Consider the following 239,166-nt stretch of genomic DNA (forward strand, 5'->3'; position numbering starts at 1 on the left):
ATTTAAGTATAATTTTGTATAGATCAAAACTGTAAACCCTTCCCTCAAAAGACATATTGAGTTGTTGTGATAATTTCAAAAACAATTCTTTATTTTTATAATACATTTTTTGCATCTATCTCCTCATATTACTAAATGTTGGACTTTAATGAATACACTCACTTGAAAACTAACATATCTATATAAATAAGAACTTTTAATTAAAATATATTGTACTCAATTATAATTTTTTTTTCTAACTCAATTTAGATTACTGCTATTACTTGTCTCGTAATTTATTATTATATTCATATTCGTTGGAGATCAAATTTGTAAAACCCCATTTTCTATGTTAAAGAGTTGGGTCAGCTTTGGTAAAAAGAGTCCAAGGGCAGTCCATCTTGTTTTCCATGATCCCTTCAGCTTTTCACGTGCTTCCCATTCTGTCTTATTCACCCAAAACAGTTCACTCACCTTCTCCCTTTTCTGAAACAGGAGCTACGCTAAAGCACTGCGAAACTCCCCTTCGAGCTAGTCGAAAGCTCCCTCCACGTAAGTTGAACACTCAAACTTCGTGTTTTCACGTCCTTTTCATTTTGGCAGTGTTAGCTCAACTTCAGGGTCGCCCTTAGAGCCTCATTTTGTGTATCTTTGTTTATGTTTTCAGCTCCTTTCCTAATGCTCCTTCCTCTGAGGGTTCCTTAAGTTAACATCTGTCTAGGTAAGGGAAGCTAGGACTTTAAAACCCTTTTTATATTTTTAGTGTCTTGCATGTTTTTTTTTTTGTTTTGAATTGTGATTGAAATGTTGGTTTGATGTTCATGGTTGTGTTTTTTTATTTTTTGTTTGGGATTTTGGGCTTTTGCATGTTGAAACTAGTGAAAATTTGCTATTCTAGCTTAAGCGATCAGTCTAGCTTAAACGAGAATTTATAGTTTAAGTGATATCAGTCTAGCTTAAGCGAGAATATATAGATTAAGCGATATCAGTCTAGCTTAAGCGAGACCAATTTAGCTTAAGCGAGACCAATCTAGCTTAAGCGATATCAATCTAGCTTAAACGAGATCAATCTAGCTTAAGCGAGAATTGTTGCAGAATTTTAATTCCTTATTTTAACTTGAGTTAATGTTAAAAATATGATTTATGAAGCTATGCATGAATGATGTGGCATTTTTTAACATGTACTTGATGAGTTTAGCTTGGGATGATAATTTTTCTGAGATAACATGTGGAATGTTGATGATAAAAGAGTTTCAAGGAAAATTCTTGGTGATGGTTTGGTTAGTGTATGTCTTGATATAGGAGATGTTTAGATAAAAGAAGGTATTCTAAACTTTGATAACCGTTCACACTCATACAGAGTATAATAAATTATGGTGAGAGTGGCAGGAGATCCTAGTCTTGGGACATGTTTGGGCCCAAAACATAATGGGATTAACTTTGTGTGTGGTTGGTTGATGACCACTTGTGTCTAGGCTATGTAGAGTTTAGAAACCAGCACATGTGTATACTTCCTTTAGAATTATATATCAAACACACAATCCAGATAATTGAGTTTGAGGGTTTTTCATTTTTTGCCTTCGCCTACCTTGTATACTTACTTAAATGCCTGTTTAAAAAATCACTTGTATACATATATGATGAAAATTATTTTTATCTCTAGTTCTAGTTTACCTTTTCTCTCTGTGTTTGTGTTCTGTTTGATTTTTTTTTTGCGGTGATCATTAAATCTTTGGTGTGAGCAGATGTGGAAGTTCTTGGTGATCGTGCAGGGGTGGTGATGCTACTACGTAGTTTATGTGTTTAGTTATTGTTATACATTTTTTTTGGCATCTTTTGGAGTATTGTTGCCTTTGTAATTCCTTATTCTGTGAGCAATCTTTTGCTAAATTGTTGCTCTTTTTAGTTCTGTTGTTGACATTTTGTTTTGTGCCTTTTAAGTATATCACAGATAACTGTAAAATGTTAATTCTGGTATGCGTTATCAGTGCTCTATTTTTTTTTATATACAATAAACATGCACGTTTTATTTATTAAAATGATTCTATTAAATTGGGACGTTATAAAATTAACTTAAAAATAAATTAGAGGGTGTAAATATAAACTGATTTTATAAAATTAAACTGTTTAAAATCTTTTTTAATATATGATAGTGGTTATTATTATCTTAAAAGTAAATAACATTTAAACTAAAACCATATTTTCTTTATCAGCTAGTTTTTACTTGAAAAAAATTATAAACATTTCGATTTTACCCATTCTTCAATCTTATTTTATTTTATCTATATCAAGATTGAATCATACTTAGAAGACATGTTAAAATAATCTTTCATCCATTCCAAGAAAAGCAGTTAGTATTAAAAGAATGATTCACAATAATCAAATGCATTTATAACGTTCACAGAAAATAATCAACACTATTGTCTATATTCACACTCATAACGAAACCAACATGTGAATCATCTGACACGAATTTCATCAAAAAGTTTTGGGTATGGTTGTCACCACATAAAGAAATTCAGGGTCTCTTTTTCTATGAATAAGTCAAGAATTTATCAAAAACAAATCAAAATTAAGTGAACATGTGATCATTCATTCTCCAAGCTTTTCTATATTTATTATCTGCCTGAAATCTTCTTTTGCTCCTTCATTATGCCGTGACCTTTTCAAGTTAGAAGATTGACCTACTCAGTTTTCTTATTTTTAACTTACATAGAAATTCATTTTAATTAACAAGATATTTGTGAAAAAAAAAAGTCAAACATATTCTTCAAAAATAATGAGGAGTTGGTTGACTTGAAGGAGAAAGTGTGATTAGTTACTATGCACAAATACATAAAATTGTTGTGTATAATGACTTGAATTTGTTTGATACGTAAAAAAGAAGTTTGTGTTGTCTATAACTTATGATCTTTCCTTGGTAAGATTTGAGGAGAAAGTAATATAAAATTATTCAATAAAATTTAATAAATTTAATTGAATAGCACTACCGAAAAATGTTGACTACAATTACTGACAAAAGAGCGAATAGTTAGTTTTGTCACTAAATTAATGATAAATTGAATTATTTTCTGAAATTAATGATATGGTAAAATAGCCCTTGAAATTTGAAAGTACTACTATTATCAATTTAATATTATAACTGTGATAATCATTTTATATTTTTGGAAATTATAAATCTTAACTGATCAAATCTATACTTTTATCACTCTGTTTAATATGATGTCATAACTCACAACAGAATCTTGTTGTACCAAAAAGTTTTGAAATTGATACCAACCCCACTGTATTAAGTAAAGATACTCTTGGATAAGGCATTTGGTACATAATTGACTTCAGTTCAGAACATTTTTTTTCTTTGAACTTAAAAATTACAAAGAAGAAAAATTAATTCTTCCAAAAGTCTGACATAGTTAGAAAAAAGAAGAGAGTAGATCTGTCACACCGTCCAAACAAGGTGGAAAGTGGTTCGAACATGAAACTGCAGTAAACTTAAACCTCGAATTCTCGAAGCCATAACCATTTAGATACAAGCAGAACAGAACATCGTAGTATATGTACACACGATATCCATTTTTTCTTTTCTTCCAAACAGACAAAACAAAAAGACCTAAACTTAATTCAAAGACGAGACATAGCCAAAAGTTGCTGGTTATTACTATACCCTCCAATGCTATTTTGACCCACTTGGTTACTACTCTTCTTCTTGCTCTGCACATTCTCTGACACCACAAAACTCTTAGCCATCACCCTCAATTCAAACTTCTGAATCTTCCCAGTTGAAGTCTTCGGCAGCTCCTCCATGAACTTCACCACCTTAGGGACCATAAAGTGTGGCAAATTCTTTCTGCAATACCCAATCATCTCTGATTCAGTGACCTCATTTTTCGGTGAGTTTTTCTTGAGTGCCACAAAAGCACAAGGGCTTTCACCCCACCTTGGATGTGGCATTGCCACCACTGCAGCCTCCAAAACCCTTGGATGTTTATACAAAAGAGACTCAACTTCCACACTAGAAATATTCTCCCCTCCTGAAATTATCACATCCTTAGACCTATCTTTGATCTCCAAATACCCATCATGGTGTATAACTCCAACATCACCAGTTCTAAACCACCCTTTCCCAAAAGCCTTTGAACTTGCTTCATCATCTTTGTAATACCCCATCATTATCCCACTCCCCTTCAACACAATCTCCCCCATTGTTTTCCCATCTTTCGGCACACTCTCCATTGTCTCAAGATTCTTCACATCAACATCAGCCATGGTCAACACACTCACCCCTTGTCGTGCCTTCAGCTGAGCCTGCTCCTGCTGCGGCAACATGTTCCACTTTTTCTGCCACTCACACACCAGTGCTGGCCCTGTGGCCTCCGTCAACCCGTATGCATGCGTGACATGAAATCCAAGGGACTCTATTTGTTCAAGCAGTGATGCCGGTGGTGGTGCCCCCCCAGTGAGAATCTCAACCGGGGGCTTCCCTTTCAGCCTGATCTCACGCCTCTCACTTGCTTTTGCCTCGATCAGTATGTTGAACACAATCGGCGCACAGCACATGTGTGTCACGTTGTGAAGTATGATGTTTCTGTATATGTCACGTGCGGCTGTGGTTCGAAGACACACGTTTGTCCCCCCACGTGCTGCCACACCCCAGGTGAAGGTCCACCCGTTGCAATGGAACATAGGTAGTGTCCAAAGGTAGACAGGTTCACTACCCATTTCCCATCCCAATATCAGGCTCAGGGTGCTTAGATATGCTCCTCTGTGGCTGTATACCACACCCTTTGGCTCCGAGGTTGTCCCTGATGTGTAGTTCAACGCTATTGGAGTCCACTCGTCTTGGATTATCTCGGGAACATAGTTTGGATTACCATGATGAACCATTTGCTCATATTCTAGCTCACCCAGACGGATCCCGGTGGGGGAGTTTATGTCATCAATCACAATGACCAGTGGGAGAGAAAATGCTCTGTGCTGTTGATTTGTTGGTATGGCAGCACTGTTTCCTTTTTGTTCGCTGTTGTTGTCGTCGTCCATGAGCATTCTAAGAGCGTCTCGTGCCTTTGAAACATATTCGTAGTCCACGAAGAAGACTTTGGCTTCAGAGTGACGAAGAATAGTGGCTATGTTCTTGGCATCAAGACGGGTGTTTATGGTGTTCAGCACCGCACCCGCCATAGGCACTGCAAAATGCATCTCATACATTGCTGGGATGTTAGGTGCCAGCACTGATACCTGTTGCATAAAGCAAAAAAAGTTAAATCAATTATCACTGAGTCAATCCTTCAGAGCACTCCGTATATCATGAATCATGTTCAGATAAAAGAAAATATGACAGCTATACTATTCATACTGACACCTCTATTATTGGTCCCCGTTTAATACATTATTTCTCATTCTCTCGTTGAAAAACATATTAGATTGTATCAACCTCTACAACTGTCTTTAATGAAAATCAAAATATTGCATGTCTGTATAAACCAATGCACAAGTTTCTGACACGTAGTTTTACATTGAAGAGTGCATATGCATGAATCATCAACTCTTGTAGCTCAATAAACCTTTGCCTCGATATTTGTATTCTGAAAAGTTCTTCTTCCAACAAAAAAAATACGACAAAACTTGAGCGGTAGTTTTTGAATTTAGTTTATGTTGAGTTTCTCTGGTGGTGTTTACGTGTCTTCGACATATATTATGATGTTTTGATTCAGACAATAGAAAACAATCTAGACTCTTCTGGTTTGATCCTGAGAAAACATTATGTGAAGGTGAAAAAGACAGAAAAGGGTGATAGAAGAATGTGATGACACGGTGTTAACTAATGATTCAACGTTGGAAGCAGAAGAAAAAAGAAAGTTGGTAGACTTACAACATCAGTCATAGCAATGTTGAGAGCTCGGAGAGAGGAAGCAAGACGACGGCAGCGCTCATAAGTCTGTGCCCATGTGAAAGAGGTTCCTTCATGAATCACAGAGACTCTGTTTGCATAACATGCAGAAGCTCTTGACAGAAACGTCAAAGGGGTGAGTGCGCTGAAGTTTGCTTCGCATTTTGGAAGGTTATTCATGTTGAAGGCTATGATGTATGTTGGTGGAGAGATTAGAGAGAGAGAGAAAAGGTTGAGTTGAGGGTTGTTGAGTTTGAGAATGAGAGTGGGGATTCATTTATAAAGGAAAAGTTATGTTGAAGAAGGACATGACTGGGCTAGAAAGTTTGTTAGAAGGCCACGTTATTTGTGAAGGGTTGTTAGGCCCACATCGAGTAAGTGAAAAAGAAGAAGAAGAAGATGCAGTGAAACTTGGGTGTGGAAGATCATGTGTTAGGAAATTGCTTTGATACTCCTTGAATAATTTAAGAGTCTGAACACGCATGTTTTTCAAAATTGACCCTTGTTTTCCTATTCCTGCTTACTCTCTTGCTTTAATTTTCTTTTTCTTCAACTTTATTCTCCAAACATGTTTGAACACTGAATTAAATATTGAAAATAGAATATTTTTAAGAAAAAAATTGGATTGGAATTTTTTGAGAAAGATAGTGTGGCCCACATATTGTCCACTTTGTGAAATGATCCTTGGACATGCTTAACATGGAGTGAGTAATAATAGTGGGTTGTTAATTCCTCTTATTAGTACTAATTAATTGCAATAAGGCAATAATGAATTGTAATCGCAATTTTAAAATTGTGAAGTCACTATCATATGTTTTTATTTTGGACATCAACTAACCATTAATTGTCACATTAGAGATATTTGATGTTCAAGTTACTTGCACAGTTTATTTTGATATTATCCGAATTCAATTATTTTCTGACATGGGTGAACAAAAACAGACTAAAATTGAACAATATGTATTTTTTAATTAAGATTGGGTTTAAATATATTACACAACTAAAAGCCTATGATTAATTTAATTTTACATCAATCTCCTCATATATAATTTTCATTAAAATATAAATGTAAATATATAATTCAATCTTATAAAACTAATTTATAAAAATTTACATTTATTTATATATTATATTATTTATATATTATATTATGAGTTAATTTTATCACTAATCGATTCTAAATTAATTAAAATAAAAGAATAATACGTTTGGATTGTTTAGATAATGGATAGATATTTAAGAAATACATATATAAATACAAAACAAAGATGTGGATCTTATTATTTGTGTTGTATTTAGTTAAATTTAAAATTGCACATCAATATTATATATATTGACATTTAATAAAATATTTTACTATATGAGTTATCCAAATAAAACTCTAAATCTAACTAAACAATAATGTTTGGCATCTACCTTTTGTCATTAATATATAAAATAAAATTAGGATGTGATTTTGGACCAAGCTAAGCTGGCCTATGATATATTAATAATGTCAGCTTGGACACGACCATTTACTCATTTTTACATTTATTTTTTAGCTTTAATTGTTTTTTTTTTATATCAGCGTAAAAAAATCAATTTTTAATTTTTAATTTAATCGTACATTTTTATCACTCCACTGTCACGTTTTACAAATCTTACATTCAAGGTTTTTTCTTTGTTAAATTAGCTTCAAAGTTTTTAATTCAACTCACGTTTTATTTTTTTAGAAAATTATTACGTATTTTAATGTATAATAAGTTCGTGTTTGATTTTCAAAATTAGTATTAAAATGATTAACGTCAAAATGTAAAATTAGTTGAAATTATTTTCTAACATAAAATCATTCATTCAATGATGATAAATCACGTTAATTTTTAAAACATTAATAAAAAAATAATTTATGAATTACATTTAATACAATTTGTCTTTTATCATACAAAATATAATTAATTTAATTGGATTAAAAAAGTACATTCATATATTTTTGGGATAAATATGTTTTTAGTTCTTTTAGTTTCAGTGAATTTTGTAAATGGTCACTTCTCGAAACTTGATCACCGTTTGATCCTTGCGCTTTCAAAACGTTTGTTTTTCGTCCCTATTTCTGAACCATGTTACAAACGTGATTGTGTGGCAAAGGACGTTCCACATCATTACCAGATCTGTTCACACCTGTATTGACATATAATTGACACTCTTAAAAGCATGATTTCCTAGGTTCTCACACTAACTATTCATTACTAAAATGTACATGTCTTCAATATTTAAGATTCAAAAAACATAAACCTTGCATAAAACTTAAGTATCGTAACCATTAGCGGACCTTTGATATGACAAGGGCATGCCCCCCAATTTTTTTATATTTATATTATTTAATATGTATTTTTAAATATTTTTTTTTAATTTAATAATTTTAATATATTTTATATAATTTGATATTTTAAATTTATATATATATATATATATATATATATATATATATATATATATATATATATAATTTACACATTTACCTTTTAAATATTTTTTAAAATGAAAATAATTATTTTATTCATATTATCTTTTAAGTAATTAAATTTAACCATTTTTTGGATCTGACTGTTTTTTAAAACTTAATCATTATAAATAAAAATTAAATATAAAAAATATTTTTATTTAATTTTATAATTATAATAATAACAATAATTATAATTTTATTATTTTTTATTATCATAATAAAAGTAAATATAATGTTTTACTAGTTTATATAAAAAATTTGGAATTACTTTTTTGGTTAATATTTTCATTCAAAAATATCAAGTTGGTCCTTCGATCTTTTTTAATCTGAATTTGGTCACGAATTTTGAAAAAATATTGCAATTTGTTTTTTTTTTTCGTTAAATTTTTTGAATCAAATGAAGGTTTTTTCATCATCAAAATTAAAGATAGTTTCTTTTGTTGGTGTAATTGACATAATCATAATGTCAATTTTGATGAAAAATCCTTGTCCTGCTTCAACAAATTAACGAAATAACTAATCAATTTTTAAAAAATCGGAACTAAGTTGAGACTAAAAACAACTAGAACCAACTTGACATTTTTAAAAAAATGAATCAAAAGAGTAATTCAACTAACATTTTGGTACCCCCAAAATATTGGTTAAAGATCCGCCACTGATTGTAACTACACCACCTTCACGTCTACATAAAATCTTCGGTTGTTTTCTCTCTCTTTATATATAAAGAGAGAAAGAGAAAACAACTGAAGATTGTCATACCACAATAAAAAGAAAAACAGTGACGAAATTTTAGGTGAGTTTATTAAAATAAAGACCAATATATATATATATATATATATATATATATATATATATATATATATATATATATTTTCCCACATCACCAATCGCTTGCTATCATCCAATTTCCATCAATTTATTAATCTCATTGCAACCACAACCACTTATTACAATTATTGATCTTATTACTATTCATACTCTCACTCTTAACTTCATTATTTTCATAATTAAAGAACTCTACTTCAAACAAAACAAATAGATTTTTAAAAAAATATATTATACTTAATGAAAAATTTGGATACAAGCAATAATTAGATTAATTGAATTCAATGTGTTGCAACATATTATCAAACAGAATAAGTTAAAGTCTTGTTTATTGGTGTCTAGAAAAAGCTTTTATTAAAAATCAGATTAAGATGAATTAGAAGTAACCAATGAATACATGCATCACATGGTGAACCTATTTCGTGTTTGCCCTGACTTTTCCAAGTTTTTCTTCTTCTTAAAATGAGAAGCGGAAGTTTTCTAAAAATAACCTCGTAAAGTCAGTAAAACACTTTTTGATGTCCACAATTTTCTGTCAGTAAATGAGAAGCGAAAGTTTTCTGTCACTCTCTCACTCTGCATGCTTCATGCTTTATTGTTTCTTTCTTATGAATTTACCTTCATGCTTTACTTTCGATTTTCTTTTAGCAAACGTTAGGTGTTAGAGGGAGTTGAATCCACAATTTCTCTCACCATCTCTTCTAAACCTACAAAATCAACCTTATTTCATCAAATTATTAACAGGAGATCAAGTCCACGACTTTTTCTTTCATTTCCTTTCATTTAATTACTAAGTCATCTTATCACTCATTTGAATATATTTTAATTCCAAGTCTCTCAAGTAACATTATTTGAATCAATCACCATATCTCAAATGTAAACAACTACTTTATACTTCATTTATCATTTTAGGTTTTATCTTTAAGGATGTTTTATTCATATAAATAATATTAAATCTTCTTAGTCCACCGAGAGTTACATCCTACATGACTTAGTGGAACACTTAAAAACAACATCAGACGTTTCACTACGAGAAAAAATAATTCATTAACAATCAATTTTAGTGACCAAAAGTTATTAGTTACTATAAGAATCAATTTAGATATTAATTTACAAAATAAAAATTATTAGTTACTAAAATAGTCACTATTATAAATAAAAATTTATAATTGATCTCTAAATTAGTTTCTAAGAGTTAGTTAACAAAGGAAATTGGTCACTAAACATTAGATATCAAGGTTTTTGCTACCAAAAGAACTGGTTTCTAAATTAGTCTGTAACTAATTAATAATCAATTATCATTTTTTATTCATAATAGTGACTATTTTAATAACAAATAATTTTTTATTTTGTAAATTTATATCTAAATTAATCACTATATTGACTAACAATTTTTAGTCACTAACATTAATTATTTTAATGTTATATATATAAAATCAAAATCTCTCACTAGCTATAATCTATATGAAAAAAATATATAAAACCAACAATTTTCTTATAATATTACATCATGGTTTCCTTTCTATTAATATTTTCGGACAGTAGAATGGCTACAACAACTCGATGTTAGTTAGCAATGAAGAAAAAGAAAAAAGAAAAAAAAAAGCATAATGTAAATTATTTTCCACCTTATTCAAACTTTCAAACATTTTCCTTTTGTAGTCATCGTTCCAACCTAAAATCTTTCAAATGTCTTTGGTCTAGTCTTGTTGAATATTATTCATTTTTCTACAATTCAACAATAATAAATTGAATTCAAAAGCTTATATCACAAAATTTCGAGGAAATTGTGTTGGAAGAGAAATAAAAAATAGAGTGGGAGTCTTGAAAATTGATAAATTCCTTAGCTTTTGCTCCAGTCTTGTTGATGCTAGGAAATTGTCGTCGTCGTGTTGTGCATAATGGACACCATCTCAGCAATAACGATGTGAAAAAGTTTGAAAAATAAAAGGCTATTTTGTCTAACCTTTTAAAAAAGGCTTTGAGGATTATCAAATATAATGGTGGTTAAACTTGGACGAAATTTGTTTGTTGTTTCCAAAATCTAGAAGGTGCCAAAGTTTTCCATGGAAATTGGTGTTCAGGCCTTTCTTTTGTTTTTCCAACATCCTGTCGACATTTTTCTTTTATTTATTAATACTAGATAAATAAGGTATAATTAAAATTAGTTTATGGAATTATATATATATATATATATATATATATATATATATATATATATATATCAAACAAGTATGATATGTTAAACAAATTTTCTTTTGGTTTGTTCAATTTAGTATACCAATTTTCTAAAGAGATTCAATTTGGTCCTCTCCGTTGGAGTTAACATCGTGTCTGTACAGGTTACGTGTCAAGCCATGAAATTTTTAATTTTTTTTAAAAAAATTATTTTTTATTTAAAAAAAATTATTTGTTTTTCAAAAAAATTTAAAACTGTCACGTGTCAGTTTATCATCATGCCACGAGACAGCTTACAATCATGACATGTGACAGTGGTAATAGTTGTTTTCAATTTAGTACCCCAATTTTTTAAAATGATTCAATTTCGTCTTTTCCAATTTGAAACCAAATTAGTAACTAAGTTTAATTATAACTTATATATACATGTTAAAATAATTGTTTTGAATTTATACATCAAATCACTACACCTAAATATTCAAATTATTTTATTTTTTACAAGTGTAAAAAATTTCATGTGTAAAAAATTACAAAGGTCAAAATGTAAAAAGTAAAATAATTTAAGTATTTAGGTGAAATAATTTGATCTATATATTAGAAAAAGTTATTGTAACATGTATATATAGGTTGTAATTAAGCTTATTTACTAATTTGGTCTCAAATTGGAGAGGACGAAATTGGATTATTTTAAAAAATTGGAGTACTAAATTGAACCAAAAATTTAAATTGGGGTACTAAATTGAAAACAACAATTATCACTACCACGTGTCATGATTATAAGCTGCCACATGGCACAATGATAAACTGACACGTGGCAGTTTTAAAATTTTTTGAAAAAAAAATTGTTTTTGAAAAAAAAAATTTTAAAAATTTAAAATTCTATGGCTTGACACAGGACACGGTGTTAACTTCAACTTAACGGAGAGGACCAAATTGAATTTCTTTAGAAAATTGGGTACTAAATTGAACAAACTAAAAGTTTTGGTACCAAATTAAACTTAACGAAAAAGTTGGAGTACCAAATCAACAATTATACCTATACTATTTTTTTCTTACATTAAATAGCTTTTTTATTATATATATATATATATATATATATATATATATATATATATATATATATATATATATAAGATATGATTTTTGTCTCTTAGATTTAAATGAAAATTGAAAATAGTTTCTTTTTAATCCTTCAACTTTATAATTATGTAAATATAGTTTTTTTTTAACCCAAATTTGTTAAATTTATTTGATATTTCAAAACACGTTTTTCAATTAATATTAAGGTGAAGATGTATCAAATGGTGTAGATAGCTCAAATATTATTATGAAGTACATTTGTAACGTCAAATAAATTTAACAAAAATTGATTAAAGTGATTAAATTCACTTCACGCAATTTTAAAGTTGAAGAACTAAATCTGATAAAATTTTAAAAAAAGAACTAATTCTAATTTTAATAAAAATTAAGAGAGTATATATATATATATATATATATATATATATATATATATATATATATATATATATATATATATATATATATATATATATATATATATATATATATATATATATATATATATATATATATATATATATATATATATATATATATATATATATCAATGCATTTGTTATTCTCAATGCAACCACAACCACTCTTAATGAAATTATTGGTCTTACTATTAATACTCTCCTCTTAACTACATTTTTTCATACTATTTATATGTTACTGTATTTAAAGAACTCTACTTCAAACTGAACATCAGTAGATATTTTTAAAAATAAATTATACTTAATGAAAATTTTGGGTATGGGCAATGATTAGTCTAATTGAATTCAATGAGTTGTTTACCGGTTATAAAGTAGTTTAAATACACCTTCTTTCTACTCGTTCAAACGGAACAATATATATATATATATATATATATATATATATATATATATATATATATATATATATATTAAAGACCATCCATTAATGTTTAATTTCACGATCAATATGTATATGGTTCAACATGAGGGGAGATGAGGTGTTAGAAGTCCCACATTGACCGAAAAGAAATAAAATAAATTTACTATATATAACTAAGTGTAAACCTAACCTTATTTTAAATGTTGAGTAACGGCTTTAAAATTACTTATTCACAATTTTGGTAAGTATTGTCCGAATTTGTTCTTATTTTGATAAAAAATCCTAGCATTTAGTGAATATGAGTATGAATATGAGTAATACTCAATTTTTTCAATTGAGTATGAGGACCGGATAATATGTACATATATGTCTTGTTCTAGTCTCTATACCTGTCCTAATACATATTCTTGTCTATTCTACATACAAATTTTATTATCTCATAGTTATCTCAAAGAAAAAAAATCAACATCATACTTATACACACACTCAAAGGGCATAATATTTTTATCTTATCCTCATCTTTATCGGATAACAAATATACACTCATACTCATGTGTGTATTCATTTTCTTACTCTTTTAATATCAATTAATCATTTTTTATAAAAAAAAAAATCACAACAAAGAAAACACTGTATTCATTTCAAATTAGAATATTAAATAAATTTAATGAAAAACAAAATATTTATTAAATTTACAAACGCTAATGAAACAAAGTTGATAAAATTAAAAAATAATTTTAAAAAGTTATAAAAAAATACAATTAAATATTTTTTATACACTAACTAGCGAACACACATGCGCGACAGCGCATGTGTATTCACATTTTTTAAGATCAATAATAAATATATAATTTTTAAAATAGTTGTTAAATATAAAATTTTAAAAAAATGTAAAAAGAAAATTTAAATAATAATTTAAGACAAAAGAGATTTGTAGAAAAATGATTAAAAGTAAATTATTTATAAAATAATTAATTTTTAAAATAATTGAGGGTAAAACAGGTATTATGAAATGTGGACACAAAAAGAATAATCCCCTTTATTGTTATAGATAATTTTAAAAAGTTATAAAAAAATACAATTAAATATTTTTTATATACTAATAAAAGTTATAATACGTCATTTCAATGATAAAAAAACAAAGATTAAATTATACTACTTGAAATTTAACATAAATCTTTTTATTTTTAAAATGTATCGATCATTAATATGTTAGCAATTATTTTGTAATAACTTGTGTAGTGCATGGAATCGTATCACATATACTCTAATAATAATTAACTACTTTCTTTTAAATGTATAGATATATCTATATTTTGAAAATGAGGCAACAGACCATTTTGAAAATAAATTAATGATTATGGAAAAAAAAAAAAAAACTAACCTCCAGATTTGAAAGTTGTGTTAAACAATGAAAATGGAGTTCACAGTTTATAATAATGGTTACATTCAATTCACAAAACACCGATTCTTATGATTAGATCAAACGATGATGATAACCTGTTTTAAACATGGCACGATGGAAAAGCGATATTTACGGTGAGAATAATCATTTATAGAAGGGTTAAATATGTTTTTGGTCCTTCAAGTTTTAGTGAATTTTAAAATTAGTTCCTTTTTAAAATTTGATACCAATTTAGTCTTTTATTTTTAGAAATTTGTGGATTTAGTCTTTCTTATCAAATCTTGTTAAGTTTATTTGACATTGTAAATGCATTTTATGATAATATTTAAGTTAACATTATAGCGAAAGTGTGTCAAATGGTGTAAACAATTCAAATACTATCATGAAATGCGCTTGAAATATCAAATAAACTTAATAAAAATTGATAATAAAGACTAAATCCACACATTTCTAAAGATGAATGACTAAATTGATATCAAATTTCAAAGAGAGACTAATTCCAAAATTCATTAAAACTTGAGAACAAAAACATACTTAATCCTTTATAGAAATCTAAAATAACTAGGACTTGTTTAGCTTTGAATAATGTTGGACATTTATTTCTTTGTTTTAATGCAACTTTGTTTAGGTTGTCGATTTTCTTTTAAAGTAAGCTACGCACTATTTTCCACTAATTAGAATTTCTTAAAATTTAGAATTTTTATTTTATTTTCACTTCATATTTTGAGTCTTTCTTTACTTTTTAATTATTAATATTGTTTAACCAACAATAAAACATATATTAAAAAAAGATGTTTCTTACGCTCTTCATATTAACTTGAATTACTGATATTTAATTTTATAACATTCATTAATTCCACATTTTTGTTTCAATGGAAAGGATTTACGAAATGATCGACATATATTAGGTAGTTCTTCCGTCAAGTTTGACCTAATATCTATCAAGAACACGAGTCCCATGATTAACGTTTTAATATCGTAAATTAGGGTAATGATGACAGATTATTGTAAGTTAGAGTAATGTTATACTACACTCACGTTTTTCATGGTAGTATTATTAGAGAAGATGGCCTAAAAAACCTAAAAATAAAGAACAACAAAACTTAAAACACAATAACATGCACGAATTTAAGGAAAGTACTCGCATCATGGTTTACTTTGTTGATTTTTTTTTTCTTTTTTCCTTTCAATGAGATTGGATGTTATGACTTTTGTTAACGAGTGATAATGGCTTATTTGAGAGTCTATTGTAGGCCTTCTATAAAATTGAGAGGGATATTTTTAATATTTATAATATTAATTTAAAAAAATGCATGTAAATAACTTTTATTGTTTATAGAAGAAGTGTGATTTATTTTTGTGGTAAGCTTTTTATTAAATTATTTTTTGCATATTTGCTTTCTCAGAAGTTAGATTTTGAAATTAGCAAATGTGGTGATTAGATATTCAAGTTCGACTTGTACTTCAAGTGTTTGTTCCTTTATTTGTGTGTTTATTTATTAGTTGATTTATTTTTATAAGATGTTAGCGTACAAAATATTTATCTTGAAGTGAAAAAATAACGAGAGGGAATGTTAATAAAATCACAACAAAAAACTATTGATAAATTTGTTCATGGTTCTTATGAAAAATTGAATAATGAAATTAATGTAAAGTTAGGTTGGGAGTGATAATATTTAGGATTTAACTGACTCTAATGATTTGACAAATTAATCTAATAATGAAAGTTAGGCATTGACAATGAAAAGTGTTTCTATAGTTGTATTTTCATTATGAATCTAGAATTTGAGATCTAGATATTAAAGCGAGAGTTGGAAAGGGATTCATAACAGAAATGAATAGTGTTTTCTCAAGGATAATTTTTCAAGACGTTTTCATCCGCTTATTAGTATCGAAAGATAATTAATAGTGAAATTAGTGATAGAAAATGGTTTTATTTACTTAGAACATGTTGACAAAATATAATATTTTTGTTGTAGATTGTTTAAATATGAAATAATAAGAAGTTTATTAGCTAGTGATAGCTCACATTGATTAGATAAAAAAAATTAAATAATGACTAGTTTTAATAAATATAAATATGTTTAGAGATAATTTTTTAATTAGAGATCAGTTTATATTAGAAATTATTTTAGTTACCAATTTAAAGATCAGTTGTAGTTTTTTGAAACTATTTTAGTTATCAATAATTTTTAGTTTATAAATTAGTATATAAATTTATTACTATAGTGACTGATTATTTTTTGTCACTAAAATAGATATTATTAAAAAAAATTTAATAAGAGATATATCAATGAAAAAAATCAAACAACATGAAAATAAATGTTAAGATATGAATACTTGGAATGAATTACAAGTAAGACCACGTAAGAATCCAATAATTCATAAAAATTTATAAAAAAAAAATTATGATAGAGAAATATCATTAAAGACAAATTTCATTATAAGAAAATATTTAAGTAATGATAATTTTAGTGACAAAAAATAATTAGTCACATAAGTGACCAATTTAGATACTAATTTATAAACTAAAAATTATTGATAAGTAAAATAGTTTTAAAAAAATTATAATTGATAGATGAAATAGTTTATATTATGAATTGATATCTAAATTGGACACTAACATTAGTTATCAAGGTTTTGACTATCAAATAATTTGGTTTCTAATTAAAAAATTAGTCTCTAAATATATTTTTGGTCATTAAAATTAGTTTGTAGTTAGAATATATATAATTATGAAATATCTTAATGTATATGACTTGGACACTCCTACCTACATTACCATTTACTCTTGTGGCATACAATTATAGCATATGAAAACCAGAACCACAAAAGTAAGCATAAGCTAGTATATTTTAAAAAAAAATTAAGTAGAAAATAATCTGGGATCTAACATTTCATTTGCTGTTGAATTACCAGTGACAATATTTATACTTTCGAAAGACTCGTGCATTGAATTAGATTTAAAGATTTTGCACTTCTCATATGACATCTTAATAAATTGGTTCAAATCCTAAGTCTACTAAACATCAAGAGCTAAGTCTTTCGAAACACGCGTGCATTAATTCACGCTCTATAGTTATATAATATAGTATTTCTTTTCTGGAAATAGTACATTCATCTGATGAGTGTATCATCTAGTAAACACTTGGTTCACTTAGTGTTTGGTTCCCTTTGAGCTCTATGAAACTTTCATAAATTTGTTTTCACTCAGTGAGTGGCTCACCCAACGTCCAAACCTAAAATACTCAATAAAATTCACCTAGTGAACCCAGACCTCACTCAACGACCCAACCATCCTCAACTGTCAAGGTTTATACAAAATTTTGTAATAGAAGATATTTTAAAATTTGATATGATAGCACAAGATTATGTCAGTCACATTCAACATTTTCATTGAAAAGTGATTTGATATCATTTTGGTCCAATAATATTAAGAGTTTGATTACATAAATCACACAAAAAAAATCCTTTTCTTTAATTCTTGATTATACCCGTGATGTAAGTCATAAAATAAAAATGACTCCATGATGTGTAAACATAGTTTTTATTTAATCCAATTGGGAGTTGTTAAACATATTATTTCCTATATAAAATAATAGAAATTAAGGTTTTGGAATCTAGTTGTAGTATTGGAAAAGTAAAGAAAGTCAACAATTTAAAGAGTCATTTAGAGTCAATTATTTTTTTATTGTTGAAGACATAATAATAATTACTTCGTTAAAGGATAACATTTAAAAATATTTTTGGATTCTTGTTCAATTCAAATAAGTTCAAGTTATTAGATGATAATAATTTGAAACAAAGGTTTGCTTACTTACGGGCACTTTACCTTTACTCATAGGTTGATTTAAAAGATCTTTTCTTGAAATTGCAAATGACTTCCCTAGCCACTACCACTAAAATTCTATGCATTAAAATTATGTTTCTTATATAAAAAGTCTGTTGCATATTACTTTGTTGTGAACCCATAAAATATAAAAAAAAAAAGTTGATTTTTTTACATACTTTTATCTACGAAAGAAGACATTTTAAAAAATTTTAAACCTGTTATAAGAATTGAAAATGAAATTGATGATATTTTGTAGAAGAAAAAAAGAGGATCTTCATTAGAAGCCACAAAAGAAGTAATAAAAAAATTTTGATGGGATGGAGAAATGAATAATTGGAGGCTAAAAGGTGAAATGATTATTCGCCACTGTAACATCTCTGTTGTTCTGTTTCTGCATAAAGGTGAGATATGAATGCAGAATCCCTACCTCATCTCTTTGCCACGTGTCCTTCTTTATCGTCACTTTTTATTATTGTTTACTTTTTTTTTATATAATTTATGAAAAGCATAGAATTGTTAATAAAAGGTTAAATAATTTTTAAGTTCAATAAATTTAAATAATAATTTAGGTATTTAGGTATTTCTTAACAAACTTGTATTTGGAGTGTAGTCATGTTTTCTTAAGCTTTGAATACATAAAATCATAGACTGTGTATAGTGAGGGGTCAAGAGTTGACAATGACCTGTTTGAAATGTTGACCATTGCACTAGTGTTTGTCTTTCCGTGTGAACTTCTAACCTCTCCTAACTGTAGCCACAATTTTTATTTTTATTTTTATTTTCTTTTATTTCACTAAATGATATTTTGTGCATTTAATCTGCATTGAGTCGATTGCCATATGTTTTACACAGATGTAGACTCTTTCCTTCTTGCTGTTCATTTCACACAACAACTAAAAAGTACCTTTTTTTGATTAATACGAGACAAATTATAATATATATATATATATATATATATATATAATATAAAAACTCATTTTAAAAAAATAATGTTTTAAAATTAAACTAAACTTAAACTCATTTATTAATATAGCATTAAATTTTCAAAATTTACTTTAAAAATATTTATTATGAAATTTTGTCTAAGATTTTTTTCAATCTTATATTTAAGATGTTGAATCATAAATAAATACGAAAATAAGTATTAAAGATATTCTACTAATTAATATTAAATTATATTATATTAAAAGTAAGATTTTTTAAGTTAAATATATATTTGGATATTATTAATGAAGAATGTTAACCGGTACCTTATGAGGTACAGATTAAGGTATAATTAATAATTAATAATTTTATTATTTTTATATTATAAAATGAAGTAATTATTTTTATTAATTAAATTAAATTAGATTTATTAATTGTAAAGACAAAAAATGGTTTCTAAAATTTTTAAACATTACTTATGATATAAAATAAACACATTTTGAAATTTGTAAAGTCTTTACTAAAATATAAGAAAAAAATATCTCTTCTCTTTGAAATTTATAATCTTTTTCAAATTATGTTGTGATAAAAATATTGTACTCTCCATAATATATTTTTTGTTAGTGCTTTAAATTAATTTTTTTACATTTAATTATATTTTAATTTTTAACAATATTAAAATATAGTTATTTTTCTATTTAATTATTTTTTTAACTTTTTATAGGTGTACATCAAATAAATTATTAATTAGAATTGTATATTATTTATCAACATTTTTATCCTTTAAATAAAATAAAATATGTTTATAATAATTATGTCAAAATTCATTTAATATTATAATTAATTATATATTTTTATAAAATTAAAGACATATTAATTATCTTTAATTAAAATTAATGTCAAGTATCTGTTAGTATAATCCATTATTAATAAGTAAATTTTAAACATAATTTAATCTTATAAAATTAAATTAAAATATAAAGTTTTGTTTTTATTAATACATTGTAAAATTGTTGTATTTTTAGTTAATGTGAAATATTCGTACTCTCTTACATAAATATATACATCTCAAACTTCAATATATTAGTAGCATAGATATCATAAACTCATTAAATAATAAATATTGTTAGACTAAACTTTAAATACCTCTAATACTATTCTAAAAATAGATTTTAAACATACTCAAACTTTAAAATTGAATTAAAATTTTTAATAAGATTTCTAAAATTTTGTATAAATATAAGCGAAAAGTTTTGAAACGGTAAACGCATAAGTTTACAAACATACTTTAAATTCAATCTTGTTGTTTCACACCTCAATCAAAACATGTTTTGTGTATGTGGAATTACTAGAACCAAATGTCTGTTTTGTTATTTTTCCTTTTCAAACACACCCAGAACTTCAATAATGTTTCAGGACTACCATATTTTTTTTATTGAAAACAATAAAAAATATGACAATTCACTTTCAATATCTAAATCAAAGGTATAAACACTCTGAATTCCAATGACTTTCAACTGTGATACGATACGTAATTCATGTTGATTGTTGTACTTATTATAAACATGTGGTTTTTGTTAGCAAAGTATTTCTTGATAAATTAGTTTCAGTTCCGTACCGGCTATGATGTGTTTTATCATATTATTCAATATAGGTTTGTTAAATTTTATGTTCTTTTTAAATTTTTAAATTTTAAATATTTTTAATTAATTTTTTTATTAATTAAGTAACGTCACTGAATAATATAACTTTCATCTTTTCTGTTAATAATTAGCAAAAATTTTCTTAATAAATAGTAACGGCAAAATGTCATGTGAATAAATTATTATTATTATTATTTTTTATTTCATCTTTCATAATTCAAATCTTTCACACTTTCCCAATAACTCTAAAAATTGGACTTTTGCAGAAGATTTTTTCTTGTTCCGTGCCCATCATAAGTGTCCGTTTCCAATAGATGTGTGAGGTGCCTAGTGTCCAACTTGATTATCGGACTTATAGTTTTCAATGTTTTTTCTTCTAATGAGAAAAATACTTTTAATGTTTAAAAGAAGTACAAAAGTTTTAAGAAAAAAATTATCTTTCACACTAGATTGATATCTCTAAAAAATAATTATAATAACTTTACAATTAAAATTAAACAATAAAATTTAATTTAATTTGAACATTTTATTTTGATACTTTTAAAATAACCAGTCAAGACCTGTACAATAAAATAATTATGTTAACATATATGAGTATATCATTTTATTTTGTCATATGATAATTTGAACTATAAAATTATAAGATTTTTTTCTTTCGTAACAAAAAAATGATATTAAATAAAAGTTTTGATTCTCAGATATTAATCTACTGTTTTTAAATGTAGACTGAAATTACTGGAATGAAGGATAATATATCATTTAAATTATAGTAGTTTCACGTCTATTAATTACCTCAAAATAGAAAAAAAAAATGTTTTCAAAATTAGCTTATGAAATATTTGACTTAGCTTTTGTTGTTGTTGTTATTTATAAAAACAGTTTTAGAAATTAACATCGAAGAACTGTTTTCAGGAATAAATTGGAGAAACCCTTGTATGATTGACTCTAGTTTAAAAACTGTTTTATAGTATTTATGTGTCCATAGACGAAGCATATCATTGAGATAACATGAACTTACTCTTCTGTTTAGAAGTGCTAAAACTCATACCAAACATACAATTCTTTGAACCATTCGTTTCATTCTATTAATTTACTTTTATATTTTTATAAACATCACTCTTTCATAGAATCAAAATTTATGTATAGATTCTCCACAGTACAAACCTCAATTCACCGTCGAAATTTGACAGACTTGCTCAACAAGTCTAAGATACTTCTCGAAGGCATTCACTCGGCAACTAAATGGCTAGCCCAATAATGTGAGCACCGAAACAAAATATAAATCGTCATATACAAGAGTAAATTCCGCCAAACTCGAGTTTGACTTTTTTCTCAATAAGAGTTTGCTTGTCTAGCACACAAGTCTCCCACGACTCTATGTCAAACTCAAATTTAGAACTCGCCTAGAAGGGGATGGATTTGGCCAACTATTTTGCAAAATTTGTGTATGTGTTATGTAGAATCATTGGTACCCTTAACCCAAATGGGAATTTTCCTTCTCTAAACAAGTCATAAACAAAACCAATTTGATAAAAAAGACCCATTTGAACCAAAAATATCGCTTTTCGCTCTACCTCTTTCGCTAAGACCCTTGTCATGTCCCTAGATATAGCACGTTTAGGAACAATTCCACCATTTAATCTCAATATCACAATATCAAATATCACTTTCATCATTCAACACGTTTTCACATAACCAACCAAACTTCCACCCAATTCAACAAAGATCAACAAGAATAATGTACTATTTCAACCATCAACCCATATTGTATCAAACAACAAAATCAAATAGTTCAAGATGAAAATTAACTTCTCTTAGCTAGTTAAACGACCTCTAATCTCACAAATGCTCCTTATTCTCACTAGATGATCTAACTAGTCAAATAAAGTCTTAATTAGAAAACTAAACATACACTATGACTATAGAACAACAAAAATTCACTTAGAGCATGTTTGAATCATATACATAACCATATAACCCATATGTGGTCCAAAAACCAAAACACCTCAAAAAAAGTAAAAATAATTCTACGATTCTTGATTCTCAAAAGAATGAATATTGAAATAAGAAATCTAGAGAAAATAATTTAGAGAAAACAATTTAGAAAGAAAGTTTAAAGAAATAATGATGTTTTATTAAATAGACTTTAGTTAATAAAAAGTCTATTTATAATTTAAACATTTTATTATTAAAATATTATGATATCATCTCTTAAAAAAATCACATTTCTTCTCTTATATTATTTTGTAGGTTTTCACATGAGATCTAAAATAAAATAGTTAAACAATCTAAAGTCACCAAACTTTTTGAAAAGGTTGTAATTTGAAATTTTCGGTGAGAATATTATGGAGTAATTTTGTAAATAATTATGAAAAGATTATTTTGTAGTTATATTATAGAGTATTGTAAAATGAATAATTCAAATTAATTAAAAATTAACTTCGGATTACTCATTTCTATTGTAAATCAGAACTTTTTCCGTAAAAACTTGGAAATATATAATTCAATAACTTTTTACAAGATTCTGCCTTATTCCAAAAAGTGTATGAATTCATTTTCATGGTTTCGTGTAAACAGTTCCGTGTAAACAATTCCCATTTTGTGCAAGGGAGTTTCTCTCTGCACTTCCAAACATTTCTTCTGTATTTCTATTTTTTTTTTTTAAATTTTCATTTTATACCTCAGCTAAAAATAATAACATTCTATCTCTCTAATTCCATCCAAAGGTTTTTTTCTATTTTGAATGTCGACAACTGATATTTATTTTATTTTTTTTCTGTTAGGGATGTTGACATATGATATTATATATATTTTTTTATTTACATATGTTAATATCCGATACTTCATCTTGTTTTACGAAGATTTATGTGCAAAGTTTTAAAGGAGAGCAAGAAGCTCAAATCTAACAGGAGATTTCTTTCTGCACTCCCATATTTTTCTTTTACACATTCATGATTAGAAATTTTATATTTTTATTGTTAAAATACTACGTTTAGATTATAAAGCTCGAAAGTAACTTTTAGTATAAAAGATCTTCCAAATTGAACAATAGAAAGTCGGTTTTTATCTTAATATTACGTAAGAAAGAATTGTACAATTTAAAAGTACTTATTTTTGGATAAAAGATTGTTTTTATATTACGTAAAACGAAAGTAATCTTTTATTCTTTGATTGTTCAACCTCTGAACTTTTTTACTTTCAAAATATGCAATCTACTTTTTTTTTTTTTTTTTTTTTTACTTTTAGATTGTGCAATCTAATATTATTATTATTTTTATTAAAAATGCTTATGATTTACAAGATTTGGAAGTTATTTTCAATTTCTAAATTATGTAATTTATTTATTTTTTTACTTTAATACCATGCCATCCAGAAATAATTCTTTATATGAAAAAACAAATCTTCCAGACTAAACAATCCCAAAGCCATTTTTCATAAGAAAAAGCTTGTATAAACTATGATTTTTATTTATTTTTTGGATCGCACAATTTGAAAATCAATAAATTACACAATCTATTATATTTTTCTTAAAAAAATAAATTTTACTATACAAAATATTTTCTTCCTTGAGTCTATTCATGATACAACACAAAAACAAGCATAGTGAAAACGCAAGGGAACGATAACAAGGGAGGGGACAGCAACAAGGGTCACCCTGAAGGGGTTAATTTGGTCTTTTAATCACCCCATGAGTTACACATGAAAAGTATAGGGTGCAGAAAAAAGCAACTCTAAAAGCTGGTCCAAGGTCGTGTCATGGAAGGCCCAAATGGGAGGCCTTTGGATTCGGGCCCAGTCTTTCTGACCTTTGTATTAATGACAGCTTATGTTCACAATAAGTTGTTTTAAATTGTAGTTATCAATATATGTAGTAGTACTTTGTAACCTCGTTACATACTTTTCTGTAAACACTCCTAGTTAATTTAATGAGTTTTTTTTTTTTTTACCTATATAATACGTGGCTATCTAATTCATTCATACTAAAAAAATAGCAGTAGTTGATTTAATCTATAAAAACAAATATATCTTAATCATTTTTCGAAATCACTCTTCCCTGTATTCTTTGTCTCTCTCGTTGATTTAATAAAAAAAAAAAATTAGTCTAACTATAATTAAGACAACAAAACTTATAGGTTGAGTTATTTTTTTAAAAAGAAAACATAAGTTCTAAACTGGGTTTGTTATAAATAGAATCAGCTTGGATAAACCTTTTCATAAAACAAAAAAATAAGAAAATATTTTTAAATATTAAAATAATTTAGATTGAGATTAAATTCTTAAAAGAAGTTAAGTTAAGAAAACATCTAACCAAGAAATTTATTTAAACATTCTCGTAATCTATTAGTAAGATGAGAATGTGCTTATGGGTCACATACATATATACAGATAACTATGTACCTGAATAAGCACTAAAGTGTTCTTCTTCTAGACACACATACATACTTTCATATAACTGTTTACAAAGCAAAACGTCAAAACTAGTACTAGAATTATGGAGTTCAATGACACCTGAACCCCATAATCATCACTGAACCAAAACGTAATTTAGAGGGCTAACTTTTCTACTTCTTCAATGGGTAGATTCAGCTCTGTTTCTCCATTGCTGTCACTCAGAACATTGTGACAAGTTGAAGAAAAGAAGGAGCAGCAATTGAAGTTCATGTCTGAACAAGAGTAGGTGCAGATTGATTTCAGAGTTCCTGTGCCAAGATTGTAAGAAACAACAGATCCTGGAAGCTGCAAATATATGATTTTTGATTGTTCACTAAAGCCAACGGGTGCAATCTTGAAAGGGTCCCAATCATAGAAGAAGATGCCACAAAAGTTTTCAAGCTTAGACATGAACACTTCAGGCTCAACACTATGTACTAAACTCCAAGGAAACGTTTTGTAATCCCAATAATACAGGAACCCTTCATGCTCATGCTCATTGAGAAGTTTCCAAATGTGGAAGCCATCAAAATCAGTGTAGCAGTAGTAAATTCTGCCTCCTGACTCACACAAACGACGACGAAAAGTTAATGTTGGTTGCCAAGACCCATCCTTGGAATAGTTTGGTAGTTCATATAGCTCACAATGGCTTCCTTGGACTTCATACACCAACAAGTGTCCACCAATTTCCCAATGAATTGACCCGTTTGAGTAAAGAGGGGCTGTGCCAAGTTCTTGAAACTCAGACTCTGGCAAAGAAGGAACAGTTATGTTAATGGGGTGGTGGCTCCTCCATTTTCCAGTGGCAGAAGAGAAAACATGAACTTTTAGTTGATTGGATTGTGAAGAAGCTGCTTCAACCAGCACAACCTCAAATTGGCATCCATCAAAGGCTAATCCAACTCTGGTAACATTCTCTTGGATTCTGGTTTGAGGGATTGGGAGATTGAGCTTGGTGAGGGGGTTGAACACATGATAACAGAACTGGTCCTCACTGAAACCGGACAAGAGAATTAAGCCATTGCTCAAAGCAAGGGTCTGCACAAAGTTTTCAGTGGAGAAGCAGAGCCAGTGGTTAAGGGAAGCTCTTTTTCCACTTTCAACATCCATGAACACAAACTGAGATGACCCATTTTCAAATTGATAGTGGCAAACAAGACCAACACTAGTATCTAGTGAGGTTGAGCCAACAGTTTGGTACTTTCCATTTCTCATAATACTCATTGATGCAAACTGGTGCTTCCCAACACAAGAAACAATCCCCACCACTTTTTCTCAACACCTCTGAACAAAAGATGAATCAGATCTCTGTGGGAACTTGGTTTTGGACAGTGGAATTTGTTTTTCAGAGGAAAAATTCTAGGAAGGAGGAATCATTCATCATCACTATCCAAATCGGGTTGACTTCATGACTTCGTACAATTCAGAAGCTTGAAAGAAACTTCTTGTGGCCTTCTGGGAAACAGCTACCGTAAGAGTTACGTGGAAAGAAGCAAAAAAGTCTCCATAGAAATGAACCCCAGCAAAGAAAAAAAAGGCAAAATTAGACGAAGTTTTCTATGCCAACCTTTTCACACTTACGTTCATTACCAGGAAATAAAGAATAGATAGACACAAAAGAGACAATAGCTTGTTTATTCAACTCAAACTATGTTAACGTATATTCATGAGATCAGAAAAACAAGGACAAGGGCAACTAACCCAAAAACCAAAAACGAATCATTATAGTTATGTCTAGTCTCCTAGACCAAAGTAACACCAATAATAATAATAATAATATTAATAAAATGAATTAAACAGAAAACAATGAATAAACATATGAAATGGGAAAACAGGATTCAATACACAAAGGATGATAAAATCATAGCAGAAAATGAAAATCCCAGTTGAACAAAGTAATCTAATGAACTAAAGGAAGAAAAATACCTTATCAATGAAACATACCACAGAAGATCACATCATCTATTTCGTTAAGCAGAGATAACAAAACAAGACACGACAAAAACAAAAAACAAGACAAGAGAATCTATGAACAGAAACCCTATTACTGTTTGAACTTTTCTCCTCCTTGCCCCTCAAGTCATGTCTGATTTTTTTTCATTGTTGACTTCATTGTCAACCCCGTTAATTGGTTCACTCTCTGAAACTTACACTGTCATAGAATTAATTACAAGTATCTTACTTTTTCCCTTAATATATTTCTTTTGGTGAGAAAGTAAAAGCATCTTCTTGGGGAAGGAGATGACTAAGTTAGGTCGGAAATGATTAACTAATTAAAAGAAAAAATGAGAACTTTGGGATGGTGTTGAATTTAAAAACTGAACCCTTATTTTATTTTAACCCTTGTTCTGATTCGGATGTAAGAAGCACGAAAGAAAAACAATCACATACCTCAGAAGTTCAAGTTTTTGTGTTAATCTTAGTACATGACATTGATCTTCCAAAGTTTCGTAAACGAGATTGTGAGGTTCATGAGAAGTTATAACCTCACTTGTGCCTCTGATTTGAATGTTCACAGCATATTTGAGACTTGTTGAACCAGTCTTTATATTAGAATATAAAACTTGTGCAACAATTTTGATAAAGTAATGAAGAGTCTCTATATTAAAACTTGTGCAACAATTTTAATAAAGTAATTTCAAAGATATGTCTTTTAATGAGTGCGAAACATTTAGGTAGGTTTTGATCAACTAAACTTAATGTTATATGGGTATTGATGTAATATGGTAACTCGTGTGAAATCTAACACTAACATATAAAGTACATGAATGATAAAATAAATTGGACAAAATAATAAAAATTTAAATAATTATAATTTTTTAAAAATAATTGTAAAATAAAAGTGTGATAAATAAATTAAAACAAAAAAAAATGATAATTTAAATAATTAGAATTTTATTATTTATTATTTTTATAATTGTAAAAAAAAAGAATAATACATAAAATAAAATAAAATAATGAAAATTTAAATAACTATAATCTATTAAAATAAAGAAAACCAAATGTTTTAAATAATTTAGAACGAAGATGCATCAATATATAATGATTTTAAAAAAATTAAATGAAATCACAAGAGTGATAAAAATAATAAGTTTTAAAATGTTCAACTAAATTAAAACAATGACCATAAATAAATGAGATGCTTAGAAAATTTTGAATGAACGCCTAAAAATAACAAAATATGAAATAAGTATAAATATGAAAAAGATTGAATGCAGGCAGAACTAATGTTGAAAATATTAAAAAAAAGTTAATGTAATATTAAAAAAAAAAACAAATTGATTATATGTCAATTTTAAAATGATCACAATGTATCAAAGATGACGGTGAATGACGGGAGTATATAAAATGGCTGAAGAAACAACTAAAAGTTCCAGAGCATGGATGAAAACACTTTGATAACATGATTTTAGAATATCAAATAGAAAATGCAAAATACAGTAATAAAAGAACAAAGAGATAAGTTGCATAAGCTCCTTCTTAGTTGACTCTTATTTGACTCAATCTAAAAGATAACTCAAAATTATATCTAAAAAAATAGAAAAAAAAGTACAATTTTTTTTTCTCATCCATTTATAGGGACCGACCAAGAGCATTGTTATAAGAATATATATATTAGAATTAATTACAATAAAATAAAAGTGATAACTTTTTCCTAAGAATGATCCACTTAAGACATTGCAATTAATTGTTGAGATTTTTATGGTCTATAATTTAGTTAAATTAGCTTCCAGTAACTTAAGACATTGACATTGCAAATTGACTCATTAAATTGTTAGTCATCCATATCTCCGATACTAATTCTTAAAAGAAAAAAATATAATATGCAAAAACATTAAGGAACAATGCATGCATTGATGAATGCATGCTTTGATGCTACAGTCATGCAAAATGCGACAAATATAGTAAAATTGGATTAGGTTATATTTTATTAAAACATTCTAAATGCATTATTTATAAAAATAATAATTAGTTTAGAAAATAATCTTAAATCAATAAATAAATAAATAAAGAGTATGATGACCAACATAATAGTAATTAAAAAAAATATTTGTATCAATTTAACGTTATTATTTTATCTTTACTTTTAAATTAGATTTTATTTTTAAAAGACTATTCATAAGCAACCAAAATTTTGGATCACACTATAAATTATAAATTATTTATCATAGTCTAACATAAAATTTTATTTTGGTGAAAATTACTTCATGTTTAATGCATCTATTTTCATGTCTAATAAATTTTATTTTTTTATTAATACATTCAATTTTACAATTGAAAGGTTGGAAATTGTATTCTAAAAATAAGAATTTAGTTAATTTAACTTAAGAATAGTGTGACTTAAATAACATAAAATATGCATATTTTATTATTTGTGTAAAAAGTTTATAAATACTATGTCAATATTATTCTTAAAATGTTGTAAATATATATTTTATTTATATTTCTTTTTAATGATTGAAATAGTTGTTCATTTTTTTCATAAATTTGAATTCCTTTAAAGATTATGTTGAAAAATAAAACATTTAATATTGGATTAGAAATTATTTTTAAGTAAGTTTTTTTTATCATTTTCTTGAGTTGACTTTATGAGAAGGATGACATGTTTACATAAGGGTTTGCATGAGGTGTTTAGAATAAAGATAAAATCTTTATTAGTAGAAGAATATAACATTAGATTCTTGATCAAAATCTTTTATGTAGAAGTTTGACATAATCCTATGGGTAGAATATTTTACTATTTAATTATCACAACAATTATATTTTATGCAGGGATAGTAAATTTGATGTGCATGAATGGTTTTTATATGTTTTGAAAATATAAAGATATGAGTATGATATAAATTTTTTATTTTTGATATTGGAAAGGTTGCTAAGAAGAATTAATTTATATTGTCAAATTGTTGGTGGATTGAAGAGTTGCTCAAGCTATAGATAAAAAAAAGTTGGTTTGAATATAAGGCTAGTTTTAATGTTTATTTTTATTTATTTAAAATAGATCTTAGATTATAAAAATATGTTGGAATCATTAGATCAAAATTTATTTTTTTAAACCTGTTTAACATGATGTTGAAAACCAAAGTGTTAGAAGTTTATTTATTTGAAAAACTGAAGTCACAATGAATTTTTCACTCAATCAAGTCATTTGTAGCTAAAGAGAAAATTGGAGTAAGTTAACCTTGTTCCTAACTTCATTTTTCACTCAAACCGGTTATCTTCGATGAAGAAGAATTTGATTATAAAAAATAAACTATAGTTCAAATTAAATATTTTTTTTAAATGAAAGTTATTTCTAAATTAAAAAAAAAAATTAATTTCAGGAATGAGACAAAATAGTATATATTTTGGAATTAAATGGGGCAAAAGAATTAAGTTTTTAAGTATGATAGGTTGTGATATTCCAAAAGTTGTGTTTAAATATTTAAGGGGAACTAGAATTTTACAATGAAAAAATAATAATTTTTAAGATATTTATTAATAAAAAATAATAGATAATGTAATAATTTTGAGAATATCTTTTATCTTTAATAAGTAAAAGATTTTTTTAGATTGTAACTATATATGTTAAACCACAATAACTCAATTTAAAAATATTAAGACATAAACCAAATGATTTCTTTTTACAACCCGTATAATTCGTTGTATAAGTGCTTCGACGGATTCCAACAGTAAGTTTATAAATTCATTTTATAAAATAACTAATAAAAAGACATGCACATTTAATTTTTAAAATAACAAAAAAAAAATATTATTATTTTAATTATAAAAATAAATTTAAATAATTATTATAATTTTACGGCAATGCATATTCTTTTACATAATATTTTTATTATAAATAATTAAATCGGTTAAGTAAAAATATAATTAAATTTTTGAAAAATATAACTTAAAAAATTAAATTAATAAAATAATTATTTTAATTAAAAAATAATTTAAAAATAAAATTAAAAATAATATACATATAGAATTTCTTTATATAATAATATAGATATCATAGAGAAAATATAATAACAAATATATTAACAAAAATATCTTATCATGTCATATATCTATATTATAATCTATATTTTGAATTATTATATCTAAAATAAAATGAGTTTCATTAAAATTACTTAAATTAAAATTCTATATTCCACTTTTAATTTTTTAAATGGGTCAAAATATAATGTCGCCCTCTTGATCACAGATAAAGTCAGGTATGATCTAAACTTTTAAACTTATTTAAAATAAAAATCGGACAGTAAATCAGAAAGCGTGCTAAGAAAATTCTCTCAGAATTTTTTATGAATAATACAGTGAATCCAATAATTTTCCTCACCATTTTTTTTTTAATTATCCATGTCATATTTAGTCTCAGGACAACAAAAGTTAACAGAATAACTTATTTATTAAATATATTGATAAGAAATTAGTAAAATTAAATATAAAAGTTATTGTAAAAAATTGTATAACAAATAGTTATAAAAAATGATTTACTTTGTATTGATTATTATAATTATATAACAAATATTTTGAAACTCTCGTTGCAATGGTCTCTTATACGTATTTTCCTGTTAATTAAAAAAATTAATGTAAAACCCACTTTTGTCTAGGAGTGGCAAAACGGGTTGGGCCTAACGGGCCAGCCCGTCAGCCCGTGTTAAAAGGAACTGGATTGAAGATTTCAACCCGTCAGTCCGTTCTGGCCCGTCCCGTCCAGCCCGTCAACTTGACGGGTCAAAGTACGGGCCAGCCCGTCCTGGTCCGTTGGCCCGTTTTAAAAAAATAAAATAAAATAAAAATAATTAAAAAGATTAATTTTTTAGATTATATATTTTAAATATATAAATATATAATAGTATTGTAATTTAAATCATTAACACCTACAAATTAAGTTTGAATTATTAGTTATAATTGAATAATTTAATATGTAAATTTAATAATTATTTTAACTTATCTAATTAAAAACATTAACTAATCAATTAAAAGTTAAAATAATATTTTATTTGATTAAATATGACTTTAATAATAATTTATATGTATATATAAACAAATTTAAAAAAAAAAATTGAAAACTAATTAAAAAAACAACTAGACGGGCCAGCCCGGCCCGGCCTATACGGGACGGGTTGTGACTATTGGCCCGTTTCTGTTTGACGGGCCAGCCCTTCCCGGCCTGTTTTTTGACGGGCCACATACGGGCCGGGCCAAAACGGGCCGGGCTGACCCGTTTGCCACCCCTACTTTTGTCTGTCCAGTTAAATTAAAAAGGGTCAGCCCACTTGTTTATTTTTTTCAGAAATCTTTTTGATTCTCCTCTCTTCTTTTTTTCTTAGATTATGTTTTTTAGAGGAAAAAGATTAGAAAGAGAAGGAGAGGAAGAGATCAGAATGATTAGAGAGTGAAGTTGATGTTGTTATTTTTAAGGGATTAAAAAATGATTGTAGGGTGGATTAGAAAGTGAAAGTTTGTTAATGAATTAACTGATGTGACATATTAAAAAAAACTTTTAATAGATAAAAAAATTAAATTACCAAAATATTCCTAATGTTAAAAGTAATATAAAATGTTATATAAATCATTTAGAATAATTTATTTAATTTTTGTTGATCAATAAAATAAAAAATATATTTATAAAAAAATGAATAATAAAATTTATTTGGTATGAAATTGAATCTGACATTTATCAATTTAATGTTTACATGGAAAATAATTTATTTATGTTTTATTTACTTTTTAAGTCTTTGATGTATAAAGTTTTTTGTTTATTTGATATGAACATATTTTTTTAATTTGATTATGTTTGTTAATAATATAGGTAACAATTTCTAATAAATTTGTTTTCTTTTCTTCCAATTTTATAGAATTATATATTGTTTATATATTTTTAACTTTTATATTTTTAGATGTTTATTAATAATAAATTTTTTATTTAATTTTATTAATAAATTAAAACTAAAATTACATATATTTATTTGTTAAAAAATTAAAATTGATAAAAAATTACGAGGGTAGAAGAGGTAAAAAATAAATATAATGAGGATAAAGTGATAATTTCTTATTTATTATCTTCTAATCTCTTAGCAATACCTATATTCCACTTTTGGCCTTCCCTTGGGTCACCTCAAAAGGAACAGGGTGTTCACCATCTATGTCTTGCTCTCCATTCCTCTTGAACAGTAGATCCACTCAAAAGAACAAGGCCTTAATATTTCCCACCCTTCACAGCTATTGTTCTTTGTTTGTTCTCTCTAACTCAGTTACAACCTTTATATGAAACAGAGGTGGGAACTGGGACCTTTGCTTCTACTTCGCTAATCAAATCGAACACTTCATTCCTCCATCTTTTTAGTCTTTGGGTCGTGGTGTTCCTTTCCACTAAGGGCTCTCTACTCATCAAGAGTAGTAGCAATTTCGAGGTAAGGGAAGATAGGGTTTTCAAATGCTTTTGAAATGTATGACTATTTTTGTTCTAAATTGTATTTTAAATTGTTGAATGATGCGTGTAATTGTATGGAAATGAACTGGATGTTGTTTGGTTTTGTTTTTTGGTTTTACATGTAGGAGCATGTGAGAATCTATTATTCTCGCCCAGGCGAGAAACCTCTAGCCCAAGCCAGAATAGCAGAAAACTCCCATTTGCTTCTGCGCGAGTTGTTGCTTGAGCTAGAGGTTTCTCGCCTGGGCGAAAATAGCAGAAAACTTCCATTTGCTTCTGCGCGAGTTGTTGCTCAAGCAAAAATTCTTGCCCAAGCAAGAGCAGTATTGCTTAAGCGATAACTCGTAGTTGTGCACCATACCTTCTGTCTGAGTTCTCACTCAAGCGAGAAGACCCAAATGCTTGAGAGCGAGACCTCCTAGCTAAAGCGAGAATGTGGCAGATTGGTTTTAATCCTCTGATTTCATATGTGGTTGGTTGAATTACTTTTAAAAGGATGAAATATGTGACTATGCATGTATGTTGTTGTGCATGTATGATGTGATGCTTTGGGACTGTGGACTATGTGTGGAAATTTCATAGAAAAATTCCTTTTGATGATAAAGTAGTGTGTAGTGACTTAAGGATGTAAGGTTGCATCCTGACACTCTAATGAACCAGTCAGACTCACGTAGAGTAGACAAGTTCATGTGGTGAGTAGCAGGAAGTCCTAGTCTCTGACAAGATAATGAAATTAGATGATCATGAACTAACCTTGTGTGTGGTAGGGTGAAATCCATTTGAATGATTCTACAGAACATTAGAGACTATCACAAGTGCAAACAACCAGTGAATCCGATTCCATTACATGTATCTAAATAATAGAGTTAAAAGGTCTTTTACGGTTTGTTATCACATGGTTATGTGTCCAATGGTACTTCTATTAAATTATATTTTGGAATAACTATAATAGTTAAATTATGATATACTTTATATCATTTATTAGATTATAATATGTGATGTTTTTATTTATTAGAGTTTTTCTATTAAATCCAATGTCACAAGTAAAATGTTAAATAACAAATTATTAAAATAAAAAAAAAACAGTAGAAAAATGTGTAAACAAATAAACAGTTAAAAATTACTTTTTAATACTAATTGTTATGGATAATAATAATTATTATTATATTTTTAAGTTTCTATGTTTATCACTATAATAAAAAAAGTCGTTAAGTGGTTGTATTTTAAAAGCAAGCTTTTAATACTCTTTTTAATTTGATAATGATATAAAAAAATAGAATAATCTTATGGAAAATTATAAGATTTTTAGGTCTTAACACCAATATTTACAATAATAAAATGATAGTATTTACCCGCGAGTTACCGGTTAAAATGTTTAGATTATCTTAACTAACTATTTTGTCATCTACACAATAATTGTCACATTTCATAGTTATATCTTATTTAACCTTTTTTAATAATCACTCATTCATTTTCAACACTCTCATTTTTTATTACCCTAATTTTTTTCTCATGCCTTTAATGTCCCACATTCACATTTATAAATATAACTAATTTGATAATCAATCATACCATAAAACTTTCCTTTCTTTTTGACAAACAGTTTGTAGTCTTAAACAAGCCTCGATGCATTTCATTTCATTAATTTCTCCACCAAAATTTAACATTCATCCAACGTACTCAAACTAAAACAACTCGCTATTTTAGAGAAAAGTATTCTAATCAAACATAAAACTCTGTAAAATTATATAACCTCCACTGCTTTTTTAATACTCACATAATTCCTTCAATGAATTCACACCGTAATGTTTTAAAAATATATAAAATATTGGTGATGTAAAAGTATAACTGCAATAAGATCAGTATAGAAGTAAAAAAAGTAAAAGGTGTTTGAGTAATTTCACAAAGCCTAGTTGGTGGTTAATGTGATTGACTCAATTACTTTATCCATAACCTAATATAAAAGCTAACCATATAAAGCAAGGCAAAAAACTGGGAATTGTTTGGAGGCTCGGTTGAGCCTGGTTCTCTATCTACATTCATGGTGGTTCTATAGCCTCTTGGCTAGTGAAAGAGAGAAATAATAATTAGAAAAAAATAAATAAAAACAATCATTGAATGAAGAAAAAACACGTAAACATACATTGCTATCAAGTGGCTGAACTATAACACGGGAGAAAAAGATTTAGTTACAACTCCAAAGTCCAAACACAAGTTGCTATGCTAACGCAGTGACAGCACAAAACAAACTAAACTAAACCTTAAACCGGCTAAAAGGAATACCAAAAATCTATCTTAACTTAGCCCGCTTTGGCATGCTACTGCTTAGATTACTTCCTCTAGACTTACCGAAGCTTTTTGCCTTTCTTCTTTTTCTATCTTCTTCGCTGTCAGACTCGTTTCCTTTTTCCCTGTCTGCATTGCTCGCTTCCCTCTCCAGTTCCTCCCAAGTCTTTCCCTTCTCTTCCTCTGAATCCTCGTCAGAATCCTCATCGTCGTCATCATCCTCAGACTCAACAAGTGATTCACTGTCAGAGGCTTCATCCTCGGAATCAGATTCAGGTTCCACGTCAGAAGGTTCGTAACCTTTGTCTGACTCCTCTGAGTTCTCAGATTCTGAATCAGTAGCCTCCAAATTCAGAAACTCCCATCCACCTCCTTCAATAAAGCTCTGAGGGTCATCCGTGATTGTCTTCAGGATCTGACGCCAGTTCAGATTCAGCCTGCTCTCGTAATACTTAATGTCAGTAGTGTCAAGCCATTCCTTGATTCCATCCAGCGATGTAGAAGGGATAGAATCAATCCTCAGTACATCACGCTTAAAGTCCTTAAACACTATTGTCATATCAAAGTTCTTCTGCCCAAGCCCAACTCTCTCAAGATTCACAATCTCAATCTCACTAAGCGAGACAACAAGGAAAGGGGTCTCTATCAGTTCAACAAGGCAGCTTGAAGTAGGAACAATGAACACTGAAGATTTATGAGGAACCCCAGGGAAGCCCAGCTCTCTAAGAGGTTGATCAAACTCCAACTCAAGTCCATTGAATTGGGCCTGACCCCAGAGATCATTCACCCGATTCACAAAGGTTTGGAATTCTACATTTATTTTGTTCTTCCTATCTCGCTCCCTTTGTTCTTCTTCAAGCTCATCAGGGTCATAGGCTGATCTCTTACCACCTCCAACATTCTGGACCATGTCCATAACCTCAACATAAAACTGAACATCCTTGGTCTTCTTATTTCCTACCATGATATGATTGTGCAGATGGAAGTGCAGAAGAGTGATCATTTCATTCTCTGCTGGCTGGAAAAATGCATGCTTAATGTTGCCAAACATTATGTCTACACGCTCATCTTGCCTGGTGGTAGAATAACGAAATCCATTCACGTGAGCCTCAAGTGTACCGGGTATCTTCCTTCCACGCCCACCAAAAGCAGGACGGATCCAAAGATCAGACAACCGTATTGGCTTGAATCTATTATTAGCAAGTTGTAGTTTCTCCTGAGTAACAAGTGTTGCCCTCTCGGCTCTCTCAGACTCCCTTGCCACAACTTGTCGCCTGAGGGTTTTAATTGACTGCACAACCTCACTAATGTGCCTGGAATCCTTGGAGCGAAATGAAGCCTCCTTTAGATATATAGATCCAGGGAACTTCATTGAGTTTGCATCATGAGGACTGAAAGGGGTCCCAGGAACATTAAAAATAATTCTGACATAGCAATTCCGGTTGGTGTCTTGCTGGCTCGAAACAGTTCGAATGAAAGCCACATGAAAAGGTACCATGCTTCCATTTATAGGCAAGAGAACAGCTTCATTCTTCTGATCAATCTGAATCATCATTTCTCTGGGAGGGGGAAGGTCATTTATGTTCTTGTAAGCCACAAGTTCTGTTGAAGCCCTCGAAGACGAGCGGCTATCTCCTGCCTCACTTCCACCACCAGCAAGCCTCCTTGCAGTTTCTTCATTTTTCTGACGTGCAAGTTCTGCCTGATGCTGCCTTCGAAGTTCCTCCTTAGAAATTTCATGATTGTCTGACCTTAGAGTTGTCTTAGTAAAGGGCTCGGCTCCCTTCGCATCCACTTTTGTGCTTGGCCTTTCCTCTTCCTCCTCATCCTCATTGAAAGAGTATGCTACATCCTTGAGTGCTTTTGAGCTCATAGAAGTTACAACTTCTGTCTTATCTTTGTTGATGATGACAGTATCAGCAAGCAACAGAGAGAAATGCCTGTTCTTAGACTTACTTTTCTCACTTTGTAAATTTTGAAAACCAATTGACACATTAAAGACCATGCCTTCTCTAATTATCTGTTCATTTTTTGCATTAAGATTCAATCCTGATTCACGAAACTCAATACCAATGCCTGTTCCAGCAGATTTTGTCAAATATGAAACCAAGTCAGGAGCATCCCTTTCCACGACAGAGACTGCAGCTTGGTATGCAGCACTTAACTTGTTTCCTGGCTTCATAAAGCCCATGACAGCTTCATGGGCTTTTAAAAGAACCCCATATGCCCTACTTTGAAGAGGGTCTGCATCAATCAAGAAGGTCCTAGCTATGTTGGAGCAATAACTCTTGTATCGGGCTCCAACAGCACATATAATCACACTGGCTGAATCGTAATGCAGTAACTCATCATTGCTGACAGCACTAGGTCTGAGATCAAAATCTCCACCGCTTTGAAAAATTGGTGGGTAGCAAATATCAACATTATCTGCCTTTAGCTTACAATTCACTTTTGAAGGTTCCAGAATAACTTTCTCAGTCTCCTCCATCAATGCTGAATGAGAGACTTTCTTCTCCTCATCGATTACATTCTCAAGTTTTGTAACCACAAAGTTTTTCATCACACTTGTTGTCAGGTAAGCTGCTCTCTTAATTGATGTGAGCTCCTCATTAGTCTTTACTGCAAATATAGAAGACAATCCATTGGCAACATCAACGAGATTAAATTTAGTATTTTTTAATTTTTCAGTCCATGTTTCAAGTAGTTTCCCTTCAGGAGCCTCTCTTGATATGTATCCAATAGTGGAAGAATCGTGATCCTCAGACTTTGGCTGAGCACGGATGGCACGGAATATAGCATCCATTAGAGCAGTTCCATCATCGTTTTTAGGTTTGACATGCAGAACAAGATCAGCCCCAACAGCCTCTCGAGCAGATTTCTTTACCGATTCAAGAATAGAAGCCTTCTTTTGGCTGCATAAGATATGTATCTGTTTCTTCATGAAAACCATAATTGTCTCTGGGAACTCAAATCCAAGAAGCCATAAGTTCAGAGCGGTAGATTTCAGGTACCGCAGGTCTTCCGAAGGTGGAGGACATGCAATTGCTATTGCCTCAGAAGAGCCCCACAGATCTGTGTTGTGCTCGTCCCAATGCGAATAAAATGTTTTCAATCGGGACTGAAATGCATTCAGATCAATAGAATATCCACTTCCTGCTGCACTCAGCTTTCCATTGGATGGTTGTGTACTTCCATTTCGATGGTCTGCCATAGTTTGCTTTCAGTCTGGAAAAAAGAAAATTAGGACACAATAATATCAGTGAGAAGTTGGCGTATAAGTACTGATGCAAAATAGTTCTTAGTTTTCTTTCAGCCACTGGAAAAGTATGTGGTCATAGGAAGTAGGAGGCTTAGTTATCTGGATTCCTTACATTGATGCTATATCTGAAGACTCAAACAACTAAAATTTCAAAACCCAGCCAGACATAAATAAATAAACCATAAAGATGAAATAATCAATTCTAATTATACATTGAACTTTCAAGAATGTAATCTAACAATGACAAGTGTCATCTGCTTTTACTGGATTAATATCAACAAAGCAAAGAAACAAACAGCATGCAATCACTATAGATGATGAAGCAGCATAAATAAAACTAGCCACTGGAAAATATCATATGGAATGGAAGCCAATGAAAACAAAAAGGTATAATCATTTCCCCAACATGCATACTTTTGGAAATAGCAACAAGCTGGATGGTGTAGATCTAAGCACCATTTGCAACATTGGAATGTGATAGCCAAAGAATATGATAGTTATAAAAGAAGTTAGAAGAAGTCTATCTAAATCAGAATCATATAGCAAGCAACTGAACTCCAGTTATATCATGCTCACAAATAACGTATGAACAAACATGGGAAAGATAACTCAGTTGCTTTTACAACTTGTCAGTCAGTAAAGCAACAGATGCAACTAGAAAGAAAAATAATCGACCAAGATAACATCCATATAGTGAGACTCAAGCAGTGTTCATTGATCACAATAAAAATCACCAAGCCTTCGTATGACAGAAAAATAGAACAGAAAAACAATCTTAATCTAAATATCCGCAAACATGCACAAACCCGCTCAAAAGACAGTCGAAATTAATAAGTAACTAAGTATAACCCATAAATCCAGAAAGTTCGGGAACAATGAAAGGAGCACGCATAAAATTGTCTCAGATATAGCTCGAGCAATAGCCTGTCAACGTGTACTGAAAACAAATGAAAACACATAACTTCATTGGATCCACAATTTTGTAGGCTCAAACTCGGTATAATATCTACGGGCATGTCATGTTTGTTTTCATGCTACATATATGAAGCAAATCAGCAAAACAAGCGGGCGGAACTAATCCCCAATATTAGGTTCAATAATCAGCAACAAGATATGCCACAATATTGTACTTGTCAGATGAAAGACCAACAACTTGAACATTAACACAAACACGTGGATTGCAAGCACTTCAAGAAAAAATAAACCACAAAACTTTTCATCAAGAATATGAGCAAACAAGGCTCGAGAATAACAAGTATAGTTCTGCTACAGTAACAAGCACAATTCGAAGGATAGTTCTCAGAACAGAGATCGATAAAAAGTGCTACAACGAATTGTCGAGTCTTTCATACAACTGAAAGATGAAGAAATCACAAATTTCACTTATTAATCCAATAAGACCAAGTAATCAAAATTTTCAGTAGAGAAAAAGTAAAGCGAATCGTGCAAAAAAAAAAGGCTAGCAATTTCTACGAAGAAATTAGAACTTCGTGGTTCTAAAATTACAGTGGCAGAATGAAAAGAAAAAACATATCCAAAAAAACCGGAAAGATCGTTACCTTTCCCGACACTCGGCCTCTTGTCTGCGGTGAGCAAAAACTTAGTGTTTTTTGTTTTTCTTCAATTTGGGAATTCAAGAACCCGAATTGGGGGCAACGAAACTATGTAGTGTCTGAATAGCATTCCAATGCGCGCGCGCACAAACATATATATACTCCGTGCTGTGCGTTGCAAGGAAAATGAAGCATCACCGAAGAATACAAAGGAGAAGAGAGAAAATGAAAAGGAGGGAAATTAGGGTTCATGTGGGAAGAATAACTATACTGTCATAGAAAGTTGGGTTCTGGCAAGGAGAGAAACAAATGTGTCACTGAGAAAAAATTTAAAAGATAATATAACACTATTAACAATTTTTCTCGTGTAATAAATATATATATATATATATATATATATATATAATTATATACAAAGAAAATTTCCACTTTTGTATCTATATTTCATAATTCTAATTTTATTCTTTATAATTTAATTATTTATGAAATTTTTAAAAATTAACAGTTATTTTTACAAGTTTTTATAAAACTATTTACTTATCTCCTTTTTCTTTTTTCTCCTATTATTCATTAACAATTATTTTTCTCATATTTTCTCTATACATTTCACTTTAATTTTTATAAATATACTTTTATTTTCTCCATACATTTCACTTTAATTTTTATATAAAGATATATATAAAGGGAATTCCCTCTTTTATGTTCACATTTCATAATTTCAACTTTATCCTTTACAATTTAATTATTTATTAAATTTTTATATATAACAGTTACTTTTATAAAAATTAGCAGTTATTTACTTATCAACAGTTATTTTTCTCATATTTTCTCTATACATTTTACTTTATTTTTTATAAATATAGTTTTATTTTGTTTATTAACTTTATAACATTACAATATCATCAATTATTAATATAATTCAAAAAATGTGTACACACAAATGCAATAACGTCTGTGTTTATGCTAATATATATATATATATATATATATATATATATATATATATATATATATATATATATATATATATATATATATATATATATATATATATATATATAACTTTTATCCTAACTTGATTTATATTCGAAATAGGTTGGGTTAATAAAAGGTATAATTTTTTAAATATAGATCTACTACACTCTACTTGTTTAATTAGTAAATTAAATAGACTTGAGTTGAATCGAAAATGGATTAACATTAAAATATATTAATAGTAATTATTTATTGTTTTAATTTTTTAAAATTAAAACGTTTTTCAATAATAATATTATTGCGTTAATTTTTATTTACTTAATATTTAGTAATTATTTATAAGTCGAATTTCAACATTTTATCATTAAAATACAAAATTAATAAACAAAAAAATCGGTTAAAAATAAAAAGTTTATAAATAAACAAAATGTTTAGTTGAATTTCATTTTATACTATTATCATCCTTTTAAAATTATTTTATTTATTTTTTATATATTTTCTTTACTTTTACCATTTGTTTATCTTTTTAAAAGTCGATAACGTAAGTCTTGGTTTATAATAATATTATCCAATAGTAAATATATATTTTATCTTTTATTTTAGTCATATTTAGAAGATTTATATGTGCATAATATAGAACGAAAATGATTTCTTATAAATATTTTTTTGTGAAGTTATTAATAAGAATGATTTTTTTTATGGAAGTTACAAAAATAAAATAATAAAGTTTTAGGGATTTTTTTATATCAGAAATGATTGTTTTTGAAAGTTTATCAAGTAAAACTTGGTCAAAGTATAATTTTTCTATTATAGAATGATCAAATATTGTTCTAAAGGTTGAAGTTAAATATATGTTTAAAACTAATCTTAAATTAAGAGTGACTTGATTAATTAATCATATAAAAAGATGTATTTGTGATATGATGTAATAAAATAAAAACATATCAATTTTGATTGAATATTGAGTTTTCTCTATTAAAATTTTTTTGAAATTCTAAGTTACAAGAGTCAAAATTTAATTTTAAAAGAGAAATTTATAGCAATAAATCTCATGACTTATCACTTACTTTCTTGAATGTGGTGTTAATATCTTTTTTTCAAACTAAATATCAGAATGGTTTCCTCTACTTTCCCATCATATGTAGAGCTTTAATAACAATAAGATGTTTACTCTAGGTAAGAGAAACTAGTTTATTTATTTTTTACTATTACCATAAGTTGAATTACTTGACTTGCACAATGTTGTAGTTACTACACTTATATCTATTTGTTTGATGAATTTTAAGACATGTTGGTGGTAATTACTACCCTTGTAGTTATCTATTTGATGAATCTTAAGACATATTGGTGTTGAATATTGATGTTGATTGAGATAATTGATTTTATTAAGCTTTTTCTTATATGATGCATTGATAGTGTGAGATTTGAACAATTGAGATATACGAATTGAGTCAATTTGATTTGATTTAAAAATATTTTGAAAAAAATAGATCTTTTTGGAATGAGAAGGAAGTAAGGATGACAAAAAAATTTGTTCCCGTAAAGAAATTCTTATATTAAGTGGGTATGAGTAATACCTGATTTTTTCAATTGGGTGTAAGGATGAGGATGAGTATGTCTCACCCTCATACCCATCCTCGTTCATATACTCGTTCTAATATTTATCATTACCTATATCTTTGTCCTCGTTTAAATTATTAAAATACTAATAGTTTATTAGATCATATATATTATTTTTAGTCTTTAGTTTCATAACATTTCTTTTTCTTTTAGCTAGACACTTTCTTCTCTCTTTTCTAAATTTTAAGCTTACTGTCAAATGAATTTGTATCTCCAAGATATTTTTCCTCATATCATAATCATTGTACAATTATGCTCAAATGATTTATATAAACTAAATATTTTTGTGTCTCATGTTTGAAATTTCTACTATTTTTTTATAATTTTATTTGTTATTTTTTTTTTCACAAGAGGAGGTTTAACTCACAATATAGGTGTTCAATAGCATAAACTTTTCATTTCTTAGGTAATATGAAATATTTATCTTCTTTATTCTCTTGTTCTTAATTTTTTATTATTTTTAATTTCTTTAATATTTTTATTTTCTAACTCATTATCATAAGTGTAATTATATCACTATAATTGTATAAAAAAACATTTACTATATTAATTTATTGTCATTATTGTGAATCTTGTTATTACTATTGAGCATATATTGAAGTCCAAAAGATGAAACATATATGCTAATTTTAATTATTATTAATTTAACATTTGTTCATTGTGTGATTTGAAGTGTTGTTTTATAATTTTATTAGTGTATAGAAAAAAAAGATTTCATTAGAATTTAAAGAATGAGAGTAATAAGACATTTTTACGTTTTATCAACTTTTTTTTATTAATGTTTGCAAATTTAATAAATATTTTGATTCTTATGAAATTTTATTTGATATTCTATTTTGAAATGTATATAATTATATATTTTTTTCAAATATTTGATATTATCTAAATGAGAAAATGTCTTATCGAATATTTTATAATATTATGTTTCTTTGCAAGAATGTTTTATTATTTTATAAAAATTAATTAACTAATATCAAAACACTAAGAAATTAAGTACAGATATGGATACAGGTACATGTGTATACTCATTACTCGATGGAGACAGGGATGAGACAAAAAAAAATTATCTGTTGGATTTGGGTATAGGGATGAGGATGACTTTTTTCTTTGGGGATGAGTATGGGATAACGAAACTCGTCTCCCACATCATTGTCATCCCTAAAAAGAAGTAGAATTTGATCAATATGACCAACTAATTAGTCTAATAGATCAATTGAGATTTCTGAAATTATGGAAACTCGTTGGACGAGTCACCATTCACTAAGAGAAATTCAATTTATAAAAATTCAAAAAGCGTAAGTTGCTTTACTCACTAGGCAAGATTGAACTTGCTAGAAGAGCCTTTGAGGAAAGCTCTTGGGTGTTATGCTCATTAGGTGAGTAAATCGCTTACTAAGCAAAATTCATTTTATACAACTCTAAAGAGCTCAAGCTGATTGGATCATTGGGCATGTTGTTTTCTCTCATTGGCAAAATCATTAGTTGAGAGACTCTACTATTTGTTTTCTAGTGGGGCCAATTCCTTGATGAGCGAAATTCAAGATTTTAAAATCTAGAAAGCTCAAAGGGGGTTGTTTGCTTAGCAAGCTAAGTGTTCGTTGGACGATTATACCTTCACAAGTGTCTTGTTGAGTGAGTGAGGATGCTTGTTGGGGTAGCCTTAGTTTAAAATCTCTCACCTTTTTTTTTGGATGAGTTTGTGTGTTCGATATGTGTAAGATTCTTCAAAATTATAATAATTGAGAAAATAAATAAATGAGGTTAAATAGATATTTTAAGTAAAAGATAAAAAGGATTTGGTAATTATTTAATTAAAAAGATATTCTTAGTTTAGTGTTATATATTATGAGATATTTTTATATATTGCTAGGTATTCTTAAGTGATAATTATTAATTTAAAAAGATTTACTTGAAATATTTCCCAAGAGATAAAATAGTTATAAAAGATGTACAAACTCAATTAGGTTTCATAAATATAATAATATATCGAAATTGTTTCTTTAGTTAATATTTTCTTAGGAGATAATTGATTTCTTGAGCTAAGAGTTTTACTATAAATAAGTAAGTTGGAACTCAAATCTATAAATTTTCAGTGATTTAGAAAGTGAAACATGAGGAATCGAAAATATTTTTTAAGAGAAATGTGTGGGAAGAGACATAGAGTTTAGAATGAAGGTTAAAGGATTAGTCTAAACGTTTGAATATCCAAGTAGGGAAACTAACTTTCTTGCTTATATGTTTGTTATGTTAAATAGTGATTGCAGAAGAAGAAGCTAGATCATGATTCTTTGAGTTTTGTGTATTGATGTTATTTGATGATCAAAATGTGTTCTTGATGGTGAATGTGTTGAAAGTTTTGATTTTAAAATAATTATTTTAAAGTTGGAAATTTTATTGTTAAATGCTGGTTATTAGAAGGGTAACATTCTTGTGTTTTTGCTTTCTTATTTTCTTTCTTTCTCTTTTGTTTGTGTTTGTGTTTGTGTTTGTGCTTGTGTAGATATGACAAATTGTGTTGAGTTTTGTTAGGTATTTGTTGAGTTGTGTTAGTTTGTAAATTTGATTGAATTAATTTAATTAGCTTCATGTGAGCGTTGTGTGAGCTTTGGATACAGTTAAGTTGTTTGTTAGGGCTAGGCTCTTTTAAGTGTTGAGACTATGTTCAAAGCATGCTCCTCGAGAGGATACCTTGAGAGGATCTCTCTTGCTGGGTAGCTTGATGGAGTGTAAGGTTCTTAGAGTGTCAAAGGTAGATGTTAGATGTCTCTCGTAGGAAAACTTTATGAACTATGTTTGATACTTCTTTAATGTTGAAGTCAGAACACGAATGTCTCTAAGTTGAGAATTCTATAAAGTAAAGCTTGCTTGTGAGGGCTTTGGAGTGTCAAAACCAAAGGACGAATGTCTCTAAATAAATAACCTTATTAACTTGTGTTCGATACTTGATTCTAGAGTGTCCGAGGTTAAAAAATGGATATCTCTAGACTGAAAAATATGAGTCAAAATTTTGTTACATTTTGAAAATTATTAATAAATTGCTTTCAATTATCTAAATTGTTAAATGATTATTAAGACGTGTGAAAACAATATTAGAAAAATTTTGACTAGAAAAGTTAAGATTTTAAATTTATCTATTTGTGACTCACGTCTCTTTACTAAGAAAGAGACTAACTTAGTAAACTTAGCCAAAGACAAACGTGTCACAATCTTAAAAAATAATCATGGATACGGTGGGATGGAGAATTGTCACACCAAAAAGTTAAAAACACTAAGTAACTACATTCTTATCAATATCGAGATTGGCTCCTTTAAAGATCACATTTAAAGCCACAAATTTATCACCCTTTCATTTTATTGCAACTTTTGCAACTTTTATGGGTACTCCAACTATCTCCCCTAATGTTTCAATAACCTGCAATAATCAAGAATAAATTTAAGAGTCATATAAAATCCAAGTGTCGATGTATAGGTCTTTTAATAATCAAGAGTTTCCACACCAATAGCACTAGTTACTCGTCCATAGTATCTTAGAAGCTTTATTGATCTCTTTTTAAGTTGATACCAACTTATTCATTTAAATTATGATTAAATATGTTTTTAGTCTCTTAACTATAAGTGAATTTTGGAATTAGTTCATTTCGAAACTTTAAACCAATTTAGTCTTTCATCTTTCAAAATACGTAAATTTAGTCCTTTTAATTAAATTTTGTTAAGTTTATTTGACATTTCAAACACATTTTATAATAGTATTTGACTTAACATTAAAATAAAAATGTGTCAAACAGTATAAACAACTCAAATACAATATTAAAATGCGTACGAAACATCAAATAAACCTAACAAAATTTGATTAAAAGTACTAAATTCACGTATTTCGAAAGATGAATGATTAAATTAATCTAAAGTTTCGAAATAGAGTAATTTTAAAATTCACTAAAAGTTAAGGAACCAAAAACATAGATAAGAAACCAGTTTTGCTAACCAAATCTTTATAACTCAATAAACACATTAAAACATTTCAATAGTAGGGGTAACATTTAAACTTATTTAATTAAGACATCGTATATTTAAATTTTAGATCGAAAATATCTATATTTTATTCACTCAAAATTTCTTTAAGTGAAATATTTTTAGTAGGTGGTAAGTTTCAGAAGACAATTTTCTAATTTTAAGAAAATTAAAATATATTAAACTTTACAATTAATTATATATTTCAAATTATTTATAAAAATGAAATACTTTGTAAAAATTCCTAAAAAATACAACAAAGATATACAATTATTATAAATTATAAAGTTTGTTCTCTATGATTATTTACTACTAAATTCAGAGACATGACATTCAAACTCAATATCACGATAATTTTTTATCAATTGATTCTCATGCAAATTTAGTAACTATTGTTTTCTTCACCATTTGTTTTAAAATAAAATACTTTAATATAAAAACAGGTAGAACAATTATATTCAAGAGGCAATCACCAAAATAAGGAAAGAAAGGAAATTAAGGACTCCAATTGAATTCAAGGATTGCAATCGAGTAGCTGAACTATAACATGGGTGAAAAATATTTAGTTACAATGATAGGGCAGCTCCAAGTCCAAACACAAGCTGCTATGCTAACGCAGCAACAGCACAAAACAAACTGAACTAAACCTTAAACCAGCTAAAAGGAATACCAAAAATCTATCTTAACTTAGCCCGCTTTGGCATGCTACTGCTTAGATTACCTCCTCTAGACTTACCGAAGCTTTTTGCCTTTCTTCTTTTTCTATCTTCTTCGCTGTCAGACTCGTTTCCTTTTTCCCTGTCTGCATTGCTCGCTTCCCTCTCCAGTTCCTCCCAAGTCTTTCCCTTCTCTTCCTCTGAATCCTCGTCAGAATCCTCATCGTCGTCATCATCCTCAGACTCAACAAGTGATTCACTGTCAGAGGCTTCATCCTCGGAATCAGATTCAGGTTCCACGTCAGAAGGTTCGTAACCTTTGTCTGACTCCTCTGAGTTCTCAGATTCTGAATCAGTAGCCTCCAAATTCAGAAACTCCCATCCACCTCCTTCAATAAAGCTCTGAGGGTCATCCGTGATTGTCTTCAGGATCTGACGCCAGTTCAGATTCAGCCTGCTCTCGTAATACTTAATGTCAGTAGTGTCAAGCCATTCCTTGATTCCATCCAGCGATGTAGAAGGGATAGAATCAATCCTCAGTACATCACGCTTAAAGTCCTTAAACACTATTGTCATATCAAAGTTCTTCTGCCCAAGCCCAACTCTCTCAAGATTCACAATCTCAATCTCACTAAGCGAGACAACAAGGAAAGGGGTCTCTATCAGTTCAACAAGGCAGCTTGAAGTAGGAACAATGAACACTGAAGATTTATGAGGAACCCCAGGGAAGCCCAGCTCTCTAAGAGGTTGATCAAACTCCAACTCAAGTCCATTGAATTGGGCCTGACCCCAGAGATCATTCACCCGATTCACAAAGGTTTGGAATTCTACATTTATTTTGTTCTTCCTATCTCGCTCCCTTTGTTCTTCTTCAAGCTCATCAGGGTCATAGGCTGATCTCTTACCACCTCCAACATTCTGGACCATGTCCATAACCTCAACATAAAACTGAACATCCTTGGTCTTCTTATTTCCTACCATGATATGATTGTGCAGATGGAAGTGCAGAAGAGTGATCATTTCATTCTCTGCTGGCTGGAAAAATGCATGCTTAATGTTGCCAAACATTATGTCTACACGCTCATCTTGCCTGGTGGTAGAATAACGAAATCCATTCACGTGAGCCTCAAGTGTACCGGGTATCTTCCTTCCACGCCCACCAAAAGCAGGACGGATCCAAAGATCAGACAACCGTATTGGCTTGAATCTATTATTAGCAAGTTGTAGTTTCTCCTGAGTAACAAGTGTTGCCCTCTCGGCTCTCTCAGACTCCCTTGCCACAACTTGTCGCCTGAGGGTTTTAATTGACTGCACAACCTCACTAATGTGCCTGGAATCCTTGGAGCGAAATGAAGCCTCCTTTAGATATATAGATCCAGGGAACTTCATTGAGTTTGCATCATGAGGACTGAAAGGGGTCCCAGGAACATTAAAAATAATTCTGACATAGCAATTCCGGTTGGTGTCTTGCTGGCTCGAAACAGTTCGAATGAAAGCAACATGAAAAGGTACCATGCTTCCATTTATAGGCAAGAGAACTGCTTCATTCTTCTGATCAATCTGAATCATCATTTCTCTGGGAGGGGGAAGGTCATTTATGTTCTTGTAGGCCACAAGTTCTGTTGAAGCCCTCGAAGACGAACGGCTATCTCCTGCCTCACTTCCACCACCAGCAAGCCTCCTTGCAGTTTCTTCATTTTTCTGACGAGCAAGTTCTGCCTGATGCTGCCTTCGAAGCTCCTCCTTTGAAATTTCATGATTGTCTGACCTTAGAGTTGTCTTAGTAAAGGGCTCGGCTCCCTTCGTATCCACTTTTGTGCTTGGCTTTTCCTCTTCCTCATCCTCATTGAAAGAGTATGCTACATCCTTGAGTGCTTTTGAGCTCATAGAAGTTACAACTTCTGTCTTATCTTTGTTGATGATGACAGTATCAGCAAGCAACAGAGAGAAATGCCTGTTCTTAGACTTACTTTTCTCACTTTGTAAATTCTGAAAACCAATTGACACATTAAAGACCATGCCTTCTCTAATTATCTGTTCATTTTTTGCATTAAGATTCAATCCTGATTCACGAAACTCAATACCGATGCCTGTCCCAGCAGATTTTGTCAAATATGAAACCAAGTCTGGAGCATCCCTTTCCACAACAGAGACTGCAGCTTGGTATGCAGCACTTAACTTGTTTCCTGGCTTCATAGAGCCTATGACAGCTTCATGGGCTTTTAGAAGAACCCCATATGCTCTACTTTGAAGAGGGTCTGCATCAATCAAGAAGGTCCTAGCTATGTTGGAGCAATAACTCTTATATCGAGCTCCAACTGCACATATAATCACACTGGCTGAATCATAATGCAATAACTCATCGTTGCTGACAGCACTAGGTCGGAGATCAAACTCTCCACCGCTTTGAAAAATTGGTGGGTAACAAATATCAACATTATCTGCCTTTAGCTTACAATTCACTTTTGAAGGTTCCAGAATAACTTTCTCAGTCTCCTCCATCAATGTGGAATGAGAGACTTTCTTTTCCTCATCGATTACATTCTCAAGTTTTGTAACCACAAAGTTTTTCATCACACTTGTTGTCAGGTAAGCTGCCCTCTTAATTGATGTGAGCTCCTCATTACTCTTTGCTGCAAATAAAGAAGACAACCCATTGGCAACATCAATGAGATTAAATTTAGTATTTTTTAATTTTTCAGTCCATGTTTCAAGCAGTTTGCCTTCAGGAGCCTCTCTTGATATGTATCCAACAGTGGAAGAATCGTGGTCATCAGACTTTGGCAGAGCACGGATGGCCCGGAATATAGCATCCATTAGAGCAGTTCCATCATCGTTTTTAGGTTTGACATGTAGAACAAGATCTGCCCCCACGGCCTCTCTTGCAGATTTTTTTACAGATTCAAGAATAGAAGCTTTCTTTTGGCTGCATAAGATATGTATCTGCTTCTTCATGAAAACCATAATTGTCTCTGGAAACTCAAATCCAAGCAGCCATAAGTTTAGAGCAGTAGATTTCAGGTACCGCAAGTCTTCCGAAGGTGGAGGACATGCAATTGCTATTGCATCAGAAGAGCCCCACAGATCTGTTTTGTGTTCATCCCAATGTGAATAAAATGTTTTCAATCGGGATTGAAATGCATTCAGATCAATAGAATATCCACTTCCGGCTGCACTGGCCTTTCCATTTGATGGTTGGGTACTTCCATTGCGATGGTCTGCCATAGTTTGCTTTCACTCTAGAAAGAACGACACAGTAACTCCAGTAAGTCAGTAAAAGCCTTAAATTCTGACATTGGGTGATCTCCGATGATTTCATGTTCACAAAATAATGCATGTACAACCATCGAAAAGATAGCAACTAATTTTACAACCTTTCACTGCTGCAACAGAAGCAACTAGAAATAAAAAGCAATCAAATAAACAATCGTATATAGCCTCATAATGACACTAAAGCAATGTTCAATGGTCACATTAGCAACACTACCACGAGCCTTCTTCTAACAGAAAAATCATGCAAAAAAAATCCTGACGCACACATCCACAAACGTGCACAAACCAAAAACTAAGAGAGTTAAAAATAATTACAAATAACTCAGTATAACCTTAAATTCAGAAAGTTGGTGAAAAACGGAAGTAGCATGCATCAAAATTGCTTCAGATGCAATACAACATTACCAGTAGAATGTCAGCAAGTAACTAAGAATGTAAACACTTATCAAAGGAAAGGACATAACTTCATTGGTAATGCAATTTAGAGACTCAAACTCAGTATATCATCAATGGGCATGTAATGTTGACCTTCGTGTTTTATATAAGACGTTTTGGCACATGAGTACCAAGTAAACAGAGATAAACAAATCCTCCATATTAGGTTTAAGAATGCTGAGATTACATCTCGATGTAACAACTCATGAGATATGCCATAAGTCCGTACTTCTCACATAACGGTCCATTAACGTATTAACACAAACACATAGAATACAAAATCTATAATAAAATACAAACCACAAAATTTTTCCAAAAGAATATGAACAAACAGGGTTGGAGAATAACAAGTTACCTCTGCTACAGTAACAACCACAGTTTGAAGGATAGTTCGGCAGCCGTTGCTAAAACGATAGTCAATAGAGAACTCGAAGAGATATTAAGAAAAAGTGCTACAACGAATCGTCGAGTCTTTCACATTACTGCGCGATGAAGAAATCGCACAACTCACTCATTAATCCAATAATTCATAATAATCAATTTTTCAAAAGAAAAAAAAAAAAAAAACCTAAAACGAAAAATGGCTCGTACTATCTACGAAGAAATTAGGTCTTCTTGATTCTAAAATCACAGTGCAAGCATGAAAAACAAAATTAAATCCGAAAAAAAAAAAAGGAAAGATCGAAACCTTTTCACTCACTTTACGTCTGTCTGGGCTGAGCGAAGGCTCCTCGTGTTTTCTGTTTTTCTTCAATTTGCGATTTTACGGACCCAAGTTCGGGGCAATGAAACTGTGCAGGGTTCAAATATCAAAGTTTCAATGCCCACATATATATACTATGTGTGGTGCGTTGCTGGGAAAAAGAAGCATCGACGGAAACATAGAAGGAGAGGAAAACCAATTCAAGGTAGGAATATTAGGGTTCATCTGGCAAATTAGGGTTCATTATAGAAAGTTGAGGACACGGTAAAAACAAATTTGAGAAAGTGAGAATTTAAAAAGATAATTCTCGTTGGACAGTAATGAACACACACAAAAAAAGATAATTATTGTATTTATCACTTTCTAATCGTAAAAAATATATGTTTTTATACCAACAGTACTCATCCAATTAAACATAATAAATGTACCACTTTACAAAATTATTTAAAACTTTTATGTATCCTAATTTATTATTCGATAATATTATTTTGACCCATAAAACTTTTACACTCACTTAATATATATTTATTTTCAAGTTTCTATAAATACGAAAGTTTGTCATTTAATATTTTACCTCTAAAAATTGATTGTGAAAGATTCCTCGGTTCAAAAAGTCATTTTTCTCTATTGTTCCATTTTACAACATAAAATAATATTATTATTCAATCATTCAATTCTTTCTTTAACAGACCTTTTGACCTTTGTATTCATTCATCATCTTTTAGAAAAAATAACAATATATATATATATATTTAATTTCATCTTTTATAATATAGTTATAACTAATTTTTTAAAATATAATCATTAACTAATTATTTAAAAGTATTTAAAATATTTTGTATAAAATTGTCATGTGTGTCTTTTTTTTAGTGTTCAGTTATTTTTTATTACTCTCATCAAATTTTATATATAAGTAGTGTGATAGTAAATATATAGAGAAAGAAGAAAATTAGTGAGAATTTGAATGATCATCATATGGAATGGAGATAATAGATTGAAAAAACTAATAATTACCTTATTTAATTCTAAGTCAACTTCTTCTTACAATACAGATTATATCATATCAATATAATAAAAAAAATTACTGGTACAAATAAAATATTAATATTAATTAATACATTAGAATGATTTGTTTTTTTTACCAATGAGCACGTTAAACATTTTTTAACACAACTCTCGCCTTTTATTCAAAATTTTAAAATTAAAAAAATTAATTTGAATAGAGTTAAATTTATAAAATTTTAAGATTTTCAATAAACTCTATTTATTTGTATTAGATTAACTAAGCCAATTATTTTATCTTAACTTGAGACATTTTAATGGTTTGTTATATATGTGTATTTTCTACATTTTTTCATACTATAAAGTTACCTTTTTAATTTATTTATAATATTTTTTATAATGTAGCAATCTACGATTTTCTTTAAGTATTTGAGTTAAGTTGAATTTTTTAACTCAATAACAAAACCCTTCATGTTTTACTATATTTTATAACTTGTTCAATCCTACTTCTTACAAGTAGAATCAATTATATAGTAAGTTGTGTGTGTTTTTTTTTCTTTTTAAGTGTATGTTAATGGAAAGTGGTGTTGAGATATCATTGTTTTGTTTAAAAGGTTACTTAGATTAACGGAAAGAGAATGGTTAGACAAAACAAATTCAATGTAAATAAGAAGAGAAACTAATATTTTTTTATACAATATCATAATATAATAACCATCTCACAAAAATATGGATGAATGTGGTTGTATATATTGTTGTTAGCTTAATGCTAACTTTATAAATGAACTTAAAATTAATAGAAATCTCAAATATTTATGAAAATGTGGGATAAATGTAATGTTTGCTTAAACCTTATTATACGTTGTTCGATATTAATTGGATGGAGGAAAGATGTAAGAGGTGCACAATTATGACATTTATTACTTTATGTTCAATGGCAAAACTATGGGTGATAGGGGAATTTTTTATATTCTTTTGTTTATATTTATTTATATATTTTTTTAAAAATTATATTTATATGTAATTTTATTAAGTTTATATTATAAAAAATTATAATAAAAGATAAAATAAAAAAATTTAATAGTGACATTGATTTATAAAAGAGATTAGAATTTTTTTTTTCTGGCTATGATCTTTCCATTTCTACCATGTAAATTATCAAGGAAGTGTATGAAGAGAAATAAATACAAATAGATAGATATGAAGAGAAATAAATACAAATAGATAGATTGGAAAATAGAGGTTAGGAAACACATAGATAGAGATTGAAATATACATTCTTACATGATCTCTCACAAATCAAGATTAGTATCTTATTATGATTTATATATGTTAGATTTATCAAAATTAAGTTTATTCCAAAATAGTATAAACCCTAATTATAATTTTAGGTTTTTTTGTATGAAATTTGTATGAACCCTAATTATAAAATTTCCCAAATTATTATAACCCTTCATGAAATTTAAGAATTTTGTGTTTTTCGCTGCCTATGGTAATTTTTTTTTTTAAGTTTTGAATTTTTACAGTGTTACTTATTTAATTAAAGTGTTATGAGTCTTGTTATGTTTTACATTGTGATAATTGTGATTTGTGAATATATATATATATATATATATATATATATATATATATATATATATATATATATATTATATATATATATATATATTTTTTTTTTTGTTTTTTTCTAAATAGGCGAGAGGTGATAAATTTATATTAGAAAGATTATGATAAAGAGTCAAAAAATTTAACTTTTTAAAGAGAAAGGTTTGTGATAAAGATAAAAGAAAAAATGCATCAACATTAATTAAACATGAGAAATTTCATGAGAACCAAAAATTCAAGAGAATGAAAAACAAATATCTAAAATTATTAGAATTACATATAATAAATTTTAAAATTCATTAGAACGCGATCCGGGAGAAACATGCTCAAATTTGACAATACTACCAAATTAAATTGATGAGGTACGAAAGACTTATCTAAAATGATATTTATAGTTTGATATCATGATATAATAGTGAATGATAGTCATATTTTTTGAATTTTGCTATTATATGTACTTGTTTTAAGTAGAGAAAATGAATAGAAAAAATGAAGAATTTTTTTTCTAACTAAAAAAAATTATGTATAACAAATATAATTTAACACTCAATTTTTTTTTTCAAGTTCTGTGACTGTTTACGCCATTTAAATAATATTGTGGTGTGTGATTTAAGTGATAACTTCACAAACGAGTGAAAAAGATGTTGAAATTATATTTACTCATTTAAAAACACATGATTTGAGAGTTGGACATTATGTTCAAGTAATATGGACATTATGAAGTTTTACAAGATTGGAAAAACAAGCTTTTAAGTTGTCTAAAAAAATTTATAAACTTTTGTAAGATTGGGGATTAGAGAAGTTGGTAGGAAGCAATTATCCTCTTCCAGCCACTCCAAATGGTAAAATTGGTAATACAAATCTGATGGAGGGTGCAGGGAGCAATTTGGAAGGTGCAGGAAGCAATAGCCTGTAAATAAATATCAAAAGCCGTTATCCCATGAGAAAGCCTGGATTTCTCTCAACCAAATCCATTGCGATATGAAAAGCAGAAACACTCCACAATCTCCTTGAATTCACCAAGTTCTTGAAACCTTGATATCGAGTTTGTCGGATTAGTGGTGTGATTCTGTTCCTCCGTAATCTGAAAGTTGGTGTTTATGCTACGAAACATTTATAGTCTACTTCACAAGGTTCGAATGAAACCTGTTCTTATTCTGGTAATATTTAAATTGATGAGCTGTCGATTGAACTGGGTGCACAAGTTTGGTGCTTGATTTTGACCAAGTGATTAGTTTGTATGATTTGACTTTTAGTATTTCAATTGAGTTGGTTCTTGATTTTGTTGTCCTCGTTTAAATATCGAGTTGGGGAACGAGTTCAGGACCCCGATTGGTTTGTACTGAGAAGTAGAAGAGAATTTTACGAATTTAGGGTTTGGCTCTCCGCTTTTTTTTCTAGCCAGTCGTCTATTGTCAGTTAGAGGCTGTGCAAGGAGGGAATGCTAGAACTTCAACCATTTACTGAATGCTCCAAATTCTCAGTGAACTACCCACGCTACTCGTCTTACCTATGATGTTGGTGTTCAATTATGACATTTACTTGATGTATTTTGCATTCTGTTGTTTCGGGTTTTGGATTCACTAATTTCTAAGTAGAGATGAGTAGACTAATTTAAAAATGTTTTGAAACTTATGTTTGTAAACCTTGTTGAACTGATTTTTAAGTGATAAATAAATAAATAAATCTAGTTTCACTCCTTTGGCGTGGGTGATAAATATTATGATATATTAATTTATTAGGTCTTGTTGAATTTTAAAAACTCATCTAAGATGAACTGGAATTCATATGGATTTAAAGTGTAGAAGGAAAAAAATAATATTTGTTTGACGTATTAGTGCTAGGTTTGGATGTGGAACTAGAATCCTGTAATAAGGTGTTTGCACATTGTTGATTGTGGACAGATGTGTGGACATATGATAGTGAGATTGTATGTTTTTAACATTATATGTAATTGGACTCCCAAATCATCTCTGGTTGCATATATGCAAAAACTAAATAAACTTTGTTGGTAAATTTCTTCTTTGCTAATGCTTTTCTTTTGCAATTGCCCATCATGGTGTCCTTCCAGGGTATGGTTGTTTGTGTTATATGTGTGCTCATTGTGATGATGTTTTCAGGAACCACTATTTGTAAATTCTTTGCTTTGTTTTTATTGCTGCTTCTTTTATCTCCATTTCAGGGAAGCGGAAATGGGTTCTTGGGCTAGAGTATCTGTTTTGACCTTTCCATGGTCTACAATCAATGCTGAATCTGCTATGGACTCCAAATTAAGCGGTGTTTTTTATAAAATGTACAGAAATACAAATAATAGAAAACTGTGTCTCTCTTTTTCTTGGGATAATTATAAACTTAGGAGTATTGGTGTGATTAAATCAAGCCAAGATGTATCTTATTTTCAAACCGAACAAGAAGTAGGGACTTGGGAAGAACCAGATACTGGCAGTGACAGTGAGTCTGACGATGAGGAAGTTGAAGACCACTTTCTATTTGAAAGTGACGGAATGAGGGCTTCAGTTGTTGCTGATGTTAATGTAACTTCAAGGGACAACTATGAAGAACTTATTAAGAAAGGTTCATTTTTTTCTTATTGCTTTATTTATTTTGGAACCATAACATGTTTTTGAAAACTAGACCAGTATAGTTCTAGACTGGCCATCAGTTCGATTGTCAACTGTCCTAGCATCTGTACTGTATTGACCATAAGCATCAACTAGAGATTCATTGGACTATTAGAGCATGCTTAGTCCAAAATTATGGTCTATGTGTTAACTAAATCTCAAAGCTTCATTAAGTCCTTACTTAAATTGAAATGTCCACATTTTAGGCATGCCTGGTCCTAACTCTTGTTTTCTTCCCCTTAAAAGGCTGCTTTGTATTTATTTTTTGTTACATTGCTGCACACTATTCTTGTTTATGATAATAGTAAAAACATCGAAAGAGAAAGCAACCGTAGCTTTTCAATAATCACTTTGATTCACATCTTCATCATTGGTTTAATGTGTTTTGGTCCCTAAACTCTTTTGAAAAAATCATTTTTAGTTCCTAAACATTTTTTATCCTTATATCTTTTCTTCGTTAACACTTTTAGTCCCTGCTGTCAAGTAACAATGCTGATGGCACTACGGCCATGTTAGGTGTTGTATCAACGTGTCTAACATGACAACCATGTTTTTTGTGCTAAACTGTGTTTTTAATCTCATATTTTTAGAGTACTTTGATAACTTCAGAATAGTTGATAGGAGAATGAATAACAGGTACCATAAAAATTTACACAGGATTGTCACGTCAGATACATTGATGTCAGCTCCATCATCAGTTAGTCCTGTTACTTAACAACAAAACTAAAATTGCCAGCAAAGGAAAAATGTAGGGATAAAAGATCCAAAAGTAATTATTTAGGAATTAAAAGTGATTTATGTAAAATCTTCAGGGACTAAAAACTTAATGAACCCTTGATTTTTCATATATCTTTTTCTATATGATCCTGTTAACTGCCAAACGTCATTTAAACTAGTTGAACCACTCTTGCTGTGAACTACTAACCTTAACGGTATAATAAACAATTCAGTTTTTAAATTATTGCTTTACATTTTCTCCCTCTTTAGTGCTTGTTGTTACCTTTAATATGATTTTAAGGTTGAACAACTTCCTGACATGTGCTAAAGTAGTTTTACAAGTAGATTGTAGAATATCTTTTGATCCTGGACAATAATCGGATACTATAAGAAGCTATTGACATGATTGCAGAAGTTGAACAACTTTTGGAACCAGAAGAAAGAGCAATATTGCAACAGAATGTTACTCCTAACTTGGAAAAAATATCAACTGTAAGTCTGTGACTCTGCATCTGTCTCTCCCAGTGTTCACTTTCTTATTTATACTCAAGATCTTGTATTCATGTTTTCAGGAAAAATGGAGCCCACTACACACTCTTGTGCTATCAATGCAGATGAGTTGCGTGGATAAGCTTCTTGATAATGGCATGGACATTGATTTCCCTGATAAGGTGTTTGTTGTTTATATTTTTCCAATTTATGCATAGTATTTGCCTGGACTTAAATAACATCATTTGATCAAACAGGAAGGTCTTACTGCACTTCATAAGGCAATTATAGGTAAAAAAGATACTTTGATTAGCCATCTTTTACGGAGACGAGCAAGTCCGCATGTTAAGGATAAGGTGAGGAAGCATTCTCTGCACAACTGTCATAAACTGTTAACAGCAGTCTGAAGTGTGTTTGTCCATCTATTCCTATGGTAGGATGGAGCCACTCCACTTCATTATGCAGTTCAAGTTGGTGCCAAGATGACTGTGAAATTATTGATCAAATACAAGGCTGATGTCAATGTTGAAGATAACGTGAGCATTTCTTTAACACAAGCTTGTTTTTATTAGTTTTTGATGTTTTTCAATTATATTTACGACTTTAAAAATCTGTCAGGATGGTTGGACCCCCTTGCACGTTGCCATTCAGAGCAGAAATAGAGATATAGCAAAAATTTTGTTAGTCAATGGTGCTGATAAGACAAGAAAAAATAAGGTAATTTTGTCAAACATTCCACAACAGACTAAGGCAGTTATAATGAATTAAATGGATTAGGTTGAACATGTTTTATTATCATTCCCTTTATTCTTTCTTTGTTATATTTCTAATCCTTTTGGATTACACTGCTATAGTTCTGTGAAGCTACTGTTGTCAAGTGTCTACTGCTCCTTTTGATTTCAAGTTCGTATTGTTAGAGATAGAAATTGAGGAAGCTGGAAACTTCCTTTCTAACAAGTCATCAAGGGTTTATTCGTTTCCCTTTTTTAGTACTTGATTGTTGGTTATATTTCAGGACGGAAAAACAGCTCTGGATCTAAGCTTATGTTATGGGAAAGATTTCAAGTCTTATGAACTTGCCAAATTACTGAAGACGGTTCCAGCAGATAGCTGTCTATGACGTGAAAGATGCAATTGGCCAGAATCAGAGTTAAATTTCAGCTGAATTAGCTGCTGCTGATTAGCGAGTAAATCATCCCTTTGTCATTCAGCATCTGAAGATCTGCAGCAGCTGATATTTTTTTTCAAAATGAGGAAACTTTTGATGGAACAATTCATTATCTTCCACGTCATTGATTACTTGGAATTTTGTTGCGGCAAAGTTCGAATTGACAACATTGTCCTGTCAAAACCACACTCATTCTCAGCCTATAAGTTGAGAATACTATTAGTGATCCTCAGACACAAAGTGCTTGGCGAATTGCTGAGTTATTTTTTATGAACTGCTCGAACCACTGTGATCCTTCTACGTGTAGTTGTTTCAACTGGGTGCTCAAATTTTGTAATTGATTGTAAGAAGTAGACTTAGTTCATAAATTTCTGTTGTATGTATGCACGTGTTACATTTTCAGTTTGTTTGAATGATAGACACTGGCATTAGAATTTTGGTTTATTTATTTATGATTAAATCTCAGTTTTGCAAATGATGAAATTTTATCCATGGAAACATACATGACGGTGTTTTGTTCATTCCTTTTCTTCTATGCCAAGCAGTGCTTCTCTCTAACTTTGTTATTGTATGATAAACATAGTTATCATACTTCCTTCAGTAATGGTAAACGAGTCCAAACAATTATTGAGAATATCTTAGAATCGAATTGGAAAGCTCACCGAATTTGAATTGAATGATTGAAAGTGCAAAATGGGTAATTTTCACTAACTGATGTGAATATACAAGTCTTTTTTTCTCAGTATAGCAACTTCTTCTCACTGTTGAATTTGAATTGTCTCTACTAAATTGTCATGGAGTTATCCTAACTCCAACTAGCATGGGCACTAAAGTGTTTAAAGAAATTGAGTTCTTCCAGAATTTAGGCATATACCCGAATTTGGTTTCTTTAGTATCAACCATTTTTTATTTGCATCTTATCTTTTACCAATTATTCTAAAAAGCATTATCACAGAATCAGAACTTCGCCAAATTCAATTTATTGTAATTTGACAGACCAATCTATCTTAAACATGTGTAGAAAGTATAAACTGAACTAAAAATTCAGTCATCATTATTAACTTTAAACCAAATACGGTATAGTTTCACCACCCTATTTTTTTAGTTTCCTCTTCAATAATACTTATCTTTCGAACTTTTCTGAAGTAGTTCAAAATCCTAAAACCCAAAGAGTAGAAATTATATTAATTGAGTGAGACAACAAAAAAATGATGAGGAGGATATACAAAATTTGAACATAACAATGTTGTACAGCTGCAAATCGCAAGAGTTTGACACCATTACAAAAGAGTGAAAGTTCATGAAAAAACAGGATTTTCAACTTGTTACACATTTGACTCCACCTTTTACAAACGATTAGTTTTTAGCATGAAATTTTCAACTTGCATAAGCCTTGTGTTCGGCTTTGATTTATATGTTTTGTTTTATTTGACTTTAGTAAGGTGTGTAGTAAAAAAAACTTAAAATGCAATGAAGGATATAACGTGTATGTATTTTAAACAAGTTTTATTAAGTTTCAATGTTTAAAATGTTTGTGTCAATATTAAATTGAAAGTTTTAGTTTGGTCGAAAAAGTTTGATATGCCCAAATTTATTGTTATATTTTATTTTTCTTTCCTATTATGATTGAATCTATATATAGGAGGACCTCATTAAATTAGTCAGACATATTAGTAATTGCCAATGTCATTAGGTAGAACATATTAATGATTGATTATCGCTGATTGAGACGTTTGATTAACATTTAACAAGAATTTAGGTCCAATGTTTGGTCGATTAACTTGTGACACATGACTTGGAATGTTTTCACCATGAGTTTTAATTATGATAAAAGCTATATTTTCAGAAAAATTATTTGGCATAAGTTTTTAAGAATTTTAAATAAATATTTATACCACGCTAAAAATGTCATGTCCGTAACATATTTACTTATGTTCATTTAGAGGTTAAATTATTATACAAAAAAACGAATCAAACGGGCATCAATTAACAGAAGCACTTAAAATGAAAATAAAATAAAATCTCAATTGAAAATTGGAGTAGATCACAATTATTAGAAAATATTCTCTTACTATATAGAAGACAAATTTGTGTGACTAGCACAATTTAAGATCTGAAGTTTTTCGTTACAATAATCGAGTTGATACGAATTATTTTAGTTAGGTTTGATCTTATCTCAATCTTCAGTAAACTAAAATATAGAAAAAAAATAAACCATGGTTGAAATATATGATTGGATGAACTAAAAGATTATAGAGAAGTTTAGTTGATAAAGCACCAAACATTTAGGTTGGAACAGAATGTTGGGCCTCTTATTCATATTGATTGCAACCTTCACTTCAAAAAAGTCCAATTAAAAAAAATAAAAACCAAAAAACAAATATGTGGTCAGAAATATTTCGATTAAAAAAAAGGAAGAAGAAGTTGTGGTTGTGAAGAAGGTTGTGGAATGCTATCCTTTTCATGTTCGTACACGTGGCAGCATCTGGTGCGTGAGTCGGCGAGTGGCATGACGTGGCAAAAAGCGCAAAGCAAAAAGTCGCATTCACACTTTCGTTTTGTTGGAGCCTCTAATAAATAGATAGATATTTTAACGTCAGAAATATCCATTTTTTAAAAATAATAATAATAAATGCCGCCATTTTAATTTTAATCATTCATTGTAAATTGTTTATCCCTGTCACAATCAATAAAAATGAAATTATTATATCAGAGCATCCACGTCATTCTTTAAATATGGTAAAAAAAAAGACTTACTTTTGTTGACTTCACAATTAATCTCTATTACTAGTAAAATATGGAAAAATAAAGCGTTTATTTTATATTGGTACATTCCAAGGTTCTTTTTTAGTATTTTAGTGTCATAAACAAATTGTCCGAACTAGACAGTTTTCTAAAATTATAATAAGTTAATAAAGCATAAATGAAAAGGGAAACTTCTATTTTGTGCTTTTGGTCCAGGAACTCAATTATATCTCAGTATAAATAAAGCATTTTTTGCCTAAAAAAGTAACCATACTTAATGAGCCAATTTTGGGAGAAAAAACAACAAAGAAAAAGAACAACTTTCTACAAAAAATATAATTTTTTAAGATATAAAAATAATTTCTATAATTCAATTTTTTTCTCTTGATTTTATCCTGATTTTCACGTACCTTTTACAAATTGTTTACATTTATAAATAAAGAAATGTGTTAAAATTCTACATATCAATATAAAAAATATTAAGGGTTAAGTATGTTTTTAGTCCCTGAACTTTGACCCAAAATTGGAATTCGTCCCTGGTCGAAACTTTGATAAATTTTGGTCCCTAAACTTTAAAAATGAATAAATATAGTCATTTTAATCAAATTTTGTAAACTTTTTTTTAGGTTTCGAATACATTTTTCAGTAAATATTGAGCCGAGAATGTGTCAAACGGCATAAACAACCCTAATATTTACTGAGAAATGCGTTCGAAACCTAAAAAAAAGTTAACAAAATTGGGTTAAAAGGACTATATTCATTCATTTTTAAAGTTTAGGGACTGAAATTTATCAAAGTTTCGACCAGGGACGAATTCCAATTTTGAAGCAAAATTCAGGTACTAAAATCATACTTAACCCAAATATTAATTACACTTCTTAATTCACATATTATTTTTAAGTAAATAAATTAGAAACAGATAAAAACAGAGACGTTTAGATCCATTAAAATAAAAAGCAGACAGGGAGCATATTAGAACAGAAACTAATAAATAATGGCATTTATCGGTTTCGATCTCTGGAAAAAAACATGGGCCACGCTTTAATTGTACCCTGAGTGAGTGGACGCGTGGCACTCCCTAACCCGCGAGTAGCGTGGTGCTTCACTTTCACCCGCGAGTGTGACGTGTCCGAAATTATCCACAGCACTTTTTCTTCGCCCACCGAATTTTAAAACACCAATTTTTTTTTCCAAGAGAGAGCGAAAACGGGGTCCATGACCGTACGCCACGTGTCCGCGACAACTTTCGACGAGAGCCACAAGATTCCTTCGAATTCTCGAGATTTCGATGTCGGAGGAATAAGGGAAAAATAAAGTTTCAAAATTTTCCTACGAGAAAATAGAAGTTCAAAGCTTACGTGTCACTCCCTTGTTGCTCCTTTTCTTTTTGTCCATCACAACAACAATCACAAGAAGCACTTTCGGAGTCTGAGCTTTCACTTCTTTCCAACTTCTCCATATATCTATCTATCTATCTGCAACCTCTTATCTTTCTTTCTCTGTTAATTCACACCCATCAATAACTCTTTTCTCACACAATTAACCATTTTCCTTTCTGGGTTTTGTGTAATTTTGTTGATTTTCCATTCCTTCTATTTTTTTGCTTCAACTGAGTTGGTGGTGTGGCTTATGAGTTATAAGCCCCTTTCTATTATGAAAAGATTGAAAATTTCTTAAGGGAAAGGTTTGCGGTGGGTAGATTTCTATCCATGCAGCTGTTGATTGAGGAAGGGTTAATTTGTTTTTTGCGATCATCCTTGGGTGGTGTTTGAACACAGGATTTGTAGATGATGGAGAGGGTTCTATTGTGTTGTGTGATTCTGAGATGTGAATTAGTGGTTGGTGAAGTGAAGAATCAAGGCAGTGTTTGTATGATAGATTGACTTTTGGATCAAGGTGGGTCCATTGTTGTACACAATTTGTTTGGTTCTGTTTCTAGCTTTCGGAGGGAGAGTTGTTTGAGTTGTACTTTTCTTATTTGGGATTTGTATCCAGAAAGAGAAGTTTTAGTACACCTAGGTTGTGATCTGATTGTGAGTTAGGGAAGCAATATCCAACGGCGAAGTCGTGGAAGTTTGCAACTGCGAAGAGGAGCAGAAGATCTAGATCAGTGATTTGGTTTCTGAAGCTATGGCGATTCGAGTATGTAACACATAAGTTTCAGTCAGCTATGTTTTCCTTTGATATGAATTTTTTGATACTATACTCATATTTGTAAGGGGTGGCTGAGATTGTTGTTCAATTTCAATGTTGATTGTAATCTTTTTGGGTGGGAATATGTTAGTACTATTTGTTAAAAAAGGTGGAAAAGAGAGAACCTTAATTGCGTTTTGGTTTGGCCACATTTCAAATGCCAAACATGCATAGATTTCTCATGAACGGTTGAATTTACACACCTAAAAAAGATTTGAATGCTTCCCTTGGGGAAACAGTTATTAGAAGGAGACCTGCTTAACCGATTGTGAATGACACTTGTTCATGTCTTTATCGAAAGAGTTGTTTCATTGTTTTCTTTTTCCTTCAAATATTTCTTAGGTGTTGTCGCTACTTGTCTTCTTGTGGCGTGAAAGATTCGCTTGAAACATTTCTGATTCCTTAGTTGATAAATAATTTTGGCCTGGTTGGACACTATATGTGAAAAATTTGGGGTTCCCTTGATTATAATTCCTTATATTTCTTTTCTCTTTGAATTGAATGTAGGATCAGAATGGATTTAACAGATCACAAGATGGTCCTTCAGCAGCAAGTGGTGTATCTTTGAGTTCTGGAGTGCATTCTGTTTCACATATTCAACTTAATGACCAGTTTTCTTGTGGGAGTGATTATGCTCTGAAGGTTCTCCCTGAATTCTTGAGAATTATTAGCACTTGCAAGTTATAATTCTTCTCTTTTCCTTCTGTTAATGTCTTCTTTGTTTTAATCAGTTTTCTTTCTTCTTGAACAGGTAAGGAAACCGTATACTATAACAAAACAGAGAGAGAGGTGGACAGATGAAGAACATAAGAAATTCCTTGAAGCTTTAAAGCTTCATGGACGGGCTTGGCGGCGTATTGAAGGTATAATTAATTAAGAGTGTCTCCATATCTTAGGCAAGAATTTGTGTGATGAATGAGTAATGAAGAAGTGTGATTGTGTTTGGTCTAAGTTTTGAGACACTTTATTTTGACAACAGAACATGTTGGCACAAAGACTGCTGTTCAGATTCGAAGTCATGCTCAGAAGTTTTTTTCCAAGGTTTACTGTTCTATTCTAATAATCATTCTGAGTCATGTTTTCTACTTACCATAAACCGTTCATCAGGCAAGTTAAGATTTTGATGACCCTAGGATATTCAAAGTGCTACCTTCTATGGGATATTTAAGGGTTCACTGTTGTCCTTGAATTCACTCTAATTACTTTACTCTGTCTTAACTTCATGACAGGTTCTTCGCGACCCTACTGGGAGTGTTACTAATACAGCGGAATCAATTGAAATTCCTCCTCCAAGACCAAAACGAAAGCCAATGCATCCTTACCCTCGTAAGCTAGTTGAGACTCCTACTAAAGAAACTTCAATCCCAGAACAACTTATGAAGTCTGGTTCTCTGAAGTCATCAGATTTTGATCAAGAAAACCAATCTCCGAAATCAGTATTATCAGGAGCTGGTTCAGACAGCCTTAGCTCCTCAGATTCAGACACACCAAACGAAAGTTTGTCCCCCATGTCATCATCCATCAGTGACATCCATACAAGTGGTTTTACATGCGCCGAACCCAACACAACATCCGAAGAACCTGGAATAAACGCTGATTCTTCTCATGATGAGAAATCTCTTATGGTACTTCCTAATTTTTATTGATTACAGTATGATGTATGACAAAATGATGTATGAACTTATATTATTGTTGATCTCAATGTCTAGAAATTCAAGCTTCCTACAAACGAAAGTGTTTTCATCAAAGAAGAATCTTCCGGCCAGACTTTGAAACTCTTTGGGATTACACTTTTTGTAACGGATACATGCAAACCCTCTTCTCCAACAACTGAAGCATGCAAACCAATACCTCTAAACATATGCAAGGGGGATGGAAGATTGGAACTTCTTGGCCACATCACACCAAGTGAAACATCAGCCATATCCCTACTAAAGGTGAGAGAGGGTCCTGAAACATGTGGGAAAGGGTTTGTGCCATATAGAAGGTGCATGGCAGAGAGAGAAAACCAGTTTTCATCTGTGACAATGACAAATGAGAATAAAGAAGAGCAATGCATCCACCTTTCCTTGTAGCTTTACCCCAAATGGTTTTTCCTTCAAAAGGTGTTCCCTTTGAGATGATGAGCTAAGGGTTGTTTAAGCTGTTGAATGTGAGTTGGCATCACACAGGTGGATAGGGGGGTAGCTGAAAATTTTGACATTTCTGTTGCATCGCACATTCACCGGCACTTCAAATCCATAAACCTGTCTTTTTGTATTTTTTTGACTTTCAAGTTTCAACTGTGAATTATATCTAGTGTTTTTATTTTCCAACTTTTTATGCTCCGTATGAGCACGCAGAGTGTAAGTTACATACTTGTGCAGTGCTTATGAACCTACTTGTTCATATATTCTAAAAGCTTAGAAAGATGGAAAATTTTCATAGTCATATTTTGTGAATTTCAGAGCAATATTGTCGGGACTAGGATATGTTGGGTGACCAAACGAATTGTAGGGAGCATGCAAAATATGTTTAACATATGTATATAATATCGGGGTCCTACTCTGTTCAGCTAAATCTATATTAACTTTGTCTAAGTAATTCAATGCAAAAATCATATTCTAAGATTTTATTTTATTTGAATTTTATCACCCCGTTATTTTTATAATATTTGTACAACTTTTGGCAAGAGTTTTATAAAATTCACATATTTCTATGATGATACCTAGATTTATGAACGCTCCAATTTGGATTGTTCCTTGTGTCCAAGAAGAAGAAGTTCTTGATTCATGAGGAAGGAGATTTAATTGAGCTAGATTCTTCCATCTCAAACTCTCTTTATATACACGCCCCAAAAAAGGAACGAGACCCATGTTTAGAAGGTATATAATATAGGTTAAAATAGATAAACCTGGAAATTTAGATTTCTTCACGTATAAAGAATTAAGAAAGGAACCAAAACAAATTTTCTTCTGAGATTCCACGTTCATGTTGGGAACAGGACCCCTCTTGACCCCACTGACACATTTATGGTAACACTACTTTATTGAAGAAAAGAAAGCATCTTCTGTAGATTGCAATCAATAGCATGTGTATTCAAAATTCTATTCAATACAAATACAAATATTATTTGAGAGGAGTCCTCTAAGATCATTTGGTTGACAATGAATAATTAATGTGCTAATGTGCAGAAGTTACGAAGCTTTCATTATGCAGATTGAGTGAGTAATAGCCAGCACGTGGAACAGTTATTCAGAAATGAATGCAGTAAAAGGCACGAAAAAGACAAACAAGTAAAGAGATAGAAAGGTTATGAAAAAGCGAAAAAGAAGATATGATTTGCATCACTTTGCTATCGCTTGTAGCAGCAGCAGCAGCAACAACAACAACATCAACAACGAAAAGTAAATCAATGTCAAAACTAACCGCTCTCTTGTTTCTTCTATTTGCATTCTTCAATTCTTCAACAGTCACGGGTTTATACTCTCCTTCACCTCCCGCCGCGCCATTTTCCCAATCTACCCCTGACCCCGACTCCTCTCCACCGACCGAGTGGCTCTTCGCCCATGCCACGCACTACGCCGCCACCGACGCGCTTGGCGGCGCGTGCGGCTACGGTGACCTTCCCAACGGCATGGCCACCGCTGCACTCAGCGAAGCCCTCTTCAACCGCGGCCAGATCTGCGGCGCCTGCTTCGAGCTCCGCTGCCGCGAGGAGGACGCCGACTTCGACCGCCGCTGGTGCATCTCCGGCGCGTCGGTTGCCGTCACCGCCACCAATTTCTGCGCACCGAACTACGGATCCGACGCCGACAGCCTCAGCGGACACTGTAACCCTCCGAAGCAGCATTTCGTTCTCCCCATCGAAGTTTTCGAGAAAATCGCAATCTGGAAAACTGGCACCGGCAACATGCCAGTGCAGTATCGCAGGTACTCCTTCACCCACTCCATCATTTTCTCCCTTTGGACAGAATTTATATAACTAATTATTACTACTAATACTACTATTATGATAAATTTATTAATAATAATAGTTAAAAATTCGTTACTACCTTCAAAGGAATAATTTTGAATATGTAACTTTAACCACCAGAAAGAAAGTGTTTGACAAAAGTTACTACATTTGAAATGTGAGTATCGAAAACACCATGGAATTGAAAAGTGAGATTTGGATTTGTGTTTGGAGCAGGATAGAGTGCAGAAGAGAAGGGGGAATGCGGTTCACAATAAGTGGTTCTGGAATCTTCATTTCGGCACTGATTAGTAATGTGGGTGGGATGGGAGACATTGTGGGTGTGAAGGTTAAGGGTTCAAAAACTGGTTGGCTTTCAATGGGTAGGAACTGGGGTCAGAACTGGCATGTTAATGCTTTACTGCAGAATCAACCTCTTTCTTTTGAGGTCACTGGTAGTGATGGAATCACTGTTACATCTTACAATGTTGCTCCCAAGGATTGGACTTTTGGACAATCTTTTGAAGGAAAACAATTTGTCCTTCACAGATAATAAATCACCATGTTTGGAAGGACCATTCTCCTTCCTCTTCTTCTCCCTCACCATTCCAATTCTCATTCCCTGTGTAATATTTTTCAAATAGATTAAAGTAATAATAGATACTTGTCCTACTAATTGTTCTCAGAGGAAAATTTATTTAATGAAAGTAGTGATTTTGTCCTTTAAATCATGTACTGTTGGTGATTTCAAATTTGTTAGCATTATATATATATATATATATATATATATATATATATATATATATATATATATATATATGATATTGGCTACTAAGGTTAACAAATTTAAAAGGAAACATATAGTTAGATTAGAAAAAGCTCGCGTTATACGTTTGTGGTTGCCAACATTTTATTTGAGATCCAGACTCAAGATTATTTCAACTTTTTCAATATCCCTTTAAAGGCGCAAAAAGAAATCAGGGGGGGTGCGGAAAGCAATTTCCGAAAGAATAACTATCACCATTTGTAGTGGGTTAGCTTTGGGCTTAAACAATCAATGTCTTTCTTTATGTACCCCACTATTATTAACTGCACGTTCACAATATGAGAAAAAGATTAGAAGAACCCCTCATTGCGCCACTGTCATCATTGCTACTACATCATCATCGTTGCAAAGTTCGTTGTAAGGGATATTTTATATGTTTCAAAAAACTTGTAGAAATTTTATTATGGAAATCCTGCTCCATGAATCATGTTCCGGAATATTTTCAAAACAACTAATCTAGAAATCACTTTTAAGAACGGTAAAATGTTTATTGAAGATTAGGGGGTGCATTTAGAAATTAAGAGGGTGCAACAAGAAAAAACGGTAAATTTGGGTTTGCGGTTCAACACAAAGCGTGTTAGATTTCTCTGAGTTTGAAACAAATATCTTGAAACCAAATCAGACAACTCCACAGAAAATGGTGAGTACGTGACCAAAAAGAGGAAGAGGAAAGGAAACAGATCGAGAAAGATTTGGATATTACAAGAAAAACAAAGCAGAAACCAACATTGTACCTTCCAGGTTCAATAATAGTTTACTTTCTCGATCTTACATAGAAATTTGTTTATGTAGTTGAAGAGTCTGATATTTATTTGAATCATTGCAAACTTAGACAATCTTAACGAAATTATAGTTTTATGCTAAACATGTTCTCACAAATTTGGTTAGTATGATTTGTACCAGTATTTTACTTTTATTTTTTTTTGTATTTTTGTATTAACTAATATGTTGACAAAAAAATATAAAACCTATGATGCATTATCAAAAACTGATATTTTCATTATGTAATTAAAATTGTTTATTACTCAACTTGCATATCTCCAAAAAGTAAGTAAAAACTCTGCAACTTGTATTTTAACACAATGCCTTTTGGATGAAATAGTAAGTAAGGAAGGAATTTAGATTTGTTGAAGGAATAATACCTTAAAATTGAAGTCTTCTAAAAAAACAAAGGCATGAATCTTAAGAAGGCTCAATCCAATTGAGTTGGATTTGTCGATTTCCGTTTCATCTTTGTTGAACTTTCTATTCACAGTGAACAAAGTCTGAATCACCCCAAGTAGTAGGTTTTGAAATTGATATGTTAAATTGATTTCGACAATAAAGTTGATCAAAGAAGGGTTTCAAAGATAAACCAGTTTAGTTCCCAAACAAATAAATGGATTGATTGATTTGATCCCACATTATTATTACTATTATTATGTACATTATCTTGATCGTAAACCCTTGATTTCTTAATCTTTGTATCATTTTCTTCTTAAAGATAATTAAATATAACTTTAATACTCTCACATAGTTTAAGAACAGTGATAAATAATGATAAATTCGGCTTTTTGTAATTGAGGTATATTGTAACTCGAATTTGTTAAAAAGTCTCTCGAATTTTTTTTTGCAAAACAGGGTCAAGTCGTTATGGGGGAGGACATTAAAGGTGAAGTCGTCCTCCACTTAGCTAGTTTCATTTTTTTTTAAAAAAGTGATGTCATCAGGGACGAGTCTGGTTTCTAGTCATGTCCATAGTGAAGTTGTCTTCATGGTTGATGACTTCACTTTTTGTTTTTTTTTTTTTGAACAATGAGGGGTAAAAAATAATAATAAATTGGAATAAAAATAAAAACAAAGATTAATATACTTTAACATGATTAAAATAAATGCGTGAGTGATTTAGGGAAGGCGAAGTCGCTAGGCCACCTCATGGTTTCAATTAATTGAAACCAATTGATGTCGTTAGGCCACCTGACGGTTTCATTTAATTGGCAACCAAAGCCGTCATGACATGCACCGGTTTCAGTTAATTGAAGTCGTTTACATTAAATACGGCTTCATTGAAAATTGTATGTTAAAAAAATAAAATAAAACTGCTATGTTAAAAAAAAAAAAATGAAACCGATCTCTACCTTGACGACTTCAATCTCAAATGTGTAGAAATCGACCTCCACCTTGACAACATCGTTTTTTCGAAAAAAAAAAAAAATCGGCTGAGAGGAGGACGACTTTACCTTTAATATCGTCCTCCCCCATGATAATTTGATGGTCATTACAAATCGACGGTCAAAAGAATCCAGAAATACAAAAAAAAGCCAAAAAATTCATATGTTTATCTTGATTATTCTTTTAAAAATAAAACAATGGTGAAATTTAATGTATTTGAGATTAGAATAATAAACATGTAAGATGTTCATTTTCATTTTCACGTTGGTTTGTTTTATTTTTGAAATATATTTCAATTAATTAAAAGAGGAAAATATTTTTAAACTATCCAAACCATCATAATATTTTTGTTTTTATATTGTATACTTCACCTTTTTAAGATCGGGCATGGAAATAAGTTTAGATTATCTACCGTTTCTTTTTGTGTTGTATTTTGCTCAATATTAAAAATATATTATGTTAATATTTTAAATATTTTTTTAATATATTTTAAAATGTCAACATTATAGTAGAGGAATAGCAAAACAAATTCAGCAAAGAACCTAATTTCCATGAAAACTCAAGCAGACAATTCGGCTGAAACTTATTTTTCCATTCTACAAATTGAAGTGAAATTAATATAAGTAGAAATATTAGGTATATATATGCTAACGTAGGTAAAAAAAAAATTAAATATACATTTAAAATGTCATCTGCCTAAAGCAAACACAGAACTCTGAGCTATATAATGCTTAATTTTGGACCACACTGCAAAGTTTAAATTAGAGTGGTCCAAACAAACCATTCATGCAGATTGCAGATGAAAAGGTATCATGTATATTTGGTAATTTTCAAATAACATAAACCTAAATTTTAACAATGTTTTGTGTAGGTATACAACTTTCAGATGCACGTGCGTTGAGGTATATCAGAAAGTTTAAATGATTAAATTTCTTTCTACCCAACCCTATCAAATAAGCAATAATATAATATGTTATTACATATTAGTTCTGTGTGAGTGCAAACTTTAAGAACACATCATCTAGGTTCCTACCAAAGTTATGAACAGTAAAAACGTTTGGCTTGGGTCTTCATGAACAAATTAAAACTTGTTTTCGGTGCCACTGATATATGATAAATTTAGTCACTTTTTTAGTAATAAATACTGTCAAAAAATTATATCAGCAAAAGTGATGTTAGATTACTCTGGAGTTGAATTTGATTGTTCTGTAAACTGGTTGGGTTTATTTAGCATTGTTTTTCAATTAGATTATCAAAAGTAAAACATGAATTCCAGTAGAAAATCAATACCAGAAACACTTAATGAATTGTATTCAAGTCATGTCCAGACACTTATTCAAAATCTAAATTTGGTTCATATTCAGTGTCAAGAACAGTTTGACCAACATAATATAAGGTTTATATCATTATTTTCTAGTTATCTCATGGAATTGCGGTTAAGAAGTAGATTTTAAGTCTAAATCAGTCTAACTCAACTTTACTAAATCAGTATATAAAATAAAGTTTGCATCCACTTATATGCTATAAATTGGTTTTATCGATACGAGACTTTTAACATATGCTGCCAATAGATGAAGCTTTAAACTTGGAAACAAATAAAGCAAACGGTTAAGGAAACAGGAAGTGATGAGGAATTTGAATGGAGTTTAGTCTTTTTGTGTTTGAAAAGAAGGAAAGAAGCTAGGTGGGAGGAAAAGGTAAGAAAAGCAAAGAAATGGTCCAAAGGGTGAAATCATATCATGTCTGGTTGCAGCAGACAAGTTCACTGATATGGATCCCACCAAAGTACAGGGGTCTTATAAGCAAGCTTTGTAGCATGTCCCTCACTATCTAATAGTTGTGACAAGCTATAATGTCTTGTAACATCTTCCAAAATCATGTGCTTGTCTACACTATACATTATCATTGCATGTGTTCAGGGTATGACATGCCCTCTGAGGGCATTCAATTCAAAACACATCCACATGCCCAATTTCAACATGTCACTCTCAGCAAATGTTCTTTACAATGAGGCCATTCACATGCTCCAGATTAACATGAACATGAACTCTACTGAACTAATTGGAGTTAAATTTCTCATGATAACTGCTATGGACTTGGCTCCAATGCATCACTTTCAAAGTGCTTTTGTAGAAACCACCTCATAGGATTGGAAAAGGTTGTCCAAAAGCAACCACAATGGCAGCAAGTAAGCAATAAGCATTCGTGTGATTGCCCTTGACGCTTCTTCTGTTTGTGTTAGGCAGTGTTGGCAGATTTTTCTTGGAGCTTCATCTCTGACAAGTGACAACAATAAAAGATTTCAACTTTTGTTTTGGCCAGTCAATGCTACTTCAGCACAGGGTGAAGTTACATGTCATATGTGGTAATGGACACAGGCATGAGGTTCAGAAAGATAAACTAATTAGTGAGGTTCTTGTCAAGTTTGATTTGTTAAGCATTCATTAATTGAGTCTTGAAAGGATAAACACAGAAGTTAATCCACTACAGTTAAGACTAATCCATGAACAAGTTTAGACTGTGTTTTCGAAATGTCAGAAACAAAAATTCACTGATAGTATCATATCAAGTGCTTATATCCATTAAATATAGTGGGTGTGCTGGCCTCAGAGGAAACACTTGTGATTAACAAGTCAAATCACACCCTTGTAGAATTAATGATTAGCATAATTATATCGAAATTCAATTGCATAGCTGCATTGTTCCAATTATTTCACAAGGTAGTTGCCATTCGCTATCAGATTTTGAATAATTTTCCCCTGCCAAACTTATCTCCACTGAAGGGTCCTATTCATCTACCTAATTGATTTTGAAAACGTAGTCGTTTTCTTCTCCATCTGAATCAGTGAGCAACTTATGGATGTTGAACCTTTCATCTTGTTTTGTAGCATATATCAATAATTGGGATAATAAAGTCTTCAAATGCAGCAGGGGCTATTGAAACTGAAATCTCCCGAGCCCCTTATTTTTTTTTTTCTCTGCAGCATGCGCTTGTGACAGCTGGTCCAAAACCTAAGATAGAGATTGGTTAAAACCAAGAACAAGAAGATACATATGTGTAGCAATTTGGGGACCCCTTTAGTTTCACACGCAGATTAGGGTTGTTTGTGACCGACAAAATCGGATTTGAGGATTTAGAATTTATGACAGAGCAAATGGGTGTGTCAATTCGTGAAAGAAATATCCCTGTAAGTTGGATCTATGGTGGAGGTGGTGATCCAAGTAATCGCTGCAATGTCTTTAATTGCTTGTTATGTTTAGCAACACAAACACTTAAAACAGTCCACACCAAGAGGACACTTGACAAGAAGACAACATGGGCACGGACATGTCTATCCCTTACATGCCCATTTTTGGTCACGTTAACAAAATTTGAAGACCATTCCATGATGTTCCCCTCAGACACAGTGACCCATCTCCTTTTTCTGCATTTCTTTCACACACCTTCGTCTCTCTCTATTACTCCATTCATTCTCTCGTGCATCTCAGTTGCATGGGGTTGAATCGATGTTGGATCCACCTCCATACTATTAACAATTTGTAATTCTCTTTAAGATTAATCACTCTTTAGATCTTTTCAGAGAGAATTACCAGAAACATATAACACTAATAAAACATGAACTCAAATCACAAGAAATTCACGTTACTTTTAACCTAACTTTAAGATAATAAATTTACGGATCTTCGTCCTAAAATTTTCAACTTTTTTATTTTTACTCGAGGTAAAACTTAAACTTATACTTGAATTTCCAACCATTATATAGAATTTTTACTTTTACATTTTGGGTTTATTTTTTCACCTGTCATTAGACCGTTACTAAACAATGCATTGATATATATTCTCACACACAAAATTATGTATCTCGAGTATGTTAAATGTCTTTAATATATAAATGAATATAAATTTTATCTTATGGCGAGTCTTAAAATTCACTTTATTATAATACAATATAAAAATATCATATATTTAAATTATTTTTATAAAATTTATTGTTTGTTAAATATATATTTAAAAAAATTAACAGGTGATGATGTTAATACTAATTTAACAAAATAACTATATTAACCCATTAGAAAAAGAGTCAATTAAATCTAAATATTATTGATTAAACTTTAATGTTAAGTGATTTCCTTTTGACCTTATCTAAAATGGGTAATTGTTTTAATGTTACATTTTAGGTAATTTATTAAAAGAAAGTGATTTTATATCTAAATGATGTGATTTGAGTAACGACTAACACACCTAATAAAGAGAACCAGAAAAAATGGTTACACATCTAACAAAGTTGGTAGTGCAGTGCAGTGTTTTGAAATGTCAGGTAGATTGCAGTGTTGATGCAGAATGAAGAGCTAGATAGCCATTGGAGCGTTGGTAATGGTTAAAATAGGGTTTAACCACCTATGCCCTAAATAGCTTCACAAGGAAGACCTGTCAAATCGTTTAAAAGAACAATGTCCAATTCATAACTCATTCTTTCACTGACTTCACAATATTCCTGTCCACTCTCGCAAAAACTTCAACAACAAAATATCAAAATGTACAAATAAATTTATTAACATTAAAATAATTATCTTCAATATAATTCATGAATTATTGTATATTGAAAATTAATAGTGTTTTTAGAAAGATTTTAAAAAATTATTTCAACACCTTGAAATTAAATTTTCCCTGTCACAGACAATACCTAAAACACGACATGCAAATTGATTATCTTCCACACTATCATAACCATTTGACCTTAAACCAAACAACACTTAACCAATCACCTACTCCACTGTTCAAATGGTCCAAGTTTTTATTCAGAGCACTTGCGTGCAAGAAAAAATATGTTTTCTGATGCCCAAAAGAAAAACCTAATTGTGGAACAGTTAATGAATTGTAGAACTACTCGCCCTATCTATAATTTTTGGAAGGAAGGGTTTAATTTATTTTTAGAAAACTTATAAAATCTCAATGTTAAAAAATAACTGATAAAATGAAAAAAAAACTATGGTGATTCAATATACAAAAGAAAATTAATTTCTTTCAAAGAACGTATATCATGTTATAAAAATTTAAGAAAGTCTAAGTTCCACATTGGTTAGAAATGAAAAAAATGTGAGTCTAAGTCTCATATTGGTTAGAAATGAGAAAATAGAGCTCTATATCACGATAAATACTCATAAATTCATTATCCTAAAGTTTTTGATTAAAAATGTTGTTAATACCTTATGTGATTGAACTTTTGTGTTTGTTCTTCCCAAAATCAAAATAATCTTCGATACTTGAAAATTTATATAAATTTTCCTATATATTAAGGATTATGAACAATAATTCTTTAGTTAACTATGATTTCTATCCAAACGTTTTTTTACTTGTTTTTTATAGTAATAGTTCTAAATATTTTTTACGTAAGAGTTTCTTAAATTTAGTACATACTTTTAAAAAGTAATCAAAATGCATTACAACCTAAAGTGTCTATAAATATGAAATATATATGAGTTTAAGTTTTAACTAAATCACTCAAAAGAAAGGATAACATAGAGTTGTTTTTTTTTCCAAGAATTTAACTTTATATAAAGATTTGTTATAGAAAAATAGTTTATTATTTTTCATGTTTGAAAGCGTTTTTATATGATTTTTGAAAAGCTAATCTCAAGTGGTATAGTTGAGATGATATTTCGCTCAATAAATTTCATTAAAAGTTATATAATTTTTAAACATATTTTGGTGAATAGTACAAATAAACAGTTATAGAAACTCTGATTTAACAGAAGAAAATAGTTAATAAATAGTTGAATGATTTACTGAAACAATATTTAAATAATGTAGTAAAACAAAAATTGAAATAATTTGATGACTTTCATTAATACACGGGCCCCACTTTTTTTACTTTTGACGCGAATATAGCCCCACTTTGAAATATTGGTACCTGATGATGGTATGCTACATAAAGCTATACCAACAACGATGCTCATATTTGTCGAATCCACATGTTTATTGTGTATAAAATACGCCGTTGGCATTAAAACATAAAACAAAATTAAGTGATATGTACTAACATTGTTTTTCAATTATAAACTGTCTTTTGTATTCTTAATTTTTATAATATTTTTTTTATTAATTTAAGTTATTTCTATAATAAATTGAGTTAATTTAATATTACAATTATTTATATATATTTAACATACAGCATGTGTTTCAGTTCAATTTACACTATTTTTTTATTGCGAGTAACATGTCAATTAGTAATTATATAATTTCTAATTAAAAGTTAAATATATAAATAAATACATAAATAAATACAAATATCACAATACAATTAGTTTTAAAAGTTAAATTAGACTTATTTTTACTTGTTATCTTAATTATATTTGATTTTTTATTTTGTTTTGTTACGTTAAGAAGCATATTTTAAATCTAATACAACTTTACAAAATTAATTTATAATGTGAGATTTTCATGTGAAATTAAATATTAATGGACGATCCGATAATGAGTGACACGATAAGTCCAACAAATAACAAATCTTACGATAGTGGATGACATAATAGACCGAATAAACAACAAATATTGTTAAGATAAGTTTTAGCTCATAACTGATTCTAATTCCATGTTAGGAATTGAACTTTAAGTCTAACTCAATTATACCAAAACTGATTTGTAAATTGAGGTTTGCATCCATTTATATATCATGAAGTTGTCTTTGTTAGGTTTAAAGAGAGAGAGTTTCACTTGAGAGACACAACACCAATGAAACATAAGTCCAACCACATAAGACATTGACACCACCATTAATATCTAGTACCATATTTAAAAATAAAATATATATGTCTCGATATGGAAGAACATAATGGAAATCCCACAAAATATAATTTCTTAAAAAGATTAGACAAGAAGTATAAAACTTCATAATCAGAACTAGTGTTATTATTAATGATAAGATACAAAATTACATATAAAATAGCATTTATTGTTAATAATTTATTGGCTTGAAGTATTTAACCCACAAGATAAAGAAGGTAGAAGTCACCATAAAAAACTTGTCTATGTGAAAAACACAAGGCATAGGAACATTTAATGCATCACATAAGTTAAGCTTTATGCATCAAACACTATGTTGTATAATTCTATTACATCTTGCTGTTGTGTTGGTTGCATTTGGACAAACTTGTCTTTATGTCCTACATGGACCACTCCTCCTCAAAAGAGAAAGTTACCTTTTAAGATTTTTTTTTCTTCATTAATTAATTACTGTAATCAATAATTCTTTGGTATTTTTTTTTTTGAGCCAAGGGATTAACACAGTGATGCCTTGGGATTAAGTAATTCACTGTTCATTAAACTTTCTTAACTAAAACCCAAGACACTGGCATCCACCCGTTTTCTCCTTGCTTCGTGATGCCATGTGAAGACAAATCATTTCGAATGAACAAAAAGATAAAAAAGGTGAACACAGTTTCAAAAGAACCTGCAAAAGAACATCATAAATGACTAAATGGCATTGTACCGTTTCAATTTATTAGTGCTTTCATTTTTTTTTCTTTATCTGTAAAACTAAATAATGTTATCACATGTAAGAATCAAATAAATTTTACTTCAAAAGTAGGGTTGTTTTATTTTATTTTTCTTTTAAAATTGAAATTTTATTTTTATTTCTTAAAAGCACGTTTCAATGTTATACTTTTAGGTAAGTTTTGTTTGGGTTAGTTGGGTTTCACAATGAATATAACATAACTTTCATCTCACTGAATGAACTTGTTTGTTGAATGACTTAGAGTGTGGTTTGGTACACGCTTTGTGATGGAAGAAAAGGCTACAAATAATATATTGAATTCATGTGGCCATGATTGTAGAGTTTCTACTAATTTATTGATGGTATTAGTTGGCAAGGTGCATGATGAACAAGATTTAAGAAAATAAGAAAGCATGGAATAATAATGTTGTTATATATGCGTTGAAAAGAAAGATAGAAAGACCATTTTGTCTCTATTTTAGACTTTTTGCGTCAGCAAGATTCTTCTTAAAAGAGCCACCCTTTTAAAAAGACATGCAAATTAAAGTTGCTTTTGGATAATAACTCACTGTTTAGATACTAATCTCTTTTCAGATGAACTTCAAGCTCTGGTTTTTGTATTTTGGGAAGCGTTTTGGAAACACAATCATGGTAACTTTACCTGTTTGAAGCAAGAATTTTGAACCCTAAACACTGAGTTTAGAGACATTACTCCAAAACCTTCATCATAAAGAAGAATCCTCGTGGGGTTAGAATTATTACAATTGTCAACAGTCAAAAGAAACTGGGTTCAATCATTGAGAGATAAGGAATCCGTTGAATGTGAAATTGCACGTTGGTGAATTCACAACTCTTTCATTTTACCTTTTTTTTCCCTCTTCACACTGCTTGTCTTTACTCTGCAGTTTGGAATCTGTATGCAAAAATTGATTGGTAAAAAAATGTTAGAAATTTAATCATTCCTTAATATATAGTACCAGATCCTTTCATAACAACATTATTGTAGTAAATCTAACAATTTTGTATGTAAAACTGATATCTGATGTTAAAATGTCTGGAATTTTACAGACCCAACTTTTTTTTAACAGAAAAGGTAAAAACTTTACTTGTATTATTCCAATGAACAACACTTAGGAAGTTAATTTTTTTTTTTCACCCAAAATTTGTTTGTATGAGATTGTCCATATCCTCATAGGCTTCTATTATATATTGGGACAAGAGCAATGATTCGAAGCGAGGGGAATTTTCTGCGAAGAGTGTTCAGAGTGATGCACAGTGAAAACAAACAGAAAGTTTTAAGGTGAGAAGATAGTCAGAGAAAAAAAGGAAGACAAGAGAGTGTGATCGTTCAGTTCAGTTAAGGTTCTTAACATAACAAACCATCACATTGTCTACCTCTGAAGCCACTTTCCATTCCCTTCATCAGGTAATTTCTTACTTTCTTCCTCTCAATTTTTTAGCTGCTTTCATTCTTCTTTGCTATGTATATCTCTGGTGCAGATTTTTCTCCTCCTTTGATTCTGCGTTGTTTCTATTTTTCAAGGTCAACAAAAGTTATGGTCATATAGTAATTAGGAAAAAGAGTAAACACAGGTCGAGAAAATACACTGAATTTTCTTTCTCTGATGGTCCCTTCTTCACACACACAGAGAGCAAGATTAAAACCTTATGGTGTAGGAAAATTGAGATTGGTTAACGTGAATTTGGAATTTAATCCACACAATTTGCATGATTGGAAAATTGGAAAGCCGTTTAGAAGGAATGAATCGTGATTAGATTGTTAAAGTTGTATTAATTCATATTCAAAGCCCAAAAAACTGCGTCTGAAAAGTAAATTCAAAATTGTATAAGTTGTTTTTGTTAGAATTGGTAAAACGTGGATTTCTTATTCTTTTCTGATTAGGATCTTAGTTTACAGAGAGAAAGAAACGGCACCGTTTTCACTTACCCTCAACCTTCTCTCCTCGCCATGAAAGCATCTCGATTAAGATTGGATTCTGATTCTGATTTGGTTTCCCCACTTTACCGAACAGTCTTCCTTTCTTTCCTTCTGATATTTCCCTTTTTATCTCCTTTCTCTCTCTCTACCTCAAAACTAGTTTCTCAAAAAATAAATTCAGAAAGTAAGATGATAGAAAGGGTATTTTGGTCAATTCAGTTCGTAAGGTTCCGCTCACTTGAACACTACCAACCACATTGCCTTTATCTCCACCGGTGGAGGTGTTCTTCATGGTCCTTGCCGACTTTGCTCTCGTCGACGTCGTTTTCTGCGGCGGCGGTGGGTGAAAATCTAAGGCATATCGAGTGAACGAATTTGAAAACGCATCCAATCGGTTTCGCTCTCTTTGTTTCTCGTCCTAGTTCTATACGTGGCTAGGGTCGCCGTAGCGGCGGCACTGCTCCTCCGTACACCGCTGGATATAGGAGCTGGGAAGAGGGTGTGTAGGTAGGGCTTCTTTTGTCTTACAAGTTATTTTTATTTTTTTTATTTATTTTTATTTGCTGAGGTGCAAGGGAGAACTGGGCCAGCCCGGCTTTTACTTTATTTTTGTTATGGATCTTGTTGTATGCAGGGTCCATTTCGTTTGAAAATATAGTTCTCAAGGATAGTATTTTGTGCAATAAAATATTGGTTTCTCACGTTTTTAATTGTTTCTTTCAAATAGGGTAAAATTAATTTATGTTCAATTTTTTTTTTCAGTTTAAAATAGGGTAATTAATTTTAGAAAGAATATTAAAAATTAATTATATATAATTAGAAAATTTTAAAAGTGACCTTATAAGTGAAAAAAGGTTGAAAAAGACTGTGCGAAAATGCAGGTTGGCATATTATTACACTACTGAAAAATGGTCATATATTTTATTCTGAACTATGCACAAATAATCAATTCATTGTTTAGGAATGAGATATTCTTTCCCATAGTCGCCTACAATCTAAAGAATTAGATTGACAAAATTTCCTTTGTCACATAGCATATATACACTCCCAATTAAGTTAAAAGTGTGGCTAAAATTTGTAGGGTTACATGCATGGAAAATACGAGAAGGGTAGGTTGATGTGCAGTGCACTTATAGACGTACTTTTGCTTTAGTTGCTTCAGTCACTGCATGTTGCTTCTTTAGTATATTGCATGCAGCAATTAGAATTTATTATTATTTTTTACTGGAGACAAACTTACGATTAGAGATATATAAACACTAACTAGTTAATTTTTCTCCTTGAATAGATCATTCGCGTATAAACTAACAATTCAGTCTTGTTGAATTGTTATGCTCAGTGCTGAACGAAATAAAGCGCCAAATCTTGTGTGAGTGAGTGTCATAATTCAATTACTCAATTAGATGTATTTAGTTGTCATTTTTTTTTTAATTTACCTGAGGAATAAATTTTAGAGTAGTGACCCATATACATTGAATTTGTATACCGATGACAAAAGGTACTTGTATTTTTTTAATTGATGTGCAATTAGCTAGCATGATTTAACATTCGAGAAAATGATGTATTGAAATATGGTTTAAAGTTAAGGGTGAAAACTTTGCCTAATGAGAATTGTTAGTTAGTAGTTTTAAATTATAATTTGTATTAAAAAATATTATTAATGAATCTTACTATTATTATTATTATTATTATTATTATTATTATTATTTTAACCAAATAAGTGGTTGTTATATGTGTACAATATTAACCAAATATTATGTGTGTGGATTGATAACATTAATATTTTCACTGTTGTTTCTTATTTTGTTTCTTACCTTATGTTCTTGTGTTCATCCAGACACTTCACAGAGAAAAAGAAAGAAAAAGAGAGAATATCTTCCGCATTCTTACCTCTCTTCAATTATTTTGCTGCCAATGATAAAGTTCCACGTATTGTGAAAACTAAGGGACTCCTTTCTGTGTCCCCTGTCTGCCATTCTCTCTTCCATGAAACTACAGCATGACGATGGAAGATGAGTCCTTGGCAACAGTCCCATTTGACAGGGCTATTGAACAGGTTATGCTTTTCATTTCTATTTCTTGTTAGCAATATTTCAAAGTCATGCTCTCTTTAGTGTTGTTTACCTGTTCTCAGTTTTTTCTCTAATTTCCAATCTTTCAATTTGTTTTAGTTTTGAAATGATTCCTTGGTTTCATTGCTAATGAAACATTCTCTTTTCACTAATGTGCATAAACTTTAGTGAGGGCATTTCCAATTCTTGTTAAAAATTTGGAACCCGTCACCATCTTTATAGTTCATTTGTGTGAAGATTATGGACAAAGATTGAAAAAAGAGATAAGAAAGTTTATCAGAGAAGACAAAATCCTGATTATCAGCAGTTGAAAAAGAAATAAATTTAGTACTATTACAAAATGAGATCAAATGTATTTATAGAGTTGGTGATTGACAAGCAATCCACCAAATGTACAACAGCTATCCACTAAAACAGAATTATTTAAAACCAGAAACAGAAAAGCTAAAAGCTTTATCCTTTATACTTTACAATTTTTTCATGACAATGATACATGTTGAATTTCTAATATACAATACTTGTTTATTAACTAAAGTTACACTTCGATTTCTTGATGTATTTTAGCACGCATCATCCAGTATACATATTTTTTGATGAAATCACCCGAATCACATTCATCTACATTCATTTTTATTGGTAAAAATTCCGGGTCCCTTCAATATAATTGTTTTAAAAGCATACAAAACGAGACGGTGGTTATCAATACTTGTCAGTTTGGATTCTTTATTATTTAGGCTGGAATTCAGCATCTTTTGCTTTAGAGTAATTTTCTTAGGGCAAAGGATTCTCAGAATACATTAACGTGTTTATGATCTTAATTGTTGTTTCACTCTTTATTTTCTTTTGAGTATGCACACATTCCTATACGATATTCATACATTAATGTGTGTTATGATGTGGATCAGTATAAGGCTAGACTTTTAGTCTTTGTCTTGAAATAGTTAATGTAATTTAATATTTTGATTTAGTTTTTATGTGTCCAATAGTGTTTGCTCACCTTATCTCTTTTAGAGAATTGATTTTTTATTTTTCTAATACTCAAAATTTGGTTTGTCTTTCTGTTCAGGCAATTGTGTCTATCAAGAAAGGTGCATATTTACTTAAGTGTGGTCGTAGGGGAAAGCCGAAGCTCTGTCCTTTCAGACTTTCCCAGGTAAGCTATAATGAGATGACAAATCATTTTGGGAGGTTAATACTACCACTCCTTTAATACGAAATTTGCCTACAGATCACATTCTTAGTGCATTTTCTTCTGCAAATTTCTTATGAGTATTGTATTTATAAGCACCGTACACGTGGACGTTCCAAACTGTTATTTCCTTGGTTTTTCTCAAGATATTGGCTTTGAATTTCTGATGTTATTTTGTATCTATACTATCTTAAAAAAAGAAGCAAGTTACTCTTCGATGGAGTGCTACTGTTTTTTTTTTTTGCACTTTTTCAGTGAACATTTGTATAGATGTAGGAAAAATTAAGTTTGCCTTATATTGAATACCAGTTAAGAAAAAATAGATCTCTTGGTTTTTGTTGGGTGAAATGTATTGGGTTTGAAATTTCATTAGTTGTCCTTATTTTCTTCATTGCATTATGATAAAGTTGCTGAAATTATCTTCCTTTTTTTTTTGTTCTAGGATGAGAGAAATTTGATTTGGTATTCAGGACAGCAGGAAAAGCATTTGCGATTGAGTGTAGTTACAAAAATTGTTCAAGGGCAAGAAAATGTATGTAACGAACATCAGTGTATTCTGACTTGATGCATTGCCCCCTTGAATATGACGGTTTTTAATCGACATGAACAGAGTAAAAATCATGTTTGGTCTAATAAATGGCTCACTAATTTCAGATAAGGTCCCAGAGGCAAAATGAACCCGAAAAGGAGTGCCATTCGTTTTCTCTAATCTATGCTAATGGTGAACGTTCTCTTGATCTGGTAATATTTGTGAATTGTTATTAATACATGACATGATATAACTGCATTTGTTTTCCCATAGGTGTAGATTGATTTGACATTTATTTCTTTTGAACTATAGATATGCAAGGACAAGGCACAAGCTGCTTCTTGGTTTGTTGGCTTGAAAGCTGTCATCTCTAGGTGTCAGCATCCTAGAGCTTTTAGTAGTTTAAGAAGTTGCAAAGGTGTGCAGAGTTGTGTTAGTAGTCCTGCTGGAATCTTACGAAGAAAGAAAAATCTTGGCCTTTTGGATGATACCTCTCAGTTTACTCAGGTTTAACACATTTTCTTTGTGTGGTTATCTCTGTATAATTAATAAAAAATCTTTTGTAGCTAGCCCACATGTATAATAATCTAACAGAAGGGGTTTATAAGAAAGCATAATCTAATTTTTTAGTTGTTAATAAAAAATCATGGATTTTTTTATTTTATTTTGTAGCTATAAATTAAAAAGTTTTGAATTTATTAAACAACGAAAATATTTCTTCACCTGCGCTTTATAATTACATTGAGCTTCCTTTGTTATTATCAAATAACTGTTCTGAAGGGAGGTAAAGGCTAAATAAGATAATCTCATTTCTGAATATTTAGGTTCAAAAGAGACGTGTTTTATTTTATTTAAAATTTTCTGGGCATTGATTACAGTGCACTAGCTTAATTTTCATTGAGTTTTATGTCCATGCAGGCTAGGAATAAGAGAAGCAGTAATAAAAAAGGATGTTTGTCGTTATGGATGTGCTTTAATTTCTGCAAACATGTATTTTTTTAGCACGATTGGCATATCCTTTGACTACTCTGTCTTTTTATTCTCGTCTAAATTCTTAACATTAAAACCAAATTCATTTGATGACAGAGAAAACAGCATTATCTTTAATCTTCAAATAAATTTATTTTTTGGCATAAATGGTTATAGACTTTAAAAAACTTACTACTGAAGCTAAACATAGAATGCTGAAGGTTTGATGATAATATCATGCTAGAAGCAGTCTACATGTGCCTATTTGTCTTTGCCTTGTTAATATAAATAACTTAGCACTTTCTCTCCGAAAAAAAAAAAATTGTGGCTGACATAGAATGTAACTTTGTCGTTATTATTTTGAAGGTACATAGCGTATGTGCAAGTCCTACTTTATCACTTTCCGAAAGGTGCTTTTCTGATGGCTTGTCATGCACTTCTGATAACTTATATTCATCCACATCTTTCCTCTCCAGCACTCAAGGTGTAACAGATAATTCAGTGCCAAGTTCTCCATACATTGATCCAGATGTTCATAGTAACATTGAATCAACTCGCATTGATAAGGAGCACAAGAAGAATTTGTCCTATAGGCATTTGACGCATTCTACCTCCGTACATTTAGGAAAAAGTAATGTATTGAAGGATGTAATGATATGGGGTGGAGGGATTGGGTGTCTTGTAGGGATTGTGAATGAAAGGTTTATTCAAGGTGGGGTCTATTCTTTAGTGCCGAAGTTACTAGAATCCACTGCAATGTTAGATGTACAGAACATAGCTTTGGGAGGAAAACATGCTGCCTTAGTTACAAAACAAGGGGAAGTTTTTTGTTGGGGTCAAGGAAAGTGGGGAAGACTCGGGCAGAAAATTGATATGGACATTAGCTCCCCAAAAATAGTGGATTCTCTTAATGGTCTTCATGTAAAGCACGTTGCTTGTGGTGAGTATCATACATGTGCTCTGACAGATTCTGGTGAAGTATATACTTGGGGAAATGATGTCTGCTGTGCAGATTTATTTAATGAAGGGAGAACTAGAAGTCAGTGGATACCACAAAAACTTGGCGGATCCTTAGATGGTATTAGTATCTCTAGTATTGCTTGTGGAGAATGGCATACTGCGATTGTTTCTAGTTGTGGGAGGTTATTTACTTACGGAGATGGTACATTTGGGGTTCTTGGCCATGGTGATCTTCGGAGCTATTCAAGTCCAAAAGAAGTTGAGTCTCTTAGTGGACTAAGGGTGAGGTCTGTTGCATGTGGATCATGGCATACATCTGCTATTGTTGAAGTTATGTTTGATCGTTTTAGGTACAATAGTGCTAGTGGTAAGTTGTTTACATGGGGTGATGGAGACGAGGGGAGGCTTGGTCATTCGGATAACGGAAGCAAGCTTGTACCAACATGTGTTACACAACTTGTGGACTATGATTTTGTTCAAGTGTCATGTGGAAGAATGTTGACTGTAGCACTCACTAACATGGGCAAGGTTTTTGCTATGGGAAGTGCCAAATATGGACAGTTAGGAAATCCACATGCCAAGGATAAAGCAGTCATGGTTGAAGGACAACTCAAACAAGAGTTTGTTAAAGTTATATCAACCGGTTCATATCATGTTGCTGTTTTGACTTCTGCAGGGAGTGTTTATACATGGGGCAGGGGTGAAAATGGACAACTGGGGCTAGGTGATACTGAAGATAGATATACACCTTGTTTTGTTGAGGCTCTAAGAGATAGACAGGTAAATACTATCACTTGTGGTCCAAGCTTCACAGCTGCAATCTGTTTACACAAACCTATTTCTATTAGTGACCAATCAACTTGTAGTGGTTGTAGGTTGCCATTTGGATTCACAAGGAAGAAGCATAACTGCTATAACTGTGGTCTTTTGTTCTGCCGTGCTTGTAGTAGTAAGAAGATTATAAATGCACCTCTAGCCCCCAGTAAGAGCAAGGCTTTTCGGGTTTGTGATCAGTGTTTTGATAAACGACAGGGAGGTACACATTCAATAATGGCTTCTAAGTCCAGAAATTACAACAGTCAACAGTTGTTGAAGCATCAACAAAAAATTGCTGATGTGACTGAAGACCGGGGAGAGACAACCGTGACACAAGGCCCTCTGCTATCTTTTGGTCAATCATGTTACAGGAAAAGTATGCCAAGTGGACGTAAGGATTGGAAAAACCACCCAGAAAGCCAACAGGATGTAGAAGATAGTTCTTCTATGCTAGGTGGAATGCCGCAGTGGGGGCAAGTTCCATGTCCTGCCATATTTAAAATTAATGGTACAGAAAATCCAGTTGTTCATGTTTCTTCATCCAAAAATAAATTAGCCACAGTTTCTCCATGTAGTATGGAATCTACAACATATAACTTCTCTAATGTAGAGACAGGTACAACTAAATCTGAGAAGGTTCTGCTTGAAGAAGTTCATAGGCTGAGAACCGAGGTATTAACTCTAGAGAATATCACCCTTTAAACTGCTTTAGTTTTTAACATGCTTTTGTTACAATGTGGTACATACATGTCAAAAACTGTAAAATTATATTATTTTTTATGCTACGTTTCTTCCATTTTAATGATTTTTTTACAATTCAATATATAATCATTGTTACTTTTTAGACCACAATTATCAATTTATATATCTATTTGTATATATACAGCACAACAATAAGGTGAAATTCATGACAACGTAATAGTTGAAGCCATTTTTCTTAATATAAAAAAGTTCACGTATTGCTTCACATCTTAAGTATTGAATCGTGTCTTTAATAATGCCTTTTTGGCACTCTACATGTTTATTTTTCTTGAAATCCTGTTAAAAAGTTTTTTTTTTTTTTAAAATCAACTACTATATTTTTATTTTTTTCCATTTTAAGCAGTTCTATTATGCTTTTTTGAACTTCATTTGTTATAGTTGTTGTCAATTTTAGTCTTGAGGGTGCAACATTCCTCTTCTGAACTTTCCATATATACCCTTCAATAGTACAATAAACTTGAACTACGCAATTACTAGTAACATAACATTCATTTTCTATTCTGTATTGATTGTGCTCACTTTTCCTATGCTGATATTTCATGTCATTGGATAGGCTAAGAGACTTGAAGAGCAATGTGAGCTTAAAAATCATAAAATACAAGAGTGTCAGCAAAAAATTGAGGAGAGTTGGTTTGTGGCAAGGGAGGAAGCTGCTAAGTGCAAGGCAGCAAAAGAGGTCATAAAAGCTTTAGCACTAAGGGTAAGTTCTTTATTATCAGTGTAATTATTTTAATCTAGGTTTATGTTGGAATCTAGAATTTTCGACTTCATTTAATTTAATTTAATTTGTATAATACGCGTAAGGTAGCGAGATGTAATAAACATATGTTAAATGAAGTTATTATATGACTACATCAACTAATTGTATCATGTACGAGATTCAAGCTTTAGAACTTGATTTTAGAATTTCCAGAACAAGGATTCATGGTAAAAATAACTTTCCTGAAATGTACATATCTAATCATGAAATCATTATCAGAGCTTTTAGCATTATTTGGTTAAAGTCTTCCAAAAAAGAATTCAACATGATTTTTCTATTTTGTAGGTCTATATTTAAGTTATATTCCTCGAACAAAGTAATTGATGTATTTATCACCATTGCAGCTTCATACCATATCAGGAAAAGATAATGCTGGGCAAGAAGCAAAAGTTGGACAACATGAATTTGTGCCTAATCTGGCAACCATAGTTACAGATATGAAGAGTCCAAGAGATGGCAATGGGGACAGTCTATCCAATTCTCCCATAGTATTCTCTGACATAATAAAATCCAAATTTGGGAGAAGCATGTTTCCCAAAAATGAAAATTCTAACTTTAGTAGAGGTGAGTCTCAACAGGACAATATCAATGGATTGAAGGCAGACTGGGTAGAACAATATGAGCCAGGTGTTTACATCACATTTACAACCTTACCATGTGGGAAAAAAGGCCTTAAGCGAGTCAGATTTAGGTAATGTCTATTCACCTAGTCCACTGATTAATCATATTTTTTCACACACTTTATCATCATACAGTTTAATGTTAGTGTGTGCTCATCGTGTGCCCACTTAGTTTTTTTTTTTTTTTTTCTGTTTCTGTCGAGGTGAATCCTCTAACTAATTTCTGGGCAAAAGTTTTAAGATAAGTTTTTACCTAAATCATGTATTGAAAGATTTTCAAAATGCAAATCATGAACATACTTTCTTTTGAACACTTGGTAATATCTCATTATGGTTCAACCATCAGCTGGAAGATGGATACTCCCTTTTATCATGATATTATATGTCATCATTTTTAGTTTATTTATGGATGGTAGCAGAAGACAATATAGAATTGACCTACATAATGTATTGTCTGAATGAGTGTGATGACGTGTGGTTTGCAGTCGCAAGCGATTCTCAGAGAAGGAAGCCGAGAAATGGTGGGAAGAGAATCAGAGCAAGGTGTATCACAAATATGGGATTGAAGGATATATAAACACCAGCCAAAGTCAGGTGAAAGGCTAATTTTTACTGCCATTCATCTCTACCAGTTTTCACCAATAGTTCTTAGTGGGAAAGAGGTGATGTTGGCTTTAGGCCTCAAAGAAAGATCAAGTGTATAGTCACAAATAATAGCGTATCTTTGTTCAGCGTCTTGGGGCATTCATTCGGTGTACAGTCACAAATAACAACGTGTCTCTTAATTTTGTCTATTTCTATTTTAGCTTTATAAAGTTGTTCAAATTCCATTTCTAATATTTCAATTTTCCAAGGATGAAATGAAAAAAATATATCAACAGGACAAGAAAAAGTAGAGATCAAAACAAAACATCTATATTTTAGGAATGATAAGGTTATTTAAGCCAAATAAAACTAAGTATATATTATGGAACTCGTGCAAAGTTCAGATTTCCCAATATAATATAGGCGAGAAATGAAACCTTGTGTGGACCTTGAATTAAACCACAACAGCAAAATATTAGTTGTTCAGCTTTTGGATTCTGAAATCCTGGTTCTCAAAGAAGGAAACGAGAATGACCCCACAAAGTTTCTCTGGTAAAAGAAACAAAGAGGAGAAGAAAGAAATCTAACTTTGATTTAAAATTGATTAAATACCGTCTATTTTAATGTAAGTTTGACTCATATCAAGTCACTCTATATAATCTCTCAAAAAAAAAATATATATATCAATTTTCAAATTTAAAAGATCATTATAAAAATTGTTTTTTTTAAATAGACACTCATAAAAGATGAATATTTTTTTAAATAGACACTTGTAAAAACTGCAAAGTTCATTATAGTGTATTATACTAACTTCCTAAATATAATGTCATTAGTAATTGACTTAATCGATTAAAAATAAATAAATAAATAAGTTTTTCTAACTGACTCCTCTAATATTTGCTTCTCTTTAAGCTTTATTATGTTAATGGCCTGACTTTAATGAGACATTTTACAGTTCTAATTATGAAGGAGAAGTGTTGTAATCATAGAGTTGACTGAATTATAGCATCAATTTAAAAGGGGAAAAAGTTGCAGTGTAAATAAAAAGAATTTATTCATCGTATAAAAACTTAATACCATATGCAAAACAGTAGAATTTTATTTTTAACTATAGTTGACCTAGGTAACACTGCACTTAATATTTTTATCCTTTTGTGTACTGATTTTCACACAAAGAGAGGTGGTTGTTAGAGAGCGACAAAATCCCAGTTGAGGATTTTTATGAAGGGTAAATAGGTGTGTGTGAATTGATGAAAGATTCGTGGTGGAACTCATCATCCAAGTAATCACTGCAATGTCTTTATTGCACGTTCTGTCGAACTTCACAGACACATAAAACAGTCCACACCAATAGGACACTTGACAAGAAGACAACATGGCACGTGCATGCATGTACCTTATACCTTCCCATGTTTTTTTATCACCTTAACCATTTCCTAATGTCCCTCTCGCCTACAATGACCCATCTTCTTTCACCCTTTTTTCGTTCATTCTTTTTTTTACTTCAACTCATATTTAACAGATTGACACCACTTTTAAGGGTATTGCATGAGATTCTATGTTGGCAGTCATTGTAGTTGTATTAAGGGTATGTTCTCATGCATAAATTTACTGTAGTGGATGAAATGAGGGCGATGATTTAATAAAGATTTGGTTGTTATTTTTTGGTGAAAGCAAGTGATTGAGAGGTGATGAATTGCGAGATTATAGCATGTGATCTATCTCACTGTTTTGAAGAGATTAGCGAGATTAATGTGCCAAATTAACACTCAATCCTTGTTACTTGTTATTATATTGGAAAAAAATCAACTCTGCTACTACTTATCTGATTACAAAATTTATGTATCAGGTTCTATGCTTCAGTATCCAAATCCATATTAGTTGTATCTGATTCCACTTCTTTTTGATTTTTTGATTGTGTTATGTGGCAGGAAGTTGGAATAGTTCTTAAGGAGTTCAAAGCACTTTTTTGTTTCTGTATTTAAAAAAATTTAATATTTTATTTTTCAGTTTAGATAAATTAAAATATTTTTTTCAATTAAAATTTATCTTTAATATTTAAATTTATGTAGAAAAAATTTCAAAACTAATTACCACTTATCTAAACATTATTTTATATTATATTTAACATCAAAGGTAATTTGGTAATCTAACTTTTTTATATATTAAATTTTATTTTTTATTAGTTACATCATTCAAATCTTACACAAATTTTCATAAAATTTACTCTTAAACTATTATTTCCAAATCCTTTAAAAAAATAACACAAACTTCACCTTTAAATCTATTCGAATCAATTCAAAGAGAAGACACGATAAGATTATTACCTTATGACATTATTTTCTGTTGACAGTCATAACTGCACAATTATTGAGGTGAAACTTTTATTTTGATAGAGTTGAATCAGCTTATGAATACAAAAACCAATCAAATTATCTCGCGACTTTGTTCGTATTGTATAGTCCTTTTAAATGTCATGTTAATTGACTGAGTCTTTTCAAATGTGACTTAGATTGCAGTGTGCAGATGATAAGATTGAAGAGAATTGAAGAGGTAGCCATTGGAAGGTTAGTAATGGTAGGTGGAAGAGGAAGACATGTCTAATCCTTTAAAAACATAAGAACATATTTTAGGGATAGGTCAATAAAAGATAAGTTACTCATCATGCTCCATATATCAACACCAATCAACTCAAAAATTAAACTCTCTTTTATTGATTTGGTTAATAGTCATTGGGTTCAAAAAGTTCTTCTCAAGATTGATATAAAGTGAGTTAGAGTTAGGGTGAAACTAAATTTAGTTTATATATTAAAGTTAAATTATTTTTCTTATATGTAGGTATTTCTTTTTTATGATTTCGAGATTTGTAATTTAATTATGTTAAACTCCAATAATAATATAGAGTGATGTATGTCAATTTATATTTTATTGTAAAAATTTGTAGATAGACTTCATGGAGATTTATTAATTAAGATGGAAAAATGAACTTGATTCGACGGACGTGCTGACAATTCGTCAAAAGGTTCTTCTCAAGAATGTTTTTATTTATTTAAAAAAAAAAGTTCCTACTAATAAAAAAATTATATGCTTTTTATATAGAAATACATATAAATATTCTATATTATTAAATACTATACGAAATGTAAATATATTTTTATCTCTTAATTTTTAGTAAATTTTGGAATTAGTCCATTTTGAAACTTTGAACTAATTTCAGTCCTTAATCTTTTGAAATACATGGATTTAATCATTTTAATCAAATTTTGGTAGATTTATTAGATGTTTCGTACATATTTAGAATTGTATTTAAGTTCTTTATACTATTTGACACATTTTTACTTTAATGTTAAGTCAAATACTATTATGAAACGTGTTTGAAATGTCAAATAAATTTAACAAAATTTGATTAAAAGGACATGCATTTCAAACGATGAAGGACTAAATTAGTCCAAAATTTCGAAATGGACTAATTTCAAAATTCAAGTTAGGGACCAAAAACATATTTAACCTTTAAATAATTATACATAAAAATACAATATATTACAATCCTAAATTTTATGTTATGTAAGTCCTCTTAATCTAATTTTGATGATTAAACTTAAGACAAAGTAAAACATGATGGGTAGATCTATATTATTATTCTTATATTGAATTATAATATCAATATTAATAATATATTAAAATTATGTGTTAGAATTATCTTTGAAAAGTTATTATTTATTGAATTTATTGTTTCATCCACTCAAAATATTATGAAATCATATATTAATGTTTATGCATATACTTAATAATAAAGAGAATTTATAATATATGAAATGAGTCTAAATTTTATCTTTTAAATTTATTTTATGAGATAAGGTTGATCTTACAATTTAAAATTAGACACAACTTTTTTAACCATAATAGAAAAAATTAGATAATTCAAACAACTTTAAAGCAATCGAGTTGTAAAAATTGTTTGGACCCTGAAGTGGGCCCATCTTCTTTTTGTACACATTAAGAAGTTGGGCTGAAAAACATACATTATGGGGTTTCTGAACTCTTTATTCCCTATATTTGTTCATTCATTCAATGAATTCAATGAGTCTCAGAAATTTCAATTATTGTTGAAAATGTTTTTTTTTCAAAATAAAAATGTTCGGGTAACACAGTCTCAAATGTTTTTTTCAAAATAAAAATATATTTTAAATTGTAATTTAGAATATATTTTCAAATAAATTATGTCATTCATAATATTCTCTTAGATTTTAAATTCATAATTCAAAATAAATTTCTAAACTTTATGATCCAAATTATATTTTTATATTATCATTTTTGTTATATAATCTGAAATATATTTTATATTATATAATTCAAAATTTAAAAATATATTATAAATTGAAATTTAGAAATATATTAATAATTCAAAATTTAAAACTCTATTATTAATTTTGCAAATAAAAATTCATTTTCGTATTAATCTTATTATAAGCTAAAATTATTTATCACCTCCAATCATAAAAATGTTGATTTTATATTTATTTTTAACTAATATTTATTAACTTAAAAAAATTGTATAGTATAATAAAATCATTAAATAATAACTAATTTTAAAGACACAAATTTATGGATCAATGATCATGTTCACTGATTTAAATATTATTTTATAAATTTAAAGTTATTAATATTTAAAATAATCTTTATTACGAATAAAAAAATATAATTAATTGTAAATTAAAGTGAAATATATATATATATATATATATATATATATATATATATATATTCTTGTTTTCATTTAATGTAATTTATGTAAATATGTTTATCTATATATTAATAAATATAAAGAAAGAAGAGTAAAGTAAGTAGTATTATTTGATGATCTAAAGATATAATTAAGCTGATTAGGTATGGGGAAGAAGAAGAAAGAAGCAATGGCGGCATAATCTGGTAAAGGAGAAAAGCACCCAACATGGATTCATGAAAAGGAAAGCACAGAACAAGAACATGAGATAACTTACGACTCATCCCACCATGCCACGTGGATGCTTTTTTATTTTCACGTGGCAAAGCCTGGTCCCACGTGGGTCCCACGTGGGTCCCACCTTCCATTTCCATTTCCAATATCTCACAGATGCAGAGATCAACCTCTTTCTCTGCAAGTTCTATAGATATTCTCACAGATATATATATTATTTTGCTGATAAAAATAAATATGAATTAATAACATGATTTTAAATAATCATACATTGTCCAACCATTATTTCATCTTACGAGAAAGATATAGAGTAGCTTGTTTAATTAGGTGTAATTATAAAAAATCAAACTATATTATCATTATTGGTTAAAAAGCTTTGTACACTAATTTTGGTAATAGCCAATATAAAAGAATCACCTATGCTAATTTGAATAAAGTGTAGAGTATATATAATATCGATTTTAGAACCATCTAACATGAAATGTCAACTTTCTATATGGCTTATCAGAAATAGAAATTTGTTTACTTTATAAATCGATTGCTTTTATATCGATATTATCATCTATGTAGAATATTTAAAATAATTTAATATGTTAAAATCAATTGCTGATAAATAAAAAAAATCTGTTCAAAATCAATTCGATAAATTCGTTTAAGCGAGAAGGTCTAAGTATAACCCCCTTTATGGTACTACGTAAACATAATAAATTAATAATGCAGTGTCCATTTTATTTTATTTATTTATTTTGCATTCAGACCTGAACATGTTCGGAAGATTAGATATAGTACTTTAAAGCCTTCTTATTATATCCATAATAGTATAAACACAAATCATTGCGAACTCAACCGATCGATCGAGATTCGAATTCCAAACCTTAAAATCAAAGTTTTGATTATTCAAACATGGCATTTACAACATAATATTAAATAAAACAAAGCTGAAGTAGAAGGGGGAAAAAGGAAGTACCCTTATGAAGCTCAAAAGAACGAATTGAAGCAAAAAGAAGTGTGAAAGGGTCGTTAGTTCAGTTGAGAACAGCCGCCAAAGTTCGTTGGCGATAGTTTCCTCACGTTAATGTATAGATTCTTAATCTAACGAATAAAGGTATGAATTAGATCCATTATTCATATGTATGGTCATGCATGGAAGCCCAGAATCTAAGAAAGAACAATCACGAAGCATAGGATCATTGGAGAACACAAGCCAGTTATTTATAATTAAGGTTGCAGAAATAAATGTAAGAACCATCAACTCAAACTTCAACACAAAGATAAGAGGAATCATTCGTTTGATCAAAAAACAAACGAAAAGTACTTCAAAGAAAATAAAAAAGAAAGAAAGAGACAACAAGTCCTAATTTGCTTTTTGTTTTTCCAATCTTCTCTTTTTCAATCCTCTTTATCAAAACCCCAAGCAACCCCAACATTCCACCCTCCTCTTCCAAAACTTTCTCTCGATCTCTTCCTCCTCTGTGTCTGGGTGCTCTTCTTCCTCCCAATTAAGGTCACTCATAAATTATGTTTTCTTACATATATATACATATGCATGTTTGTTTCAGTTGCTAATTAGTTTTTCTTCTGTTATTGTTTTATGGCAGGGTTTTGATTAGGGTTACAAGTATATATAGCTGTAGATTTTTCTCTATATATACTCTTTGTTATCAATTTATTCCAATAAGGAGATCCTACACAGTTTATTTCTTTTCGGTTCAGATTTATATATGAATATGGCTCCTGTTTCACTGCCTCCTGGGTTTAGGTTCCACCCCACAGATGAAGAACTTGTTTCTTATTACCTCAAAAGAAAGATAAATGGTCGTAAGATCGAGCTAGAGATCATCCCTGAAGTTGATCTTTACAAGTGTGAACCATGGGACTTGCCGGGTAAGTATATGATTTCTCATTCTTCCAACGAAATTTCATAAAGCATTCCCATGTTTGAAAAACACCTGGAACATTTTTCTGATAGATAAATAATTATTAGTTGGTTAATCATTAGCATAAGAGTGTAAAAAAAGTTGTGGCACAGTTCTTCAGACACGATTTCGGTTAGGTTTTTAACCAAAATCATGCATGAAACACATACTTGCTGTATTGGTCAAGTATATTCTTCTGCTTTCGTGTATAAAATAACGTAGAGTTAATTTATAAGGAGGATATAGGCCATATCAATTCAAATACGCTTCCTATATAATCCTATTGTGAAGTTCAAGACAAAGTAACGAGGGGAATAGTGGGATTCCCAAGTCAAAACCAGTCAACACAACAAAAAGAATTACGTTCTGCACATGACATACACACACATAACATACTCCCCCATGCAATCAATGCATATATACTCGGAGTTTCTAATAATTTTCATTACTTTTGCTTTTTCATGGTAACCAACGCAAGTCTGAAATCAATGTTTATAGAATAATATTATGTATATACATATACAGGGAAGTCATTGTTACCGGGGAAAGATTTGGAGTGGTATTTCTTCAGTCCTCGAGATAGAAAATATCCAAATGGATCAAGAACAAATCGTGCAACAAAATCTGGATATTGGAAAGCCACGGGAAAAGACCGTAAGGTGAATTCTCAGAGTTGCGCAATAGGAATGAAGAAAACCCTAGTTTACTATCGAGGTAGGGCACCACATGGTTGTCGCACAGGTTGGGTTATGCACGAGTACCGTCTTGATGAGACACAGTGTGAAATCAACACAGGCTTGCAGGTTCATCTTCTCTCCCTATCAAGATTCCTTTCCTCTGCCTTATTTTAAGCAACTTTATGTATATTTTGTTGCAGAAGGTATATATATCAGTACATATATATACAATTTTTTTTATAAAAATGATATTTAACATGGTTTTATTTTTGTTGTCTTTAAACTTTTTAGGATGCATATGCTCTTTGTCGTGTGTTCAAGAAAACTGCAGTGATTCCTCCAAAAGTTGGAGATCAACACTATGTTAATGTGACAAATCAGATCATTGCTAGTGATCAATCATCAAGCATTAACGAGCTATACTCTGAAGGAAGAGGTGAAGTTTTAGAGAGCTCGAATTATTTCATGTCATTGGATACATGCCCTTCCTCGAACATAAATGTGAACACCTTCAACAATATCAATGGTGGAAGAAGGGACAACGAGACAACATGGTCGCATTTCTTATCAGAAGACTTGCTCAATCTTCCAACAACATCCACTTCTTCATTTCCCAATTATGGATCCATGAGCTATCCTCCATCAAAGGTAATTAATTTACCAACCTCTTCTTAGGGTTCGTCAATCTTTACATAAAGTTTAATGCTTGACCTAAAGTGTATATTGTGTGTGTGTAAATGATTTTTTTTTTTGCAGGTGGATGTAGCATTAGAGTGTGCAAGGATGCAGCATAGGTTTAGCATGCCTCCATTGCAGATGCAGGACTTGGAGTTTCCTCAAGTTGGAATCTCCAAGCTGAAGATGGCACAAGCCTCGAGTTCCATGAGTGGAACCAGAAATGAAACAGATATCTTGCAGGAAATTCTTTCGGTTGCTCATGCTTCTCAGGAGTTAATAAATCAATCCAACTACTCATCACAACCATTCATGAATGCCAATGAAAACTTTGCTCCTCACGAAAGTGACTTCACTTTTATGGTTGGCACCAATTACAACCATGTCAACGATATGAACACCATGGGATTTGTTGACAAAGCTTGGGAAGACCAAAACACAAGATCAATAGAGATCGGAGATCTTGATGATGGATTCAAGACAGAGAATTTAAGATGGATGGGAATGTCCAGCAAAAATGTCGGAAAGGTATGTCGTAGTGCTAACTATACTAATTTAAAATCATAAATTGATTCTGGAAACACGCTTTCTAGGTTAATTACATCAACAATGGAAATGCGTACATTTTTTAAATTTTATCATAATTATATATTAAAAACCATTCTAAAATAGGGTCTAATTAATTCATAGTAATTAGCAATTAAACTTTTTAAAATTCTTTTCTTATTTGTTATTAAGTCTGTTTGTACAAAATAATGCTTGTTGTATATAAACTTTTCTCTACTTAATTTGGCAGAGCTTTATTGAAGAGCAGCAAAATATTGTTCCAATTGATGATATCTCAAACTTCCAAACTAATACGGAAGGAAACGAGATGAAAGGTATTTTCCATACATATAATTTTTTTTTATAATGAAATCTTGGTCACGAAAAAATTATTAATGTATCTCTTTTGTTTTAGTATACAACAAAATTAATATGATGTTTTATTTAGGATTTGAGAAACACAGTTGCAACAAAGAAATAACCGATACTGAGATTGATGATTTTTCAATGGGATTCATGAATGATGAAGACCCGAATGAGAATCTCCTGAATGAGGAAAACATTGACTATTCAAATTCTACAAACTTCGATGTTGTCGAGGAAACAAAAACGAATCATGGAATGTTTGTCTCCACGCATCAAGTAGCTGATACATTCTTTCATCAAGTAGCTCCTTCACAAACCCTAAAAGTTCAACTCAATCCAGTAATGGCTGGGAATCAGTCTATAGAGAATGCAACAGTTAGCCATGGAGCCTCTTTCTTTAGAAAGTTTAAGGCCTATGCGACAGGGAAGCTAAGAAAGCCATCAAACACAATAGCAAGTGCTGTTGAATTCATCTTTGCATTGTTGTTGATGCATTGTGTTTTGCTAAAGGAATTTGTGGAAGATTGGAAATCAGATCTTAAACATGGTGGCAGTGTTTACACAATGAAGAGAATGAGAGAAGCATCAGAGACTGTGACAAGGAATGAAGAAGAAAAAGTTTGGTTGGTTGGTATGAAATATGGGAAGGGATTTAGCATGATCCTAAAGAAGATAAGCATTTTCCTCACTATATCATTGGCTCTGTTTACCATGTGGGCTAATCATATCATAGTTGACTCTTAGAAATCATATAAAACCCTAATTTTTATTTTGTTTTTAGTTTCTAACTTCATTAGAAGGGATCACATATCTCATTGATGCTTTCAAATATTTTTATTAATTTTATTTGGTGACATTCCTTTACTGATAATTAATTATATTCAATTGAATAATTATATGTTAACTTTGATATCACTTTTTTTGTGACCAAATTAGTAAAGGGACATATCTACGTTTCGATCTAAAATTTAAACTTACAATTAAATTCATATCGTCATATAAAAAAATTCGCTAATAATTTCAATTCATCTTTGTCTAAATAATCAACTGTGGAAAGAATTTTCACATTGATTAATTTTATCAACGTATATTTATAATTAAAGGTTGAAGAGACTCACATTAAAGAAAGAGACGATGGGTTTAACATGAAAAACAGTATTTTTGTGCATCCTAGGTCCTGCATTCAACAATAACATGAACTAATTAAAGTACAAACATGATTTATAACTAATTATTGATTAAAGTTCTAATATTTAAAAAATATAATGATATTAAAAACGTATAGAATATAAAATTTTAAATTAGATTAAAATTTCTGCTGTTAATTTTTAATCAAATATATTCTTGTGATACTTTTTTATCTCTTAAAACTGCACATCTCTGTGTTCAAGAAACAGAATCCTTGTTAGTTTAATTCAGGCGTCGTTTTCGGTTGGATCTTGTCACCAAACACCATATAAACAATTCCCACATGATCCGCAAAACTAACTATTGTACTACGTTATTTTTTTTTTTTTTCTCTGTTACAATGAAACTTCATTCTATATGGGCAGTCCAAAAATTGATTTGGAACATTTTCAATAAGTATTTATGAAAAAGGAAAATACTTTCTACCGATCAAAATTAACTCATGTAAAAGTTAATTGGTGGAATTGTTTTTATTCAACTTCTATGAATTTTTATTTAAACTTGTGTATTGATTAGTTTTATTTTATATAAAAAGTTTTTTTTTCTTATTTTTCTATTTATTAAGAAATTTGTTTCAATATAATATTTGTTATCGTAATTATTATTCTACAAAACAATTAATGTGCAGAAAAATAAACTTTGATTAACTCAAATAAAATATTTTTACTTTTCTAAATTGAGTAATCAAAATGGGTCAAAATTAATGAATTGGTCTCATGGTATAGATTTAAGTTGAACTAATGTAAGTAAATTATAGTAAAGTAAAACATAACTCAGTTATGACTAGATTCATCTTATTTTTAAACTTGTAAGGAGTCAAATTCACATAAATAAACTACTAAATTTAATAAAAAATAATCAAAAAATAAGAATAAATAAATACATCTAGTGTAACAATAAGTGTCTTACTTACCCAATAAAACTAAACTATAATTCTTCCTTTTTCTTTCTAGTTTTTTTTAACTCTTTCTTTACTTTAATTACTTATCAGAAAATATGTCAGAAAACAATTAATTTCCATCTCCATTTTTAGGACGAGTTCCATTAATTGTAGTCGCCATACAAAACTAAACACATATAGCAACTTGATTTATAAGTATGAACAAATAGTTTAATTTGCTTTTTCTAATTTGTATTTAACCCAAAATTTACTAATTACGGATAAATTAAGTTTGATGTACAAACAAACAAATCTCTTTAAATGTGAAAAATAAAACACAAGCGTCTAAATTAATTTATATATTTATAATTTTGTAATTTTTTTTCAAATTTAAATTTTTGAAAAATAAAATTATTATTAAATTAAGTAATTCAGTCCATTTAATCTATCAATATGTACTAGAAGTGTCTCTAAGCCAGATCGATCAGTTTAAATTATTTTTTCTAGTAAACGAGGTAAGAGGTAAGGTGGACTTAAGAAATACTAACGCGTTTTTATTTAGGTGACTTGGGTTCGTATTCATAAATCAATTATGTTATTTTATAGAAAAAAAAAATTCCACTTCATGTAAAGACTAAAATATAATAGGCTTAAATATGTATTTAGTCTTTATTTTTGTTGTTTTTATTCAATTTGATCATCATTTTTGTTTTGTGTTCAATTAGATTTTTATTTTCGTCAAATTTTGGTCAATTGAGTCATTTTGACTAACGGTGTTTAAATAATTGACATGACACATGTTAACTTCTAGTTTTTTTATTTTTAAAAAAAATTAATATATTTTTTAAAAAAATTTAAATTTTTTAATTTTAAAAAAAAATTGTCCTCGTGTCAAATTATAATTGTGCCACGTGTCAATGCTAGTGTCATGTGTAAATTTGTGGTTATATTATTTCTTTTTATTCAATCTCTATATTCGTTATTTTTATTTAATTTAGTCCTAATTTTTGATAAAATAGAACAATTTAATTTTTAAAATTGACATTATTATTAGTTATTTTTGAAATTTAATTATAAGTTATTATATTTTATTATAAATTAAATGTAATTCTTAGATTCAATTGTTAAATAAAATATAATTATTTAAAATATTATTAAAATGTAATTATTAAAATTTTAAAAATATATATTAACATTTGTAAAATTGACATTTAAATCTAAAATATTTAATATTTTTATTGCATTTTATATATTAAAATCTAAAATATTATATTTAAATGTTAATTTTACAAATATTACTTTATTTTTTTAAAATATTTTGAATATTTAAAATATATTTAAATATCGATTTTAAAAGTATTTTAGAATATAAATATTAGAAAAAAATATTTAATAATTATATTCTTATAATATTTTAAATAATTATATTCTATTTAGCAATTAAATATAAAAATTGTATTTAATTTATAATTAAATTTAATAATTTATAATTGAATTTAAAAATTAATTAATAAAAATGTAATTTTAGAAAAAAATATTAATATAATTTGGATAAAAGATATTAAATTTGGTGTGAATTTGAAAGGGATAAAATTGATTTATTTTAATAAAAATTGGGACTAAAATAAACAAAAATAATGAATATAGAGACTAAATTGAACAAAAAAAACTTACACAATTACAAACTGACACATGACATAATTGTTACTTAACATGTGGAAATTTTTTTTAAAATTAAAAAAATTAAAATATTTTAAATTTAAAAAAAAAAAACAAGAGGTATGTATTGTTCAAAAACATTAAATATTTAAACACCGTTAGTAAAAAAGACCAAATTGACCAAAATTTGATGAAAATAAGGACCTAATTGAACACAAAATGAACATGAACATGAGGACCAAATTGAATAAAAATAACCAAAATAGAGACCAAATATATATTTAAACCAATAAAATACTTCTAATAAAAAAAACTTAAAAATATACTTTTTAAATTATTATAAAAATATGCGTTTCATAAATTAAATCGTAAAACATTTATTCCTTATATTATAACATCCCATAAGTAATGTAAGAAACATAATATAAAAATATTTATTTCAAAATTTAAAATTTAAAATTTAAATATATTATAATATAATTTAAAAATGAAACATAATTCTTTTTAATATTTTTAAGATAAAAAATATTTAATTTTTTTCAAATACAATAATTAATTATAAGCCACCAGAATGACGTGTTTAGAGATCTCACTATCTAATATTTGTTTGAATCCCTTTATAATGTTTACCACAATTCTATTCTAAAATATGTATTGACAATGGCAAAAGAGAACTTTTTGTTCACTGAGATTTATACTATTTCACAACCATTTTCAAATTATATTTTATTGCTGTTAAAGATGTCAAAAGATACTACTACTCTTTAATAATTTTTCCTGAACAACTCGTATGACAACCTTTGCACATGCTGTGTTTTTTTAGGTTAAGAACTTCAAAATGTAACTAACATCATTAGTTTCACATAAAAATTGTGTTTCACTTGATCAGAGATATTGAAATCAACTTTGTCCCAAATGAATTTGAAGCTGATGGGTAGTGGTTGCACAAAGGTGAGTGCACAGCACATGGATAATTGATTAAGGGTGTATCATTCACATTCATCAGAGTATCAAAGAAAGTGACAAAAGAAAAAGATGTAACTAGTTAGAACCAACACCAAAGTGTGATGAGAAAAAGATGACAAAAATAACTCAAAGATGGGTTCACGGGTCACTTACTGTTTCCTCTTCAATATTAAAGAAAGTGCACCCCACTAGCTACATGCCAAATATTCATACATTCACTTTTTTTTTTTCCTTCAAGCTTGAAATATAACACTATTCCACCATTTATCTCGAAAAAGCTGCAAATTGCACCGTTCCTCTCTCCTAGTAGGAATTTGTGCAGTTTAGCTGCAAATTATTGCCCAAAAAGTTAAATAGCTTTTTCCTTCCTAAAAGGGTCTCATAATAGAGATAATGAGCTAACATGTTGCATATAATTATTAGCTTCAAAGATCACATTGTTTTTCTATAGCAAGAAGTGGCTTGTTCATCAGTTCATGGAATCGGCTCCTTCTTGTTCTTGGCTGCAAGCCTTCTTCTTAGCATTGGTTTGGTTCTTTAACTGTGGGTATGTCCATGGAGCCACCCCAGCACCAAAAGTTGGTAGCTTTTCAAAGGTGGAAGATGCTGGAAACTTTCATATTTACTATGGCCAGACCTTCAAAGTCATTAAGAATGCCGCTGATGGCCAGAGCTACCTTCTTCTGCAGGTACTTCCTTTTGGGGATTTCATTTTTTACAATATCTGAATTCTTAAGGTACAGCGAGTGTTTGTGATTTTCTGTGGGTTACTTTTTTTTGTTTATATAATAAGCAAATATTAAAATGGGAAATGATAGGGATTTGTTTTAGCCTAAATAAACTGTTGTGGATAAGAAAATTAAGGGTGTATATGATAGTTTTTCTGTAGTTATATTTTATTCTTAGTTTTTTGTCAATTGAGTAAAAGTTGGGAGAATGGGAAGCCACCTCAGTACTGCTAGATAGAGTGCCAATAGCACCTCAGGATTTCCACCAAATAGGTTTTTAGTGGCTTCACTGGAAGTTGAACTTACAGGAAAATATATTTTAAGACAGAAGGAAAAATGTATTAACCAATTGATCATTGGAATCTTCTACAGATTACTGAATGCAGTTGTATGATGCACTTATCTAGCAGCCCAGTTTGTAATTTTAAAAGGATTGATTAGGGACAACGGTTACCTTTGTTAGCTGAGTGTCAAAGTCCTTTCAATCTAAGATAGGGGAATTTTTAAATAGATCATTAGTTTTACAGCTGATGATAATAACCTCTGACCATGTTCTATTACTTCAATGACTCTGTAGTTCTTGTTTTGGAAATAATCTATGCTAGAAGAAATCCAATATAAAAATTACAGTCTAATCATTTACATGTTTGCTAAATTTCTCCTGGTAAGTTGTGTTTCTTGCCTACTGAATTTTCTTCTGTCAAATCTGGCAGAATAATTCAAGGATTGCTTCAAGAACTAAATATTGCACATCAAGAATTAAGTCATTTGTCGTACCATTGTCAAACTATTCTGTTGATACTACTTATCTTCCAGGTATGTCATACATATTTCTATCTCGCTACTCAGTCTCAGTCTTGGTCATTCTGTTTTTCTAAGGAATCAAGATTCTATAGCATATAACACCATCAATCATAGTATATCAGCAAATCAATAAGAAATCAGCTCAATGTGTCAATGCTAAAACAAATGTTTTGGCTAACGTTTCATATTTTTTTCATCACAAACTTAATGATGTCTTATTATTGACCAACACATTTTTACTGTAATTGTATCTTAGACCCATGTTGTGACTAACTTTTTCTTTTGCCTCCGGGGATTGGAACTCAAGTTTCCTTCTTAGAGGTGAGAATCTCTTACTACCACAAGTTTAAGTTTCAAGGTTTCGGTGGGGTTGCCAAGATCAAGACAGAATGGATTTCATCTTTCTTAAACTTTCATGTTCTTGTTTTGAATAGCTTTTAGGTTTAGTGGAGAGCTTGAAAGGCATAACCACAGACAATGTTGCATCTCCATGTGTGTTGAAACTATATCAAGGAGGACAGATAGAAATGTTCAACAATAGTGATTACCAAAAGCTTGCAGAGTTTACTTCATACTTCCTCAGTGACGATGATCAGCAGTCAGCTTGCAATTTTGCAACTTTTGCTCCCTTTATGGAGAATACCCCTTTGCAGGTAAGCAACTAGAAGTAGCTCTCTTAAATTTTTAAAAGCTAAAAGGATCAGAACATATGTTTAAGGTAGTCTCATGGACATAGATTACCAGGATGCTTCTGAAACCAACATTTGCTTAAAGTACAGTTCAATAACCAGTAAGCATTTTCCTCTAAACATTTATGAGGATTGCTTAACAGTTTACTGTATTCATTTTGATAGAGAGCAGAATGGATCAAATTCATGGGAGCTTTCGCGAATGTTGAAGCCAGAGCTAATCAAGTCTATGCCTCAGTAAGCATACTATTCTTTAAACTTATTAACGTTTTAACCAATAGTATAGTGTATATTACTAACAATCCCATTGCTCGATCTACCTAACATGAAAATTTCCAACTCTTTAGTCTTCTAAACATCATATCAAGGATTTCTAAACATGAAAAAGTGAGACCACTTCCTATGGGATAAAACAGAGTTGAAACTGCCATTAGATTAATCCTTAGAAATTTAAATTTGGAGTGCATCAACAAATGAAAATAGTGTTCAATTAGCACTGAACCGAATGTTTCCTTTCATCTATATCTTTTAAGAATAACTCATTAGTTTGTGTTGCAGCAAGCCTCTACTTGTGCCTTAAGTTTACTTTAAACTTCATGAGTTTAGTTTATATGCGCGTAATCTTAAAGTTGCATTAGCAGAGTACTTTACCATCTTTTTCATAGTTCTTTGTGCTAATAACTGATTATATTTTGTGATACATTCTAGTCTGATCAAGTGATTTACTATTTTATAGGTTAAGGAGAACTATCTGTGCTTGGCTAAAATTGCCCCAACTAGGACAACGTTCAAGCCAACAGTAGCTTGGATGAAGTATAAAAGTGTAAGTACCTTCAAAGGCACACATTCCATTACCTAATTCTTTCCAACTTCTTAAATACAACCCTGTAGTTTTGTTCAAATTGGTACATTATATTGTCAAATTGATTTAATGTTTTAGTGTTGTTTTAACTTTTAATAAATAGCAATAGACCTTCTAGTCCCAATTATCCCTTTCAAGTTTATTGTTCTTCTCTTGAAATCATCTGGAGCCAACTTCTGATACATGACTTTTAGCCTTTTATTGACACATAAAAATTTGTTAACATTTGAAGTGTTATCTTTGCAGGGTGTATGGTCTTTTACACAGGAAAAGTATCAATTGAAGGTATGAAGCACATGCTTTTAGAGAATTTAAACATTGCATGTTTCTCAACTATAACTATTTTGTTCAGAATTATTACCAACCTGACCCCGTTGTTTAAATCCTTGAGTTATAAATATGCACTATTGTATTGGTCATACTTCAGTTTTTCCTATTACAATCTGTATTTTAGTTAATCTGGTGCTTATACTTTTTATCCTTCTGGTCATCAATGTGTAAAATTTTTGTTATGAAAACTTTGCAAACAGTACGTGCAAGATGCAGGTGGAGAGATTTTGGATGCCAACAAGAACACTTATAATATCTCTGATCCTGATGACTTGGAGGAATTTCACGCAATCCTATGCGTAAGTTGAATTATATTTCATTATAAGAGAAAATTAAATGCTATATAGGAACTTTGAGTAACTAATATTATCCTTAATAGACAATCCTGTGTAAATCAAGTACTTCATAGAATTGAAAGAAAACAGTAGAATATGACCTGAAAAGAAGAGTTTTGTTTTTTCATCTCTTTAAACTTCTTGTTATTTATTAGTTTTTGTTGATTAAACATTATTTATTATTGCAGACCGTGGAAGTAGTTATTGATGAAACACTTACCTCAGATCCAACCAACTACACTTTGTCAACATTTATCCAAAATCTCAACGTTGAAGATCGTTCTTGTTTTTCCTTTATTTCAAACACAAGTCTGTGGAGATATGACAAAAGGGTACACAACTCTGTAGCTGTAGGTAAGCACGTGGATCCAAAATGCATACATCATATGCATATTGTTAGCTGTTGCAAACTTAAATGCTTTAAGGTTTTTGTTTGTTTGGTATTAAGTTTACTTATATCATTGACTAGTTTACATAACTTACTTTTCTCATGATGTGATTGTGTGATAACTTTCAATATCATGTTTTTTCATTTATCATATGTTTGTGAAGACTGGTATAATGGAGCAGTGTCACAACCTCAATTGGCACTGGCAGATCTTGTTGAGGTTTTATTTCCAACTGGGAATTACACAACGACATATTTTAGGAACATTGCAAAGGTATGTTGTCACTGTCATTTAAGGTTAAAGATACTGCAACATGTTTTTTTGGTATTTTAAAAGTTTGGTGTTATTTCATGGTGCAGGGAGAACTACCTATAAATATTGGTCCCGAAATGTGTGACAGGGACACTTCTGTAGCAATGGATCCTACCATAGTAGCATGTGGATGATTATGTTTCAGGTTCAAAAATAGGTATAGTGTTATAAACAAAATAAACAGTCAACAACACTATTTTGTTCTATTTTTTGAAATCCCATTTTTTTTAATTTAGGATCTATACTTTGTATTTTATTTTAGTTATTATTATTTGCAATCAACTATTTGATACACATATAAGAATTTCACATTGTTGCTTCTTTGTAGTGACACTTTACATATATCTAATTTTGTTTCTTGCCTGAACAAACATGTCATCTCCTTTGATGACAGAAAGGATCTTCATTCCTTAATAAATAATACAACTCTTCTTAATCTTTTGAAACTCAATTTAATGATAAAAGTGCAATTAAGTTATAAAATGGATAATTTAATATATATTAAATTTTCTTACAGTGAAATTGTAAACACTTTTATAAAATGGGATAACAATATTTAAAAAGTTTGATTCAATATATTAGAATAAATTATACGTATGATAGCATTTGTATAATCATAATCATGAGTAAGGTTGTTCGAGAGTAGTTTTATAAAATAATAAATTTTATTTGAAAAAAAAAATCAAGTTTTAGATTAAAAAAAAGAAAAATAAAACTGGAACAGTAAATACCTCTAAAAACTTATAGATGGTTCTTTACCCATTAGGGTGAAAAAGAAAAAAAAAAAAAAAACTATCATTGCAAGCAATTAGGTATATTTTGAAAATTGATGTTTCTTTGGATACCCAAATGTTTTCTTCTTGCACTCCCATAAAATTTAAAATTCCCATTTTACTCTTAAAGAAAATAAAACCATAAAGTACATAGATGCACCTTCCTTCCTCATCCTCTCTTTTCTCTCTTCAAACTTCTTCCTTTCATCACTTGTATAAATAGAGACTAGGTGAAGACTTTAGCACTGAGAGAGAACTACAATCCTATGTCCATGGTTTCTGTGGTCCGTTTCTCTGCACCTCCTCCCATTAGGAGCGATCGTCATGAAAGATCCAATCCACATTCATTATGATCTAAATAATTAAATTAGATTTTTATCTAAATATATTTTAAAAAAACGTAGATTGAATTTTTTTAAAATTTATATTTAAATATTTAGATCAAATTTAAAATCCAAAACTTATTTTTCTTAAAATAAATTTAAATTGATTTTTCCTAAATTCATCTTCGTAGGGCCGATATCACAGAATTTAGTAATTTTTTATCAAAACCAACAAGATCAAATTTAAGTATGGAACGGACTTAACTGACTTTCGATTAAAACCGATTAAATTTTAGTGAAGTTTAACTTAATTGAATTCGACCGAATTTTGGCCGGATCGACCAAAATTTTTGTAATAACAGGAATGTAAAAATGGAGTGCATGCATTCCAGATTATTCTGAGAAAATTTACGTTTTATATATTTTGAAATGAATATTCAGGAAGTAATTTCTGGAGCTGAAAATGGCTTTTAGAACACTCGTTCTTTTTTTTTTCTTGAATTTCATAATGACGGTTCCAGAAGATATTTTCATATTTAAAAATATATTTTGAAATAAAAAAGAATAATTCAAAACAAGTGTTTCATAAGTCATTTTTGAATCTGGAAAAATATTTATTTTTGGAAAGTTCTTTTTTATAGTCTGAATGTATTTAGAATCTGGAAATTCTTTTCGAAACTCAATTCAAAATGTATTTTCTCATATTTTTCGGATTGAATGTTCTGGATAACTTTATTCGAATTCGGAAATATTATCCAGATCACCAACTTTTATAGGAGTGTAGGAAGAAGAAAGGAGTGGTGGAAGAAAGACCTTTGGAAATTTATTCAAAACCCTAAAACCATGCGCGTGGGAAATGCAATTTTTGAATAGGATTTATGATCTATACATTACTTCAATTTTCTAACTTTTTAATCATTTACAATTAAATTTGTAAATTAAGTATAATTTCTTCCCTTTTCTTGTTATAGTTAGTTATTTTAGTTTTAAAAAATGGTTAAATTTTTTTTAAAAAATCGTTGAATAAAAATAATAATTAAATTTAAGAAAAATATCTTGTAAATAATAAAATTAGTAAAGTAATTATTTTAATTTAAAAGAAAACATTATTTAAAGGATAAAATGGAAAAAGAAATATGTAAAAAAAAAAAAGGAATCACTTGGTACAGATATATAAATAAGATATCAAATAGTGTTGGATCAATATAAGTTTTGTATAAATAATCTGTGTAATTAGAATTTTTTTTCTAACTATAAGTTTGAAAAAAGAAGAAGTATGATCTAATTCGAGGCATTGATGGTATATAATGAATAAATGTTACAATTGTATTCCTCTCTGATGAATCAAACTATATCAGTCTAATTTATATAGTAACTATTACAAAATTGAGTAACTTATTCTCAATTCTTCTTCATTTAATTCAAAACTCATTTTGTTTAGATCATGTTTAAAAAACTTAGGTTAACTCAAAATCATTTAATAATTTATTTTTAAATATTAAATTGTCGTAATATAAATATATTGAAAAATAAATAAATATGAATTTGATTCCTATTTTATTGTTTAATATTTTAAAATTTTCACATAAACAATAATAATTGGAGTAAAATTTTGCTTTTGAATGACTTTATTGGATTAAATCGAAATGGCGAAATGGCAGGGATGAGAACTGTTCATGTTGTCTGTTTCATACAGAAATTTCCTCATAATTTTTATCAGTCACAGGAAAATAGTTGTCAACTCGTAGCTGTACAGAATATGACTATTTTCAAGTAAATTAAGTAAATTGTAGAGAGATCACTGATAAGTAGTGTCTCAAACATTGACTTTGTGATTGAGACTTTAGATTAGAGCTCCAAATGAACTGAAAAGAAGCAAGAGTTTTATGAGCTTATAAAGAAGTGAAAATCACGAGCTAACCCCAGAAAACTTGTTATAATCTTACCTTTGCAACATTTTATTAGCTTCAACGCTTGCTGTGGCAAGGAAACAAGGAGAGAAAATGTCAGAGGAAGTTCAACGTTTTATTAACTTCAATTTTGTTTCTAAAAAGATTCTTTCTTGATGGTTCAAATTACCTTGTGCTTTGTTTTCTGACACTTTTCTTCTTAGACACTGGTTGCTGCTGAGGTTCATAACTTGGAACAGGTATAGTCTTCACCTGAAACATTGACATGTCAAAAGAATTAATCATTTTGCATTGCATGATGATGACTGTTCTGTATATGCTTCTTTCCAACTACCAAATAAGCTGACTTACCAAATTCCTGAACATGAGATTGTAGAACATCTTAATGTAACTTTGCTTTGCCACTTTTTGTTTATTATTCACCAGCCTCCAGAAGGTATACATGTTCCCCATATTCAACATCTTGTTTGCATAGATCTTCCATGTGTAGCTGCGAAACAAAGGCATAAGAAGGGAATAATGCTAAAATGGGTCGATGAAATTGAAGTTGCATGTTTATTTACCATTCATTTATGCGCTGCAATCCTGCTGCTGAAATTCCATTCCAGTGTGTTGAATCTTGTAAGCATTTTTCAAAGAAATCAGCGATTTTGTTGCTTGATTCTTCTCCATTGTGGGGATCAATGTGGAAGCCAGAGATTCCGTCAACAATGATTTCTGCTGGACCTCCTTGGTTGGTGGCAAAAGTAGGTAAACCACAGTTCATTGCTTCAATGACAGTGAGACCAAATGCTTCATACAAAGCAGGCTGCACAAAAGCTCCCTTTGTATCGGCAATGAAGCGGTAGAGTTCTCCATTGCGATATCTATCAGTTTGTGCAGAAATCCATCTGAATTGACCCTTGAGTCGGTACTTTTCTACCAGATCATGCATCTTTCTTATCTCTGCCATTTCCTCTCTGTCTTTGGATTTCAAAGGGTCAAAGAACCCTCCAACTATGACAAGGTTCACCATTTTTCTCAATCTTTGGTTCTTTCCATACCACTCAACTAACCCAGTTAAGTTCTTCACAACATCAAACCTTGCCATTGAAAAGATGATGGGTTTTCTCCTGTTTTCTAGATATCCACTGTTTCAATGATATATTCAGCAGATAAGGTTAACCATTTGGAAGAATATAGCAATTCTTATCTGAACAGTAACCATTTGGAAGAATATTCAACTAAGTCGCTTACATATGTTCATCGGTATCCACTTTACTGTACAACAGGTCTTCGATGACAGGATAAAATTGAGTGAATCTTCTGTCTTTTTCTGTGTAAGGAAAGTAGACAGATTGATCAGCTCCAGGTGCAGCAATGTTGAACTTTGGATCAAATACATTTATCCCTGAAACCACCCTACACAGCCCTGGGAGTGTAAATGCAGCATGGCTTTCATATTGTCCTGGTCTATCCTTGCTGCAAACAACAACTTTCACAACTTAATAGTTGATTTATATTAACTTCCTAGTTTCTCTCAATTTTTGTATTGGTACTATCTTATAATTTACTTATGTGAATTTCTTGAGCGTGACAATATTTCAATTTCCAAGCAATAGAGAAAGGATGTCAAAAGTAATTTCTTTGTTTTTAATATGACATCTAACCTCCCAGCAATTTCCTGATAGGTGCTGGTTATGATGAAATCTGATGCATTCATTGCTATTGTATCTGCCATGAATTGACATGAGAAGTGATACTTAGGATCCAGTTCTTTCCACTTGACATCTGAATCTTCATACTTAGTTTTCTCCAAAGCATGTGCAATAATTCCCTGGTTTTCAATGCAACCTAAGGAGAATCAATTTATAATCTTTACAGCCACAAAATTTGCTGAATATGAAAATTTCAGTAAGAGGGTATGAACCTGAGTTATCTTAAGTCTGTTAGCCATGAGAGATGCTACCAAATTCCCATCAGTGTAATTTCCAATAATAAGATCTGGTTTTCCTTCCATGAGGCTGAAAATCTTGGCTGTGGCATCCTTTTAACATGAGTCATAGACTTGATCAGATGGAAAACTTATATATAAAAGCTACCAAGTAAAGGTTCTATATATCATATTTACATACTTGAGTAAACCTCTCAAGATAAGGATAGATGTCAAAACGAGAAACCCATTGACGCAGGATTCCTTTATCTGTGTGAAAAGGTACACGTAGAATATTGGAGTACTTAGTTCCATCTATTAGTTCCAACTCCTGATTGCACTTTGTTCCTTGAGCATCAGGGATGAGTCTTGTGACCTGTCATGCTCAATTATATACTTGCATAATTCTGTCAAAGCAAGTAGGACATAGAAAAGGGAAACTCTTTTGCATCATAACTTACCACTAGAATCTGAGGCTTTATGTTTAAGCCTTGTTGCTTAATTCTGAGCAACAACTCTGCTTCAAGAGCTCTAACTTGATCCAATATGTACACTACCTGCTCCAAAGTGCACAATGTTAAAAGTTTGACATGGTTTGAAACTTGTAAAATCATTTCCATGATATTCACATAATAACTAAGTTCAGAAGTGTTACCTGTCCACCAGTGTCTGGCAAGCCAAGAACATCTGCTTGTCCAAAATAACCATGGATAGAGAATATCACAACATTGAAAATTGTAGGAAGTCTGCTAAAAAAATTCTCCAGGGTCAGTGCATCAGGAGCTTGGAGTACTTCTGATAGAGTTCTCATTGTCTCCTTCACTCTTCCTGCAGTATCTCCCCATCCTCTCTCAAACCCCCACTCTTTGAGCCTGTTAGTGAAAATGATGTTGATTACTAAATTACTGAATACCAACTTAGTCCATTTTAAGAAACATGAAGGGGTTTACTTTGTCTCAAAATCTTGATAAGGGGCATCCTTTGGAAGTGCTGAGAGATGTCCATCAGCCACCATCAGTGCCAGCTGAAGCTTTGCAGCAGAGCTGAGGTTGTCGCTTATCATCAGATTCTACCATTGTAGATGACAAGAGGGTGGATTAAGATTAATGTTCTAAAGTATCTGTAATGAAAAAACAGAAGTTGTTGGAAATGTTTTATGAACTTGATGTCGTTTTTCCACTTACTTCACCTCCATGATTTAGTGATAACAAGTAGTCAACAATAGGTTGTGTTTTGATCAGTTTCCCGCTAAACCTTGAAGTTAAGAACTTTGAAACAAAATGGAGTCCATTTCCAATAGAAGAAGGCAGGGTCAAGTTCGGAATAGGGAAATCAAATGCTCCAAAATCTGCTTCAAATGCGTCTTCATCGTTTGCCCTGCAACATAGACCCAAGTTAACGTTGAAAACAAAGTTGCCAAGTACTAATAATATTGTTACCAAAAGTTGATATATCAATACAAAACTTGCAAAATGAAGACAAATGACATACCAGTCTTCATCATATACGCTTTCCTTGAATTTGAGATAATCTGTGGAAGTGATTGGTTCAACTGAAAGATCCTCAGAGCTCACTCTTACAAATTCCCAAACTCCAGGATTTGGCCTTACTGCAAAGGCCACATAAGGTGGATCAACAGCAGCTTCCTGCAAGTTTCAGGTGCCCAACATTATGATCCAAATGCTAAACAATATCACATTGTAACATACACAAGGAAAAGCAAAGAGAAAACCTGTGTACAACTCAATAAGAATCCAAGGTTCCCCTCTAATACTTGATTTCTCTGAATGTTGTCGTCTATAACTTGCTCCATTTCTTCCATCAAGTCATGAAGTTTTATAATCCTTCTCCCCTTCTCAATGTACTTAGCAAAACACCTCTTCACATGCTGCCTACTTTGCCTCGATGCATCATCAGGCATGTCATCAGTTACCAATTCTTTATCTCTCAAGATTGGTGAAGAAGCCATTTCAAGAATGAGACAATGATGATGAAGGAATTAAGGTTTGGAAATTCCTATTGTTGTGGCTCTAAGGAGTTGTGCCTCATTTTCAATTTATATGCTTGGCTATTTACGTGTACATTGTTGTTATGATTGGTAAGAGAGGTTTTTGGGATGAAGTTGGCCCCACGACAGAGGTGCAGAAGTTGAGGAAGAACATTTGCAATGGACAATGTGAATGGTATCTGTAAGTCAGAATCATTCTTTTCTTGTATGTGTGTAGTTGTTATTGTGCTATATGTTTGTATGTGAGCATGAGAAAAAGAATATGCAAAAGTTGTCATCTTGTTCAAGGCATTTGCATACTGTATGATACCTAGCTTCTGTGTTACGTCCAAAATTGGTCATGTATCTTAGTCTGCTAAAGAAAATTAGATTTTAGATGTTATAAGTACATGCAAACACTTGTATAAATGATAACTCCTGTATAACTTTTGCACTGTAATATGATTTTATATATCAGTCTCTTTCTATAATCTTATCAGATATGATATATTATCTGTAATGGTTTATGACATGATAATATATATATATATATATATATCTTTCTCATAAATACATATTATATAATATAAATAGATATTTGTTTATTTATGATAATTTAGTTAGTAATGTGAAATTGATAAACTGAGATGTTACCAGTAATACTATAGATTCAAATATTAAAGATTTATCTGTTACAAATATATTATTGATTCCACAATAAATAGTTTATAGTACTGCCGTTATAAAATACAATATAAATACGCTATTATGTGTTTTTTTTTTTCAAGTAAAAAAATAACAGATTTTTAAAAAAATTATTTATGTTATAAAATATAACGTCTTCATTAAAATATTCTTTTAAATCATATCTACGTGTTATTATAAGTATATAGATTGTGTATATTTCATATAATCTTTGGAAGTATACTTTAAATTGCCTTTTACCATGTATTATACTTTAGAAAATATTTGATATTTTAAAAAACATAAGGCATATCGAAATATTACCTATTTTTCTTTTTATTATCATAAAATATGTAATTCAAAAAACTTTGAAATGACTTTAAAATAAGTTTTGGGTATGTGTACTGGACATAGAAGAAAATCATTTTTATTTGAACCAATGTCATATGTGGGCTTAGCCTGTAATAGACAGAAAAAGGCCCACTAGGTCATCACAGATAACTCCTTTCAAAATCAAAGAAACCCTAATCTTGGGTTCAACTGCGCATACTTGTTTCAGCCTTTATAAACACCTTTCATCCAGAGTTTACTCATTCGCTACTCTTCCCTTTCAAAGGTCTTATCTTTCATACTCTCACTGATTAAGAATTATTTTCTGTGTTATGCCTGATGTGTGTATGTGTAGGCGTCATTTACTGATTACCTGTGCTCTGATCTTCGTGGGTACTGTGTATGAGCTGACGCTATAGCAATTCCTCTCTGCAATATTTTTTTGTACTGTTTTCTTCATATTGTCTCAGTTTCCATTGCAGAGCAGGAAAATTCATTCCTTGATTCAGAGTCTTCTAAATTTTACTCTTTTCGATTCTATTTTTCTATCGCTGTTTGGTGTTGTGGTGGGAAGAAATAGGGTTATGATGCATGCTATCTTTTCGTGTTTAAGACTTTTGGTATAGAAGTAAATAGGGGTAGAATTGGATAAGATGTGATGAGTCTTTCCCCCACATGATTGAAGTTGATTCTAATTGTGCTATTCTCATATATTAAGTATTGAATTTCCAAGTCAGAGCTTTGCCGATTCATTTTTATGGGATAATGTAATTGTAAAACTTTTAATTAATGTGAGCTTGGTGTTGTTAATTGTTAGTTGGAATTTAGTGTTTGTTAATGCATTATATTGACTTGTTGCGTTGTTTGATGGATGTGATGATTATTTCCCCAGGTGATCGACGCTGAACATACTGTGCGATCTTTCTCTTTAGAGAAACCAAGCCAATAAATCTGATCCTTTATGTATGTTTTTAGTATGCTCATCTTAGAATTGATATTTGTTTCAGGAATGTATGACTTTTTCATGTGCAGCTATTTCTGAGCCGTGTGTTGTTGAAATTTGATTCGTTTTTGTTTTAGATGAGGTAGCATTTGTCTTCGAACAATTATTAGAAACTCCATGGATTATATACTTTCTGATTAATGTTTGCATGGTTTTGTTTATTGTTAGTCGGAATTTGGTGTTTGTTGATCTATCATTGTGTATTGATTTGTTGCATTGTTTGATGGATGTGATGATTATTTCCCCAGGTGATCGACGCTGAACATACTGTGCGATCTTTCTCTTTAGAGAAACCAAGCCAATAAATCTGATCCATTATTGTATGTTTGAGTATGCTCATCTTAGAATTCATATATGCTTTAGAAGTGCATTTGTCTTTTTTTTATGTGCATTATTCATGAGCTGTGTGTTCTTGATATTTGACTCCTGTTTTTTTAGAAGATGTAGCATTTGTCTTTGGACAATTATTGGAAACTTCATGATTAAATTGGGTAAGTTAACTAACTAAGATTGCAATGCAAGATGGAAGTGATGATTATTTCCCCAGATGATCGAAGCTGAATATACTGTGCGATCTTTCTCGTTAGAGAAACCAAGCCAATAAATCTGATCCATCAACGTATTAGTATACTCATCTTAGAAATCATATATGCTTTAGAAGTGCATTTGTCTTTTTTTTTTTATTTGCATTATTCATGAGCTGAGTGTTGAATTTTTTTCCTATTTGTTTTAGAAGGGTAGAAGTTTTCTTCAAACACTTATGCTCAATGAATTATACAATTTCTGTTTAAATTTATAATTAACTACTGAGTTTTTAATACTAAAGTTGCATTGCAAGATGGACGTGATGATTATTTCCCCAGATGATAGAAGCTGAACATACTGTGCGATTTTTCTCTTTTGAGAATCCAAGCCAATAAATCTGATCCATCTTTGCATATTTTCAATTTGATCTTCTGCCCTATATGTTTATTAGGGATTTGTGAGTACCTTTTTAATTGTAAATTCTTGCGAAAGGAAGTTGGAGAATTTCTGAAGGGGATGTTACGTATTTGGATATTCCCATCTGTTCTAAAGGTTTTTCTCCAGATAACAATTAACAGGAGTTTAATACTTGTGCTGCATTCTATGTGGTTTGCAAGTTTGGCTCTTCTGTTACATACGTATATACCATTTTGAAATTTTTGTGCATTTGTTTTGTAGTTTGCCTGTTGCATGTCTATTGGTACGTTTGGTATGTTTTTTATCGAAGGATGTCGAGTTTGGTTTCCGATTTGATGAAATGATATTTCCCTTTGATGAACATGCACAGACAGCAGAAGCAACTCCTATTAAACTGAGTCAAGAACAAATCTATGTTGGCCATTGACAAAGTAGAATCAGTTTGATAGAATCAACCAATTAACATTAACACATGACAATATAAGTTACATAAGAATTTGTTAACGATAGATGTTTCAATCATTCAAAACAAGACATACTTGGTACGTGACTTGAACTTATTCTCCCAGACAAATTTTACAACAGACATTATATATAGAGCAAGGGATATAATAAAGTATGAAGTAAAAATTATTTGCTGTTTCAATCAGTGAGTGAGATCCTTTAACTTGTTCCAAGCTGGCCTACTTGAAATTTTCTGCCACCATGTATTGACATTCTTCCGCTGAGTGACCAAATGGCCAAGTTTGGCTTCTTCGATAAGATGTGCAAGGCCTGGGAGATGACTGAGATCGGCCAAAGAGAAAAAATGACCTGCAAGGTATGTGCTTTGAGAGAGCCTAGTTTCATACACATCAAGGACCTTTTCTAAATCTTTTTCACTTTTTTCTGCCAAGGCCAAGTCCCCAACCTTACCCATCTTTGGTAGGATCACAAGTCGTAATATAAATATATTGAAAAATAAATAAATATGAATTTGATTCCTATTTTATTGTTTAATATTTTAAAATTTTCACATAAACAATAATAATTGGAGTAAAATTTTGCTTTTGAATGACTTTATTGGATTAAATCGAAATGGCGAAATGGCAGGGATGAGAACTGTTCATGTTGTCTGTTTCATACAGAAATTTCCTCATAATTTTTATCAGTCACAGGAAAATAGTTGTCAACTCGTAGCTGTACAGAATATGACTATTTTCAAGTAAATTAAGTAAATTGTAGAGAGATCACTGATAAGTAGTGTCTCAAACATTGACTTTGTGATTGAGACTTTAGATTAGAGCTCCAAATGAACTGAAAAGAAGCAAGAGTTTTATGAGCTTATAAAGAAGTGAAAATCACGAGCTAACCCCAGAAAACTTGTTATAATCTTACCTTTGCAACATTTTATTAGCTTCAACGCTTGCTGTGGCAAGGAAACAAGGAGAGAAAATGTCAGAGGAAGTTCAACGTTTTATTAACTTCAATTTTGTTTCTAAAAAGATTCTTTCTTGATGGTTCAAATTACCTTGTGCTTTGTTTTCTGACACTTTTCTTCTTAGACACTGGTTGCTGCTGAGGTTCATAACTTGGAACAGGTATAGTCTTCACCTGAAACATTGACATGTCAAAAGAATTAATCATTTTGCATTGCATGATGATGACTGTTCTGTATATGCTTCTTTCCAACTACCAAATAAGCTGACTTACCAAATTCCTGAACATGAGATTGTAGAACATCTTAATGTAACTTTGCTTTGCCACTTTTTGTTTATTATTCACCAGCCTCCAGAAGGTATACATGTTCCCCATATTCAACATCTTGTTTGCATAGATCTTCCATGTGTAGCTGCGAAACAAAGGCATAAGAAGGGAATAATGCTAAAATGGGTCGATGAAATTGAAGTTGCATGTTTATTTACCATTCATTTATGCGCTGCAATCCTGCTGCTGAAATTCCATTCCAGTGTGTTGAATCTTGTAAGCATTTTTCAAAGAAATCAGCGATTTTGTTGCTTGATTCTTCTCCATTGTGGGGATCAATGTGGAAGCCAGAGATTCCGTCAACAATGATTTCTGCTGGACCTCCTTGGTTGGTGGCAAAAGTAGGTAAACCACAGTTCATTGCTTCAATGACAGTGAGACCAAATGCTTCATACAAAGCAGGCTGCACAAAAGCTCCCTTTGTATCGGCAATGAAGCGGTAGAGTTCTCCATTGCGATATCTATCAGTTTGTGCAGAAATCCATCTGAATTGACCCTTGAGTCGGTACTTTTCTACCAGATCATGCATCTTTCTTATCTCTGCCATTTCCTCTCTGTCTTTGGATTTCAAAGGGTCAAAGAACCCTCCAACTATGACAAGGTTCACCATTTTTCTCAATCTTTGGTTCTTTCCATACCACTCAACTAACCCAGTTAAGTTCTTCACAACATCAAACCTTGCCATTGAAAAGATGATGGGTTTTCTCCTGTTTTCTAGATATCCACTGTTTCAATGATATATTCAGCAGATAAGGTTAACCATTTGGAAGAATATAGCAATTCTTATCTGAACAGTAACCATTTGGAAGAATATTCAACTAAGTCGCTTACATATGTTCATCGGTATCCACTTTACTGTACAACAGGTCTTCGATGACAGGATAAAATTGAGTGAATCTTCTGTCTTTTTCTGTGTAAGGAAAGTAGACAGATTGATCAGCTCCAGGTGCAGCAATGTTGAACTTTGGATCAAATACATTTATCCCTGAAACCACCCTACACAGCCCTGGGAGTGTAAATGCAGCATGGCTTTCATATTGTCCTGGTCTATCCTTGCTGCAAACAACAACTTTCACAACTTAATAGTTGATTTATATTAACTTCCTAGTTTCTCTCAATTTTTGTATTGGTACTATCTTATAATTTACTTATGTGAATTTCTTGAGCGTGACAATATTTCAATTTCCAAGCAATAGAGAAAGGATGTCAAAAGTAATTTCTTTGTTTTTAATATGACATCTAACCTCCCAGCAATTTCCTGATAGGTGCTGGTTATGATGAAATCTGATGCATTCATTGCTATTGTATCTGCCATGAATTGACATGAGAAGTGATACTTAGGATCCAGTTCTTTCCACTTGACATCTGAATCTTCATACTTAGTTTTCTCCAAAGCATGTGCAATAATTCCCTGGTTTTCAATGCAACCTAAGGAGAATCAATTTATAATCTTTACAGCCACAAAATTTGCTGAATATGAAAATTTCAGTAAGAGGGTATGAACCTGAGTTATCTTAAGTCTGTTAGCCATGAGAGATGCTACCAAATTCCCATCAGTGTAATTTCCAATAATAAGATCTGGTTTTCCTTCCATGAGGCTGAAAATCTTGGCTGTGGCATCCTTTTAACATGAGTCATAGACTTGATCAGATGGAAAACTTATATATAAAAGCTACCAAGTAAAGGTTCTATATATCATATTTACATACTTGAGTAAACCTCTCAAGATAAGGATAGATGTCAAAACGAGAAACCCATTGACGCAGGATTCCTTTATCTGTGTGAAAAGGTACACGTAGAATATTGGAGTACTTAGTTCCATCTATTAGTTCCAACTCCTGATTGCACTTTGTTCCTTGAGCATCAGGGATGAGTCTTGTGACCTGTCATGCTCAATTATATACTTGCATAATTCTGTCAAAGCAAGTAGGACATAGAAAAGGGAAACTCTTTTGCATCATAACTTACCACTAGAATCTGAGGCTTTATGTTTAAGCCTTGTTGCTTAATTCTGAGCAACAACTCTGCTTCAAGAGCTCTAACTTGATCCAATATGTACACTACCTGCTCCAAAGTGCACAATGTTAAAAGTTTGACATGGTTTGAAACTTGTAAAATCATTTCCATGATATTCACATAATAACTAAGTTCAGAAGTGTTACCTGTCCACCAGTGTCTGGCAAGCCAAGAACATCTGCTTGTCCAAAATAACCATGGATAGAGAATATCACAACATTGAAAATTGTAGGAAGTCTGCTAAAAAAATTCTCCAGGGTCAGTGCATCAGGAGCTTGGAGTACTTCTGATAGAGTTCTCATTGTCTCCTTCACTCTTCCTGCAGTATCTCCCCATCCTCTCTCAAACCCCCACTCTTTGAGCCTGTTAGTGAAAATGATGTTGATTACTAAATTACTGAATACCAACTTAGTCCATTTTAAGAAACATGAAGGGGTTTACTTTGTCTCAAAATCTTGATAAGGGGCATCCTTTGGAAGTGCTGAGAGATGTCCATCAGCCACCATCAGTGCCAGCTGAAGCTTTGCAGCAGAGCTGAGGTTGTCGCTTATCATCAGATTCTACCATTGTAGATGACAAGAGGGTGGATTAAGATTAATGTTCTAAAGTATCTGTAATGAAAAAACAGAAGTTGTTGGAAATGTTTTATGAACTTGATGTCGTTTTTCCACTTACTTCACCTCCATGATTTAGTGATAACAAGTAGTCAACAATAGGTTGTGTTTTGATCAGTTTCCCGCTAAACCTTGAAGTTAAGAACTTTGAAACAAAATGGAGTCCATTTCCAATAGAAGAAGGCAGGGTCAAGTTCGGAATAGGGAAATCAAATGCTCCAAAATCTGCTTCAAATGCGTCTTCATCGTTTGCCCTGCAACATAGACCCAAGTTAACGTTGAAAACAAAGTTGCCAAGTACTAATAATATTGTTACCAAAAGTTGATATATCAATACAAAACTTGCAAAATGAAGACAAATGACATACCAGTCTTCATCATATACGCTTTCCTTGAATTTGAGATAATCTGTGGAAGTGATTGGTTCAACTGAAAGATCCTCAGAGCTCACTCTTACAAATTCCCAAACTCCAGGATTTGGCCTTACTGCAAAGGCCACATAAGGTGGATCAACAGCAGCTTCCTGCAAGTTTCAGGTGCCCAACATTATGATCCAAATGCTAAACAATATCACATTGTAACATACACAAGGAAAAGCAAAGAGAAAACCTGTGTACAACTCAATAAGAATCCAAGGTTCCCCTCTAATACTTGATTTCTCTGAATGTTGTCGTCTATAACTTGCTCCATTTCTTCCATCAAGTCATGAAGTTTTATAATCCTTCTCCCCTTCTCAATGTACTTAGCAAAACACCTCTTCACATGCTGCCTACTTTGCCTCGATGCATCATCAGGCATGTCATCAGTTACCAATTCTTTATCTCTCAAGATTGGTGAAGAAGCCATTTCAAGAATGAGACAATGATGATGAAGGAATTAAGGTTTGGAAATTCCTATTGTTGTGGCTCTAAGGAGTTGTGCCTCATTTTCAATTTATATGCTTGGCTATTTACGTGTACATTGTTGTTATGATTGGTAAGAGAGGTTTTTGGGATGAAGTTGGCCCCACGACAGAGGTGCAGAAGTTGAGGAAGAACATTTGCAATGGACAATGTGAATGGTATCTGTAAGTCAGAATCATTCTTTTCTTGTATGTGTGTAGTTGTTATTGTGCTATATGTTTGTATGTGAGCATGAGAAAAAGAATATGCAAAAGTTGTCATCTTGTTCAAGGCATTTGCATACTGTATGATACCTAGCTTCTGTGTTACGTCCAAAATTGGTCATGTATCTTAGTCTGCTAAAGAAAATTAGATTTTAGATGTTATAAGTACATGCAAACACTTGTATAAATGATAACTCCTGTATAACTTTTGCACTGTAATATGATTTTATATATCAGTCTCTTTCTATAATCTTATCAGATATGATATATTATCTGTAATGGTTTATGACATGATAATATATATATATATATATATATCTTTCTCATAAATACATATTATATAATATAAATAGATATTTGTTTATTTATGATAATTTAGTTAGTAATGTGAAATTGATAAACTGAGATGTTACCAGTAATACTATAGATTCAAATATTAAAGATTTATCTGTTACAAATATATTATTGATTCCACAATAAATAGTTTATAGTACTGCCGTTATAAAATACAATATAAATACGCTATTATGTGTTTTTTTTTTTCAAGTAAAAAAATAACAGATTTTTAAAAAAATTATTTATGTTATAAAATATAACGTCTTCATTAAAATATTCTTTTAAATCATATCTACGTGTTATTATAAGTATATAGATTGTGTATATTTCATATAATCTTTGGAAGTATACTTTAAATTGCCTTTTACCATGTATTATACTTTAGAAAATATTTGATATTTTAAAAAACATAAGGCATATCGAAATATTACCTATTTTTCTTTTTATTATCATAAAATATGTAATTCAAAAAACTTTGAAATGACTTTAAAATAAGTTTTGGGTATGTGTACTGGACATAGAAGAAAATCATTTTTATTTGAACCAATGTCATATGTGGGCTTAGCCTGTAATAGACAGAAAAAGGCCCACTAGGTCATCACAGATAACTCCTTTCAAAATCAAAGAAACCCTAATCTTGGGTTCAACTGCGCATACTTGTTTCAGCCTTTATAAACACCTTTCATCCAGAGTTTACTCATTCGCTACTCTTCCCTTTCAAAGGTCTTATCTTTCATACTCTCACTGATTAAGAATTATTTTCTGTGTTATGCCTGATGTGTGTATGTGTAGGCGTCATTTACTGATTACCTGTGCTCTGATCTTCGTGGGTACTGTGTATGAGCTGACGCTATAGCAATTCCTCTCTGCAATATTTTTTTGTACTGTTTTCTTCATATTGTCTCAGTTTCCATTGCAGAGCAGGAAAATTCATTCCTTGATTCAGAGTCTTCTAAATTTTACTCTTTTCGATTCTATTTTTCTATCGCTGTTTGGTGTTGTGGTGGGAAGAAATAGGGTTATGATGCATGCTATCTTTTCGTGTTTAAGACTTTTGGTATAGAAGTAAATAGGGGTAGAATTGGATAAGATGTGATGAGTCTTTCCCCCACATGATTGAAGTTGATTCTAATTGTGCTATTCTCATATATTAAGTATTGAATTTCCAAGTCAGAGCTTTGCCGATTCATTTTTATGGGATAATGTAATTGTAAAACTTTTAATTAATGTGAGCTTGGTGTTGTTAATTGTTAGTTGGAATTTAGTGTTTGTTAATGCATTATATTGACTTGTTGCGTTGTTTGATGGATGTGATGATTATTTCCCCAGGTGATCGACGCTGAACATACTGTGCGATCTTTCTCTTTAGAGAAACCAAGCCAATAAATCTGATCCTTTATGTATGTTTTTAGTATGCTCATCTTAGAATTGATATTTGTTTCAGGAATGTATGACTTTTTCATGTGCAGCTATTTCTGAGCCGTGTGTTGTTGAAATTTGATTCGTTTTTGTTTTAGATGAGGTAGCATTTGTCTTCGAACAATTATTAGAAACTCCATGGATTATATACTTTCTGATTAATGTTTGCATGGTTTTGTTTATTGTTAGTCGGAATTTGGTGTTTGTTGATCTATCATTGTGTATTGATTTGTTGCATTGTTTGATGGATGTGATGATTATTTCCCCAGGTGATCGACGCTGAACATACTGTGCGATCTTTCTCTTTAGAGAAACCAAGCCAATAAATCTGATCCATTATTGTATGTTTGAGTATGCTCATCTTAGAATTCATATATGCTTTAGAAGTGCATTTGTCTTTTTTTTATGTGCATTATTCATGAGCTGTGTGTTCTTGATATTTGACTCCTGTTTTTTTAGAAGATGTAGCATTTGTCTTTGGACAATTATTGGAAACTTCATGATTAAATTGGGTAAGTTAACTAACTAAGATTGCAATGCAAGATGGAAGTGATGATTATTTCCCCAGATGATCGAAGCTGAATATACTGTGCGATCTTTCTCGTTAGAGAAACCAAGCCAATAAATCTGATCCATCAACGTATTAGTATACTCATCTTAGAAATCATATATGCTTTAGAAGTGCATTTGTCTTTTTTTTTTTATTTGCATTATTCATGAGCTGAGTGTTGAATTTTTTTCCTATTTGTTTTAGAAGGGTAGAAGTTTTCTTCAAACACTTATGCTCAATGAATTATACAATTTCTGTTTAAATTTATAATTAACTACTGAGTTTTTAATACTAAAGTTGCATTGCAAGATGGACGTGATGATTATTTCCCCAGATGATAGAAGCTGAACATACTGTGCGATTTTTCTCTTTTGAGAATCCAAGCCAATAAATCTGATCCATCTTTGCATATTTTCAATTTGATCTTCTGCCCTATATGTTTATTAGGGATTTGTGAGTACCTTTTTAATTGTAAATTCTTGCGAAAGGAAGTTGGAGAATTTCTGAAGGGGATGTTACGTATTTGGATATTCCCATCTGTTCTAAAGGTTTTTCTCCAGATAACAATTAACAGGAGTTTAATACTTGTGCTGCATTCTATGTGGTTTGCAAGTTTGGCTCTTCTGTTACATACGTATATACCATTTTGAAATTTTTGTGCATTTGTTTTGTAGTTTGCCTGTTGCATGTCTATTGGTACGTTTGGTATGTTTTTTATCGAAGGATGTCGAGTTTGGTTTCCGATTTGATGAAATGATATTTCCCTTTGATGAACATGCACAGACAGCAGAAGCAACTCCTATTAAACTGAGTCAAGAACAAATCTATGTTGGCCATTGACAAAGTAGAATCAGTTTGATAGAATCAACCAATTAACATTAACACATGACAATATAAGTTACATAAGAATTTGTTAACGATAGATGTTTCAATCATTCAAAACAAGACATACTTGGTACGTGACTTGAACTTATTCTCCCAGACAAATTTTACAACAGACATTATATATAGAGCAAGGGATATAATAAAGTATGAAGTAAAAATTATTTGCTGTTTCAATCAGTGAGTGAGATCCTTTAACTTGTTCCAAGCTGGCCTACTTGAAATTTTCTGCCACCATGTATTGACATTCTTCCGCTGAGTGACCAAATGGCCAAGTTTGGCTTCTTCGATAAGATGTGCAAGGCCTGGGAGATGACTGAGATCGGCCAAAGAGAAAAAATGACCTGCAAGGTATGTGCTTTGAGAGAGCCTAGTTTCATACACATCAAGGACCTTTTCTAAATCTTTTTCACTTTTTTCTGCCAAGGCCAAGTCCCCAACCTTACCCATCTTTGGTAGGATCACAAGTTGAAACATTATAGTGAAGCACAAATTATTGAAGTTGTGTGCTTCTACTTCAAGCCATTGCTCCACCAAAGCCCTTTCCTCTAAGGTTTTGCCCAATAGGTCGCTACCACGCTCTGCATATTTTGTTGCATAGTACCTTATAATAGCCCTTGATTCTGCATAACACAACAAAAATCACACTGTATGTGAAGGTAACAAAATATTTTTACATCTTCTCAGTAACTCACCATAGAAGGCATTACTGTTTTACAAATTGAACTGAATAATATTTTTCTGGTAGATCATTAATAAAGGAATGACATGAATGGTTGAACCCAAAGTATTTGATAGAATTCTTACCAAAGAGCCTGAAATCACCGTCTTCCACAACTGGAACTTGTCCAAATGGCTGCCACAAATATCCATACATATAATTAACAGAAAATAATCCCCAAACTTATTTCAAATATAATAAGCTTTAATTGGATTAACTTAGTATTTATAAAATTCAGTATATTAAATTTTGGATTATTCAATTCAGGGTGGCAAAGTGATTTATTTAGTTTATTTATTTTAGCAAAACATGAATTTATTTAGTTTATTTATTACCTATATATTTTATCCAAGTTCATCCATACATGAATTTATTTATTACCAAAACAAATAAATAAAATATATTGGTCAAAGTCATCTGTTTAATTTTATAGACGGTTATGATTGGAGTTTTGATTAAAATTTCAAAGAATTGAAATAAATGAATACATTTGCTTTGTCTTATTAATTATAATTTGGAACAAAATTCATGTGATACATTCAATTTGAGACATCTATATGAGGACAAATAAAAAAAATCATAAAATTAAAAGTGTGTGAAAAAATTATGAGTGGACCTGTAGGAGAAGGAATTGAGGTGTCTTATGTTGTCCCTGTTGAAGATGAACAGGCACAAGTTCAAAGTCTATTCCTTTCTCCAACAGACACAGCATCACTCTTTGAGGGCATGCTGCCCTTGCTTCACCGTACACCTTCACCACCATGATTCAACTTTCTATACTCAATCTTAATTATTTGGTGCTGCCACTGCAAAATATATACATATATATATTGGGAAAATGCCAAAAATGAGTTCTTGAAAATAGAGTAATGATAAATTGGCTGTATTGCTATTTTTAGTAAAGGAAAGAGTAATTGAAAGGTTTGATAAATGAAAGATAAGAAGAACAAAACAAAGAAAGGAGTCGAAATGAAAAAGAGATTAAGGATATCAGTATTTCACAAAACCCAGCAACACAACACCACTCACTACTTCTTCTTCCACTCCAAAACCCCTTCACACCTCGCCACCCTTAAACCCAGCACCACCGCACCAATTTAGAAAACAACACATCTCGTTGTCTACGAAATTGAAATTGGGGGAAAATTTTAAGCAAGAACAGCACAACAATTACGATTTACAGAATGGGTCCAATCAAACAAGGGCAAATCGCAGCAACAACAACCACACATACACCATAACCTCCAATTTAGGGAAACCAATTTTAGGGTTACGAAAATCATAAATTTAGGTCACAAATCGAAAAAAAAAAGAACCAGAACTCAAATTACGAACAAACCTATCTTCGCGGTGGTGGTGGCCGTCGGAATCGTCGTGAATCGCAGTCCGATGGTGGCTCTGCGTTCTCCGTTCACTGCGCTTTGCCTTCGTCAATCGCAGTCCGATGGAGTTTCCAATAATCCATGGAGTTTCCAATAATTGTTCGAAGACAAATGCTACCTCTTCTAAAACAAAAACGAATCAAATTTCAACAACACACGGCTCACAAATAGCTGCATATGAAAAAGTCATACATTCCTGAAACAAATATCAATTCTAAGATGAGCATACTAAAAACATACATAATGGATCAGATTTATTGGCTTGGTTTCTCTAAAGAGAAAGATCGCACAGTATGTTCAGCGTCGATCACCTGGGGAAATAATCATCACATCCATCAAACAACGCAACAAGTCAATATAATGCATTAACAAACACTAAATTCCAACTAACAATTAACAACACCAAGCTCACATTAATTAAAAGTTTTACAATTACATTATCACATAAAAATGGATCGGCAAAGCTCTGGCTTGGAAATTCAATACTCAATATATGAGAATAGCACAGTTAGAATCAACTTCAATCATGTGGGGAAAAGACTCATCACATCTTATCCAATTCTACCCCTATTTACTTCTATACCAAAAGTCTTAAACACGAAAAGATAGCATGCATCATAACCCTATTTCTTCCCACCACAACACCAAACAGCGATAGATAAATAGAATCGCAAAGAGTAAAATTTAGAAGACTCTGAATCAAGGAATGAATTTTCCCGCTCTGCAATGGAAACTGAGACAATATGAAGAAAACAGTACAAAAAATATTGCAGAGAGGAATTGCTATAGCGTCAGCTCATACACAGTACCCACGAAGATCAGAGCACAGGTAATCAGTAAATGACGCCTACACATACACACATCAGGCATAACACAGAAAATATAATTCTTAATCAGTGAGAGTATGAAAGATAAGACCTTTGAAAGGGAAGAGTAGGGAATGAGTAAACTCTGGATGAAAGGTGTTTATAAAGGCTGAAACAAGTATGCGCAGTTGAACCCAAGATTAGGGTTTCTTTGATTTTGAAAGGAGTTATCTGTGATGACCTAGTGGGCCTTTTTCTGTCTATTACAGGCTAAGCCCACATATGACATTGGTTCAAATAAAAATGATTTTCTTCTATGTCCAGTACACATACCCAAAACTTATTTTAAAGTCATTTCAAAGTTTTTTGAATTACATATTTTATGATAATAAAAAGAAAAATAGGTAATATTTCGATATGCCTTATGTTTTTTAAAATATCAAATATTTTCTAAAGTATAATACATGGTAAAAGGCAATTTAAAGTATACTTCCAAAGATTATATGAAATATACACAATCTATATACTTATAATAACACGTAGATATGATTTAAAAGAATATTTTAATGAAGACGTTATATTTTATAACATAAATAATTTTTTTAAAAATCTGTTATTTTTTTACTTGAAAAAAAAAAACACATAATAGCGTATTTATATTGTATTTTATAACGGCAGTACTATAAACTATTTATTGTGGAATCAATAATATATTTGTAACAGATAAATCTTTAATATTTGAATCTATAGTATTACTGGTAACATCTCAGTTTATCAATTTCACATTACTAACTAAATTATCATAAATAAACAAATATCTATTTATATTATATAATATGTATTTATGAGAAAGATATATATATATATATATATATTATCATGTCATAAACCATTACAGATAATATATCATATCTGATAAGATTATAGAAAGAGACTGATATATAAAATCATATTACAGTGCAAAAGTTATACAGGAGTTATCATTTATACAAGTGTTTGCATGTACTTATAACATCTAAAATCTAATTTTCTTTAGCAGACTAAGATACATGACCAATTTTGGACGTAACACAGAAGCTAGGTATCATACAGTATGCAAATGCCTTGAACAAGATGACAACTTTTGCATATTCTTTTTCTCATGCTCACATACAAACATATAGCACAATAACAACTACACACATACAAGAAAAGAATGATTCTGACTTACAGATACCATTCACATTGTCCATTGCAAATGTTCTTCCTCAACTTCTGCACCTCTGTCGTGGGGCCAACTTCATCCCAAAAACCTCTCTTACCAATCATAACAACAATGTACACGTAAATAGCCAAGCATATAAATTGAAAATGAGGCACAACTCCTTAGAGCCACAACAATAGGAATTTCCAAACCTTAATTCCTTCATCATCATTGTCTCATTCTTGAAATGGCTTCTTCACCAATCTTGAGAGATAAAGAATTGGTAACTGATGACATGCCTGATGATGCATCGAGGCAAAGTAGGCAGCATGTGAAGAGGTGTTTTGCTAAGTACATTGAGAAGGGGAGAAGGATTATAAAACTTCATGACTTGATGGAAGAAATGGAGCAAGTTATAGACGACAACATTCAGAGAAATCAAGTATTAGAGGGGAACCTTGGATTCTTATTGAGTTGTACACAGGTTTTCTCTTTGCTTTTCCTTGTGTATGTTACAATGTGATATTGTTTAGCATTTGGATCATAATGTTGGGCACCTGAAACTTGCAGGAAGCTGCTGTTGATCCACCTTATGTGGCCTTTGCAGTAAGGCCAAATCCTGGAGTTTGGGAATTTGTAAGAGTGAGCTCTGAGGATCTTTCAGTTGAACCAATCACTTCCACAGATTATCTCAAATTCAAGGAAAGCGTATATGATGAAGACTGGTATGTCATTTGTCTTCATTTTGCAAGTTTTGTATTGATATATCAACTTTTGGTAACAATATTATTAGTACTTGGCAACTTTGTTTTCAACGTTAACTTGGGTCTATGTTGCAGGGCAAACGATGAAGACGCATTTGAAGCAGATTTTGGAGCATTTGATTTCCCTATTCCGAACTTGACCCTGCCTTCTTCTATTGGAAATGGACTCCATTTTGTTTCAAAGTTCTTAACTTCAAGGTTTAGCGGGAAACTGATCAAAACACAACCTATTGTTGACTACTTGTTATCACTAAATCATGGAGGTGAAGTAAGTGGAAAAACGACATCAAGTTCATAAAACATTTCCAACAACTTCTGTTTTTTCATTACAGATACTTTAGAACATTAATCTTAATCCACCCTCTTGTCATCTACAATGGTAGAATCTGATGATAAGCGACAACCTCAGCTCTGCTGCAAAGCTTCAGCTGGCACTGATGGTGGCTGATGGACATCTCTCAGCACTTCCAAAGGATGCCCCTTATCAAGATTTTGAGACAAAGTAAACCCCTTCATGTTTCTTAAAATGGACTAAGTTGGTATTCAGTAATTTAGTAATCAACATCATTTTCACTAACAGGCTCAAAGAGTGGGGGTTTGAGAGAGGATGGGGAGATACTGCAGGAAGAGTGAAGGAGACAATGAGAACTCTATCAGAAGTACTCCAAGCTCCTGATGCACTGACCCTGGAGAATTTTTTTAGCAGACTTCCTACAATTTTCAATGTTGTGATATTCTCTATCCATGGTTATTTTGGACAAGCAGATGTTCTTGGCTTGCCAGACACTGGTGGACAGGTAACACTTCTGAACTTAGTTATTATGTGAATATCATGGAAATGATTTTACAAGTTTCAAACCATGTCAAACTTTTAACATTGTGCACTTTGGAGCAGGTAGTGTACATATTGGATCAAGTTAGAGCTCTTGAAGCAGAGTTGTTGCTCAGAATTAAGCAACAAGGCTTAAACATAAAGCCTCAGATTCTAGTGGTAAGTTATGATGCAAAAGAGTTTCCCTTTTCTATGTCCTACTTGCTTTGACAGAATTATGCAAGTATATAATTGAGCATGACAGGTCACAAGACTCATCCCTGATGCTCAAGGAACAAAGTGCAATCAGGAGTTGGAACTAATAGATGGAACTAAGTACTCCAATATTCTACGTGTACCTTTTCACACAGATAAAGGAATCCTGCGTCAATGGGTTTCTCGTTTTGACATCTATCCTTATCTTGAGAGGTTTACTCAAGTATGTAAATATGATATATAGAACCTTTACTTGGTAGCTTTTATATATAAGTTTTCCATCTGATCAAGTCTATGACTCATGTTAAAAGGATGCCACAGCCAAGATTTTCAGCCTCATGGAAGGAAAACCAGATCTTATTATTGGAAATTACACTGATGGGAATTTGGTAGCATCTCTCATGGCTAACAGACTTAAGATAACTCAGGTTCATACCCTCTTACTGAAATTTTCATATTCAGCAAATTTTGTGGCTGTAAAGATTATAAATTGATTCTCCTTAGGTTGCATTGAAAACCAGGGAATTATTGCACATGCTTTGGAGAAAACTAAGTATGAAGATTCAGATGTCAAGTGGAAAGAACTGGATCCTAAGTATCACTTCTCATGTCAATTCATGGCAGATACAATAGCAATGAATGCATCAGATTTCATCATAACCAGCACCTATCAGGAAATTGCTGGGAGGTTAGATGTCATATTAAAAACAAAGAAATTACTTTTGACATCCTTTCTCTATTGCTTGGAAATTGAAATATTGTCACGCTCAAGAAATTCACATAAGTAAATTATAAGATAGTACCAATACAAAAATTGAGAGAAACTAGGAAGTTAATATAAATCAACTATTAAGTTGTGAAAGTTGTTGTTTGCAGCAAGGATAGACCAGGACAATATGAAAGCCATGCTGCATTTACACTCCCAGGGCTGTGTAGGGTGGTTTCAGGGATAAATGTATTTGATCCAAAGTTCAACATTGCTGCACCTGGAGCTGATCAATCTGTCTACTTTCCTTACACAGAAAAAGACAGAAGATTCACTCAATTTTATCCTGTCATCGAAGACCTGTTGTACAGTAAAGTGGATACCGATGAACATATGTAAGCGACTTAGTTGAATATTCTTCCAAATGGTTACTGTTCAGATAAGAATTGCTATATTCTTCCAAATGGTTAACCTTATCTGCTGAATATATCATTGAAACAGTGGATATCTAGAAAACAGGAGAAAACCCATCATCTTTTCAATGGCAAGGTTTGATGTTGTGAAGAACTTAACTGGGTTAGTTGAGTGGTATGGAAAGAACCAAAGATTGAGAAAAATGGTGAACCTTGTCATAGTTGGAGGGTTCTTTGACCCTTTGAAATCCAAAGACAGAGAGGAAATGGCAGAGATAAGAAAGATGCATGATCTGGTAGAAAAGTACCGACTCAAGGGTCAATTCAGATGGATTTCTGCACAAACTGATAGATATCGCAATGGAGAACTCTACCGCTTCATTGCCGATACAAAGGGAGCTTTTGTGCAGCCTGCTTTGTATGAAGCATTTGGTCTCACTGTCATTGAAGCAATGAACTGTGGTTTACCTACTTTTGCCACCAACCAAGGAGGTCCAGCAGAAATCATTGTTGACGGAATCTCTGGCTTCCACATTGATCCCCACAATGGAGAAGAATCAAGCAACAAAATCGCTGATTTCTTTGAAAAATGCTTACAAGATTCAACACACTGGAATGGAATTTCAGCAGCAGGATTGCAGCGCATAAATGAATGGTAAATAAACATGCAACTTCAATTTCATCGACCCATTTTAGCATTATTCCCTTCTTATGCCTTTGTTTCGCAGCTACACATGGAAGATCTATGCAAACAAGATGTTGAATATGGGGAACATGTATACCTTCTGGAGGCTGGTGAATAATAAACAAAAAGTGGCAAAGCAAAGTTACATTAAGATGTTCTACAATCTCATGTTCAGGAATTTGGTAAGTCAGCTTATTTGGTAGTTGGAAAGAAGCATATACAGAACAGTCATCATCATGCAATGCAAAATGATTAATTCTTTTGACATGTCAATGTTTCAGGTGAAGACTATACCTGTTCCAAGTTATGAACCTCAGCAGCAACCAGTGTCTAAGAAGAAAAGTGTCAGAAAACAAAGCACAAGGTAATTTGAATCATCAAGAAAGAATCTTTTTAGAAACAAAATTGAAGTTAATAAAACGTTGAACTTCCTCTGACATTTTCTCTCCTTGTTTCCTTGCCACAGCAAGCGTTGAAGCTAGGGATGTGAAAATGGGCCAGACCGGCCCACCAGCCCGACCAAAAAAGCATGGGCCGAGTAAAAAATTCAGCCCGCCAACCCGAAACAGCCCGACCCGTCAAGTCCAATAACCCGTCGGGCCAGCCCGCAGGCCAAAACGGGCCAGCCCGCGGGCCGAATGAGTTACTAATAATACATAAAAAACTCGTGCAGTGCAGCGTTTTGGGAAACCAGAAAAGAGACCACCCGCGGCCAAACATCACACTCTCTTCTCTTCTCTTCTCCTCCACTCCACTCCACTCCACTCCACCCGCGTTTTGGGAAACCAGAAACCACCCACTTTTCTTTCTCCTCCACCCACGTCGCTGGCGAGGAAACACGAAGGCAGAGTGATACATTCAATTTATAAAAAGCTTTAATTCGATTAACTTAGTATTTATAAAATTCAGTATATTAAATTTTGGATTATTCAATTCAGGGTGGCAAAGTGATTTATTTAGTTTATTTATTTTAGCAAAACATGAATTTATTTAGTTTATTTATTACCTATATATTTTATCCAAGTTCATCCATACATGAATTTATTTATTACCAAAACAAATAAATAAAATATATTGGTCAAAGTCATCTGTTTAATTTTATAGACGGTTATGATTGGAGTTTTGATTAAAATTTCAAAGAATTGAAATAAATGAATACATTTGCTTTGTCTTATTAATTATAATTTGGAACAAAATTCATGTGATACATTCAATTTGAGACATCTATATGAGGACAAATAAAAAAAATCATAAAATTAAAAGTGTGTGAAAAAATTATGAGTGGACCTGTAGGAGAAGGAATTGAGGTGTCTTATGTTGTCCCTGTTGAAGATGAACAGGCACAAGTTCAAAGTCTATTCCTTTCTCCAACAGACACAGCATCACTCTTTGAGGGCATGCTGCCCTTGCTTCACCGTACACCTTCACCACCATGATTCAACTTTCTATACTCAATCTTAATTATTTGGTGCTGCCACTGCAAAATATATCTAATACTATATACAATTGTGAACTAACAAAAGGCAAGTTTTTACATTGAATAATATATCTGATCTTCTTCATAATTCAAATTTTTATCTACAAAAGGTATAATAGCTTACGTGTCACTCTCTCAGCGTTTTCACTTTTTAAAAAAAAATTCTAAAAGCACTGAAAATCTGAAGTTTATATTTTCTTTCTCTCTCTTCCGAGTCTTCTCAGCTTCTCATGTCACCAATGCTTTCTCTTTCTTCCTCATTTTCTCTGCGACCGCCTTCTCTCTTCTTTCTCTATCTTTCTCATTCTCTCTGGCAGCGGCTTCTTTCTTCTTTCTCTATCTTCTCATTCTCTCTGACCGACCCAGCAAAAAAACCATTCTGGAGATGCTTCCTTTTTATTTTTCTTACATTTCATCTGTTCATCTTCTTATGTTGATCATGTTTGGTTTGTTTACAGGCTTCAACTATCGCTTATAAAGACATGCATCTCAGATTTCCCGTTGATCTATCCATTTTTGTTCTTGATGTTTAATTTTTTGGGTTTGTCAAGCTAACTAGTATTTTTCTTGATTTTTTTTGCAAAGATCTGATGGTTTCTTTTGTTCATCTTATTTTTCAGGTATATAAATGGTTGAAATCAAGAATACAACCACAGACATCTTTTTTAACCACCCAAAAACCGATTATGGAGATGTTTTTTCTATTTTTCTTACATTTCATCGTTTCATCTTCTCTGTTCATCATGTTTGTTTTTTTTTTCAGGCTTCAACTCAAGGTTAAAAAGACATGCATCTGAGATTTCCCGTTCATCTGTCCATTTTTGTTGTGGATATCTTTTTTTTTGGTTTTTTCAACCTAACTGTTATTTTTCTTGAATTTGTTTACAAAGATCTAATGGTTTTTTTTGTTTATCTTATTTTTCAGGTATATAAATGGTTGAAATGAAGAGTACAACCACAGACATCTTTTTTTTTCCACCAAAAATAAGATTATGGAGATGTTTTTTCTATTTTTCTTACATTTCATCGTTTCATCTTCTTCTGTTCATCATGTTTGTTTTGTTTTCAGGCTTCAACTCAAGGTTAAAAAGACATGCATCTGAGATTTCCCGTTCATCTGTCCATTTTTGTTGTGGATATCTTATTTTTTTTGTTTGTCAACCTAACTGGTATTTTTCTTCAATTTTTTTACAAAGATCTAATGTTTTTTTTTGTTCATCTTATTTTTCAGTTATATAAATGGTTGAAATCAAGAGTACAACCACAGACATCTGAGATTTACCGTTCATTTGTCCATTTCTGTTGTTCATCTCTTAACTTTTTTGTTTCTGAACCTAAATGGTATTTTTCTTTATGTTTCTTTCAAATATCTATTGGTTCTTTGCTTCATCTTATTTTTCAGTGTTTAAATCCTTTAAATGAAGAGTACAAGCACAATCTTCTGTTTAAAGCAGCAAAAACTCGAGTCTGGCGAGGCTATTTATATCTTTCTTACATTTCATCTGTTCTTCTTCTCTTCATCATCTTCCTTGAATGGTTTTGTGTTCAACATGAACACTACAAACACGTTCAACATCAAGACTCGCTTCTCTTCACATTTATTTGTTTTTGTCGAAACCTTTTATTTATTTTGGTTTCTCAACCCAACTGTTATGGTTCCCTATGTTTTTTGCAAAGATCTCATGGTTTGTTTTGTTCATCTTCTTTTCCAGGTATATACAAGGTTGAAATGAAGAGTACAACCACATACATCTTTTTTAACCACCAAAAAATCGAGTATGGCGATTCTTTATCTATTTTTCTGATCTTTCTGCAGATCATATTCTTTTGTTCTTCTTATCTCGATATTGCTTCATGTTAAGTTTCATTTTTTTTAATTCTTGAAATGAAGATTAAAACACAAACATGTTTTTTAAACCGCAAAATAACGTTTCTTATGTTCATCATTTTTGTTTTGAACGCCAGACATAGATGTCAGCTTTTTTCATGTTGTAATTTGTTATTATTTTTAATTTATTTCGACTTCTTCTTATAATTTTTAAAAACTCTTTGTATTCTCTGTGTATTCAAAATAACAGTTCACAAATTTTAAATTTGTAATTGTAATTTTTTTTTTATTTTAAATTATTTTTATTATTTCAACCCTATTCTCTTTTAAGTCGTCCTTTTTTTCATTTTTATATTCACAATTAATTGAATAAATTGTGATGCACGCTTCATTATGTTTCCTTATCTTCCACCTTCCACGACATTTCTTCTGCTTTAAGCATCCGTCATTTCATAAAATATTTAATTGTACTATTGATATATATTTCTTTTTATTTTTTCACGTTATTAACTTAAATAATCCAACCGTATTCTCTTTTAAGTCGTCCTTTTATTTCACTTTTAAATTCACAAATAATTCAATAAATTCTGATGCACGCTTCACGTGTAAGTACGGACCCTACCAAAAGGAATGACTTTTCCTTTTCTCTTTCTATATATTTGCAACAGTAATGACCTTTCGTTTTCTCTTTCTATATATTGGCGTCTACATACTGACAAAACATATTTCTTTTGTGTGACCCATTATCTTCTCTTCCAATTATTCTTCATACCCACTATTTACTGAAACAATGGAATCCGTGCGCACACAACAAGCCATACTTTCTGGCAAAATGCTTGGTGGTTTCGTGACTATGTTTTTGAAACACCAGGTTTTTTCTTTATTCATTCTCATTCCTTTTTATTTTTGGTTTGTATTTCTTTATTCTAACCTTCCTTATTTTGAAGGATTTTGGGTACGTCGACCGTCTCTTCATAATACGTAATTTGAAGGACCTTGGTTCACAGTGGACCATTGTTGATTACGAAAGGAATGTTCATACTGTTACGTACAACATGAATATTCACACTCCAATGATCACCCAAGGCTGGAATGATTTAATCTCTTTTTATGCAGATGAGTCTGACAAATTGGTTGTCTTCAAATATTTTGGAAATTCGTCCTTCCAACTACACGTCTCTAAACGTGTTTGCGACTCAACATTGAAAGCCAACTTCTTCAACCATCTTTCTATTCGTCGTCCTCTACATACTTCATACTTAAAGCATTTTGAAGTTCAACTATCAACATATTACTGTCGATCCAGCGACTTGGTTAGTTTTCTTTTTCTTTGATTATTTATTTACATGGATTCTGAATAAGTAAGATATTTTCTCCTTTTTGTTGCAGTATTTGAAAAAAGAAATGGCCACTTATTTTAAAAACAGTGGTCTTAGATCTATTGTTCTACACGGACCACGTGGACAAGTCGAATGTAAACTGATCATAAGACGTAATTGTGTTAAGATTGGAACTGGCTGGAAAAGTTTTTGTAATCTTCATCAACTTTCTGCAGATGATCATCGTCAAGTTTTTTTTGAAGTTCAAGGACACACAACAACCAACCATATCAAAGTGTTTTATCTATTAATCTGGTTTTAAGTTATAACATGTTGTATAGTCTTTTTGTTAATCTTCTTTTATATATATATATATATATATATATATATATATATATATATATATATATATATATAAAAGAAGATTTTTAGGTCAATTATATTTTGTATGCACTTATAACATATATTAGTCTATGTGTTTGCTTTTATACATTTAGTCTGTATGATATTTATTATTTTTTTTTTATGTTTACGAGTTTTGTACATTTTTATCAAAGTCATTAATGACTAATATATTCTTATAAAATTAAACTATTACATTTAAATCATTACTTTAAAAAAAATATAAATTAATGTGTTTTTCATTTATAATTTTAATCATACACATCATTAAAAGACATTAAATTTGAATCATTATATATTTGCTGAGCAACATCTCAATATTTATATTTTAAATTAGTCAAAATCATTTTATTTAATATTTCAATAAATATTCCTTTTTATTAATTTCAAATCACGCAGTCTATCAGGTTTCCCCGCATTAATTACTCCACTGCTCGAGGTAATGATGATTGAACTCCTCGATCATCTGCAACACTCTTTCATTATTTCAAATCATTGAGCCGATTCAATTAATGACCATTTCTTTTTCCAAGAGACGTTTAGAAATTTGAAACGTTTTTCTCATTATTTTTTTCACCTCTCACGAGAATGATGATTGCAGTGTCTGATGCCGTGTCATACTTATCTCATTCTCCAGACTCTTCCACTGTCTGGTATATATTTGTTTCATTAATTTTTTTTGCAGGATGAAAGTAATTAACTTATCTTCTCTGCTTGACATTAACACCATTACACTGCGATAACAAGCCTTCCTTTTCCACTTCAAGAAGTTCTTATTCATTACAAAAAGGTATGACTGTTTAACCCTTTTATCAACTCTACTTCTCTTCATCTCCTATATCTTCTCACCATATTTATTTCTCGCCATATTCTATGCATGTTTCTACAAACAGCATTTTTTATATTCGGTTTTCATCTTCATCTTCGTTTCATTTTTCTAACCAGACGTGTCTATAAGCAGTGGTTTTTATATTATTTTCTGTTCATCTTTCTCGCCATATTGTATGCGTGTTTTTATAAGCAGCCTTTTTTATAATCGATTTTGATCTTCATCTTCCTTTCATTTTTCTAAAAAGACCTTTCTATAAGCAGTGGTATTTATAATATTTTTTCTTCATCTTTCTCTGATTTTTTTAAGCACCCTTTTTGATATTAGGTTCTGTTCATTATCTTTCTGTCATTTTTTAAAACACACGTTCTTAGAAGCTGTTATTTTCATCATGTTCAACAATTTGTTCAACACTGTTAGAGTCCGGTTAATTTATATTTCCCAAAACAAACTTATTTTTCCAATTTTACAGATGACAACTAAGCAATGCATCCTTGGTGAACAATCCATACTTGGCTCAAAATGGAAGGGTGGATTCTTTACTATTTTCATGGAAGACCAGGTTTTTGCGAACTTGCTTATTATAAAAAATTTACCATCACTGTTCTCCGAAATCCTTTACTAATTCTGTTTTTATGTTGGTTTTCTTATGAAGGATTTTGCGTTCGTCAATCGTTTGTTTGTCATTCAATTAGGCATTGAACTGGGTCCACGTTGGACTATTTGTGATAAAAAAGGCCATGCTCACCATGTTACCTTCAACATGAATACCTATGGTCCGCGAATTACTGATGGCTGGGTTGATATAAGAAAGTTTTATCAAATTAAACCACCGAAACTATGTTATTTAAGGCATATCGGGAATTCTTTTTTTGAAATACACTTTTACGATCATTGTTCAGAATCAACTGTCCATAAATTCCTAAGTCATGTTAGAACAAATGCTCCTCTCATAAGGACCAAGTTAATTCATTTTGAGTTCCGGCTTTCTAAGTACAACTGCAAAGCAAGCTTTCTGGTGATTTTTTTTATCTTCTTTGTCCATCATTTATTCTCTTTAACCTTGACACCTACAAAAGTAATTTTTGTCCATATTATTTTAAAAATTTTTTTTTCCAGGGCTTAAATTCAGACTTACGACAATATTTTGCCAACACTCAGTTCTCACACATTGTTCTTTACGGTCCAAAGGCACGAGTTGAATGCAAGTTGTTGATTAGACCTAGATCAGTCAAGATAGGAAGTGGATGGAAACGTTTTCGTGAAGTGCATGGACTCGAGCAAAAAGATTTAATTCTTTTTGAGGTTGACGGTCAACAAGCAAGCAATGATGTCAATGTTCTTCTTAATATAAATGATTATTATCATCCGCTATGATCAATCTATAAACAATATTTCTTAACAGATTTCTAATCTGTATGTTTTGTATGAAGTTTAGTTGTTTATTATTATATTACATATATGTATATGTTTTAGTCGGTTTATTTTGAAGAACTCCAAAGTTATTTACTCATACCTGCTCCATATCTTCTTCCATATACGTAAATCTGTGGCATTTAATTACTGTCAGACATAAATCATATCATGTCTCTGCTTTTTAATTTTATTTTTATATATATCTAAATATATAACTTTCCAGAACATTTTTCATACACATCCATTATAATACTTTTTTACTATTTCATTTGAATGTCTATTCATATGACATATTGCACTGTTCATTATGTTTCTTTATCTTCCACCTTCCACGACATTTCTTCTGCTGTAAGCATCCGTCATTTCATAAAATATTTAATTGTACTATTGATTTAGATTTTTTTTTTATTTTTTCACTTTATTAACTTAAATAATCCAAACGAGTGCCTTCTCCTAGAAGATTCAAACAAAGTTCCTTCTCTTAGAAGATTGTTTCGCTTCTGCACCATACTTTTATTTGTCTTTTTGTACAGATCCAACACAGTTTCTTCATCCAGAAGACGTTTCACATACATTAACGTATTCTTACAAGCCATTAACGTTTCCAGTCATCACAGGTATGTACTTCATTTGTTTTACGTACAAATATAGTAGTCTTGCTTTACAGACGAAATGATATGACATTTGCAGTTCTGAAATTTCGTCTAAGACATTATCGTTTGGTATCACTTTTCTCTACATTTCCTCTTTCGTGAATGCATAAGAAACCAGCATGTATGCATGTATATGCAGTTTTTTGCTTAATTGTTTTTTGCTTACTCCATCACGGCAACCCTTTTTTTATTCACTTTCAAGTAATGTGCTTCATGCTTTATTTTCATCAGAATGCTTTTCTCTGAATTTTCCTTTACTATGAAACCTTTCAATAAATGAATATCAATACTTTATTCCTTCTGACATCAATAGAGGTTATTTGCAGGGTTGACCAATATATATTCCCATGACTTCTGTCAAAACGTTCGTACACCATGTTTCAAGAGTCCTTATTTGAATATATTCTACTTTTTGCTTTCTTCTACCATTTCAAAAATTTCCATATCCACGTCTTGATTTATCGTTTAACTTCTTTTACTCTCCTTTGACTAATAAAAAATACAATCTGATAAGTAAGGTATTATTTCAACCTTTTTTTGTTATTTCTTTACTTTAGTTGTATGCATAACAATTTTGTCTTATTAGTTCCTTATTTATGTATGTAAGTATAAATATGTCTCCAATCTAATCCGGTCTTTTTTACTTTTCACTTTTCAATATTGTTCTTCTGAGTTCAACATGTCTCTCTGTGAAGTTCCAAACCAAAGCCAGAGCATAAGCGAAGTAAGCCCTCAGAAGGAAAATTGGAATATTATCGCTAGGGTCATTCGTTCATGGTTTGTTCCTGATTTCACTAAACAGAGGTGTCCTTTTTCCATGGAGTTCGTTATTCAAGACAAAGAGGTTATTATTATTGTTATTCTTTAAATTCTTCCATTACACCTACTTTCCTTTAGAAATTTGTATGAATTAAATAGTGGTATGGTAAATGTTCTTTTTATGTGTTTCAGGGTTCTAAAATACATGCTTCAATTAGACGTACTCTAATTTACAAATTTCAAAATGACATTTCTGAAGGCCATGTTTATGCAATACAAAACTTCAGTGTTGCTCCGAATTCTGGAATATACAGAACAACACACCACCCTTATAAGATAAATTTCCAGTTTGGTACAAAAGTTTCTTTGGTTAATGTTAATTTGGTTCCTGATATTAAACCACAATACACACCTTTGTCTTTATTGACAACCTCTGCATTTGATACTGATTATTTGGTTGGTAAGTAAATCTTTTTAGTTCCGTAACTATTAATTTATTTCTTAATAAACATTTTTTGTTAAAGTATCTGATTTAACACATATACAATGCATTTTAGATATTTTGGGATTACTGGTCGGAGTGGGGACTGAAAGAGAATTGCAAGTTGATGGAAAGACAACAAAATTAAATGTCATAGCAATAGAAGCCGATGGGTATTGTATATCTATACTATACTATATTAAATTCCTTTTTATATTTCTTTCGAAATAACTACCTCACATTATATTGCACTTTAATTTTTAGGTTTCGAATAGAGTGTACTTTGTTTGGTATTTATGTCGATGAACTGAATGTATTTCTTTCGAGTGGAGAAGTACAAAATACTGTTGTAAGTATAGAATTTGCGAAAATCAAAACTTTTCAAGGTAAAATTTTCTTATTACTTTTACAAAGTACTTTGTACTACTTATTCCATGTTACTCTCACATAGACTATATTTTTAAATATAGATAAGGTTCAAGTTCAAAATTGTAAGTTCTGCACCCGTATTAAGTACAATGTTAACTTCAAGGAAGCATCTGAACTTAAATCAAGATAATTTTTATTCGAAATTTATATTTAAAAATATAGTGTATCTGATATTTCAGATATGACATACACTATATTTTCTTTACTTTGTAATGCAAATTATCCTTGATTGCGTGAACTTAATATTTTAGATATACATATATTCAATGATATATTTAATTTTTATGAGTATAACTATATTTCCTTTTGCACAGAATGTTTGAGAACAATGAATCTCCCTCTCAAGGATTAACGTAACTTTCTCAGACTTCAAAAAATACTGTCGAAGAGGACTTTTTAACACTTACACCTAGAACCAACATTCAAGGTCTAAAAGATTGTAAAGAGGTTAGAATATATTTTTGTATCATTGTGCAATTTTTCTTATTCACAATAATACATTCATTAATGTTTTTTATATTGAAAGGTCACCACTTTCATATTGTTTGGAACAATTAAGCATATCTTGGTTGACGATGACTGGTGGTATACTGCTTGTGTGTGCAACAAAGCTGTTTATCCAGATTCCAAGATGTTCTTTTGTGAAAAGTGTAACAAGCATGTTATAAAAGTCTTTCCAAGGTTAACGAATTGTTTTTTAATATTAATGTCAATTTCAAACAACATGGTAAAATTTATTTATCAAGTTGATGAAATTTATTTATCAATTTTCAGATATAGGATTAAGATCCGAGTTATGGACTCTTCCGATTCAACCACATTTGTCCTCTTTGATAGGGATGCAACTACCCTTTTCAAAAAAACTTGTGCTGATATGTTAGACGCTCATGATAAGGTATACTCTTCAATATGTCCACTTATATATTTAATTACACAAGGTTTAATTATTATTTTTTTGTAGATGAATTCTTCTGGAAATTTGCCTAAGCAGTTTGATGAGTTAGTTGATAGAAGTCTGCTTTTTAAAGTTGAAAGTAGGAACGATCAGAATTTCAAACTTGAACAGTCTTTCAGAGTGAAGAAAATATGTGTTGATGATGATATCATTGACAAATTCAATGATTCTTCGTTGAAATCTGTGGTAAGATGTAATTTAAGATAATATTTATTACATTATAATCTCTTTATAATGCAGTCATCTTTTTCTTTTCTATCATCTCATTATTTCTACCTATTTGAAGGATGTTTATGCTGGCAATGGTGAGTTTAGCAGGGAAAAATTGCGTATAGTGAATGAGTCCACCGTTAATATTTCAGAGGTATACAACTTATATTCATGTTTTTCAAATCAATGATTTCTTTAATAATTTTAATAATGTGTTCATTTTGGTATGTCGATTTTGTTTTAATAAATTTACTTTTAATACTGTAGGATTTATTAGTCCGATTTACCAAAGAAACAATTGAGTCTGGATCCCAATCACCTGAACTAATCCAAGATAATCCAACCAACGATGATGCTAGCAGTTCACATAAGAGAGAATCTGGAAAGAAGACTACATCACTTGAATCCATCGAAGAAGACAATGTTCCATTGAAGCTTTTAAAAAGAAATATTAAGAAGGAAAAATCAGCGATTTGAGATCCACTTTTAGTTATTCTATTCCAAGACTATTATTTTTATGACTTTCATTTTGGGGATGTAATATGTCTACGTTATTTGTTGTCTTTAAATTCCTCTGAACATCCACTTCTATGTTAAATTTGATCTTTAATTTCATCTGAACCTCAACTTCTATGTTCAATTTCATGATAACAATATTATGCGGTTTTGAGTTTAATTATTTAGAATTTAAAATATTTTATATGCTGGTGCACAAGATATTGTTGACATTTTTCAATTTTTGTCAACAAAGATTACTACCAGCTACATCAAAACTTGCTGAAATTGATTTCATTTTGTAGCATCATTTAATGGAAGTCGTAAATAACCTCTTTTTTGTGTAAAAGAATTCTTCTTTAAACTTGTGCCACTCATAAATAACATATCTATATTTTTTCTCATAAAATTATTTCTAATGTTTATTTTTGATAATATTTACTTTTCATAAATAATATAAATATGGCAAAGGAATTATCTGTTGACAGATTTTAAGTTTTGACAACAGAATTGGATGCCATATACATTTTTTATTGAATACTTTTTTTGGCTTATCTTCTGTTAATTAGTAAGTTTTAAACCTTCTATGATATATTTGACATTTTTTTATACAACAAGTAGGAATGAAATATTTAATTTATACGTATAATAATATACATTACAGAAGTTTATTTTTGGAATTTTTTTATTGGTTTATATTACATATATTATATTATTATATTTGTAGCGTAATAGAATAATTTAATATATTTTTAATAACGTTATGTATTTTTAAAGTTTTATTCTGTTATTATCTTCTTCCAGTTTTCCAATGCAGTAATAATTACATTACTGTTGAAGAATCTATTTGGAATCGTCCCGTCTTTTCATCTGTCATTGGTCTTCTATAAATAAATATTCATCTCCATTCTACCATGAACATTAGACGGCAAGATCAGTTCAAGGATATTATACATTCTTCAAACTTTTTCTGTACTATCTCTCTCAAAGTCCAACCAAATGGAAAACAACTTCAATGAAGATGATGTTATTAATAGAATGAGTAGGTACCAGTTCTCTATTATTCACCTTCAGGACGAGGTAAGTTCATTGTCAAACTTTTCAGACATATCTTCTTTTACAAGATTTCTTCTACTCCTTCTATTGCATAGAAGGATTTCTTCTTCTCTTTTACAATATCATGTTTTTAACGTTAACTAATCCAATTTTTTCTTAAACAAATTCTGTCTTTCGAGGTTGTTGGTTTTGTTGATCGTGCATTCGCCATTCTTTATGATGACGATCTTCAGCGTCAATGGACTTTAAGAGATGAAGAAGGCAATAGACATGTGGTTGCTTATAACAAGAATTTACAAAAACCAATGCTAATTGGAGGATGGACTGACTTAAGGCACATATATGATCTTCACGATTTTCACACTATTTATTTTGGATATGTTGGTGATTCTTGCTTCCACATCACTATTTTTCCCAGTAAATGCAAACCTTTGTCTATTGCACGTTTTCTTAATAGAATTCAGGCAGATCAACCCCTTTTCAATGGACCGAAGTTGCATTTCAAAATATTTCTGAATCCAAATCAATGCAATGCTAGCCATCTGGTGAGATAAATTTCAAATTTTTTACTAAATGGATGTTTGTATCATATTTTCATTCATATTTCGAAATTATCTTTAAAATTTAATCCATATACTAATTTCATTAATACTTTATGTCTTTTTTAGGATTTGCCAGCTGATTTTGGCAATTATCTTCGTCAAGGAAGTTTTAAATACATTTATCTTTATGGACCGCGTAAAACAGTGAAGTGCAAACTGTTGTTGAGAAATCATCCTAAGAAGTCTAGCAAAATTGGAAGTGGCTGGAAGGAATTTTGTACTGCTCATGGATTTCATCAAACTATTGACTTGGTGTTTGAGGTGGACCACATGAAAAGCAATCAAAATGTCAAAGTGCTAACATATTGTAATTTTTAATTTACAGTTTTAATAAATAGTTATTTTTTTATTTCTGCCACTTATGTAGTTTTCAACCTAGAAGTTCTTTTATTTTCAGCAATGCATATGTATAGTTCTACCTTCTTATTAATGAAATCTCTTTGAAGCTTCTATGTTATGGTATCATATTCAGAAATAAAATTATTTTGTTCTATAATTCAAATGAGATATATATGATGGAATTGAAACATATATAGTTGGAGGAATAATGAAAAGTTATCATGTCTATAATCATATGTATGGATGTATGTTGCTTTAGTATGTGCGTACACTGACTGTATGTTATCATTTTTATACATAATGATGTTAAGATTGTACATAATTCCTTTGAAAAAGTTCTCTTTGTTTTACTATATATAGTACTGACTCAAAAAAACGTCTGATTGTACCTACATAAAAAGGAAATGTTTTCTTAGTTGCAAGAACAAATCAACTCTGAAATAAGTGCTATATATATGAATGTTTCTGATATAGTAACACTCAGTACTGCATGCTCTTTCTGTTTTTTATGTTTGTCTTCTATTTTTATCTTTTTCTCTTCTCAAAAAACTGCTTCGTACTATAATTACATATATTTATGTTTCCACAATTGTGATTAGAGGTACAAGCTACACCAAAAAGTTTAACAAAAACATTCACCAATATAGGAATAAAACAGTAAACACTTTTTCATCCATTGAGTCAACTTACCTTTATTTTTGCTTCTTCCATTGTAACCTTTGAAACTATTCCATAACATTTCTGTACTGTAATGGAGCATAACGATTGTAAAAATGCAAGGCTGAGAAGGAAACTGCTGCTACAACAGAGGTTGAATGCAAAAAATCCTCAACATTCATGTAAGTCATTAACATCTTACTTAATCCATTTATGTTTTCTAATTCTTCATCAATCATTTATTTTGAAATGATGCATTTGTATGTTTCTATTTTTTTTATGTTGCAGATGAGAAAGAAGAGAATGCAAGAAAGAAAACTAGATTTGCAAACCATACGTCTCAAAGTAAATAAATCTCACAATTTCTTTTTATATATATATACATCTCAAACCATATGTATGTTTTGGATTTTAACTTCACAACACAGATGCATACTCAATCATCTTTGTTGTTTTACTCACAGATAAACCAACTGTATCACAAACATCATTTCACCAAAATATAGACAGGAATCCATTACAACAGTTGGATATTAGTAAGTTTTTTTCTTTCTAATCTATATCTTTAAAGAATGTTTTTAACTTAATCAATGAAGTCTTTTTTTTTAATTTCTTTAATAACAATGCTTCTACAATAATCCTTTTCCAGATGTTGAGAACAACAACAACAACCTTCACAATATGAATTCATTATTTCACAGTCAAATTGGTCAGTTGTGAAGTTCTTCGAATGCTTAACATTAATATTGTTTATGAAGAATATTAATTCCGTACCACTTTAAACTAACCTTGGTTTCAATGCAGAAACTGTGAACAAATTCTCAAGTTTTTCAAGTACTTTAGTTGAACAACAAATCACTTCACAATCTGCAACTTCTACTTTAACTTACCATAGTCCTTTCGGTATATTTGTACATTATTCTTAATTTGATATATACATGTTGAAATGACAATTTTAGATTTTATATAATGTTTTTGAATGACTCCAGCTTTTAACAATAACAGTCAGAGAAATTATGGACAAAATAAGAACAATTCCAGTGCAGGTAATTACATTTGGATTCATACTCACAATGCCAATGCAGGTAGGACAATTGTTTTTGGTTGTTTTTCATAGGTTGGAGATCAGATGTTGTAACTGGGTCGCATTCTGTTTCTAAGAATAAAGTTGTGAAATATCCTTTTCAAGTCATACAATCACTTCAAAACAGATTCAATCTTGATGATGAAACAACAAGACAACATAATAATTCAGACACAACAAACGATGATTCAGCAACAATAACAAATGATGGTAATTCTGATATTAAACTTATTGATTTTAATATAAATTCCTTTTAAATCATTAATTAGTTTTCATCTTACTAATATTGAAGAACATCATACAAGTACTACAACTACAAACGAATTGTATTGCAAAGGAGAGTTACAAGGTACATAATGTCCAACACAATTGTATATAACTGCAGATTAAAATATTCGCAGCTTCATTCTAATGTTTTATATTGATTTTCAGAATTGCTCAATATTGGAGAACCTTGCTTGGAATGCCAATACTGTAAAGCTCAACTTTGGTATGAAGAAAGAGCAGAAAAATGTAACACATCTAAGGGAGTTGAATTCTCATTGTGTTGTCAAAAGGGAAAAGTACAAATTCCACTATTAAAAAGACCACCTAATCTTCTTGAAGGTTTGTTAAATGGTGAAGATCAGAGAAGCAAATCATTTTTACAAAACATAAGAGTATACAATAGCATGTTTGCATTTACTTCAATTGGTGGTAAGATTGATAATTCAATGAACAATGGTTCTGCTCCTCCACAATTTATTCTGAATGGACAGAACTATCACCGTATTGGCAGTTTATTGCCAGAGCATGGATCAAAGCCAAAGTTTGCACAGCTCTACATATATGATACCGAAAATGAAATGACTAACAGAGTCAAGCATTTCAGGTCAGTCAATATATTAAATAATTTCATTATATGAAATATTTAAATATATGTGTTGATATGCTTTCTCTTTATTATTTTTTAGTTCAAACACAAAGGAATCTGTTATAGATGAATCATTGGTTGCTGATTTGATTCAAATGATTGACAATCACAATGTTCTTGCGAAAACTTTTAGAAGAGTAAGAGATTTGTCACTGGAACATATGGAATCAGATTTCACGCTAAGACTATTTAAAGGCAGAAACAAAGACCCTAGAGTCTACAATACACCTTCATGTGATGAAATAGCTGCACTTATAGTTGGTGATTTTGGCAATATGGATGTAGGCAGAGATATAGTGGTCAAAAAATGTTCTGGTGAATTAACCAGACTGCACGAAACTCACACCGCTTTCATTCCACTGCAATATCCTCTCATGTTTCCATATGGAGAAGATGGTTATCAAGAGGATATACCAATAAGAGAATGTCATTCAAAAACAAAATCCAGGGTAAGAGTTAGAATTTCTTTGCGAGAATTTATTGCCTTTAGAATACAACAAAGAGCTGTAGAAGCAGGAAATATTGTGAATGCATGCAGATTGTTCCAACAGTTTCTGGTGGATTGCTATACAATGGTTGAAGCGCAAAGGTTGTCATTCATCAGAGCGAATCAGAAGTTAATTCGCTGTGATATTCTTAATGGATTACAAGAAGCTGTTAATAGAGGAGAGACAGATCCTTCTTTAATTGGAAGACGTATTGTCTTGCCTGCTTCTTTCACTGGTGGTACCAGATACATGTTCAACAATTGTCAAGATGCTATGGCAATTTGTAAAAAATTTGGATATCCTAATTTGTTCATTACTATAACATGCAATGTCAATTGGAGTGAAATAAAAGAATTTGTCTTAGCAAAAGTCTTATCAGCTTCGGATAGACCTGATATTGTATGTAGAGTGTTCAAAATGAAGCTGGATGAAATGATGACAGATTTTAAGAAAAATGACTTCTTTGGAAAAAGCACTGCAGGTATGTTATATATGAAGTTATATACATTATATAATTTTCTCTTAAATTTAATTCTAACAACTATATTTACTTTTTATTTATATATGCAGGAATGTACACAGTAGAATTCCAAAAAAGAGGTCTACCTCATGCGCATATACTTTTATGGTTGGATGGAGAAAGCAAGTTGAAGAATTCAACTGATATTGATAAAGTAATATCAGCTGAATTGCCAAATTCTGATTTGTACCCCAAATTGGAAAAAGTTGTCTCAAGTTACATGATTCATGGACCATGCGGACCTGCAAGACGTAATTCACCTTGCATGAAGGAAGGAAGATGTTCTAAATTTTATCCAAAAAAATTTACATCTTCGACTTCAATTGATGAAGACGGATATCCATGCTATAGAAGACTTGATAATGGTAGATTTGTTGAGAAGAATGGAATTAAGCTGGACAATAGAAGTGTTGTTCCCTACAATCCACCACTTCTAATGAGGTATCAAGCACACGTCAATACAGAGTATTGCAACAAGACCAATTCAATCAAATATTTGTTCAAATATGTGAACAAAGGTCCGGACAGAGCTACTCTTAAAATTAGCAACAACTTTGCACAGTCTGAAAAATCAACCATTATTGATGAGATCAAAAGGTATTACGACTGTAGGTATCTATCACCATGTGAAGCTGCTTGGAGAATATTTGCTTTTGACATCCATCACAGATGGCCTCCTGTTCAGAGATTGACCTTTCATCTTCCTGGCCAACAATCAGCTTTGTTTAAAGATGATGATGATATTAATGTGGTCTTCAACAGATACGAAAATGCTAACACAATGTTTCTAGCTTGGTTTGAGGCTAACAAAGTCTATGAGGAAGGAAAACAATTGACTTATTCAGAATTTCCAAGTAAATTTGTGTGGTTTGCCAAAGAAAAAGAATGGAAACCAAGGAAGAAAGGCTACAACATTGGTAGACTTACTTATATTCCTCCTGGGTCTGGAGAACTTTATTATTTGAGGATATTACTGACCATTCAAAAAGGTTGTATTGATTATGAAAGCATTAAGACAATTGATGGAAAGTATTATGAAACATACCAAGAAGCTTGCTATGTTTTGGGATTGTTGGCTGATGACAAAGAATATATTGATGCAATCAAAGAAGCAAGTGAATTTGCTTGTGGGTATCAACTTAGAAGATTATTTGTTACTTTGTTGTCCATGAATACAATTTCTAAACCAGATATAGTTTGGAATTCTACTTGGAGTATCTTATGTGATGGAATTTTGTACCAAAAAAGGAAGGAGATGAACTTACCAGGTACTTCATATTTTTTCTTTTAATTTCGTATACATATATATTTTAATTATTTTATTTACTTATTGCATGTCTTCTCAAACTATAGACAATATTAATTTACAGATTCATAATCTGTATTTTTTGTTCTTTACTTATTTACAGATCTTCTCAAGTTTAGTTGTTTATTATTATATTATATATATGTATATGATTATTATATATCTGTATTTGCAGGTCTTCAAATTGAGACTGCTGAATTACAAAAACTATGTCTTCTGGAAATAGAGGAAATGCTAATGTCAAATGGTAGAAGTTTGAAAGATTATCCTTCATTACCTCAACTTGATCTTTCAGATGTACATACATTCAATAATAGATTTATTGTTGATGAGCTGCAATATAATAAACAAGACATGGCGAGAGAACATGACAGTTTGTTTAAAGCACTCAATGATGAACAAATTGATGTATATCAGCATATCATGACAGCAGTTCTTTCAAAGAAGGGAGGATTCTTTTTCTTATATGGCTATGGTGGTACAGGTAAGACATTTATGTGGAAGACATTGTCGGCTGGTCTAAGAAGCAAAGGCATGATTGTTTTGAACGTAGCATCAAGTGGAATTGCTTCTTTATTACTTCCTGGTGGAAAAACAGCACACTCTACCTTTTGCATCCCACTGTTAATTAATGAAGAATCAACTTGCAACATAGCACAAGGTAGTCTTAGGGCAAAACTTCTTATGGTTACCAGTTTGATTATCTGGGATGAAGCACCAATGATGAATAGAATGTGTTTTGAGGCATTTGATAGAACACTAAGAGATATTATGCGAAATGTTGATGATGCCAATAAAGACAAACCATTTGGTGGCAAAGCAGTTGTGTTAGGAGGTGACTTTAGACAAATTCTACCAGTTATCAAAAAAGGATCTAAGTTTGATATCATAAAATCATCACTCAACTATTCAGAGTTATGGAATTGTTGTAAAGTGCTAAAGTTATCCAAGAACATGAGATTAAGTACTACATCAAATACTGAAACAGCCAATGATATTCAAGAATTTGCTGATTGGATTTTGAAGATTGGAGACGCAAAAATGGATCTAAATGAGAATGGTGAGTGCATTGTTGAAATTCCCGAACAGATCCTAATTACAAACACAAATTTACCTTTATTGTCATTGGTTGAATTTGTCTATCCTGAATTTGTGGTTAACATGTTGAATCCTAATTATTTTGATGATGGAGCAATTTTGTGCCCAACAAATGATTCTGTAGAGCAAGTAAATGATTTCATGTTGTCCTTAATTGGTGGTGATGAGGTGACTTATTTAAGTTCAGATACACCTTGCCAATCTGATGAACAAGATGAAGTGCAATCTGAATGGTTTACATCTGAATTTTTAAATGATATCAAATGTTCAGGGATACCAAATCATAAACTGAAGTTGAAAACAGGTGTTCCAATTATGCTCTTGAGAAACATTGATCAAGCAAAAGGTTTATGCAATGGCACAAGATTGCAAGTCAAACATTAGGCAAGAATGTAATATGTGCAACTGTAATTACTGGAAAAAACATTGGTGACAGCATTTTTATACCAAGAATGGATTTAGTGCCATCTGATTCAGGGTTGCCTTTCAAATTTCAAAGAAGACAATTTCCGATATCTTTATGCTTTGCAATGACGATTAACAAAAGTCAAGGACAAACGCTTTCTAGAGTTGGCCTTTATCTTCCACAACCTGTATTCACACATGGCCAACTATATGTTGCTATTTCTAGAGTCAAAACCAAAAGAGGATTGAAAATACTTATATTGGATGAAGATGGAAAGGTAACAAACACAACTAAAAACGTTGTGTACAAAGAAATTTTTGAAACTCTTTGAAAAGAAATCAATTATAGGTATGTCATTTAGAATTTTATTTTTCATTTCAAAACTGTTATAAATATATATCAATTGATTTATGTTATTTTCTGCTATGTAGGAAAATCATTGTACTGAAAAAGTTGAATAAAGAAGTCATTGTGTACAAAAGGAAGTTATGAACTTCAATACCAAAGGATACATTCTAGGTATGTAATTTATTCTTTTTTAATTCTTATATTAACAAAGTAGTGTATTAGTCATATTTTTGTTGTTGGTGCTTGACGACAATATTCAATGAAATCATATCTTAACGAGACATACAACTTTAATTACATTCTAAATTGATCTATTCCATTGATAAACGTCAACATCTTTTTAAAACATTAGATTATCATCATATAGATTATTAAATCTCCAAAAACCCATTGCTATGACCACAATTATTACATATAAAAAAAACCCGTGCGTTGCACGGGTAGAAGGACTGGTACATATATATATATATATATATATATATATATATATATATATATATATATATATATATATATATATATATATATTGGGAAAGTAGAAGTATAGTTATAGCTACAAATGTTACTTCATTTATTGCTTTCTTTCTGCACTTAACTGTCCACCAACCGCATGGAACAACCAGCAGCATGGGGGTTGCCACGTGACCCTTCTTCCTCCCCCCTTTCTCATGCAACCTTACCCATCTCAATAATTATCAGGGTTTCTATTTCTTCCAATTCACTGTCTAATTGTTTCATTATCTTAATGTTCAGCAATAAAAGTTCTTAACTGTTAAAATTTAAATTCTTAATAAAATAAATAAGTATTTATTAAATATTAAGGAACGTTTTTCGTTGTATTAATATTAAATTAAGTATTTGTATAAAATAGACAATAAGTCAAGAAGATAAAAATAATAATAACATGATTATACTTTAAACTGTAATGAATCGAAATCATAAACACAAGTTGGGCTGCATTTTTTTGGACCCAAAAAGCACGGCTGTTTTTGTAATGTCTGGGCTTACCCGTATTTTCTTGAGTCAAGGAAAGGAACTATGTGATGATATTCACAATGTTTTTGAATTTTTGAATTTGGTTGTAAAATTAAAATTCGTTTTCTCTTAAATTTTGATATATTTTGGTCATTAGAATTTAAAAGTAAATGGATATACTTCTTTTAATCTACCTGTGTTAAAATTTTTTAATGTGTCAAACGCTTTTTAAAATGACGTTTGAGTTGTTTATATCATTTTAATATGTTTTATGTAAAATGTCAACCTGAAAAAACATTTAACAAGTCCAAAAAATTCATGTCACTGGACTAGAAAAACTATATCCATTCATTTTTTAAAATTTGATAACTAAAATGTATCAAACTTTGAGATAAAAACTAATTCCCATTTTAGGTCCAAATTTAGAGATTAAAAATATATTTAACCTATTTTATTTTAATTTTCTTAAGCCAGTACTCTTTATGAGAATTACTCCAATTAGTTTTTATCGTGCTATAGTAATAGAGGACGAGTTTTCTTTGTGTATAAGCAATAAAAACTAATTTTTTTATAGTATATTTTTGTAAAATAAAATGATATTAGACAGATTTTAATATAATCTTAAAAAATAAATTTTAAATTTAATTCAATCTCATAAAAGAATTTATAAAATAAAATTTGTATTCATTTATTTATTATAATTTGTTTGTATTTATAACGAACGTCGTATTGAATATGAAGGAAGAGGTAATCAAAGTGCAAAATTGAAAAGGTTCTGGAAGATCAAGAAATCAACACTTTTAAAAGAGAAAGCACGAAAATGTTTGAAGATGAGAACGTAGATAGAGCCGAGGGAATCTAGAGAGTAGAAGAAGGATGATGGTGTTTGTGTGAAGTGAGAAGTAAAAAACAAATTGTATTCACACAGAAATTGTTATTAGAATCAAACTTTTGTCGCACTTAACTCATTTTTCAACCAAATTGATTAAAAAAAAGTCTTAAAACATTAACATTCCCTGCTTTTGTTAGTGCAGTAGGTCATATTCGGAAAAGAACAAACATGTTAAAAGCAATCATGTAAAATATACAATTTTCACCATAAAGATGCCACCCACATGCTTGTTATAATGTCAAAAGTTAAAAGTTGTCAAACATAATGCTTTTTGGAACTAAACTGAGAACAGATCTGGAAAAAACATTATCCTGAAGAACAGTATTGGTCTGAACGAATGAAAGAATATTAGTTTTGGATTCTATATTCTTAGGCCAAGTCCAAGTTAAAGTCATTTAATGATGCTATAAGCTTCCACCATTTCCACTATCAAAGGCTTAAGTTTTGTAGAAGAAGAAGTCACCATGAAAAGGGAATAATTGGTTGGTTCCATTGCCTATTTGCATGAACATTAATATACAGTTGAGAGATGTGACTTGTGTCGTATCATAAACTCTGAAAGCTACTATTCTTTCATTCTATATCTCATATTTCTCAAGATCTCAAAACTTTTCTGACTATTCCTGCAAGTGGGGAAATTGTGTTTTCTCTCTTCAATGAAGGTCAAGAAAATCTACTCACACTTGGAAACATCTCTAATTCATACCTACTTATCATTTGTTTTAAATTTTTCATCAATTGTGATGATAATTTACAAAATTATTTAGATTTAATTAAATTTTTAAGTTTCCCAATAATTTCATCAACAATAGAGTATGATGGAATATTTTTTTTACTGCAAAGTAATTGTGTGAGAATAATAAAAGAACATGATAATTTTATAATTGATATTATTATGGCCAATAATCTCGTATTCTTTAAAAGTTAAAATTTAAAACGGTTTAAATATATATTTTTTTTTTAAATATCTTTTAAAGATAAAATCGTGTAAAAGTTTTAAACTCCTATAGATAATATTTTAAATATTTAGTGAATGATATTTATCAGACTTGAAATGAGGATTATCTAACGTATTTTTATTAAAAAATAAAAAATATTTATTACTTTTATATTGATAACATTACATCAAATTTCTTTATCAGGTTATCCGATGGAACTAATAATACGACAGGATAAGATAATACTATATTATTCAATCAACAGAAAATTTAAATAAGTATCCTTAATTAAAAATATAAAAAACAAAATTAATAGACAGATAAGTGAAAGTACTTAAGTATACAATAATTTCACATTTGGTTAAGTCAATTATTAAAAGATGAAACTGTGCTTGCAACTAAAACAGTAACACGATAAATACTTTTATACAATATTTAATTTAGGTTGCATGAAAGTGGGTCTCTTTCTTTTATTTTAGCTGCGATGATTGCTCCATAACTGCTCACTTCTCTATAACTTTATTCACACATTTTTTAAGTCTGTTTTGAGCAGAGTTCAAAGTTAGGTTTTGGTATAAAAACTTTAGATCATATTTCCAAAAACACTACTAAATTGGGATAATACGTTTCATAATAACACTAGGTAAACTGAAAAGTTAAATAAAAGTCTAAATTTAGATGTGTTCGGTGTGATTAAAAATGTATAAAAAGACTTAAATATGTTCACTTCATAAATTTATATGTGAAACTGAAATTTATTTTTGTTTTTATAAATTTATATACGAAATTAAAATTTGATTTTTTCTAAACATTGATTCATTTTAAATTTTATATTTTAAAATAATAAATATAATATTTTTAAATTAATGTTGTTGACTTTTTTATGTGTTGAATAATATTCTAGACTGACAATTTAGTATTTTACATCATGTAACACATTTCGGTTCAAATATTAACTTAAAATATCGTTTAACATATAAAAAAAAATTAACGTCATTTGATTAAAATGATTACGGTTAACTATATTCTTAATCCTTCAATTTTTAGTGAAAATTAGAATTAGTCCCTCTTGGAAGCCTTAACCAATTTAGTCTCTCAACTTTGTAAATGCATAAATTTAGTCCTTTTAATCAACTTTTATTATGTTTATTTAACATTTCAAATACATTGTATTTTAGTTTATTTACATCGTTTAACACATGTTCACTTGTTAGCTGGCTGAGAAACGAGTTTGAAACGATTGATTCAAGGTTTCTAAGAGGGATTAATTTTAATTTTTACTAAAACTTAAAGGACCAAAAACATATTTAACCCAAATGATTATATTCATTTATTTTTAAAATTTAAAAACTAAAATATATTAAAATTTAAGACAAAACAAATTTTAATTTTACGTTCAATATAAAAATTAAAAAGATATTAAAGTTATAAAAAATTCATAAATCCTATTATGGACGTTTGTAGTGTGTGCATACACACATGTATTTTTTATTTAAAGATTAAATTATTTAATAAAACATTTAGTATCCTTATCCCAAATTTAAGAAGTATATAATTAATATGCATAAAGTATATTCCTTAGATACAAATTACGTATCAATTTGATATGGTCCCGTAATTGTCGTTGTCTTAAAAGTAATTGATTAATGTCGTTCTCTTCATTTGTTGGAGCGTGAGAAAGTATATAACTAATTTTGAAAATACTGAATTTAATACCAACATTATAATAGTTTTCTTTACTATGATATTTGGAATCAGTCCTAATCACGAACACAACTTGAGCCAATTAATATTGCCGCCAAGAGTGGTAGTTTAATTTTTACAGTTTAATTTAGTGAATTTTTAATTCAGTAGTATAGTTGATAAACTGAATTTGGTAAATGTGTTCGACTAATTAATTGTGAGTTAAATTAATAATGTGTTATGTTAATAAATATGTATAGTTGTTACATAGTTTTATTTCTTAAACATGTAATTAAGATAAAGAAAAATATCTATTAAAAGCATTTAACTCTGTAAACGAACCTCGTTTATTCTTACGGGTGAATCATTGACTCTCAGATTCCTTGGTTAAAAAAACTGAATTAGTATAACTTTTAATGTCCAAAATATATATATATATATATATATTAAATGTGCATCCATGTATTATTTAAGGATATTAATTAATTCATTATTTTGCTTTATTTACAAAAGCTAATTTTGTTTGTTTTAGTACTGGAAGTAAAAAAAAGCTATGTTATTGTATTATTTCATCTTTTTTGGTTATTTTTAAAAATATAATTAAATTTGCTAAACAATGTAATAGACATATCAAAGTGACTTAATCTGGTTCACACGAGTTGGCTCATCACGAGTTGGGTTGAAAATGAATAAATCCAACCCGTATGGTCATAAGTTTTGCAACTCGGCTCAACCCACCATGGGTTGGTGGATTAAGGGAGTTGACTCATCAACCCACATAAAAAAATATTTATTTATTTATAAGTATTCAAATATTTAAATAATTTTATAAGCAACCCATGAGATGACAATCACAGTAAAATCAAGAACCAATATCTTCATCATGCTCACCACTAATATATGATGAATTGTTTCTAAGAAAGTATCATATAGTCCAAAAAAACATGGCTAATATTACACATTTTATGTCATATTCAACAAAATATAAATAAAAAAACAACACATTTTTGTGATGCTAATTTAGAAAAATTTGTTTATAAAACGGTTGTTTGAGTAATTTACTATGAAGATTATAGTTAAAAATTAAAGTATCAACATATATAACTTAGCAATCAAATTAATTAAACATTTAAAGTATTCAAATATCATTGAATAACATTCTAGCATTTAAAAATAAAATTATGAGTAGTAAATAATTATTAAAAAAAATATTGTAAAACAATGTTGGTGGGTTAAGTGAGTTAACTCATCTTCAACTTAGCTCGAACCGTTTAACATGTGAGTTAAGTGAGTTGAGTTGAGTTCAACCTATTTCTGAAACAATTGAATTTTTCTCAATCCAACCCAACTCAAATCCATAAAAATTCGAGTTGACTCATGAATTGAAACTCATTTTGACGTCTCTAGAACAAATGATACAAATTCACTTATTAATATAATGACTTTTTCACCTATGACAGTAATCCTCGTGAAATCTTCACCAATTATTTTATTTATAATTTTAGTTATCAATAATCATTAAATATATCACCTTAAAACATCTCATTACTCATTATCTTATCTCGTTGATTTAATACAAAAATGTGAATGATTTCATATAACCTTCACACAATTTTTCAATTCATAATCTTATCAAATAATACCTTAAAAAAAGTAAACATATATCAATAATCTACCATTTAAATTAGATTTTCATTTAAATTATATGTCAACAAAATCAAATTCCAAAGCATTAAATTCCAACAAATGTCAAAGCTTATATAAGATCATAATTTGAATACTAGCTCATTAAGTTTAAAAAAGGATATACTTTATATAAACAATCCAACAAAACTACAAATTTAAGTCTCACAAATTCACATATAAACATAAATCTATACACTCAAATTATCACTAATAGCTAAAATAAAAGTATTACAATAGAGTTAGTTTTTCTTACCTCGATTTTCCAGTGTTATAAGAAAAAATAGTAATTAACTTGACATAATCTCCTTAATCACATAAAAAATTTAAATCCCAACCATCAAACATTCCACCATTAAGTTCAAATATGTAAGAAACTATTTACTAAAGGAAAAATATCTTACCAAAGCTACTCTCCAAATAACAAATTCGTCGAGGGAAGGAGATAGAAATATAAAAAAGAGACTGGTTTTGGGTTACAAGAGAAGGAGGAGAAATATTTAAGGAAAATGAAGAACACAAGTAAAGAAAAAGAACTAGATTGGTGCAATTAGAAAGAAATTTTTTAATTATAGAAAAACAAATATATTTTGGAGAAATATATAATAATTACCTTTAAGATTAGATGAAATAAACGACACACCAGAATCGCCATCAAAAGATTTGTTTTGTAATAAACTATTGGAAAAAGTATCACATCGAGTCTTACTTATCTCTTTGGATGAAGTGCTTGTGGGGTTCATCACCGACAAATATATTCGATTTTTCATATATTATAATGCATTCTTGAGAGAGGGAGAAAAAAATATAACAATTGATACTAGTTTCTAACTTTATATTTTAATAAAAAAAGCACGTGTTTAGGCAATATTATTACTTTTATTTTAATTTGACTGCTCAATGTTATTTTATATATACTTTATTTTTTGATTTTACATATCTTACTATTATATTGTTCATTTTGTAGCTATTTTAATAATGTGTTTCATATTGAAATTTTATGGAAAAAACCAAAAACATTGTTTCATACATAATAAACTTTCGTAAAACTATTTTGTTGCGATGCTATCAACAAAATTATTTTCTGGTAAAGTATCCGTTGGTAATTAGATTTTTTATTATCCATAAAAAATTAATTATTGATATGAATTTGTTGGTAACATTAGTTGATAATATCTAGAAATTTATCAATAATTTATAATATTTATTATCAAAGGAAAATTTTATTTATAAATTTTGTCGTTAAATTAGATGTTAAAGTTCTCATTTTAGGCTTTGAATAAATCGTACAAAATTCGACAATAAATCAGTCATGAGTTTCTTTTTAAAATTCGTCACAAATTTGATGTTAATTGAATTTTTTGAAAATCTGTTGATAATTAAATATTTTAAAATTGATTGATAGTTCAATTTTTAAAAATTTGTTAGTAGTTGGTAAAATGGACATCAATTTTACTGTCAAATTTGACGACAAATTTGTTATAAATAAATTGGAGATGAGTGATAAGAAGAAGATAATGAGAAAAGGGAGAAAGAGAATGAGGAGTTGAAGGTGGTTAATACGACGGCGAACAAATATTAAATCACCATATTTACGAACAAATATTTATAGTTTATCAAAATTGATCGATAATTATCGAAGAATTTTGGTCATCCATTATTATTAACATGTAATTAATGGCAAATTTTAGGTTGTCAATAAAATTTAGTCTAAATACACTTTTAAAAAGTTTTAAATATTTAACTTTAACCACCTATTACATTATTTATACATTTCCAACTAACAAATTTTGAACATACCAAACCAATTGTTCAATAAGAAGCAAATCCAATCGTAGAATAAAATACCTTCCTCAACCTAGCTAAACCATCAATCTTCAAATATTGTATAATCCTTGCACTTACTAACTTAAAATGACCAATTTCAACTACCTACAACATTGTTTTCAAGTTTATATCAATGTAGCCAAAGTTAACCACACTAAACCTAGTTATACAATCCTAACCATATCAACACAATCAAACTTCTTCTACTTGAAGATTCAATTACTCCAACAAATTATAGTTGTCCTAGTTTCACACTAAAAGCTCAAAGCTATTCATAGAAAACTTTTATCACTAGAATAAAGATATTGTTACAATCCTAAACTAACATAATTCATCTTTATTCATCAAAACAGATATGAGACCTCACATACATGCAAGTCATCCACAATGAACCTAAGGCAAAAAGGATAAAAAGAAACTTATATTAAACAAAAATTCAATCAATAACTTTTGTTTTTCTTTGTACGAATTTCATTAAGACCAACTTTGATAGTAAAAATAATGAAAACCTTAAAATTTCAGAGAAGAAAAAGAATTGTTGTAAAAAAAAGAAAATGTTTATAAAATAAGATTTAATAATCAAGTTTTTCTATTTATAATTTTTTTTTTTAACTTAAGCAATAAAATGTTTATACTTCATCTCGTTTTATTCACTTCTATATTCTTTGACAAATTAACTTGGTTATTAGAAATATAGTTATAATTATATAAATAAAGATATCAAATTGTAAAAAAAATATCAATTTTTATTTATTAATTGTATTTGTAATAATTGTATTTTTTCAAGATAATTAAAGTACTTATATTCTCTCAAAAGCACATTATTTCAGCTTAATATTTTTCTTTTACCTTTAAAATTATAATTACATATATTTTTAGACTTTAACACATTTTTTATGAACATTGTAATATATAACAATAATATTTTCTTTTAGAAATAATTATCAAAAGAATCCAAAAGTGATTTTTAAAATTAAAAAAATAAAATCATAAAATATGTACTTTTAATTAAATTTCTTGCTATATAAACTTATTAAAATTTGATGATAAACATTAATTTGTTTATTTATTGTTGTGCGATCTATCTTTCAAAAAATCTCAAGTTATTCTTTTGAAAAAAGTTTATATTTTCGTTTTTCCCAAATTATATTTTCAAGTGACAAATGAATCTTGAAACGATTTATTAAAGTTGATCAAATGAGTCTTTATAAGTTAGTTATTTACTCCAGTAATATTTTTGTTGCGTGTATTTGTCTAAAATTTGTGTTCACACAAAAGTAAAAAGATCGATCAGAAAGTCACAAGATTTTTCCAAGTAAAAGTTTTACGTTGATTTGAACGTGAAAGCGATGTAAACGCGTGGTAGTAACGAGAAATGGTCTAGTCAAATAACGTCTACGCTTCTAGATCAATCACAATTAAGGAATGTGAGAGAAATTAAGTATTATTTTATTTCCCCAACAAGAAAAACTAATTTTTTGAGGTTCGATTTTAGTTTTACCTTTTTAAATATGTGCAAGATGTTTATTATAACACCAGTAAACACATATAGGAGAAAATGAATAAAATTAATTACGGTTTAGTAAAATTTTGGTTTTGAAAATTTTCAAAATTAATTAATTATGTTATGCATAAACGATAATATATTATTATCGATTCAACTAATATTTTTCGAATTATGTATAAAGTTTCTTTATGAGGTGAACTAAGGTACATTATGTTCAATATACTACTAACTTTTGTTTTCACATTTATAGATAAACTAAGAAAATAACTAAGATAATGTAATGTTCTCATAGTATATGGTTGTCCAAAATTGGTTTTATTACTTTATTCCTTCTACCTACCATGGTTTCATCCTTTAACAAAGTAAAGTTTCGTCTTACCGTTTTCTCTACGCAATGGTGTTATACAATAGTATATATACTCATTCCATAAAAAATATAAAAGCCAATTACAACTCGTTCCTTTTTAATGTTCTGTTCTGATGTTTTATTATGTAATAAGAATCCTTTTTTTTTTCTCTTTAATATAAGATATCTTCAAATAATTATATATCAATAAAAAATCAATGAGTTGTTTTATTTTAAACACTTAGTATTAATATTAGTTTTATTTTTTATAATAATTACTTTTAATATTCTCTTTTCAATTATCCACACACACACATAGTAAGTATCAAAAAGAAAAAAAACTTTATCTATAGAAATTATAAATTATTTAACACTAACTTTTACTAAAATTTAATAATTAGTATAAAGTAAAAATGTGTTTGAAGATAATGCTCTAACTAAAATGTATTGATTGCATTGCAACGCCTACTTTGAATTAGTACTCATTTTACTACATCTAGATACAATAATTATATCTGATTTGTCGTGCGTTGATTGGGTGAAGAATTACATACACCTACTTGTATTATATAAATATCTCCAAAGTCCACACTTCCCTATGTGTTCAATTCTGCATTCTCCATTCTCAAACTTAAGCTTTCAATCTCTGAAACTCTTCTCCTCTCCGATATGGTTCTCTCCAAAACCGCATCCGAATCCGACGTTTCCGTCCACTCCACCTTCGCTTCTCGCTATGTCAGAACTTCACTTCCCAGGCATGTCATATTGCGTATTTTCTTTCCGCACATTAAACTGAATTTTCACACCTTTTATGTGTATGATAAAATTCCTATGATGGTTTGTTAGTTTGTTTGTTTGGTGTGGATCTGAAACTAATGTTAATTTGGAGAGACGAAACAGGTTCAGGATGCCGGAGGAGTCGATTCCAAAGGAAGCAGCGTACCAGATCATAAACGATGAGTTGATGTTGGATGGGAACCCGAGGTTGAACTTGGCTTCATTTGTGACGACATGGATGGAACCTGAGTGTGATAAACTCATCATGGCTTCCATCAATAAGAACTATGTTGACATGGATGAGTACCCTGTCACCACTGAGCTTCAGGTAACTCTCTACCTTCCTTCACTCTTTACCTCGCAGTATTAAAAATTGAAATTGACAAATTGTTGGGTAGTGGGGGTGGTTACGTTTTGTTTGACTTTTTGAATAAAATAACTGCCTAAATTTGCTTTAAATGTGACTTTTGAAATTTATTTCTTTTTGTTCTAATAACAAAAATAAAAAACACAAGTACTTGTGAAGCAAAGCAGATCTATGTTTCAAAGAAAAATAATGAATAATTTGAGGGATTGGTAGAAAATAAATGTTGATGTGAGATTCACGTTTTTTATTTTTTTATTATGTGTTTCATCTAGAGAGTGTTTAAAAATGTTATGTTTTCAATGTAGAATAAGTTAGATGTTTGAAAAATCAATTTACGTTTAGTAAATTTTTCTTTTAAATAAGTTACTGTAGCACATGATCTTTGTTTATAATTTTATATTTTCAGTTTTGGACACACTATTTTTTTTATATGAAAATTTTCAATTAAACGGATCGTTATTTGCGACAGGTGAGATAAAATAAATTAATAGCTCGTCGTGAGTAACATTTTAACTTATTTATGCATTACTATAAATGTATACATAAAATTAATTCATTAACTATGAAAAAGCACTCACTTTATTGCTAACAACAACGTGTCATGATTTGACTTACATAATAATCAATGTATTTTAGGTTTAGTTGTTTTTTCTTATTTTTTTAATTTGACTATACTATTAATAAAAAGTTGTATGATCTTAGTCGTTTAATTTTTAAAATATTGAAAATTTTTATTTCTACATAATTAAAATCTAAAATAAATTGTATTAAAACTATTTTTGCTTAACTTGAAAACAAAATTTGCATGTATGTGGACATTTTGAAATGTATTTCAGATCACTCCTTTTCTCCCGTTTTGATTGGTCTTCCAAATGCCGTATCCGTTAGTTAATTAGAATTTCCTCCTCCATCACGCGCAACAATCACGCCGACCTTATTAATTAATTTTAAAATGTTGTACAATTAATTAATTTTACTCTTTTTAATGAATGATTAATTATCTTCTTTGTTTAAAAAAAATAATTTATAGAGGGATTTCTTTTCTTTAAAGAATATCAGCTTTACGAAAATTGAATCTTTTGCTGAGAAATGTTTGAGGTTAGAGAAAGAGACTTGTTGTTTTTGTTTGCTATTATTAGAATATTCATTTCTGTTTGGTTTTTGTCGGTTATGTAATTAGTCTCTTCTGGTTCGTGACTTTATGTACTTACAGATCATCAAAACCCTTTTGTTTAGCTTTTTCCTCCCCGACAATTTGTCGATCACACTTTTTCTACAATTTTATTTCTTTATATTTGGTTGACAAGAGCTTTATATATATATATATATATATATATATATATATATATATATATATATATATATATTATTTAAACGGTTGCACTATACTTTTTAACAAGAGGAATAGAAAGAAGCATTTTAGAAAATGTAATTTTGTACATACGTATGTAATTGGAACTTGAAGGACCACAAGAAAATGTGAATGACGTAGAAAAAAAAAATACAAAACTAATGGTTTGATAATGTTGGGTGGCACGTGTTTGAAAGAGACCCTCGGGATATTTTTCTGTGTCTGCACAGCAAAAAGAAAAAAAAAAAGAACTTTTGGTAAGATTTTAATTCTGGTAGGAAAATAAGTCTTCAGAAAACCCACGGGGATGTTTCTCTTCAAAAGCTCTGAATATTCTTTTTTCTCTTTCCAATTTTCGTATAAAAACCTATATTAGGTATTGATCAACAACTTATGAACTCAATTATATAGTTAATTTTAACCTCTTCAAATGATCAATAAAAAGAATTTATGAATTATAAAAGAAACTAATAAATGATTTGGTAAGATGATACTTTCTTATTTTAAAATTTTCATTATTTAAAAATATCACTTTAAAGTACTTCAAATAGTCTTCTTTAGATATTGACTTGAACTTTTTTTACAGAAAGTATTGAAACAAAATGGTACTATTTTACTAGTGATATTTTGCTCTGAATCATTTACAGACACGCATGGGCTTTCAGTATTCTCTTGAAATGAGCCATTCTTATGATGATAAAGTTTGATGAAAATTAATGGCATGATTGAAAGGAGAAGATAAACCTTTTAAACAATTATGCTTATTTATTTAATCGAAAGGAAGTGAAACAAAATAAAAAGTTGAGGTCTACTCACGATCGTTGCTTCCCCATTTCATGAAATTAATTGTATGTTTGAAAGTTTCACATGCAGTGTTATGATGGGGACAGGCATGCTACCTTTTCAACCATGTTTAGTATAAGAAAATATTTTTTCCCCGTTTTAGAGAATAATAAATTATAGAAAATATGATTTTTAGTAATAACTGAAGTGTGTTTATAAATAATTTAAAAAAATGAACTTTTGAAATAAAAAAGGATATTATATCAGAAATTTTAATTATTTATCACATTAAATTAAATAATTTAATGAGAATATTATGATAATCTTATCATAGTACCAAAAATATGATTTTAGAAAAGACAAAAGTTACAATTTCCTCTGATCAATTATATATAATTTAAATTAATGATACTCCACCTTTGAAAAAAAACAGTGTAATGCATATTTGAAGATTAATACAGGCGGTGCGCTATGTAGCATTTTATTGTGCCTATTTAACTAATTCACTATAGATATCACTTTTTTGTATTTTAAATATAAAAAATAATTTAATATTTAATAATAAGAATTTGTTAAAACTCACTAATATATAATGTTTTAAAAGTCGAAAACCAATTTTAAACTTTAAAGGTAATTATTTTTCATTTATGTTAAAAGTAGGCTTTATTTTTCATTTCAAATAGTACGTAGACAAAAACTAATGTTTTAAAAGTCAAAAAGAAAGTTTAAAACAATTTCAGAAAACATAAACACATTTGATCTGAAGTAGAAGGTTGCACTTTTAATGAACTAGATCGTGTTGAATAAGAGTGTCTGTAAGTTACAATTCAGATTAATTTCACCAATATTTTTTAAATCCATCAGTGTTTCATTCTAGGAAAAGTCCGTATGACAGAAAGTGAAACACATTGAAAGTAAAGTTTATTTAAAAAATTATAGTTTTAATGATTTATCTATTCCATAAAATAAAATAGACTTTATTATTTACTTTTCATATTTAGAAACATCTATTTCAGTTCTTATATATATGAATTTAGTCTATAAGAATAGCAAAGAATTAAATGTAAATGATAAATGTAGATTACAAAAGTGATTTTGAAGTATTTGAATTAAAAACTAAAGTTTGTAACATTCCCAATTCTGAAGAAGATTAAACATATTTTATATTTATGATTTCCACAGCTGCTGCAACTGTAAGACTATAATTTGCATTAGAAAAATAGCAGGATTACATGAGACTTGAGAAAAGTATGGAGTTTCATTTCTTTCTTGTATGAATGCAGAATCGATGTGTGAACATGATAGCTCATCTTTTTAATGCACCACTACAAGAATCTGAAGCTGCTGTTGGTGTTGGCACGGTCGGTTCATCAGAAGCCATAATGTTGGCTGGATTGGCATTCAAAAGGAAGTGGCAAAACAGAAGGAAAGCAGAGGGAAAGCCTTATGACAAACCCAACATTGTCACCGGAGCCAACGTTCAGGTAGACTTCAAAAGTTTTCATTTTCAGGAACATCACTGACATGCAATAAGTTCTAGCTTTGCTTTGTTGAATGTGGAATTGGTATGACTTTTTGGTTCTGTTCATGTGAAGGTTTGCTGGGAGAAATTTGCAAGGTACTTCGAGGTGGAGTTGAAGGAAGTGAAGCTGCGTGATGGATACTATGTAATGGACCCTGACCAGGCTGTGGAATTGGTGGATGAGAACACTATTTGTGTTGCTGCTATCCTTGGTTCCACACTAAATGGAGAGTTTGAGGATGTCAAACGCCTCAATGATCTTCTTATCGAAAAGAATAAGCAAACTGGGTACCACTATTTCTCTTTTACTATCCCTATTTTTAAATGTTCCTTGCTTTAAACACCATGTTTAGATTGAATATGCTGCAGCTTCCTTTAGTATCTTCTTATAAACCTCTCAGTAAATCTGATTGATTGAGGGTATGAAATTTTCTGTTCCGATAATGCATGCAGATTTTTGAACTGACATGTGAAATTGTTTGGTAGGTGGGACACTCCTATTCATGTTGATGCAGCCAGTGGTGGATTCATTGCCCCATTTATTTACCCAGAGCTTGAGTGGGATTTCCGATTACCACTAGTGAAGAGCATCAATGTTAGTGGACACAAGTATGGTTTGGTGTATGCTGGAATCGGTTGGGTTATCTGGAGGACCAAGGAGGACCTGCCTGAAGAACTCATCTTCCATATCAACTATCTCGGAGCTGATCAACCCACCTTCACACTTAACTTCTCCAAAGGTAACACATAATTGAATTACTCTGTTTTAGTCTATCTAAGTATTACCTACCAACAAGAAGTTTTATATTACTTACAATTTCTTACCTCCACCATTCATTGGTTTTACGCAATGCAGGTTCCAGCCAAGTCATTGCTCAATACTACCAACTAATTCGCCTCGGTTATGAGGTAATACGTTTAACCAAGAGACCCAGTTATAATGGCAGTAGTGTTACTCTAATCCCTCTAATTCACACTACAAAAATGAATAAAAGAGGATTACTTTACTTGTAACACATTCTGTTAGAACTCTCTTTTACAGTTGAAATTTATTGAAAATCCAAAATTTGGTTGGTCTTATTTCTTATATAATGAGTTTCACTTATGGTTTTTAATTTTGATTATGTACATTTCAACTAATAATGGATAGTGTGTTCAAAAGAGTGTTCCTAGCATTTCTCATAGAAATAACATATTTCTGTAAAGACTTGATGTTGTGAATGTGTGTGCAGGGCTACAGAAACGTGATGGAAAATTGCAGAGACAACATGTTGGTGCTGAAAGAGGGACTCGAGAAGACAGGTCGGTTTTCCATTGTGTCCAAAGACAATGGTGTGCCTTTGGTTGCTTTCACCCTGAAAGACCACACCCACTTTGACGAGTTCCAAATCTCTGACCTGCTGAGACGTTTTGGATGGATTGTGCCAGCATACACCATGCCCCCAGATGCTCAACACGTTACGGTGCTTCGTGTTGTCATCAGGTGATAAAAATATCATACATCTTCTGGTTTCAATTATACTCTAAAGATATCATATATTTTATTCTCTTTTATTATTATCAGATATTCTGTTTTATGATGATACATATTAGATTTTATTTTTCCTTATATCATGAAATATTATACTCTATATATTGAACAAGTTTCTAATAAATCGATATGCAAATTCTCATTCTCATATTTTCAATAAAGTATTTCTCTTCTAACTTTTTCTCATCTGTATTTTATCAAACACAACAGAGAAGACTTCTCAAGAACCCTTGCAGAGCGTCTCGTGGCAGATGTGGAAAAGGTGTTGCATGAGCTTGATGGCCTTCCAGCAAGGGTTATAAGTAGCACCACTGTGGCAGTCAACACAGAAGAAAATGGCAAAGTGGTTAAGAAGAGTGCTCTGGAGACACAGAGGGAAATCACTGCGGTTTGGAAGAAGTTTGTGTTGGAGAGGAAGAAGCTCAATGACAAGATGAATGGTGTTTGCTAGAGTTAGCTTGAAGAGTGTGCTGTGCCTATCCCTGCCTTGTAGTTTTTTTAATATATAATTTGGGCAGTGTGTACGTTTGATTGAGTCAAGCCAGTTATCTATCAGATTCGGTTGTTAATTTGATCCGAGGCAAAATTCTAGACCCCATTATCTATGTAAGTCTGGGTCACTTTGTTTTGTGAATCATGGACTATATTTATCTTCTCTACAATTTGTTCAAAACCATGTTTTCTTGTCCTAATCCTTTTGTTGTAAGTTCAAATTATGCGTATGTCTCCCAAAAATTTATGAGAGAATGAAACCTATTTACCATAGTTGTCAAAAGCTACAACTCTTCCTCACAGTATGCCTTAAAAGACTAACTGTATTCTGTATAATAGGGGAGGTATTACTTGAATACTAAACAAAAGTGTGCAAACTCAGATTCAAGTCATGCTGAACATAACAATGTTAAGAGTTAGAATAAAATGGGGAGTCTCATTTAGGATGATTTCCCTATCTTGATAAATTTGAAAAACAAAAACACGTGACAAGACAAAAAATAACTATTTGTTAGAAAAATGGCATTGTTTGTTGTTTTTCACTATTTACCATAGAATCCTTTACAAGGGTGCTAGATCTATGTCTACACTTACACCATGATCACACAACTTGAACGTTCTAGTCACAAAGCAAATAAAAAAATTAAAAAAGAAAGACTGAAGTAGTAAATGATTCTCACTCTTATGTGCCAACAAAGCAGGTCCAATGTCACAATCCAAAAATTGGAAAAAAAGTCAATATGACAGACTTGCAGCCATGGTGAGTGAGTTGTAATAGTATCACACAGAGAAGCATGGATAGCAACCTAAACAAGGAGAAAAACACCTTGAAATGTGAGGCTAAGAACAGTGCTGATTCAAGAAAGTATCACAAGGAGTACACTAGAAATTAATTACAAAGTTGAAATTGAAAATTAGGTGATGGTTCCTTACTCTAGATTGTTGTATATGGCAGCAGGAGTTCATATGTAACATATTATTAGCTATATGCAGAAGCTCCCAGTCAGGTTCCAGGATAAAAAAACTGTTATTGAATAGATATGTATCCTTACATAAAATTCTTCAAATGAATTTAACAAATTTGAAAAAGACTTGGTGCCTCAGCATGATACTAAAATATAGATTACATCAAAACAGAAAAGGGAATCAAATTGCCAATTTTTATAGTACAAATCCTGGATTTCTAGAAAAAGGAAGGCTACAGAGATATTGCTGTTTAGCATCAGTCAGTTGATTCCAACTTGCTCTGATCTACTGCACACGAATTAGAAGTGGAACAAGTGAACAACAATATATGCAAACCAACGACCTTCCCTAGATTGCATGTAACACTCTAATTCAACACCAGCATCTTGCATTTCTCTGCATCAAGATCCATTTAATTTAATACAAAAAAATGTACAACAGAATCACTCTACTACAAACTGTGAATGCTACAGGCAAAATTGCTCAATCCCCAAAATTCTTTCCTTTCTCAAGGCCTTTAATTGTAATGTTATTGACGTTTACATACATCAACCAAAGAATAAATATCGGTCTATCTACATTTTGGGTAAATAATTAAAAAATGGCAAGATGCACTCTAGAGTTGTATCAGAGTATATGTCTGCCACTGAGGCTGTTCTCTGAGGAGGAGGTAGAGATGGTGATCATAGCATTATTACAGTCAGATTCACTATCTTGCAGGCTCAACAAGAGGTGAGAAGTACTGTAACTAGTAGAAGGTTTGGCTCTAGGGACAATAGGCACTTCAGCCTCACCGAGCAGCATCTGAACCGCACCCCTCATAGTTGGTCTTGCCATTGAATCTGGGTGTGAACAAGCTAACCCAACTAAGAGCACTCTCCTCATTTCCCCTTCTTCAAACTCACCTTGAAGCCTTGTATCAGCTGCGGTTAGCAACTTACCTTCTTGATGCAAACTCCAAACCCATTCCACCAAATTGCTGCTAACCCCAACTTTACCATTTGCAGCTGCATCTTTCTCAATAGGCCTCCTCCCACAGGCCACCTCAAGAACCACCGCACCATAGCTAAACACATCAGTTTTCTCAGTTGCTCTACCAGTTAGCACATACTCTGGGGCAAGGTACCCCATTGTTCCGGCAGCCACAGTGGCATCAGGAGACTTATCATGTTGTGTTTGTCTTGCTAAACCAAAATCGCCTAACCGAGCATTGAACCCTTCATCTAACATAATGTTACTAGTCTTAATGTCCCTATGAATTACCTGGTTTTCACATTCGTGATGCAAGTAGGCCAACACAGATGACACACCTAGCAAAATTTTTAGCCTGTGAGGCCATGACAAAGGCATCCTAGCCTCATACAAAGCCTTATCTAAACTCCCATTGGGCATCAAGTCATACACCAACAAAATCTCACCTTTCTCATGGCACCAACCTTGAAGGTGAACCAGATTCCGATGCCTCAGACTCCCAATTATTGACAACTCAGACAGAAACTCACTCTTACCTTGACCACTATGGTTACACCTCTTCACCGCAACAGTGTCACCACTCTCAGGCAGCACACCCTTGTACACAGTCCCAAAAGCGCCATGTCCAATGACCCTGTTAGCACTGAACCCCTTAGTGGCAAATTTCAGCTCCTTGTAGCTGAACTCCTTAGGCATTCTGATAATCTCCGACTCAATAGAGTGATCAAATTTCTTCATTCGCTTCACCTTCTTAGAATACACCCAAATAAATGCACCAGCAAAGAGAGCAAGAACAAAAGCCCCAGCAGTCACCACCCCAGCAACAGCCCCCACAGTACCCTTCCTAGAAGACTTACTCTCCTTCTGCTCAGGTGCTGAAGTGCCGGAGGGTGCTGACGTGGTGGCAGGAGCGGCCGCGGAATCGAAGGAGGAATTGAAACTCCACCACTGGACGCTGTGCACCTCCGTGCTACCTTGGGTAGACCCAGAAAACCCCACATACATGAAATCATTAACATACATACCGACATCGAGATCCACCTTCAAAATCGGATCTTTCGGCCTCACAGTCGAGTACGAGACCCACACGCGCAACCCTTTGCTGTTTCCATCGTACTCGATCCACGCGTTCACCGAGTCACCGCTTTTAAGATCCACTCCAACGCCTCCCAAATCGCTAACTTGAGCCGAAACAACGCTGTTTAAGTCCAACCCCACATGGTTTCCATTAATGTCGCTGAATTCCACGTCCATCAGGGTGTCGAATTCAACAGCGACGAACCCGCCGCCCCCGCCTGTGGCGGCGGCGGGGTTTTGCAGACCGAGGAAGCCACCGGAATCGCCGACAGCGGTGGAGTCCGGCGAGATTACGAACGCGAGGCCACCACCGACGGAGGATGGATTGAGGTTGGTGACGGAGAACGAGAAGAAGGTGGCAAAGCTCGCCGGAGAAGGGGACCCCGGTTGCCGGAATCTGACGGGGTCGGAGTAAAGCGCTCTACCAGCAGCGGAGTTCGGGACGGCGGGGTCGCCGGTGAGACTGACGGTGTTGTTGTTCAAATGGGCATCACCGAGAAGCTTCAATGTGCTCATGGTTAAGGTTCCAAAGTCAAATTGGGTGGCGGAGACAGAAGAACAGGCATTGAAAAAACATAGAAACACGATGAAGAAGGGCGTTTGACGTGGCGGCATTGGGTAACGAAGATGGGGTGGTCCGATTCGGTGATGCCGAGGAAACAGTGAGAGTAATGTTGTTAGAATGATGAAGGTTGTTGTCTTTGTTTTTGACGAGTTATACCTTGAAGGGGTGGGAGTAATGATGTTGAGTGTGTTTTTGTTACGTTGTGTGTAATTGATTGGGTTCCAAACGCAGAAAAGAAGTATGGGGCAAAGTGTGAAACGGAAGAAGGAAACAAAGGAATAATAATGGCAGAAAATTCAAAGAAGAGTGTGTAGCAGACAGTGTGTGCGAGGTGGGTCTGCACTTTCTCGCACTCATAACGGTTATGTGTTTAACCCTCACAACAAAGAATTAAAAAATGTGTAGAACAGTGGTTTCTATTTTTGTTGTAAAAGTTGAAAGAAGGAACAAATACATAGTTTACGTGTGGTTGTAAAAGAGTTTGATAGTTAGGTGAGTAATATCATAATATAGTTTGAGTTTAGGCGTAAATTTATCATCATGACTCAGGAAATGGTGATCACTCTACTCGATTAGGTGGTTGTTAGATTCTGGATCAGTCTTCTTTGGTGGTAAGTAATCAAAAACTTTCTGACATTTCTACTCAGAAGCAAAAGATTAAATCTGAAGGTAATATTATATATATATATATATATATATATATATATATATATATATATATATATATATATATATATATGTTAGTGTGTGTGTGTATATACCTGCAAATGCACTCAACTCATCATTCAAAATGCTGCAGAATTCTTCCTAACATGTTTGGTTTAGGGCTGTAAATGTTAAATGTGTTACCTCGTTATGCATAACTATTTATATGACTATTTAAAAAATATATATTTCAGATATAATAATTTTTTTTGTTAAACTTAATTGTTTTAAATGTTTACTGTAATAACGAAGTATTAAGATAAGTGCAGTGTGATCCTAGTTAGGACAAAATTTGAGTAACGATCATATTAGTAACTGACATTAAATAATTAAGCAATTGGATAAAGATAACAACTCCGTATGAAAACAAGTGACACAGTCATAGCCTATGAAAAAACGAGAATGACATGAGCGTGATTCGCTACTATCGCACTTGTGTTCTTTTTAATTTTAATGAAAAATCTTGTTTCAATAGTGCAGGATACAAGTTGAATTAGATTAAAAATAATGACTTATGAGACAAATTAATGGTTTAGATAACCCACGTCAAATATATTCCAAGACTTATGAGTCGATAATTTATAAAAAAAAAATTAAACTAAGAAACTAGAAATTAATATTATTTTACTAAAGTATGTGATATAGTTTATACATCGAATAGGTATATTTAAAAATTAAATAAAAATATATATAAATAACGTGTTTGTCATTTAGAACTAAACAGTCAAAAGAGAAAAATTAAAGGATAACTATGATGTCAGTCAAGTTTGAATTTGGTAATTTGATGAGGACATGGTATGAATATCACATATTATTCTCATTCTTTTAGTCAATTTAAATAATAAAATATTATTCATTATTATCAAAATAAGAGGTTTTAATTAATGTATTTCCATTAACATTAAGTCTGTATGAACATAATGTTTTTTGTCATCAAAAGTGAACATTAAGGTGAGGCACATCACATCCCTTCTTGATGTGCCTTTTCTTTTGATTGAATGTAAGAATAAAAGGAATCAAGGAATTAGACAAAACTAGTTCCATGAACACTGAAACTCCTCTTCTGTGGGCGCAAAAATGAAGATTTTTATTTCAATACTAACTAAATATAATTGGAGTTTTGGATGTTGTAGGATTTTAAATGATGGTTTATTTTAGTTCTAAAAATTAGTTTATGTAATGGAGATAGCCTATTATGTATACTTGTAATTTTCAGTAATATCCGTGACAAAAACAAAAAACAAAAGTAAAAAATCAATAAAATTGAAAAATAATTACACTTTTATGAACATAATTAAGCTCAATCTAGAATATTTTCAATAAGAAATTTGAAGATGTAAAAGAGAATAATTTATAAAAATTATCAATTGAATTACTTGAAAGCTATGATACACAGATACGACACTATATCGGATATGACACGTATCCGATACGTCAATACATTTATTTTAAAATAATAGGATATGATACATAATAGATACGTGATATATGAATATTGAGAAATATATAATAATTCTTAAAAACATAATAAATATATGATTGTTATTATGTGAATCCAAATTAAAATCTTAGTAGTTAATGTTAATCACCAATTTATAAAGCAATTTATAATAGAAACTATCTTAGTTACCAATTTAGGAACCAATTATAATTTTTTGAACTATTTTAGTTGTCAATATGTTTAATTTATAAATTGGTACCTAAATTGGTCATTATCATGACTAATTATTTTTTGTCACTAAAATTAATCATTATTAAAAAATTTTCTTGTATACGACTTTATAAATTAGATATTCATTAATAAAGTATCCTAAAATATCGAACACGTATACGTGACTCAAGTTGAAGTATCAGGGCATCATAGTTTAAAAGAATAGACGTTAGATTAATATATTTATATACAAAACATATATATTACATATAACATTAAAATATAGGATGTAATTTCTTATTTAGTTTCCATGGTTATAATTTTTCTTTTCTACTTGTAATATTTAAACAAAAGTAAATACAAAAAAATCAAATACATATGCAAAGAGAAAAAAAAAATAAACGATGGTACGTTTAGGATTAAAAAAAAGGTTTTCAAGTATGAAAATTAGAAAAATAACCATAAAGCAAAAATAAGTAATATGAATATAATAATAGTATAATATATGAAATCATATTAACAAAAAATATAAAACATCCATATAAATTTATAAAATTAAAATTTAAGCTTCGCATCAAAATATCATAAATTATAACATATAATAAATATTACCATTTTTTAATTTTAACATCATATATTTTTCTCACATTTTATCGATTTATAAATATGTAATGACATGTTGATATATTAACAGAACAATAAAAAACATATTATTTTATATGAATATATTAATAAAAATATTATTTTTCAATCTTAGTATATTTTATATAATTATTATTTAAAAAAAAATTATATATGCGCAAAGAAGATTTGACATTTTAACATATCTTTTAAAAATTGACCGGTAAAATATGACATAAACAAATAGTTGTATAAGGATCATAAAGTTTGAATGGAGTGATAATCCTGTAACAAGAAGCTTCACTATTTCCATTGAGACAAAACAATACACGTTGATTAGTCAATTCCCCGTAGGCTTCAACTTCAATATTAATGTATATAATGTCACCATCTCCAATTACCTTCAATTTTCTACAAAAATCATCACAAGTGCAGTATACCTTTGTCTCATGTGAACCAAATTAATCGTTAAAACCTAATTAAGGTCAAATATTTTGAATATTTACATTGTGCATGGGTGGTGTTCTAACAAAGAGATGATGACATATTTTATTATTATATTTTTACTGTCTTAAAATCTTAAATTTCTATTTTTAAATTCATATTAATTATTCTTAAGTAAGAATGCTCCAAAGCTAGAAGATAAAGTCCATGGTGTAAAGTGGTGCGTGGAAACCTGAACAGAAACAAATGATACTTTTAGTTCTTATGGTTTGGTAAGTAGGATGGTGTGGTTTGATGTTCTCAAGTGAGGTGAGGTCTACACTCAAGGAATGATTACCAGAAGAGATCACATAGGATGTCTTAGCCAAAACTTTGGAGACAAGTATGAAGACACAAAATAATTTGCCGGCATAACTCTATTAATTTCAAAGTGAATTTACAATGGAGGTGACACCTCAATTAATAGACTAAGGTGTCTCCAAATTTGGAGATGCAAAACCCTAAAAACTCTTACTTGGCTAGCTTGGAATCCAAGACATGAATCATCTCCAATAGGAGGAGTATGTGTGTCACTCAAGAAGGTGGAAAAATATTCTTCATTCCTAGAGCGTCATGTGGTCACTCAAGAAGTTGAAAAATACTTTTCATTCTTAGAATGTCATAGGGTCACTAGAAAACATCTCCAATGAGAGCATGACACATGACCCTTCAAGAAGGTGGAAAATACTCAATTTCTAGAGTGTCATGTGGCCACTCAAAAAGGTGAAAAATACTCTTCATTCCCATAGTGTCATATGACCATTAGGAGGGAACCTCTCCACTGAGAGCATGACACATGGTCACTCTCTCCCAAAGGAGATAAGTCTCTCTTACCATCCAAGTTGCCCTTCTAGGCACACATTGACTTGAAAAGTCAATGAAAAATGCTTCTACACTAATGGGTTCTCTAAGGCCCAACCATGTGCAACTTGGTCCATCATACAAAGTCCAAAATAAAGTCTACATGGTCCATCATACAAAGCCCAAAATAAAATCTACAGTAGCCTGTAATACAAAGTCCACAAAATAAACATATAATACTAAGAGTGCTCAAAGGTGGCTTAAGAAAATAAGAGTTTGGTCACATTTTAACAATTTAAACCTACTATTCTTCTATGTACTAGCCATGGTTGAAACATTACCATCATAATATATCAAGACATATTAGATCAATCATGAAACAATCAATCTAATACATTTAACTGAAAAGGAAAAGAAAAAAGCATTTTCGAAAGTGATTTTTGCGTAATCCTAACTTGATGCCCTTAAGCATTAACACAACAGACCAACATTGGTGACCAACGCAAAACCACCAATGGTAGGGAGATCAGCACCCACAACAAACATATCAGCACCGATAACAAGCGGAACAATACAAGCGACGACTATAGCAACACCGTTGGCGAACAACCAAAAGTAGCGGTGATTAAAGTAGTAACGACGGTTTTTGAAAATGATCGATATATTTTTTTCTTAAATTTCAAATAACAATATTTGTATTTGATTTATAAATTCAATTATTATTTAATATTTACATTAATGTATATGTTTGCAAAATTGCGGATGAATCTAAGTAATTTTTTGCCAAACGAGTTGAGATAATTTTATATTTTTAGTTGTAGTTTGTGATAGATTGACTAAGATGAATTTTTGCATGAATGAAGGTGAGATACAAATTGATGAGTAGATCAATATTTTATTTCTATTTCATTTTCATGTTACGGAATTGCAATTGAATTGTGTTTTCGTCTATTGTTAACTTCTGTAAGCAATATTATGTCTTACCCATTCCTAGTCTCTTTCAGTACCACTGTAACACTGTTATGCTTGCTCTTTCGCCAATACAAACGAAACAATAACATAATACACATTTTTTTTCTTTCTCTTCTTCAACACGACGCATCCATGGTTTTTTTTATTGTTGTTTGTTCTTCTATCCTCACCCGGGAAAACTGCATACGTTTGGTAATAAAAAAAAAAAAAACATCAATAAAATAAAATTATTACAAACTCATCAATGATTAAAAATTTATTGATAAAATTTATCATTAATTATTATTGATGGAATAAAATATTAATGAATAATTATCGACACCAAAATCCGGTCATAATTATCAATGAAAATTTCTCGTTAATAAAATTTTTCAATAAATATTACAATTTCATATTTTTTTCTCTTCTTCCTCTTATTCTTTTTTTTTTCTTCCTTTTCTTCCTTTTATTTTTCTCTCTCCTTTATTGTCATTGTAACCATTACTCTCACTCTCATTCTCATGTCAAAGTTTCTTTATGCAGTAGGGGCTTTCCTCCCCAAATTCTTTTATATAAAATTAATACATAAATAAAAGATTTTTCTTTTAAATTTTATGCGTTTGATTCCCTCAAATTTGTATATATTTATAAAAAAAATTAGCATTCACAAAATATTTGTAGAACATTTGGCATTAGTGTTGTTGTCCGTTGGTGCATTTGGTACTTTTTTTGCTCTTTTTTGTTCCTCTTTCATAATTGTTGCCTTCGCTGTTTCTTTTTCTTATCATTCTTTTTCTCATCTATCTCCATTTAATTTAAAAAAATTATTTCATTAAATTTAGTGCAAAAATTGACGCTCATTATATTAATTAATTTTTAAGAAATCAACTATTGACAAATCTACTGATGAATTTAAAAAATTTCATTACTAAAGTATTTACCAACAAATTTTATGATATAATTAAAGCATAAAACAAACTTTGCATTCATTTTACACTCAAAGTTTACCAAAAAAAATACCCATCAATAATAAAAATATTATATTATCCACAATTTTTACCGATAAATTTCTTTCGTTAAAATTCATTAATAAATACTATTTTGCTGATAAAATTTTTCGTTTATAAAATTCTATTGATAAAATGATTTTTTTTTCTTCAATATTTCATTCTTTAAATAATGAATTTGTCACCATCCAATTCACTTAAATAAATTTTGTTTATTTTGACCTGATCCGATCATGTATTTTAAACAGAACTATGGTTTTTAGATTCGGTTCTACATTGAGATAATAAGGCACACATTATTTCTATTTTTTTAAAATAATTGTTATTTTATAAAATAAACAAACTTATAAATTTATCAACCGAGTGAATTCACAAGCATTACTCAGTGAGTTTACATAAAAAGATGTACTATGTAAGAATTTCCGATCTACTCAAAATTTTCAATACTAATAGAATCATCGAAGAATTCAACTAAATGATTATATCTAATCCTAAGTATTACACGTAGGTGATGACATTTGATATTCCTTTTGAATAAAAGGATGATCCAGAAGCATTTTAGCTGTCCATCTTGTTAGGTTTTACAGAGAGGGTTTCACTGGGGAGAACAACACCAATGAGATCTGAGCCTAATCAGATAAGGCACTGACACCACTCTCAACCCAAAACCTTAAGGCGATGGGTTTATGGGCCTTGATCCTTATATGATGCTCTACTTTCTCATTTCTGGTCAATGTGGAACTTAGACTCACACTTGGATTCCTAACAATCTCCCCCTCAAGGGTGAGTCCCTTCAGCCCAACCACGAGTACTCCTTTTCTGCCCTTTTCTGTACCGCCGTTCTTCTTAACGGGACACGCTTACCTGACCCACACTGTCAGGAAGACTTTCGATACTAAGACTATAATGCACTCATCTGAGCCGATTTTAACCATCGACTCTGATACCACTTGTCAGGTTTTACAGAGGGGGTTTCATTGGGGAGAACAACACCAATGAGATCTGAGCCTAACCATATAAGACACTGACACCACTTTCAACCCAAAACCTTAAGGCAATGGGTTTATGGGTCTTGATTCTTATATAGTGCTCTACTTTCTCAATTCTGGTCAATGTGGGACTCAGACTCACACTTGGATTCTTAACAATTTCCCCCTCAAGGGTGAGTCCCTTCAACCACAGTACACTCTCCCTCTAGCGGAGGCTGCCCAACCACGAGTACTCCTTTTCTGCCCTTTTCTGTACCGTCGTTCTTCTTAACGGGATACGCTTACCTGGAACCCTTACCTAGGACTCTTGCCAGGAAGACTTTCGATACTAGGACCATACTGGTACTGCACTCGTCTGAGCCGGTATTAACCATCGGCTCTGATACCACTTGTTAGGATTACAGAGGGGGTTTCACTAGGGAGATAACAAACACCAATGAGACCTGAGCCCAACCATATAAGGCACTGACACCACTCTCAACCCAAAACCTTAAGGCGATGGGTTTATGGGCCTTGATCCTTATATGATGCTCTACTTTCTCATTTCTGGTCAATGTGGAACTTAGACTCACACTTGGATTCCTAACACATCTTTGTTCAGGATTTTTCATCAAACACTTTTCCAAAAAATCTTTGCAATCGCAACTAAGTTTATCTGGTATTTTCGGTGCTTCTTCGAAAAATGCAAGCTTCCACAATAATTGGTCTTTGGTTTGGAAGTTCCACCATTCTCTAAGTCCAGTGCTCATCTCAATAACAATGCACCCGAGGGACCATATATCTAAAGGTGTTTCCTTAAAACCTCTAACTAATTCTGGCGACATATAGTAGGGTGTCCCTCTGAACTTGATCTCTCCTAAATCAGTATTTGTCTCTTCTCTAGTCTTAGACAATCCAAAATCAGCAATCTTTAGTTTATACTTTGCACGACCATCCGATGAAGGAAAAAGGAGAATGTTATCTGGTTTAAGATCACAATGAACAATTCCCTTTTCGTGCATGCAAGAAAGTCCCTTGAGAATCATGTGAGTGTAGACTATCACTTCCTTGTCGGATAATAACTCTGTCTTTGTTAAATCACCTAGAGAACCATGAGGGGCGTACTCCATGAAAAGGTTGTAAGTTAAACAACCTCTCTCAACAATGTATTTGTAAAAATAACATTGAACAATTTCTTCACAACCCAATAATAACTCCAAAACTTTTTTCTCCCTTAGCATTGAATAAGAAGAGCTTGTCTTCAAAGCTAAAAGTAAGAACTTTGAATTGTGTTCTTCTAGAAGACGCACACTAACAAGATAAACCGTGCCATATGAACCTTCTCCAAGAACGCTCAACTTCTCCCACTCGGCCATATTTTCAGATTTCGCTACACTTGTAGAGTGTATTAAAATCCAAGAGTCATATTATATATATATATATATATATATATATATATATATATATATATATAAATCTTGATGAGTTCGAAATAATCATCCTTAATATGAGAAAGATAGCTAAAGATATGTTTACTAAAGATTAATTATCATTCTTAAACAAGATAAGATAATTGATAAGAAAATAATTATCAATGGTCATATCCCACATATTGAAGATATATAAAATATAGTGTATTCCAATTAAAAAAAGAGAGAAAATACATTTTAATCATATAATTATGTGTGATTGAAAATAGCTAACACTACTATAATTTCTTATATTTCAAGAGATTTTTTTACAAATTTGTTATAAAATTTTATACGAATTTTTTTTTTGTTAATTTTCCTAAGATTTTTAATTGGTATGTAATTTCTTCATTAGATAATTATTTTTTATAAAATTATAAAATTCGTAAGTATTTTTTACAATTTCTTTTAATTTTTTTATAAAATATTTTCTAAAAAGAAGTTTTCAAAAGAAAATTTACAGAAAATATATATATCTTGTTAGTATTGTAAATATTTAAATTAAAACATAGAAAATTAATATATTATTATGATATATATTATCTTATCGTCAAATTTCTTAAAACAAATAAGGAAACTAATTAAAATTTATTTTAACTGTAATTTAATTAATAATTCAAATAACTGCAAAGCATACGTTAAATGCTTTCAAGATCCCTATCGATATATGACATATATTTGTTTGTATAATTTTAGTTTTTTGATGGTAATTGAAGTAAGAATTCGTATGGTAGTTGTAGTAGGAATATGCTAGGCAGCAATTAATGTTAATAACAACGCTTTAATATGTTCAATCCTATAATTTGAAAAGTTAAGGTCATATTAATGGTGATTAAATTGTTAGGAGATAAATAATAAATAGATAATATAAAGATTGATTATCATTATCACTCTGAAACAAATTAAAGATCAGATAAGAGAATATTATTAATAGTTATACTCAATTATTAGATACGTAAAATATAGTAATACCATACAAAAAATATAATTTAACTATTACTTTGTGTTATTTAATTAGATTATAACATAGAAAAGTTCAATATTATATATTTTAATAGAAAAAGCTAAACTATAGTAAAATATACTAGGCATAAAATATTCTACCTACCAAAAGCAACTAATAGCAAATATTGTAATTTATTTTGAAAGAAATTGAATCCAAAAAATACTTTTAAACTAACTAATAAATATAAAGAGTCTAAAAAACTACACATGATAAACAAAATATAGATTTATTTTAATATAATTAATTAAGTTATAAGAGTCTTCAACGGATTAAGATTTAAAATGTATTATTATATTGAGTATTTGAAATGTAAAAACAAATATTATCTTATTTTTATAGATTAGAATTCTATTTCTTTAGATAATGACATCTATTAAACAAATATATCATAAGATTATCAAATAATTCAAAACTGAGATAATATTTTTATTTTTATATCTTTTCTTTTAAATTAATCTCATATATCTTTTCTTTTAAATTAATCTCCTATATCTTTTTATAATAGTAGGTAGCTTATTTATTTGATTTATGTACAAAATATATTAAATCTAATTTTTTAATCTTTTTATTTCATAATATTATGTATTTTTTTTTCATAACTAGTGCATTTATAATTTACTCAGTCATTTATCTATATTTAACATAAGATAAAAAAAGAGACGGATTTGTATATACTATTAATAAATTATTAGCGTAAACACAAGTAATATTGTATTTTTGTGTATGCATTTTTTAAATATAAATTATATTATATTAATAGGTGATAATAGTGTAATATTATTAAGTTAATATATAAAATAAATGTATATTTATTAAAAATAAAATGAAATGATTAGAGAGAATAATTATTGAAGAATAAAAAAAGGAAAAAAAAATAAACAGTTTTATAGAAAATAGATAAAAATAACAGTTAATTTTAAAAAAATTAATAAATAATTATATTATAAAGAGTATAATTGGTATTATGAAATTAGGATACAAAATAGAAAATCTCTTTATATCTTTTTATAGATATAAAAGCCATAATAAATTAAAGAATAAATAATTCAATTTAATTTGCAGACTATTTTCATAATTTATTCATATCACTTGCCTCATTCACTCTCAAAAAGGTGTGTGAACAAACGCATATAGCAGCCACCATCTCCTCATTTACAACTTTCATATAAATCTCAATCAACAAAAGCTGAGGATAATTTTATGTTAGTCAGACAAAATTACACAAAAGAAAATTGAACTAACTCTACCTTAAATATATAAAAAATTATGTTTTTATAAAATTTTATTAACAAATTTTTGATAAAATACCTATGACAATATTTTAATGGATGAAATAAAAATTTAATATGAATTGAAAAGAGAAAAAAAATGTTTAGTGTATGTTAAAAAGTAAACTTTATCAAATTTTATTAATTAAAAATTTGTCGAAGATCATAATCCTAAATATATTCTATGGAAATCATGATGAAAAATAAAGTATTTTTCATTATTTATTTTAATTTGTGCTCGAAAGTAAAGCACCATGGAGTTAATGTTTTATCGTCATACCAATTATACCCTACTTTACCTTACCTTAATACCTTATCTATTCTCATTCTCCCCTGAACATGCTCTGACTACCCACAATTCTTGACTACACATATTGCAAATCGTGTGCACGTGCTCAACGCATCATGTTTTCATTACTGCCAACTGCAAAAAGGTGTGCCACGCTTATTGTATAAAGAAAACAGAAAACCCCTTCTTTTCAAACTTTTCTACCTATCCAATAAACTATCTCTTCTCCTGATTTTAGGACCGAACATCATCAAACATGGGATCTTGCTCCAAAATAGAATCTTTGCCACTAGATTGCATTTCTGAAATCTTGTCACGTGCATCACCATTAGAGGCATGCTTATGTTCACTGCTCTCCTCCACCCTTCGCTCATGTGCCGACTCCGACATGGTTTGGAGAAGTTTCTTGCCCTCTGATCACGAGGTCATTGTCTCCAGCGCCGTCAATCCTTTCTCGCTCAACTTCTCTTCATACAAACTTCTCTTTTATTCTCTTTGCCAGCCTCTTCTCATTCACCACGGCAACAAGGTATGCAAAATCGACCACTCATCGCTATAACTCTTTTTATTTAAAAAGTGTACTGATTCATATGTCACGATTTGATTGTAACAAAGTGAAAGATACTCAATTTTAAAGAAAAATTTATTAAAAGTTAGAACGAAGAAGACTCATAAAATTTTGAATGATGTAAATTTTGTATATGAATGGACTCAGATTTTATTAGTATTAAATCTCTTATATCTTGTGTATGATTCATGCAGATATTCAGATTGGAAAAATGTTCAGGTAAAAAATCTTTTATCATATCAGCAAGGGAACTGGCAATAGCATGGAGCAGCCACCCTATGATGTGGTGCTGGAAACAACTTCCTGAATCAAGGTAATTTAATGATTTAGTTTCACGTGTATGAATAGTTATTAAGAAAAAAGAAAAAAAGAAAAAGAAAGAAAGAGAGAGAGAATTATATATATAATTGCGAGGATTTGCAGATTTGCGGAGGTGGTGGAGCTGAGAACAGTAAGTTGGTTAGAAATAGAAGGGAAGATGAGGACGCAGAATCTAACGCCAAACACGACATATGCGGCGTATCTGATAATGAAGGTCTGTGATGGCGCATTCGGGGTTGAGTTTGTTCCGTCGAAGGTATCGGTTACTATCGGAAAGAAAGTGCAGAGAGGGAGAGCGTATTTGGGTTGCAAAGATGAGAAGAAGTGTAAGATGGAGAGTCTGTTTTATGGGAACCGGAGAGAGGTGATGGGAAAGGCGGCGTTTGGAGAGGAAGATGAAGTGATTTCGATTCCCTGGAAAAGAGAAGATGGGTGGATGGAGATTGAGCTGGGAGAGTTTTTCATTGACGAAGCTGATGAAGAAATAACGATGAATCTCAGGGAAGTTAGTTATCAATTGAAAGGAGGAATTATCATTGAAGGCATCGAAATTAGACCCAAACATGCTCCTTGATTTTTATCATGTTTTGTTGTTTTCGAATGGTTCAACCGTTATTCCCTTCTTCAGTTTACGGTTTGACCGCTTCTGTGTGGTGACACAGTTAGAAGCAGCACCACATCCATGAATCAGATTATTATAACTAAAACAAAAATCAAACAGCTTTTTCGATGAGAAATATCTCTACCTAATTAAAAGACGTGTATAATATCACTTGTATTTATTTGGGATTTTAAAAGATTTGTGATTATTAATAAGACAAACTATTTTTGTTTAAAGAATTTGTCAAAATCTAATAATATACAAATGAGAATTTTATTAAAACTTTCAAAAATTTCTTTATTTAATAATAACATGTACATTAAAAAATTATAAATTTCAATAATATATGTATATACGAAAAATTATCAGAATCATAAAACTTCAAAAAAAAATTGTAGTTCTGTGGATAAAACCACAAAAATTACCATTTATTATTTTTTTATCAATATTATAAAAATCGAATAATAATAATAATTATTATAATAAACTAAAATAATTATTCATATTTTTATTAGTATGAAAAATATTTATTATATATTAATAAACTAAAATAATTAAATAATTTTATATTAATGTAAAATTTTTTAAATACTTAAAAATTCTCATATTATATAAGACTTTCTTTACAAATTTGTTATAAAAATTTGCAAGAAAATATTTTTTTCTGTAAGTTTTTTTAAAATTTTTAATTAACAGGTAATTTCTTTGTGGGTAATCATTTTCAACAAAATTATAAAATTTGTAAATATTTTCTACAAAATTTATTACGAAAAGTATTTTATATAAAATATTTTGCAAGAAAATGAATAGTAATTTCTTGCAAATTTTTTTCCTCAACAAAATTTGTAAATATTTAAAAAAAAAATTTCAAAACAAAATTAAAAAAAAATGTGACTTTTTTTAACGGAGAAGAACGAAGTTCTCCACTTCAACTAATTGTACGGGGTCATTTGTAAGGACTATGTAGGGTGATGTATAAAAAGGATTTGTCTAAAAGGAAAATAATATTTTAACAAAATTTTGATTTGATAAATTTTGACAAATAATTATTTTTATTAAAAAAGTCCTAAAATTTGTTTATTTTATTTTTATAAAAAATAAAAGATTATTTTATTTAATAATTTTGTCAATTTTATTAAAAATTTGTTTGTAAAAAAATATTATTGTTGTAAAAGAGTACGTCAACAAATTACTTATAAATGTGAAACAAAAGTTGATTAAGAAATTAAAAAGTAAAACGAAAATACCTGATCATAAATTATGCGAAAGAGGTATATTAAACTTGATGAAAAAAAAAACTCTAGTAACATTCCAATTATCTTTAAATTATCATATTACATCAATAAAAAATAAAAATAAATAATTGAGAGAGCGATTAAAATAATAAGTTAAAAGTAATTTAAGAAAAATGAATTAAAATATTATTATTGGAATGAAAAATAACATAATGTGATGTTTGATTAAAATTAAAAATTTGCCAAATCTGTGTGATTCAAGTTGCCTTCCAAGTTCCAAATTTAGGAATAGTCGTACTGTGTTGGATGTGGTCATGTTCTGTCTCCATGTTGACATAGTTGTTGGGAGTGAAAAAAATGTCGTCATACTATCGATATATTTCATTCATTGGACCATGTTCGTCCACAGAGTGTTGTTATATTATATATATATATATACAAAAACCACAACTCGCTCATTGTGAAAAGTAGGTGTGCGTTGAAAATTTTGATTTTGGTACTCTTCTTTCAATAAACTTTGAGTTTTCAGATGATGGAACTTTTGCCCTACGATTGCTTTGCACACATTTTATCCTTCACTTCCCCTCAGGACTTGTGCAGGTCCTCTCTGGTCTCCTCCATTGTGCAGTCAATGGCAGATTCAGATGCTGTGTGGGAGAAGTTTTTGCCACCCAATTATCATCAAATTGTTTCTAGGTTTGTGTCTTCCTCACTATCGTGTTCTTCAAAGAAACAACTGTTTTTCATGTTATGTAATCCACGACCAATTGACGACGGTAACAAGGTAATTTTCTTCAGTGTTTGTCCCTTTGTTTTGTTTCACTGCATGACTGCAGATTCTAAAGGCTCATAGCAAAACCACAATTTGATCGAATGTAAACTCTAATCGAAGAGTTTGCATTTTTTACCAAAACCTTCTACATTTGTTAGAGTCTTTACAAGTTGCAACTCATGCAAAACGTTGTTAGAAAATAAATGATTAATATATTGGAAATCGAAGATGGTTTAATTGTTATTTACGTATGATAATGATGGATAAAATGAACACACCCTACCCCACCTCTGAGACACACAACACATGGCCCTTTTATGCTTACAGTGTCAATTGTGTTTGAGTCTGCAAGTTCATAATAATGTTTTTCTTACAAGTGGTTCACTTTAAAACATTATTCATATTTCGATTAAAATGCAGTTGTTAATCTATTCAAATACTTAAACTATAAACAATTAAGAAGAGAATAATACTTTTTGAATTAATTTTATAAAATGAAAAAATAAGATAGAGTTAAAACATAATACAAGAGAGAGTAAGGTCTAGTCTTAACAAATCAATGCAGCACCAAAATATAACATAAAAGTGTAGAAATTGCAACTAAATACACTTGTCGCAAGCTCAAGGTTGATGGGGTATCCTCAGGCGGTGGAGCAAATATGAATTATCTAATTCATATTTGCGACATTGTCTGTGGTTGCACAAATCACCTTTAACATTTTTAATAAAATTTATCATATGGTTTTATAAAAGATGAATCATTAAAAATGAAAATATTTACAAACAGATATTCTCCATTGAGAAGAGAAGTGGCAAAATTTGTTACCTGTTGAGCGCAAGACAACTTTATATTGCATGGGGAAACAGCCCTCTGTATTGGTCCTGGAAACCCATCCGAGGTTCAAGGTTTGTTTGTCTATTTGTTTCTGCATCATCATCATCATCTTTCCGATTATCAAACACTTTCTCTTTTCTCTTTTAACTATAACTTTCCACTTCAATTTCTTCATAGGTGTCATGCCATGTCCTAACGCTACCGATACTTTGTGATTTTAATAATCACAACCTAAGTTTACCTAATTCAATGAATGGCACATAATTATTACCAATTGCAAACTCATTTTGAAATTGTGCGTAGATTCGAAGAAGCAGCTGAACTGAGAACCATAAGCTGGCTGGAAATAAAGGGAAGCATAAACAGTGGAATGTTATCTCCCAATACCTTGTACGGAGCGTACTTGAAAGTGAAAATCGCGGATCGTGCTTATGGCTTAGACTTGTTACCATCGGAGGTGTCGGTAGAAGTTGGCAAACATAAATCACAAGGAACCGTTTGCATACGTTCATGTCGAAAAACAGACACCAAATGTTGTTTTCGTTTTCCTTCTAAGCTTGAAGACGAGGAATGGTCGGAGATTGAATTGGGGAGTTTCTGCACCCATTCAGACGAAGAGGTCAGAATGTGCCTCAAGGAAGTCGAAGGTGTGCACCTGAAAGGTGGTCTCATAGTTGATGGAATTGAAATAAGGCCCAAACACTTGGAAACGGCCTCCGCTAATGGGCCTAACTAGTTTACATTTTTGTTTTTTTTTTGTGCGTTGTGGGCCGAACGTGGCACTTGTTTTCTTTTGTTTTCCCGTGTAGCCCTAGCATGCGCTCTCTTTAAAATGCTCTTCTGCGGCTTCGCAATTGCAATTCTCATAACGAGAAGTAACAAGGCAGCGCCGTGGTGGTGGGTACTTGCATTGCTTAACGTTCATTGTGGTTGTGTTCTTCTTCACTTTTAGTTTTTTTTTTTAGGTTGATTTTATTTGATTTTGTGTTTGGTGCTATTCTTCGATTGGGTTCGATTTGGTTCGTTCGCAGTGATGATAAATGTGAATCCCAGCTCATTATGAGACCTTTTTTAAGGTCTGGGAATGTAATTTTTTCCACATCTATCTGAGCTCTATAACTATAATCTTGGCTTCATGTGATTATTCATGATTTTCGATATCTGAAACATTTACAAAAATTTTACATCTACATTTTTATATTTCTCTATCTCTCTTCAAGTATCATACTCAAAAATATATTTGATTTGTTTTACAACTAGGTTTTGATTTGTTTTACAACATCACTAGGTTTTTCTTGGGATTGGTTAATTCTTTTAAATTAAAGAAATTTTTTTTCGACTGGGTAATTATCTCTATTCGAAGATAATAAAAAAACTAAATCTTAAAGAAATATAAAATGGATAATTCACAGCTTAATTAATTAAATATGCAAATTAATATTTATTTTATATTTATAATAAACATTCAAACTCATTAAATAAATAAGTAATAAATAAATAAATAAATAAATCTAATCAAACCTATTTTTACTGGAGAAACAAATCTTCAGATTGAATAATCAGCTTCAGCAAAATAATAAGTTTCCAAGGTATTTTTAAGAGCGTTTTAATAATAAATCAATCTTGAATTTAGTCTAATTAACCATATATTTTAACATCCATAATCTAATCATTGAATCAATTTTTGTGTGGATTTCAAAACATTTTAAAAGAATAACCTATTAAGCAAAACTCAAATAATATTTAACTTCAAATATTAAAATAAAACATCATCCTTACATAAAACTCAAGGAAAAACTTACTCATAATAATGCAGATGAAAGTATCCAAACATAATACAAATTTTGGAAAAAAAAATTATAAATTAGTAAAGTTCATTAAATTAGTGAATAATTCCATCATTATTCCTATTCAAATTTTTTTAAAATATAACATTTTATCTTTAATTACAAATAAAAAGAATATACATAAAAATAAATTTTATAGTTTGGTGATCAATAATAAATAAATAACTCTTATTTATTATGTTCTTAATATTCAATTTTTTTTATAGGTGCATCTTATAAACACATTAACAATATAACCAATTTCCCTTTCTAAGTATTTTTAAGATGAGTCAAGCATCGTAATTATATGAACTTATCTAAATTACAAAGTAGTTATAATTTGTAACTCATTTACATTAAATATTTTTATAAAATAGTATCGAACAAAGTCTATTCAAGTATGTACAATTGTACAAACAAATAAATTGACATCTAAATCTTTCAAATATTATTGAACAATATTTTAATTCTTAAAAATATCAATTTGTTAAATGACATGACATAATAAATATTTATAATAAAAAAATTATGAAAAAATTGTAAAACAATAATAAAAATTTTGGTTGATAGGTCACGAATCAATTTACCTCAAACCTATTTAACTCATCTTTATCTTGGGAGACCATCTCATAACAAAAAGGATGTATTTAAGGTTTGATGCCTCGAAAAAACTAAGGAGATTCTTAAGAAGAATGATAGATGTATGAAGATAAAAAACATAACCAAAATAGTAAATTGGAGGAAAGACTTATTTTTATGTTGTGAGAAAATAAAGAGACTTTCCTTTGATCAACTATTTTATGTACCAAACATTGATCACGACTCTTTCATAAATTATAATTATGTGCTTGACCTCTAGTTCTGTATCCTAACACCAACAAAGATTTTTTGAGTAGAAATGAAACATAGTTAAGTAAAAACTCAAACTATTAGCAATAAATCTCATCAAATATATACAATAATTAATGTGGTTGGTTAACATTGTCATTGTTAAAAAATCTTTTCGACAAGTGGATGATGTGTAAATACTTCACCAACCTCAACAAAACCTAACTTACTCAAAAAATTTGTATCCTTTTTCATAAATCAATTGTCCGACATTAAATTTAGATATAACTTCTAAGTTTAAGAAATATTTATTTAAGATACAATCAAATAAGATACACTATCAAGATGAAAAAAAAAATAAAATTCATGACTCGTACAACAAGTCAAATGTCTTTTGAACTAAAAATAATTAAAATAATAAATTAAAAGTGAATAAAAAAATGATAAATTAAAATATCGTTATTCAAATAAAAGTGAAATTAAATATATAATTTAATCATATCACCTGTCTTAAATTGTTAATAGATGGCAAAATGAGAAGAGAAAGTTATCTAGTCATGAGTGGGTCACTATTTCTTTTTACATTAAAAACACACTTTACTATACAAATATGTTTGAATATGAAAAAGAGGAATGATTCATCCATGTGATTGTGAATTAAATTAAACAGCTCTTAAATTAATTTTCATAAATTTTGTGGCATGTTCTTCAAGTTTTGTACGCAGCAGAAGGGGCTTAGCAAAGAAACACAGTACTAGGACATGGCCTTAGCAGAAGCCGAGGAAACCCACGGACTCACCCACATCTGATCTTTTTCTGTTACCATTCTCTTCATTCTCTTTCTGTGTCTCTTGTTGATTTTGCACTCAAACTCTGACAAAATCACTTCAAAACAATGAACCCTGAGGAATCCCGTTGCAGGTTACGACTTCGCACGCTCTCCAAACGCACCCACCACCCTCTTCTCCATCTTCGTCTCCTCTTCCTCTTTGTTCCTACCTAAATCTCTCCCCTTTAATTCCACGTCAAAACAAAAACCACCCAAAATAAATTTTATCAATTACCAAATTTTCGGAAATCGTAATGTTGTCGGAATCTGTTCTCTGCCTCTTGACCGAGGACCTTCTCATCCGGATCTTGGAGAAGCTCGGGCCGGATCGGAAACCGTGGAGGCTGGTGTGCAAGGACTTTCTTCGGGTCGAGTCGGTGAGCCGGAAGAGTATTCGGATCCTCCGAATCGAGTTCCTGCTTGGGCTGCTGGAGAAGTTCTGCAACATTGAGACGCTGGACCTGTCGCTGTGTCCGCGGATCGAGGATGGAGTTGTGTCGGTTTTGCTGAGTCAGGGATCGGCGAGTTGGACTCGGGGACTCAGGAGGCTCGTGCTGAGTCGCGCCACCGGGTTGGGCCACGCGGGTTTGGAGATCCTCATTCGGGCGTGTCCAATGTTGGAGGCTGTCGATGTGTCCCACTGTTGGGGCTATGGGGACAGAGAGGCCGCGGCGCTATCGTGCGCCGCGAGGTTGAGGGAACTGAACATGGATAAGTGCTTGGGAGTTACTGATATTGGGTTGGCAAAGATTGCTGTTGGTTGTGAGAAATTGGAGAGGCTGAGTTTGAAGTGGTGCTTGGAGATTTCTGATCTGGGGATTGATCTTCTCTGCAAGAAGTGCCTGGACTTGAAATTTCTGGATGTGTCATATCTCAAGGTTTGTTGCCTTCTCTTTCAAATCGATTGTATATTATTGATAAGAGTGTTGATTAGTGTTTACCCGTATTTTGGAGTGGATGCAGGAGAGGGATAGGGAGAAAAGAAAGAAGTTAGAGAGGAAAAGGAATATACATGATAAGGGGTTAAATGAAAATAAATGAAGAGACAGAAAAAAATGAGATGAAAATGATATGGAAAAGAAAGTGGGTGGATGAGTATAATTTTTCCTTTGACAATGATGCATAAATGGAGGGAGAGAGAATGGTGCATGCTAGAGTCTTATTTTTAGGTGAAAATATGGACTATCTTTGGCTTTAGTCAAATACTAAGTTTTCGAGATATTGAGATTCCATTTAAGAAACCTTTTTCGTAAGATGTTATTCTACACTCACTAACGTGAAAATTGAATTCTGATCATATGTTCCGAGGGAATGATTATCTGTCAGTTGTACCACATTTCGGTATAAAGATTTGAGTCTTGTGCGAAACTTTATGCACTGTTATTGAAAGTTGGTTGAGGTCAGAAAGTTGACGAGACAGGATAGCGACTTCAGCAAACCACTTCATTCACTATCTTAGTTATTGGTGGTAGAAAAACACGTTTTTAAATCCAATTTCTGATTCCTGAAGGGTTTTGAAGGAAGCAGCCACTAAATTCTTTATATGATTTGAATAAGTAACCCTTGTTAGTTCTTGCTTAGGGTGATTGCATGAGAGGTAGACATTATATTTTTGGTTTACAAAAGTTTAGAGCAATCCGGAATCAATAGTGTTGTAAAAACAAGTTCCTTGACGAGTCATGTTAAATGTACACCCAGATCGAGAGGTGGAAAGGAGAGAGAGAAAGGAAAAGAAAAGGTAACGAGAAGAAGTTACAGTTGTGATAAGTAATGGGATGAAAAGAAAGAGACAGATAGGAAGAAACTGGAGTGGAAAGGGAACGAAAGGAAAAAATGAGTGTATGTTTATAATCATTGTTTGTGTGATAAACACCATTGACTGTGGATAAACACCAATGTCCTTGTGTTTGTGATGTTGTTCTTAACACCATTTCCAAGACAACATGTCAATGACATTATAATTTTCTGTTTTGCATCATTACCTTAGCTAACAATCAGCCTGAATTGATTTGTGAGTTTACTTCTTCAAATTATATCTTTTATGTAATTTAAAAATCTTGAATCATTAGGTAACAAGCGAATCTTTGAGATCTATAGCTTCTCTGTCAAAGCTTGAGGTTATCGTTATGGTGGGCTGCTCTTTAGTGGGTGATGACGGATTGCGTTTTCTTGAAAAAGGATGTCCACTACTTAAGGTAATTTATTTCTTATAATTCATAAGCTATGGCAATAATGGTTGAAAAAAGTCATAAAGTTGACCATGACGATTCTCTGGATCATAAACATAGAATATATCCATGCATTGCAGGCTATTGATGTATCTAGGTGTGATTGTGTTAGCTCATCCGGTATAATCTCTGTGATTAACGGGCATGGAGATCTGGAGCAGTTGGATGCAGGATATTGCCTCTCTGTAAGTCTATATCTAAAATTTATGGTGTTTTGTGCACCTTAATTTATAGTAATAAGTTTTATATACACTAACACATCAGGCATTTTCCGTAGGAGCTTTCAGCACCTCTTGTTAAATGCTTGGAGAATCTAAAACAGCTGAAAATAATTAGAATTGATGGTGTTCGAGTTTCTGACTACATCCTCCAGACAATGGGCACCAATTGCAAGTCTTTAGTGGAACTTGGTTTAAGCAAATGTGTTGGGGTGACCAACAAAGGAATTATACAGCTATTATCTGGCTGTGGCAATTTGAAGGTGCTTGATTTGACTTGTTGTCGCTTCATCTCAGATGCAGCCATCTCTACTATAGCAGACTATTGTCCAGACCTTGTCTGTCTGAAGCTAGAGTCTTGTGATATGGTGACTGAGAAGTGTCTTTATCGACTTGGATTAAATTGCTCGCTGCTTGAAGAGCTTGATCTTACTGATTGCTCTGGTGTTGATGACATAGGTAAACTATGCAATTCTACCTGTACATAATATATCAGTTTTACTCAAACCTTCAAATGGTTCTGATTAATTCATTTCCAAATTTCTGTTTCATGCAGCACTAAGATATCTATCAAGATGTTCAAAACTTGTAAGACTGAAGTTAGGATTATGCACAAACATATCAGACATAGGGTTGGCACACATTGCTTGTAACTGCCCAAACATGACTGAACTTGATCTCTATCGGTAATTAAATTTAAAGTCTGCATGATTAATTGCCTTTTATTCAGTGAAATTTTGAACAGTGTCGTGATGGTGTTCGTTCATTTTGTTCTATGATCACAGCTGTGTACGTATTGGAGATGATGGGCTGGCAGCGCTGACGAGTGGATGCAAGAGGTTGACAAAGCTCAACTTGTCATATTGTACTAGAATTACTGACAGAGGAATGGAGTATATCAGCCATCTTGGTGAACTATCTGATCTGGAGTTGCGTGGGCTTTCAAATATCACAAGCATTGGTATAAAATCAGTTGCAATAAGTTGCCAGAGATTGGCAGATTTAGATTTGAAGCACTGTGAAAATATTGATGATTCCGGTTTCTGGGCCCTTGCTTTTTATTCACAAAACCTGCGGCAGGTCAGTTTTACTTACTTTTACTCAATCAAGTTATCAATATTCTGGGTCTTTCTGAGATCTGACTAACCCAATAAGCTAGCCTCTAAAAAATTACAACATTGTATGAAATTTTTAAGTATTACCTCAAGGAGCATAATTGATACTCATCTGAATTTGTTACTTCATTATAAACTGTAACATGCTTTGATCTATTTGAGAAATTCTAAACTGTAATTCTCCGAAGATCAAAGAACTATGGCTTGGATGGTTGTCTGGGCTAACTGCAATCCTTCTTCAATTGTGTTGTTTGTTGTCTCTTTCCAGGCTTTTGTAACTATACACATTGAAATTTGATTCCATGTTCTTGTACTCTTCCAGCCACTGTTAGAGTCTGTATTTTTAGTTGTTGGTTAAGTAGTTATAATCAAATTCGTTCTTTAGATTGAAGTTTCTTCCATGTCTTTCTACAAATATTACTGTTATTCAGCCCCATTTTGGATGAACATAAAGCTGGATGTTAATGATAATAACTGCTGTATAGAAAATTCTAATTAAGGCAAATAAGTGTTAGGATTATGGGTTCCAATTCTAGTTTCTAATTCAACATGGTGGTGATGATGGCAGATAAACATGAGCTTCTGTATTGTGTCAGATGTGGTGTTGTGCTTCCTTATGGGTAACCTGAAACGCCTCCAAGATTCCAAACTGGTGTCTCTCCCTAAAGTCACTGTAAATGGATTGGAAGTTGCCCTTAGAGCTTGCTGTGGTCGGATTAAAAAGGTTAAACTGCAGAGATCCCTCAGGTTCTTGCTTTCCTCAGAAATGCTCGAGACAATGCATGCAAGAGGGTGCAAGATCAGATGGGATTAGCCACGCTTCTTCATTAAGATCTTTTGATCCTAAACTTTAAATTTCTCTTGCATTCTCTTTTCATTAGTCTCTAGTACCTAAGTAAGAGGTATACAAGTTCAATTAGGTGACATTGATATGTTTCTAGACAAGGTATTTTTTCACCTTCCAAAGTTACATTCTCCAATGATGAATGAGGTTACTTCTCTTGGAATTAAACTTGATCTCAAATCTTATCTGTTACACTTACAAGACTTATTCTGTTACCAATCCACGTATGGAATCAAAAGTAGGAGATAACTTTCATGAAAAAATGCCATTTTTGACCTGCAGTATCCTTTCATGAAAAACAGAGAAATTGAACTTAGTCTTTTTAGCAAAAAGGAAGTCTAAATGTGGACGTAGAAAATCAAGTAAATAATATTTTTCATTTTCCAGCACACGATTATGGAATTTAGATTAATATTACCAAATCGTAAAATTTAGGACTTTTTTAACTACTTTTTAGTGAATATTAACACTGACGGAACGGTTCTGGTATAAACTATTTTCTAACAGTAACTTTTTATCTCTCTTTTTTCCATTATTGTATCTTCCTTCATGTTGAAGGAAGCTGCATCACAATTATTATTTTTTAAATATTTTGATATCTACACGTAATATAATTTGAATGACTATTAAAATATCAAAAAAAGAAGTTTGTTTTTTTGACAGATAATATTGAGTTTTCTTTTTCTTTTGTACCCAGGTTAAGCCTTGGGCCCATTCCTTTTTTGGTCTTTATAAATTGGCCTTTGGGCTTTGTTTTAGTGTAAAGTGAAATACAAAGTTTTTTTTTTTATCGGTTTTCACGTTTTACGCTCTTTGTTTCCTCTGGGTGTTCTTCTTTCCTCTGTCTTGCTTTCGTTTTGTTTCTTCATTTGAATCATGATGATTAAATCCGATTAGATAATAGGAAAAGAAGTTAAGTAACATATACTCTAAAGCATTTTTCTAAGTACCATTTATTATAAGTTTAAATTTGTTGAAAATCATAAAAAAGTTATGAATCTCACTTCTTAGTTAAATGAGTCTAATTTATTTATGATTTTATATCTTTTAATAACTTTCAATCAATAATAAAACACGTTATAAAAATGAATGCAAGGCGATGTGAAAGCAACTTGGAACCTGATTCAACTCGAGTTTTCGATTACTAAGAAGCAAAGAATACTACTTTTGTTTGAGTGGTTTAGGCATTCATAGGCTATAGCTATCCCCATTTGTTTATTATGTATTAATCAAGTCACAGTATAGATATACAGATGAACACAGTTTTTTTAAGACACTTAAGAGATTCATTCTTAATAGTATAATCAAATCATCAAATGTGTGAGAAGCAATTTTTTTTCACCTCACTGCAGAGAAAGAGGGAATCATCGTCAAGCTCGAAGCATAGAATATCATGCCATGCCTCCAACAAAAGAAAGCATTAGAATAACTTGGGACTTTGTTCATAGAAAAAGCATAAAGCAACGTGAGTGTTAAAACTCAAACAAAGATTCTAACTGCTACATTTTCTGCGTATAAATAAAAGGTGTTTGGAAAGAGCAGAAGAGCATGGTTGCTATGTCATTCTAGTTAGATCTCTGTCACATTAACCTCCAAAACATCATGGCCATGCTTGGTTTCCTTTTCATTGTCGTGCTTTTACCCTCCTTTAAGGCTCTCTCATATGAACCCATTCACTCAGAAATCCAAACCCAAGACATGCAAGCATTGATTGCACAAGCATGCATGGACATTGAAAACCAAAACTCCTGCCTCACAAACATCCACAACGAGCTCACTAAAATAGGCCCTCCAAGCCCCACTTCAGTGATGAGTGCAGCACTGAAGGCCACACTCAACGAAGCACTAGTGGCCATCGACAACATGACAAAGATCACCACCTTCTCCGTCAGCTACCGCGAGCAACAAGCCATAGAAGACTGCAAGGAGCTCTTGGATTTCTCAGTTTCTGAGCTCGCATGGTCCCTGGGAGAGATGAGGAGAATTCGCGGAGGAGACACCAACGTGCAACACGAGGGCAACCTCGAAGCGTGGCTCAGTGCTGCACTCAGCAACCAAGACACGTGCCTTGAAGGGTTCGAAGGAACAGACAGACGCCTCGAGAGTTACATCAGTGGAAGCTTGACACAAGTCACACAACTCATCAGCAATGTTCTGTCCCTGTACACGCAGTTGCATACCTTACCCTTTAAGCCTCCAAGAAACAAAACTATTGCAGAATCTGATGGAACCTCAGAGTTTCCTGAATGGATGAGTGAGGGTGATCAAGAGTTACTCAGAGCCAAGCCACATGGTGTGCGTGCGGACGCAGTTGTTGCTTTGGATGGGAGTGGTCACTATCGCTCCATCGCCGAAGCTGTTAATGCAGCTCCGAGTCACAGTGCAAGAAGGTATATTATTTACGTGAAAAAGGGACTTTACAAGGAGAATGTTGACATGAAGAAGAAGATGACCAACATCATGCTCGTCGGAGATGGTATAGGCCAAACCATTATCACCAGCAACCGGAATTTCATGCAGGGATGGACCACTTTTCGAACTGCCACGCTTGGTAACTAACTAACTAACTAACTGACTGACTGACTGATAACATTAACATAACTGTAAGATGTTTTCATGTTGATGGAAAATAACAGACACAAATGTATGATCTTTTTTCCTAGTATATATATGTATATGTATATGAATTTGTGGGCTGAAAAGTTGCAATTGAATGTGTAGCTGTGTCTGGGAAGGGTTTCATTGCAAGGGACATGTCGTTCCGGAACACAGCAGGGCCGGTGAACCATCAAGCGGTGGCGCTGCGTGTGGATTCAGACCAATCAGCCTTCTACAGGTGCAGTGTGGAAGGGCACCAAGACACGCTCTACGCTCACTCTCTGCGACAGTTCTACCGTGAGTGCGAAATCTATGGCACCATAGACTTCATTTTCGGAAACGGTGCTGCAGTGCTGCAAAACTGCAAAATATACACCAGAGTCCCACTTCCCTTGCAGAAGGTTACAATCACGGCCCAGGGCAGAAAAAGCCCACACCAGTCCACGGGCTTCACCATCCAGGACAGCTATATTCTGGCCACCCAGCCCACCTACCTGGGCCGGCCCTGGAAACAATACTCTAGGACGGTTTACATTAACACTTACATGAGTGGGCTTGTCCAGCCCCGAGGCTGGCTTGAGTGGTTCGGAAACTTTGCCCTCAACACTTTGTGGTACGGTGAGTACAGAAATTATGGGCCTGGTGCATCCCTCTCGGGCCGGGTCAGATGGCCCGGTTATCATGTAATTAAAGATGCTTCCACCGCTAGTTTTTTCACTGTTCAGAGGTTCATTAATGGTGACACGTGGCTGCCTAGGACAGGTGTCAAGTTCACAGCAGGTCTCACCAATTGAGATCATTTCAATACTTTTATTTGTAGATTTGTAGATGAAAAACGAATAAGTTTATCATATCCTCCATTTTTCAGATAAATAACTGCACAATTTACTCTGATTGATGGAAGAGGAATAATTTTTTTAGTAGGTGGATGTTTAGGAATTAAATTTGTGTTACTTTTAGTGTACAATTTCCTCTCATAATTTTTTTATGCTATGGTTAATTTGCTGTGACATTGATTACAAATTAATGAAAAATAAATAATAATATTATTATGCCCAATTACGTGTTCACAATATCCTTTCGTAGCAATTAATTAGGGTTCATGTGGGAAACAAAGACATAATTTATAAAAGGTGGCACTGCATTGGCATGCAGGTTCAACTTGCTCACTTTATGGTGAGGCAAAGTGTCGTTTATTTGTCATAATCTATATATACTAGAACGCAGAATTCAACTTTGTGACCGTGTAATACAAGTATTAATAATGCATGTTGAAATTGTTTTTACTTGGGTTTTTGTTTTTAAAAAGTATTTGTAAAACAATTTTTAAAAACCATTTCCAAACAGATTTAATTGTACCGATAAATTTCTTCTAAAAATATGTTTTAAAAGTTCGGAAACAAAAGCTAAATTACTTAACTTCTCTAACATTTTTCTTTGTAGCATATTACATATAAAAACTATTTTATCTTTTTTCTACATCTTTACATCAATTATATATATAATTAATATAAAATATTCAAATAATTGATATAAAAGTGGTTTTTTTTGTTGAAAACATAACATAAAATCAATTTAGAATATATATATATATATATATATATATTTTTTTTTTAAAAATCAGTTTTATAAAATAAAACTATGTTTAAAGTTCACTTTTTAACTATTCCAATTTTTTTAAGGGATTTTTTTTTGAATTTGTTATAAACTTTATTTATTTATATGTTTCTAATTCAATTCATTTATTTAGAGATAAATCGATAATTTTAAGTTTAACGAATTAATTATTGAATTCAATATCAAATTAATGTATTGATATCAAGCTAAATTTAAACTCAAATGTAAACTAAATTGAACGAATTAATTACAAGTTTCAATGATCTATAGGTAAAGTTTTAGTTATAATATTTACAATATTTTATTTCGTTAAATTAAATTTATAATATATTCAACATAACGTATATTTTTAAAATTATTAAAATACAAATAATTTATCATTTTTATCATCGTGCAATCTAAATATGACCAAAATTATAATTTAATATTAAATTAATAAAATTTACTTTTATATAAAATTATTTATACCATTAAAAGCATATCATATTATATTATCCGATGAAAAAAGTTTACTTTAATAATATATTTTAGAATTAAATATGTTTTTAATTTTTTATTTTTTAGTGAAAATTAGAATAAAAAACTTTAGTCCAATTTAATTCCTAACTTTTAAATGTTATGAATTTAGTCATTTTAATCAAATTTTGTTAATTTTATTTGAAGTTTTAAATACATTTTAGGATAGTATTTGACTTAACAGAAGTGAAAATGTGTCAAATGGTGTAAACAACACAAATATTAATGTGAAATGTGTTTGAAATGTCAAAAATATTTAACAAAATTTGGTTAAAAAATTTAAATCTATATATTTCTAAAATTGAAAGACTAAATTGATCTAAAATTTTTAAGATTAACTAATTCTAATTTTGACTTTAAGGACAGAAAGATATTTAATCTTATATTTTAAAATAACTCATTTTAATCATTTGTGACTTTCGCTGATTAATTGAATGAATAAGCAAAACGCAGGATCCTTAATTGAGACGCATCCTCTCCGTCTGGACTTTATTTGACTCTAAAATTCATTCTCATTAGAATACCTTGCTTGCCTTTTCATCCTCAATCCATGCATTCTTTTTGTTTCTTGTTAAACCAGTTTCACTAAATTCTACGTAAGATTCCCATAAATATATTGCCAACTATTATAACTTAAAATATACTATACATCAATTAAATATAAAATAAACCACTGAAATTTATGGAGAGAGGAATCTTCGGGTGTCAATGCATAATGATAAAAACAAACATATAACATAAATAAATTAATGATATGGAATTTCAATCATAAGAAAATGGATAACAAATTTGTAAATAAAATAGTTTTTTTTTTCGGATTTGTGTGAGAATTGTCAATAAAAATTGAAAAAAAAAAAACACTGACTAGATAATGAATCATTGTTAAAAATTCTTAAAGTGAAAAATAACGATGATTTGACGAAAAATTATTCTTAGAAGTCAAAAATAAATAAGAAAATAACAACAATTGGACAAAAAATTGTTGTCACATTGTCATTGTTTGTGCTATTATATGTTTTAAATTTCATTTTCTCTTTTGTTCTCTTTTGTCGTTCATCTCCTTTCATAGAAACGTTCACTCCCCTCAATATCTTCTCTAATTTTGTCACCTATGATTACATTGTCAATTTTCCACGTCAACGAAGAAACAATGAAGGTTTCAATGACTCCACAAACTCATGTCTCCTTTTGTTCAGCGGCGAAGGTTATAACGGGACAGGCGGGAGCCATGACCCCCTCTCCCAAGTTTTTTGAATTTTTTTCACATTATTTATATTAAATTTTTTTTAAATTATATAAATTTTTAATTTTTTTAAAATTACATGTATCTTTTTAAATTAAGTAATATTTTATTAGAAATTAATAAAAATTATATTAAATATTTTTTTTATAATGTACAATATATATAAAGAAACAAAATTATTAAGATAATTTTATTTTCTCACCCATTGTCTTTTGAGTTTATTATATATTATATTCATCTCTCATGTTTATTTATTTTCTTTTGTAACTAAAACAAAGTTAGACAATAACTTTCTCTTGTCTACTTGATAGTAAAATATTTGTTTAACATTTAACACTATTTTTTATATCATGAATTTTTTGTATATTCATTTTTTATTAATATAGAAGAAGAATAAATGTTCTATGTGATTTTTCATAATCGATTTTTAATTATAACTTGATTATCATAGTTTTTTTTCGTAATTATGTCTCTCAACTTTTGATTAGATTATCATAAATTATTTTTTTAGTCTTAAACATCTTTTTCACATAGGTATTTTTATGAAAAACAAAAAGAATAAATTTATTTTGAAAAATTGATAGACAAACTGTCGATAAAGATGAAAATAGGATAATATGATTGTTTATCACATAATAATGAAATGAAAGCTTGTGAAGACTTTTTAAATCAAATGCACATTAACAAAATGAATATTTTACAGGTAATATGGTTATTTACATGGGAAAAAAATTAACTTAAAAATTTAATTATGATCCAATTACCATAAGTTCAAAAATATAAAAAAACGATACACATTTATTTTATATATGTGTAATTTCTTTGATAATTATAGATATACTAGATTATGTATTCCTAGCCTCATAAATATTAAAAAAAATATTGTTAAATTGATAAAAAAATTATAATTTTATTTTTGACAATCTTTTGTTATAGTTTATTAATTGAATTTCAAAATATAGTTATAAAACCGAAAATATAAAAATAATAAAATGAGTTATATATTGATAATAAATTATGCAGATTGAAAACAGGTATAATGAATAACATTTTTTTTAATAATTATAGATAAACATATTTCTGAAAAATAATCATAAAGTAAATAATTTTTATAAAGTTATGATAATCAGTTAATTAAACTTAAAATAAAATTTACAAAACCTAAAACATAAACTAACAAAATCGATTATATTTACAAAAATATAATTAGTTGGAAAACACCTACAAAGAAACATTATGTTTAAAGTTATACATATTATAAAGTAACTTGTACCAACAATAAATGAAAACATCTTTAATATATATATATATATATATATATATATATATATATATATATATATATATATATATATATTTTGTGTTTTTGTTCATTCTCATAAAATCTTATGGCTATTTCCAAGCTATCCTTGCGCTTATTCTTGGTCTCTTTCCTAAGCATTTTCTGCAACTCTGCATTTTCTGTATCCTCCTCGGTCTCCTCCGATACCATTTGCAACCTCACACCATATCCATCATTCTGCGAATCCAACTCACCTAATGGCCATGGTGATATACACGAATATGGTCGTTTTTTCGTAGAGAAATCCTTGTCATCCTCAAAGATGTTTTTCTCATTACTCTCTCAATACCTTAAATCTTCATCCAAGTTCTCAAACTCCACAATCCTTGCCCTGCAAGATTGTCACCTTCTACTTGACCTAAACAAGCGTTTCTTGTCCAAGACCCTTAAAACCATCAATTCCACGGATACCCTCGGTGGCTCAGAAGATGAAAACTTCCACACTTTGCTCAGTGCTACACTGACCAACCAAGACACTTGCTTAAACAGCCTTCAAGAAACAACCTCAAACCCCGACAAAGACCTACTGACACACCTTTCCAACGGAACCAAGCTTTATAGCATATCTCTTGCAATCTTCAAGAGGGGATGGAAGGCCAAGAACAACACAGAGAAAAAACTTGGGAGAAATATGTGGGAACAGAGGCTGTACGAGCTAATCAGAAGAAGAGGAAGAAAACTGCTTCAGTTGGGTGTAGACAACAACGTTGTAGTTAACCAAAGCGTGGTGGTGAACCCAGACGGTTCTGGAAACTACACAACAATCAATGATGCAGTGGCTGCTGCTCCAAATAACTCACAGGGAAGTAACGGGTTTTTCGTGATTCATGTGGTGGGTGGAGTGTATGAAGAGTACGTTTCTATTCCCAGAGAGAAGCAGTACCTGATGATGATAGGTGATGGAATAAACCAGACCATAATCACGGGCAATCACAGCGTGGTTGATGGTTGGACTACTTTCAATTCTGCTACATTCGGTAATTAAGCTTCTTTCATTTTCTTATTTTGGGATGCTTAAATATTGTATTTTTAAAAACTTTCCAGTAATATTCATGTCTGATTGAGTACGAGGTTGTTTCAATTCGTGGTAAGGGACTTCTAAAATGAAAAATTACTAAAAGTTGTAAAATTCGAAGAAAGAAATACATCAAACCAATACCAGCCGGAGGTATGAAGACCCCTTAGCTAAAACCATACGAAATCTGTTTTCTGGTTAATACAAAAAGACAATACAACACCATGTGGAATCTGTTTTCGGGAAGCATCATGTTCAATGTATTTATACGATAGCACAAAAGATAAATTATATTTGCTTTGTTTCCTTTCGCTGATAGTATACACTTTCTTTTTAGAAGGAAAGTTATCGTTTAGCACGAAATGATTTGACTCCAAAAAAGTCTGAGTAATTGCACGTTGATCACACGCAACCAAGTCTATACATATAGATGGTTGATAATGCAAGCATGAACATATATATACATGTGTGGATTAGAAATTGTCACATGCTTGTTTATATTTCATATTTCATATGCCCGTTTCATATTTCGAGCATTTCACTTTTTTCTCACCACTTTGATTAAAAGAGTGATTCATAATTACAAGTAACCACAAGTTTCATTCTGTAGCCGTGATTGCTAAAGGTTTTGTGGCAATCAACATAACATTCCGCAACACAGCAGGAGCAATCAAGCACCAAGCAGTAGCCCTCAGAAGCGGAGCAGACCTGTCTGCGTTTTACAATTGTAGCTTTGAAGGGTACCAAGACACCTTATACACCCATTCTCTTCGGCAATTCTACAGAAACTGTGATATTTATGGTACAGTGGACTTCATATTTGGTAATGCAGCAGTGGTCTTGCAAAACTGTAACATGTACCCTAGACTCCCAATGCAGAACCAATTCAATGCCATTACAGCACAGGGTAGAACTGACGTGAACCAGAATACTGGAACCTCCATACACAATTGTACCATAACAGCGGCAAGTGATTTGGCCGGAAGTAATGGCACCACAAAAACGTACCTCGGAAGACCCTGGAAGCAATATTCACAAACAGTTTATATGCAGTCTTTCATGGACAGTTTGATAGATCCACTGGGTTGGGTAGCTTGGTCAGGGGACTTTGCTTTGGACACCCTTTATTATGCGGAATTTGATAATCTCGGTCCTGGATCTGATACTAGTAATAGGGTTACTTGGCCTGGGTACCATGTCATCAATGCCACAGAAGCAGTTAATTTTACTGTTTCTAATTTTATACTAGGTGGTATCTGGCTTCCTGCAACAGGAGTACCTTACTACCCTGATTTACTTACACCTTAGCAAATACAAAAAATTTAAATTGGTTCTGTTTTTGTGCCCATTTTTTTTCTTTCTTATTCTTCTCCTTTCATGTTGTAATCTTATCACTTTTATTTTTCTTGTAGTTGCTTCTCGAAACACCTCGTTTAACTTACTTATATGAAATTGATTGATTTTTTATTTTCAAAATACAACTACTTAATAATTCCTTTCATTAATGCAGCAGTTTTTTATAATTATTTAAAACTACAAAAAATAATGTGGTTCTTAAAAGATAATGAATATTTATATTAAGTTGTATTGTTGAAAGAAGCGAGTATTTTTGTAGTCTTATATGTATGGAGCTATTTTAGCATACGGGTTATATTTATTTTTAATTTTAAAATATGGTTAGAGATAAAATAAAAATAAGAAATGTGTACATTAAATGAGTAATATCTTCATCATATATTGTATATATAAATGATAAACTTTTATATTTATTATTATTATTATTATACAAATAAAGGGAGTTCTAAAATAATTGTCTTTTTAAAGGAAGTATGTCAACACATAAATATTCTTTATTGTTTTCTCCATTTAGAATGAAAGTAACACTCTTGCGAAAGGAAACTAATACTTTAAGTCTCAAAAGAACTATTTAACAGCTATATCATACCAATTAATATAAATTGAAGATTAATGAATTAAATGAAATTTTACATTAAATGAATTTGTCAAAGTATACTATATTGGACTATATTCCCTCCTTTTTTTTTCTTTATAATTATAATTTTTTAATTAACACATTAAATTTATTATGGATGGTCAAGTAATTATTTTAAAATAAATAGATACAAACAAAAAACTATTTTCCTACTTCTAGGCAACGACTCTGTAAATAGATACAAATAAAAAACTATTTCCCTAGATCTATTCAATGCAGGTGCATAGGTGTCACATTCTTGTTGCATCTTAGGATAATGATGATACTTGATTTTTATTTTATATTTACTCAACACTAATAAAATTATACTTTTATTTTTAAATAAAAAATAATTTAAGAAGAATTAAATAAAAAATATGAAAAAAAACAATAGTTGTTGGATAAATATAAGAAAATTGAGAGGTAAATATTGAAATGAAAGTAAAGTCAAAGGGAATGGAGGGAGAAAGTATAACAATAGAGGTGAATTAGTTACCGTTTGATAAGGCCCTTCATCCGCTCCCACTTTCTAATTTAGCAGAAAAAAAGGTAGCTTTTTACTCCCAGCCTCACGTTTTTGAAGCTGTCATAACGAACTCAGAGTTTGTTGCTCCATCAGAAACATATAAATAAGGACACATTTCCAATCCATAATCGCAACACAACGCACTCTCAATAATCCCTTTTCCATTGAGCGGCTCCTTTTCCTGCCTCGTTGGTGTGAAACAGGAGCTGCTTCATAAAAAGAAAAAAATAAAAAAAAAGAATAACCATGGGAGCTGATGGACAGAAGCAGAGACTCATCATCATTGGCGTTTCCACCTTCTTGCTGGTGGCTATGGTGGTAGCCGTGACGGTTAGCGTGACCCTGAACAACAAGGGAGCAAGCGACGATGAAAATGAAGAAAGAAAATCACACGTGGCTTCCTCTCTGAAAGCGGTGAAAACCCTTTGCGCACCCACGGACTACCAGAAAGAATGCGAGGACAGTCTCAATGCAAACGCCGGCAACGTCACCGATCCCAGGGAACTCATCAAAATGGCCTTCAACATCACCATCACCAGAATCAGCCACGGGCTCGGGGAAACCAAGCTCATGCACGACGTCGAGAGCGACCCCAGAACCAAGGAGGCCCTCGACACCTGCAAGCAACTCATGAACCTCTCCATCGAGGAGTTCAACCGCTCCCTCCAGAGATTCAGCAAGTTCGACCTCAACAACCTCGACCGCATCCTCACCAGTCTCAAGGTCTGGCTCAGCGGCGCCGTCACCTACCAGGAGACATGCCTTGACGCCTTCGAGAACACCACCACCGACGCCGGAAAGAAGATGCAGGAGCTCTTGCAAACCGCCATGCACATGACCAGCAACGGTCTCGCTATCATCTCCGAGCTGGCCAAGACTCTCTCCGAGATGCAGCTATCCAGGTCCGGCCGCCGCCTCATGACGGCCGACGACGATTTGCCCATTCTTGGCCACGACGACGACTTTGACCTTCCCGACTGGGTTGAGAACCGCTTCGGCGTTCGCAGACTCATGAAAATGACTGGACGCAAGCGCATGGCCCATGTGGTGGTTGCCAAGGATGGCAGTGGAAATTTCACCACCATCAACGACGCCTTGAAGAGCGTGCCCATGAAGAACCTGAGGCCCTATATCATCTACATCAAGGAGGGCGTTTACGACGAGTACGTTGAAGTTTTCAGAAACATGACCCATGTCGTCTTTATTGGTGATGGTGGAAGGAAGTCAAGGATCACAGGAAGCAAAAACTTCGTCGATGGTGTTGGAACCTACAAAACCGCCAGTGCTGGTACGTCCCTTCCATTTCATTCAGTTAATTATAATGAAAATCTCTTATATAGTAGCAGAAAACTGATGAAAATATATTTATAAATGATTGCAGCCATTATCGGAGATTTCTTCGTCGCCATTGGTATGGGATTCGAGAACACCGCCGGCGCTGAAAAACATCAAGCCGTGGCATTGAGGGTTCAATCCGACAGGTCCATCTTCTACAAGTGCCGGATGGATGGGTATCAAGACACACTTTACGCCCACGCAATGCGTCAATTCTACCGCGACTGCACCATTTCTGGCACCATCGACTTTGTGTTCGGCGATGCAGTGGCTGTGCTCCAGAACTGCACATTCGTTGTGAGAAAGCCGTTGGCAAACCAGCAATGCATTGTGACGGCACAGGGCAGGAAGGAGAAGAACCAGCCATCGGGTATTGTGATCCACGGAGGGTCCATTGTTTCAGACCCACTGTACTACCCAGTTAGGTTCGACAACAAGGCTTACTTGGCTCGCCCATGGAAGAACTTCTCAAGGACCATCTTCATGGACTCTTTCATCGATGACTTGATCACCCCCGATGGCTACATGCCATGGCAGACACTGGAAGGTTTAAGCGGCATGGACACTTGTTTCTACGCTGAGATCAACAACCGTGGCCCCGGTGCAGACAAATCGAAGCGCGTGAAATGGGAAGGAATCAAGGCCCTTACCAATGACGTAGCAACAACATTCATGCCATCACCGTTCTTCCACGGAGATGACTGGATTAGGGTCACAAGGGTTCCCTACGACTCTGGCCTGCCCTCCCCCACTCACTGATCACTTTTATTCTTCTTCTTCTTCTTTTTGGGAGAGAGCCAGAGTGCGTGTTGCCAAATTTAATCGCTCATTCATCGCTCTTTCCCTTCCATTCGTTAATTGCTCTCAAATGCAAGTTTGTATGAACTGGGATTTTCCTATTACAGTTCTCTGTGCTTGTAGGGTGCGTAATTAATTAATTAATTAATTAGATTCATATTACTTTTGCCTCTTCTATTCTTTATGTTTCTTTCTATCTCTTTCATCTTAACCTTCAACCTCATCCAACGTTTAAACTCTACTTAATCAAACAATATTATTCAACTTTATAAAACAACCAGTATAAAAAAGTCTATTTAAGAAAACTAAAATATACATTATTCTACCTCCTATGGAAAAAAAAAACATAAAAGTATTTAATTTGGTTATTTACACAGATAATACATAACAAAAATGTCAGTGAAAATTTTCTATTATAAATCGGGTACAATGATATTTTTACACCAAAAAGCTTTTAATATTATCCTTCACTATTTTCACTTTCTTTTTTTATTTATAAATATGAAAATTCATATTTATTATCACTATTTTACTCTTATAATATAAGTTGGTTATTTTTTGTATCTATATAATTATTTTTCAACTGTGTTTTTGATTAAAAAAAAAAACATCGTGGTACCAGCCTAGAATTCTTAACTCCATTTTTATCTTCTTTCTTTTGTTAGACACACTTTAGCATAAACTTTCAACTTCAATAGCAGCATTAATTTATCTATCAAATAAACTTTAACATGGATGAATACAGTTCAACTTCCGTGAGAAATTTTTAATAATAGATATGTGGAATAAAAGAGACGATAAATACGAAGAAGCTCATGTTTCTATTGGATCAAACAAAAAAATAAATAATTTTTTTAGATGTTGTCCCATATAATAAAAATGTTACGTACTCCTAGAAAACCTCAACTCCTAATGAGGTATAATTAATTAAGGTTAGAGTGATTTTAATTCATTAAAATTAAATTTCTTCCCCTCCTAGTAAAAGCAACTGCTTAACAATTTATAACAAATTCAACTCCCCAATGATTCGAAACTTTTTTTTCTTTTCGTATAATGATCCAAAACTCTCATTTCCTTTCTTCTTTTCATTCGCGTATTTAGGTATTCTATTATTTTGACTAGTAATATTTATTTATTTTCGTTGTCTCTCAAATGTTTTTGTATACTTAATCGTGGTAGCTTGTTTTTCTGAATTAAAGTTGTTTAGTAGACCCATGTTACACAATTGAACACGAATTTAATTATTGTAAGTCGATTATTTAAGTTGACAACACTTTTTATTGGCAAATATCACGAAACCTTGTTGAGGACAAATAATCAACCATGTGTCTTGTCCAAAAGTATAGTCGAGAGAATTTTGATTTTATGCACGTCTACTCCTCAATTTATAACAAATTAAAATAACAAAAGATTTGTATTTATTGTTGTAAAGAAGGTCATAAAAGTGAAAATTATCCATTAAGACAATAACATTCACTTTATTGTAATGTTTAATTTATTAGTTTTTTCTTTTATGCATTTAAACTTTGCTTATATAAATGCATAAAACTAAATAGTTTAATTTTTGTGGTAACCTTAACTTTGTATATACAAAAATGATCAAATATTACAAAATAAGCTCCTAAAATTTTATAAATATTATCACACCATTTAATTCAACACCAGCATGCTATATGTACAGAAAAAACTTATTTATACACTTATAATTTTTATAGCAACGTGATTTTAAAGAAAATATTACTTATTTCCTTAATTTAAGTATATTTTATCATAAACTCATACATTATATTTGTTTTTCATTTAAACACAAAAATTAAAAATAAAAAAAAAATTTAACATATTTTAGCAATAAAAGAGGAAATCATCTACATTGAAATCATGCAATAGAACTTCCACATTACAACAAATTCATTAGAATCATGTTAACCATGCACGACTTCTACTTAAAACATCGTTGAATTGAAGTCATGTCACCCTAACCCGACTTTACTACAAATAAAACAAAAACATATTATTAGTTGTATGTGGACCTCATGAATTTTCTAGTTACACCGAAATCGTATTGATCTAGCTTGATTTAATCTCATAAAGCAGGGTTACATAAAGACGACTTTTTATAATAAAATTAATGAAATTGTGTTACATATAGCTTGTCCACGTTCATTTTTTTAATGTTATATGTTTTGGTAAATTTTAAAACAAATTGCATTAATTAATAAAAAAAAACTCTAAATATAAAAGATTAACGCAAGAAAGATACCATACCACCAAACTAGAATTTCAATCATGAAAAACAAGTAAATTGTTAAAAAGAATTACAAGGAAAATAAAATGAGATGTCTAAACTTAAGAAAAATGAGATACATCTTTAAGAGGAAAAACCAAAACACATGTTTATTTTTATTTTTAAGGGATCTTGAAGTTACAGATGAAGGAATACAAATTGGAAAATAAAATAGAATTATACAACTGAAAGAAAAAAAAAAAAAAACTTCAATGGAATTTATATACGGATGATACTAAAATGGAATAGAAGGAATTTAAATATGGATGATACTAAAATCGATAAATATCAACACAACCCATACTAAAATTCATGTCATGAATTTCAAAAAGTTGAATTCACAGTATATCGATTTTATAAAGACGAATCTAAAAGTTCTTATATTAATTGTTTTTACAACTAATCTACAAAATCGTTCATAAAAAAAAAAATACAAGAACATGTTTTACACTCTAGGCCAAATAATAGGTAATTTTATATCATTTGCAAACAAAATTAAGTTACTTTTGTTTTTTGTAATTCTATTGTAATTTTTTAGTGATAATACAAAAAATACACATTTGAATTGTGTAATTATTTAGGACATTTTCGGTTTTCCACAAATATAAGGGTTGGATTTCAGGGAACCAAAAAGATAAAATATTTTAAAGTTTTATAATATTTTAAAATAAGAAAAAATAAAATAATAAATTAACATATATTGTTAATATTGTAAAATTTATTTATATATATAAACATATATTTATTTCACATACTTTTTTATTCTCGAGAATTATTCTCATATCGTTTAGAAGCTTATGAAAATATAATTTTAAATTTTTTTTTGTAATATATCTTTTATTAAAAAATACCGATACGATTTTTACCTAAGTTGCAAAATTGTAAACAAAATTCTAAATCAGTACAAAATAAACATTAACTCATTGTATAATTAACATCACGAAGGTCACAGAGGAATAAGAGGATCAGGATCGAAATAAACTTGGAGTCGACTCAATCCAAAGCAAACCCTCGCAAGTTTTTGATGGCCGCCTCTTCCTCTTCACTCTCTTCGTCCGACGTATCTTCTCCTCACCGTCGCCGGCGTCATCACCGCCACCGCCGAGACCGTGACAAGGACTCCTTCAAGATCCGAAAGAAGACCAAGTCTCAGTCCCGCGGTAAACGGCGTCGTAGGCATCACCACCACTTTTCCAATTCCGATTCCGATTCTGATTCTCATTCATCATCTTCTCTCTCCGATTACTCTAGGTTCCCCATCTAACCCTCGCATAACCTACGCCTTTTGATTATGTTATCTCATATTGTTATTTTTATGTACATGCTTTGTTTCAATGGTTGTTCCGATTCAAATACAATTTACAATCTCTCAATTCTGATAGCGCTTAAGTTCTCAATCCTTTTTAAGATATATGTTCTAAAGATTGGTTAAAATAGCCTAATTTCAGAAACATCAATTATAATCAGAGAAAATGTTATTAACTATTTCCAACCATGGGAAGGGAAATAAGTAGTTTATTCAAACATTCTCTCTGTCCCAGGATGATTATTAAGCATAATTGAATTTTTCAAATTGGAGATTGAGATAAATGTTCCTGTTCCAACATTAAGATCTCTCATTATGTTATTTTATGGATAATGGGGTTACCATTATGACTATCAGAAACAGATTTTGATGACACTTGCTATTGATTGTGAATTTCGAAACATGATTTGTGCATAATGTTTGTGGTTGATAAGTTGTGACAAGATTGCATATTGCATAAGGAGTTACTTCAGCGTGCCTATACGAGTTATGGATTTCAAATACATGTAGCAACAGAAGAGTAATGAACAGATTAATCTGGCTTTGGCATAACTCTTTTTTGTTATCGTTATTACTTCAGAAGTGAGAGTTCTTCTGATAGTGAGCGTGAAGCATCTCACCGTTCAAAGAGGCACAAAAGGAGTGATAGGCCAAAGAAGGTAAATTGTTGGTATTACAGTTATTTATTATTCGATTTTAATCTTGACCATTTACCTTACGTCTTCCCTTCATTTAGAATAAGGAAAAGGATCGAAGTAAAAGCCACCATCATAAGCGGCAGAAGCATAAAGTAAAAGAGGTAGGTCACTATTTCATACCTGTTTATTTTTTCATGTGCATAATTTTCTTCATATTTAAAGTTTCTAACTCAAGTAAGTGGCCCTGAAATGTTGACTATGTTCATAAACTTGAATCTACACGCTTAATACTCATTACTGAAGTTTTTCTCCTTGGATTCTTATAAATATCTAAGATTCATCTACTTAAGACATCCATATAAATTTCTGTGTTTCTATCATCTTCTACAGCTTGAAAACACTGATTGGATGTCATTAATCTTTGTATACAATAAAATAATAAGTTATTAATTTGTTGCGAATCTTTTTCCAAACACATAAAGTTATGTACATTTTAGTCCAAGATGCTCATGATACTTTCTGCCTATTTTATGTATTGGCTCTTTGAAATTGGAGCTGGGATCTGTGGCATGTTTGGGCGCTTGATCGACTTGATTGATGTTTATTGGTGGGGTTTGTCCTGGCAATGGGAGCTTTATATAGAAGCAGCATGATGAGAGGAGCAGCAGCCCTGTGCAGCTTTCCAAGGTTTATATTGTAATCTGTATCAGACTTTAAATGCATTCAATTGCTTATATGTTTCCTAATTTCGTTGTTTTTTGTAATGGATCAGTTTTTAGGGCGTGACAAAGATGATGGTGTCCGTCGGAGTGCTGTATCTGGCAAGAAGGTAGGGATGTGTTATTTGAAGATACCTTTGATTGGATCCTGTTATTGGTAGTAGCAATCTAGATTATTACTTCTTTTTTTTGTAGATTCTTTTGAAACTTGAAAAAACGAAGGAAGATAAAGTGGCCGAAAGCAAGAGAAATGAACTGCTGAACTTTTTAAACGCTAGTTTTGATTAGCATTGAGAAGGTATGGATTTGATAGGGGGTACAACCAAATCTGCAAAGAACCAAATTTGCTTACATGGATGCATAAATTATTTTTACATTATAAGAACCAGCAGCCTTCCATTTCCTTGGGCAAGGGGAGGGGGTATATCTTTATATTGTGCTTACCATTTAGATACTTGTATGGTATGGTTCACGCTCAGATGAGGGGTTTTCGACCCAGCAAATTCCATACATGGTATTTTGAGATTGGTGAAATCATTGTGCTATTTGGCAACATAATTTTTTCTTGTATTGTTTATTTGTTTTGGGCACATGTGACTGATTTATTGAAATTTGTTCCCCTCTTGGTTTTTCCCCAATGAGTGTTCTTAAAATAGGTTTGGATCGAAATGAATCAACCTATATATCCTAGCTAGGTTCAATTGTTTTTCATTGCCTTTTATTGATATATCATTTCTAAGTAGCATTATAATTCCTTGTGGCATCTCTTGTTTTCTTTGAATGAATCAATCTCTTGCATTTTTAATATCAACAGTCTTTTCTTTCTCTTTTATCGCTTACCCGGCAACAGATAAATTATCTTCAGAAAGGTAGTTATATCAATGCTAGTTTGTTTCAAAGGGAGGGTACTGGAGTGGTTTCTTTTAGGTGTTGGAAAATTTTAGAAGGGATAGCGGCAAAACTTGTTTCTATGAATTAGTGACTTAAAGCAAGTCTATAGAAACTTGTTTCTCAAAGTCATTTTTGATGATCGAATGAGGTTTTTAAATAGTACAATTTATGTAATTTCAAATTCAAATAATTTTGTGTATTGTAAAAGTTTTTTCTTTATATTCTAATACTCTTCAATTTTTGAAAGTTGTTTTTACTTTTAGAATTGTCCAATCTAAAAATTATTTTATTTCATAATTACACAATCCAAGAAGAACAAAACGAAATTCTTTTTTTGTATGGGATGCTCTACACAATCACACAGAAATGCACCCACCTCCTCCATTACCCAAATTTCTTCCACAACTACTATATAGTCACCATGGTTCTCACTCTTAACATGAGAGTTGTGATGTAATTAATAAGTCTTGAGCTATCAGTCACTTCATAATTGTTATATTTTTTAGTTTTTTTTTTTTTAATTTTATTTTATGGGTAGTGAGATTTTTTGAGTGAACAAGAAAGAATTGGTACCTAACCTGAGAAGTGTGGATTCAATAAGTTTCGAATCATAAGTGAACCCATATATAAAAACCTTTTACTTAAAATTTATGAAATTTTCTCTTTATATATTATTCACTTTACTCATGTATACTTTATTTGAGATTCTTAACTCTGTTAAAGCAGGATTAATGTTATATTCTATCTTATTAAATCCTCATTTTAACACGATAAAAAATGTTTTAATAAAAAAGGTAAAACATTCCGTGTTTGGGACATATTATAAGAAGATTATGAATTTAATGGGCATAAGGATGTTCTAGTAAGACTAATGTTTTTTTTTTTCAATTATATAAGTTTCTGTGTTACTCAATCTTGTGGTTTACATTTCAATCATATCTAATAATTTAAAATAGTTTTTTTATAAAGTTGAGTTTCATCTAAATTAATAAAAATATAATGAAGGGTTAGTTGAGGTAATTAGACTCGTTGGGCCTTCTCCCCATTGAAACACATATAAGGTGAGATTCACATTTCACAAAAATACAAAAGTGGAAGACACAGAACAGTAAATGTAAACGGCATCAACATGCACATATAAGGGAGAAAGGCGAGGGTCCCGTTGTCTTGTTCCTCTACGGCTTCCCCAATCAGAACCAGATCGTGGCTCTCAGTACCAGATCTACGAAGTCACCAGTGACAAATTTATATAGTTGAGTATGGACAAACGTCCCTTGATTTTATTAAAATTATTATCAAATATTTAAAAATAAATTATTTTTCTTTTTAATTTTATATATTTATTTTCCTTAATTTTGTTTTTTTAATTCTTTCCGTTTATTTTAAAAGATTGTTTCATTGAAACCCAAATAATTTATAATTATTTTCACTTATTTAGAATCTTATATACTTGCTTTCACATAGTTGGTGAGACCATAGCACTCACTTGGTGTGGATCTAGTCTTCCCCAAGATTGCGGAGCCATCATAGAATGGTACCTATGTTTGGTCCCGACAGAATGAAAGCCTATGTTACCCTCGGTGTCCCTTACATGCCTACAAATCCAAAAATGAAGCCACCTGATTCCATGCAAACCTTGTTTGGAGATGACTCTTATATTTGTAGATTCGAGGTTAACGTGTAATATATTACAACTGAAAATTAAATGGATAAAAAGTCAATGTTATTTTGCTGAGGAACCACCCAAAGTTTATATATATACATGAAACTTGAAAAAAAAAACTGAAAATAAGTTATCAATAATTAAAGATAAAAAATAAAATGTTAAAGTTAAAGAAACAATACTACTTAAAAGAGAAGGAAACAAAATATTAAATGTAACCAAGAATATTAAATAAACATAATGCTAAATGTACTCTCGAACGAGGATAAGTATTTAACCTAGGCACCTGTTGGAGGCTTTTTTGTAATTAGGGGTCTATTACAATTCGAATTTGTAAAAAATGGTCTCTCAATTTTTTTTTTTGTAAAACAGGGTCAAGTCGTTATGCGGACATTGAAGGTGAAGTCGTCCTTCTTCCAGCCGATTTCATTTTTTATTTTTTAAAAAGCGATGTCGTCATGAACAGGTCCGGTTTCTGATCATCTGCATAGTGAAGTCGTCTTCATGATCGACGACTTCACTTTTAGGTTTTTTTTAAAACAATTAATGGTAAAAGAAAAAATTGGAACTTGAACATATGTCACGACGTCAACTGGTTCGTGTAACTCTTTTGATTTGTAAACAAGAAAAGCAATCATTACGATTTATACTATTAATTACCATTTAAGAATAACTGGTTAAAGTGCAAGAGCCTAAAAAACAGTGAAGTTGAACCCAGATTGCTATTGTTGAACCCAGATTGTTATTGCTCCAGCAAGGATCTCTTTGCAAGCACTCATCCTTCACATGAAAGCACTCTCTCACAACCCGCCAACGCTATACGCGGCAAGACCCCTTTTTCCACTCTTGGCAGCTTCCTGGACCCAATAACCTATCACGCTCCCACACCGTCTCCACCGTCATCCGCGTGGTTCTGCGCGCCAGCTCCGCCACCGCGTTGAAGAACAGCGTGCCCCCATGCAACGACATAGCTCATGGTGCATGGCAGTCACAGGTACATGTGTGATGAATAGTTTCAAAACTCAAAACATAACGATAAAAAAAAAAAACTAAAAGTGAAACCGGCCTCCAAACTAACGACTTCAATTTTAGACGTGCTGAAACCAGTTTCGATCTTCACGACATCGCTTTTTCAAAAAAGAAAAAATGAAACTGGTTTGGGGGAGGACGACTTCTTAATGTCGTCCTTCCCCATAACAACTTACCCATTTTTGAAAAAAAAAATTCAACTGACCCTATTTTACAAATTCACGGTCAAAACAACCCACAAATACAAAAAAGCCCCTGTTGGAAGGAGAGATGACTTCGGCCATCCACACCGAGAACAATACCTAAGCAAAAATAGTAATAATTGACTAATAGAGAATTAAAGTAATTAACCATAAAAGGGTAAATCTTAAAATGAGTATTATAAATAGGTATTATTTATGAGGTATGAAATCAATAATCATAACATTTGTGGTATGTATTACTGACTTGAGCATTAATGGCTTTGCAGACTCTTTATTAAGGATGTTCAAGACAAAGATTGGTCGGCATGAAACAAATGCCGACTCAGATTGAATGTCATGACCGATTTGTAAGTAATGAAAGAAGTAATTAGTTAAAAGGGGAGGATTGAATTGACTTTTTTGAAAACTTTGGTTGCTTTTAAACTTGTAAAAATACCTTTCATTGAATCAGATCAACCAGAAGTCAGTCTGCAATTTATACTGAACCATGCACTTTTAATTAATTGAAAATAGAGTTAAAATATAGAAACAATTGATTGAAATACTAAATAATTCTACAGAAATACAAATTTGATGATTAACTCAAAAATAGTATTTGTAACTTATCAAGATTGATTCCAGGCAGTAGCACAAACAGAGGTAGAGTCTCAAACTAAGTCAAATCACTCAAAAAATATACAAAGATTATTAAAACCAATTTTATTTTATCTTTATATCAAAAATCAAGCAAGGAGAGACAAATTTGTATATTGGTTCGCTCAAAACTAAACTACATCTAGTTTGTCAAGGCAACCCGAGCCTAACTTGCACTATTTCAAAAGATTTACACAACCCACAAGATTATACTTTCACAATATACAAAAACAAACACCAAGACTATTGAATCTCACAAGAGTCTCAACAAGCACAACAAGATCCCACTTACAGACGTGGAAAACCACTAAGCAACACCCAAAAACTTGAGAAAGATCAAACCTGGATGATGGCTCTCCCTAGCACACCAAACCTCTTTCTCCAAGTCTCTAAACCAAGCAAAAATGCTCCAAGAAGATCAAAGATTCTTCACGAACAGATGCACTTTTGTGTGATCGAGAGAGAGAATTTTCCAAAAGTTTAGAATGATTTCACACTAAAAGATCTCGAGTGCCAACTCTCTTTGAAAAACCAGAACTTATAGCCTATATGTTAGCATATTCAACAAGTTGATTTTCCATTCAATTGTTGATTTCACTTAATTGAAGTGAAATCAGCTGATTGAAAGTTAATTCAACTAATTGCATATGTAATTTATAGAACTATAACATCAAGTCATTTAACCTATTAAAATCCCATTTAATATGTTAAAAGACACCAACCATAGCACTCACTTGGTGTGGATCTAGTCTTCCCCACGATTGGGGAGCCATCATAGAATGGTACCTATGTTTGGTCCCGACAGAATGAAAGCCTATGTTACCCTCGGTGTCCCTTACATGCCTACAAATCCAAAAATGAAGCCACCTCATTCCATGCAAACCTTGTTTGGAGATGACTCTTATATTTGTAGATTCGAGGTTAACGTGTAATATATTACAACTGAAAATTAAATGGATAAAAAGTCAATGTTATTTTGCTGAGGAACCACCCAAAGTTTATATATATACATGAAACTTGAAAAAAAAAACTGAAAATAAGTTATCAATAATTAAAGATAAAAAATAAAATGTTAAAGTTAAAGAAACAATACTACTTAAAAGAGAAGGAAACAAAATATTAAATGTAACCAAGAATATTAAATAAACATAATGCTAAATGTACTCTCGAACGAGGATGAGTAGTAGAACTCAACCTAGGCACCAGTTGGAAGGAGAGATGACTTCAGCCATCACACGGAGAACAATACCTTAACAAAAATAGTAATAATTGACTAATAGAGAATTAAAGTAATTAACCATAAAGGGAAAATCTTAAAATGAGTATTATAAATAGGTATTATTTATGAGATATGAAATCAATAATCATAACATTTATTGTATGTATTACAGACTTGAGCATCACAGTGGTTTTGTAGACTCTCTGATTAAGGATGTTCAAGACCAAGATGGTCGCCATGAGACAAATGTCGACTCAGATTGAATGTCGTTACAGATTTGTAAGTAATGAAAGAAGTAATTAGCCTAAAGGAGGGAGGGGGGGGGGGGTGAGGATTGAATTGACCTTTTTGAAAACTTTGGTTCCTTCTAAGATTGTAAAAATACCTTTTATTGAATCAGATCAACAAGAAGTTAGTATGCAATTTATATTGAACCATACACTTTCAATCAATTGAAAATAGAGTTAAAATATAGAAATAATTGATTGAAATACTGAATAATTCTGCAGAAATACAAATTTGACGATTAACTCAAAAATAGTATTTGTAACTTATCAAGATTGATTCCAAACAGTAGTACAAATAGAGATAGAGTCTCAAACTGAGTCAAATCACTCAAAAAATATACAAAGATTATTAAAACCAATTTTCTTTTATCTTTATATCAAAAATCAAGCTAGGAGAGACAATTTTTTATACTGGTTCCTCAAAACTAAGCTACATCTAATTTGTCAAGGCAACCCGAGTCTGACTTGCACTATTTCAAAGGATTTACACAATGCACAAGATTACACTTTCACAATATACAAAAACAAACACCAAAGCTATTGAATCTCACAAGAGTCTTAACAAGCACAACAAGATCCCACTTGTAGACGTGGAAAACCACCAAGTAACACCCAGAAACTTCAGAAAGATCAAACCTGGATGATGGCTCTCCCTAGCACACCAAACCTCTTTCTCCAAGTCTCTAAACCAAGAAAAAATGCTCCAAGAAGACCAAAGATTCTTCACGAACAAATGCACTTATGTGTGATCCAGAGAGAGAATTTTCCAAAAGTTTAGAATGATTTCACGCTAAAAAATCTCGAGTGCCAACTCTCTCTGAAAAACTAGAACTGAAGTGATTTTTTCATTCAATTGTTGATTTCACTTAACTGAAGTGAAATCAGCTGATTGAAAGTTAATCCAACTAATTGCATATGTAATTTATAGAACTATAACATCAAGTCATTTATCCTATTAAAACCCCATTTAATATGTTAAAAGACACCAACCAGACCCTTGACATCTATACAATGCCAAATTATCTACACTAAGAGCTTCAATCTTCAAGCTTTGTGATCTACATATGAAAACCAAATTTAACACACACTTCAAGCTTGATCAACATCTGTAAGTTTTCACATCTTCATCAATTTAGTGTAGCTTTATCACATCATTTATGCAATGTCTTCACATCTCTTGATTAAATCTTCAAGCCTTAAATCATTTGTGCTAATAGGGTTGTCACGGGTCATAGGTCTTGACGGACTATCTTGGATAGAAGGTTGAGACGGACCGTCCCGAACTGAAGGTCAAGACGGATCATTCAGAAGATTGAGACAAGTCATTCGATTCAAGGGTCGTGACAGGTCGTGTCATGTCAAAAATCGAGATGAGTTGACCTGTGCTGAAGGTAGAGATCGGTCGTCCTAGTTTAAAGGTTTGTACCGTGCGAAAAGTTAAGACAAGCCTTCTTAAATCGAAGATCGAAACAGGTCGTCTCAAGTTGAAGGTCAAGATAGATCGTATTAGACCGAAAGGTTGTAACAGACAAAAGTCGGTTCGAGCTCAAATTTTAATTTTCATACTGATTGTGACTTATTTATCTAATAATATATTTTAAAAAATTATAATTTTTCCATGCTTAAAAAAAAGTCCATTGATTTTTCTAGTGGGAATTTTTTTTATTTTTGTATTTTTTTTACTCTAGTTCATGTAGCTCATGATCAAAAGTCTATGGATGAGACAAACTAACGTATCTACAACTACATGAAGGATTTCTTTGTTTTCTTAATATACAAGGTGTTATTCGTTTGACTTTGAGAATCACCAATAACCTTTAGTGCACGTGAGAGAATATTGAATCGCTGTCAACTAGCTTATTTCAATTTCTTCTTTTAGATTGACATTAAAGCATTATATACATCTGATCTAATTACTGTAAAAAACAAATTTTGGAGGAGGGCAAAGCTAACACAACTCTTAAAAACTGGTCATTTTTACCGTGGGGGGAAAATGTATCGATAAAGTGAATATACCTTTTATGTTTTAGTGTAACTCTTGTTTTATGTCATTGTTATCTCTTATTCTTGTGTGACAATGACTTTCTCTTCTAAAAATTACAAGTTTAAGTAATATATTTACAGTTACTGTTTTTGTTCATGCGTAAAGAAGATGGATATCTATTTTAAAACTAGAGAATGTATTGTTATATTATTATTATTATTTATATAATCATCAAAATATCATTATATTAAAGAGATATACTTTCAATGATTATTTTTAATATATTTTTTTCTTTTAGATAATTTTATCCTTTAATGTATAGAAACAATTTTTGTCTTCAAAAATATATAATTGTCCAGTCTTTATTTAAAAATACATACTTATTTAATTTTAAAATAATTATTATATATTTTTTAAGATTATATTCTCATAAAGTTCTTTATTTTATTGAAATTATATTATTTAATGTAATAAAAATTATATATACAAAAAAAAAAAATCCAAACATGCATCTTTTAGTTTTTATGAAAAAAATCTGTAAGATATTTTTTAATGAATTCCATGTGGTTAAAAAGAAAAATTAAAAACATTTCTAAATAGAGAGACCCTGTCTGTTATCTTTAATTTCTTCAATTTTTCAAAAATTCAAATAAAAAAATTTATTTGAAACATAACTAAATAAAAATAAAAATAAAAATTACTATAATTTTTTCAATTTTTTTTTTGTATCATATAATCTAGTGGACACCAAACAAAATAATGTGTGAACTAAAAACATGGTTTAAAATTTTAGTGTTTGGTGTTTTTTTTATTATTTTTGTCACGTGTCAGACATGCAATTTTTTTTTTGTTACTCTTTTGTTTCATAAAATAGTTCCCAGCTTTTATAGTACATTTACTTGGGACAACAGTTTCTGCATTTCCTAGGAGTGAAATGAAGTGAGTCATTTTGGTCAAATATATCTCATCAGAAGTCCATGTTATAGAGTTAGCATCAACCTCACCATCACAGCAAGAAGAAAAGAGATGGAAGAGATAGCACACAGAAGAGTGGAAGTGAATGGAATAAAAATGCATATCGCAGAGAAAGGAGAAGGTCCAGTGGTGTTGTTCCTCCATGGCTTCCCTGAGCTCTGGTACTCATGGCGCCACCAGATTCTGGCTCTCAGTTCCCAAGGATACCACGCTGTTGCACCAGATCTACGTGGCTACGGTGACACAGAGGCACCGGCTTCGATCAGCAGCTACACATGCTTTCACATAGTGGGTGATTTGGTTGCGCTTATAGACCTTCTGGGTGTGGACCAGGTCTTCCTTGTGGCTCATGACTGGGGAGCCATCATAGGTTGGTACCTCTGCATGTTTCGCCCTGAAAAAGTTAAGGCCTATGTCTGCCTCAGTGTGCCGTTCTGGCCCAGAAACCCAAAAATAAAGCCCGTTGATGCCATGCGGGCCACATACGGAGATGACTACTATATCTGCAGATTTCAGGTTCTTCTTCTCCTTCTATTCTATGAACTACAACACCAAATTAAGTTAACCACATTTATTGCCTATTTTTAACGCTGTTAATTTGAGCGACCAAACCAGAGCCGAGGTTTTAATTGCAATTGTAGTCTCCTGCGGTGGTTTTGGCTGTGTTCATATAGGTTGTCAATGCCAGCTGCCGCCATAAAGTTTTGCACGAACTCTGATATGTTGCAGTCAAGTGATAGGTTCTGCATTTATTATCTTCACAATTTCATCTAACTGTTTATGTTTATGGGCATTTGCGTGCCCTCTTCAACTTTTTGCAACCTCAATAAAAGGTTATTCTGCATTTATTACCTTCACATTTTCTTCCCACTGTTTATGTTTATGGGCATTTGCTTTTTTAACTACATGCATGCCCTCTTCCACTTTTTGCAAGATTTTTGTTTATGGATAAACGTTAGTCCATAGTTTTTTTTTTTTTTTTTTAATGTAAGAAGAGTTTTTTTAAACGTTCTTAACAAAATGTTTTATTAAGGACAAACACAAAAGTGATGATATATTATAGGCACAACATATTTAACATAAGGAAAGTTGATTCTACCTTATAAACAGAGTTTTGGAAAGTTGATTATGGTTATCATAGATTGCTGATATTACCTGGTTAATTAATAATATAACAGGAAGCAGGAAAGGTAGAAGGTGAGTTAGCCAAAATCAGCACTGAAGAGTTCTTGAAAAACCTTCTGATAAATCGCACACCAGGGCCACCAATCTTGCCAAAGGAAGGAATGAGTTCAAATCTTAACACTTCAATACCCCTTCCTTCATGGCTCTCACAGGAAGACCTGATGTACTATGCTTCCAAATTTGAAAAAACAGGCTTCACTGGAGGTCTCAACTATTATAGAAATATGAACTCGTAAGTTTCAAAATCATTTAAAAAATATCATCTTAAATCTTAAGAGAAAGTTGTTAAAATATAATTGTGCTTCGTATATTTAACATCCAGACACCATGTGCGTAGTGATTTTATTGTTTGTTGCATGGCTGATTTGAATGGTGTGATTTATAGAAACTGGGAGCTTACAGCAGCTTGGAGTGGAGCACAGGTGAAAGTTCCAGTGAAGTTCATAACTGGTAATTTGGATGCAGTATACACTTCACTAGGGACGAAGAACTACATTGAGAGTGGTGCTTTCAAGAAAGATGTGCCAAATTTGGAGGAAGTGATTGTGCAGGAAGGAGTGGCTCATTTCAACAACCAAGAAGCTGCAGACGATGTCAGCAATCACATTTATGATTTTATCAGCAAGTTCTGATCCTATCAACTTTGTTATAATTGTGTGCTTATTCTATGTTTTGTCAAATAATCGTGTTTTGTACTTACGTTTGTTTATGTTATATATTTCGGGTTTTTTAATAAAGGGGACAGTTACTACGATTAATTACAGAAATGGGCAGAAGTCAAAGAAATTACTAGTTTTAGGTAAGTGGGGATGAAGATTTTATACGAAGAAGTCGTGTTTGGGTAAAAGGAAAAGAAAAAGATTTATTCTTTCTCCATGCATAATTGACGAAGATTCAGTATTTGATATTAACGAGACTTCGTTTTTCTCCGCGCATATGTCAACTTTCGATATGATAAAGAAGTAGACAACAATGTTGAATAATTAGTTTTGACGAATTAATCCAAATATTTTAAATTTTCGTTTTTTTCTTTGGATAAATAAATTTAATTTTTATTTGATGGTAAACTCAAATATATTTATAAGTATAATTTAGTTTGATTTTTAATTCAATATTATTAATGTTGATTTTTAGTTCAAGTCGATTTTTAGTCTGGTTCGACCTGATCCAACTTTATTTTTGGCATGAGCTAGTCTAACTCGACTTGATCTCTGGTTCGACCTAAGCCAACCTAACCTAGTTTGACATTTGGTTTAGATCAACTCGACTCAACATTTAGGCTAATTTGGTTCAATCTAACTCAACTTTCGATCCAGTTCGATTTAGCTTGACCTTTGGCCTAGGCCATGCCTAACTTGACCTTATGCCCGGTCCAACTTGGATTGAATTCAATATGATTTAACTCGATCTTTGGCCCAGCTCGACGTAACTTAGTTTGACTTGGCTAAACCTTTGGCTTGACCTGACGCAATATTCGGCCTAGTCCAACCTGGTTCGACTTTTGATTTAAACTTTTTCTTAGGAAACACTTACAAATTTTGTTATGAATAATGATTTGCAAGAATTTACTATCAATTTTTTTGTAAAATATTTTGTACTAAATGTTTTTTTGTATAAAATTTTGTAAGAAATATTTACAATTTTTATAATTTTGTAAAAAATAATTACCTACAAAAAGTTATCTATCAATTAAAATTATAAAAGGAAAAAAAATGCTTTTCTTGTAAAATTTATAGCAAATTTGAAAAAAAAAATCGCACGAAATATTAAATGTTTTAGTAGTGCACATTGATAAGACATTAGTTGTTCTATTTAAAATAAAAATCAAACTTAAACTCGTGTAAATGCAAAATAAATAAAAAAAAACTATTGTAGATCACTTTCAAAATAAATATATAAATCATATAACCTCGGGGATATATATAATATATATATATAAAGACTATATATTGGAATTTGATCATTATTTTTATCTGATCCATTCGATTAATCCTATGAGATTGGAGATTATTTATTGTTTAAAATGGTGGGAGAAATAATGGCAAAAAGTCAGAAATCATCGTTTAGTGAACCACATTAAAATGCGAACCTTTCTTCGACAAAGAGAATCTGACTTTAAAAATGTTAGGTAAAGAACAAGAAACGAAGCAAGAATAACGTGGTTGTTCATTTATGTTTCTGGAGATATGTAAACCATTAATATCTATTTTGGAGGCATTAGGCTGAGTTGACTTTAAAATTTATTGACCATACTAAAACCACTGCCCACACCCTACCTATATATTTATATTATCAAAGGTTAGTCTGATTTGTCAGAAGAAAACGTATAAAATTGAACAAAACAGAAAAGGCTTATTTCACATTCAATTATAAAAAATATAAACAAATCGAATATATAAAAAAAATTCTTTTACTTAATAAATTATGAGATAATTTTTCTTTATATATAAAGTATCTAAAAGATAAAAGTATTCTTTCTTAGTATCACTACCATTTTCTTAAAGTTTTTGTGGACTAAAGGTAAGTCACTTATCATGTGTCGCATCTAATATATTAAAATAGGATAAGCATATTTTTTTAGACAATGAAAGATAATTTTAAATAATAAAAATCTATGACAATGTTGTGACCAAAAAGAAAGTAACGCGATATTTTTTAATTTCAAAAATTAAGTTATAAAATGATTTTGAGTGTGAATATATTACTACTAGTAATGGTTCAAAATAAATTATTATAAATTTTAAAATAAATTTAATAATATATATTATTAAGATACTAACTTAAAAATACTTTATATTGGACTCAAATCTACGGAGTTTGGAAGGAAACTGACGTACAGTCTGGATCTAATAACTGAATTTTACACACTCAAAGTCAAAATTTTATATATATATATATATATATATATATATATATATATATATATATATATATATATATATTTTGAATGAATCATTAAATTTTACACACTTAAATTAAATCATTTTAAAAAATATCTATACCATTCTGCTAAATTATTATTATTATTTAACAACTTTAATATTTATTTAACAAAATAAATTACATTAACTTCTTTCAACAAATATTAATATCACATTAAATAGAAAAAAAAAACTTTAAACAATGATTGACCAAAATAACTATTAAACCGAAAACATTTTAAATTTAAACTTCAAATAAAAACTTATTAATTACTTTATTTATTTTTCTTAATTTGGGTTTGGATTGAAGAGTAAAATTGAAAGAAGTGAATTTGAATAAATTTGAGAAGAAAGATATGTTGTTTAGATTAAAAGAAAAACGATGAAAAAAAAAGTTTATTAGTGATATAATTGATAATTGATTTAATAGATTAAAAGATATTTGAATTTATAAAATTGTAATATTATAATTTTATTTATGATTTAAAATGTAATTTAAAATAAAATATTATTAGTATAAATTATGTTATAATATAATATGAGTTATTGTAAAACAAAGCAGAATTATTATTATTATTATTACAAAATAAATAAATTTTGTTTTATTTATTATTTTTATCGTTTATTTTATATAATAATAAAATATGTTTATAAATGTTTAATTATTACATCTTAAATTTTAATTTAAAAATGTATATAATAAAATCAATTTAAAATTTAGTAATTAGTTTCTTTTAAAAAAAAATCAAGAATGCAGAAAAAATTCAAAAGATGAACAAATTATGATTTTCAATATTTTTATTTTATTTTATTTATTAAAATTCAGAGTTTCATCTCGTTTCTTTACTTACAAGCAGTAGTACATACTTTAAAACAAGCACACAATTAAAATCTTTATTTTATTATTCACTGTATTTAAGAGGAGCTTATCCGTCAAAGAACTTAACTAACATAATTAATTAACTAACATAATTAATATATGACAGAGCAACATAAATAAACTTGAACTTACAGGACACACTGAATTCATAAATTGATGGGATGAATCTACCTTTGACCTTTTCTAATAAAATACCATCAATATTACTTATGTATATAGATAGGATGGGATGTGATTATATAAAAAATAAACTTATATATCGTTAAAAAAAGTTATAGATTAAAAATCAATTTTAAAAATTAAAAATAAGCAAAATAAAAAATTATTAATTACTAAATAAAAAATATAATAATTATTAATTAATTAATTAAAGACTAATTTAAAAATTAAGTGATTTTTGTTATCAACATCTTAATAGTTAATTTGTAGTGACCAATTTTTTTAATAGTAAAAATTATGATAACTAATTTTTAAAATTAAATCAATGAACAATTATAATTTTTTAGTTATAATATTAATTATTTTAATAATTAATAATTTTTTAATTTTATAAATTAGTATATAAATTGATCGCTATAACAAGTAATAATAATTAATAACTCATAATTTTTTTGTTTGTATTTATAAAAATCTTATTCACGCCAATGGATATATATTAAATCGAAAAAAAAAACACGAAAAACAATAGATCGACCTAATATATATTTATTATACTTTTTCTTATAATAAATTAAAACTCTAAATATTAATAAAATATTTCAATTATAATCAAGTTTTAAAAAAATAAAAATATAATAGACTATGACATATTAATACATACCATTACAGAGATAAGCTATAAATATTTATAAATTTTTAGTAATTATATTATTAATATTTCATTAATTTTTATTAATGTGTACTTATCTTGTAATAAAAAAATATATTAAATAAAATAAAATAATTTAATTTAATATTTTACTAATATATGTCATATATTATTAATATTTGTAAATTAATTATTTTAAATATATTTTTATCTTGATAGATAAATTTTTCAACAATTTGTCTTCTATTTTTCTTATTTCTAATTTATATTTCTAAAAGTTATTTTTATGCTGAATATTTTTGATAATTTTATTTTAGAATTTATTTTGAATATATTAATATAAAAAATTATTCTATCTCATTATACAAACTTCTTTCCTATTTACTCTCTTTTCTTAAATCAATAGAACTTCTCTCTTCATTTATTCTCTTCCTTTTCCACTTCCTTAACATTTGTTTGTATATGCTTATGCGTGCAATGTTTTTTCGGATGGAATAACATGTAACACCTACGTTTGCATTTGTATAAAGTAAACAAGGGATAAATACAATGATTGATTTTCGAGCGAATCAAAATATTAATCTTCGATTAGAAGAGAGAAATAACTCAAAATAAATCTGTTCTTTTGATCTCAATTATTTCTTATGTGAACACGATAGTTGGTGTGTGAAATACAATTTATGTACTTTTGTTACATTTTTATGATCAAAATAAATGGGTAATTAATCAAAATTTTCAATTATAATTTTTTTTATATATCAAATTTATTTCTCATAATTTTCATAAATTATCAATTTTTTTTATTTTTCATAATTTTTTTCTGAATCCAAACAGTATAATTCCTACCTTCAAGTCCTCTGGAAAAAGACAAACTCTATGTCAAAATCTAATTAATATATATATCAAATGAATCGTTACACAAATGCAGCTACAGTGAAAAAAGTGAAGGCTTTGGATTAAAATTCGTCAACCCTATCTATTTAATAAGGCCAGAATAGACTGAGAAATTCGCATCAAACTCTTACAGTACCACAGGAAGAAGAGAAGAGAAGAGATGGAAGGCATAGAACACAGAACGGTGGAAGTGAATGGCATAAAAATGCATGTAGCAGAGAAAGGAGAGGGTCCAGTGGTGTTGTTCATCCATGGCTTCCCCGAGCTCTGGTACTGCTGGCGCCACCAGATTCTGGCTCTCAGCTCCCGGGGGTACCGCGCCGTCGCCCCTGATCTACGTGGCTACGGAGACACCGATGTCCCATCTTCAGTGAGCAGCTACACCATCATGCACCTCGTCGGTGACATCGTGGCACTCATAGACTCACTTGGTGTGGATCAAGTCTTCCTCGTCGCACATGATTGGGGCGCCATCGTAGGATGGTACCTATGTTTGTTTCGACCGGAGAGAATCAAGGCCTATGTTTGTCTCAGCGTCCCTTTCATGCCCAGAAACCCAAAAGTCAGGCCCGTTGATGCCATGCGGGCCCTCTACGGGGATGACTACTACATCTGCAGATTCCAGGTGCTTCCTCCTCCTTCTTCATTTTTCCCATAATAATGCCTCTTTTCTTATGTTTCTTTCTTATTCCTATTTATGGTTTCTTCTCTTTTAAATCCACTGTTCTACTGCGCTCATCTTTTCTGGTTCCTGCTTTAATTCAACCTCTCATTCTTTAGGATACTCCAAAGTACAAAAGTTAGGTGGGGTTTCTTAATTGCTGTTGGGGCTCCTCGAGTTTCAAATTGTACGAATTTTCTTGAAATTCCAATTGTTATAAAAAAAATCTAAGTGAGTGATAATTGATTATCTCTTGATGATTTTCCTTAAACAATTTGCTTCTTGCAGAATTTTAGTTTTAGCTTCAACATCCGATTTGTTGTTGGTCTGTATCTGTTTTCCAGGGTTCCAAACTATGTTGCTTCAACATCCCATTTAATTCAGACAATAGAAACCAAGAAGAAAACAGACACAGAGGAAAAAGCAAAATGTTTTTTAAAGTTGCTAGAGTTTAAAAATAGCATGTTACCATATGAAGCAGTTGTTGTGTAGACTATGACATTGAAAGAAAGAACAGTGAGTGATTGTGATACTATGGTGGTTGTTGTGATACGTTTGTTGTACCTAATTGGTGTGGCAGGAGCCAGGCAAAGCAGAAGCTCTGTATGGCAGTAATAACATTGGAGAAGCAATAAAGAACATGCTTACGAGTCGTAGACCTGGACCACCAATCCTCCCCAAAGAAGGGGTTACCCTTCCTTCAGGGTCTCTTCCCTCAAAGCCCCTTCCATCTTGGCTCTCACAGGAAGATGTCAATTATTATGCTTCTAAGTTTGCAAAAACAGGCCTAACTGGAGGCCTCAACTACTACAGAAATCTCAACCTGTAAGTTCCTAAGGTTGTTTTTTCTAACATATGTGGAGGAATGTTCCAAAGTGGAAGAAGCTACATTGTCCATGGATAACTATGAAATTTGTGGCTTTTATTGGTTCAAACGTTATTGTATTCATGTGTGTTATGTTTGCAGCAATTGGGAGCTCACAGCAGCATGGACTGGAGCACAAGTGAAAGTTCCGGTGAAGTTCATTACTGGTGATTTGGATGTTGTATACACCTCACTAGGGACGAAAGACTACATAGACAGTGGTGCTTTCAAGAGAGATGTGCCATATTTGGAGGAAGTGGTTGTGCAGGAAGGGGTTGCTCACTTCAACAACCAAGAAGCTGCAGAAGATGTCAGCAATCACATTTATGAATTTATCAAGAAGTTCTGATGTTTTCAGCTTTCTTAATTCACTTTGAGTTAGTTCAGTTAAATAATTTCGTCACCGTTGATCTATGTTACTACTGGCTGGTTTATTCGTATAATCATGATTGTGCCATTACAAAAGGGTGTTTTTCGTTAGAATAAAATTTGCAGTTTGCTGCTACATCAAGTGTAATCAATCCTTCTACTCTGAACTTAATGGAAGGTTGGATTTGCTTGCTTGCATGAAGTATTGGTGTAGTAACTGCTCCTGGTTTTGGTTATCTTGTTACTAAATTTGATTCTGATTACCGCGATGAATCCAATGACAATTTAAAATGTTGGGGGGAAAACAAGGGTGATGTATCATTAATTTTAAAAAATTAATGTTTGTTCATAAGCAAAGTCTTGTTGTGATTACTATAGAAAGATAAGCAAAATAAGGATACCTAAATAAAAAATAGCTTAAAGAATAAAGTATCAATCTCAAGTCCCACAAACAAATATAAACAACCGAAAAAACTTTTAACGACTCATGAAAAGCACAACAAAGGGTCAAATAGATGATTTATTTATGTAAGAGTATGCTTGAATATACAATTATAAAGTATTTGAGATTTTAAGAGTTTTACTATTCAAATTTTCCTCATTTTGAAAAGAACAATTCTCAAAATATTAGGCTACCCCACTTATCTGAATAAGATATTCAATTTGCTTGGTTGTGATAACATGGACATGCCAATCTAAATCAAAACAAGGTTTTTATGCCTTCCACCAAACATTTCGAGGAAACCAGCAAATTGGCCTCTCTAAGTCCGAAGAAGCCACTTTGGGTATGGTGTGAACAAAAGTAAAATTATGGTGCATAGTTCAAAACCAACTTATCTTCACTCATATTTTTTACAGAGGAAAGTTCAGCCAAGCTACCTAAATTTTTAAAATTAGTGTTTGACGTATCCCACAAACCTATTAAAAAAAAAATACCCTGAGCTTGTATTTGGAAGAAGGATTTCAGCGATTCCAAAAAATTAAAATATCTAGTAATTGAATTACTCGCAATTAAATTCTCTTCATTTTTTTAAATAATTATGTTGGATGAAGTAATTGAAATATTTGAAATTTAAATTTTCTTATTTTGATAAAAACAATTTAATTTCTATTTTGTGGCAAACTCAACTTCAACTTTGAGTGTAATTTAACTTAGTTCAACCTTCAATTCAATACGAGTTATCTTGATTTTGGTTTAACTCGATTTTCAGTCCGATTCGACCTTCTACCTGGGTCAAGTTGGCTCAACCTTCAGCTTGGACCAACCTAGCTTGACCTTCGACCCGAGTCGACCGACTTGACCCTCGTCTACTAATCACTCATAAATGGATGATCAAATTTAGTTCAGCTATGTGAAATTATAAATCGAAGTCTATAATTATAAATACTAATATTTGAATTACGAAAATTAAAAACACCATATTATGATAACAGTGACATTTAAAAGTGCGACAAAATGACTACATTTTACATTGTGGTGACTAGATTTTGATGTTTTTCAAAACAACCATTGGTATAAGTTGTGACAGTTCCAACCGTCGAAATATATGAAAATCTAACCAAAACAAAACTCTTAGTCAAGAAACAGAAAAAGAATCCCGTAAAACTAGGGATATTATTTTACTGCAGAACTATTAAATTATTCACTAAAAAACCTAACAATTCCTCCCTTAAACTAAATGTTTTTAGCACTTAGCATTTAATTTATGGTATTCTCAGCACAAACTCCTAGTAGGGCTCGAAACTTCAGAAAATCATCCAACTTCAGAGGCTTTGTCATTACATTTGCAAGTTGTTGGGTGGTGTTGCAATGAACCAGTTCCACTACACCAGTTTGAGTGAGTTCTCGGAGGAAGTGAAAACGCACATCAATGTGCTTGCTACGACCATGCATCATTGGATTTTTTGATAACTTGATAGAAAACTACTATCACAGTGAATGACCATAGCTTCATCTTTTTTTCCATCCATCTTTTGTAAGAGTCTTTTCAACCATATCGCTTGACATGCACATGAAGCAACAACAATAAATTTAGCTTCAATGGTTGACAAACTTACCACATGTTGTTTTTTAGATGATCAAGATACAACTCCAGAACACAACAAGAAAACATACCTGGATGTGCTTCTACGATCTTCCAAATCTCCAGCGTAATCGCTATCTGTGTAGGCAACAATTTCATCATCTCCTCCCTTCTTATAAAAGATCCTAAGCTGAAAAGTTCCCTTCAGATACTTGAGAACTCTTTTTGCCAATTGCAAATGCAACTCAGTTGGGTTTTCCATGTACCTACTGAGAAGACTTACTGAAAATACCATATCTGGTCTGGTTGACATAATATACATCAAACATCCCATGACTTGTTTGAAATAAGTCTTGTCAACTTTAGCTCCTTCTTCGTCTTTTGTCGGCTTGAAACCAGGAACAATAGGATTCTGAACTGAATTGCTTTGATCCATTTTGAATCTCTTCAAAATTTCCATGGCATACTTCTTTTGGCCAACCAAAATCCCATATGATCTTTGTATGACTTCAAGTCCTAAAAAGTATCTCATTTTACCAAGACCAGTCATGTTGAACTCTCTTTCCATGGATTTTTTGAATTCTCTAAACATCAATTCATCATTTCCAGTAAAAAGAAGATCATCAACATACAAAATTATAATTATTATGTTGCCAGAGTTGTTAGCTTTGATGAAGAGAGTGTGTTCATAATCACATTTTTTGAACCCTTCCTTTTTGAAGTAGGCTTCTATACGGCTGTACCAGGCACGGGGGGCTTGTTTAAGCCCGTAAAATGCTTTGCTTAGCTTGTACACCATATGTTCTTTTCCTTTCTGTATATAGCCACAAGGTTGCTCTACAAACACATCTTCATTCAACACAACATGTAAGAATGCAAATTTTATATCAAGTTGATAAACATTCCAACCTTTTTGTGTTGCGAAAGTAACAAGGGTTAAGTTTCCATGCGTGCCACAAGAGCAAAGACCTCAGTATAGTCTATGCCATATTGTTGCGCATAGCCCTTGACCACAAGACGCACCTTATGCTTATCCACTTCTCCTTTTTCGTTCAATTTGGTCTTGTACACCTATTTTACGCCAACCATTTTAGCTCCATTAGGCAATTCCATCAACTCCCAAGTCCCATTCTTTTCTATAGCTTCCATTTCGACATCCATTACTATTCTCCAATTTGCACTTTTTACTGCATCTTCATAAAAAATAGGATTAGTAGCAACAAACCAAACAAAATGCATTTCATCTTCATCAAACAATCATTCTCCTGTCTCATAATCTCTCATCCATGTTGGTGGCCTTCTGATGATGTGGTTTCCGTGTCCAACTCTAATGTTTCATGAACTTCCTCCTTTTCATCATCACCCCATTCCAGATCACAAGCAATATCCTTTTGATATTTTTTATCCCAAACCCATCTTTCATTTTCCTCAAAAACTACATCTTTGCTAATTATAATCCTTTTAGAAATTGGATAATAAAGTCTGTAAGCTTTCGCTTCTTCACTAACTCCAAGTAAGACACAATTTAGACTTTTATCATCAAGCTTGGTTCTTGTTTTGTTAGGCACATGAACATGAGAGACACAACCAAAAATTCTAAAGTGATCAACATAAGTCTTAACTCCACTCCATGCCTCTTCAGGTGTTGCATTCTTCACTACCAAAGTTGGACTGCGATTCAAAACATGCACTGCCCAATTTACAGCCTCTGGCAAAAAAGATTTTGGAGTATTCCTTTTAGATAGCATGCTGCGAACTAGGTTCATTATTGTTCGATTTTTGCGTTCAACAACTCCGTTCTGCTATGGTGTATAGGCAGTTGTTAGTTGTTCTTTGTATCTCTTGCTCATCACAAAATTTTTTGAATGCATGTGATGTAAATTCTCCACCATGATTTGTGCACAAACCTTTAATTGACAAAGATGTTTCCTTTTCTACACGGGTCTTAAAACACATGAAAACACAAGAGCTTTGAATTTTTCAATTAAAAAAAAAAACCCATGTCTTTCTACTAAAATCATCAATAAAAGTAAGCATATACCTCTTTTTGCTGTTGGAGATGAGATTGATTGGCCCACATATATCAGAATGAATTAGTTGAAGAATTTGTGAGGCTGTCCAACTACTTTGCTTTGGAAAAGGTTCCCTATGATGCTTTCCCACAAGACAGTCCTTGCATAGCTTCAAAGGAGATTTGATCTTGGGTAGCCCATTCACCATTCTCTTATGTTCTAAAATTTGTAAACCCTTGAAGCTCAAGTGCCCATATCTACAATGCCAAAGTTGCACCAAGTCCTCGTAATTGTGGTAAAGCAAGTTGATTTTATTGGCTGACATATAGCATCAAACATGTACATCTGATTTGAAGACATTTTTATCTGCTTAATCAAAACCCTTTCAGGATGATAGACTTTGCACTGCTCATGCTTAAATACAAATGACAACCCATTCTCTTGTAGTTGTCCAATCACAGCCAAACTAGAACCATTGTCTAACTTTACATTATTCTTGTAATTGTCATCAAAATCTATGAAGTAATCCTTCTTTCCACACATATGATTACTACACCCAAAATCAAGAAACCAAGTGTCCCTTTTGGTGGTTGAAACTCCTTCCGAATACACCATGAGCAACATATCGTCTTGTGTTTCGACATAGTTTGACTCT

General features: G+C 31.0%; 26 protein-coding genes, 3 long non-coding RNA genes, 10 other non-coding genes and 2 pseudogenes across 53 annotated transcripts; 30 read left to right on the plus strand and 11 right to left on the minus strand.

Moving 5' to 3' along the window:
* Positions 1 to 3,308: 3,308 nt before the first annotated feature.
* LOC114188793 (trans-cinnamate:CoA ligase, peroxisomal-like) lies at positions 3,309 to 6,155 on the minus strand. The gene is made up of 2 exons (XM_028077438.2): positions 5,849 to 6,155; positions 3,309 to 5,214 (listed from the first exon to the last, which is right to left on the minus strand). Exons 1-2 carry the CDS (start codon positions 6,044 to 6,046, stop codon positions 3,601 to 3,603), a joined length of 1,812 nt encoding a protein of 603 aa, XP_027933239.2. The 5' UTR covers positions 6,047 to 6,155; the 3' UTR covers positions 3,309 to 3,600.
* A 19,155-nt stretch (positions 6,156 to 25,310) lies between these two features.
* Positions 25,311 to 28,020, minus strand: LOC114186662 (uncharacterized). Of its 2 annotated transcripts, none has more exons than XM_028074635.2 (2): positions 27,895 to 28,020; positions 25,311 to 27,005 (listed from the first exon to the last, which is right to left on the minus strand). In XM_028074635.2, exon 2 carries the CDS (start codon positions 26,725 to 26,727, stop codon positions 25,618 to 25,620), a length of 1,110 nt encoding a protein of 369 aa, XP_027930436.2. In that variant the 5' UTR covers positions 26,728 to 27,005; positions 27,895 to 28,020; the 3' UTR covers positions 25,311 to 25,617. The 2 variants fall into 2 exon arrangements, with proteins under 2 accessions (XP_027930436.2, XP_027930435.2); XM_028074634.2 differs by lacking the exon at positions 27,895 to 28,020 and adding an exon at positions 27,430 to 27,809.
* An 8,016-nt stretch (positions 28,021 to 36,036) lies between these two features.
* Positions 36,037 to 41,329, minus strand: LOC114187242 (FACT complex subunit SPT16-like). The gene is made up of 2 exons (XM_028075434.2): positions 41,027 to 41,329; positions 36,037 to 39,433 (listed from the first exon to the last, which is right to left on the minus strand). The coding sequence occupies exon 2, from the start codon at positions 39,417 to 39,419 to the stop codon at positions 36,213 to 36,215; it is 3,207 nt and encodes a 1,068-aa protein (XP_027931235.1). The 5' UTR covers positions 39,420 to 39,433; positions 41,027 to 41,329; the 3' UTR covers positions 36,037 to 36,212.
* A 6,772-nt stretch (positions 41,330 to 48,101) lies between these two features.
* On the minus strand, positions 48,102 to 52,963 carry LOC114187046 (FACT complex subunit SPT16-like). 2 transcript variants are annotated; one of them, XM_028075161.2, is made up of 3 exons: positions 52,688 to 52,963; positions 52,343 to 52,469; positions 48,102 to 51,518 (listed from the first exon to the last, which is right to left on the minus strand). In XM_028075161.2, exon 3 carries the CDS (start codon positions 51,502 to 51,504, stop codon positions 48,301 to 48,303), a length of 3,204 nt encoding a protein of 1,067 aa, XP_027930962.2. In that variant the 5' UTR covers positions 51,505 to 51,518; positions 52,343 to 52,469; positions 52,688 to 52,963; the 3' UTR covers positions 48,102 to 48,300. The 2 variants fall into 2 exon arrangements, with proteins under 2 accessions (XP_027930962.2, XP_027930961.2); XM_028075160.2 differs by having other exon boundaries at positions 52,676 to 52,950.
* Positions 52,964 to 56,251: 3,288 nt separating this feature from the next.
* On the plus strand, positions 56,252 to 60,736 carry EMB506 (Ankyrin repeat family protein). Of its 2 annotated transcripts, none has more exons than XM_028077670.2 (8): positions 56,252 to 56,457; positions 57,480 to 57,871; positions 59,048 to 59,127; positions 59,208 to 59,306; positions 59,382 to 59,480; positions 59,562 to 59,660; positions 59,743 to 59,841; positions 60,140 to 60,736. In XM_028077670.2, exons 2-8 carry the CDS (start codon positions 57,490 to 57,492, stop codon positions 60,242 to 60,244), a joined length of 963 nt encoding a protein of 320 aa, XP_027933471.1. In that variant the 5' UTR covers positions 56,252 to 56,457; positions 57,480 to 57,489; the 3' UTR covers positions 60,245 to 60,736. The 2 variants fall into 2 exon arrangements, with proteins under 2 accessions (XP_027933471.1, XP_027933470.1); XM_028077669.2 differs by having other exon boundaries at positions 56,252 to 56,430.
* A 3,671-nt stretch (positions 60,737 to 64,407) lies between these two features.
* LOC114188686 (protein REVEILLE 2-like) lies at positions 64,408 to 67,540 on the plus strand. The gene is made up of 6 exons (XM_028077282.2): positions 64,408 to 65,179; positions 65,738 to 65,872; positions 65,982 to 66,093; positions 66,210 to 66,271; positions 66,460 to 66,855; positions 66,940 to 67,540. Exons 1-6 carry the CDS (start codon positions 65,168 to 65,170, stop codon positions 67,303 to 67,305), a joined length of 1,083 nt encoding a protein of 360 aa, XP_027933083.1. The 5' UTR covers positions 64,408 to 65,167; the 3' UTR covers positions 67,306 to 67,540.
* A 393-nt stretch (positions 67,541 to 67,933) lies between these two features.
* Positions 67,934 to 69,892, plus strand: LOC114188687 (expansin-A13-like). The gene is made up of 2 exons (XM_028077283.2): positions 67,934 to 69,142; positions 69,402 to 69,892. Exons 1-2 carry the CDS (start codon positions 68,547 to 68,549, stop codon positions 69,715 to 69,717), a joined length of 912 nt encoding a protein of 303 aa, XP_027933084.1. The 5' UTR covers positions 67,934 to 68,546; the 3' UTR covers positions 69,718 to 69,892.
* Positions 69,893 to 80,243: 10,351 nt separating this feature from the next.
* Positions 80,244 to 91,090, plus strand: LOC114188045 (Regulator of chromosome condensation (RCC1) family with FYVE zinc finger domain-containing protein). Of its 6 annotated transcripts, none has more exons than XM_028076533.2 (11): positions 80,244 to 80,475; positions 80,833 to 81,063; positions 83,414 to 83,632; positions 84,715 to 84,801; positions 85,280 to 85,369; positions 85,492 to 85,578; positions 85,679 to 85,873; positions 86,702 to 88,783; positions 89,427 to 89,573; positions 89,978 to 90,324; positions 90,739 to 91,090. In XM_028076533.2, the coding sequence occupies exons 3-11, from the start codon at positions 83,576 to 83,578 to the stop codon at positions 90,857 to 90,859; spliced, it is 3,213 nt and encodes a 1,070-aa protein (XP_027932334.1). In that variant the 5' UTR covers positions 80,244 to 80,475; positions 80,833 to 81,063; positions 83,414 to 83,575; the 3' UTR covers positions 90,860 to 91,090. The 6 variants fall into 6 exon arrangements, with proteins under 6 accessions (XP_027932334.1, XP_027932339.1, XP_027932336.1 ...); XM_028076538.2 differs by lacking the exon at positions 80,244 to 80,475 and having other exon boundaries at positions 80,593 to 81,063; positions 86,702 to 88,619; positions 88,722 to 88,783; XM_028076535.2 differs by lacking the exon at positions 80,244 to 80,475 and adding an exon at positions 82,865 to 82,949 and having other exon boundaries at positions 80,597 to 81,063.
* Positions 80,270 to 81,726, minus strand: LOC114188046 (uncharacterized). 2 transcript variants are annotated; one of them, XR_003605370.2, is made up of 3 exons: positions 81,586 to 81,726; positions 81,033 to 81,168; positions 80,270 to 80,550 (listed from the first exon to the last, which is right to left on the minus strand). It is a non-coding gene; the product is annotated as an uncharacterized LOC114188046 (long non-coding RNA). The 2 variants fall into 2 exon arrangements; XR_014995660.1 differs by lacking the exon at positions 81,033 to 81,168 and having other exon boundaries at positions 81,586 to 81,722.
* A 5,963-nt stretch (positions 91,091 to 97,053) lies between the features above and the next one.
* On the plus strand, positions 97,054 to 100,879 carry LOC114187476 (NAC domain-containing protein 86-like). Of its 2 annotated transcripts, none has more exons than XM_028075738.2 (7): positions 97,054 to 97,299; positions 97,394 to 97,679; positions 98,237 to 98,514; positions 98,680 to 99,036; positions 99,145 to 99,591; positions 99,860 to 99,944; positions 100,058 to 100,879. In XM_028075738.2, exons 2-7 carry the CDS (start codon positions 97,517 to 97,519, stop codon positions 100,717 to 100,719), a joined length of 1,992 nt encoding a protein of 663 aa, XP_027931539.2. In that variant the 5' UTR covers positions 97,054 to 97,299; positions 97,394 to 97,516; the 3' UTR covers positions 100,720 to 100,879. The 2 variants fall into 2 exon arrangements, with proteins under 2 accessions (XP_027931539.2, XP_085530546.1); XM_085674420.1 differs by having other exon boundaries at positions 97,509 to 97,679.
* A 4,035-nt stretch (positions 100,880 to 104,914) lies between these two features.
* On the plus strand, positions 104,915 to 109,459 carry LOC114187184 (plant/protein). The gene is made up of 11 exons (XM_028075348.2): positions 104,915 to 105,357; positions 106,110 to 106,212; positions 106,508 to 106,521; positions 106,635 to 106,853; positions 107,055 to 107,126; positions 107,626 to 107,712; positions 107,998 to 108,036; positions 108,282 to 108,380; positions 108,605 to 108,770; positions 108,969 to 109,078; positions 109,165 to 109,459. The coding sequence occupies exons 1-11, from the start codon at positions 105,145 to 105,147 to the stop codon at positions 109,249 to 109,251; spliced, it is 1,209 nt and encodes a 402-aa protein (XP_027931149.1). The 5' UTR covers positions 104,915 to 105,144; the 3' UTR covers positions 109,252 to 109,459.
* Positions 109,460 to 111,823: 2,364 nt separating this feature from the next.
* On the minus strand, positions 111,824 to 116,378 carry LOC114186592 (sucrose synthase 6-like). Its single transcript, XM_028074547.2, has 15 exons — positions 115,768 to 116,378; positions 115,527 to 115,681; positions 115,220 to 115,412; positions 114,986 to 115,104; positions 114,691 to 114,907; positions 114,497 to 114,592; positions 114,238 to 114,411; positions 114,033 to 114,149; positions 113,773 to 113,939; positions 113,360 to 113,584; positions 112,687 to 113,253; positions 112,475 to 112,613; positions 112,293 to 112,375; positions 112,160 to 112,190; positions 111,824 to 112,078 (listed from the first exon to the last, which is right to left on the minus strand). Exons 1-14 carry the CDS (start codon positions 116,002 to 116,004, stop codon positions 112,181 to 112,183), a joined length of 2,499 nt encoding a protein of 832 aa, XP_027930348.1. The 5' UTR covers positions 116,005 to 116,378; the 3' UTR covers positions 111,824 to 112,078; positions 112,160 to 112,180.
* Positions 116,379 to 116,955: 577 nt separating this feature from the next.
* Positions 116,956 to 119,342, plus strand: LOC146885859 (uncharacterized). The gene is made up of 2 exons (XR_014995718.1): positions 116,956 to 117,322; positions 117,929 to 119,342. It is a non-coding gene; the product is annotated as an uncharacterized LOC146885859 (long non-coding RNA).
* Positions 117,904 to 117,996, plus strand: LOC146885860 (small nucleolar RNA Z103). The gene has a single exon (XR_014996175.1). It is a non-coding gene; the product is annotated as a small nucleolar RNA Z103 (small nucleolar RNA).
* LOC114189311 (small nucleolar RNA Z103) lies at positions 118,263 to 118,355 on the plus strand. Its single transcript, XR_003605615.1, has one exon. It is a non-coding gene; the product is annotated as a small nucleolar RNA Z103 (small nucleolar RNA).
* Positions 118,562 to 118,654, plus strand: LOC114189313 (small nucleolar RNA Z103). The gene has a single exon (XR_003605617.2). It is a non-coding gene; the product is annotated as a small nucleolar RNA Z103 (small nucleolar RNA).
* On the plus strand, positions 118,878 to 118,970 carry LOC114189312 (small nucleolar RNA Z103). Its single transcript, XR_003605616.1, has one exon. It is a non-coding gene; the product is annotated as a small nucleolar RNA Z103 (small nucleolar RNA).
* A 680-nt stretch (positions 119,343 to 120,022) lies between the features above and the next one.
* LOC146885861 (sucrose synthase 6-like) lies at positions 120,023 to 124,577 on the minus strand. The gene is made up of 15 exons (XM_085674508.1): positions 123,967 to 124,577; positions 123,726 to 123,880; positions 123,419 to 123,611; positions 123,185 to 123,303; positions 122,890 to 123,106; positions 122,696 to 122,791; positions 122,437 to 122,610; positions 122,232 to 122,348; positions 121,972 to 122,138; positions 121,559 to 121,783; positions 120,886 to 121,452; positions 120,674 to 120,812; positions 120,492 to 120,574; positions 120,359 to 120,389; positions 120,023 to 120,277 (listed from the first exon to the last, which is right to left on the minus strand). The coding sequence occupies exons 1-14, from the start codon at positions 124,201 to 124,203 to the stop codon at positions 120,380 to 120,382; spliced, it is 2,499 nt and encodes an 832-aa protein (XP_085530634.1). The 5' UTR covers positions 124,204 to 124,577; the 3' UTR covers positions 120,023 to 120,277; positions 120,359 to 120,379.
* A 577-nt stretch (positions 124,578 to 125,154) lies between these two features.
* LOC146885862 (uncharacterized) lies at positions 125,155 to 127,541 on the plus strand. The gene is made up of 2 exons (XR_014995979.1): positions 125,155 to 125,521; positions 126,128 to 127,541. It is a non-coding gene; the product is annotated as an uncharacterized LOC146885862 (long non-coding RNA).
* Positions 126,103 to 126,195, plus strand: LOC146885863 (small nucleolar RNA Z103). Its single transcript, XR_014996176.1, has one exon. It is a non-coding gene; the product is annotated as a small nucleolar RNA Z103 (small nucleolar RNA).
* Positions 126,462 to 126,554, plus strand: LOC146885864 (small nucleolar RNA Z103). The gene has a single exon (XR_014996172.1). It is a non-coding gene; the product is annotated as a small nucleolar RNA Z103 (small nucleolar RNA).
* LOC146885865 (small nucleolar RNA Z103) lies at positions 126,761 to 126,853 on the plus strand. Its single transcript, XR_014996173.1, has one exon. It is a non-coding gene; the product is annotated as a small nucleolar RNA Z103 (small nucleolar RNA).
* On the plus strand, positions 127,077 to 127,169 carry LOC146885866 (small nucleolar RNA Z103). The gene has a single exon (XR_014996174.1). It is a non-coding gene; the product is annotated as a small nucleolar RNA Z103 (small nucleolar RNA).
* An 80-nt stretch (positions 127,542 to 127,621) lies between the features above and the next one.
* On the minus strand, positions 127,622 to 130,798 carry LOC114186593 (glutathione S-transferase F11-like). 4 transcript variants are annotated; one of them, XM_085675270.1, is made up of 6 exons: positions 130,671 to 130,798; positions 129,993 to 130,063; positions 129,710 to 129,872; positions 128,987 to 129,176; positions 128,457 to 128,505; positions 127,622 to 128,272 (listed from the first exon to the last, which is right to left on the minus strand). In XM_085675270.1, the coding sequence occupies exons 4-6, from the start codon at positions 129,131 to 129,133 to the stop codon at positions 127,827 to 127,829; spliced, it is 642 nt and encodes a 213-aa protein (XP_085531396.1). In that variant the 5' UTR covers positions 129,134 to 129,176; positions 129,710 to 129,872; positions 129,993 to 130,063; positions 130,671 to 130,798; the 3' UTR covers positions 127,622 to 127,826. The 4 variants fall into 4 exon arrangements, with proteins under 4 accessions (XP_085531396.1, XP_085531394.1, XP_085531395.1 ...); XM_085675268.1 differs by having other exon boundaries at positions 129,710 to 129,875; XM_085675269.1 differs by lacking the exon at positions 130,671 to 130,798 and having other exon boundaries at positions 129,993 to 130,175.
* Positions 129,996 to 130,088, minus strand: LOC114189315 (small nucleolar RNA Z103). Its single transcript, XR_003605619.2, has one exon. It is a non-coding gene; the product is annotated as a small nucleolar RNA Z103 (small nucleolar RNA).
* Positions 130,799 to 131,959: 1,161 nt separating the features above from the next.
* On the plus strand, positions 131,960 to 136,834 carry LOC146885867 (sucrose synthase 6-like). The gene is made up of 14 exons (XM_085675266.1): positions 131,960 to 132,225; positions 132,312 to 132,466; positions 132,581 to 132,773; positions 132,889 to 133,007; positions 133,086 to 133,302; positions 133,401 to 133,496; positions 133,582 to 133,755; positions 133,844 to 133,960; positions 134,054 to 134,220; positions 134,409 to 134,633; positions 134,740 to 135,306; positions 135,380 to 135,518; positions 135,618 to 135,700; positions 135,803 to 136,834. The coding sequence occupies exons 1-14, from the start codon at positions 131,989 to 131,991 to the stop codon at positions 135,810 to 135,812; spliced, it is 2,499 nt and encodes an 832-aa protein (XP_085531392.1). The 5' UTR covers positions 131,960 to 131,988; the 3' UTR covers positions 135,813 to 136,834.
* Positions 136,835 to 143,939: 7,105 nt separating this feature from the next.
* On the plus strand, positions 143,940 to 145,286 carry LOC146885868 (uncharacterized). The gene is made up of 4 exons (XM_085675119.1): positions 143,940 to 144,104; positions 144,212 to 144,479; positions 144,577 to 144,673; positions 145,244 to 145,286. The coding sequence occupies exons 1-4, from the start codon at positions 143,940 to 143,942 to the stop codon at positions 145,284 to 145,286; spliced, it is 573 nt and encodes a 190-aa protein (XP_085531245.1).
* Positions 145,287 to 147,588: 2,302 nt separating this feature from the next.
* Positions 147,589 to 155,392, plus strand: LOC146885869 (uncharacterized; annotated as a pseudogene).
* A 10,442-nt stretch (positions 155,393 to 165,834) lies between these two features.
* Positions 165,835 to 172,280, plus strand: LOC114188225 (glutamate decarboxylase 1-like). The gene is made up of 8 exons (XM_028076792.2): positions 165,835 to 166,012; positions 166,158 to 166,362; positions 169,819 to 170,019; positions 170,131 to 170,345; positions 170,544 to 170,797; positions 170,914 to 170,966; positions 171,290 to 171,540; positions 171,799 to 172,280. Exons 1-8 carry the CDS (start codon positions 165,927 to 165,929, stop codon positions 172,037 to 172,039), a joined length of 1,506 nt encoding a protein of 501 aa, XP_027932593.1. The 5' UTR covers positions 165,835 to 165,926; the 3' UTR covers positions 172,040 to 172,280.
* A 1,152-nt stretch (positions 172,281 to 173,432) lies between these two features.
* Positions 173,433 to 175,976, minus strand: LOC114187082 (L-type lectin-domain containing receptor kinase VIII.1 pseudogene; annotated as a pseudogene).
* A 6,394-nt stretch (positions 175,977 to 182,370) lies between these two features.
* Positions 182,371 to 184,223, minus strand: LOC114188537 (mitogen-activated protein kinase kinase kinase 20-like). The gene is made up of 2 exons (XM_085675120.1): positions 183,463 to 184,223; positions 182,371 to 182,452 (listed from the first exon to the last, which is right to left on the minus strand). Exons 1-2 carry the CDS (start codon positions 184,221 to 184,223, stop codon positions 182,371 to 182,373), a joined length of 843 nt encoding a protein of 280 aa, XP_085531246.1.
* Positions 184,224 to 187,059: 2,836 nt separating this feature from the next.
* On the plus strand, positions 187,060 to 188,491 carry LOC114188872 (F-box protein VBF-like). The gene is made up of 3 exons (XM_028077530.2): positions 187,060 to 187,408; positions 187,642 to 187,760; positions 187,871 to 188,491. Exons 1-3 carry the CDS (start codon positions 187,136 to 187,138, stop codon positions 188,340 to 188,342), a joined length of 864 nt encoding a protein of 287 aa, XP_027933331.1. The 5' UTR covers positions 187,060 to 187,135; the 3' UTR covers positions 188,343 to 188,491.
* A 1,562-nt stretch (positions 188,492 to 190,053) lies between these two features.
* Positions 190,054 to 192,336, plus strand: LOC114187526 (F-box protein PP2-B15-like). The gene is made up of 3 exons (XM_028075794.2): positions 190,054 to 190,388; positions 191,164 to 191,282; positions 191,515 to 192,336. Exons 1-3 carry the CDS (start codon positions 190,134 to 190,136, stop codon positions 191,945 to 191,947), a joined length of 807 nt encoding a protein of 268 aa, XP_027931595.1. The 5' UTR covers positions 190,054 to 190,133; the 3' UTR covers positions 191,948 to 192,336.
* On the plus strand, positions 192,232 to 192,328 carry LOC114189320 (small nucleolar RNA snoR69Y). Its single transcript, XR_003605624.1, has one exon. It is a non-coding gene; the product is annotated as a small nucleolar RNA snoR69Y (small nucleolar RNA).
* Positions 192,337 to 194,439: 2,103 nt separating the features above from the next.
* On the plus strand, positions 194,440 to 199,267 carry LOC114186840 (F-box family protein). Of its 2 annotated transcripts, none has more exons than XM_085674709.1 (7): positions 194,440 to 195,572; positions 196,764 to 196,889; positions 197,003 to 197,107; positions 197,200 to 197,599; positions 197,697 to 197,826; positions 197,926 to 198,220; positions 198,852 to 199,267. In XM_085674709.1, the coding sequence occupies exons 1-7, from the start codon at positions 194,949 to 194,951 to the stop codon at positions 198,882 to 198,884; spliced, it is 1,713 nt and encodes a 570-aa protein (XP_085530835.1). In that variant the 5' UTR covers positions 194,440 to 194,948; the 3' UTR covers positions 198,885 to 199,267. The 2 variants fall into 2 exon arrangements, with proteins under 2 accessions (XP_085530835.1, XP_085530834.1); XM_085674708.1 differs by having other exon boundaries at positions 194,459 to 195,572; positions 198,824 to 199,267.
* Positions 199,268 to 200,555: 1,288 nt separating this feature from the next.
* LOC114186841 (Plant invertase/pectin methylesterase inhibitor superfamily) lies at positions 200,556 to 202,756 on the plus strand. The gene is made up of 2 exons (XM_028074886.2): positions 200,556 to 201,650; positions 201,821 to 202,756. The coding sequence occupies exons 1-2, from the start codon at positions 200,702 to 200,704 to the stop codon at positions 202,489 to 202,491; spliced, it is 1,620 nt and encodes a 539-aa protein (XP_027930687.1). The 5' UTR covers positions 200,556 to 200,701; the 3' UTR covers positions 202,492 to 202,756.
* Positions 202,757 to 206,461: 3,705 nt separating this feature from the next.
* On the plus strand, positions 206,462 to 208,906 carry LOC114188941 (pectinesterase-like). The gene is made up of 2 exons (XM_028077617.2): positions 206,462 to 207,392; positions 208,041 to 208,906. Exons 1-2 carry the CDS (start codon positions 206,462 to 206,464, stop codon positions 208,736 to 208,738), a joined length of 1,629 nt encoding a protein of 542 aa, XP_027933418.1. The 3' UTR covers positions 208,739 to 208,906.
* Positions 208,907 to 210,064: 1,158 nt separating this feature from the next.
* LOC114188538 (putative pectinesterase/pectinesterase inhibitor 21) lies at positions 210,065 to 212,238 on the plus strand. The gene is made up of 2 exons (XM_028077111.2): positions 210,065 to 211,216; positions 211,310 to 212,238. Exons 1-2 carry the CDS (start codon positions 210,175 to 210,177, stop codon positions 212,020 to 212,022), a joined length of 1,755 nt encoding a protein of 584 aa, XP_027932912.2. The 5' UTR covers positions 210,065 to 210,174; the 3' UTR covers positions 212,023 to 212,238.
* A 3,045-nt stretch (positions 212,239 to 215,283) lies between these two features.
* Positions 215,284 to 217,646, plus strand: LOC114189096 (uncharacterized). Its single transcript, XM_028077806.2, has 6 exons — positions 215,284 to 215,596; positions 216,232 to 216,310; positions 216,388 to 216,450; positions 216,932 to 216,976; positions 217,062 to 217,118; positions 217,204 to 217,646. Exons 1-6 carry the CDS (start codon positions 215,370 to 215,372, stop codon positions 217,294 to 217,296), a joined length of 564 nt encoding a protein of 187 aa, XP_027933607.2. The 5' UTR covers positions 215,284 to 215,369; the 3' UTR covers positions 217,297 to 217,646.
* Positions 217,647 to 225,815: 8,169 nt separating this feature from the next.
* Positions 225,816 to 227,814, plus strand: LOC114187926 (epoxide hydrolase 2-like). The gene is made up of 3 exons (XM_028076346.2): positions 225,816 to 226,408; positions 227,071 to 227,309; positions 227,463 to 227,814. Exons 1-3 carry the CDS (start codon positions 225,944 to 225,946, stop codon positions 227,707 to 227,709), a joined length of 951 nt encoding a protein of 316 aa, XP_027932147.1. The 5' UTR covers positions 225,816 to 225,943; the 3' UTR covers positions 227,710 to 227,814.
* Positions 227,815 to 232,652: 4,838 nt separating this feature from the next.
* LOC114187925 (epoxide hydrolase 1-like) lies at positions 232,653 to 234,677 on the plus strand. Its single transcript, XM_028076345.2, has 3 exons — positions 232,653 to 233,205; positions 233,822 to 234,066; positions 234,209 to 234,677. Exons 1-3 carry the CDS (start codon positions 232,741 to 232,743, stop codon positions 234,453 to 234,455), a joined length of 957 nt encoding a protein of 318 aa, XP_027932146.1. The 5' UTR covers positions 232,653 to 232,740; the 3' UTR covers positions 234,456 to 234,677.
* Positions 234,678 to 239,166: the final 4,489 nt, after the last annotated feature.

Source organism: Vigna unguiculata, chromosome 6 (genome assembly GCF_037176805.1).
Source record: "Vigna unguiculata cultivar grain cowpea cultivar isolate G323 ecotype 2 chromosome 6, ASM3717680v1, whole genome shotgun sequence".
NCBI classification, from domain to species: domain Eukaryota; kingdom Viridiplantae; phylum Streptophyta; class Magnoliopsida; order Fabales; family Fabaceae; genus Vigna; species Vigna unguiculata.

Coding starts and splice junctions, on each gene's coding strand:
- LOC114188793 (XM_028077438.2), bottom strand. CDS start 6,046: ATGAATAACCTTCCAAAATGCGAAGCAAACTTCAGCGCACTCACCCCT. Junction 5,215..5,848: donor ACATTGCTATGACTGATGTT/GTAAGTCTACCA, acceptor TTTATGCAACAG/GTATCAGTGCTGGCACCTAA.
- LOC114186662 (XM_028074635.2), bottom strand. CDS start 26,727: ATGAGTATTATGAGAAATGGAAAGTACCAAACTGTTGGCTCAACCTCA.
- LOC114187242 (XM_028075434.2), bottom strand. CDS start 39,419: ATGGCAGACCATCGAAATGGAAGTACACAACCATCCAATGGAAAGCTG.
- LOC114187046 (XM_028075161.2), bottom strand. CDS start 51,504: ATGGCAGACCATCGCAATGGAAGTACCCAACCATCAAATGGAAAGGCC.
- EMB506 (XM_028077670.2), top strand. CDS start 57,490: ATGGGTTCTTGGGCTAGAGTATCTGTTTTGACCTTTCCATGGTCTACA. Junction 57,872..59,047: donor TGAAGAACTTATTAAGAAAG/GTTCATTTTTTT, acceptor ACATGATTGCAG/AAGTTGAACAACTTTTGGAA. Junction 59,307..59,381: donor ACATTGATTTCCCTGATAAG/GTGTTTGTTGTT, acceptor TTGATCAAACAG/GAAGGTCTTACTGCACTTCA.
- LOC114188686 (XM_028077282.2), top strand. Junction 65,873..65,981: donor GGAGTGATTATGCTCTGAAG/GTTCTCCCTGAA, acceptor CTTCTTGAACAG/GTAAGGAAACCGTATACTAT. Junction 66,856..66,939: donor ATGATGAGAAATCTCTTATG/GTACTTCCTAAT, acceptor CTCAATGTCTAG/AAATTCAAGCTTCCTACAAA.
- LOC114188687 (XM_028077283.2), top strand. CDS start 68,547: ATGATTTGCATCACTTTGCTATCGCTTGTAGCAGCAGCAGCAGCAACA. Junction 69,143..69,401: donor ATGCCAGTGCAGTATCGCAG/GTACTCCTTCAC, acceptor TGTTTGGAGCAG/GATAGAGTGCAGAAGAGAAG.
- LOC114188045 (XM_028076533.2), top strand. CDS start 83,576: ATGACGATGGAAGATGAGTCCTTGGCAACAGTCCCATTTGACAGGGCT. Junction 83,633..84,714: donor TTGACAGGGCTATTGAACAG/GTTATGCTTTTC, acceptor CTTTCTGTTCAG/GCAATTGTGTCTATCAAGAA. Junction 84,802..85,279: donor GTCCTTTCAGACTTTCCCAG/GTAAGCTATAAT, acceptor TTTTTGTTCTAG/GATGAGAGAAATTTGATTTG.
- LOC114187476 (XM_028075738.2), top strand. CDS start 97,517: ATGAATATGGCTCCTGTTTCACTGCCTCCTGGGTTTAGGTTCCACCCC. Junction 99,037..99,144: donor TGAGCTATCCTCCATCAAAG/GTAATTAATTTA, acceptor TTTTTTTTGCAG/GTGGATGTAGCATTAGAGTG. Junction 99,592..99,859: donor CCAGCAAAAATGTCGGAAAG/GTATGTCGTAGT, acceptor TTAATTTGGCAG/AGCTTTATTGAAGAGCAGCA.
- LOC114187184 (XM_028075348.2), top strand. CDS start 105,145: ATGGAATCGGCTCCTTCTTGTTCTTGGCTGCAAGCCTTCTTCTTAGCA. Junction 108,037..108,281: donor AGGAAAAGTATCAATTGAAG/GTATGAAGCACA, acceptor CTTTGCAAACAG/TACGTGCAAGATGCAGGTGG. Junction 109,079..109,164: donor ATTTTAGGAACATTGCAAAG/GTATGTTGTCAC, acceptor TTCATGGTGCAG/GGAGAACTACCTATAAATAT.
- LOC114186592 (XM_028074547.2), bottom strand. CDS start 116,004: ATGGCTTCTTCACCAATCTTGAGAGATAAAGAATTGGTAACTGATGAC. Junction 115,413..115,526: donor AGCGTATATGATGAAGACTG/GTATGTCATTTG, acceptor TCTATGTTGCAG/GGCAAACGATGAAGACGCAT. Junction 113,940..114,032: donor ACAGACTTAAGATAACTCAG/GTTCATACCCTC, acceptor ATTGAAAACCAG/GGAATTATTGCACATGCTTT.
- LOC146885861 (XM_085674508.1), bottom strand. CDS start 124,203: ATGGCTTCTTCACCAATCTTGAGAGATAAAGAATTGGTAACTGATGAC. Junction 123,881..123,966: donor TCTTATTGAGTTGTACACAG/GTTTTCTCTTTG, acceptor TGAAACTTGCAG/GAAGCTGCTGTTGATCCACC. Junction 120,813..120,885: donor TTGCAGCGCATAAATGAATG/GTAAATAAACAT, acceptor TTTGTTTCGCAG/CTACACATGGAAGATCTATG.
- LOC114186593 (XM_085675270.1), bottom strand. CDS start 129,133: ATGGTGGTGAAGGTGTACGGTGAAGCAAGGGCAGCATGCCCTCAAAGA. Junction 128,506..128,986: donor CTCAATTCCTTCTCCTACAG/GTCCACTCATAA, acceptor TATTTGTGGCAG/CCATTTGGACAAGTTCCAGT. Junction 128,273..128,456: donor CGGTGATTTCAGGCTCTTTG/GTAAGAATTCTA, acceptor TGTGTTATGCAG/AATCAAGGGCTATTATAAGG.
- LOC146885867 (XM_085675266.1), top strand. CDS start 131,989: ATGGCTTCTTCACCAATCTTGAGAGATAAAGAATTGGTAACTGATGAC. Junction 133,961..134,053: donor ACAGACTTAAGATAACTCAG/GTTCATACCCTC, acceptor ATTGAAAACCAG/GGAATTATTGCACATGCTTT. Junction 135,519..135,617: donor ATCTCATGTTCAGGAATTTG/GTAAGTCAGCTT, acceptor TCAATGTTTCAG/GTGAAGACTATACCTGTTCC.
- LOC146885868 (XM_085675119.1), top strand. CDS start 143,940: ATGTCTCTCTGTGAAGTTCCAAACCAAAGCCAGAGCATAAGCGAAGTA. Junction 144,105..144,211: donor TCGTTATTCAAGACAAAGAG/GTTATTATTATT, acceptor TATGTGTTTCAG/GGTTCTAAAATACATGCTTC. Junction 144,674..145,243: donor ATAGCAATAGAAGCCGATGG/GTATTGTATATC, acceptor CCTTTTGCACAG/AATGTTTGAGAACAATGAAT.
- LOC114188225 (XM_028076792.2), top strand. CDS start 165,927: ATGGTTCTCTCCAAAACCGCATCCGAATCCGACGTTTCCGTCCACTCC. Junction 166,363..169,818: donor CTGTCACCACTGAGCTTCAG/GTAACTCTCTAC, acceptor GTATGAATGCAG/AATCGATGTGTGAACATGAT. Junction 170,346..170,543: donor GAAAAGAATAAGCAAACTGG/GTACCACTATTT, acceptor ATTGTTTGGTAG/GTGGGACACTCCTATTCATG.
- LOC114188537 (XM_085675120.1), bottom strand. CDS start 184,223: ATGGCCGAGTGGGAGAAGTTGAGCGTTCTTGGAGAAGGTTCATATGGC. Junction 182,453..183,462: donor TTGATGAAAAATCCTGAACA/AAGATGTGTTAG, acceptor GTAAAACCTAAC/AAGATGGACAGCTAAAATGC.
- LOC114188872 (XM_028077530.2), top strand. CDS start 187,136: ATGGGATCTTGCTCCAAAATAGAATCTTTGCCACTAGATTGCATTTCT. Junction 187,409..187,641: donor TCATTCACCACGGCAACAAG/GTATGCAAAATC, acceptor TGATTCATGCAG/ATATTCAGATTGGAAAAATG. Junction 187,761..187,870: donor AAACAACTTCCTGAATCAAG/GTAATTTAATGA, acceptor GAGGATTTGCAG/ATTTGCGGAGGTGGTGGAGC.
- LOC114187526 (XM_028075794.2), top strand. CDS start 190,134: ATGATGGAACTTTTGCCCTACGATTGCTTTGCACACATTTTATCCTTC. Junction 190,389..191,163: donor CAATTGACGACGGTAACAAG/GTAATTTTCTTC, acceptor ATTTACAAACAG/ATATTCTCCATTGAGAAGAG. Junction 191,283..191,514: donor AAACCCATCCGAGGTTCAAG/GTTTGTTTGTCT, acceptor AATTGTGCGTAG/ATTCGAAGAAGCAGCTGAAC.
- LOC114186840 (XM_085674708.1), top strand. CDS start 194,949: ATGTTGTCGGAATCTGTTCTCTGCCTCTTGACCGAGGACCTTCTCATC. Junction 197,108..197,199: donor ATGCAGGATATTGCCTCTCT/GTAAGTCTATAT, acceptor CATTTTCCGTAG/GAGCTTTCAGCACCTCTTGT. Junction 198,221..198,823: donor ATTCACAAAACCTGCGGCAG/GTCAGTTTTACT, acceptor TGATGATGGCAG/ATAAACATGAGCTTCTGTAT.
- LOC114186841 (XM_028074886.2), top strand. CDS start 200,702: ATGGCCATGCTTGGTTTCCTTTTCATTGTCGTGCTTTTACCCTCCTTT. Junction 201,651..201,820: donor TTTTCGAACTGCCACGCTTG/GTAACTAACTAA, acceptor TTGAATGTGTAG/CTGTGTCTGGGAAGGGTTTC.
- LOC114188941 (XM_028077617.2), top strand. CDS start 206,462: ATGGCTATTTCCAAGCTATCCTTGCGCTTATTCTTGGTCTCTTTCCTA. Junction 207,393..208,040: donor TTTCAATTCTGCTACATTCG/GTAATTAAGCTT, acceptor TTCATTCTGTAG/CCGTGATTGCTAAAGGTTTT.
- LOC114188538 (XM_028077111.2), top strand. CDS start 210,175: ATGGGAGCTGATGGACAGAAGCAGAGACTCATCATCATTGGCGTTTCC. Junction 211,217..211,309: donor CTACAAAACCGCCAGTGCTG/GTACGTCCCTTC, acceptor AAATGATTGCAG/CCATTATCGGAGATTTCTTC.
- LOC114189096 (XM_028077806.2), top strand. CDS start 215,370: ATGGCCGCCTCTTCCTCTTCACTCTCTTCGTCCGACGTATCTTCTCCT. Junction 215,597..216,231: donor TCTCTCTCCGATTACTCTAG/GTTCCCCATCTA, acceptor TTATTACTTCAG/AAGTGAGAGTTCTTCTGATA. Junction 217,119..217,203: donor GTGCTGTATCTGGCAAGAAG/GTAGGGATGTGT, acceptor TTTTTTTTGTAG/ATTCTTTTGAAACTTGAAAA.
- LOC114187926 (XM_028076346.2), top strand. CDS start 225,944: ATGGAAGAGATAGCACACAGAAGAGTGGAAGTGAATGGAATAAAAATG. Junction 226,409..227,070: donor ACTATATCTGCAGATTTCAG/GTTCTTCTTCTC, acceptor ATAATATAACAG/GAAGCAGGAAAGGTAGAAGG. Junction 227,310..227,462: donor TATTATAGAAATATGAACTC/GTAAGTTTCAAA, acceptor TGTGATTTATAG/AAACTGGGAGCTTACAGCAG.
- LOC114187925 (XM_028076345.2), top strand. CDS start 232,741: ATGGAAGGCATAGAACACAGAACGGTGGAAGTGAATGGCATAAAAATG. Junction 233,206..233,821: donor ACTACATCTGCAGATTCCAG/GTGCTTCCTCCT, acceptor TTGGTGTGGCAG/GAGCCAGGCAAAGCAGAAGC. Junction 234,067..234,208: donor TACTACAGAAATCTCAACCT/GTAAGTTCCTAA, acceptor TTATGTTTGCAG/CAATTGGGAGCTCACAGCAG.